The sequence below is a fragment of the Sceloporus occidentalis genome, unplaced genomic scaffold (assembly GCF_023333645.1).
Source record: "Sceloporus occidentalis isolate IW3139 unplaced genomic scaffold, rSceOcc1.0.p SCAF_24, whole genome shotgun sequence".
Taxonomy (NCBI): Eukaryota; Metazoa; Chordata; class Lepidosauria; order Squamata; family Phrynosomatidae; genus Sceloporus; species Sceloporus occidentalis.
The window spans coordinates 12,442,551-12,703,359 of record NW_028317004.1 but is presented as its reverse complement, the minus strand read 5'-3'; the positions used below and the strand labels follow the sequence as shown (position 1 = coordinate 12,703,359).

The 260,809-nt window shown below is 37.9% G+C and overlaps 1 protein-coding gene and 1 non-coding gene across 4 annotated transcripts; both read left to right on the top strand.

Annotated features, from left to right (window-relative positions):
* Positions 1 to 49,491: 49,491 nt before the first annotated feature.
* Positions 49,492 to 178,077, top strand: LOC149300638 (zinc finger protein GLIS3-like). Of its 3 annotated transcripts, XM_089485144.1 has the most exons (11): positions 49,492 to 49,861; positions 81,842 to 82,043; positions 87,177 to 88,293; positions 132,631 to 132,792; positions 134,071 to 134,181; positions 146,414 to 146,555; positions 159,480 to 159,650; positions 160,386 to 160,401; positions 165,080 to 165,246; positions 177,172 to 177,354; positions 177,941 to 178,077. In XM_089485144.1, the coding sequence occupies exons 1-11, from the start codon at positions 49,492 to 49,494 to the stop codon at positions 178,075 to 178,077; spliced, it is 2,778 nt and encodes a 925-aa protein (XP_089341270.1). The 3 variants fall into 3 exon arrangements, with proteins under 3 accessions (XP_089341270.1, XP_089341272.1, XP_089341271.1); XM_089485146.1 differs by lacking the exon at positions 160,386 to 160,401 and having other exon boundaries at positions 159,480 to 159,648; positions 165,101 to 165,246; XM_089485145.1 differs by lacking the exon at positions 160,386 to 160,401 and having other exon boundaries at positions 159,480 to 159,648.
* Positions 108,196 to 108,325, top strand: LOC149300639 (small nucleolar RNA SNORA35). Its single transcript, XR_016272308.1, has one exon. It is a non-coding gene; the product is annotated as a small nucleolar RNA SNORA35 (small nucleolar RNA).
* Positions 178,078 to 260,809: the final 82,732 nt, after the last annotated feature.

Sequence of the window (260,809 nt, the reverse complement as noted above, 5' to 3'; positions counted from 1 at the left end):
TGGCCAAAAGATCAAGTTGGTTTTATGAAGCCTGTTTTGGTACCCTTAGTGACCTGCTTTTGCCAGGTACAACTATCACCCTAAACATTATACTAGCTGAGTGATAGGAGTTATAGTACACAAGACATCATTCATGTGTGTATTCAGACTTTTGGCTTTCATTTGCTTTACGTCTATTTTTAAAACCTTTTAATTAAGGGACGGGTTTAGAGTGAGGGAGCTGTCATTTCACAATCACTGATACCTGCATTGTAGTAGGGATCAGGATTTTTTTTTTATCAGCATGCTAGGGGATCGCAGGGAGGAGAGTAAGAAACCATGTTTCTCACTGTTCTCACAAGCATAAAAAAAATCACTAAAATAATACAATAAAAAAAACAATAAATTTAGCTAAATTATGTCATTGTGACATCACTGGCAACGTGAGTCTTGATACTTGATAAAGACCTCATCGTGAGGTCGAAACGTTGTTGTCTTTCTCCTTCAATAAATCTGCCTGATGGAACCCTTGAGTGCCTGGAGCCTTTTTCTATTTTGATTTACTAGGGAGCTGGCCCTTCCTGGCACAGCTAAGCACCTGAGTTCCTGTGGGCAGTGTGTGCAGATTCCTGATTTTGGTGAATCACTGGCATTAATAACATGTTTAAGAGGTCCATAAGAGAACCTCTAATCATACTGCACTGATGCACAGTGCATTTTCTGTTGTGGAAAAATCAACGTGAAACAGTTGGTCCAAATAAAGAGAGAATTATTTTATTTAAAACAGCTTACAACGGAGTGATGTATGATGTGCATACACTTAGTGTAACCTGGGCACGCGCACTCATCAAGATAAACAGGGACTTCTTATAGTCTCAATCATGTCAACAGCCATCACACACAGTAAGCACAAATTTGAATATTGTGAAGCAAGTCTTCTTATCACATGGACCAGTTGGTTGGGTGTAGTTCTCTCTGCATGCACAAAGAACATTTATCTTGTGTTCAGCAAAAACAAAAAGTTTTATAGTATGCAGGCGAAATGCTGGAATTTCTTTAGATACAAAAAATTCAATAAATTACAAAGAAGATAATAATAATAAAAAAGAAAAAGCCATTACATCCCATTGACCTATCTAAAAGGTATAACCCCCTGCCCCCTTTCACAACCCACAAAACCCGTTAAGCCATAAGTATGAAAAACACTGCCCTATAGGGTACTATATGTAAGTGATGGATTTGGCCCTCTAGAAAGAAAAAAACGAAGGATGTGGGGTAATTCTGCAATCAGGAGATGCAGTTCAACAATTTTGGCTAGGTTTCTCTGCCGTAACACATACCCTGTGCAAAAAAATCTAAGCTACACAGAAGTGTTGGCGAAAAAAGCGCAGGAAATAATTTCTGAGGCCACCTTTGACAGTGATTGGTGGCCAAATAGCTGCATGAAGCATGCACAAATACCCCTGATAGGATAGCTTGGATTGTCTGCTTTACAGAAATATATACTTTTGTTGATAGTTTTGGTTTATTTGTTTAAAATTAGAGTTGCAATTCCATCATAACTATGGTCTCAAAAGAAAGCCCTCTCTCTCTTTGAAAAAACAATATATAGTTGTCATGGGTAAACTATTCGCAGGAAAAGAGAATAATCGCTGAAGTGTCATACAGCAAAAATGGCAAAATTACTCCGGGACTTGAGGTACCAAAAACCCCTGGGTTAAGTGATACAGCACACTTAATATTGGAGTTCCCTTTATTAAAAGATCTGTCCCTTTTTTAATAAGTAAAGGTATGTACAGCACATATTTTGGGAGTTTGCTTATCTGTCATCGTGTATCTGATTTCATTATTTGCAAAATGCCTAGCTTTACAGCGTGGTCATTACTATTTCTGTTTTAGCCCTTTATAAAGGGCATAAAGTGATTCTTTATAATTAACACATGGTTAATTATTCCTTTTTTTTTAACCAAAGGAAATGATCCAGTTGGTTTTGAAAATGTCCGCTGTGAAACATGCCTGTCCGTGGTTAGGGGAGATTAATAGTATGTCCCCAATTAGTCCATGATCCTCACATTTTAATAATAAAAAAAAATAACATAATGATAATATAGATTCATGTGAGTTTTAAAGAGATGCTGCAGAATAAATATATGGATCAGAATCTGTATAAGTCATCAATCGGTAATATACCAATATCAAAGCTAAATCACTATCAATAGAAGACATTTTCTAGAAAAGTAACAATTGACTTTCGGTGTCAGCACTGCAAAGAAATTATAGCATCTTATTTCAAAGGTACGAGTAACATTAGCCATTACTTACACTATACAAGACAGTAGTTAAATTGACCTACAGTCTTCTGTTCACAGCTATATATGGATTTGAAATTCTGGGACCTTAAGCAAGCTAAAACTTAATTGTCCTTCAGAAATAGCAGATAAGTCACCAGTAAAGAATTGCTACGCATTGCAGGTTTGCAACAGCTTGCAAGATTTTGATATATATTTTGCAGGCCCTAGGTAACATTTTGTATAATTAGGTTCACTAAGGCATTAGTTATAGAAACAACATCACTGCTGAAGCATACAAATGTAATATTTCCTAAATAGGTGTATAACACACAATCAGCACCGCCATCAAGAATATTTGGGCCCAGTGTGGATGTCACGGACCGGGTGAGAAGGTCTAATAGGAGCCCAGGTGCAGGGGATACGAGGGGCTCTGTCTGTACCCCGCGATGCATGATGGCTGGGGGTTGTTACAGACAGGCGCAGGAAATAAACCACAGACAGAAGATGCTAAGAGTTGTATTGCAAATGATGGTACAACAACATAAAATGATAGAAAATCTCTTGGCAGGAAGCCCTCTGGATGGGGCACACACGGCAGGAAGCTCTCTGGATGGGGCACACACGGCAGGAAGCGCTCTGGATGGGGCACACACGGCAGGAAGCGCTCTGGATGGGGCACACACGGCAGGAAGCCTTCTGGATGGGGCACACACGGCAGGAAGCCCTCTGGATGGGGCACACACGGCAGATATCCCACTTGCAGGGCACTCAGCTTTGGAGTCCACTTGTGGGGCACTGGCCGTAACTCAGGAACCAAAGCAGGCAGTCCTATAACGTCAATGTCAAGGCCCAGACTGAAAGGCTGGGCCGGTTTATATAGGCTGTGATAACCAGGAAACAAGGTGCACCTGGACATGGCAATCAGGCCTGGGTGCAGCTGGACATGATTTGCACTCAGATTGGTACAGAGTGACAAGGGTGCACTCATATTGGTACAGAGTGACAAAGGGTGGCCACTAGTGGTCGGTAATGAAAATGAGCAGCACAAAGTTTGAACAAGTGAAGAGTGAAACGTTACAGTGGATGTATGTGCCTGAACCCCCATCAATGGTGCAACCACTCCCCATGTTCTCTGAAACTTCCTCTCTTTACAAGTTCCCTATTTAAATTTTTCCTGTTCTCCCAGTCTCTGCTTCTCCTCTCCAGTGTTCATACTGACCTGCCACCCATGTATCCATAGGTAAAATGGCTGGGGTGCACTTGAACAATCAAGGGGCATCCAACATGCGGCCCGCGGGCCGGAACCTCGAGGTGCGGCCTGCGTGAGATCGGCAGCCAGGATCATAAGAGCCCTGCTGCTTACTTGTGGGAGGGGCTATTCTCTGCTCCAGTCCTGCCTCCTCTGTGGGGAGAACGAGGGAGGCTGTGCCCCCTGCTGAAGTCTGTGAGCGGCATCGAGAGCTGTAGAGCAGGTAAGGGGGTGGGGAAGGTTGTGTGAATGAGTATGTCTGATTGAGGGAATGAATTAATTTGTGTGTGTGTGATAGCATGGATGTGTAAGTGCTGGAACCTAGGCATGATGGGACTGTGATTGCTGATAGCAATCACACTCCTATCATGCCAAGTCAGCCAGTACATGCTGAAACCTGGCTAGCTGCCCCCCTTGTGTATTGATGCTGCCAGCAGTATGGGGTCTGCACTTACAGCCACCCTGTACCAGCATGTATTGGCTGACTTGGGATGACAGGAGTGTGATTGCTAACAGCTAACAGCAATCACAGTCCCATCATGCCTAGGTTCCAGCATTCACTGGTTGCCTGGGTATAAAAAGAGTGTGTTTGCTGTTAGCAATCACACTCCTATGATGCCAAGTCAGCCAGTACATGCTAAAACCTGGCTAGTTGGCCCCCTTGTGTACTGATGCTGCCAGCAGTAAGGGGTCTGCACTTACAGCCACCCTATACCAGCATATACTGGCTGATTTGGGATGATAGGAGTGTGATTGCTAACAGCAATCTGCTAACAGCAATCACACTCCTATCATGCCAAGTCATATTGTTGATCCAATTGTGGTGTGTTACTTTTAATAAAAGTGTGGTTACACACTAAAATTGGACAAAAAATACAATGCCCAGCCAACCAGTACATGCTGGAATCTGGGTATACCTGAGATTGCTGTTAACAATCATAATATATAATTTTTTTGTACAATTTTGGTGTGTAACTTACTTTTATTAAAAGTGTGTGTGTGGGGGGTCACTTTCAGTTTTGGCTAAGTGAACCCTGAATTTTCGGTTTTGGTCCAGAATTTTATTTTATTTTTACTTATCCAGAATCCTGAATTTGTAGGCCCAGAAATCAGTGAGAGGAAAAGTAAAGGTTTTGTGTCATTTACTTTATTTTAATCTGCATATTTTATTAAAGGCCATATTTTCTCTCAGTGAAAAATGAGTGCGGCCCGCGCACGTATACAATTCTGATGAAGTGGCCCACTGCAGAAAAAACTTGGACACCCCTGTTATAGAATGATGATAGTCTACTAGCCCTCTGTCCCCCCAATGCTCATACCCGTCTGCCTTCCTTTATCCCTGTGCCAGACACAGCTGAACATCTTTCCACATATGCTACTTTAGTATGGGCTCTGTTTGGGCTCCGTTGATGTACTTCTGCAAAATTACTAGACATGTGCGAGATTGGGGAATCAATTGAGACCTGAAAATGCTTTTACATGTTTTAGGCTAGGTTTCCACTTGGGTTTTTGTCCTGCGTTTTTTTTCTTGATGAAAAACGCCAAGAAAACTGCCACTGCATTTTTCTGCGTTTTGGCGTTTTTTTCTGGAGTTTTTTCTGGCGTTCTGTGGAAATTGCTTTTTTTGACCTTAGGCAGTTTTTCCAGCCTTTACAAGTTAGCAGTTTCACCCAGCTAAAAGGGATTAGGATAAATGGCAAGTATCTGCCCCCGATGTCATTTACTTGGTAGACCCCTTTGTCTCTTTTCTGTGGTTTGTAAGGCATGCTTTATTCCGAATGTCTGCTCCTCTAGGAAGATTGGCCCCAAATGATGGTGCAAATTGTTTGCTGTTGCTTTTGGCACGCAGGATCCAGTTGATGCGTCGGGTATGTTTGTTTGTAATGGCATGTTTGTTCCAAATGGTGTAAAATTCAATATGAACCAGTCCAGGACTTTGTTTTGTGTGAAACTGTTTGTTTTCAGCCTATTTCTCGTAGGACACACAGATACTGGGTCCATCCTCTGCATTGTAACTGTGGAAAAAACGCCATAAAAAACGCCAAGGCAATAAACCCACATGGCTTTTTCATGGCGTTTTTTCTCTCCCATAGACGTCTATTGGAGAAAAACGCCAAGATTTCCTTGAAAAAACGCCAGAGTGTGAACATGCTGCGATTTTGAAAAACTGCCACAGAGCCCAAAAAAGCAGAAAAACGCCAAAGAGGACTGAAAAAACGCCAGACAGAAAAACGCCAAGTGGAAATGGCATTTTGCGATTTCCTATTGAAAAACAGCTAACATCTGGCTGCTGCGTTTTTCCACTAAAAAAACGCCAGGTGGCGCTATTGGCGTTTTTATGGGCGTTTTTAGCATAAAAAAACCAAGTGGAAACCTAGCCTTATAGTGTTAGATCACACCTACTTCTGTAGGTGGCTCTATAAACCTTGGTGGAAACAACTTTTTGTGATTACTAGCATACATGAACTTGTATTAACTGGTCATTGATTACTTTATATTTATACAAAATATATTTACAAGAATTAGAAATGATATAGAATGACTTGAGAATTGTGATTAAATACTTTTTATTAGGAAATCCTTGTATTCTGGATTAACACATTTTGTGTAAAACAACAACCTCACACATTTTGGCCCAAACATTTCATCAATGGAGTCTGGTTGATATTCTTCTAGGCACAGTAGAGCAAGGAGGTCCATGTCAGGACTTATTTTTTTTTCTTGGGGTGGGCCCCAAGAAATCTATGAAGAGTGAAATACCATACAAAATAAATTTGAGATGCTCACCTAATATTATAGGGTTTTGTATAGTTTGATGCTTTTTTGGCAAATGCAGACACTTGGGGTTATAAAAGATCAGGTTTTCTCCTGGAACAACAGATATGGAATTGTTGAAGGGTAAACTTTGGGATTTTTCAGCCGGAATAACTAACTATATAACAAATTAAGTAACTTTTATCCTTTATTGTATTTTTATGGATTTGTGCATTCTTAAATAGAGGTTGTTTGTGCATACTTTTTTCAGTAATATTTCTTTTTTGTTTCCCTAGCTCATTTAAGTATATATCACATATATAAGAATATCTTATTTGTATGTATAATTAGGAATTAAAGTGATTTATTACTAATAAAACTAGAAAAAAATGCAATACAGAAGAAAGTGACTTCTTTACTGTAATTTTAATACGATGGTGCAGTGCCTCATACACTTTATGACCAAAAGTATTTGGACACCCCTCCTAATTATTGAGTTTAGCTGTTTGAACCACACCCATTGCTAATAGGTGAATAGGTCGCCCTGAAGAGATCAGTGACTTTAAATGTGGCACTTTCATAAGATACCAACTTTGCTAGAAGTCAATTCTTAAATGTTCTGCCCTGCTAGATCTGCCATGGTCCACTATAGGCTCTTTTATTGTGAAGTGGAAGCATCTAGAAGTAACAACAGCTCAGCCATGAACCAGTAGAATATGCACACTTACAGAGCAGGGTTGCTGAGTACTAAAGCATCACTCCAAGGTACTTCTAGAAGCAACATCAGCACAAGAACTGTGCATCGAGAACTACATGAAATTGATTCCCATGGCAGTTGCACACAAGCTGAAGATCGCTATGCACAATGCCAAGCGTTGGCTGAAGTGGTGTAAAGCACATTGCCATTGGACTCTGGAGCAGTGGAAATGTCTTCTCTACAGTGATGAATCACGCTTCACTATGGACAGGCCCCTTGATACATGTGAGCAAAAGAGTGGAGCCACAGTGATAGCTTCCCCCCCATTTCACCAATCAGTGGAGAGGGTGTGTTATGTACAATACTTACCTGTGCAGCGGGTAGCCTTTCCCCCCACTGCTCGACGCATCCTCCAGCCACAAGGTCTGCATCAGTCCCGACGAGTGCTTTGTGCATGCACGAAAAGCAACACTCTTGAATGGACCGGATCCTGGAAATTAGGCAAGTAACCGGGGAGCTTCCTGAGACTACTTAAACGACTGACACTTTTTTCAAGGTGCTCAGTTGTTGTTTGGAGTCTCTAAAGAGCAGTTTGTTTCCCTGCTTCCCTTGTAATTTACTTATTGGCCCTTTCCTGTCTGTTCCTGGCCCTTGCTGACCCTGGACCCTTTGCTGCCCATCCTTGTACCCTGCGGATTGCCTCTACGATTTCTGACTTGGATTCGGATCTCGAGTTCGTTTTGCCGCTTAACCCTTGGTCTGCTGCTCAGGTGTACCCATGATCTACTCAATACCCGTCTAACCCTTGGTCCTCTGCTATGGTGTTTTTGATGTCTGACATCCTGGTAGGGGGCCTCCGTTTAACCCTTGGTCTGCCTCTTGTCTGACATCCTGCTCGGTACCTCTGTTTAACCCTTGGTCTGCTGCTACGCTGTGCCTGTTGTCTGACATCCTGCTCGGTGCCTACTGCTCACGTCTCTGGAATCGGTACCCTGCAAGTCTGCTTCTGGCACCCGTGTCCTCTGCCAGGATCATCGTATCATCTGTACCAGAATTCCAGTTTTCTGCTTGTCACCTGCTACATTCTCCATCACCCACTCCCTGCTCAGCTCACTACTAGCGGTCTGACATCCTATCTCCTAGTTAGTGGGTAGTGCAAGGTTGGCTGTCCTGCATAAGATTCCTTCTGTCCTGAACCAGGTAGGCCTAACAGGGTGTGCCTAGAGGCTCCATCCTTTTGTGGATGTTCACCAAGAGCTCATGTCAATGGAGAAGTGGACAAAGAAGGAAGAAGACAGAGACAAGGGCGTAGAAGCCTTCTCCCACCAAACCTGGAATTCTATAATTACCGTATTTGCTCGATTATAAGACGAGGTTTTTTTCAGAGCAAATGCTCTGAAAACTACCCCTCGTCTTATAATCAGGGTCGTCTTATAATCAGACCTCAAATAGGTCTGACTATGAGACGACTAAGATCCAGATCCCCCGCACCGCTGCAGGGGACCTGGATCCTCCTGTCGTCGCCCCCCCGCCCACAAAAGCCATATCATGGGGCACAGTGGCATATAGGGTTAAAAGGTATATCATGGGGCACAGTGGCATATAGGGGGTATAAGGCATTTCTGGGGCAGATGTGCATAACTGGGGGGGGGGGCAGGTTGGAAAATAGAAGGAAATAAAACCAAAATATTTTTTTCAATCATTTTAATTTTATTTAAAAAATAGTTTACATGAATTAACATTTACTGGTAAAACTTTTTTTCTTATATTCAGGCTTTTTCTTTTTTTCCTAAATTAATTTGGGGGGTCGTTTTATAATCAGGGTCGTCTTATAATCGAGCAAATACGGTAATTAAAATGGTATGGGTGCTTCTTTAATTTACAAAACAGGTTTGTGAAGCATGGACAAAACATGACCACCAACATGTGCTGTTTCTTACAGGAAGCCTGTCCCTCTCTGTGCTCGAGATAAATTCTTGTGAGTTACACCCAGCCAACTGAAATGTCTTAGCAAGGTCGGCTCTTTGTTTTTAGGGGTCTATGCTAATTTTTTTAAGGAGACCCTGAGGAATAGTTATACATACACTAAGAAACAAAGTGATGTCACATTATAATGATGGACTCTCACCTCTCCCATATCCTCAGAGGTAGGCCTTACACTATTGGAAGCCAGGTTTGTCTGTTTAATCTGCTTCAGGGTGTGAAGCAGAGTCTTTGGATGAAGTACTGCTTCCCCGGGTCTCTGGTTCACTTCCCTCTTTCACCGATTCCCTACTCAATTTCTACCCTACTCATTACTGTCGGGGGCTAGCACCATCCCAACTAGATGCTAGCCCTGCCCCTTTATGAAGCCACCTTCCCAGAAAAGGGGAGAGATCCAGGTTGCCTTCTGTTTGAATAACTTTATACACTAATTGAGGTGTTTTATATGCATCTCTTCGATCCAAAACAAATGTTTGTATATCATGGCAAAAGGGTTTTATTTCCTGCTTTGCAGTAAAAAGCTTTTTTATTTTAAGAATATCTTTTTTTTTTTAAATTCTGCTTAATTATAGTTTATTAACCCTTTAGGGTATTGTTCAAGTAATATGATATGAGTACACATACAATTTTTCGTCAGGATTTGAAGGATATTATTTTAATATTTATGTTACTTTAGTGCTTAACTTAATCTTAAGTATTTTTTGGCATTAAATAGGACAATTAAAGGCTAATTCTTAGCATCAATAATGTAACATGGTAAAGACATGCTTTAAGTGTATTGCTTTATGTAATATCACATATGTACTTTTAAATGAAACTAAATAAAACGAAATATTTCATATATTTAAAAATATTTATGGTTTGTATGGAATAGGGATAATTTACTAGAAAAGCAATCAGTTTATGGTATTCCTGCAATATGAGAAAGCAAAGTGAATTACTGTATTTTGTTTTAAATTGTGTACGAAATTTAAATCTGTGGCAACATAGCGCCACCTCGTGGTTAACAGAACCTGCTGCAGTTTGTGGTTTTAAACACAGTTATTGGATCTGTGATAATGTACATTACATCTACAAAAATATAATACCGTATATTGTTATTGTCGCTTTAAATCTGACATGCAATATTGTAACATCACAGTAGAAGCATGACAGTAAATCACATCAGAAGAGCAGAGTTCTCTTCCAGGACAGGCAGCACAAACTACACAGTGCATTCCTGCTTTAAATACAGAGCATGCTGCTTACAGACATTTGACTTGTGGTTGAGGCTATGGTTATATGTTGTTGTTGAGTTTTGGACTACATTGTGGTTTTGGTTATATTTCTTTCAGTGTTAAGGTTGTAGTCATTATAAGGTTATGTATGTAGTTGGTATAGAAATAAGGATTTGAGTTTACATATGGAATTTATAATGAAACAAACTGACTGCTTGGTGTAACTGAGCAGAGCTGACAGATGGTTGAATGTGGTGATGTTTTTGGAAAGAATGAAGCCAGATGTTTTGGACCATACCTCTTAAATTTGAATTGTTAGTTGCAAATACTGAAAGGAAAGGCATTTCTGTGGGCTGGACACTTTGTTGTACTGCATCTTTCATGTTAGCGTGTAATCTCAACAGAGCAACTGTAAATTATATGGGTAGAATTTTATCTCTCTGCGATTTATCTGTATATACCATCCATTATATAATGTATGCTTGGCAGAGGTTAATAGAGCAGGCATCTATAAGCTCTGTGGGCAGGGGCACCAATTCATCTATTCATCCATCGTAGAATGTAAGCTTGGCATGGATTAATAGGGCACTTTTAGGGTACCTTTAAGCTCTGCGGAGAGGGACCTATATCCATGTTCAGCAATATGCGGGTAAACTCATCAGGAGACTGATCCAGGGAGAAAACCGATCGCCATATTTGGGGTCAGGAAGGAAATTTTTCACCCCAATGAAACATGATTGTCTGGCGTTTCACTGGGGTTTTCTTTGCCTTCCTCTGGATCAGTGCATTATTAAATATAACATAAGAACATAATAAGAACATATTGTTTATATTGCAGTTCTGCTTATTGCTGCTGAAAAATGAACTAACAAAACTGGGGAAGAGGGAAGCGTGGTTATAATATCAACAAGTGGGAAGGAAAACTCTAGCAAGGCTGGATATATCACTACAACATTTCAACTGTTTTCACAGTCTAGTAACTTGTAGCTGACTTAATCTGGTGTACTAATGTCACAGAGACAACACAGGAAAAGCCCTGGGCAGAGGCTAAAAAGACACTTGGGCCTTCCCACACGACAGAGTTCCAGTGGCCGAGGATGACTTGGATTGTCTGTCATAATCCAGTATTGGAGCTTGAACCAGATTCCATTGTATTGGATTTTCTGGATAGCAGACCTGTCATAGAGAAATTGATTACATTCATTTTTTGGGAAATTTAAGGAGCCTTTTGATCTTCAGCGGTGGAACCTTGGCCTTCTTGTTTTGTGTTTGTACTATGTAAGATATATGTTTGGGCATATACTGTAAATAGTGTTTATACATATGAACTATAAATATATTGTTTTATATATATAATATATATGTATGTATAAGCCTTGTCCATATTGTCAGTAACACAGGACAGGGCTTAAATAAAGGACCAATCAGACTGTACATGCTGCACTCTGATCGGTCCATGTCCCCCCAGAGTGTTTCAATAACCACGAGGATAAGTGTTTTCATTTGCCACACTCCCTGCAGCCTCTCATTTGCCCATTCAGCTCCCCTTTTATCCTCCCAGCACCTTCTCGCCCCTTTGCTTTTACCTAATTCCTTCAGTATCACTTGTCTCTTCTGTTCTTGCCTTGAAGGGCCTGACAGCAGGGCCGGCTATGTCTACTAGGATTTCCTAGTGAGTCACCTATTCCAGAGGGCAAAAGAGCAGCACTTGGGGTGTGCCGCAGCCGCCTAACGTGGGCCCACAGCTTACTTCTGTGGAGCTTGCACATTGTCTTTTTCTGCCAAAGGTAACCAGGAACCGCATTAGGTGACCAAAAGGGCTCATGGACATCAGCGTGGCCCCAGTGCTGCTCAGCCAGCCTGTTTAAGTGGTCAGAGGTGACACAGAGAGGCTGTTTAGGGGCAAAGGAGGCATAGACAGGCTGTTTAGGGGTTGCACAGACAGGTTGTTAAAGGAGCACAGGAGGCCCAGTCAGGCTGTTTAGGGGACAAAGGAAGGACAGACAAGCTGTTTAGAGGCAGAGATGGCTCAGATAAGCTGTTATAGGGGTCAGGAGAGGCACAGGCAGGCTTTTAAGAGCAAAGGTGGCACAGGAAGGCTGTGTCAGGACCCGGGCCATCAGGTCAGGTACGAGCCCAGTTGCAGGGGATGCTAGGGGCTCTGTCTGTACCCCTTGATGCATCATGATGGGTAGGTAGGTACAGACAGGCACACAACAGACAGAAAAAGCAGGACTGGAATAAAAGAATAAAGGGGAACTGTAGCAAGGACAGGGGAACTGTAGCGAGGACAGGGTAAACCAGAGTGGCAGGGCACATGGCTAGGAAGCCCTCAGGCAAGGCACACGGCTTGGAAGCCCTCAGGCAGGGCACGCAGCTAGGAAGCACACGGCTAGGAAACCTTCAGGCAGGGCACACGGCTTGGAAGCCTTCAGGCAGGGCACACGGATGGAAGCCCTCAAGCAGGGCACACGGCTTGGTAGCCCTCAGGCAGGGCACATGGCTTGGTAGCCCTTGGTAGGGGCAGAGGTGGCACAGGCAGGCTGCTTAGGGGCGGAGGTGGCACAGTCAGGCTGTTTAGGGGCGGAGGTGACACAGACAGGCTGTTTAAGGGGTCGGAGGAGGCACAGGCAGGCTTTTTAGGGGCATAAGTGGCACAGGCAGGCTATTTAGGTCAGAGTTAGCACAGGCAGGCTGTTTAGGAGCAGAGGTGGCACAGACATGCTGTTTAGGGACAGATGTGGCATAGGCAGACTGTTTAGGGGCAGAGGTGGCACATGTAGGCTGATTAGGGGATCAAATAATGCATGGGCAGACTGTTTAGGGGCAGAGGTTGCACATGGAGGCTGTTTAGGGGCAGAGGTGACACGGGCTGGCTGTGTAAGGGGCCGGAGGAGGCACAGGCAGGCTGTTTAGGGGCAGGAGTGGCAGTGGCAGACGTGTTTAATGGGCAGACGTGACACAAACCGGTTGTTTAAGGGCAGATGTGGCACAAACAGGTTGTTTAAGGGGTCAAATTAGGCACAAGCAGACTATTTAGGGGCAGGCTGTTTAGGGGCAATCTGGAAACACTACATTAAACACTATATAAAACTCAGGAAAATGAAAGAAGAGTTCCATCTTTTAATACCTCCTTCCTGTACAAGAAGATATGACAGCCTTGGCTTCTCAGAGGTTTCAATGTAAAACCCATTGGTTTGAATTGAAATGGGATTTTTTGATAAATTATAAAAAGTAAAGTAAAATAAAATAAGATAAAAAAATATTCATGTGTTATGGTTTTTTTTTACTACACAGAACATACATTTATATATCACATGATAATTTAGGAGGTTCAAATGGTCCATTGTTTACACATCCAGGTGCTTTTTGAAGAATCACTCTATGCTGTGTAGGCTTATGTTTGACTCCTACTCACTGAAGTGCCATGCACACAAAGCTCAGATGCATGCTGGAGTGGAGAGCACATGTAAAGCTCAAGGTGGTAATTTTTTGCCAGAATGACCTTGCTAAAAAACAATATTACTTAACATCTGCTAAAGCACTAAATGCTGTATTTTGACATCAGAGGAAAAGGTAAAAAAGGAGAATTTAACCTCCTTTAATGTATCTGACTACAAACATTATGAACACACAACATTGTACAGGGGCATTGTGCATGTTGGATACTCTGCTTTGCTGCATTCATTTCATCTGTCACCCTTTGGTGGCACTCTGTTCCATGAAATAGCCAGAACATATGACTAACATAGTGATTGCGTATATCTAGCTGCATTTAGCCAATTAGCTGCCTTTCGCCAACTCATTTGATTTACTTGGCATCTAATGATGCACAATTTGACAGGAAATAACAAAATATATATATATATATATTTTTTTTTTAATAATTTTTAAAAGGTAAAAATGAGCCTGGTCTATTCAGCCCGTTTGTGAGTTGATAAGCTACCATATCTATACACCACTTGTGTGTACATATTACACTATTGTTGTTTATTTTCTTTTTCCCATATGTTTATGCGTGCCATGATCTATATAGCACTCACCAGACAATTTTAAAAGAAAGGTATAACTCTGCATTTGCATAATTATTGAAGTCCCTACACACTTTTTGTTGGAAACTCTTAGCAAGAAACCATAGGACTGCCTCCTTCACCTTAATAGCTAGATGGCATGCCATTGGCACGGGCAGGTCATGGCGTGGATCAGTCCTGAAACCCACAAATGCACAATGCAGAGAAAGATCTGAAAAACACATGGGTAACGGCTGTCCATTTAAACTGTTTACAGATATATGAACCAAACCTCTAAAGTAGAGTGCATTGGGAGAACTGTGTACCCTCGCACACACAAGTCAGGAAATAAATGAGTGGTCTTCTAAATGAAACATTGCTGATTTAATGGATAAACATGGATTTGATTAACATTGTGGGTATGTCTCCAACATTTCTTTCCTGGATCCCGGGACAAAGGGGGCAGGGCCTAAATGGGACAGGGCCACACACTCTGCATGACCCTGTAGCATTGACCTCTAGGCTACCCAGTACAGATACTGGGTAGTTTGGAGCTCATTTACTAGTGTTTAGGCTTCATGTGTCTTAGACATACACTGTTAAAAGGCAGTGTTGCCTGTGCAGAGGCAGTATTTTTATGCCAGGACAGACACACATTTGATGGGAAAGAACCCAAAAATAAAGAAATGTCCCAGGACATTCAGGACTGTTGGCAGGTATAATTCACACTGCTCTTTTCCGTGCATCAAAATCTCAGTTAACATGAATATTAACAGGATTTGTTTCTTTTCACCCAGTCCATCTTGTAATGCAAATGATAACATCACAGGGTGCACCATCTGGCCGAACGTTGCATGTTTATACCTGGGTACTCCAGGTTTAAACCAGAGTCTCTGGATGATGTAATGCTTTCCAGGGTTTCCAGGTCACTTTTCTCTTTCTCTGAGCAGGGAAGCGGTGCTTTGTCACGTCCTCTCTTTCCTACTTAAGTCTGTCTACCCTGACCCATGCATGACTACCACCAGCTAGCCTCACCTATTATACAGCCTCTTCGTAAAAAAGAGGGAGTCCTCCAGGTAGCCTACCAAAGGGTGTTCATAAGCATGCAAACTTTCCACTGTAAAACTCAAAAGATTGCAAATGAGCAAATACCTCAGTCTTATCATGCACTGCATGTGTTAGTATTGTCTTGTTTGGTCACACATGACCTACAGCCACATAAACAGTAAAAGTAAATGAAATATGCGTTTATATATTGGCTAGAGTAGAGCTCTTCAAAACTGTGGATTATAAAAACACAAAAATAAACATACAGCTGGCCAAAGCCTGAAAACCCAAACCAACTAATAGATAATAACAAAGCATTTCTAAAGTCTATTAACTCTTTAACAGTCTCACAAAACATCTCAATACTGTACATTCAGAACAAACATGCTTAATTTTGTTTTTAGAACAAATGCATTTTGTATATTAGCAAAGTGTGACTGCAAATTTTTAATTGTCTACATCAAACTAAGTTGAAACTACTACAAAAAATCTAAGCAACTCTTGCAAGCTTTCCAAATATATCTAATACCTTGAAAAGCGTGAAGCATGTTGCTTTAAGCTTTTTGAAGCTAGTGTAAGTTACTGAAACGTGGACATTTGGACATGCATGATATGTTCTTCCTCACTGTACATACTCAACTATCACAAGAAAGGTGGGGGATTCAAATATGACAAGAAAGGTACTTCAAAAATCTTTCTGCATGACTACTCATCTTTTCTCTAGGCATCCTTGGGACATAGCATAGTAACGTTCTCTTACTCCACTAACAGGCCCTCACTAATAAAATGGAAGTGTAGAAAGCATATGTCCTTTTAGGAGACAGAGCCGCAGATCAAGTAATAATTACTGTGAAAGAAACACAAAAAATATCCAAATATTTATTTTATCTCATAAATGCATGCACATGATGTGTATTGAAACCAATTTTATTTTAATACACGTTACAACCATAACTAATAAAAAACAGATTTGTACTGAAGTTCTTTCAAGTTAATTAAGAGATGGCCTTTACATTATTTCCTTTTAAATAAAAAAAATAAATAAATAGAAAAATAAATTTTTTACACTGCTTCCTCTTATGATCTTAGTGTGCTAAAAACTATGATACACTAATAACTAGCAAGCATTCTGAATGCATTGGGTAATCCATGCAGTCCCAATTTTAATAACGGTCATTGAATGGAAAAGACACTGATGAAAACACAGACTAACCCATAGTGCAGACTAACCCTAATACAAAATATTATCTTGTAATGACTGCACACCTACATAGTCAGTACCCTGGTAAAGGTGCTAAGAACTACAAGTTTACATTTTTGATGGAACTGGATGAGGCAATCCGATCTCTTGTTCTTCCCTCTCAAACCAAAGACACCAATTATTTCATTAGGTACTCCTTGGTCTATCTTTACCTTGAAATCTCCCACTATAAGGGTGACATCCTCATTCCTTGATAGTAGTATTACCTTGACTCGATTAAGGAGCTTCTCAGATGTGCTCCCTATCAGTTTCAGCATTTTCCTTCTCAGCACTAGGTACATAGAACCTAATAATATTGAAGTTGGGAGGGTTAGCTTGTAGCTGCAGCATACACCAGCACTGTCCAACTAGGGCTGGTAATTTACAGGTGCTAGGAACTCTTATGTGATGGTGTGATGGGAATATTATATATATATATATATATATATATATATATATATACATATACACGGTATATATCTTCTCTCCTGGGAAGGCTTTCCACAAGAAGTTTCTCTGTAGGAAGTTTGCCCATTAATCTGGTAGATCATTTGTGAGGTCGCAGGCACTGATGCTTGAAGAGAAGGCCTGGCTCTCAATCTCCGTTTCAGTTCTTCCCAAAGGTGTTCGATGGGATTGAGGTCATTGCTCTGCTCAAGTTCTTCCACGCCAAACTCATCCAAAATCATGCAACGATGTCTTTATGGACCTTGTTTTGTGTACTTAGGCACAGCCATTCTGGAATAAAAAAAGGGCCTTTCCCAAACTGTTCCCACAAAGTTGGAAGCATAGTATGTCCTCTTCAGCATCCCAAGACATTTAGGACAACGCAATGCTTCCAACTTTGTGGGAAAGTCCCTGCTGGTTTAATGGTCAGTTGTCCCAATACTTTTGTCCATTCAGTGTTCGCAGACAGTAAATCTTTGGGCGTTCCTGGATTTACTCAGTATGAACAAGAGAAAATAGAGCCCAAACTCAATATTGTCAACATTTTCTTCTAGTGTGCTCTGGTTCTAATCAGATCTGGTTCATGGTTGAAAAGTGATATGATACTTGGCTACTAGTTGAGGTTCTCTTACCAGTGAGTGACAAACAGAACAATGGTGATCTGACAGCGTGCTTATAAAAAGGGCTCAGTCTATTCTCCTTCACTCAGTAAAGACAGCTTCATGTTAATTGTCATACTAGAATTTGTCCACCGTAACCCTCTCTAAACCTTTTACATCTGACATGTGGCACACATTATAAGATAAAGTACTATATTTTCTCAATACTGTACTGCTTTAGTAATTACATATTTTAAGTTATCTGGCCTTTGTTTATAAGTATTTACTATCTACCAGCACTCAATAACACATATTATTACTGGATTAACATTTTGGGGCAGCTGTATCTAATATTGCAGATGTTCAATCATTGCATACAGTCATTGTCCACACGTTGTATATCTGAGCCCAAGCCAAGCATTTAAATTGAATTACCTTAATTTCAAATAGATTTGTTAGAGCTTGTAACAACGCAAAACTATTTTAAATCTAACTTGCTAATCTATCATATGTTAAAGTCCCATGTTTTTTATAACGTTGTTATAATAATTTCTGGATGTGATCTACTGATGATAATGACAGATGGGTTGCATTTAAGCAACATGGATAAAATATGTATGGAAGATTACATGTATGGAACAATATTGACTTTTTCTATAATATGGTGTTTCTCTATCCAACGTTTGTCACTATCCTTGATCTTGAAAAATAGAATCAGACTATAAACATGTATAAATACACATGGGGAGGTCTTTTCACGAATTCGCTATTGGTAACTTGTATTTGACTTGCATACATGCAACAAAAGCAAGCAACTTGCAGATTCATAAGGAACTTTGTTGCTTGCAAATTGAAATCCTCAGAGGTGTAAAAGTTGAAATATAAGCTACCTACCAAGATTAAAAAAAAATTAAAAATGAAATTAACACTTACCTGATAGAGAAGTTATAGCCATGCTGCAAAATCTTTTTTCTTCCTTTATGCTCTGAAATTTCCTGCCACCGATTGGCTGCTTAAGGAGCCAATCAGTGGCGAGAAGGTGCCATTGAAATCAATTGGGAAGATTTTACACCTGCTCACTAGGGTCTAAAGAGACTTCTGCATGCACAAAAAAACATTTAGCAAATGATGAGACGCGATGAGTGAGGTCCTTAAAACATTTATGGTCTATTGAAGTAGTCTATCCTGTTACTGTGAAAACTAAGAATGCAATAATAAAAAAGTGATAAAAGAAGTGAGAAACAATTTGGATTCGGCATATGCTGATATAGCCACACACATGCTCATGCATATTTACTGAGGGTAATGGCTGGCTATAACCCATACTTGTCATTTTGGCTAAGTATGCTGACAACTTATCCTGGCCCCAATGTGATCCGGTACATGTGTGTATTGGTTTGTTTTAAAGTGTTTCAATACGAATGTCTAGTTTGTATGACCGTGGATGTTCATGTATTTTATGTTTCTCAATTAAAGAGTTTTTTTGAATTAGTTGATTTTGATAGAAGGCATTGATACACAGCTGTAGAATGTAGATCATTGAGGTAGAACAAGAGAATAACAAGAGTTACGTTTCGATGATACTTCTTTAGAAGATGTGAGGTAATACAAAAAGTGGATACAAGATATGTTCCTAAATTAAGACAATAATGAAAAAAATAGGTAATAAATTATTACAATTATTTGGTGACCCACAACCAAGAAACATTGAGAAGCATTGATAAAAACACTAGTTAGAATACATATAAATTCTGTGCCTTTCAGACAGTATTCTGCAATTTGGTCCAATAACCGAAAGTTAGAAAGAAGTAAAAACCCACACATGATAAATTGCTTAGAAACACTTCCACATTTACTAATAACTCAATTAAATGGAATGTTCCCATAGTATGAACACTGCACACTCACTGTACCATCCTGTGTGTAGGAGAGAATTCAACAATAGATGGAGGGCTGGTGAAAAATATGATAAACTTCTAATAAATGTGTTTTGTTTTCCATTGAAAAAAAAAAATATATCTCATTGAGTATAAAATACAGTGTTGTATACAGTAATTCACAGAAATGGTTTTATTGCTTCCTTTATCCTGGGGGCTGCCATTATAATTTGGATGACTTTCCCTGCTCAAACACCATAACAGGCTGATTCTTTATGGCAAAAGTCTGTTGTTCATAAACTTTCATTAGTCTGGCTGGTAGATTAAGACTGAGCCATTTTGTTTACCATATACAGCATGATAAGTATTCATGGTTTGTCTAGTAGATTAGGCTAAGATCACAGAGCTAGAACACATATACATGGCTAATATGTTGTTGCATGAAATCATTATATTATGCAATAACCAAAACAGTTATAAAAAAGAAAACAGCACAATATGAATATGTCCACGATATGAAGTATGCCCAACATAGGAATCTGACATTAGTAATAAAAATGATCATCTTTAAGCTTGGTCATTTGAAATGTTGACAGGTATGAAGAGTCCATCTGTAGCTACCAACTCTCATTTAAATACAATACTAAATCAAGATAATGCCTATCCAGACGCTGGTAAAAGATAATGAAAATGCCTGGGCTCTTTGCCCTTTTAGTTTTGTTATGGCAGCTCATAGCTGGACCCCTAAGGTACTTTTGATGTCTGAATAGGGATATTCCATGACCAACTCCACCCACCCTCAGTCTCAGCCCCACTTAGGATCCAGTTTAATCACAACTGGAGAGCCACCAGGTGTCTGCCTCTGTCAGCACCTCAAGAAACGGCTCTGAACATCCTAACATTTCCTTACTAACAAAATAACACATTTACTGTAAAGAAAGACAGCAAGTATGAAGTGCAGCCTTTACAGCCAGTACTTTAGAAAACACAACTGTTCTGAGATTCTAAACAACTCAAGTTTAGGAACAGGACTACTCAAGAGGGAAATCTGGTTATCATTACTGTAGTCAGGGAAGATTCCTTTCCCTTGTGAATTAACAGTCAAATATTTTAATGTGTTCTTGCACTCTGGATCTGAACAAAACAAATATAGAATGAGCATCTCATTCAATTAGCTTTTAACATGAAATTAACATAATGAAAATGTGGTCTTTTATTCCAGTATTCTTTGTTATTTAGCCATAGTGTGACAGATAATATCTACGAAAGGGGTGCATCATCTAAAAATGTTTTTCTTCAAAACACATAAGACAAGCTGTGTAAATAAACAAATAAAGAGCTTTTTTTGCATGTTATCTTCTAAAAAAAAAAATATATATTTTGGAGGATATGATGCCTGTTTTTTTTTTTTCTCCTCAATTCTAAGCATTGCAAACAGATGTTTGGGGAATGTTACATCATAAAACAGAAAAGTTAGTTTACTGTACAGAGAACAAAAGGTTTATTAGAAGGTGAATATTTAACAGCATGTTAACAGCAAATTCAAATGCCATGTATTCTGTTGTAAGACTGTATTACCTTTAGTTATGTGTTTGCTTTAACCCCTTGCTCACCAGGTGTTTGGTAAACGCATTGGTGTTTTATCGTTGTATAAAGGATTTATTCCTTAAAAGGAAATTATGTTTAAAAGCACACAAAAAAACACATTGCTTATATTTGTTTAACCCCTTCAAGCCCGGGACGTAGCTGGTACTTCCTGGTCATATGTCACTGCCAGACCGGGAAGTACCAGGTACGTCATCGATGATGCACGATCTAGCATCGCTATGAGCGCTGGGATCGCGAGACGGCTGCAACTGTCCACTGTCCGCAAAACAAGCATACTGTTTGTGTGAAGAATGGTTAATAGGACTTAGTATTAGTATTAGGTGCCAAGTCCTTTTTAATATATAAAGAATATGTTGGTCTACTGTCTCAAAAGAATTGCATTGAGATGAGACAGTAGACCAACATAGTGAATGTTGATTCTTGATTCTTAACCAATACATAAGCAGTGGTCTGAGAATAATAAACACATACAGATTAAGGCATACTAAGGGTATTCTGATTGCTTCAAAATATTTTAAAGTATGCCTTTTTTGTCTTTGACCCTCAGGCAGCCTTTTTGTTAATGTATGCTGTAGTATGTCATCTTTCCATGAAAAGGAAGCAGTTGTCATCAGGGATGGATTAAAAGCGGACCAAAAGGGGCATTAGCTGTAGGTAGCAAGGGCCCTAACTTGCTGCTTACCGGCCACTTCATCATTTATATATTTGCCTGTCCTGAACCTCCTGAACAGCAGGAACACAGCGTTTGTAAGATGTATGGGGGTCCCTCTCCTGCAGCAACAATATTTGCAGAGAAGCAAACATTTGATGAAAAAGTGAAATGGTTCTGTTGTGGTCACATGTGAGAGTAAGAGTTGACGGTCTTCCCTTTTTTTTTCTTTAAAGGCTCAGAGTCATAGGATCACCTAGCCAGCAGTCTGCAGCAACCAAAAAAGACATACTTTGTGCACGTGGGAGCTTGGATTCATGTGCATCCAAACCACTGTGTATGCATGTGTGGATGTATATTTCTGGAGACGTCTCTGTATGAAAGCATATGCTTGTCTCTTAAGTAACTACATGTCCGCGTGAGTGCATTCATGTATAGCCATGAACATTTCGACTTTCACAATGCATTATCAAGGACAATCCCCAGTGGATCCAGGGTTTTGGGGACCCCTGTTTCTTTATTAAATTTAATTATTGTTATTATTAATTATTGTTGGGCAGTAATGTTTGAACTAAATCATGTGAGCTTCAGGTAAAGACATACACATTTTCATTCAGCCTGCAATCCCTCACCTGAAACCTGAAATGCAAAATTTAAAGTAACAGAAACATGGTACTGAATACGTGAACTGTTGTGTTATCATGTAAACTCAGTTGTGTTAACGCTTAACTTGACTGACCACTCATATGTGAACTCTAAACACAGAATGGTAGACCTAGCCTGTAGGACATATAGAATCATGTAGCATATATAGAATCCAAAGGCTACACTTTAAGAAGCGGGTCTAGAAACCCTTATTCCATTTATTTTTTTTAATCTTGGCAGTGTCATGCTAAGGACCAATGTATATCACAGTGACTATTTTATATACTTCACTAGTAATACTAGTGGACAGCTCTGCACACTTTATGTTACATGAAATTTATGGTCAAAGACAGAAGCTTTCTTGGACACATTCCTATGAAGACACATTACAACTGTTAAGTGAACAGACAAGAAATTCTGGATTAAAGGCACGTTGCTCCCAAAAGGCTTTAAAATAAAAAAGCAGACAAGCTACACTTGAAAATAGTCTGTGATTTTAGTTCGTTGCTATTTATTGTATTTGTGGAATCTCATATAAAAGGATTTTTCCTCAAAAGGAATAACTATTAATTGAGAAGACATGCAGGCAGAAAAAAGTTTTAAAACTTGCTTATAGAGGAATCCATGTATTTAACTACATTAAATCCTAATACATTAAATATGTATATATTCTCTTGTCTACACTGTCCTCCTCATAGCAACTCCACTAATACCAATTGCCCATCACACCACTCTCCCCATAGCACCTCTATTTTGCAACCTCTCTGCTCAATATGGCTAAAGGTGCCCCCTAATTAAGCTGATAGCCCCCCTGCATATTGTATCACAGACGCTGCCTTGTCTACCCAGTATGGCAACACTAGTTCTCGTAATCTCAAGTGGTTGGACACCATGACACGCTGTCCCGAGATTAAACACGTTAAACAAGAGAAAGCATGCTCACAAACATATACAATTTTGCAAATATATTAAAAAAATGTTATGATAACACAGATAATACATATCATCGTATACTGTAAAAGGCAGTGCAGCAATCAAAAAGCACCCCTTTCTCCAGACATCAATGGTTAAAGACTGTCATGCTAAGTTAAACAGAAATGTCACAGACATTTCCCAGGAAATATGGCTGGGAGAGTCTATGATATAGCTGTCTTTGTTTCTGGTATTATATATTCGCCATATAGTGGTTCAGATGCCTTCTTAACGAACAGCAATTCCTTTTCACTGTCGCTTGACATGCAATTAATAAATATTCTCTTTACTAAACATGGTTCTTTATGCACATCTTCAATGCAAAAGAAGCAATTTATCATCAACAACACAAGGAAAGTGCTTATCCTGCATGCTTCTTGTTCTTATTTATTGCAAGCAGTCTCTGTAAGCACTGCTGCTACTCACGTCCTCCTTTGTTCATGTCAGACAGACGTTGGCACAAGAGCCTTGCCTGAAAGCAGATTGGGGCAAAGTGTCTGAAAGCCCTTTAGTGAACGGGCTGTGGTATCCACAGGCCTTTATTCTCTATTATTTCTACAGCTTCTGATTTAATCTTGTCATCTGATACCAAAAGAATCTTTACTTGAGTTTAGCGTGTAAAGTGGCATAACAAGAATGCGTTTTGAGAAACAAGAATGAGGAATGCCTTTTTGAGAATTTCATTGCTGGCAAATGAGGCTTAAAATTACATTGGGATTTGTTTCCCAGCCCTACGGTAGTAGAAGGGTTAAAAGCCAAGGTTAGGTCTGAATATGAAAGCTTGAGCTCATGGAGTAATCTAAAATTTCCTACGTAGCCACCTACTAGGACATTAGAGCCAACTAACTATGGAACAAAGATGATTAATATAACAGTTTCTGCAGCACTAACAATTTACACGGCGATTGAAACTGCTCATTAGAACTTGACAAACACCAGCCAATGATAAAGTCAAAGCGCCCTACTCACAAGATTTTAAAATTTTGATTATGGTTTCCAAAAGAAACATTAACAATTACAAATTTAAGAAACTGGTTGACTTTATCTTCTTGCCCTGGAGTCCATCAGATGTGTGTAATTGCTGCATGCTTTCTGACGCTCAAAGGCTAATAAACAAGATGCATCATATATATTTTTATGTGCAACAATGTCCGAAATGAAAAATTATTTATGTTATCTGTTAAACCAATAAATATGTAATTTTATTGGTCCATATTTGTGTATTTTTAGAAAGTAGATTTTAAAAAGCTGTTAAGAAAGTTAAGATCAATGTGGATTTTTATTTAGTTTATTTTTATTTTCTTTAGGCTCCACCTTTTCCTTGTCAAGTTCCACTTCATCTCCTCTGTATATTAACCATGGATACTGGGTACTGAGTCTGACTTTTATATTTTGTGGTTTTGTGCAGCATTTCAAATCTTTTATCTATTATTTGAAGAGATGATAATCTTTAATTAAAATAAGAAAGAGTATAAATTCAACCAAGATCAGTCATCCATGTTAACTATACGAGAAAGATCACAGGTGCTCAAATGGTTGAATAAGCACGTGGTGATGTAAGCATGATGTGTGTAACAGCAACTGCTGTTAATGTACATTCACACATAATTTGCGCCATACATATAGTGCATTCTTTGTGCCCAAAAACCATAGCAGTGGCATCTTTGTGTCCAAACAGCTTAACAGTGTCATCTTTATGTCGAAACACTTTGTCTCTGATATATTTGTCCCAAACAGCTTAACGGTGCCATCTTCGTTTCCAAAGAGCTGTGCATAAACAAATGCCCGCAAACCTCAATCAACCGAAGGAACATTGTAAAGAAGAGTGCGAGAAAATTGCTCCACAACAATATGAGGGACTGATAAAGTCATACAGAAAACGATTACTTCAAGTTAAAGCCTCCTGTGTAAAGTCAGATATACAGGCTGGTGCACTAGAGTAGGTTTGGCTACAGTTCACTAAGAATGCAGTCCATGTTTAGCTCATTATCATTTTTTAGCATCGAATACAGCAAGATACAGCACATGATCAAATACCCACTGCTTGGTTGCTTTCACTAAATAGCATTTTGGGAGCGCACAAGCAGAACATTTCTAGTACTTATGACAGCTGAATGGTTAATAATATGAATATCTAGAGATAAGGTCACTATATGTTCAAAATGATAATATAAAAACAGCTGTGCATAATAGAAATAAGTACAATGTAACCAAAAGGCTCCTATTAATTAAAGCAAATGGTACAGGAAATGCAGTTTCCTTATTGTTTGTTCTGCTTACATAAAAATGAGCTTAGCTGATTGGTTCCACAACATCGCTGTTTTCAGTGATCATCGGTAATTAGAGTGATGTAACTAAAAGCAGTGATCTTCGGTAATTCACATAATGTAATTGAATAATGTTATAATCTATAGCAGGAACAGACATTTACATTTAGTTAAAGTCCAAACGTCTTTGGCAAGACAAATATGTTTGTTTATATACAACAGAAACAAGATAAAACAAATTATAATAAAAGTGGCAGATATAGCTTGACATATACAGTTTGGAAAATTGTTCGAAATCATGCTGAGGTTAGCAAGGTTCGATCTGTATTGACTTCAACATGAATTTAACTCTTCAGATAAACCTGGATGACAGAAGTAAATGGTAAATTCTTTAAGAAAGGAGTCTTTAAGTTAAAAGTCTTTAAGAACGCATATGGAGCGAAATGCGTCAGATCAAATGGAATTGAATTGAAGATAGCAATTTATATCAATTAGAAGGCATGATGTATTTTTATTAGTGATATGAGGCATTGATATTGTTATTAGTGATATTGCAGAAGGTCTTGATGGTACGGTACGTCTTTTTGCTGATGACACAAAGGTTTGAAACAGGGTTAATGTTTCTGGAGAGATAAGTTAAAGGGCAAATGATTTAGGTACATTGGAAAAATGGTCAGTGATACTGTCCTAACCTCAACGTGTGAGGAAAGGGATTTAGGGGTAATTATTTCTGAGGATTTAAAGGTAGGCAGACAATGCAGTAGAGCAGCAGGTAATGCTAGCAGAATGCTTGGTTGTATAGCGAGAGATATTAGCAGTAGAAAGATGGAAGAGCTCATGCCGTTGTACAGATCACTGGTGAGACCTCACTTGGAGTATTGTGTACAGTACTGGAGACCGTATCTCCAGAAGGATATAGAAATGTTGGAGAAAGTTCAGAGAAGGGCTACTAAGCTGTTGTATTGCAGGATAAAACTTACAAGGAAAGGTTAAAATAGCTTGGAAGAAAGATGTGAAAGGGGGATATGCTAAAACATTTAAATACGTAAAGCGAATCAACATGATAAAGGAAGAGAGTTTATGTAAAGGAAGAAAAACTACTAAAACAAGAGGACATAGTCTTAAATTACAGGCTCAAAGGTTTAAAAGTAATATCAGGAAATATGACATTACTGAGAGGGTAGTGAATCCATGGAATAGCCTTCCAGCAGAAGTGGTAGCAGTTATTATTACGGTGAGGGAGTTTAAGCATGCTTTGGATAGGCATAAGGCTATACTAGATATAAGGAACGTACTTTTTGTATACCAAGAAAGAAGAAACTCCATCCTTGCCTTATGGTGGTGTGTCGGCAGTATTGATGAGAAGTTACTGGTAATTGGGACAGAGACATTGGGACCAATGAAAGGAAGATAAGCATGTTTTGTTTTCTTTTTCCATAATTTAGTGTTATTATCATTTTTGATGTTGTGTGTTAATATTCTGGGAATTAAATCTCACATATTTCTGCCACCAACACACAATCCCACCAACAAATGGACTGCTCACCCATATTACACTGCAATACAATAATAGAATATTATTTACAATAATACTCACAGTGCATTATTTCAAGGTGAAAACCAACATTTTGGGTAGTGACAGGTCCTCTAGCCATGGAAATATGAGATATTCTCATATATATTTTTATGTTCTTTCACCTCTCGTCATACCTTGCAGTACATTCGTGAATATCTCCCAATATAGCAGCCCTTAAGATTTTTTAATTCTTATTTACCCTGTACCTTTAGTGATAGTATTTATGAAAATATGCATTTGTTAATTTGTTTCTTATGTCATGATGTCAGAAAGACAGAGAACCACATAGCTCTTGCAATATGTGTATTTCACATACAATTGATGGTTAAACAATGTCAAATGTAAATAATGTAAATAAATTTATTGTTATACATGAACACTGGACTTTAATTAAAATGCAATAAAATTAGGTATTACAGCAATAACAAGAGAATCTTGTTTTCCCCCATATCAACATAGCTGTATGTAGGGGTGCAACTAACGATTATTTTCAGAATCGATTAGTTGGCCGATTAATTTTTCATCTATTTAAAATAATTTATTGAACAAATTGGGTGTTAAAAAAAAAACAACAGAATAAAAAACTTTGATTGAGAAAAATGCATTTCTTCTTTTTATTTCCCAACCTGCCCCCCAGTTATGCCTTATACCCCCTGCTATGTCACTGTGCTCCCTGTATGCCTTATACCCCCTGATATGCCACTGTGCCCCCAGATATGCCTTATAGCCACTGTGCCCTCTGATATTCCTTATACCCCTCTGATATGCCACTCTGCCCCCAGATATGCCTTATACCCCGTGATATGCCTTATACCCCAGATATGCCACATGCCCCTCTGATATGCCTTATATCCCCCTGATATGCCACTCTGCTCCCCCACAGACATGCCCCCCCCCCCGTGCTCCAGACTCCCTGGTGTCTAGTGGGTGCAGCCTGTGAACGTAGACAAACCTCTGCTGCTGGCCAGCACTTTCGCTGGAGCTTGTATGACCGGAAGGTCATGTGACGCCGGTGCTCCATCATAGAAGCCCCAGCGGAAGTGGAGGGCAGTAGGGGAGGATGTCTGTGTGTATCGCACAGATGTCCACCAGCTGCCAGAGAGAAGGATCCAGGTCTCCTGCAGCGCTGCAGGGCATCCTCCTCTCTGGCAGCCGGTGAACCTTGCGCGATGCGCGCAGACAACCTCCACTGCTGCTGGCCGGTACTTCCGCCGGGGCTTCTATGGTGGAGCACCGTAAGGTCATGTTACGCCAGTGCTCCATCATAGAAGCCCCGGCGGAAGTGGAGGGCAGTAGTGGAGGATGTCAAATTAGTTGACAAATTAGTTGATTTACAGCCCTAGCTGTATTGAAATATATTATCGATTGGTATTGGAACAGGTGGCAAGTAGAATTCTATATGGTCTGTTTATAATTTTATTCACCTTTGTATAATTTGTTTACATGATTTTGAAGGATGATTGTGCTGACATGGTGAAACTATGATTGTTAAGATGTTTTTATCTTGGCATGGACTGCATAATTTATGACGCTGTAAACTATTGCTTGGACCAATACTTATGTTAAAATATTAAAAGTATATTTAGGATTTTGCTTTGTACTGAAGTCTTAGTTACAGTACATTGTAAAGAATCTCCCATTTCGGAATGAGTTGTTATTACTTTTTGTCTTTGACTGATCTGTGTAAGGTAATCTTATAGTTAATCTTTAACATGGTGATAGGAAGCTTTCATCCAAGTGTTTTATACTTACGGGAACAAGAGCAGGAGAGTGCAACCAAGTGGAAATGTTATGTTCCCACAGCAACGGAATTCTCCAAGACACAAGTAGGCTCTAAACCATCTATAAGATAACAATAATGATACTCTATATATATTTGTATAGAAAAATAACAAAAGCTAAATAAAGCATTAATTCAACCTTTTTGACACAGGTGGCTCTAGAACAAGGCAAAGGATTCTACACTTTAATTTTAAGTAAGGTGTTCTGAACAGTTTCCTTAAAATTCAACTACAAAAGTGTGCCACTTTTGGGGTTTGCACATTATATTATATTAGAGTGATGTTGAGCCCATTCTTGCTGGTAAATTGGCTTAAGGCTTAAGGCTTGTTGGACATTGCGAGAGTGAATGAGAAAGTAAGAGAGTGTGAGAGCGTATGAAAGAGTATAAGAGAGTGAATGAGGATGAGTAACGATGAATTTCTGTTTGCGAATAAAAAATCTTCAAATTTCATCTGAACCCAATAGGGCAGAAAACAAAATTCTTTGTCTGAAAACCAATGGATCAAAACAAAGCAATAAATTTGTCCGAATCCTTTTTGGTCCTTTTGCATAAGTCCATTAACTCTCCTCACCTCCGCCATTCAGAACACTGAACATCCAGGGTAATCTCTTGGTCCACAAATCATTGGTCTTGAAATAGTCTGCTGGTACCTTACCTTGCACTGGTGATTACCATTGTCTACAATAATCGAATTCTAAGCACAAAATATACCATACTTTGTTTTCTACATGCAAGTGGATTTGCATTATAAAGGGTTATAGCATGCCTCCCAACTATTCCGACTGGAACAGTTCCAATTTTGTCAATCTATCCCACTGTCCCACCGAGCTCTACCTTCTGTCCCACTTTTAGGGACACCGGAGAATGCATACTGCACATGCACAGAATTGTGCGCATTCCCAGTAGCGCCACACGTTTCTTTGACACTCTACTTCCCGAGCTCCACCCCTCTTGGGCAAAAGGACTATGCAGATAAATGGTGTTCTTTGACACTGACCTCATATATGTTCTACATCTAATTCGTGCATTATGACAGTTTAAGCTTCCCCTTAATTGCACAAAAAAGTCTACAAGTGCAAGAAAACATGAAGTCTACACTGCAAGAATTCCAGAATTTCCTTTCCTTTTTTTCATTTTCAGAATATTGTTAGTAACTCCCCAAATTCACATCCACAAATTAGGATTAACTTTGTTATATTTACAAGAGCAAACACATAATTCTAAATATTTAATGTTTTATGTATTTCAGTTACCTGGAAACACTAACCAGCTTTATTGTATTTCCACTAAGATGTCAAGCAGTGAAAATAAAATCAGTGACATTAGATGGCTTAGAGTCAAACATATGTCATATAAAATAAAAATTGTGGTTTTCATCATTGGATTCGTAAGTATGAAAAAACAGATGAAATAGATCATTGGAGGAAAACATTTGACAGTTGACATCTGTATTTCTTATGAATGGTGTGATAATTTCCTGAAATTACTGCTACATATCATAAATAATAACTGATAAAATTCACATGATACTGCACTAAATGAAGCTTTGAACTATTGAACCAATGGTAATACGTAAAAGCCTTACAGATGGTTTAAACATGACATAATAATAATAATAATAATAATAAGGTACAAATATTATAATATAAAGCTTATTCATTGTAAAGTGATACATGGAGAGGAAACTAAACATAAAACCAAAGTGTATTCTGAATATCTGAACATGCAAAGAAAAGGTGTCAATGGAATCTGCTTATTCTATTTCCATACTATTTTCACTTTTTTAAATGTATTTTTATTTTATATTAATAATATGAAGAGCCACTCACACACAGGGCAGATAACAATAAGTGAATAGAGGTGCATCAGTATATTAATTACGACTCAATGTGTCATGCATAATAATTAATACCATACTCTGTGGACAAGCCTTCCCCATAAATGCAATGTAAGTACATTTCCAGGTGGGTAGGAAGACTCAAAGCTTACTATATAGGTTATCGTTTTAAAACAGTATTGTCACGTTGGTGGCACTTCTATTATTTTATTTTCCAACCAGTTAATGCATAATACCATACTGGGTGTACTGTACACTTGTACATGTGCTTCTGTACACGTTCTCCAAAGTGTGGGTAAAGTGTCAGAAACAGTATGTGACACTTCCTCCATGATATAGATCTTGTCACTTGAACACTGCTTCAGCTAGGTTTGGGAGTGAGCTGCTCTCCAGTGGTTAGCTACTACCTGCTTTGCTGCCAAAAATATATAGCTTGGCATTTTAATTACCTAGAGTTTGCTTTGTCTAGAAAAATATGGAGCAGAGCCAAATTAGTCCTTACTTTTTAGCAACTACTAGGACAAAAGCAGTTCTATAGCTTGTTTGATGGATACCTTCAGTGCTATATAACTTTTGACTTGTTTGTTGTGCAGCTCTATAGCGCTTCCTAGTCACAGGTGTGATACTGGAGTACCTATAAGCATGATTGGAGGGGTATTGTCAAAGATATGATACGCCAATTCCATTATAGCTTTCTTACCATTTTAAACCAAACTTTTGGACTGTGTGAAAACACCGTATACATGCACTCCACCTGCAGTCTGAGACGAGAATAGCAGCTACCTTCATATACCATCTCATCCGGAGTCCAAAAGTGTCAAACAATGTCTAATACGTAGATCACATCAATGGGGTGGGGAAAGTAATTTGGTACCTTCAGTAGAGCCCACCGGTAAATTCATTCTCCTCTCTATCGTTTTTTTGTACATGATACAGGGAACAACATAATTTTAGGGCACCAAGGTGATATGTAACATTTTTGCATTTATTACGGATACAACTATAATATCCTCTATGGTTGTATTTAAAAAGCAGCATAATTGTAAATGTCATTTTTATTGTGCCATGGACTTTTGCGTACAGCACTAGCAAGATAGTCTTAAACGCTGCAAATTTAAGAAGAAATATTTGAGTAGAGTATCTTCTAAAAAGATTTTTTTTTTCTCCGTGAAATTTATAGTGATACACCAGCAGCCCAGAAAAATATCAATAAATCTCTTTGCTAGGCGTGTTATTTGTCTTTAAATTTAAAAAAAAACCCACAAGATTTGTTGGCTTATAACCTCACCAGGAAACACTTTGGGTACAGCTTGCAGCCAATCATACGTACAGGTATGTTAGTGGAGTTTATTGATTTCAATAGGAACCCTACAGTGCATCTGCAGGAAGTGTACTTAAGTGTGCTTCCTGCTTTCAAATGAGGCAGTCAGGGATGGATAAATATGAGACAGAATGAGTCATTTTCTGGCTAATAAAGAATCCCTGTACTTGTTTGTATATCCATTCAATTGTTATTATTCCTAGTAAGAATTGAACCTCAGAGCCTCTGGTTGTAATGCCAGAACACCGCTGTCTCACCACGAGAGACTTGTGTATAGTTGTCAGATCGATAGGCTTCCTGCTGTACAATAGCGAGAGACCTCATACCTGTGGTAGCAGCTCCAGCTGCTCCTTCTTTTAGGCCTTTAAATAACAGCACACACCGTCACCCTTTGCCCTTGCATGGGCCTGTCAGTGCATTGTTGTTGAGTTATTGCCTGTTGTGACCTTGCTTGTTTTCTGCAGCTACTGATTTCTGGCTTCCTGACCCTGGCATTTGATTATCTGATTCCTGGCATGCTGACCTTGGCTTTGGCATTTGATTGTCTGATTTCTGGCATGCTGACCTTGGCTTTGGCATTTGATTGTCTGATTTCTGGCATGCTGACCTTGGCTTTGGCATTTGATTGTCTGATTTCTGGCATGCTGACCTTGGCTTTGGCATTTGATTGTCTGATTTCTGGCATGCTGACCTTGGCTTTGGCATTTGATTGTCTGATTTCTGGCATGGTGACCTTGGCTTTGGCATTCGATAACTCGATTTCTCATACCCTGACTTTTTGGATTCTTCGAAAATCCTACCATTATCCAACTTTCGTTTTTCGGTGGATCATCAGTAAATTCCATGGCTGTCAAACCCAAGTGCTTAACCAAGTGCGTGTACTGGTTGGAGGGTGGTTTTAAGAGTGTCTCTATGTTTTGTTATATCTTTATATTGATCTCTGCTCAAGGGTTCCGCCAAGGGTAACACCAATATGCATTTTACATGAGTTTTCTAGAGTTGGAATGTTCCTTTAGCTTCCCCAGTGCTAGACGATACCACATTACTCATTATGCTCTGAAATCCCTCATTCTGGCCAAGATATGCATCTTCAAATTAACACTTTTCACTTTCTTGTAAATGCATAGATGGCATTGCCCACTTTGTGTGAACTTCCCCCACAGCTGCTTGATACTGTGCATGCACACCATACTCGGTCTCAGTCAGTATATATATATATATATATTAGAGTAGAGGTTTTAGGCGTATTAGTCCAGTGGTGTCAATATCAAATAACAGATGGAATAAGTATCTTCTGATAATACCTTTTTTATTGGACTAACAGAATTTTGGAATGACAAGCTTTCGGGAGCTCTTCTCCCTTTCTACTTATTCCGTCTGTTATATATATATATATATATATATATATATATATATATATAAAACAAGATCCCTAAGACGCCTTGGGCAAGGTTACACCAGATTGACAACTGTTTTCTTTGACAGACAAGTTGGCAAGTTTAAATCTACCAGTGTCCTTCCCTGCATCCCAGGTAAACGGTACACCAGACTCCGCAGCATGCATCAGACCTTCGAGCAGAGGGCATCATCAGTGAATAACGTGGAGATCCTTGTGTGCACATAACTATAGGTGTATTCACTAACCCGGGAGTTTGCATAACATTTCCTTTTAACTCCTTGACATAACTATGCATAATGCAGTGACAAATCACTGTGCCTGGTCCTTATAAGACGAAGAAGAAGTAATAGTATATAATAGAAATGCTCAAATCTGGAAACAGCCTTAAACTTCCAAGCTGAATACACACTAAACAACAGATCACAAATGGATGCCTTTTGTTTGCAAATGTATCCACAGAGGGGGCTCCTGGGGGCCCTTCTGCTTTTCCTTCTATGTAACTAATTTAAAATGAGCTTATAATGATAAACAAGGTAAAATCAAGTTTTGTGATATTGTTCTCATTTTACATTGAGTAAGATTAGCTACGTGTTTTAGTTTATTTTTTTTCTTTAAATTCATGTTTTTTCCCCTTAGTTTCTAAAGGTTTTGATGGTTTTTAATTACTTAAAGGGGCGGTTGACAAGTAGTTTTAGTCTCAGAAACTAAGCTGGCTCACTGTACATTCCCGAGCAGGTATATCACCTGTGCACAAATATTTAATTTATTTCAAAAAAAAAAAGATATGACTGTTCCACTATAGTTCAGTTCAAATGAAATATACAGTACATTAGCAAATGAATTCATAATTTCACACTGACATTTTAATATATATATATATATATATATATATATATATATATATATTGTAAGTTTGCAAGCTTGACCATTTTTACCTAATGTATTGGTTCTTCTTAGCCAGTCAAGTCTAGTTGTCATTCCCTTTGAATATATGTATTGTAAGAAGCGTTGTGTAAATGAATTTAAATTAATGATAATAATAATATACAATAAATAAAATATAATAAATATCCCACCACTTACATAAATACTATAATTTATCCTAAAAACCCGAAGTATTTTGGAACAACTGTCACAACTTCCCATTTAAAAACATGCAAAAGGTGCCGAATTTCCAGCCAGTTCCTTTTTTCGCCTCTCTGTTCCAGTAATGTGCCCTCCAATTTGCCCGAAACTCAAACTTATTATCTATAAAGAGTTAATATTTCTTGTGTCTAACAAAAGAAGACCATGTTTTTTTTTGTTAGGTCAGCCAGGTGGTGTTATCTGCCATCTTCATATTACAAGGTACCAACAGTGGGCACCAAGTGGCATACTGAGATGTGCCTGCCCAGGGGCAAGGTGTCCCTGGATTATTATTATTTTATCTAAAAAGGTCAACTCCAGCACACAGGGAGTTAACACACATTAGTCTTATTTTGTGATTTGATCAACAATCTGAATCTACAGAGTCTATCACTGAATCACCGAACACTATGGATCGATAAGTGCAGTGGGCAGGTCTTGGTAATGAAATGATCAGGCAGTGTCCCTGTCACCGAGTGTGTGACCTGTGCTGCTGAGTAGTTTCGCTGCCCTCCCCCCCCCCCTTCCCCCTGATAGGGGTAGGCTGCCCTGCATAGAGGACCTGAAGCTCACCTCCCTCCGCCCCTCTGCTCTGCGCTGCACAGCCAGGGAGCTGTGCTGTTCTGTCCCTAATCGCATAGCGTTCACTGCACCGGGCACAGCGCAGAGCTCAGAGCAGGCTGTGTAGGAGGCTGTGCGGCTCATGTCCTTAGCCTGGCCAGCTGAGCCCCCCCTTAGTGTGACCATGCTGCATGCAGCTCAGATCCCCCCAGCAAGTCAATGGACAGGCTAAGAAGGGCACCGGGGGGCTTCCTGGGGCTCCTGATGAACTGGCACATATCGGCTGCCACCGATCTTCTACCTTGTCTGGGGACCGGAGGGGAGTGACACGTGCGGGCACAGGGGCACACAAGGGCTCTTTATTCACTTTCTGTGCTGTTACTTCTTGGGGAGGGCTGGGGAGAATTTTGGAAGTGGGCAAAAGAAAGGCAGAGCCAACAGGCGAGTACCATATCTGTGGATTGGAAGATGCACTTTGGAATATAGGATACAAATCGTTACCTGGTAAGTGCTTCTATGACATCAATATATAACCATATATACATATAACTATATAACTATATATATATATATATATATATATATATATATATAAATTAGCTACATTCCTATACTGTTAATTAATTACCTAATATTTACCAACTCAGTGCCAGAACTGCAGTCCCAGAATCATGTCAGGGTCCCTTAAAGTCACCGTATTTTGATTGAGAGATTTAGACTCTCATCTACATCGTGACTTTCCTCTAAGGCTCCTTACGAATTAAAAACATTCTTGTCTTTAAACACCTTAAACCCGGGATATGCATCTGCTGCCACTCCAGCAAGTCTTGTCATACTCATAAATACAATTGGCCTGATCTTGTGGGACTTTACATGGGTTTGAGATACTGAGATTATCTTTGCAATGTGTCATTTAATTGCACATGTCCCTTTATTGTACATCAAAGAAATATGACATCATATTGTGATGAAGGCAAGGTCTGGATTTCAACTGAAATGCTATTTTCTTTTTTGATTCTTTTCATGTCCTATGATACAAAAGACCACTTTTCCAATTAGTATGTAAGAGAATAATCTTATCTGGTAGTCTTGATAACTATATTTATATATATCGCCATAAATACTCAAAGTATTGGTTTGTCTTAGTAGGTCAATTCAGTTCTACAATGTGATAGTGGTGGAACTATATAAAACATTAACTAATAATACAAAAATAATTATAATAGTGTTAGAACTGGTGGCACTTTATAAAACAATAAATAATAATAATAATAAAAATAACTATAATATTGTAAGAAGTGCTGGGTAAATTGTTGGCACTATATAAATAAAATACATTATTTATCTATTAATCTCTCTATCTGTCTATCTATACAATATGCAAATGCTGTATCAAACACTGACAAGATATGATCTGCCAGGCTAATCTTGAGTAGAGTTTATTTGTATACCATGGCATAATTACTTTAGAAAACAGAATTGAGAAATGTATTTTTGTCATCAAGCCATGAAAACTTTACCAAGTTGTTATTGGTGCCAGATGGCTAGATTTAGGAGACTTTGTGCTGTACTTGTTCAGCAGTCCCAGAAATTACATGGACTTTTTGAACCGATTCCAGCGTGGTTTGGAAAGCATGAATCCGCACTCTCAGAGGGATCGCAGGCAAAAGTAATTGTGGTCAGTTTATGTCTCAGTTACTCACTTAACTGACAGTCTCCGATGAGTTGGAGAAATAACTATATTACTGTGTGGACACTTAGTACTTGTGCTTCACTTTATTATTTATTTTGTGCGATTTGTCATGTCGGTGATGGAACTGATATTGTAAAATGATGTTGAAGGTTTCTCAGATCTTTTCTTTTTTCTTTTACATATTTAGGCAAGCAAGATAAGACTTTTCCCTAAATAAGCATTTCTTAGTTATTTGCTGCCACGTGGAGTGGGTTGGGTGAAAAAGTTTCTCTAAGGGTATAAGAGCAAAGGGGGCATTTTCTACCTGATGCCGCAGTTTATATTAAATTGGAATGTACTATTTCAGGGGTTCCACAACAATTTTTTTCACAAGTAAGGTAGGTATGTTTCAATCCCGAGAGATACTAATGGGTCAATCCCGAGAGATACTAATGGGTCAATCCCGAGAGATACCAATGGGTCAATCCCGAGAGATACTAATGGGTCAATCCCGAGAGATACTAATGGGTCAATCCCGAGAGATACCAATGGGTCAATCCCGAGAGATACTAATGGGTCTATCCCTTGACTTTATTCCGTTAAAAGCAGTGTCATACAGAGATAATTGATCCATACATCTAGCTTCAGCCAATCTAGGTCTGTTGTTAGTTACAGTGTCACTGTTTCAGATTGGGGTTCTATTGCAGGTCATATTTTTAATTGTCTAAAATATATCTGACAATTCAAATGATTTCTGGCTGGTATAGAAACAGAATTTAATGACATATAAGAACCATTCAGCGTGTCTAGTCTGCTAGTGTTTCCTGATGTAAGGACTTAAACATTAATCAGTCCTTGCTCTTGTCTCAGATTCAGAATAGCCATATGCCTATCCATGTTTAAATTCCCTGTGTTAGCCTCTACTGCTTCTGCTGGGAGACAGTTCCACTTATCTACCACCCTCACAGTAGAATAACTCTTTCTTGCATTACATTTAAACCTCTGACCCTCTGGTTTTAGACTAGCATTGTCTCCTAATCTTCCCTCTTGCTAGTTTACAGTAAGTGAATGTGTTTGCTAAGGAGACTTCAACTTACACTTTTCATTTACTGTAATAATTACTTTAGACATATAGAAACATTGTATATTTCTAGAGGAAAACAAAAGCGGTGAGAATGTTTACAATAAGTCAAAGGAATCTCAGAATCATACTTTATAATTAAAGTTTTTCGAAACCTTGTACAAATGGACTGTTTGTTAGAAGACAGAACATGCATTTTTTTACAGTCGCGCTAAAGCAAGCCTCCATTTAAATGATTTTATTATTTTTAAACAATACATGAATTTTTTTGGGGAAAAATGGTAAATCTATCTTCCACAGAGAAGTCAGTTATGTTAAAAATATATATATTTTCTTTCTTTTCTAAATCTGATTAGATTTAGCCGGAATATTTTCTTTAATTAATAATAGAGAAGATTAACGTGGAGGGAAGAAGTGCTAATTAAGACTTTTGTGCTCGAAACACGACACTCTACGTTAGGGGAGACATTACGCGTATGGCTTTGGCCGTTAATAGGCAGAAGTTTTGTATTTGTGCTTTTAAGACAGTCGTAGTTAATAATAATGCCAAAAATCGTTGACAACAGTCATTAGGCAACATGGCCTGAATGTAAGCCATAAGTCAAGTTTAGAATAGCAATTGTAAGGTGACCTGACCTCCTCTTTAATCCTTTAAGAGTTGGTGTGCTGCACGCTGCTTTAGACACATGAAAGGGCACAGGCAAGACCTTTACTGCTTTAAAGTATAGACTGGTCACCTTTCTAAACGCTAAGCAATAATTTACCAATTCTGCATACCATTCAGCCGAAGTCACCCTTAGGTGAAGAAATGTTTTTAGAAGACTGTGTGAAATTTCAAACCATTTACCTACGGCAGGACAAAATAATCACTGGGTACCAGGTGTTTAAATGCTAGCTGTATAAGTTTGTAGCACCAAAAAAAGGGGCAAATTCAAGTAATAACAAATAGTGTCAACAGAAGCATATAAAGTATCTGAAAAGAAATATTTTGCAAAGGTTGCCCTTTGGCTTTCTGATCTGGGTGGTCATAGGGTAATATTTGTGTATGTTAAGTGATTTGTGGGAGGAAAAGTAAATCAAATCACTTGGATTCTGTGGAATCCCTTGACAAACAAAGCTGTCACTCAACGATTTGGATCATGAAACCATTGCCTATAATATGGCTTGACAAGAAGAAATGGTGACTGACAGAGCGGCAGGAATAGTTCAGTAGTAGTGGAGGTCTGTCCGGTTCATAAAGAATGCCTGTTAGCGGGACTAAAGTGTCTCATCCATCTGGCACATGGAGTAAAATGTTGCCTTACCTTTCCAAAAGAACGCCGTTGATTTGGTGGACAGCCAATCATTTTAGAGATAAGCGCACTAGTCCTATTATTTGCATAAGGGGATGTATTTTTGTCGATTACCCTAAACTTCACCCTAGACCCACATATTGTAGTATGTAATGCGAAGTGATTGAAAACCTGACACTGGAGAAGACCAGTGTTGCTTGGCTAACATTATTACAAACCCACAATCCTACATAGAAATGCATATTTATGTGTAATAGAGAACGTAAGAGAGAAATACGCATTTTTTGCTCCATCGTTATATTTTATTACATTATACATTATTGGTGCTGGGGGGCATTCAGTGAAAGTTATAATAATTAAAAATTGGGAGAAATACTCATATTTATGTTGACATTGCTCACCCTTCCAGCCCTGGAACAGTTAATGCTTACTGGTGCAAATTACGTGTTCTTTAGCCTAAAGCACGTTGGGTTCAGCACAAGCGAGCAACCGAAGTAATGTTTGCATGGTGTACAATAGCTTTTTAAACCTCAGTGAATCCAAAAAATGGCACTTTGTGAACACTAACCACTAATCTTTTGCTTTTGTCTCATACTGACATGTAAATGGGTAAACTAAACACTGATCAGTGCTGAAGTCATCCATAGGTTATTATTTTTAATGCCATATCATCAGAATTAAAAAAAAAAAAAAAAAGGTAATGAATATGGTAGAGAATGCCAATCATTGGCACCATTGTACATAATCATATTAAACAAATATTTCCTAATGCGTTCTGGCTTTTGTATTGACACTTGGCAGTCATGTTTCCATTTGTTTGATAAGCCCAGTGATAAATTAACATCAAACACTGTTAAACTGTCCCTTCACACAATTGCACAAATCTCTGATAGCTTTTTGTGTATATAACATTTGTATGACCTGGCTCTTTTTTTTTTTAGGATTATCTATAATATTACTTAAATAGTCAAGACATTATTGGTTCTGAGGCAGTACCCTTGTCATGGTTTTAAGTTATCATGTCTTGACAATTTCCTAATCACATTAGGTGTGCCAAAAACATACCTAACTTTTAGCTTAATTCCCACTGGGCAGCTCGGTCCCGGCATGCATCTTGTAAAAGCTATCAAACCAAAGGTGTCATTTATCGCACGAATGAAGGCGTAATGCTTACCTAATTTCGTCAAATAATATTATGAAAAATAATCCCTTCTAGATTGTAAACTCCTTTGAGCAGGGCCCTCATCACCTGTTGTTTCTGTAAATCATATTGTTATGCTACATAATACATGTATATATGTAGAATATCAGAATCCACAGAAATTAAAGGTTTTATTTGTGGTGGACCTATAAAAACAAAATATCGTGGGTTACTTAATCAGTTAGAATTAGGAGATGCAGATTCTAGCAGTTGCCTGTCAAGATGGACAAATAAGTTTAGCAGAATTTGGCGGTCGGTCATCAAGTTCACTGACAGCTTTGGTGCTGAACTGAGTAAAATTCCACAGACGAATTAGTTCCTTGATTAGATAAGTTCCTTGTGGCATCAATGGCTTATTTCTAAACATATTTCGCTGATGAATATAACGTAGCACTTTGATATGTTTTTTACATTGTACTTTTTTCTATCTATCTTTCTAGCTAGTTTCTATGTAGCTCATTTCAAGATAGTTAATTAATCTGTAATATTCCTCCCTATCTGTAAAGTGATGCACAAGGTATATAAAAGTAATTATATCCCAAATGGCAGCCCCTTTTTGTTTTGTGAATATTATTTTTTAATATTCTAGGTTAAACTATATTTATGAGAAATAAAATACAAGATGGCATCCTTTATCACTAGTTTCTCTCAATTATCATCCTTATGTGCTTTCCCTGAAAATATAATTCATTAATTGTTTTGTCCTGGGGACAAGGTTTTGATATTAGACAGTACCCTTATATGTTTGGGATGTAGAGGAGAGCCTAGAAAACTAATAATGTATGTGCTCATCACTCTTATGACTTCTAAGGCTGCTGGATCATTTAGCAGTGGATTTCCCTAACATCCACATATCAATGATTTTAATCTAATGCATGATTTCTTAGGTTTCTTAAGTAAATTGAGCTATATTTGAAAATGTAAATATACGATTTTTTATTATTATTATTATTATTATTATTATTATGTTTTGTTCGTATAGGTCCAAAATAAATGTGCCCTGTCTTGTACATATGAACAGATTTATGTTTTTCCTTTCATGTGCAGTGTTACAATTAGTACGATATAATGTATGTTGAATGGAGTATAGAGCTTCCATAAAAAGAAAAGATACCACAAATAGCCTGTTACATTTGTATAATTATATAGCAATAATTGGAAAGTAATAGCCTTATAAATGTTCTGTCTGAAGTTGACTTTTTGACTGTAGAGTTGAAATTACAGAGATAGACAATGATGAGTGACGTCTTGGCTACAGCTCCTTTATGAGCAAAAAATATCATCAGCATCCAACATGCTTTACCTTCTAGCTCTGATTGCCTATTACTTGTCTTTTCTTTCTCTTTTCTTTCTCTTCATAGTTTGTGTATCGAGGGATAGACACAAGTTAGAAAATCATTAAATTCAAAGACAAAATCGAACATTCATCTGTTAAGGCACTCTTCCCCAGTGGTACATATAGTGTTGATTATTTGAAGTTCCATAGATTGAGCAATAACCATAAAATCATATACAGACAGACACACTTAATTTTACTCATGTGAAAGTGACAGCATATGTAAGCACTGGATATATATATGTGTTGCTTGTATAGTGCGTTTCCAGTGTGTAAAATGGCAATCATGTGGAAAGCAGCCTCGGGGCACGTGCAGAGCTGACGTTTGGATGATATTCTATTACATGTCAAAACCTTTATCACTCATTTTAGTTACCAAATCTCGTATTAAATTGTATGGGGGGAGTATAAGGATAACATCAGTGATATATATCTCACAACTAATGTAACACAGTCTTTAGATCTACACTGGTGATTATAAAATGAAATAAGCATCATACGTATTATGATGTGTTGTGGTTTTTTCCAATTTCTTATCTAATGTTTGGCCATTTAAAAATGTAATATCCCCTATGTTTGTGTGCAACATTAAAAATAGCCTCTAATTAATTATTACTACAATGGATGCAAAGTATTACATTTTTACCTGCAAAACTAAATACACGTATATTTTAATGGTAAGAAGAAACAACACACAGACACAACATATGTCATTTTTGATCCTTTACCCATAAACGCACTTGCCTATGAAAAAGATCAAAACTGAGACCAAAAAGCGGAACCCTTTGCTCATGCACTTCCAGCCTATGTTGTTGGCATTTTGGTCGGTGGGCATAATTGTTTAGGTTTTTACATGTGGATCGAAATTTAAGAGATAAACATGTAGTAATTGAAGGATGCTACACCATAACACATGAGACTTCCATCATGTTCCTTTGATTGATGATTCAATCAAGCGGAAGTTGTCTACGCAAATCGTGTAGAGCTCTACACGCTGCCCGGACTAAGCACCGGGGACTCAGAAGCACCGGTAAGGTTGGAGGAGGGAGGGGGAAGGAGTGTTAAATGGGGGGGCACAAGGCATTTCTGGAGACAGAGTGCTCTGTGAAATGCCTTTTAACTCCCTTAATGCCACTCTGCCTCCAGAAATGCCTTTTAACCCTCTATACGCCACTCTGCCTCCTGAAATGCCTTATACCTCCCTATATGCCACTCTGCCCCATAATATGCCTTTTAACCCCTAAATGCCAGAGTGGCAAATAGGGGTATTAGGCATTTCTGGGGCAGAGTGGCAAGCCTGGGGGCAGATGTGCATAACAAAATTTTTTTCTCAATCATAGCTTTTATTAACAAACAAATGTTCACATAGTTTACATGAATTAACATTTACTGGTAAAACTTTTTTCCTATAGTGTCGTCTTATATTCAGGCTTTTTCTTTTTTTCATAAATTAATATTCAGATTTTGGGGGGTCGTCTTATAATCGAGCAAATACGGTACTTTATGTGTAGACTATGGGAGAAAGGTATCTCACCCAATCATCTTCAGGGTCTGAATGATTCTTCCTCCCGATCATATTGTCTCTGAGCTGTTATTTAGTTGCTGATTGTCTCAGGAAAACTTTGCAAGAATGGGAGCAAGGAGAAGGGAGTAAACTTCAAGACAGGAAATTCATTAGAAACAGGTTTCAGAACCCATAATAGATGCAGTGTTTGAAAAAAAAAGAAGCACAAGCTATCGGTAGTTTCACGTTTGCTGAAAGATGTGATGCCAACGTCTCCATAGTTAAAGCGATGCCTGTTCCCCCCCCTCCCAGACTAAGTACATCCTGATCACTGAGCTTCGAGTAAGCCGTTTCATCAGTAATCTGATTTGTATAGGTTTATTGCTGAAACCCAAAGAAATAAGAAAGTAGACTGTTTTCCTAAACATGCAGCATACCACAAATACCAGCTGCCTTTATTTTTAATGGGCATCTTTAACTGTTTATTTTTCCTTGTGTAGTTCTGTAATTTCTGTAAACAGATTCTGCTCATGTCAAAACACTCAAAACATAAACACTTTTTTCTACAAATACTTAGCCTGTTATTTTTTTTTATATAAAGATAAACAAAAACAAAACATGACTTTGCCAGACAAAAATACGATTATATTGTTTCCGTTTGCAAGCGTTTGATTAATCATTGTAACTCCTCTTGGTTCTGCAATGCTAATTAATGCATACGTACAGACTAGGCGTAGGGTGGCAGGTCCAGGGGACCCAAAGCTAAGCTGATGCATAAAAGGTAGCCAGTTACCCTAATGGGCTATCTGACTTTACTGTAGCACCCTTGCTCAATGGGCTGGTTAAAAAGGAGATTATCAAGATAAATACGCCACTGCATATGCATGCTGCAAACAACTACTTGGCAGTATAATGCCTATAACATTTTGCTTTACACAAGCCAGTGATGATGAACGTTTTTGACTCTAGTGCAAAGTGACATGCTCAGTTGGACCATTCTATTGGTTGCTATGGTGATAAATTCATGTTAGAAATTTTGTAAATAGTCCAAATGTTTCCGAGTCAAATAAAATGAGTGAAATCAATTGGGGCAATCAGAAATGTAGTTAAAAGAATCTGGGGCAACATGGACTAAGTTGGGATATTTATTTACTGTTTCCTCAACTTTAGTCTATGTGTAATTTCTTGTGGGTAATTTTGCTTAATATTATTACATGGCTTCTATTTTTTAGCCACAGTACCACTGCTGTGACATTTTTCATAATCAATACTAAAATCGTCAATTGGTTTTCTTCAGATATAGTCTGAAGAACACAATGTGGATATTGTGCAACATACATCGCCTACATTCCTACATTAATGACACCCAACACTGGAAAAAGATTTAAAAATCACTTCTTAGACATGTCCAGAATGAATACTTTCTTATTTGTTTTCCCGTCAGATATTAGTATTGCATTACGTTAAATAATCACTTCTTAAAATCACCACTGTGGCGTTTACTTTCCTAGAGACAAAGGCTACATCACACGATAAGCTTTTTTTCCAGAGAAGGGATAATGTAGCCTGACATTGTTTTGTATTGGGAAGAGTCAAGAAGTCAAATGCTGTACTGATGTTTTGTTTTTTTTTAATAACGTTTAATGGTTGTTTTGGCCAAAACTGTCTATACGTGTAAATAGTAAAAAAAAATGTTATGACATTTTGGGGATATATATAAACCTACTGCAAAAACAAAAGTCCATCATGAGGAGCCAAAAGGGCAGATTGAGAGGCTCGCTGCTAAATATGTTCTAAACACTAGAGAATTTCCTGGAAATGTGGCAATGTCTTTCACAGCGTAACATCTTTACGAGACAAGTCTACTTTGGTTTGACTTTATAGTAATAATGGAAACCCTAATGCTGGATTGAACACTGGAAGAAATAAAGGGGCACCCCAGTGACACAGACCATATTCTGAACAAACAATGTATATTAAAGCACTTTGTAAGCACGGTGCATTAATATGCTTTTATTAAACCTGCAAAAAATAAAATAAAGCACTTACCTTTAGGAGAAACTGCAGCTCCAGAGCTGGGTGTCTGTTTGAGTAACTGTCATCAGAAGTGGTGCTATTTGTTTTGACAAGCATTAGGTATTCAATGCACAATAACATGTCCACAAAAATCTACCAAGTCCTCCTCGGAAAATGTTGCGTACATCGCATTTGATGAATATAAACAAAACTGCTTAGTTTGTACAAATTACACCATTACATACAGAATGGTTTGTAAACGGTTTGAACAGGATTGCAGGACATTGATTTAAGTCGTCTGATTAATGCGATCCATATAAAAGGCTGATATTGGGCAGTTCTCTATTGTTATTAAGATGTTTGTGGGTGTCTGTGTTGGCTGAATCTCGTACCAGCACATAAACACTGCTATGAGGTGACTTTATCCATGGCACAGCTGCCAAGTTGAATGTTTTATTACATGTGCTAGAGGTCCAGCTATATCCAGTGTAACAGTCATGCACAATCATTTCCTTCTGGCGGTCAGATATATGAGTTGTGTGTAAATAAGTTAACCCTGCAGGAGTCTTCTTTGGAACTGGATTTTACCTACTTACCTGCAATTTACCTACAACTCATCATATACTGAATAAATCTCAGGAAGGTTGTTATAAGGAAATCAAAAGATCACAGCAAGTCGGTTAAATCGGAACTTCCATGTCAATTGAATTGTTTACGTCGAACACACTGTGTTACTTTTCATTTCAAAATCAATGCAGTTATTTAACTGGAGGTAGTTTTATTGATTTGGTGCACACTTTAAAATGGTGGTACTAGTGTTCCTGATTAGGAGGGACAATACCTCTTTGGGATCAAACATCTCTGTCCCCCTTTTCCTCCCCTTGAAGTCACTCTTTTGCAGGCCTTAAGTATGTTTAATAACACGTTGTACGGCCATAAAAGTTCCAGTAATGTGTATAGAAACAGCAAACATATATTTATAAATGAAATAGCACAAATACAATTAAATTATTTGTCTTAATACCTTTAATAGGCCGCAAAATCACAAATTGCCATGATAAAACATCACTCAATCTAATCATACTACCTAAAAGAAAATTGTGCCCACTTTGGCCCCTTGAAAATGTTCAATTTTTTTTCCAGTGTACTTGGTATTCATAGTATTGCAATGTACATTACTTGCTAGGCATAGATGCTACGAATCATGAATGGTAGATGTAGTGCGCTATTGTATCATGTGTATAAATATTCTGTGGGGTATATACAGGTATTTATCAAAAACATATTTTAGCATCCACTGTTATTCATTCATAAGTTCATCTGTTCTGGCGTACAGAATATTTAAAGTATAGTAGTCATAAAACAGAATATATAAATATAGAATGCCTGGGTTTGCAACTTGTCGCTGGATTTGAAGCAAGTACAAAAAAAATGCATGGAAGCCTTTTCCAGTTTTCTTAGGTTCTATTTACAACTAAGCAGTGCGCCTTCTCTGGTTCAAATGAAAGGTTTGAAACGTAGAGGCAATGACGGATCCAGTCCAATAGCTGGCCTTATATCCTTTTAATGCATTTCGGATGCCAACTGCGGAGAGGTCAGAACCTTAATCACAATAAAATCACATTTAAAAAAAACCAAAAACAATTAAAGGCATAAGAAAAAGCTTTGGCATCAGTGCCTGCCTTTGTGTCACATGACAATTATAGGGGGAAAATACTGAAATTATTTTTTGAAAACTTTAGGCATTCAACAATACTAGGGATGATGTTTCTAATACTGCATTTAGTTACATTCAGCAGCTCACGTTTAAAAGTCTTAACAGTCAGCAAACGGTGATGGTATATTTAAAAAATATATTTTACCTTCCACTGACATGTTGTAGTCCCCTTTTTATAGGAAAAAGAACAAAAATGTTTGGTTGATAAAACGTTAGTTCCCCTTTAATTCCAAAAGTGCTAATAAAGAAAGCTGACACTACAGGCAGGTTACGCTTACATTGCTTAAATCCATATGTTGCCTGAAGGCCTTTGGCTATAAGGAAATGTTTTGATTATATCTAAAATACACCATATCAAAATGTAATATTTTACGCAAACAACCGCTTTGGATATGCCCTGTGGCTGAGCAGAAATGGAAAGTTCTCGCTAAGACAGTGCAAGGTGGTATTGTGTTTCCGCATTGCTGCCTTATACTGTACTGTTACTGATCCAAATGAAGTATAACACTTAACCATACTCCACCTCTTAGATGTCTTAATGTGTTAAGCGCTTTGTAGGTTTCTTTTAAAGTACGGTAAATTGTTCTGCTCTGGAAAAACTTTTGTTGTAAGGAAAATATTGAATAACGGTGACACTACCAATCATCTTCAACGTGGTATAAACCAGATAATGGAAGCACAGCGTTGGTGACTAATATTGCACGGGGGAGATTAAGGAATTTAAGAGTGCTAACCTCCCAAAATAAAAAAAACTTCTTATGAAGACATTTCATTTTGGCCCAAAAGCTTCGGCTTTTTTTTATTGTGAAAGAAATTCTATAACTTTACCAAAATAATGATTTCCTGACTCAGAAGAAAGCATAACAGTAAGATCATTTTTTTGTCCTACTATGATTTGCCATAAACAATGGCAACAAAGTGCCGTTGTGCACTTTTTGTTCTTCTTGGGATCAGTGTAGATTTTCTTTTCAGCTATTACATTATAGGTTTCCTTTCTTGGCAGAGTTGTTGGGTCTTTTTCCTGGTGTCCAAAGATGTAAAGGACTCGAAATGCTCTTCGTGTATTCTCTCCTAGTGGCAAGGTTCAGCATTAACAGGCTAAGGCTCTATCATCCGTAAATATACACTAGGTTTGGGAAAATTGTAAAAAGGAACAGACTGATTCTCTAAAAATAATTATATGCTATTTAGTATTGTAGAAGAATTGAGATGTATTTGACTGAATGAAGAAATAAGCACTTTAAGACATGGGTAGGGAAAGATTAGTTGTTTGCTCTTCAGTCTGCAGGGGACTCTTGAAAAAGTGTTAAGACACCTGAAAATGTTTGCTGACAAATAGCAAAACCTCTTGAATGTAACAAGTGTAGAATGATGTAAAAGTGAACACAACATAGTGTCTAGAATGAAGTTTTTGAGAATATTGCTCAAATCCCATTCCTTGAAAAGGTTTGAACAGATTGAATTTGAATCAAGCTACACATTATAAGCAGTTGAAATCCATGTACTTAGGTATTGATTAACCAACCGTCTGGCAAAAGATAACAAATGGTAATTAGTGTAAAAACGCTAAAAGGGGAAGTGATTTTTGGTATTATATACCCTTTTTTTGAGATGTGAAGAATGTCAGGTGGATCTTATGAGTGCAGTTTTGGTCTGTGTTTCTGTCTTTTGTTACCCTTTTCCACTTGTTATGTTCTCTGGGTGTTAGGATAGTTATCTAAGCTTTCTTTACCCAAGATCTGCATAATTATTATTTACAGTTAACAAATATCTGCCCTGTTGTTAAGTTGCTAATTGTTGTTGATCGACTCATGCAGGCTTGTATAGGTTGAGAGTCAGGAGAAGAGAGAGAGAGAACCTCAGATCAGGAAACTAATGAGATATCGCTGGCCCTCTCACTGGCCCTGGATGAGGTTGGTTATGTTTTGGAGAACAAACAGAGGACACAGGACAAGAGAAGTTCAAGGCCTCGTTGCTATGCACATGTAAAACATGTAGCACAGGTTCAAGAATTTTATAATTCCTTTTCTTAATAAAAGCTCTTATGTATATATTCCTCCACCTCTGGCAATCTTCTATATGAGTGTAACTGTGACTTGGGCCATAGGTGCACAATATTTGTGCAAGAACCAAAAACATCTTTCAAGATGATACATAATAACTGACTTGTTGTTTAGAGAAGTTATTTCATTCTGGCAGACTGGAAGCTGACAAAGACAAACTCTTTTAGGCACTGTCAACTAACATAGATAAAACTACTTTTTTGTAGGCTCCTGTGCATCTCCCAGAATGCACTAAGCACACATATGGTTTATTAGTCTATACATTGGCTAGCAATGAGCTCCCACATAACGTTTTTAAACAAAATGTGTTAATCATTTGGAGGGGGCAATATTTTGTGATATAATGATCATCTTTTTTTTACATTTCTACTTTTGTCTAGAATTTGATATGGACAACCCAGTGACATCAGCAGACTGATTTGGAAATTGTGAGCTTGCTGATCAGATCTCAATAGTGAATCATTACTTCTAGAACAATGAATGGAAGAACTTGCAACATGAACCACAGGGCAGCTGGCACTCCGCAAGGACCTGGAATGATAAGTGGCCAACAGATTCCTCCTATTAGAGTACATGCAGGAACTCCATGTCCATCATCTAATAGCGCCACCCCAAGTCCAGCTAATGGAAACTTTTTCCTTAAGATGTCCATCGCAGGTGGTGTAGCTCCTCAGAGCAATGAGAACACCATTCACTTACCAGCGTTAAGCCCCAGAAGGCAAGTCATTACAAATGGGAAACCTTTATTTCAAGTTCCACAGCCCCCAACTCAGCAACCATCATCATCATTGTGTAAACCAAAGCAGCATGAATTTGGACCTTCTTTTCCTGCAAGCTGTTTGAAAGGTTAGTGCTTGAAAGAGGTGGTAACTTAATGTTATCTGCTCATCAGACAAGAAATGTCTATTCTTTAATGTCCAACTAATTTCAAATTCTACTATGCCATGAGTAATCCAACTTGCTGATATGGGGGTTATCTTTTTATTACCACATTTTCTAGCAATTTGGAAATAAAATTTGTAGACATAACTCATTTGAACCTAATCTAACAGTCATTAAGGTAACACTTGTATCTGATGTATTTGAAACCCTTATTTGATAGCGTGAGGATGTTATCATGAAATGTACGGCCACTGGCCGGTTGCACATTACATTAAAAGGGTATTCTTCTCTTACTCTTCCCAGAAGATCAGTGAAATAGCATTTATTTATTATCATTTATGTACTATCTACTGACTTAAGTAAAAACATATTTTATTTATGAAATATCTAGTTTTTGGACTGGCTGATTCAGTTCTGGATTACCTAAAAAAAGAGACTTCAAAATATACATTAGTTTCTTCAGTAGAGATTTTTGAGATCTCTGCAAAACAGAGATTTGTTTAGTTATTTACAGTTAAAACGGGGTCCCCAAAGCACTTTTTCTGTAATGACTTACGATACTTTCCACTTTAGATTATCGTTACATAATAGACTCTTAATTAAGCAGAAGTATTTCCAGGAGATGAAACATTGATAATTCTACTAAAGAAAACCCTAAATTATATGTATGTGACACAAATGTAATTAGGAGTATTCCGAATGTATTACGCTTCTCTAATTACCTCCAGGTGTTTGCCATTATCTTACTTCAAGGTCATGGTAAGCGAAAGCACATTTGACAGAAATGGAAAAATACAGTACATGTTATGTTATTCCGACTGTCTCATTGAGAATAGCTTTACTTCTTTTAGGGGTAAAGCTGGTAAAGTTGAGACCTGGCACTTTACAGAACATTTAACCCAATAAATTGCTGTTTCGATGCTTTGATAAGGCCAGATGTTTCAATGGCAAATGGAACTAATTCACGTGTTATGATAGAAGGAACACATAGGTTCTTTTTCTTTGTCATACTTACATATGGAAGGTTAAAAGGTACATTTATTAAGAGGTTAGTAGAGAAAACAAGATAACTGGATGCCTTTATATGCATTAGCTCAGATTTTTGCAATATTTGCGTTAAAAGCTAATGTTGAGGGGCAAATGTTTAAGGAGAAAATGTTGTTCAGTGCTTTTGGAATAAAATAAACTACCTACTCTCCCTTTTTTTGGTACCCATATTCTTTATTCACTTGATATCCCTCTTTTCTCGGTACTCAGAATCTCAAGGTATGAGTGTATAACAAAAACAATGTTCTACGGTTATAAAAGTCACAATAAAGTGTACAGAAGTAACAGAAAACGTGTTTATAAATGTTGTTGTGTAAAAGAAATCCGCTAAATGCCATACTATGTTACTTACATAGTTATCAATAATTCATACACTTTGTCTTTGTAAAGTGTCCCGATTTATCCAGTTGCAATAGTGCGTAAGGTAATGATGAGTGGAAAAATGACCTACTCACTGAATTATTTACCAGATTACTATTCTTGAGCTAAGTGTAAGTATTTGACATTCTATGATGGTACACATGAGTATAGAGTATCCTGGGAGGCACGTTGTCCAAATGGAATTCTAACTAAGGAGATGTCACTGTGACACATGTGTACAATGAGCTGCCATGGGGAATTCCAGCCGTCCCAAAACTGAACACCAACAGTGTGTGTATTGCTTAAACAGTCATCAAAGTGAACCGGACCCTCCTGATTTTGGGAAATAAACCTAGTAGAATGGTATTATTGTAGCAGCTTGGACATCAGAATGTTCATTGTGAAGTCTGAGGCTGCTACAATCGGTAGGAATTTGCTGTACCAATCACCATAATGTTCAGTAGGGGATTTTGCACGACTTTCGAAAGTCTCTCTACCAAATTCTACCCATGCTTTGTTTTACTGAGACTTTTGGCTATGAAATGTCATTATATTCAATTTTAAGTGTTTTGTGGCAGCATTGTATCGTACAATATATGAGAACATTTCCACACCTTGACAGAATTTGTAATATTCAGATGATATATTTGGGCACTTCAAGTTCTTTGCACTTCTTTTGTTAGAACAGGTACAGTTTCTAGGTGACTTGTTTTGGAATAGAATGTATTTTTATTTTACACTAACATTATTGCTGTACTGTAATTTTTTTTTTTGTAGAACTGATGGTCTACAAAGAAGGATTTAAGGCGTGGAAAAGAAAATATTGCTTTAATATTATACCGCTCCAGAAAGCCCTAAAGGAACATTAAATGGATTAGTAATAATTTTTATGTTATGAACAGGAACATGTTTAAAGATACAAAGAACACTTTTACATTCTGGTCAAAGTGATTGGTTTTTTTTTTTTATATGATTTTTCTGTCATCATATTGGTAGAAAAATACAAACGAATATATTGCTACCAAATACCGGCCTATTGAAAAATTACTACTTGAATGACATCACCTTAAATGCTAGGTTTTCCTAATTCCACCTAGTCTTGATTAATTTAAATGCGCTGCAAGAAGTATAAATATTTTCAGAGGGACTGGAGTAATTAACATTTTATTATATTTTTGAAACAAAGTAAATACATTCCTACAAATGTGGTATATTCCAGTATTTATAGTTTTCTACTTTTATGGAATTGTGTTTCTTTTCATATTGTAGCATTTGGTGACAGGCATCGTAAGGTATAATTTGACACCTGACATCATTGATCTGTTATGCGGGGGGACAAAGGCCCTTAGTTGTCAACAAAGCCTGGTTTCCATAGTGATCCAGATACCTCATTTGCTGAAGCATGAGGAAACTCTGCTTCTATGACCACAAGGCATTTGTACCAATTATTAACTGGCTAGTAAAGGTTTGTTCTACTTGTTAAATAAATGAAGATTCTTCAGTAACTTTTAAAGGGCAATACTAACTTAGACCTATCTGAAGACTTTGACATTATTTTATATAAATTGGACTGTACTTATCGAGTTACATAATTCCATTGGTCTGGATAGCTGAACAGCACAGAGATGTCAGTTTAATGGGGGTACTCAGCTGGCTGGATTATCCATTTAAATGTATTATGTGTATGTACTCTACCGTTCAAAAGTTTGGGCGCACTTAGCTTTTTTTATGGAAAACAAGGACATTTCTAGCAGTGCTAACATAATTGCAAAATGGTTTTCTAATGATCAATTATCCTATTAAACTTAAACTTGGATTAGTAACACAATGTGTCATTGGAACACGGGAGTGAGGGTTCCTGATAAAGGACCTTTGTACATCTATAGAGATATTTAATTAAAAGTCAGCTGTTTCCAGCTTCAATAGTCATTTAGAACATCAATAATGCCTATACTGTATTTCTGATTAATTTCATTTCACTTAAATGGTCAAAATTTGCTTTTCTTGGAAAAACAAGGACATTTCTAAGTGACCCCAAACTTTTAAATGTTAGTGTTTACACATAAACATTGTAAACAAAATTGCAAGAACTGCATTAGTTAAATAATAAAATCACTGATGCATACCTAGAAATCTATCCCTGCTAAGAGGGGGATTTCATGAAAATTGACAGATTGATATCCCATTTCGTGCAAGATATATTTTTGGGCACTATCTTCAAAGGATTTTGCACAATAACAATCCACAATCTACTGAAGTGGAGCGCTGGATATGACGTCATATACAAGCATTCAGCTTCAACAGATTGCATGGTGCAGGAAAGTTTTATATTATTTAAAGACCTGACACTGGCTATTCCCTTGTCCTTCCTCTAACCGCACCCCAACAAACATGTCTCGTTTTTGGGTACTATGAAACATGTATATGTTTACAAATATATTACAAATATTTCCCAAGCAGTGGACAGGATCGTGCATCAATATAATGAAAACTAGATTATAATAAAAAAAAAAAGCTATCTAATATGTGCTCAACGGCTAGCGATTAGCTGTAAAAGAGTAGCCTGACAAAGTTATATGTGATACATGTACTGTTTTCTTGGTTTCTTGATTCCTCGATTTGACGTCTTGGTAGATGATTTATCACTATTGATTCATGTCACAAGCAACAAGTGAATAGAGGCCTAGTGACAGCGTAACAAAATCACGCATATTTTCACGCTCTGACCGAGATTTTCAAATCAAATGTTTTCTAAATAAAAATTTTAATCAAAACCCTTGGCCCCTCCAGAACAGTGGAATGTGTGGGCCACTAGTGAGCATGTTTTGTGTACTGCGTCTATTGCTAGCAGATAGATGTTTTCAGTTGTAAGCCATTTGACCTTATAAATGTGTTATAATAGCGTAATACTTTTGCAAGGCTGTGTTCTGTGTAATCACCTAGCCCTTCGGCCAGGACACTTTTCCAGGACAGGGAGGCAGAGATCATTTTTCTAGTTTTGCTATAGTTACATTTAGGGGAAAATCGTTTAAACAGCTTACACTTTACCTAGAGAGAACTTTAACCTTTTCAGGAGAAGTAAATCTATTAATAGATACCTAGTTTAAGGTAAAAATACAACTCTCCCAAAAAACATATTTATACTCCATTATTTCCCTATAAGTTCTAAATTAAAGTACGGTAGTATGTAGTAGTACATTAGAAAATGTGTCCAATATATGTGGTTGTGAATAGATGTTTATGGCAGAAGAGAGTGGTGGTACTTGTGACATCAGACTCACTGATCCTTGCAAATCATGATTTTCAGCATGTTAAAGATCATCTGACTGCATTCTGCATTTTTTTTTACTTTTGTTCCTGCTTATGTCGCCATGGCATCAAGTAGCTGTAAAAGACTACCTGTTCCATGGATTCCACTTTCACTTTTTCTTAGTTGGAGAAGCTGACTGATTAGCAGCATTCTTTAGACTGTTATTTGCCATCTCGTCTAACTTTTAACCTGTTACGTTCCTCTCTAACAGAAGTCTTCCGTGTACAGTTAAACACACAAAGAGAGTGGTGGCAGCCTCCACAAATGCAGCCGTTTTTAGATCATGAAGAGGAGACTTTTAAGTGGCACCATGTACGACTTATGTGGTTGTTAGTGAAAAGGGTTAAATATCTCTATCAGCCCTCTATTATCTTTATTCAGCAAAAGACAGGTGGCCGCAAAGTGACAAATTTATTATAAGGACTGATAATCTCTTTGTTTTATAAATATCTGATAATAAGGATTGCTTGATGTCTTTTTATTGAATTTATTTATTACCAAATGATGATTATTAATTTGATTTTGATGGATGTAGATCACATCGATGATTACTAAGCCTATTGGAAAAGTCTGGGAAAAAAAGGAGATATGTTAAGCCTCAATATTTGGTCACCAGACCACATTAAAACCACTTAATGGGGGTATTCATGATGCTTTCAAAGAGTAGCATGTACTGGAACTTAGGAAGCCCTGATTGAGAATATAAATTGTAGCGTCCTTTGCTCCGATCCATACAAATTTATGTGGTGTAATTAATAGCATTTTCCACAATAATGGTATGACACACAGCGCAGAGGTATGATGTCATATCTGGGCCCTCCATATCTTAGTTACAGGGCACCTTTAAAGGCAGTACAGACTCCGATGAGGCGAGGGTGGCTGGGGGCACTACTTAGGTCGGGGGTAGGAAAGCACATAAGGTAAATGCATCATTGAGTATGATCCTCACACTTCAAACGAGAATTAGATGTGAATGGGTTCATTCTACTTCTTTAATTTCAGAGAACAAATAAAGTCAACTGTAATGCTGGCCGCGGTGCGTTCCTCCGGTCCTGAAAGGATTAATATTACACATATGGCTCTGGTAAAGAAAGAACAAATTAATTTGTTAAGCATTCCTGGCTGTGCTCCAGCTAGTGCAGCAACACTTTTTCATTCACAGCAGCCAAAAAGGTGGAAAACAATGTTTACATTAGGTTAAGGTCTTGGCTGTGTAAAGTGTACATTAGGTACATTAATTAGCACTGGTGTTGATCAAATTAATGCATTGTACTTTTACCAGCATTGGTAAATAATGTTTGTTCAAAAATGTGTTCCAAGCAGCATAAACAATGTGCATTTGTCAGAAGTGATTATCTGCTTAACCCATTCGATGCTCAGTGATGTTCTAAAAATATAAGCTCATAGCTACGCAGTTTTTCATTTATCGTTAACCAATTTCAATGATATTTCACAGATAAATTCACTGGTAGATAGATACATAGATGTAGGATATACTGTACTGTAGGACTAATAAAAATAAGTGAATAGCAACCCCAGAATACGAAGTTCAATCAATGAGTTGACTTTTGGGAAATCTCGCTGATAATAATATGCTTTATATAGGACCGGCCAAGCTATTTGTGCAGCAGAAGCTCACTTGGACTTTGGCTCATTTAATATAAAGTCACAGACAGTTTTACCTGGGGCATCTGAATCATGGAGTCACCAGGCAGTGGAAGCTCATAGGCTGCTTTACTAGAGGCAAAGTAAATCCCTTTGTGTCTCCCCCAATTTCCTTCTTTAAAGGATGCCTGCTGGCTATGGGTGTATTGCATACATAAAGCTAATCTAAAAAATCGGGGGGGGGGGGCAGGGGGCAGAACATATTATTGTCTTGGGTGCTATTGGGTTTAGAACCAACCTTGTTTAACCCCTTCGTGACAAAGGCTGATTTTACTTTTTGTACCCTTCGTGACAATGACCGTTTTAACATTTCTGCACTGCTCGTTTTTAGCTGTAATTTTCTTTTTTCCCGTTTACTGAACCCACACACATTAGATATTGTTTTTTTTCAGGACAAGAAGGGCTTTCTTTAGATGACATTGTCTTGATTGTATCATATTATTTACTATTAAAAAAAGTATAAAATATGGTGAAAAATTTAGAAAAAAATGACTGTTTCTAACTTTTAGTTGAAAAATCTTTTACTCATCTATAAAAGGTAATGAAAAAACCTGCTAAATAGATTCTACTATTTGTCCTGAGTTTAGAAATACCCAGTGTTTTTATGTTTTTTTGCTTTTTTCTACACATTTTGGGGCAATAAGTACAGGTAGCGTTTTGCTATTTCAAAGCCATTTTTTCCAAATCTGGTAATTCTTCCCCCCTATGTGCCATTTCGGGTATCTTTGAAGCCGGCCAATGCAATTTATCCCATCAAGTCATATATTTTTGAAAACTAGACAGCCCAGGGTATTCCAAATGCTAGTATTTTAACCCTTTCCAAGCACTAATTCTACCATCAGCCTTTGTCAAACTTTATGGTAGTAATTTTTTTTGCATTTGTTTTTTCACACACATTTTACTTCAGGTATGAATAAACAGGTTCTGGTATATGTCATTATCACAAAACACCCCAATATGTGTTCAGCAACATCTCCTGAGTACAGCGATACCTCACATGAATGATTTTGCCTGGCTGTTTGGGGGCAAAAGGGCCACATTTGGGGCATGCGCATTTTCAATGTTGAACTTTGGCGTTTGGCGATCAACTGCCCATGCCGTATTTGGTACATCTTTGAGCCGGGCCATTTCAGTGTGCCCAACAAAACCATATATTTTTGAAAACTAGACACCCCAGGGTATTTTAAATGCTGGTATTTTAACTCTTTGCATGCACACATTTTACTACCAGAATTTTTTCAAAGTTTGCAGTACTATTCTTTTGTGTGTATTTTTCCCCCACACACCTATGTTATGTATGAATTTACAGCTCCTGGTATATGCCGCTGTCACACGACACCCCAATATGTGTTTAGCAACATCTCCTGAGTACAGTGATATCCCACATGCATGGGTTTGTCATTTTTTGGGGGAACTAAAAGGCCACATTTGGTACGTGTGCATTTTTCTAATTGGAAATTAGATGTGTGGCCATCCTTCCCCCCGTGTTAATTGGGACATTGTTGAACCCGGTCAATTCAATTTACCCCATCAAATCATAAATTTTTTAAAAGTAGACACCCCATGGGCATTTAATATGCCAGTATTTTAATTCTTTCCATGTGAGAATTGTTTTAAGCTAATGTGCTAATTTTAGGACTTGCTCACAAAAATATGTTTTTTATATATATATTTTAATTTTTTTGCCTTTTTTTTAAAAAAAATTCAACTTGAAGGTTCCCCTGATAGTGACATTAGTGGGAAATAATTTTTACATTTTACTGTTTTTTTTTTACAATTTTTTCTAATTATTATTAATTTTATTTTTTTATTTATTTTTACTAATCACACTGTGATTAGAAAGTTGGGCTCCATTGACTTGCATGGTTGAATGCAGTACCTGTATTTAACCTGCAAGTGGAGCCAGAGTTCTCTAGAGGGTCTGGAGACCATCTAGCCAACTTTTTCGTCTTTATTGTTTTTTTTCCCGGGCCGCCGCCATCTTGCTGAGCGGTCACAGTCCATCCAGAGGTAAGTGTTTAGTGTCGCTGGATGCCTCCTGATTGAGGCATTCCAGCGACACCATTTAAGGTTAGGAGGTGATCGTTGATCGCCTCCTAAACACTTTCAAAACGGGCGTCCGCCGCCATACAATGTATGGCGGACGTTGACGCCCCGGGGAGGGGCCAGACATGGCCCCTGGTGCCGATCGTGGTGTTGCTGAATGCCTCGAGGTTGAGGCATTACAGCAACGCAGTTTGGGTGAAAAAATCGATCACGGATTGTTTTAACAAATGACGGTCCTGGCACGTCATTTGTCGTAAACGACTTGTTGACGTGCCCGGACCTGCAATTGTCATCAAGGGGTTAAAAAAAAGTTGGTGAGCTAAAACCACAAATAAATAGACATACAGTACATGTGACTTTGCAGAAGATGTCCCATCAACCATTACACACCATCACCAACGATCGAAAAATAATAACGTATTTTTAGTTAAAAATGATCCCATAGTTTGAAATCCCTCAAAAATTTTTAAATACATGCAAGCTTGTAGCAAAGATTCCCAATGCAAACGATTAACATCAGTGGGAGACATCCTTATTTTATGTAACCTGCTGTGGATTCTTTCTTTTGTGATAACACCATTTAATTAGGGATCCTGAACATCTCCCCTTAACACTTTGCAACAGACTGTAAGGATTTAACCATTGCAATAGTGTTTGATAATTTACGCTATTTGGTTATTTAACATGTTATGGTCCTTCATGTTGAAAGGTTTTTTTTTATGATGTGGCCTGTGCAATATGTATTTACGGCTTGAACAGTGTACCTCGTATGAAGTTGTATGTTACCCGGCTTTCGCTGTTGCTGTCTAAACTAACTGATTATTTTTGGGGATATCTAGTGTTTTTTTGGTGACCAGATGGGGATGCTCACTGGTTTTCTAGTGGGGTACTGGTTTGTAAGAAAAACATGTAAAAGTAATACTTCCATTAGTTATTTTTAATTTTCCACATCCTTTCAGAGAGATCTTGAAAAACTACACCAGGGGCTCAATTTAATGACGCTTCTAAACCTTAATTGGTGTTAACGGTGGTTGAAAATGCACAGTTGCCATTGTATCTAAACATTAAATAACAGCTGTGCATTGTAGACCGCAACCAGTAAAACAAAAAAGGAAACAACTTCTACTTTTAAGAGATTCAGTGGGGTGAGCAGAGTATTACATGCAGTGTTGCATAGACTTATTTGTGACCACATCATCTTCACAGTAACTTTCATAGTCATGGCTTCTGATTTATTCACATATTTTAATCCCATATGTCACACAAAAACTTTAGAACCAAAAGCCTGGACAAATACTGGCTGTAACCAGCTTCTGTTGTGGCAGTGAGCTATGCTAACATCAAGAGGACATTTTCTTTTAGGACGTAATTGAACAGAAAGTGCTTTAGACATGGGATCAGCTGACAATACTCTTGCTAAATGTGCATGTGGATTTGAGAAATTATTAAATACATTTATTTGTACCCTGGTAGTTCAATTGCTTACGTATGGGTATAATTTTAACTTCATTTTGTCTTCATTTACAGCAAGGATCTTGATTTTATAGAGATTATTGAAAAGAGCCCTTAATGTGTTAATGACTAGGCAATACATGCATTACTCTTATCTCGACAGTATTGGATTAAGGCTTGCATTTGGGTTAGATGAACAAATGGGCATGGCGGTTGCAATACACGCAGATACACATAGATTCTGACTAGATCATATGACTAGTAAGTTATTTTTTTTGTGGGTACTCATACAGGGCCACCATCAGGGTACATTGCTCATTGGTCCTTGTGCCTGGAAGTAGGCCCCCATGGCCTGCTACCTGTGTCTGCCCATGTGTGGCTTTAGAGCAGATGTGGCAGGTTGAGGCTGGGTTGCCCCTTTCCAGGGATCAGGGGTCTGGGGGATGTTTTCTGGGTATTGGGGCCTGGTGAGCCCATTGTGAGCTTGGAGTGGGGCAGTAAAAGAAGCATGGGGGAAACACAGCAGGAGGTGCATTGGTGTAGCAGTGGGTGGAAAGGGGCTTTTCTTGAGGTTAGTCCTCGGCCCCAAGATTTCTGATAGCGGCCCTTCACAGAGATATATTTGCGTGATGTAAAAAATCCTTGGAGTTGGGGGAGGCTGCTGGTTTGCTTGGTATTTTACACCCGATTACTAAGAGTTTTTTATTTATTTTATTACACTTTTGATTAAAAATGCAAACTTATGACCTTGTGGTATTGCAGGTAATAATATCCTATTCAGCCAGTTGACTTTGAAATCAAAATACTGTACAGGGAAGCAGTGATATTAAAGTTGCAAGTGCTTGCATGCTGGCTTTGCATTCATAAACTGTAGAAAGGCCACAAATAATTGGCTTGTGTCCGGTGTCATGTCAATGTGAGGATAAAATGATACAATTAAATGTATCAACAGCTATTATAGATGATCCAAATCCCTAATTGTGTATATTACAAAGGAACCGTAATCTTTTCTATGATGGTGTACAAACCCGGTATAATGAAATTCAGGTGTCTGGAGATTGTAAAGACAGATTAGTACACACAACTTTGTGTCAGTCAATTGTCTCGTTCATTATCAGACTGATGAAATTTATTGTTGTAGAGTCCTGAGGAAAATAGGAGCGGCTACCTTAGTGGTTAAGCTGTGTGTGAGAAATATGAACTTGGGCAGCCAGGCCCATTTGTCTCTTGTCAACAAAAGCTTGCTTTACTATGTATAATACACGTGCAGGTTTGACTGAAATGTGTTGTTGCAAATGTGTCAATGAGTAAACACCCAGTATCTGTTCCCAACACTCATTTCTCAGTCCAATTGTTCTACATGCCGCTTTACTTAAGGAGGAGGGAGAACCCGGGGATACTTTGCATGCAAGGACCATCTCACACATAGAGCTTGAGTCAACCTTATTTTCCAGTTGTCACCTTATATTAGTATTCACCAGCTGGCGACCCACTTACCGACTGAAGTCTAGCACAGCAAAATGTTCACAAGCAAGTTACCTTTTTGTTATTTTGTTAATGTGTTTTTTCGTTTTTCATTTAGTAGAATAACAGATAACCCCTAGCCATAAATGTTACAGGATAACTCCTTCTACAATGCCAAAAGAATTATAACTTATTAGGGAAAATGCGTCATGTCACTGGAGGCTATCAATAGTCTTGAGGCTTAGCAAGCAGAAGCATAGGAATAAGGGTCCTGGGATTTTTTTTACACAGAAACATGGGAAGGCCGGGAGGACTGCTTCAGCACACTGTTGTCCCGATTGTGTAATGCATATTCGAGTCCATTTCACAGTAACAGGCATTCTGTTCTAGTTGTGCTAAGAACAGGATGTCTCATATGTCCACTTATATTTGCCATTAATCAGGGAGGATAAAGTGGAGATATATTACAGATTCTCTTTGCTTATTCTTCTAAATGAACCAATACGTTCTCTTGACCATATTCACTTAAGTAGTGAACCAGCATAAGCTGTGATTTCAGTTATTTGCTTTTATTGCACACAATTGTTTTGAAAGCACCATCTGATGATACGTGTTGAATTTAAGATAAAGTACAGGGAAAGCCTATGTAATGATCCATGTTCACTAGGACTAAGCATCTTCAGTAAGATTTTGGCTTGAGACTCAAAGTACACATGACGAATGGAAAATGTTATATCAGCCATCAAAGCATATCCATGTGTGTTTGTTGATTTTTCTGCATAAGCCACTATAATTTTCAACAGGAATATTTTAGAATGTTTTATTGTCTCAGGGTAAGAATATTTGAAATTGGTGGTGTTTTGTTTTTTTTTTTTTTTCAGCAATGTTGTGTAACCATTCTGAAATGAGAGAAAATAGACTCACTGTGTCTCTGCATAGCCTTGTCACAGTGGGAATTGTCATTCTGTGAATTCACAGCATGTGTATTCTCATGAGGAGAAGTGTTTTGACACGCTCCTCCCATGCCATGTGCTCTGCCCTCCCCCCGCAGCTCTCCTCTGCTATCACATGCCCCCTCTGTTCCTATATGCCCTCTCCCATTCCCTCTGCTCTGACCCACCCCTTTTCACTTCCTCTGCTGCCCTGAGATGAAATGAGGGATAAAGAGTAGAGAGGAAAAAAAGAGAAAGAAATGGAGGAAAGAAAGACAGAAGAAAGAAGAAAGGGGAAGGGAAATAAATGAAAGAGGGAATGAAAGAAGAAAGAGGGAGATGGAAAATAAAAAAACGTAAGATAGAAGACACTGATAGGAAAAGAAAGAAGAAGGAAAAAAGAAATAATTGTCATTTTGTTAAAGAGTCAAAACCCTATTTCATTCTCATAATAGAATGAAGTGTTACTGTATGTGCCGCTAACCTCTTATTTGCCATAATCGTGTGTAATAATGCAGAAAGGCAATAATAGCATTTTTTAACCAGCATACTTTTTTCCTCTTGAAGGCAATTTTACATTCCGCAGTCCTAATGACCAGAGACATGATCAGAGAGAAACATTTACATCCCGAGTAATTATCCTATTCTATAGCGGAACAGGCCTATTTACTGTAATTTTTCATTCTGGAGTTTGCTGAACTTGATTTAAGAAATTGTATTTAAGTTAAAATATCCAAATCAGGCATTGAAAAACTCTGGATGACACCAAGAAAGGGTGGAGACAGGCAGAAGTGGAGTTCTGGAAGTAAAGTACTTTGGTCCCAGCATGGTTTTGGGGGCTGTACCCAATAGCCTCACCTGCAGCAACTAATTAAGGACTGAAGCCTTATTATGGAGGTTGTAAACAGCAGAGCTCAGAAGTTACCTGGGCTGTGAACATTGGATAAAGGGGTTCTGTGAGCTAAAAGAAACAATATTTTTGGTTTTGTGTATCTGTTGTTTTGTGGTTTGGAACTAGCTGTCTTACCTGCGCTAGAATTTTGTTTAGGTTTATTTATGTGAAAAAGCATACTAACTTTATCTATGGTTTCCTGCCTTTCCTTGGCAGAAAAGATCCTGCAAAGAGGTGAAGTTATCACAATATATATATATATAATATATATATATATATATTATTATTATTAATAATATAGATATTTTTAAATAATATTTTTTTTCTTGCAGCATGAAGTATATGGAGTTGAAGAATGAAAAAGACACCCCCATTGCATTTTCCTCTGTTTCCTCCAATACTGACACATGAAATAGAGAAGTGTCTTAGTCCAGAGCATTTTACTTATACAAACATTATGCTTTCAAGTATGGAATTGTATGGAGGCATCAGGATTGTGTTAAAAAATCATATCGAGTGAGAAAATAACATTTCTTTTAAAACACTGCATTCGTAAACGGTTATAAATGTTTCATTTGTATTATGAACATTTGTTTTTGGATACTGACTTCACACACACCTTGATGTCTGCAAGCATCTCTAGAATCATTTGAAGACTCTTGAGAGATTTTTTTCACCTGTCAAAACAGAGTTAATTTTAGGTGTCCTCGCCTACTGTTTAGTTTGGCATTTCAGTCATTTTGGAATGTGTTTTTTTTTTAATCCAAATTACGATGCTAATCATGTTGTCCTTAAATTGATGTGACTCAGTTTCCACAATGAAGTGCAAGACACATTACCACAGTTAAAGTGAACCAACCCTGTCATTGCCAGAGGGTTGAGCTTAGTACTGCCGAGCAGTGACACTCAAATGGGTAAAAATATGCCCAGCAAAGGCTGGCACTCAAAGCGTTAAAGCTACATAAAGCAAAACCTTTTAAAAAATACTTTTCAGAAAGATCCATTCTCCTCAGCTGGGATTGACATCTTAAATTTGTTTCTCTTTGAGTTCTTGATCCAAAAGAGTAAGGAGGTTTCTTACCCCTCATAACAGAGAATGAAGCCCCATTTTATGAGTAACTCTTGACATGACTACTTGTTGAAATAACATGACATCATATTGAGTATTAGCCATAACGAACGGACCTTCAGTACAAAATGTACTATGATTCAGGCGCACTGAAGAACTGAAGACTTTGATTTTTACGTATAAAATATGTAGTTATATGAGACATTAGGACAGGGAGAGTGTGGTATTGCTGCTCAAGTTACACTGAAAAAAAAATGATCATTTCTCAAATTACTCCAGCCTTATCATTATATTACACTGTATTTTTCCGTGGAAGTAATTCTCATGTTTACTGAAAAATATGTTCATGTGGAGTAAATGATCCCATTCATTATTTCAAGTCAGCACTGGCTAATAATAGCTGATGAAGCATTCATTATGAATTAAAAAGATGAGAAGAAAAAACAATCTCATTATACCAACTAATAGAATGTTCATGGTAATAAAACCCCTTTTCAAACTTAGAGCAAGAATTATGTTTTTTTATGCATAACTTGCAATAAATGGGTTTATATTGTTTTCTTTAACTTTGCTTCACTATATACAAGATAAGAAATAGTGTATCTCTGCATTGATGACATCAGTACTGGTGTTAATAGGTGCAGAATTTTTGCACTTTGGATCTGAAAATGGCCTGTTGGGGTCTTGAAAATGTATATGTGTCTAGAAATATTTGAGCGTTGGCCAAATAAAAAGTATCAATCTTGACTAAAGATGTTATTTTTTCTTGGACCATCTATATCCATCTATTATGCTGATTAACACAAAAAGCCAAACAACAAACCATGTCACTGCAGCTCATTATATATAAACCAAGCTGATATAGCAACCTTACCATTAAGACCTGATTATGGCTAATCAAAATATTAAAATAAGTATAGGTCCCAATACTGATCGCTGAGGTCCCCACAAAACCTCTGAATTTACACATGGTCAACTCTGTGATAAGTTTAGAAGAAGAAAATAATTTGTGCACACGATGTAATATATATATATATATATATATATATATATATATATATATACATGTTTTGCTGTTCATATACACATACTTGTGAGTTCTATTCTAGAGCTGTAGTGTGTTGTGAGGACAAACAGTGAGTGGGCAGAGTGTCCATTCTGCATTGACTGATTGTGTCAGCACTTGTTATAATTATTATTATTATTATTATGTGACCTGTCATGATGTAACTATCCACCAAACGTTTCAGGAAGTGTTGCAAGGGATGTGACAGCAGTTTCTGACAAAATATGTGATTTTCAGTATTTCTAGCTGAACTTCGTTCACTAAATTGGATATGTTCTGCAACTTTGTCTAATATTTTGAATGCCTACCTGTCGCCAATGTCAATCTGTGAACTTCATGAATCGGACATCTAGATATCTAGAGTATATTTTGGGGAATAATAGTCTCTCCTCCTGTATTTAAATTAGGATTTTGTAACTTCATTGAGATTAAGTATTGGCGATAGTTCCATCCCTAAAGACAAAGAATGAATGATTCATAGGTGGGCAAGAAAATGACATTTGTTATCTTGAGTAAAATTCAGAATCTTTATTAGGCCATTCAGAGACTTTTTGTGCAAGTTATAGGAAATACACTGCTAGTATTAAATGCTTGTGTTATAGGGTTTTTTTTTGACTAACCTGTTTTTCTGAAGACTGGATGTTTGCCAATCAGATGTTTATGCCTGATTAATTTTTATTGTTCATAAACAGAAAATACATAGAAATTGAAAAGTTGCCTTAGCAGCCAACCGTTTGAGGAACAGTACAAGGAATTCAAGCCTTCCTTAGTAATTGTTACTCATCTCAGGTTATCTTACACCTATTCTTCTCCAAATGTCCCTAAAATGTTCCATGTGGGTAGGTCGTATTGGCTAAGTTAAGTATGAAAGACAAATTAACTATTGTTTACCCTTAAAATTGTGTTATGCATATGTGTGTATTTCTGCGTGACCTTAACCCTACCTGAAGGTATAGGTTTTGCCACTATTTGAAAATGCAAATATCAGCAAGGTAAATCCATTTGTGGATTCAGTTGATATATCTGTAAGCAGAAAATGCTTGAGCACAGGTCTCTCAATTAACAATTCATTTAGAAAACCACAAAGGTACACAGAATTTCTGGCCTGCAGTCCTTGAGGGCTGTAGTTGTTCTCTGACATATAGTTTGGATTTGGCTGAGATTGGGACTATGGTCAGCAGCTAAAACTGGAAATAAATCCCTTTAAAGAGCCTAGTTCATATGTAGTACTCTTAATCCCATCGCTTATTCTCCATGGCTTTGCATTACTTTCTGGAAGATACATGCAGGCTCTTTTTTTATTCCTGGAAACTAAAAAGGCACTAGAAAATTCCAATTAATTAGCATGCCTTGAACTAATGAAAAGAGAAAACTCAAAGGAGAAATGCCTTACTCTTTGTGATAAGTGTAAAACTTCATGAACAATGCAGTTTTCAAATATTTGGGGCTATTCGTATGGTTTTCCCATGACTAGTTTCCCCGTGACTCTGCAAAATAAGCGAGAAACGACAAGTACATGTCATTATTGGATTGTAATTGTAACTAGGGTTCAGTGCTTTTGCAGACAGAATAAGATGAAATTTGAAGAATCCTCAAGAAAATGACATCAGTGTGTTACAGCTGTGTTTTGGTTGTGGTTTAGGGAAGATGGGATTTTTTTTAATTTCTAGATAAATATTACTGTTGTTTATACAAGGCAAGGAGGTTGTTCGTAATTTACATTTTTGGAGGGTGCCATGAGAGGCAAGAGTCTATGGTCAAACATTAACCTTGCCTCTTATCTACTTGACTCATTTTAAAAGGTGACATTAAACCTGCGTGTGATGCAAATAGATACTTACTATAGGTAAGGAGGAATTGTACACCTTCCTTTGGGTACACTTGGACCAACATTGATCATCTCTGCTATAAGACAATATTACCTTGTGAAGCACTGCTTTGCCAGGGCTCTGAGTCAATCTCCAGGCAAGGGAACATGGTTTGGTCGCATCCACTACCTACCCAGGTTCCATCTTAGTTACACTGCCTCCCTAGCAGTCTATACGGGGCCAGTACCATCCCATGCACAGCTAGCCAACCCATCATGTGGTTAGCCCCATCCTTGTTACACCACACAGAGACAGGGAGCTCTGGCTGGCCAAACTTGAGAACTTCCCAGGTACGACCTGACCTTCATATGCATGTGAAACCACATAATGAGCTGAGACCCTAAGTCAGTGCTGCAGTGAGTGTTGTAAAATGTGAGTATTAACTTTTTGCTTTAGAATATCTCCCCAGAATATATATATATACATGAAATGTGTCCAGGTAATAAGGAGCCTTAAGCCTTGAGTGTTTTTATTTCCCCCTTTTAGAACAGCGTGTTAGGGATGGCACAGTTCTCCATAATGTAATAATCCTAACCCTAATATAAAACACAGAACATAGAAGGTATGCTGTCTACAAACCGGTGTTGAGCTGACATAGCACAGTGTCTTTGTTTATGTGATACTTTCTTTATATCAGTGATTAATTCAGGAATCAAAGCCCTTGCTGCAGTATTATAGTCATGAGTGGGTTGGCTCTTAAGTGGTACACATTCTCTTAGTGTTCAGGAAGATGTTTTGAAATTAAAAGAAAAAAATTAAATCCAGTATCTGTGAGCAGCATCTTCTGTATAGAGTGCAGTTTGTGCTGGCTTCTCTAGGAGAGAATTCTGCTCTTGTACTATCATCTACTATCATGTTTCTATTGTGTTATCTGCAAACCTGGGAACTTTCTGGCTCCCGCTATTCAGGATGTGTGCAGAAAGTTGCTGTTTAAATGGGAAATGGGCAAGGCGTGGGGCAGGTTAGATTGCTGCTCCAGTGACCTGGAGTTTAATCGGTGACAACACGGAGACCCGAGGAAGCAAAGCTTCTCCCAGGTTCTCCCGGCGAAACGTTCCAAGGTAGAAGAGTTCCAAGGTATGATTACTGGTGTACAGTTAAAGAACCTATAGAAGTAAATATCAAAGTTAAAGAAATACATGAATTATGACCAAAAGGAGACCAATAACTCAATAACATGCATTCAGCTGCTTATGTACACGTGACAGTATGCCAAAAACCTGAACCCCCACAATTAAAGTGTCCAAACTGGGAAAACTTAGTTGAGGGTGTGGGTATAAGCAAACGTCATATTCTGGTGGTCTCACTACATTACTAGGAGGCTACGTGACAGCCCAGACCTCATTCAATTTCACAGGTCAGCGGGCTGGTCAGGGGACTATTAGTATGCTCCGTTTGATAATTGACCACTTAAAAACATAATTGCGTAAGAAAACATACCAAGATGTTAAAATCATATTGACCAATTTTGACCAAAACACACTTACTCTCAACAATGAGTTCTACATATAAAGAATATGGAGTTAGGAAGCACAGATTAAAAACCAGGATGCAAATCATGTTTTTAATATGTAGATTTTTATACTATTTCCTGGTGCCATTTCTGACTTAGGGTCAGTTATTATAATAATACTTTTTGCAAAGCAAAGATGTATTCACAAAACCGTGCAATAGAATCCAGGGCAAATAAGTTAGAAAAGTTTTAAACTGTGGAACAGTACCTGTATGTGGATATGATTTGCAATACAGCATGCATGCTATAAATGTTTATTGCCATTCTGCATGAAGCCTTTTTATGTGTCCCCAGGGCATCTCCTCACCCTAGTTTGCAAGAGATGGACAGGGTAGCACTTACTGCTCCAGTTAACCAGATTAATATCTAAAGAGACAAATGTTGTCTCAGAACATATAATAATAATAATAATAATTATTATTATTATTTAACAAATTATAAACCTTTCAAATGAAATCCACAGCCAGTCTAATTAACTGTGCACATTTATATGGAGAAGACATACCAAAACATTTTTCCATATACTGGTCCTAAGGTTCCATGTAGGATCCTACATATTGCATTTCCTTTTTATATAGGCTGATTTCATGCATACATGTAGCCCATAGAGGTTTGTTCATTATACATTGCATTTTATGTTCCAGGGTGTATTAATGTTCTGTATTACTATTGCAATGATTCACAGCAGTTCTACGTATTTTTTTTTTAAAATTATAATGAAACTACTTTATTTGTGAGCCACTAATAAGCACAAACACTTGAAAAAGACCAAATTACATACAAACATTCAAAACAGTTTTAAATTGATGTTAGTCCTATTAAATTTGTACAGAGTAATTACCTAGAAGCACCGTTTAAATATAATGGAAGGTAGTAAATATATGCTTTGGTATAGGATGAACATTTTTACCTTTAGATGTTTCTGAGTTAATGACTCTAATACATTTACTAATACATTCTTTATACAGACTATAGTAGCTATAGGTTTTCCTTACCCACTCGAACAATAGAAACCTAGCTACAAGGAATACCTTGCTATACGATTAACTGGCAGACTTGTATAAGTCTTGAACTTGATAGGAATGAAAGTCTTTTATGTGCAGACATTCCACTTCAATAAGCTTTTCGGAGAAGTATAGGTTTCCACGTCTGTTTTACAAAGTCACATTAATTAATGCCTGCATTGTTTACAACAGAAAGCATGCGAACATGATTACTTAATAACAAGGAAAAAAACTGTTCTGAGATTATTTGAATTGTGCGTGGTCTAAGGTGAAAAGAATAGCAATAGCTTGATTGTTAAAATTTAGGGACTATTATTTATTGGCTTTGTGCTTTTGTGCCTAATCCTCATTGCCTCCGTATCATCATGCACGCAAGCAAAGAAAAAAATTATTAGAGTCACGGCAGTCAATGATCTCGAGATATCCTTCAATATACATTGCCTATTACTCTATCTCCCACCTATTTTTCTTTCAGTTTGACCACAAATACATTGAAATATAATGTAAAACTGTAATTAGCAATTACATAAAATTAACAAAAGGTAGTTTTTTGATGTTTCTAATATCAATAATTCCTTCAGGTTTAGTTCTATGTCAAGTTGTAGTCAGTGGCATATTTATCTTCAGTGCTGCCCTAGGCCTAACCCAGGGCAGTGCCACCAAACATTCCCTCTGCACCACCATCCTTACTGCTGGGCGCCAGGATTTGACATCATACTCTGGTACCCCTGCCTTTTAGAAACGTTGGGGAAGAGAGGAAGAAATCTATGAAGGACTATACCATCTGAACACAACCCACCATAGTGCTTATGGGGCGGTTGGGGAGATCCCTTTTAACCAGGCCCTTTCGGCAGTGATGCTACAGAGAGACTGATAACCCACTACACCCTGTTATGTGGCCTAGTTCACCTGGGACAGAATACACCACTGGTTGTAGACCTGCTTAGAGTTGGCCAAGGTGGCCTTTGGTGCTGGATCAGTCAAGTCCAACTGCAGGCTTGGATCATCCAGCAGGATTCACTTGCAACATAAGGAAAGGACCAAAACGCTAAAGAAGAACGGGAATTTGAACCTCTAGGCAAAACACTATTTGGCACTGTATTTGAAAAACACGTCATTAAGGAGGTATATAAGATTCATAGTTCTAAAAAAGTGTGTGGGATTTAGTCACCATGCCTAGCTTAAGGTGGTACACCATGTCTCCATATCTATACACCCCCCACATTTAACCACACACCCTGATTTGAACACCTGGAATGTTGGAGAGGTATGGTACACCAAACCCATACTTAGTGTGGGCAACCGGCCCTGAGCTATTTAATATTAAAAATTATATTTTCTTCCAGGCGACATAGAGAGTTCTCTGAAGCTGTGAAGATTCAACTAAATCTATCTGGTGTGTGCTATTTGCTTACCTACAAAACTAGGTCATGCACATAATTTATGAAGTTAAGCATAGATTGTCATATAGGTGCACTGCATGTGCAATTTTACAGTGTGCTGTCTCAGATGATCATTACTTGTCGTATTTTTAAAAGCTGTTAGAGCCTGTCAATGCACCACCCTTTGGCACTGTCCACTTAACACAGGAGTTCCATGGATAAAATAGAACAGCCAAGACACCTCTCGAGAACTTTTCACAGGATTCGACTACCTATTCAGCTATTAATATCATGTAAAAATACTGCAAATGGTATACAGTAAATGTGTTTTATGTACTATTGTTTCTGGATTTGCACAATTTGTATGACATTCCTGTGGAAGACTGTAGCTGTGTATTGTTGCATGTTGAAAATGATGGCTGTTTAGCTATTAACCAAAAATGTGGGGCTGAGCATAGAAACAGAAGATACCATGGAATGAGGAAATGAATAACATGAAACATTTCCATGATGTATTTTTTCAGTTTAAAACTGTTAATTATTAAGTCTAATGGTCAGTGACATTTTTAAGCAATGTCCTGGGAAAAGATTATTTATTAAAAATAATTTATTACCTGATAGGGACCATTATATTACACTTTTTCTTTCTACTGATCTTGGTTGTCTTCATTTGTGAAAGTCATTCTAATGTGCTGTGAAGGAAAGAGAAGTAAGATACAAACAATTCTGAGCAAAAAAAGAGGATGATTAAGAATGCAGATTACATGAAATGGAAATTCTGATGGAATATAACAGGGGATTACAGATTTGATTTGGATCAAGGAGCCAGCCCCCAAAAATTAGAACAGTTCCACTTAGGGGCGCTTATGTAAGATAAAAAGGAAAAAAACAAAAACAATAATAGTGTAGATCTTCACAACCAATAAGTAATTGTATGGTGTTTGTTGCACTCACAATAGTGCTGAAGTGTTCGGGCGTTTCTTAGTTTCTTTTTGTGTCTGGATGGAAAAACAAATAGAGTCAGAGACCAATGGTGTAGTACTTCCTTCCCAATATGTATAAAACAAAACTGGTTGCCCTCGCCAGGATAGTATAGGGTGGCGGATTGATGGCAGCCCTGCAAAACCATGGGTGTCAGGAAATGGTTTCTAGACGCCATGGCGACCTGCTGCCCAGGGTTTGTCGAGCCCTGGAATATAATAATATTTTTCATTGAGCATAAAATACAGTGCTGTATTTAGTATTGTAAATTAGCAGACCAGTTGGCTACTATTATTGTCAGTCATATCAGTGATATTTTTAATTACCAAAACACCACACTGAGCTGACTGTTCATGGCAGGTCCTACTTGTGCAATAAAATACTTTTCTCCATTCTTGTGTTAAGAGTGTCTGTATGAGTGATTAAGACTAAGCCATTCTATTGTTTACCTCATTGAGTTCCCAGGTATAATAATGGCAACATAAATAGTGTCATACAATGAGCTTGCATTAACCCTGTACAATAGCAGCCTGTCAACTATTTTCTTAGGTGGAAGAGGCACCAAAGTAGTTATTGATCACATCATTAGTTAACCTAGACTTGGTCCTGTTTAAAAGATGGGCTAGAATGTTTTATGACTATTTCAGCCTTAGGAGTTTAAACATTAGTACTTAATGTATTAAATCTTATACTACGAATACATAGCTATTTATTATTATTGCTATAGAGAACTATCATCTATTAACCCCTTCAGTACCGGGACGTACCTGGTACTTCCTGGTTAACAGTCACCGGTAGACCGGGACGTACCAGGTACGTCTCCTCCAAAAAACGCCCCCACATCACCACAATCGCGGTGATCGTGGGGGCGCTGCTGCTGCTGTCTGCCCAGGACTCCTGGGCAGACAGCACAGCCTGTCTAAGCCCGCCCCCAAGCCCACGATCACTCCCACGGAGTGATTTTGTAGGCAGAAACAGCGATTGCAGAAAAATCTGCAATCGCTGTTTCAGCTGCCACAGGCAGCTTCAGGGAAGGGGGGGGTATTGAATGGGTCCCCACACAAGTGTGGGGACCTGATCCAACACCCCCCTGCTGCCTGATCGCTCCATGAGAGCGTCAGTGCAGCGTTAACCCCTTCAATGCCGCGATCGCGGCATTGAAGGGGTTAATTCCCGTTTTTTAGGGGGTTCTGCTGCTGGTGGTCTGCCTGGAAGCCCAGGCAGACCAGCAACAGCAAAAACGAGCCCCCAGAAGTCCTCTGATCAGTCCTGTAGGACTGATTAGAGAGACTCCTCCCCTACAATCTCCAGTCTATTGGAGATTGTGTCCCAGCTAGTGATGGGAAGTTCGGATCATTAAAGTGAATCGGATCATTTCGATTCGTTCACTGAAATGATCCGATTCATGATCCGGATCTTCGGATCACTCAGTGTGTCTGCACGGAGTTACTGTTTTCCAGTAACTCCGTGCAGGCACACTAACGATTGGCCCCGCCCCTTTCATTATGAATCCTCCCCCCTGCCTCCAGTGATGTCAATGAAGGCAGAGAGTCGTTCAAAGATTCGGATCTTACAGGGATCCGAATCTTACAGTGATCCGGATCACTGTAAGATTCGGATCCCTGTAAGATCCGGATCATTGTAAGATCCGGATCATTGTAAGATCCGGATCTTTGAACGACTCTCTGCCTTCATTGGCATTCTAATCATTCAGAGAATGTCACCATACTGTTATAAATAATACATTAATAATCACTGCCCCCAGGATTTACATTCCCCTTTACCTGCAACTGCACCTTAAGTTAACTTTATTAAATTAATTAAATTAACCCTCACCATTAAATTAACCCTAAACACCCCATCAACCATGTCTGCCCCTAAAATTAACCCTTAACACCCCATCAACCATGACTGCCCCTAAAATTAACCCTAAACACCCCATTAACCATAACTGCCCCCAAATTAACCCTAAACACCTCATTAAGCATAAATGCCCCTAAATTAACACTAAAGACCCCATTAAGCATAACTGCCCCCAAATTAACCCTAAACACCTCATTAAGCATAACTGCCCCTAAATTAACACTAAAGACCCCATTAAGCATAACTACCCCCAAATTAACCCTAAACACCTCATTAAGCATAACTGCCCCTAAATTAACACTAAAGACCCATTAAGCATAACTGCCCCCAAATTAACCCTAAACACCTCATTAAGCATAACTGCCCCTAAATTAACACTAAAGACCCCATTAAGCATAACTGCCCCTAAATTATCCCTAAACACCCCATTAAGCATAACTGCCCCCAAATTAACACTAAAGACCCCATCAACCATACCAATTTATTAGGTAATTTATCTGGAGTACATGCAATTAATTTAGGGGCAGTTATGGTTAATGGAGTATTTAGGGTTAATTTCTGGGGCCGTTATGGTTAATGGGGTCTTTAGGGTTAATTTCAGGGGCCGTTATGGTTAATGGGATCTTTACGGTTAATTTCAGGGGCAGTTATGGTTGATGGGGTATAAGGGTTAATTTTATGCTGATGACTGAGGGTTAATTTAATTAATTTAATAAAGTTAACTGTAGGTGCAGTTATAGGTAAAGGGGGGGCAAACTCAGGGGAATCTAAATCCTGGGGGCAGTGTGAACATTATTAATGTATTTATTTATAAAAGTATGGTATCAGTGATATTCTCTGAATGATTCGAATCTCTGTAAGATTCGGATCCTTGTAAGATCCGGATCCCTGTAAGATTCGAATCATTCGACTCTTCGGATCATTCGACTCTTCGGATAATTCGACTCTTCGGATCATTCGACTCTTCAGATCATTCGACTCTTTGAACGACTCTCTGACTCTAAGAGTCATCGTTCCTGTGTGAATTAATGAGCTGTAACCTGACCCCAGAGTCTGTGTCTGAGTGCTCTGCAGATGACTCACAGCTCTAGGATCAGGTTACAGCTGCATGATTCACAGACTGAACCGTTACAAACGAATCGTTCAGTCTAGTGAACCGACTCATCCGGATCACTAAAAAGAACCGGATCAAATGAACGATTCGTTCATGATCCGGACATCACTAGTCCCAGCTGCCAGAGGCAGCTTCAGGGACAGGGAGACAGGGTTCTTTGGTCTCCACATGAGTGTGGAGACCAGACCCCCCCACCCCCACCCTTCCTCAGTTAACCCCTACCCCCCTCTTCCTCAATTAACCTCTTCAATGCTGCGATTGTGTATGACCCCCATCGCAGCATTGCAGGGGTTAATATTAGTCCCCACAAGCTTGTGGGGACTAAATATCAATCAATGCTGTGCTTCAATGGAGCATCAGCATTGAAAGAGTAAAAAAAAAATAATGTAAAAAATAATAATAATAAAAAAAAAAAATAATAATAAAAAAAATAAATTAAAAAAAATTAATAAAATAATAATAATAATAAAAAAAAAAATAACAGCACTGACCTGAAAGTCCAGGGTGCTTCCAGGTCAAATGCTGGGCTGATCAGATCGCCCCTGGCCAATAGGAGTGATCGGATCATTATGGCAGCCCACGGATGACCCTGCTCTACAAAGAGAGAGGGGTCATCTAAGGTAATTATGAAAAAACACAAATTATTAATAAAATGAAAAAATCATAATTATTACCTGATCACTTGTCGGTGACATTTTAAGTCGCTGATTATTGATCGGTCTCCCTGATTGATGTCAGCGGCCTAAACCTGTCACTTACAAGTAATCTGATGAAAAAAAATATTTAAAAAAATGTAAATGCACATGTTCCAGTTTTGCCCTCATAGCTTCCTCAAAAAATACATGAACCATGCATGTGAGGCCTTGTTGGAACCGGGGGGTGTTGGTGAACAAAATGTGGTGCTTTCTTCCACTGTTGCACATATGCTGTGCAAGAAATACATTTTAACATTGAAATGTATTTGTTAAAAACGCAATAAAATAAATTTTCCGTGAACTTTGGCAGACATCAGTGAAGAAAAGGCTAGCTGAAAACTGTCAAAACTACCCTAGTTGAACACCTTGACTTGTCTACTGTTCATAAATATATACTTTTATGGGGTAATTTACAGCAGGGGGCTTCCAAAATGTCCCAAATGGGATATGGGCCCAGGAAACCAATTTCTGAAAATTCCAAATGTGAAAACGAAAATGCGCATGTTCCAGTTTTGCCCTCATAGCTTCCTCAAAAAATGCATGAACCATGCATGTGAATCCTTGTTGGAACCGGGGGATGTTGGTGAACACAATTTGGTGTTTTGTTCTGCAGTTGCACATATTCTATACAAAATATAATATAAAATCTAAAGCAACATTGCAACATATGCAAAAAAACCCAAAAAAATATAAAAATACCTCAAAATTTGGCAGCAATTGGCGATAAAATCCCTGTTTGAAAAGTGTCAAAATGACCCTAGTTGTACACCTTGACTTATCTACTGTTCATAAACATATAATTTTGGGGGGGTAATCAGTATCTGTGACAACTATTGCAGTTATTAGACTGCCATGCCAAATTTGAAAAAAATTACATTTCAAAAACGTGATGCATGCCTTGCAATATTTGCCCTATACTGGTCAAAATAGATAAAAATCCTGGCCATGTTGGGTGGTTTCCAAATCAGGACAAGTTAATGAATATATTTGGGATAATTTTTTCCCATTGGTTTAATGTGTGTACAATTTGTATGTATACAAAACTGTAAAAAAAATGCGTTTTTTCATTTTTTCCCCACTTTTTCCAGTTTTTTTCAAACAAAACAATGTACTACCCAGCTTACTATGGTTTCAAATGAAAGCCCTACTTGTGCTGAAAAAAACAATATATGATTTGTGTGGGTGCACCAATTCATAAGAGAGAAATTACAGTTGAAGAAAGACATGGCAAAAACACAAAAACGGCTCCGGTCCTTTAGCGACACCTTAGTATCAAAATCCCGGTCCTGAAGGGGTTAAACAAACCACCTGGTTAACAGTTGTAACAACTTTATTGACATAAACCAATCCAATGCCAAGGGGATCTATTTAAACATTAGTCTTTGTGCTATGCCTTACAAACTCCAGTGGTGCTCAAATCCCAACTCATATTCTCATATCCGAGTAGAATATAATATATATATATATATATATATATATATATATATATAATTATATTCAATATACCGTATTTGCTCGATTATAAGACAAGGTTTTTTTCAGAGCAAATGCTCTGAAAAATACCCCTCGTCTTATAATTGAGGTCGTCTTCTAATCAGACCTCAAAATGTCCGCTGGGGCCATGCTGCTTACCGGGCTTTGGTCGCGAGCAGCAGGAGAACAGGAAGCTAGTAGAGTGTCACATAACTCTGCCTCCCCCCTCCTTCCTCTGGGGGCGGGGCCAGAGAAGTTGCTCGCACAGCTGGGCCCCTGCAGAAGTCTGCGAGTGAGATCTGCAGTTCAGGTAAGGGGGTGGGGGAGGGTTTTTGAGCAAGTATGTGTGATTAATGGAATGAATGAGTATTTAAATGTTTGTGAATGAGTGTGTGTTAGTATGGATGTGTAAGGGGGGTGGTGGTGGTAGCATGGCATAGGGAGGCTGTACTCAGACTCCTATCATCCCCAGGTTCCAGCATGTACTGGCTGCCTTGGCTTGATAGGAGTGTGATTGCTGTTAGCAGTTATATATATATATATATATATACCTCCAGAAATGCCTTTTAACCCCCTATATGCCACTCTGCCCCATGATATGCCTTTTAACCCCCTATCTGCCACTCTGGGATTAAAAGGCATATCATGGGGCAGAGTGGCATATAGGAGGGTATAAGACATTTCTGGAGGCAGAGTGGCATATAGAGGGTTAAAAGGCACATCATGGGGCAGAGTGGCAAATAGGGGGTATAAGGCATTTCTGGGGGCAGAGTGGCAACCCTGGGGGCAGATGTGCATAACTGGGGGGGGCAGGTTGGCAAATAAAAGGAAATAAAAAAATATATATTTTTCTCAATCATAGCTTTTATTAAATATGAAAATATTGTTTACATGAATTAATATTTACTAGTAAAACTTTTTTTCCTATAGGGTAGTCTTATATTCAGGCTTTTTGTTTTTTCCCTAAATTAATATTTAGATTTTGGGGGGTCGTCTTATAATCAGGGTCGTCTTATAATCGAGCAAATACGGTAATTGAATCCAGATTTAGGGACTTATCCAAAATGCATTCATTTTGTATGTGGAACGTAGCAGAACAGTTCACCGTTCGTTTGCATTATGCTAGCAAACCAGGTTCTTCTGTTTTTTTTCTTGCTAGTCTTTACTAGTCTTAACTAGTGCTACCAAAATTACATAGATTGACTGATACAAGAGGAAATATGACAACTAGGTCAGTGCACAAAGCATCAGTTGACAGTGAATCTTTTCACGCCAACACAATTGCATTGGCTGAAATTGAGCGATTTGTCTTTTCATTGAAGGGGACTTGACTGTCAACTTGACCACAGTTAGGTCAACTCACCTGCCAGTTTGCAGTAAGTTGCTATGAAACACATAAAAACTTGCCTATACACTGAAAACCAACTTGAGTCAAGTTGGCAGTAGACTACAGTAAAAAGGGCTTCAGCTTGACAAAGTCTACTTGACTCATCTGGAGACGTGTTGACCCAGAACTACATCAAACTCAGTAGGACTGGCATACTCACATGACAGGCTTTAAATACTTGATGGCTCGACAGGAGGCTTGCAATGTCCAAAAATATATTTGTTTTCGTAAAAATAAATATTTTTTGGGAACTATCCATGTAGAAATAAAGTAAGGCTGTGCAAAAAATGTAAGTGCATGCAAATTGGCAAAAATTGCATATGTGCAACCGCAAACTAGCGTAAGTTCAACTCGCATACTCACTATAAACTTGCAGATTGTTTAACCTATGGGTTGCTTGTGGAAGTTGGAATTTAGTTACAGCCTTAATTAATATAAAAAGAAACCTTTGTTGAGGGATGAAGCCTACCTTTACCCACCTGCACCACCTATATCTCTCCCTCTCTGTCCATCTCCAGTCTTGTGGGATAGAGGGTTTTAAATTCTGATATATACAGTATAAACACAGTTAACATGTGTAATATTCAATTTGCATTAAATATTTTTAATGACTTAAGCCCGTCATCTCACTGGAGGAGAGTGTTTGGTTAAACTTAATCTCTCATCCAACTGGTAATGGCATAGGGGTGAGGGAAAGTATACGTGGGCTGTATAACCTAAGGGTATTAATAACCCTGTATAACACATGCGGTGAAGGGAGAAGGGGCACTCAAAGCTCATCCAGGGGGGGCCCAGTTTATTTAGTTACTTCATTTCTTCTAAATTTTGAGTAATGCAGGTCAAGACAGGCAAAATTTCATTTAGCATCCATGCCCTCACCCGCATAAGGTTGCATGCGCTTGCAGCCACTCACAAGCAACTTGTACGTTAGTGAATACACAGGTTGAGCATGCAAGGGCATGCTGTTAAGTCTTGTTAGTCAAGTTAACCCTTAACGCAATTGACTGCTTGACCTTTTAGACCAAGAAACGTATTATGTTAAGAATGATTTGCAGGAGCTTTACAGCTCTGAGCCGAGAATTTGTGGTGAATCTGTCCTAATGGACTGTTTGTTATTGTGATAGGGTGAGGCAGCTGGTGGAAGTCATCTGTACTTATAGTAAAAGAAATACTTCACATCTACTTGTTGGGGGCCTATTGAACATTACATGCGTGTCTTCCACAAGAAAAGTTGTGATTGGCGTGTAAAATATTAACTTAAGTGTAATGACCCTTGTATGTTAAGTATCCCTTACAAAGCTTGTGTTTTGGAGAAAGCTCTTTGTTGTTACCTGCACGGTTGCCATAGAAGAATAAAGTGTCATCTTAGAGAGGGGGAGTAATTTGTAGTGTGCATTTCTTCCTGCGTTATTTTAGTAGTAATCAATATGTCCCATTTTTCTGTTAACCAACTTAATAGCTGACCGGAGAGTTTTTTCTTTTAGTTTTAACATTGAGAAGTTCTTAGTAAAACAACCTCTACTTAGGAAAAGTTAAGTACACTTTCATGTTATATATGAAAAAGTTATAGAAAGGTATGGTAGAAAGAACTATATATATTCATTTAATAAAGGTATTGTAGGGAAGATTGTAGCTCAGATGATATTACAAGTAAAATGTAAATACATTTTTCTGGTAAAAAAATACATTACCCCACAAAATAAGAAAAATATTATATAAGTAATGTAAATTTCCCCCCAGCTTTAATAATGCAATAATTTAGCTCTTTAATACAGCATAATACAAAACATTGTGGATATAATAAACATGGGTGATTTTTTCATCCCATAAATGGCAACTTCCTGTCTTCCTGTATCTATCAAGGTGACTCACAGATTATCAAATTCACGTGTGAATATGAGATTCATACAAGACTGATGACTTACAATGGTTAATGGAACATAGTGTCAGTGACTGAATATTACTTATAGCTGAGGGAACCATTTATGAATTAGAAGTTCCAGTTAGTCATTTGCTACTGATCATCGCTTCAAAAAAGACCAGAATAACTTAATTTAGCCATCATGGATCTAGAATATTCTGTGGGATTTCCTGTGTGCAACACTTACAAAATATTTTTTCAAAATTTCAATTTTGGTGACCACTAGTTTACATTTTACAGGGAAACTTGTTCCTTGCGTTTTTCAATCAGTGTAACCATTTTGGAATTTAATTTAGAAGTCATTTCACCTGAGTGAAGCTTGGTAAAACGATCTTTCCCTTCTACTCCCTCCAATTATTAGAGGCAGCCATATTCAATCAGATTTCTCCAATCTAGGGAAATAGTCATAAGGCATAGTCATGCAAATACTGAGAATATGAAGTTCTGTTAAATATAGGAAACTACTTTTATAAATTTGTGTTTTTGGGCTTGATGTTTTCCATTTGAGCCAATTCTTTATTTTCCCTTGTGTCATATAATAATTTGAAATCAAAACTAAATCTATCTATCTATATACCTACCTACCGATCTATTTATTAGTTTTATATATATATATACACTATATGGACAAAAGTATTGGCTCCAAACTGTTCCCACAAAGTTGGAAGCATAGCATTGTCCAAAATGTCTTGGTGTGCTGAAGCATTCACTGCTTTTCCTTCCTTGGTCCACTTTTCATACTGACCACTACAGAACAGGAACACCCCACAAGAGCTGCAGTTTTGGATATGCTCTGACCCAGTCGTCTAGCCATCACAATTTGGCCCATTTTTCCTGCTTCTAACACATCAACATGGAGGATGAAAGGTTCACTAGCTGCTTAATATATCCCACGGACAAACAGGTGCCATGATAAAAAGATTATCAGTGTTATCCACTTCACATTTTACATTTTAGTGGTCATAATGTTATGGCTGATCTGTGTGTATATATATATATATATATATATATATATATATATATATATATATAGATATAGTATTTAAATGGTGCAAAACAGGAGTGCTTACATCACCTGACAAATTTGTTGACAAATCAACACAAAAACCCTACCTGTAAATGAATTTTTGCCTCTGACATCTTTCTCCTCTGTAAAGTATTCCCATTTTGGTATGATCCATTGTGTATGGTCTGGCAGATACACTCCAATTTCGTTGTGACTGTTCAACCATGGCTTGGCAGTGTTTACCACCAAGAATGGATTATAGGAATAGGACTCCAGCATTCCACAATAACTGTCTATTTAATAACGTACTGTATTTAATTAGACTGAATATAGTCATTTTGTCAGATTTCGAGGCATTAAAACTTAATTCAATGTATACGTCTCAAAGGCTATTTTTCTCTGGGTAATGTGGTTACTTCTCTGTATATTTTCAGGGAGCCTTGGTTTTGGGCCACAATCCAAGACTGCAGGGAAAAGCAGTTGCAACAATCTTATGGTGACCAGCAGCCCCATGATGGTACAGCGACTGGGACCTATCTCACCTCCAGCGAACCAGGCTGCGACAGCGTGCAACCAGATCAGCCCTAGTATACAGCGGAATCTGCATCACTTAGCTATACCTCCATCTGATTCCAGGTCTATATCATTTTATATTTCAAGAGTCTGATTTAACTATTTGATGGATCTGCAATCCACAATGTGTGCAAGTTTTAATATTTACAAAATTACAAGGATATATTTGCCTTTAAATTTACATGTGGGAGGTGGAAATGATTTACAAGACCCATATTCAAACCAGATTTACATTTACATTTTCCCATATACCTTATAATTAGATCATTATTGATTTTTTTCTTTTGCATAGAGTTGCTTTCTAGTGCAATATATATATATATATGAGTATATATTTTTTTGTTTTTGCATGTTGCCATATTAAAAGTGAACAACTGATGAGTGTTGTTCGCTTCATTTATTTAAACTTAACTGCATGCATACACCATTCTTACTTGTGCTTTCCTATTTAAGCTAAACGTAAAATAAAATTCAACCAATTGCTACATAAAGCTTACCCCAGGCCTTATACTAAATTACAAGAGAACTGCACACTAGAGGATGGGATACCTACAGCCCTGTTTTTCATCTCAAATGTTTTATATGTATTAATGGTATTTGTATACAAAATGCACTGTTATGTTTATTACAGTTAAAATAATTCAGCCACATGTATTTAAGCCTATGAAAGGTGTACCCCTTGTTTTTCAAACAAGCAACTAAATATTGAGAATGAGCTTTAATTAACGTGCTTTAACAATCAGGTTGGATAAAAATATTCTACCAGAATTGCAGACACAACTTCTTAAACAACTGTCAATTCTTAAGAATGGACACCTGTAGAATCATATAAAGGGGTATGTAAACACTCATAGGAGACAATTTTATTAAAGAGCATATTTTCGTTTTTATGCAGACTGGAGTTGTTTTTGCCTTGGTGATCAATGCATTGGTCAGATGTATGGGGGAGCATCAGTGAATATAATTGAATTTGTTCCAGAAAATACTAAGGGACTTTATATACTAGCGGGTACTGGGAGCCAAACTGCCCAATATGGTGATCTGATCAAAGATGTGCAGCATAGTCAAACCAGTATATACCAGTGCCCTATATGCCTAATCATGGCCACTCCTTCCACTAGCCTTATAGTCTCTTACTTTGCAAAATTGGCTCCGTAGAAACATAGAATTTAATAGCAGAATAGAGTCATTTGGCACATCTAGTCTGCCTATTTTCCTGATGTAATACTCAGATCTTAGTAATTTCTTCATTGTGTTCTATATTCAGGATAGTTTTATGCCTATACCAAGCATGTTTAAGTTATCTTACTTTATTAGAGTCTACCATTTCTGTTTCATTTATCTACCACCCTCTCAGTAAAGTAAAATGTCCTAACATTACATCTAAACCTCGGACCATCTAGTTCTAGCAGTTGGCCACGTGTTCTAGCATTTCTCCTGCTTTGAAATAAACTTCAGTCCTGTACTACCCTTCAGTCCCGTTCCTACCCTGTTGTAGATCCTTGTATTATCTGCAAAAAGACATACATTACAATTAAGATCTTTAATAATATTAGTAATAAAAATCTTCAAAAGCATTGGTCCCACTACAGATCCTTGAGGTACCCCACAAGTGGCAAGACCTTCCTCTGAATTTACACCAATTAATACAGAATAACCTTCTGCCCCTTGTCACTCAACCATTGAGCAACACGTTGAACAGTACTAGGAATTTTGTTTCTAATGACGAAAAGTTCAGCACCTTTAACTGAGTGTCTCCTTGAACTGAATATTTTTCTGTGCTCCTTCTTTGGGATACATTAGTTTCCACTGAACACGTCACATTATTTCGGGTTTGACTGTGTATGCCAAGTGCATACAATTTTTTGGGTCGCTGTGTATGTCTACTCATTGTGATGCCAGGCTGTCTCCGTGATACAAATCACAGGCACTTTCTCATGGTATTCTAACATTGTATACCGAGAGCATAAATCTGTCAGCTTTGACAAATGTTCTCAGTTTACATTTCTGCATATAAAACGAGAAAATAGAGTTCTCTCCGCATTAAACCAAGATTATTCTTTTGATGTCAATGAAGGAGGTTAAAATAAAAACCTTATAACAGTGTCACTATAGAACAGCAAATTACTGCTTAATAATCTCTCTGCACGGTTACACAGGGATCATCGGGGATTATTTTTTTCTCGCCTCACTGGCAACCATGGTATTTGACAAGGTAAAAACGTATTTTAATGATGATACATTACAATAACATCTGTCATGTTGGTCAGTGGGGTATTCTTTAAAGTCCAGCCTGAAATAAAAGGTATATGCAACTGGAAGCAATCCCATTCTACCATCCTCTCCTTTTATAGCTAATTAGAGCCAGTTAATCAGTGTAATTATGCACTCTTTGAAATGCTAGAAGTGTATATTATGCTGATGATATTTGCCCTTTTAATTGTTTCAGTAGCTGATTATTTAGGATCGTGTTTATCATTGTTGAAAATACGGAGTATGGCCAAAGTATAACACCCAGCAGGTGTGGGGATTATTGGAATGTGTAGCATGTTGGCATGGTCTGTGTTTGTCTTACACTAAGCATAATGCTATGGGGATCTTGTGCTCAGCAGCTAGAAACTTTATTTTTTTAAAAACAGAGTACTTAGCACTCATGATCCGTAGTTCAACAAGAGATGAAGTGCTCCATCTTGACCAACCCTGGCCAGTTTGAAAGTGCTGGTGGCCCTGGCCATGATTTATTTTATTATTCAGTTTGATGTGACATGAAGCTGTGAGCTAAGTGACCTAACACTTTAATAAAAGCCTGTGTAGGTTTTGGCTAGCACAACATGAAAATATTTCCATATTATTATATATTATTATATAATATCTCTGGAATTTTTAAGAAATATTGAAGTCCAGATAGGCTATTGCTTTTGCTTTGCTGTGTCAATAACTGTGTTCTATCCATAGAACAGTCAGTTTTCCAAGATTCTATAGGTTACTGACTATCACATGTAAAGTACAGCATGTGGGATGTATAAACCTACAGGCAAGTTAGTTATACTTTCTACACAATGTAGGGTTGCACTTCACATATGCTGGTCAGGGACATGTGAAATGTATATGTGTCTGGAACAAATGGCTAAACCTAGGAACATACCATGGCTGGTTACCACCCAGCCAAGCCTAGGCCCAGGGCAGCACCCAGCCAAGATACACCTGTGTACAGAAGAGGTGCCACTCTCCTGTATGGAGATTACTGACCTAGAAAGTTCCAAGAAATGATGGACAATCTAGTCATCCACCATGATGTAAAACAGTTATAGCTAGATTAGAGAGTCACATTCCATGTACGAAAGACTGAAAACTGTGGTATAAAAACATTAGTGCATTGAAACGTACCGTAGCCCATAAGTAAAACCGCTAGCTAAAGATAAAAAACAATGTTGTAGAAAAATAAATTACTTAAGAATGTTGTGCATACCCACCAACATATGCTTTATATCAGATTATTTTTTTTACCATTGAACGGAACATATACATTCTATATTCGAGCGGGAGACAGCAAGAAAGATACACACACATATACTCACAGTTTATGTTACTATCCATTAATTTGCAGAAAGTAACAATTTCTACACATGCACACCCATGTTGAGATCATTTCAGTAATTTTAGAACAGAAATTACCACATTTTTCCTCCAAAACATTTCTCTGTCCACCCATTAAATGAATTCCGTTTGTATCTATTTTAACCTATTCTAAATAGTTTTTACTTTTGCAAGTCGAAAATTGCCAATTTGCGCCCACATAATTGTGTTGTTTCAGTTGTCAGCTAAATTTGTCTTGGATCCAACACGTATTCTATATTTGTTTGCAAAATAAAGGATTGGTGTAGTTGCTGTCTGTTGGGTTATTCCTCTGTGAAACATTGGAAAAATACACGAAATGTAGGTCAGTTGTTCATATCAGTTGATATCTAGTAGTTGTTACTTGGTTTGATGTTAATGAGCAGAGACATGTACAGACACAATGGCAGTTATGTGTAAACGTTGATTGTGGGGCAAAGTTTGAAAAGTGGTCTTATCACAATAGCATCCATTTGAAGGATTCCACCAGCAGTAATGTTTAATTGGCTAATAAGACCCCTATTTAAACTATGCACCAGATTTTACCCCGGTTCTCCCGGACTGCCCCAGCCCTTCTCACAGACACAAGATAGTGATTTGTTTAGTGATGAACTGCATACCTTTCATCTAACTGTGAACTTCCTCAGCTTGGGCTAGCCCGACCAAATGCCTATGCTATGAAGGTCAGGGGACATGTACCATCATTTTAATGATAAAAGTCATTTAATTAGCTAGTATCATTATAAAAACTTTCAATAACCAATGGCTGTATTTATTGCAACTGTTCTCGTTTCATGTACAAATTTACAGTTTTTGAATTATACTAGCAAGGATACCTGTATAGCTATTGACAGGAGATATCTTATTACTTATTTTCAAGACACCAAACCATTTTCATGAACTGTTTTGCTAATAAAATTGAGTAAAAAGGTTCTGCCAGATTTCAGTGAACTCACAGTTCACAATTATTCCATAAAACCTAACAAATATCTCAATTTCAGTTTTGAAAATAATATCCAATGTACCTCAACTTTAGCAAGACAGGCTTAATGCAAAATAACTTTAGGCATAATTAATATTCAAATCAAAACGTATCCCATGCTTTGTCTGCTCTGTCCTTAGAGTGCTAATAGTGGTTTAGGGTCCATCACTTTTACTTTCATATATTTTAAGAGATGAAACACTGGTGAGCTAGGAGTTTTAAACCTAATTTTTGTGTTACCCAGCTGTCATATTCACATCTGAAAAAGAATGCTAGTATAAGAATGTTTTATTAATATGGAAGAGTTGAATCAATGCTTTCTAAGCCGTTTATACAGCCTGGAGATTTGTACCACAAGATTTATTGATATAATTTAGTTCCAAAAGCACACATTGTCTAGAAATGTTCTTCCTGCCATTTGTTCTAATTTAATGGGTATTGTAACTCATGAGAAACTCACACTTGGCCATTTAAAGAGAACTCAAACAATATACAATTTGGCAAACAAACTTTTGTTGAACTAACTTTAGTAAATTTATTGTGGCTAACAAATTAACCTCTTGAATACATAACCAATTTCTTCTGTACATTCCTTCTAGGTCCCTTATGTCAAGGGAGTCTCTTGCCTCTACCACTTTGAGCTTGACGGAGAGCCACTCAACAATGAGTGTTAAGCAAGAATGGTCTCATGGTTACCGTATAGTTCCATCTAATCATGGCTCACAGAACAGTAGTGAGCCAGGAGATGTCCTTAGCATTCCACCAGGAACTTCCATGTCCAATAATAGTGTTACAAATTCATTGCCCTCATACCTATTTGGTATGGAGAACAACTCTTCACCATATCCTAGTCCCCGACACTCTTCCACAAGATCGCATTCTGCACGGTCCAAGAAAAGAGCTCTATCCTTGTCTCCATTATCTGATGGTATTGGAATAGACTTTAACACAATGATTCGTACCTCACCAACCTCATTAGTGGCCTACATCAATGGATCAAGAGCCTCCCCGTGCAACATGTCCCCTCAGCCTGAAGTGTATGGGCACTTTCTTGGTGTTAGGGGAAGCTGTATTCCTCCATCTTATGCTGGTTCCAACTCACAGAGAAGCCTCCTTGCAATTAATGATAGCATTTCGATTCCTGAGAGCATGACTGCAGAATACCAGCGCATGCAGCAGCTAGAGCAAAACAACCTCCAGTCAGATGGCATGAACAACATGGTGGTTCGACAAGGTGTTGGTCTAACTGATGGCCAGACAATGGGTGTCCTAAAAAGTGAAAGGGTGGATGACTTTACAGATGGCTCAATTGGGATTGGTTCTCAGCCTCCTCTTCCTCTACCAGCACCTCCTCCTCATCAAGGACCTCCACCACCTTACCATGCTCATCAGCACATTCACCAACATGACATGTTAAGCCAGTCTCATCGACTTTCTCTCCCACCTTCTGGCCAGGTGCCTTTGCTTGAAGAGGAGGGGGAGATTGATGATTTCAATGGAAAACATTGTTGCCGTTGGATTGACTGCAGTGCTCTGTACGACCAGCAAGAGGAACTTGTACGGCATATAGAGAAGGTTCACATAGATCAGAGGAAAGGAGAGGACTTTGCTTGTTTTTGGGCTGGTTGCCCCCGAAGATATAAGCCTTTTAATGCACGTTATAAACTGCTCATTCATATGAGGGTACACTCAGGGGAGAAGCCAAACAAGTGTACGGTAAGTTGCTCTAATTTTGCGCATCTGTTGTTTTTAACCAGTCTTTTAGAATTTAGCTATGTTTTTATAATAACATAAATGTTTTCAAAGACCGACAGTATAACATAAAATAACTTGTTTCAGGATAACAAAATGTTTCAAAGTGGCCCACTTTTTAAGTATAACAGCTTTAGTAAATTTGTTAAAACTGACTTTATACTTTATGTATGTCAAAGCTGGGTGACATACAGTATTGCAAAAATAAGTTGCCTATTATGGAATCAGCATAATGAGTAACAAGGATGGCTGGAAACTTTCCAGGATAGACTACCTGGAGTTCTTCTTCTGTGTAAGTGGCTTTATGAAGGTGTGTGGCTAGCCATACATGTAGGGATGAGGCTAGTCCCAGATGGCCTTTACTTGGTGGAGGGAAATGGGTGGGAGTGGGCATGCTTAAATGGGCACTTCTTTGACCCGGGGAAGATGGGGCCTACCAGGGGATCTTGGGTCAAACCTGGAGAGTTCCCAGGTATGGTAACACGCCTTCATGTAAATTTCAGTGGTGATATTGAAATTGTAACACACATTAGCATTGCTATGACTATATGCCATCTTTCATTAGGCAGTCCTAAGTGGTTTTTTTCAGTTTTCCTTTGTTTTTCCAGTACTAAAGCTGTTCTGCTGACTAAATATCTAAATATTCCTTACATAATGTTTTTGTATGTGCCTATGTATAAAACCATAACCATTTGGAAAAAAAAAACAGCTTTGTGTCTGTTCAGCCACAATTGAAAAGTGATATAATTTTGATCTAATGTTTGAAAATGTTGCTCATACCATTACATAGAGAAAGTAGCAGTTTCATGATTTTGTCTCAGACCTTCAAGAACTTGATTCGAACAGTTTTACATTAGTGCACCATAAAGGTTAGGTTCTTTTTAAAGTGCCCAGTGCATTTTTCAGTGATTAACAATGGAAATACCTCTCTGGTTTCAATAATACCTGCCCTTTCTGCAGATATTTTCTAGTTACTGGTGGTGTTGTTTCTCTTTCAAAATATAGGTAAATCAAAAACTATTGCTTTCTTTCATCTGATGTGCTCTTGTATGATTAAATAACTACAGTCCCACATAATATCATCCCTGTCTGTTGGGAGTCCAAATTATACTGCTTAAACATCTGTTAGACATCAAATACATCTCAACTCATAAGACAAGAGGGTCCATCAAATTCAGAACACACATGACAAAAACAGAGAGAGGATGAAACACAAAGACATGGGTATGATTGACAGGCACCCAAGAATCAAGAAGACAGGCTTATGAAAAGCTCAGAAATCCTCTCCAGATGTGACTGCACTGGCCTTGGAGAACGATACCTGCCAAAATTTGGATGTGGACCTCAAAATCAATTTTAGCAATCTTCTCCACGGTAGTGTTTTTACTTTCAATGTCCAGGAGAACATATCGACCTATGTGTGTGTGTGAAGGAGCTTGCTGTGCTAGCAGCGTGAACAGTTTAAATTAGTAGCAGATTGTTGTGCAATTTCTGTCTTTTTTATGAGGTATTGGGGTCTAGGGTAAACAAAGCTAAGGTACTATAGGTCTAATTTTCAAGTTTCCAAGAATAGTTTAGATATTTCAAGATAAAATGCATAGTTGGAACTATGTCACAGTTTAAGTATTCTGCTATGAAGAAGCAGTCACGGTGATAAAAAAAAGAAAAACTCAAAACCCTGCTTTCTAGTTTTCAGGGGCAGGTTAGAAGAGTTGAGTCAGGTGCTGCTAGTGTTAACTAACTAAATAATGAAAACAAACTTTATAAACAAAATTATTGCTCTACAGTGCAACCCAATTTTCCCTTACATTGTTACCATCTGAACATGATAATGCTGTTTGATAGATTCTACAAAATAACATTTAGTGATTAAAAGATAGGATAGGACATTATTTGAGCTTATTCACCAAACCTCCATCCATCTTCACCAGTGACAAGTAGACTATGTTTCCAGATTTGCTAGTACATAGAACTGCCACAACCACTTTTGCAGAAACATTGTTAAAATCAAGTTACATATCTCCAGCTCATCATAAATTAATGTTAATAGTGAGTTGTTTTTTTTTTATTTAACACTTAGTGAAATTTGTGACCTACCTTTGCTTCATATAAACAGATTATTTTATTGTTAGCCATGGTGTGGCTAGTGACTTAGAATGATCCCTAGCACTGATCATAGTTTCCGATGGTATTAGAACATTAAAAGCTGGAGTTAAAAATGGGAAAATTAAGAACCTTTATTGAATTACTTGATTGGCTGTTTGATAATGTAGTACAACTGTACTACTATACATGCTTGGTAAACATATAATAAAGTATCCAATGCTACAAAATGGAGGGCTGCCGTATCTCTGAAATTCACGCTATCTTTCAACATTCTAAACAGTTAAGACAGACTAAGGCTTTTGAGTTTAGTTTTCTACTTAATTCGTTTTCACATGAACCCTGCAGACCAATAACTTAGTCACTTCCAAAAGAGAGATTTGATACTTTAGCCATATAGGCATTTGCCATGAAGCCTTATGGTTATAGGCAAGAAAGTTGAATGTTATAAAAGGGAGAAACAAAAAACAGAGAGACAAAAAAGAGGCAGAAAAGATCATAAATTTTAACACAAATTTTTAAATTACCTGTTTTATTCAGCTTCTCAAAGAAATGAAAAGAGACTATCGAGAGCGAGAAAGAGAGAGAGAGAGAGAGAGATTTTTTAGACCACAAAGACTCAATGTCTTCTAATTCAGAGAAGAGTTAATAGACTTCTTAAAAAAGAAGAATTTCCTTTTATAGGACTGTTTTGCAGCCCGTAATACCTTAATATTCCCCATCTGTTCGTAAATAAGTAAACTCAATTCAAACAATTGTTTTAACAGCTCCCTTTTCATTGGATGCGGTTCTCTGGCCATGTACTGGCAAGAACATGAGGAAAAAATGACAGTTTGGGCACTTTGAGTACATTTCCATAAATGTATTCAAACATAATGAAATAGTTTGGCTCTGTTTGTAATATATTATTTAGTGTTCTAAACTTTCAACATTACCCCCAAGGATGATAAAGAATAAATATGGTGCAACAGCACAAACTTAGTTCAAGGCCTAAGAGGCTACATGATGGGTTTGTGTTCCTGGTAACGTCTAACCGTTTTTACTGAGAGCGCAGCTATGCAAACAAGCTTATCAGAACCACAATAAAAAATAATTGATTTTAATTACGAATCGTCACCTTCTTACAAGACAAGGCTTCTATTGTTCAGTGTAAAAGCCTGCTTGGCCCAACCACTAACATGTAAGGATTTTCTTTACCGTGGCTTTAGGTAATCAGTGTGACAAAATTTCAGTCCTGTGACCTGATAGCTGTTTTCAAGTGACTCAGCCGCACTTGTTGGAACTTGTTTGACGTATTTGTTCGATGGCAATTAAGAACAAAAGTGGTTACATGGTGTAACAATGAGTTTTTCACCGTCTATTTACAGAAGACTTAGGAATGAACCGAGCTATTCAATGTCTCCGTGTTTTGTACACTAAGGTGTTTATCAACTTTACCTATGGTGACTCTCTCGCATGTCCTTATCACACACATTGAACTTGAGTTGGCAAGAACTATTGGTACTTTTATTGTCTAGGCCACTATGATCTGCTTACAGCATGTGAGCTGGAAAAATAAAGTGCTAATTATGTGGCTGGTTTTATGGAGCGTCAACAAGATATGCCTATATAATATTCCCTGTCATCATTGCTTATGCCAATGGAAAAATATTGCATCAGTAATGAAGAATTGTAAGGTTGTACCCGTTTACAGTTCAAGTGCTTCTCTTGGATCACCAAACAGTACCGCAACGCCCTAGCACTATGTGATAAGTGAGCGTCAGTTCCATTTGACACTGACTGTCAATGTTGTTGCACAGTGCAACCCAATATAACCCTCAGCTGCCATATCCATCCATATGGTTAGACAAATGTATTTAAAGCATAGAGCTTACAACATATTCAACGAGTCATTCAAATAGAGATCAATATATTATTACAGAAACGGTAGATGCCGTCTGTAAAATTTGGGGAGTCATGGCTTTTGTGATGCTTACTGGGTAGAGGTGTTCTACAGCTAATAATTTCTATAAAACAGCAGCAAATGTGTTTATAAATGGAATTGAGGTTTTTTTCTGTAGTTAAAACCTTTTTCTATTACATAAATGGCTATTAATGGGCCAAAACATTACGCAAGATGTCTTGATAAAGCCCTATTCTGTGTGTAATTTTATATACATTTTTCAAAAAACATCATGCGCACAAGGATCTGATCGGCCTGCAATGTTTGCCACGACAGCAGTGGAGCTGACTGGCCATAAGTATATCATGTGCGATGAGATGTGTTCCACCAAACATCTCCTGCGATCAAAGTAGCTGGGGTGAGGAATTGCATGTGAGGAGATGCTGCAGAATCCCACCATCCATTTCCAAAAGGAACACCATAAAAATTTAAAGGGACCAAAAAAAATCGTAAGTGCATATTATGGCTGGAGTGTTCCTCTAAAACAGAGCGTTGGGTGGTATGAGGAAGCTACTTGACTTCAATTTGGTACTCACGGTGGACTCTGGCGAGGGTAATTATCTAACACAGAATTACTTTGATGCATTATCAAATACATTAGTCAAGGCAACATGAGGTGACTCGAGCAGTTCAATTAAATAGGAATTATGAATGCAGACAATACTTCATGCCAGCATGTGTAATAACAAACTGATTATGATACGACTGCCTCAAATGCATCAGTCATGACTTAGATTTGTAATAAGTGACCTATTAAGATACTGTGAGTCTTCGAATAAGACATTTGGAGCACAAAGGCAAATGTTTTATCATCAACATATCATTCTGTGTCAAAAAAATCAAGAAATGTGTCCTTCCGAAAAGCTCTCACTTATGATAACCAATAGTGAATACAAAACATGCTATGTTGTCTAATTACTAAGCAGTGAATTGATATGAAACATTTAATCTTGATAATATGCAGGGTTATTTTAATTTAGTTACTTGTTAGGCTGCAGAGAAATCTGTTAGAACATTCATATTTTTGTTTATTTCCTTGGTCAGAGCCAAATATAAACCAAAATGTTATTTATTTCTTCTGAAATAACTTAAATCTGTGGAGCATGAAAAGCTTTCATTTATGATAACATTTTCTAAAGCGCTCAGTCGTTTCATATATTTGCAATATATATTGGGAGTTATGCATTAAAAGTGATTCTTGTTCAAAGATTGAAAAGTAGTTCTGTCGCCATAGCTAGAAATAGAACATTTCTTTGTTAGCCATAGTGATAAAACCAAATTTGCACTAGAACCAATTTTTACACTTAATCCAACTTAATCTGCATTGTTCTCTATCATCCTTTTTTTTATAGCTCAACAATTTCCCGATCTCTTATCTGTTCCATGTTTGGTAAATTGTCTCTCTTTTCTTTTTTTTTTTTTTTTATTGAGCTTACATTTTCCAGATCGACAGAAGTAATTGTGGTTTTTTTTGTGTCTGCACCATGTGTTTTTCTGGATTTTTGTAAAAAAATAATGACCATAAACAGAAATATGTGTGCGAGTGTGTGCATATTTATCATTGGCCCTGCTAAATAGGAATTTATAGATTAGCAATATAGTTTATGAAATTATAACTTTTTGGAGGCTGTTATTTCTCCTTTGATCCTCATAGTATTATTTTCCCTTCTCAAAATAAAGATCAGGTTTCATTTGATTTTTGCAAATAATAGAAAAGGTAGAGGAATATCCCTATTGCGGTAAAAGTGAAGCAATCACCAAAGCAACCAATCAAATAACATTGCAGATTCTTCCACTGCTATTAGATGTTCTGTGTAGAACAGGCCCCTGAGGGGTCTCGGCAATAATTCATCTTTATTATAAATGCTCTCCAAAGACTTTGGCTCCCTGCCGTCTATCATTCAGCTAACACATAATGCACGCAATTGCTTTTGAGTCCAGTCCCAAACACAGTTTATGTGTGAGCTTATTGACTGGAACCATGAATAATATATTTCTAAAATGTATGTAAAACGCATCTACAGAGCTGAAGAATATAATGTCACTATATAGATCAATAATGCTGGGGAACCTGCAGCTATTATTGTAGTATAGGCTGACTATTATATGAGATTGCAGATTAACCATGATTTGACTTTAATTATTATTAATTGTTGTTTTATATTAAATAGCGCCATCATATTCCATAGCACAGTACAATGGGTAGACAGGACATAACAAGTAATATATAACTTAACAATTTGACTTACAGAAACAACAGGTGAGGAGGACCCTGCTCAAACGAGCTTAATATATTATATATATATATATATATATATATATATATATATATATATAATATATTATATAAACAAGCTTAATATATCTAATATATTTGAACCACTTTCCCTACTGCTTGTATTAGACAATTCCGGTCTTCTAATAATTTGCTAAAGTACAGTGATGGTGATGCTATGAAGCCAATTCCATGAGCATCTGAATTCACTCCCAACATAAACTAATTACAAATTTCAGGTAATGGCCATGCAATGACATAGTGCCAATTACCATTGAATGAATGCCGTCCTGTACCCTCTTGCATTATTTCTTTTAGTTTTAAATGATACACTCTACTCATGGATGCGCCTACTGGTATATGCTTATATTTAATTATGATTAAATATTCTTTATAGAAAATAGGGCTTAGAGGAAAGAACCTATATGTTCTGACTTGTGCAGGTGAAAGCATTACAAGATCTTCAGATATTAATAATCATGTCATTATAAGCTCCTGCATTTGAAATCTTTTGTTCACTGTTATTGTTAAAATCCAAAACTGTCTACATTTGTCTATATGTGGTCTGAATGGACAGGATTGTCTTATTATTTTTTGATATACTGTATACAACGGCATCATATACTGCAACGCTGTACAGCCAGTTCCCTATGATAACGCTGTCCACAGCTTCATTCAGATTCAAAAGAACTGTTCAACTTATTTGTGGATTGGTGTTTAAGACTGAAACTTTAAACCCATGGTTTAGTAATATAACATTTTAAAGTTGTTTAAGGATGATTTAGAGTGTAATACTCTAGTTTATTAGATTATGAGCATGAATTAATGATTCAACATAGCCTTTGAATGTACCGTATTGGCTCGGATATAGGCTGCACCCGAATATAGGCCGCACCCTAAAAGTTAGTGCTTTTTTAAAGAAAAAAGTTTCTGCCCCCCCCGAGATATGCTGCCACTCTGTCCCGAAGATGTACCCCCCGAGATATGCTGCCACTCAACCCCCCCGAGATATGCTGCCTGCCACTCTACCCCCCCCCGAGATATGCTGCCTGCCACTCTACCCTCCCCCGAGATAGGCTGCCTGCCACTCTCCCCCCCCCGAGATATGCTGCCTGCCACTCTACCCCCCCCGAGATATGCTGCCACTCTATCCCCAAGATGTCCCCCCCCACCAGACTTACCAGTGCAGACTCCACGGGGTCTTGCGGGGCCGGCAGGGGACATCTACGCATAACGTGTATTCAACTTCCAGTGCCGGCACTTCCGCCGTGGGAAGTACCGGCAAGGAAGATTGTTCGCGCAGACGTTCACCAGCAGCGGCGATGCGAGCAGAAACAACCTCTGCTGCCGGGAAGTCTGCAAGATGTGCTTTAAAAATCTCCCTTGCCGGGACTCCCCCCGTGGGAATTCCCGGCAAGGGAGATTGTTAAAGCACATCGTGCAGACGTGCCGGCAGCGGAGGCTCTTTACGCTCGCATCACCGCTGCCGGTGAACGTCTGCACAATGCGCTTAGACAATCTCACGTGCCAGCACCCCCCCCGTGGGAAGTGCTGGCAGGGGAGGCTGTCTGAGTGTATCAGAGAGTAGGATACGGGTCCCCTGCACCGCTGCGGGGGATCTGTATCCCAACCCTGCTGCCTGCCCGGCACCCGGAACTTCATGTCCCGGGCGTCGGGCGCTAGACCCCGAATATAGGCCGCACCCCCACTTTAAAGACTTAAAGTGGGGGAAAAAAGTGCGGCCTATATTCGGGCCAATACGGTATATACTGTAAGAAGCGCTGCATAAATTGTAGGTACCTTACAAATAAAAGTTAATAATAATATAAAAATTGGAAGACTTGCGTCGGAAATTCAATGACACATATCCATGATATTTTTATAAGCATTATATTTATTCTAAGGTCGGTCCAAAGAGGTGTCAGAATCCCACACATCCCCTCGGGATGCTGAGGGCAGAGCTTGGAGGAAGAGTGTCACTCAAACTGGTAGCGCTGATGTGCATGTGCATAATCCTGCACTTACGCAGTATGCAAGAATGAAATTGGGACCATTAGAAGCGTAATAGATGTTTCAGATTCAGGGGCAGAGAGCACAGATTCATAGTTGGGTAAACAGGCAATAAATCAGATACAAAACAGTATCACTGAGCAAGGAACACAGGATAAAGGCAGGCTTCAACAGGTAATGGGTGCAGGTAATCAGTATTCATTGACTACAGGTGGAAATACTCTGTCATCAATACTGGAGAGAAGGTAGGTAACTGTAGTAAGTAAATCAGTAGGACTGAAAAATCTACTTGTGAACTTGTGAAGTCCCTAGTTTAAGTCCTATACCAGGAATGACCCCAACAAGCCATCTACAGGCCTGGGATGACGGCTGGGACATTACCATGACAGCAGGTTTTCAAAAGATACAGATTAGCAATTCTGGGAATAAAATCAATGAAAACATTTCTAAAAAAAACCAAAACATGTAAATGAAACATCTCCATTTTTTTATATATATAATATATAAAATATGTATATTGGATGACTAGTTTCATATGAATATTTTAGAATTTTGTTAAGCATTAAATATCAGCGTGACTTAAGTGTTGACACTCAAATATTCATGTGTAATGAACGGGTTAATGAGCATCAATGAATTATGGAGGAATTGTTTGGTTACATTAAAAGCACAGCCACACGCTGTGAAATTCCTCTTCTGTGTCATGCATACTTTAACTTGGGTAATGCCGAGAATGTATCCATTTTAAACCGTTGCATAATTACAAGCTCTATTGCTATGTATGTTTGACCAATGTCTAAAAAATATTACTGTATGAAGAAATATTTTAATAAAGGGCCTCTGCTATTTAAAATGACTTTTTCCTACATGGGTTAGTTGTTTACAGTCATATTGGCTGGATATGCTAAGAAATCCAATGCCTAACATTTATAAATGAGCTTTCCATCTTTTGGGGGCTCTTACATAGTGGGTGCATATTATAGGTATAAAATAACTTGTGCAGAAAATCTTCTCGCCAACTTTAATTCTAAACTTAACATGTATGTTATACATAAATGGGCATAAAACCTGAGAGTTTTCAGTATTTTAAAAGCAACAGATCAGAATTTTCTCCTTGCTTACCTATGGGTTGTAAAAGGTATTTTAGTTATGATGCATACCACCTGTACCTATGACATCATATGTATAATAAATACAAATAAAGCAGTTGAACTATTGTTCAGTTTCACACAGTAGGTTTGGTTTCTCTCTATTATTGATCTGTGGATTGCCCTGATTTGAATAATTAAGAAGTATGTCCATATAGTATATATAGTATATATAATATATATATATATATATATATATATATATATATGTAATTTTGCCTCTTGTATAAAGCCTGTCCTTACTTGTTGGCTTACATGTAAGACTTTACGCTAAACAACAGTATCCATGTACCGAGACTAATTGAGGTCCTTACATATGCAATGGTGGCTGGGACTGGCACATTGCTGTGGCACTTTACTATTGTCCTACCTCATCTTTGGCCCAGAAAAGCCTCCCGTCGACAGTTGGCATGAGTTTGATGGAACATTAGAATTAATGCAGGTCACAGGCTCTACTTTGCTTTCTCTGTTTCAGAGTTTGGCAATAAGAAGAGATATGTTAAGCCAAGGCACTGCTCTTGTGTTAAAAAAAAAAAGTTATTTTCATACACGAGAGACCAACAAGAACAGACGAGAATTGTTATAGAAGTTTCCCTGCGCTTACGGATTATTTTCAGTAAAAGAGGGAAGAAAAATCAGATTATATAAAATGAGCAATAATTGCAAACATTTCCAATAGCTTCACTACGAAGGATGTGAATGGAATAATTACAGATACTTTACAGAATAACGATTTATTAACAGGGGTGATATTTAAAACATTGTTCAATGTGACAAAATATCATTTTGATTGAATGCTTCTTAGAGACATTCTCTAATTTATTATACATTGAAATCTCCTATTTTAAGAATAATCTACTGGCATGCTTCTGTTTATAATCTGAATTTAACCAGATCTGCTGTTAGTTCCTGTGGTAAATGTAATTGTGATTCTTTTGGTATCAACTTACCAAAACTAAGTATAAAATACAGTCAGTAGGGCCATATAAATAATAATGTTATTTTAATAATGTTTTAGTGTCAAAATATAATTTATACATACTTAAGAAACATGAATGTGGCAATCGTGCCAGGTGAATATTTGAAAAATTGTGCCTTTGCCCTACAGGGGCACAAGTATCCAACAGATCAGAATTTCCTCCTTTCTTACCTATGGGTTGTAAAAAGTATTTTAGTTATGATGCATAACACCTGCACCTACGACATCATCTGTACAATAAATACAAATAAAGCAGTTGAAATATTGTACTGTAAAGTAAAACGTCCTTCAATTGAATCTAAACTTCTTATTGTTGTGAAATCAGATGAGGCCTGTATGTTTGCCAGGCAGACCTCAATCACAGCTCCCACATGGTCACACTGTGATGTATCGAACAAGATCTCCATGATATGATATGATGTCATATTGTTCTGATTTAGTACATCACAAGGTGGCCAGCCACTTAGGTAGGTAGAGGGTCTTGCCTTTTGAACCCCACTACGCATGTCCTATTTGTTACTTTACGAGTGTTGGTGAGGGCATGTAACTTTAGTTGAAGTTGCTCAGTGGACTTAACCCTTAACACAGCTGACCATTTGGCTTTTTAGTGTTTAGACTCCTGGGAGAATAAAAAGCCATAGCTGAGCATCATTATGTTCTCATGCAAAAAACACAATAAAGCAGCTTTATAAACCACTATATATCGACCTAGGCATGAGTGATTATTTATACGGTTCCCTAATAATTATCATGATAGTGCACTCTTCGCTTAGCAGAGCTTCTGTTAATCTTCTGTCTGTCTTTCTGGAAATCATTTGTGTCGAAACTGAACGTGCTCTTTTGTAGTACACCCTGCCAAAAACACATTGCTTTTGTCAACACACTATTCAAGTGAAATATCCCTCTTCTGTTAACAATTTTGTTTTATGATGTTGTGGTATTTGGATAAAATAAATACATGCCGTGTGTTTATCTCAGTTCACGTGTTAGTCACAGGGATGCATCCTTTGAAAACTGATCAATGAATGCATGTGCTTTTTCAGCTGGTTTAATATGTTAGTCAACGTCTGGATTAGTCAGTGTCTCTGAGAAATGGCTTTTATGCTAATCTGGCGCATGAGTAATCTAAAATAAATACCGGCACTTTATAGAGGGAATGTTAGAGTAGGCCATTGATTAACAGCCTGCACACAGCACTGTCTGTAATATAATGGCTTTTACAGATTCTTATATCATATATTCACATTTTATTATCATTGTGGTCTTGTGTGTATGTATAAGCATCTCTACAGAAAGTACTATTTTTAGGTAAACCAAGTTCTTGTTGACATTTATGGCATTACTTCTGAAATCTGAGTTGACCAATAAAAGCTTGATTTTTTTGTGTGGTCTAAATTTTATATCAAGTAAGACAGACTTTTTAAACAGCCCAGAGTTGGGCTATCCTTTTATTTATATCAATTGGGTTTATTCACAAAAGGGATAGCTGGCAGGAGAGTTATGGTTTCTACTCCTTGACTCCACTATACATTATGAACGGCCATCCCTAATGAGCTTCTGCTGCAGGAAGAGCTTGGCTGGTCCTATATAATGTATAGTTAAATCAGTGAGATTTCTTAAAAGTCTCGTTATCCATTGAATTATCCATTATATTGGGCCAACTCAGCCCTTGCTGCTGGAAAAACATACTACTGTTTGGCCGTCATAATGAATAGTGAAGCGAGGGAGTTGAAACAAAAACCCTTGTGACAACTCTCCCTCGTGACAACTCCCTGTGAGGTAGATTACCCTGTTTCATGCTAACAACCTGAATCCTCATAAAGGGACAATACAATTGATCTGTAATTTTAGAACAAACATGTATGATATGATAAAAATTCAGTGAGCTCAAGCTCACAAATTGATGGCCGACATTCTCCTTCAGGATTTTCTGATAGACAGCAGAATTCATGCCTCAGTTAAGGCAAGTCGCCGAGGTCCTGAGGCAGCAAAGCAGCCCTATTACCGAGACATCCTTCAGGGTGTACATGGAAACAACAACCAGCATCCACCTCCCTGCCATCTAACGCTGCTGTCCCCCCCCCACCCCCCGGCCACATGCTCACTTCCGACAGCTAGTCCCTTGCCATACTGAAAAGCTATACTTCCAGGTTCGGTAAAAGTCCCTTATAAAGGGATACATATAATATTTGCCCTCCAAGCATTGTCTCCACTCCAGAGGCAGGGGCTGGAATTGGAGGGCAAATCAAACCCCCAGTATACCTTGTGCCTTTGCCTGTGATAATGCCTTGGGACTGTTGGCTTATTTCTATTCTGTATCCTGGTTCTGACTCAGGGAAAGGAGCATTTGCTTTTTCACAGCAATGTATAGTCGCCAATTTATAGATGTGTTGTTAGATTTTAAATATCATCTGCATTCAGATTATTCCTTTTATGTTGAAGTGTTTTTGTTAATATAAAAACACATTTGAGAAGTGTGATCTCACGGAAAGTGATCTGATACAATACTTGGATCTAGTCTGTTACCTGTGAAAAACCTTACCTGTTTAACGTTTATATTTGTTCTACTTTACCATTAATGGCAGAATTTAGAGAATTCAAACAGTAATATAATGTAGAATTCATTCTGCAGTCTTTTAAACTTTATTTATTCCCGTGTTAACATTTGTACTGCGTCAACGATAGTATAAAACAATATGGGAATTATATATATATATATATATATATATATATATATATATATATATATATACACATTAGTATTACTTGGAGAGAAAAAATACTTACCATGCTAAAAAAAAACACACCCTCCCTTTTTTCACAGTTCCAGAAAGTTTTGGCTGCCTGAAGCAGCTCATCTTTAGTAGGAAAACAATCCCTCTGAAATTAAAGAGAGCAACAAATGCGCATGCACATGGGGTCTCATTAGACCCCTCCTGGAAATGTTGTGCGTACCAGGTGGAGTTCGGGCGGAGGTGAGTACTCGCGTATTCACATTGGTGAGCATGAGATGCATTCCGCCAACTGCAAAAATAGATGAAACACATTTATTGTTATTATTATCTTTTTATTTTTATAGCGCCAACAATTTACCCAGCGCTTATATACATTCAAAGGATATGACAAAACTGCGATTGACAATCTCAGACGAACTGATACAATAGGAAAAAGGGCCCTGCTCACAAGCTTACAAAAGTTTGGTTACCCCCCCCAAAAAACATGTTATGCATAAAGTACCAGCCATCATATGCAATAATGTGCATTTGAAGGCTGAAGTGTACCTTTAATAGTGTATTTTAGAAGATTTAGGGAATATTTGGTAGACATACGTCAGCCCATAATTAGGGGATATATATATTTACATACAAACATTAATGTATTCATGATTCTGAGTGTAGAAGAAACCTTTGGTCCTTTCAAGCTCCCTTGATCTTGACCTTTTTTAAACATAACATATTTTATATAACGGTTACATTAAGTTAATACAGTATTAGACTTTAAAGATCTATTACCATTTTTTCTTCAAAATGTATGTGATAATATTGTGATTGGAAGTGGACATTGAGCCTAAATAATTGGTAGCATCCCTATACAATAATACATATTTCCTGCTCCAATCTACATTAAAAAAAGAGCAGACGCTTCCATACCTAATGATTTCTATAATTCACAATATCTTTGGGACAATGTTAGGACCTTAGTTATGCCTGGTCAGTACCTGGAAATTTGGTGGTATACAGGGTATGGTTATCACAGTGAATCCCTTTTTACTTTTATAGAATTATAAATTCTCATAATTCTCATAATTATCTACTAGATCAGAAAATGACTTTCCTTGCCCTCCAATCTAAGATTACTTTATTTTGGAAAACAATTTGCATGTTATATCTAGAATTATTAACGTCATCAGAAAATGCACTTGTCTCTGTTTGCATGGCTTCTATGGTATAAAATCTGTGAAAGAAAGCAGCTATTGAAAAAAACATAATGTCATATTTACTCGCAAAGATCTCAGATTTTCGCCTGCTTTTCCAAGTTACCTGACCGTGACTCTGCAAGAATGACATTAGTAAGAAGTCCGTCAAGCCTGCTGACACTTTTTGTGCTATTTATTTGTCAGTTAGTGTATATCCCTTGCAACAAGTCAATAGCATAATAGAGGTGGGAAAACTTCAAAAGCTGTTTTCCCACAGTGGAAACTGAAAGTAGAAAGTCCCTTTATTCCATAATATTGAAGGCAATTTGCTTACCAAATTGGTTTCATAAGTTTATTAAAGGGACACTCCAACCATACCCTTTAATGCACACTTTATGGTCCTCTTTACATTTTCATCCCCTTGGAAATGCATATATTCTGCAGAACCCCCTTTCCATGCACTTGCCCTTTTCTACCCCCTCCCGAAGCTCCTAAGCTTGCAGACATCATTTGCTTGCCAGAGCGCATGCATGCTACACTCACTGCTAGCCAGCTCAAGTGATGGTTTGTGCAAGCGTTCAAGAGTGGCTAATGATACCTGCTCGCTTGCACAAAAAATGGTTCATTGGGAGTACTTTCAAGATTATCTCCAATCTTAACTTTTACACCTATGTACAACATAAATGTCATGGTTGTTTTTCTGTTCGAGTAATACACCTTATTTTTCTGTTGAGCTGTACTTGTACACAGCCCTCTTGGTTCCACATGATATGTTCCAAATCATTGCTTTTCCATAAGGTAATTATATATATTGTGCTAAAATCATCTTCTTGTGATTGATAAATCCACATGTTTTATAATGTAAAAAAGACAAAAGTAAATGAAACAAATGTTATTGATCTTTTTTACCTATAAAGCAATATTTCGGCCACTGATTTGGTAATATGTCTTCTTCAGCTATATATATATATGTATATATATTTACTTGACTCCCAGAAATTAATAGAATAAGGTATCGTAACGCTATTTTATAATCAGAGTCAGTCTGAACCTTAAAGCAAACCCTTAGAATGACATGTTAAAAGGAGATTTCCAATTCATGTCAAAGGAAAATGCTATTCCTAGAATAAAAAAATACAAAATGAGGACCATTATCCCAATTGATACCAATTTGAAACATATGATTACACAAGCTTATATAAGGCTGTGTTTAAAGGTAACAAAACATATTACATTTTGATGATATATTGTTTGTGCAGAACCCAGAGCAGATGAACCACTGTCACGAAAGCCCCATAACTGATATACATTGTTGTATAATATTCAAATACCAAAAAGAGTTATATGATTCAAACGGGGTAAATAAAATATAACCCTTATGTCACTGTTGGTCTGGATAAAGAAATAAAACATCTTCAATCTTCAATTAAACATCTGATTCTGTTTAGTTAGCTTTTAGGGCATTCTTTAGCTATGCATTGGATGGCGCGGTTGACCCATTCTTAAGGAGAAACTCAATAGACATGGCCCGTCTTTCTTTCCCTTCTATTGCTGTCATTGGCTGTTATGGATATTCTCAAAATTAGTAAAGTTGAATTAACAAAAAAATGAATTAAATCATTTTAAGATACCCAGAATCAACACGACCAATAAAATGTCAAAACCGTAAACATATTTTTACATCAGAAGAAAGATAGATAGATAGATAGATAGATAACAGTCTATTAGAAACACTTGCAGCTTACGGGGTGGAGTCTTTATCGCTACGCGGCTGGGATCTTACGGGTTTGTTAGGAAACTGGCTTTCACCCTATATAGGTTTAATAACATTATCTAGCACCTTGTCAAATGTATGATCACGAGTGCACTTTAAATGGAAAGAAATATGCTTGAGGTGTAGTGAAACATTGTCAAAATACTTGACAAATTAAACTGTAATAATAGATTTACTGGAATATCAAAACCTCTTTTCATTTACCAATGTATACACAGAAAATAAAAATAACACTTTCATTTGGTTCATCACATTCCTGTTTATGAATTCAGAAATTTGTGATTCACCTTTTTATAAGCTTGCCTTTCTGAAGTGGTTACATTTTTTACTACCTATGAACGTCCGCTGAAGGAAGTATTCAGAAATGTTAAAACAACATCCTGACCATTTGTTTGATCTGAACTGTGTCCTTTGTAACTTATCCACTTTGGCTTTGGTTGTTGGTTGTTAACTCAGCTTTTGGAAGTTCGCAATCTTCCCTCGTGATTGGCAAAGCCTATCTTCTGTATAGTAGGGTAACAGTTCCCTAGCAAAAATACCCATCATTTTGGAATATATCTATATATAGCTGGATTTATGATGCCTATTGGGTTGCAAATGGGATCACCCAGTATTATAATTATTATCCTTAAATTATATATATAGACAATATACATGTCATATTAATGTCCAGATATCCCAATTTTAAATTGAGATTGTTTCTAAATTGGTCCCATCCCCCTAAAAACCCCCAAAATAACACACATACTGAGATCCTTACAAAATGTGTTCACTTCTTTTAAATGGTTATAATTAGTTTCTTTTAAGCAGGGATATTTATGGGATATTCTGAATATATTAGCCTACTATTTTGACTCATTTTAACTCATTTTTCATCTCTATGTCAACAAGTTCTATGGATATTAAAATACTGATTAGGCAATCGTGGTGAAAGTTCTGTTTAATGTGTAAGAAAGCAAAGAAAGTCAAAGTGAAAATGCATTATTAATGTATTTTAACCCCTTCGTGACAATTGCCGGTCCGGGCACGTCACTGAAAATCGTGACGATTATGACAATTGACGTGCCAGGACCGGCACGTCTTTAAACGGGTGAAAAAATCGATCCGTGATCGATTTTTTCACTCAAACGGTGTTGCTCTAATGCCTCGACATCGAGGCATTGAGCAACACCAAAAAAAACATTCCCGCCCGCCCCCCCCCGATCGCTCCTAGGAGCAAAAAAAAAAACATGTTTGAAAGACTGCACGTCTTTCAAACATGGCGGCGCCCGCCGCCGAAAAACGGGTTTAGGAAGCGATCGCGAGTCGCTTCCTTTGCTTAGCTGGTGTTGCTAAGATGCCTCAGTATCGAGGCATCTTTGCAACACCTGTTTAGCAAAGGAAGCGACTCGCGATCGCTTCCTAAATGCTCAACTTACCTTCCCGGTGCCGGTGTCTTCGAAACACACGCGGTGTTTCAAGATGGCGGCGCCCATCAAGCCGGGGGGCGGAGCCTGCTGACATCATCGGGGGGGTGTTGCTGGATGTCATGGACATCCAGTGAATAACACCCCTAGTGGTCAGATCACTCATAAGAGTGATCATGATTTGATAAATCAAAGGCAATGTTTTCTAAACATTGCCTTTGATCAGTATTGGATCTGCCCCCCTCCTTCACTTGCTTCTAGTGAGGGAGAGAGACAGATCGGTGTGTTCCCTAATAAAAATATATATATATTGATCCAAAGGCTCTTATAAGAGCCACCCATATAATATTAACCCCTTCATTGCTATTGATCACTGCATAAACAGTGATCTTGCATAGTGGCAATTGTTTTTGGGTTTTTTGTTTTTTTTACATGTTTTTTTACTTTTTTTAGTTTTTTTTACTTTTTTTTAGGTTTATTTTTTTTTTTTATTATAGCCATTAACCCTTTCCTTCCCCACTATTTTTGCTGCAATTCTTACCATGCAGCGGTATACGGCTGAGGAGGCGTATGCCTTTTTGGCCACAGATTCTGAGGCCACTGATACAGCATCAGATTTTGACGTTGGTCAGTTCACAGATACATCTAGTGATGTATCTGTGGCTGTTAGGACGCCTACCACACGTAGTCGTGGCAGTGCACCAGAGGCATGGGTAGCGCCTAATAGGTACAAGCCAGCTATCCCTCCTTTTTCTGGAATTCCTGGCATCAATATTGATGTTACAGGATTCACTCCACTGCAATTTGTGCAGGTTTTTTTGGGAGACGATGTCTTGGGAGACATTGTCACACAAACAAACATTTATGCCCAGCAGCACCGTGCTGCTAGCCCTAATTCTTTTTGGGCAAAACAGCCATGGACTCCCATTGACGTGCCAGAATTTCTTCAATTCTGGGCACTCACAATGTTAATGGGCATTATAAAAAAGCCCTCCATCCGCTCCTACTGGAGCACCAGCCCCATCTTTAGTACCCCCATTTTTGCCCAAACTATAACTAGGCAAAGGTATGAAATGATTCTTCGTTTCATGCATTTTAGCGACAACAGCCTGTGCCCCCCTAAGGAGGACCCCCAGTTTGATAGGCTGTACAAAATCCGCCCCCTGATTACCCATCTCGCTGCCAGGTTTCCAGAGGTTTATACACCTGGAAAGAATATCTGCGTGGATGAATCCCTAATGAAATATAAAGGAAGGTTGGGATTCAAGCAGTATATTCCTTCCAAGCGCTCCAGGTATGGAGTGAAGGTGTATAAGCTCTGCGAGAGCGAGACAGGATATACTCATGCCTTCCGGGTATACGAGGGTAAGGATAGCTACCTTGACCCTCCAGGTTGCCCAGATCATCTGGGCACCAGTGCCAAGATTGTTTGGGACCTAATATTCCCCCTTATGAACAAAGGCTACCACTTGTATGTAGATAACTTCTATACAAGCGTCCCTTTGTTCAAGCTGCTGTATTGTTTCGATACGGTAGCTTGCGGTTCTATAAAAAAGAACCGCTTGGGTTTCCCACAACGCCTGGTACGAACCCGGCTAGGAAAGGGGGAGACCTCAGCTCTACGCCAAGAGGAGCTTTTGGCATTGAAGTTCAAGGACAGAAAAGAGGTGTGCATGCTGAGCACCATCCACGATGAGAGAACCGTGGAGGTTTCTGTCCGTGGCAGAGCTGGGGTCACTACAAAGCCAGTGTGCATCAGGGCCTATAACAAGCACATGGGTGGAGTTGATCTGTCAGATCAACTCCTACAGCCCTACCTCATTATGAGGAAGACAAAGGCCTGGTACAAGAAGGTTGCAATTTATCTAATGCAAATTGCAACCTATAACGCTTTTTTGCTGCACAAAAAAGCAGACACTGGGCTGAAGCTGTCTTTTTTGCAGTTTCAGCTCGAAGTAATTTCAGGTATCTTGTACCGTGATGCACCTGGTCCCCAAGTAGTGATGGGAACCAACAGAATTGGGGCTACCCATTTTATTTTTAAAATCCCCCCTACAGCAAAGAAGCAGAATCCCCAAAAGAGATGCAGGGTATGCTACAGCAGGGGGCAAAGAAAGGACACCACATTTTACTGTCCAGATTGCCCTGGAAAACCTGCACTCTGTGTCGGTGACTGCTTCAAGCTGTATCACACAGTTTCCCATTTTTAATTTTTTTTTTGTTCCTGCTCCATTTTTGTATTTTTTTTTTATTTTTTGTTACATTTACTGTTTTTTAGCTTTTATTTGCTCCACCATTTTTAAGCGTTTTTATTTGCACTGTCAAGTGACCCCTGTGTCCATTCCGTGGCATGAGGGACCACTTAAGGTGCTAGATCAAATCCCTTCTTGGAGATAGGCCAGGCTTTCTTGTAACCTGTCCCTACTGATAGTTGGGTACAAGCATTTTTCTTTACCCAGATGTAAAATTCCTACTGAATTTGAATTGCTCATGTTCCAAATGTGGCCCTTTTGCCCCCAAACAATCTGACAAACCCATGCATGTGGGGTATCAATGTACTCAGGAGATGTTGCTGAACACATATCGGGGTGTTGTGGGACAGTGACATATACCAGGAGCTGTAATTTCACACCTGAAGTACAAAGTATGTGAAAAAAACACCAAAAACAATTACTATCCCAAACTTTGACAAGGGTTGGTGGTAGGATTAGTGCATGGAAAGGGTTAAACTATCAGCATCTAAAATACCCTGGGGTGTCTAGTTTTCAAAAATATATGGTTTGGTGGGGTAAATTTAATTTGCTGGCTTCAAAGATGCCCCAAATACCACATAGAGACAGAATTACCAGATTCAGAGAAAAATGGTTTTGAATTAGCAAAACGCTACTTGTACTTATTGCCCCATAACGTGTAGAAGAAAGCAAAAAAACATAAAAACATTGGGTATTTCTAAACTCGGGACAAATAGTAGAATCTATTTAGCAGGTTTTTTCAGTAGTTTTTTATGATGAATAAAAGATTTTTCAAATAAAAGTGAGAAAATGTGTTTTTTTTTCAATTTTTCGTCATATTTTATTATTTTTATTATAGGAAATTACATCATATGAAAAAAATTGGTGTCTGAAGAAAGCCCTTCTTGTCCTGAAAAAAACAATATATAACTTGTGTGGGTTTAGTAAATGGGTTAAGCGAAAATTACAGCTAAACACAAACACCGCAGAAACGATAAAACAGCCATTGTCACGAAGGGTACAAAAAGTAAAATCAGCCTTTGTCACGAAGGGGTTAAACACCACAACATGCATGATTTTACGTCTCGAACAATGTAAGGCCAATCTCCTCCTTAGTACAATAATGATCTAATATTTGTTTGCATCAGCAAAAAATGTCCTTCACTGCTATTCAAATGTATTGATGCGTGCATTTTTTAAAGGAGAGATCTGCTTTTAAAATACACTTTTAAGTCAGAATAGTGATTGACTTTTAATTTGCAAACAAATATATTGTCATAATGAATACTGAAATCCTACATAAGAGTATATGTAGGCATCTCAACAGATTCTTTGTACTTTGGTCATATGAGAAAGTTATATTTAAGGAAGTTATACAGTGCAATGTAATAGTTGGAAGTACTTATTGCACATCTTTTTGACACTTGATGTTTATGGGATCATTTTGTGAATAATAATAATACATTAGATTATTTCCATTTAAAATCTTTTTTTCTTTTTAAATTGATTTCATATTGATACTATTATAACTGTTTTCAAATGGGGATTTTCATTGAAAGTAAGGCATCAAAAATTAAAGGAACAATGTTGGGACCAAAAGCTTATTTAAAAAAAAAATATATATATATACCGATATATATATATATATATATATATATATATTGTTTTATATATATATATATATATATATATATTAAACAATATGATAGAATTATTTGAAATGTCATCAAATGTATTACTTTTGATAGTAATGAGTTTAAGAAACATGTGTTCTTACTTATCCAATCAGTGATATAACACATTCCTCATAGCTGTTATAAAAATAAATTATCGGATGAGAAAGAGTTCAAGAAATGCAAAATTACTGTAAGAGCACAAAATGATGTTTAAAAAATGATTTTTATTTTCCATTCACATTGAGTGTAGAATATTTAGAATCAAAAAATGTGTAAAAAGTACTACTTCGTAGTTTGGATAAAGTTGTATAATAATAATAATACTGCCCAAGCTGTGATGCTATTTAGGGGTCATTTCAGATTGATGACCTGGTTCCTCTCAGGCACAGGTTGCTTAGAGTAACAGGCTAATAAAAATTACTATTATTTTAAGAATGTCAAATATGTACACAGCCAGTTTGAACATTTCTTTATCCCTACGCAGTGGCTATGTACTTGGTGCCTATACATTGGTTCCAGAGGAATTCGACAATAAAAAGTATTCTTACTGAGTGTGATTTACAATATGAATAATGTGTTGCCATGTAGTGTGGACTTTTTAGTGGGTGACAGATTGTGTGCCAGATTCGTGGTGGCATAGCTGAATTATGCAAATGTATATTAACATAATAAGAACAGCACACAGTCTGGGGAATTCTAGTTAAGGGCTAGATCTGCTGACCCAGAGGTCCCCCCTTCCTTCTCCGTATAGGAGAGGAGTAGGCTGGAGCCTGGTGGGGAGGTAGGGTTAGTCAGATAAATGGGTTGAGACAGACCTAGCTAGACAAGGAGGGTAAGAAGCTGGCAGAGTGAGGTAGGGTAGTGGGCAAAGAAGAACACCACTCCATCTCGGTAGAACAAGTGCCCCAGAGAACCAGTAATCACCTATGAGAGAGAGGGGGGGGCGAGAGAGTTTGTATAAGGAGGGAGAGTGTTTGGTACCAATTACTGCATTACCCTCTGTCAGTGGTACTGACTTACATAGAGATTACTGACTTTGGGCAATCAAAAGCTTTGTACAAAATGCTATGGAATGTGTGCTCATGCCATCTCGCAAAACTACGTTCACAAAAGCAACATATTGACCTCTCTGAGCATGACACATTTGGAGAACATCTTAGAGTGATTAAGGTGCTTCAGAATGACCTCGGACATAATATAAAAGAAAAGGGGCTAGAACAAAAACGTTGAAATGAATATGTGATGTGCATTTCAAAAGAAATTATATAGAAGAAAAAGAAAAGGTTATGTGATAGAGTTAGGTTGGGAAAAGGCACTTCTGAGAAATATTTGTGTATTCTACATTATTTTTGTTATTATTATCTTTAATTTATATAGCGCCAACAATTTACGCAGCGCTTAATACAATACATATATTCAAGGGGTATGACAAGACGAGGATAGACAGACTAAGACAAACCGATACATTAGGCGGTATTGATGTATTTGGCTGGCATTACTGAAAGGCAGAAGTCCTATGGTTCCGAATGGGCAGGATCTGCAGACAGTAAAGTTAATTATTCTGCTTGCAAGTCATTAATTCTACATTTTCCCTTATTTGCTTTTTTTAACACTTTTCTTTTGCTGTATGTTGCTTGCTTAGCCTTTCTGCTTTTTACTAGCTGTTAGTAGAAACCGGGCAAAGCCATCAATCTGTAATAGTTGGCTGAACATGGTGCTTTAGGGCTTTCACTTCATCTTGTTTAATTGCACAAAAAGATCTATGTCATTTTGAAGGGACAAGATCAAGTCATTACTTTTCATCTACGCTTGTCAGCCTGTTTAAAACGCAATATCGTATTACACCATTTATCCTTCAAACGTTCACATTTTCTTCACAGGACCCGTCCAGTTTGAGGCACAAACTAGTCACGCGGCCTCTTTTCAACGACAATTTTTCTACTTTAGTGAATGGTTTAGTCAATTGTAAAACTCTCAGGAGTCACATAATTAACATTTCTGTGTGTCGAGGAGTGGGATTTCTAAGCCCTGGTAACAGGTTATGCATCCTCTAGTTACATTGAACCCCATTTTGAAGACAAAGGGATGAACATAGTAACAAGTCACCATAGTGCTAAAAAAAGGTACAGAAATCTGAGGGAGACTGATATTCAGCATCACTTTGCCATACTAGAAAAGGGCTGAATAAACCACTTCAAAGTATTAAACCTTAAAAAAACTGTCCCGTAGATCCCATGCATTGATTCCTTACTTGGCTGGCTTGCCTTAGAGCAATCATTCCGACATCTCAATACTATACAGGAGGTTTAAGTGTCAATAAATCAGCGAATAACAAATAAATGTTTACCGATGATCAGGATTCATACGTTTACCGAGACTCATGTAGTATTTTTAACTGGCAAGTGAAAGGTTTACGTTGTGCCAGGAATCAATGTATATTGAATAAACATTAATCAAGCACTCGAGCATTTTTTGGGGGCTGATTTCACAGGGACAGTGATTTCCAGTTTGTCATAAAACACCCTAGGGTCACGCTACATTTATGTGCACTGTGTGTGACGTGAGTGTGTGTTGTTCAGTGACAACGCCACTACCGCCTGTAGCTTCCAAACAAGCAGAGAAGGCGGTCTGGTGAGCCCTGGCGATTGCACCCACTGTCTACCCATCTTTATCTCTTGCAAGCAGGTTTCTTTTCACATTTCATGTAGAGGGACTGTTACTGAATGAAAGAAATAGATTATTTATTATCCTTTATTATCTTTTATTTATAAAGCGCCAACAATATATGCAGCGCTTAATACAATACATATATTCAAGGCGTCTGACAAGATGACAGACTAAGACAAACCGATACATTAGGTGGAGAGCCCTGCTCGCAAGCTTACAATCTTGATGTCATAAGCTAATTCATAAAGTTTTAGTAAACGTGTGTTTCACACAGCCAACAACATATGATTTAATAACTGATAAGGCCAGTTTGTTGAAACACATGAAGTTGATGTGCTTGTTTTTCTGGATTTGGTAACTGTCTGCAGATCAATTAACAACAAAGCATTCAGTTTACTGGCACACACTGGGCCATTAGCCATTGTTTTCAATGTGTAATTGTTGTTACACAGTGTGGTTGTTATCTGATCCTCCCAATCATAAGGGAGCTGTTACAGCTTAACATGATGGCGGCAGAACCATCAGGTTCATTTGCCCATTCACCGCTGGCAAAAACAGCTTCCCCAATCTTATCATTTTCAATTTATGTTTATACAAAAAATACATATATATGGTTTATTGCCATATAGATCATTAACAGAGTTTTTAAGTACAAAGGTAAAGCATTGAGAACTTAGCATTGCCAATACAATTCTGACTATGACAGTAAGTTTTAAAAAGTGTGACAAAATGCATATTCAGTCTATGATTGCGCTACATTATTCAATAAATTATCAGAATATTAATAATAATGTATGAACAAATATATACAATACATTCTGTCAATGCCTTGTACATTCTTATCGGTAGAGAACATACTAGGCGTGAAAACCTTGCTTTTTTTTTATGGTCATGTTGGGAAAACCATTGATAATATTGTATAAAGATCACCACTTAATTGCTAAGGAAATTCAAAGGCAAAAAGGGATCTCTGTGGATTCTGCTGCTCTGAGATATTAACGTTCCCTGCATTCTTTCTACCGCTGAGGTCAAGCCATTTAGCTCAAAGAATACTTTAATTTAATGCGTTCCCTGAAACAAAACTCTGAAAATCCATGTTCATGCTTACTTTTAATAACCACAAACTAAGCGTTTTAACTTTTTGCCAAGGTGGGCTTTAACACTGTGAATCTACCGTCTCTTTTTGCATTAAACTGATGTGATTTATTTCTTATGTTTTAGCTTCCATCAATATAAATGTTTCTATGTATATCAAGAACAAATAAAATACAATATTAAAGGGAAATGCTTACCATTGCAGTGTTAAGATTGGGTGATCCAGAATAAAAAATGCAAAATAAGATTATCATACTTCATTGCTTTAAATATCACGGACACTGGGCTTTCAGAATATGCACATACTGGCTACAGTCAAAATTATTTGTTATTTTTTTTTTTAAAAAGTGGCATTTGTACCATTGCACATAAATATACAAAGAGAAGATTTACTAAGACATTAAAAAATATATTTTTATCTTAAAATATATGCAGCATCTGCTTAGTTTTAAAAGCCTCTATTAAAGACCAAGTGATTTGCAATGTAGCTTGTATTGCTAAGACAATTTATGGATAGTCTTTCATTTTAAAACAAAAAAGTGTTGGGGTTTGGCAAAAACAAAGGAAATTTTTTTTTTAAATGCCATTAATATGAAGAAATGTAAGTTGGCATTTTTAAAATCTACTGCCAAAATTTTTTTCTTAGACACAAACATTGGCAAACGAATGATTTTCACATACATTAGATGACCACATCTCTCCCAGTTGACCAAATGAAAGCTTATGCTTTACCAGTGAATTCCAAGCAACTGAAGTCATTGGGAAGTGAAGCACTCACTCTGTGTTGGTGACCTTTTGGGAAAATCATTGGTCATGAGATGATGGTGGAACTTATTCCAACACTTTGAAGGACTGACACCAGCGCAAGGAGCCCACAAAAATAATATGTGCTTTTGTTAAGTAAAGGGGGACTTAATGATGATCTGTGATGGAATAGAAATGGAACTAATGATTCATCAACTAATTAAATATGACCGCATGGCAGAGCCTTGAGGTGAGCCACTTAAGTTGCTTGAAAATTCTGTAGCTATAAAGAAACAATGTCATTGGTTTCAGCGGAATTGTAATTATTCAGATGTATTTCTTGTAAATGAAATCTCTCTTGCCATGTCTGTAAAAAAGTCTTTCACTAAAATGTAAGTAGTAGGTAGCATTTACTTGTAAAGTGTAAATGGTTAAGCTGGGCTTTATGTTATAGTAGTGTCTGCAGATCATGGATTTGGTGGCATTGGTGGCAACTTGCTAACAACACTGCTTGTTGAAGGAATGAAAGTGGATTCTTTTAAGGGACTACACGCCATCATATGCACTTTAATTAGTATGATACTTAGTGTCACACTTTTGTTTAAATGTACACGGTATCCCTTTTGTGAATACAAGAATACCCTTTTGCTCCCTTCCCCCACCCCCCCAGCTATTTCCGTGAATTGAACTAATCTCCCTACATGTGATAAACTTACTTACAGTCAACTCCAGTGCTGGCTTGGCGAACGCTGCAGGCGTATTCGGACTCCAGAGAGCATGCACAGAAAGTGCTTCCATTGACTTTTCTGGCCACTGATTGGCTGCTTCGCTTTTGAACAATACATATTAAAGTACTCAGAGTATTTTAATATGCATTATAATATAGTGGGGCCGTCAGGGACAATATTCTGTCCTTAATTACTTGCAAGAATATTACACAGTTTATTTTCTATTACATTTAGGTAAAGTTAGGGAAATTGGCTTCGGTGGAATTTGATTATGTCATACTACAACACACACAGATGAGATTGTTATTTTGTTATCCCCAACATGTAGCCTTTTGGCATGAAAACAATGTACCTAATGATTCTGCTATCTAAAAAATGATTTATGTGTTTGAAATCATCGTCCTTTGATTAATAAAGTCAAGGCATTTCACTACAATCCGAAGCTCAAATGTTTCCGCTTATCTTATTGGAGACATAATAGTGCTCCTAGCACATTTGCTTTGCAGTTGTAGAATACAATAAAGCACCAGCGACTGGCTTAGCTACCAACTGTGCCTGTGGAGAATGCCAAGTTTATTTCTCTGGTAGTGTTTTATTCCACACCATTGTATTCGCCGACTAATGCAAAGAATGTAGGGAACATTACATTCCAAAATGTCTACTTTCCCATGATTGGTTCCCATGATTTGTTTAATGATGTCTGGTTATTTAACAAATGCAGAAAAATGACAATAATATATTTCTGATTTTTTTTTTTAATATTCCTAGACCAAACAAGGGAGAACAAAAATTAAAATGGACCTTAGCAGAAAGGTCATAAACACTTCATAATAAGAAAAATAAAGTAAAAGAAAAATAAGTCATATACAGAATACTGACAAGAGTATAGAACTTTTTTTGTAAACTTTTTGTAGCTACTGAAGGATTTGTTTCTTTTCCAAACCGCTTACATTTTCTAGATTTATACAAACAATATTATTTAATATGCCTGGTGCTAAAACCAAATGGCTCAGAAATATGAACAACAACACTTGGGCGGCAATTTGGGCAACACGATGCCGAAGTACATTGTTCAAAGCAAGAAAATAATCCAGTGGTGGTGTAAATGCTGTATAAAGCCCTTGGTGCCCGAATCACTTTATGTATTGCAGGTGAACGTACACACAAAAGAAAAAAAAAGCTTCTTGTAGGGGTCAGAAACATGATCAGTTGACTGGTTTATACAGTAATTGGGATGTAAACCTGATACAATTACTACGTTTATTTAGATAGCACTAACAATTTGTTAGGCAAAGAGGGTCACAAGCTTACAATCTATATGAATGTTCATTTTACTAGTTATTTTAATTAACTAGTCACTTTATCTAATGATCATTTATCCTAAGAGGTCAAGGTGCAAAGAATAAAAGGTCCTTTGTTTTCAGAAAAAGTAGAGGAAAAGGGACATTTGGAATTCTCCTAAGAACTTACTTATCCTACTTCTAAATGTGACATAATCTACTATTTGTAAGCTTTTTAACACATTAGTGAAAATAAGATCACTTACATCAGTAGTAATTAGTTTCCAGAGACAGTTAACTATTCACTTGTCACGATTCCTAAAACTTTCCTACCTGTCCTTTCTGACCAATACTTTTGTACTGGTTTTTTTTTTTTTTTTTTTAGAAGTTTTTACAGAAACTCGTCTTCTTACAAAAAAAAAATAGCTGGCTGACGAATTCTATATAGCTTTATCCAGAGCTGAAATAATAATCAGGGATCAGTCCAAATGAAGCATGAAATGCAGCCAGATAACCCTGGAGTTTAATTCACAGTTCTATTATGTTGTTGTGGAATCAAAAGTTTTTTCATTCTCGTTGCTCTTGGTTTTAAAAACATGATAGGTCATGTGTTAACAGGTGTTAATTATAAGCAGTCCGTTTAGTCCCAAGGTATTTACTAAAATAAGGACCGTATTACAGGAGGGAAGTTTACTTCAAAGGAAGAAAAGTGTTAGAACACAATATCATGATCTAAGACTAGAGGTTCAGAGGTTTAGATGTAATGTACAGGCGTTTTACTTTAGCAACAGGGTGGTAGATAAATGGAGCAGCCTCCTATCAGAAGTGGTAGAGGCTAATATGAGCGAATTTAAGCAAACGTGGGATATACATAAAGCTATGCTGAATCTAAGACAGGACCAGGGCTTCTTTACAATGGGAACAATAGGCTGAATGGTTATCTGCCATCAAATTCTATGTTTCTTTATTGGCCCAATCACTTTGGTCACTTGTTGCGGCAGGTTCTGTAGAGTCAGTTTCCGTACCGTAAACTGACTATGACTGGAGTTGTGTTTTCCCTCAAAATTGTAGCCCTGTAAAATGTTAGGGTTTATAAATAAACATCTTAGAATTTGCTTTTATAAGGTTGGGCAGAGTGTGTTCATATATAAGCCATGGCTTCTAATCCTAAGGGTTTAATGATAGGAGTGTGTTACAAAAACACGGCTCCATTTTTTGTTTGGATATAAAATATAGAAATAAATAAGATAAACAGCGTATTATCCCTTTATTTGTGGTTCGGCTCCAATAACCGCATGCTGCTAACCAGTGCCGGACGGTCAGTTATGAGATGGCCCTGGCACTTTTCTCAACCGGTTGGCTAATCTCACCCTACAGAATGATGTAAGATTTTTTGTAACCGTAAGTGAGGTTAAGCGCCTCCTATGCTGTACATTTCATTTAATAAATAACTAAAAAAAAAAACAACTTTATTTGGGATTGTGAAAATCTAAAACTGTTTAAAATGCCAAGTATTGTTAAAAAAATATTACTACTGACCTATAACACAGAGAAGACTGTTAATCCTATATGAAAAGCTGTTCTAAAACAGTATCAGAGATTGCTTTGTAAGGTTTTGTAGTCCCCTCTGGGCTAAACAGGTTGTATTGATAACATCCATAGTTTGAATAAAATGTCTTTGAACGTTCGCTTTTCTCTCTCTCTCAGGAGACATATAAATGATAACTAGTGATTGATATCCCGCTTTTCACGTTTAGAGTCGTAAGCCCATTCATCTTTCTTTTCTTTTTTTCTTTTTTTCTTTCTATTCTTTAAATGCCTTTGATTTGTGAGCTACGTTAAAAAGGCCCCTAAATGCTGTGCATGAAACCAGGTAAACGGAGAAGAAAATATGAAGCAGATGTGTCTTAAAAATCCCAGGCTTACAACAGTGGCAAAGTGTTTATCAGAGCCGATATTTCTCTATTTCCCCTAAAAAAAAAAAAAAAGGTTTCCTTATGTCTCCAAGTTCAGGAAAGCCTATTTGAAGCTATTAACCTTTTTTTAAGACTTGACACTTCCCAATGACATTTTGTGGTCTTCCTAAACTTTGTAACCAAGCATAAGACAGACAGTAATGGATTCCAATGAGGACGTTTTATCGATTTGAAGTTTTTGTTTCATGAGATACTGAATTATGCATTGCACCATATGTTTAACATTATTTATACTGCTTTGTAGACAGAATAAAAGGGGAAAGGGTCTTTTTTATGTGCTGCTAACATAAGGCTGTGCTTATAAAGAATTCAGTGGGGTGCAGTATTGGTATGCATTTTATTACAAGCTATGTAGGGTTGTTTGTCGAGTCCATTTTTAACCTTGGTGATTGTACCGATGACAGAATTTTGGGTTATACTCTCCTTTAAGACATCCGCGGGCACGATTTATCTGATATTCACAGCTGCAGTGATAAAACATAATCTGTAATGGTTGTGACCTGCTTGCTGCATGGAATTTATTATATACTATGTTGTATTATTATAAGAGCCGTAAGGAATTAGCATCAACATTTTTTTCCCCATGTATGTCTAAATTACAACATTAATGAGGCAAAATGTTTAAAGGAAAAACTGGAAAGCGTTGTGAATTATGGAGATTTGTGTTTTTGGAAGTCAAATGTGTATTTTGGGCTATGCGTACCAATGCTGGCTTTATGAATTGCATTAGTATTAATTTGGGGCAAAAGAAATGAAATATATTTTGATGCCAATTGTGAGTGGTATAGAGGGACATCTAATTAATTACATGCAGCTACAAGATCAGATATCATTAAAATACCTGTAACCTAATTTTCCAGTTATTCTAAAAAAAAAATTGCAGAATCTAAAATTGTAACATAAAAATAAAAACACTTAAAAAAAAAAAGGTTCATTCAATGTGAAGTGTTATGGAATACCCTCTGATCAGTTCATTCAATTCACTGAAATGAGAATCCATTATAATGTGTAATAGCTGACTATTACTGGGAGCAAGCGTTTATGGGCGCTCCGGACTTGTAGTTTAATGCATTCCCTTTAAAGATCCAATTTCTTGCAACTAGACACAGTGATGGTGTGGTGTAGAAACATTTTTTGGATCAGCCCGCTCGGAGGCAGGAGGGTGCACAGTGGGGTCCCTAACTTGGTGTTACGGGACCCTGTGGTAATATTGCATTGCTCACAAGGAAAGGGACACCAGTGTTCTCCCCTTTTTAACCAGCCCATTGAGCAGTGGCTCAACAGGGAGTTCCATGTTATATGGCATTTCTGGAACTGTCACCCTAGGCCTAGTCTTAGACACCCAAGGCCAGAATATGACACTGAGTGTGAATCTTTAAAACCAGTACATCAGTAACCAAGTTGGTAGACATATTGGGTAACACTATCAAGAATAATGGTGTTTAACTCAACTCAAGTTGAATTTCTGTGAATAAGTGAATTGCTCTTTATAGTGGTTTACTGCTAATTCAGTCAATGTAAGTTGACTTTGAAGGTAATTTTGGTGGTAGCTGAGTTTAGTTTAGTAAAGGGACTACTGGCTTGTTCCCAGCCAATTCAGGTGGGCCTGGATTACTTCATGCAGCTTGAAGTCAGACCCTTGCAAGTACACGACCTTGTGTCACAAATTATGCTGCAAGGGACTAGATAGGAGGCAGATTCCCTCAGTTTAGTTTGCGAGGTATTTTATCTGAAACGTCAAAAAAATGTGTGATTTCAGCATATTGAGTTTCAAGCCACCTAAAACAGGCTGCCAATCATTTTGTATTATAAAAATTAAACCAGTTCAGTGAGCTAAATCTAAAGGTAGTGAACACATCATCTCATGGAAGTAAAGCATAAGATTAGGCAGGCAATATATTTATTATGGAAAGTATTTTGATAGACACAGGCCCATTAGAAAACCTCCATGGTATTTATGCTTCACAACCTATTGGTGTAAGCTCGTTTGAGCGCCTTCTCACCTGTTGTTTCTATAAGTCAAATTGTTATGTTATATACTACTTGTTACGTCCTCTTTCTCACACACCATCAAGGCTGCTTAATAATATAGTGAGTATATATATATATATATATATATAAATATATATAAAGGCAGCTGATGTGAAAGTATACCCTGCCACTGCTTGTGTCTAGCTGTAGTCTGTGTGCCGGTGGCCTTAAATTACCATGGCCCATTTTAAATCCAGTCCTGAGTCCGGGAAAACAGAATTTATGAAGGACCCGATATTTTTAAAGATATGCCCATGATCACCTCCTAAGAACTTAAAGTGCTACGGAGTGCTGAATGTCCGAACAGCGTACAGTAAAAATTAACATTGTACACAATACTATTTAACTAAGTTTTATGGTGAAGGTCAAACAGTGTTATGGTTTTTTTTTTATAATACTGTAACAATCTCAGAAATCTACAACATAATGGGTTCATGTACTGAAGCAGAATAATCTAGGGGACACATGAGACAAACCCTTTGAAAGCACTTCTGTTACAAGCCTAAATGTAAATAGTCCAAATAAAGTGCACAAGCAGTGCCAATCAGATAAGCGCATGCCTATCATGCTACTGTGTGTACGGCAGATTACTGCTGTTCATATGTAGGCTTTGGCTTACTTTCCTGGCATAGTTTATTTTAATTGCGGCTGTTTCTGCCTTTCCACCAAGCAAATCATTTATCAACAGAACAAGTTATTTTAACCTAGGATCTCAGTCATACGTCTATAAATACCTACCAAATAAGAGATCATATCTAGGGAGGTCACATAGAAAAAGGTTAGCAGGGAAGCCTATACTTATCCCTAAACAAAAAAAGGTGGAACGATCATTTCTGTTCTATACCTTATGACTTATGATCCAATTGTAGATCTATTTTTTGAAGACCATTCTATGTTCATGGCGTATACCCTCTTAACTCATATTTTTACTGTTATGACCTACAAGCGGGACAAAGGGTTTCTCTTTACTAACTAGAAATGCTTTGTGTATGTGTAAAATTAAATGTAACCACTACCTATACCTTGGTTTTTTTCTTATTTATGTATCAGTTTTCCCAACTATGGTAAGTGGTTACCAGATCCTTAGGGAAATTCCTTTGATCTACTGATGACATGTGTAAATAAGATTTAAAATTACCACCAAATCATCTTTATAGTAATCATTGACCACTTATTCTTGTTCTTCAAGCGGCGTTGAAAGCTATGCCCTAACTGCATAAGTCTCCTAGTACCTGCGATTGTAGGAAGTTGCACTTGGTTTATTAAACTATAGGGGATATATTTTCTGTTTTTGACTGTCAAATTTCCCCATCTGTTTTGCCAGTTTATGGAAAGTGTAACATCTCTTCTTATGCCGTTCCCCTACGTCTTATCGTAGACTTTAAGAACTATGCTGCAGCACATAAATGTCATTGGATATCTCAGGTAATCAGGCAATGAATTCCTCATACCAACCAGCTGGATGCTCCACTTTAATGGAAAAGTGTGCAGTATTATATTTCTAAAAACCTGAAGGTTGTTATTGGATTTCCAAAGAATGTTATCTCCTTGATCCCATCCTACAATAGATAATATAATGCAGCTTTCTGTATTAACTGTTCAGGACATCAATAGCTGAGAGTCCAGTTCTATGTACCGTGCTCTACTGAGAACTCTAATGGGTACGGAATCTGCTCTGTGGAATGAACATAAATCTCCATGGTGCATTGCATCAATAATAACCCAATACGCACGTTTTACTTCACTAAGAGGCTGGTAGATAAGTGAAATAGCCTCCCAGCAGATGTGGTAGAGGCTAATACAGTGAAGGAATTTAAACATGCATGGGATATTCATATAAGTATCCTTATTCTAAAACAAGGTCAAGGACCGATTAAGGTCTGAGTAAACGCAGCAGAAATAACGGACACATTAAATGGGCCAAATGGTTCTTATCTGCTGTCAAATTCTGTGTTTCTATGTAATGTGTCAAATGGAGTCAGCTGCAAATGTGGCAACTGGAAACAATCTTCTTGTCTCCCTTTCTTTTATAAAACTGACAAGCGGGCCAGTAACACGTTTTTTAAAAGCTATACCGTGTATGCAGCCGTAGAGGCCAAAGTATTTGTCGGCATGAAGCAAGACTTTTGCATTGTACTCTATGGGAGAATGCCTGCGTACATCAATGTATTTGTCTTCTGGGTTGCCCTAGGCCTGATCTACGGCAGCAACCCAACAGCCCCCTCCGCAGTCTGTGTCTTCACTTCATTAAAAAAACGTGCCATGTCTTAACGGTACACAGTGCCTTCTATTGCTGTCTATGGAGGCTGTGCTGAGGCAAATTTCAGCCCATTGATCATCTCCCCATTGGGCAGCCACCCCCTAGACCTGCAGCCCTAACCCTAGTTGGCATATGCCAGGATACGTCATTGCCTACATGCTACCCTACATTTTATCATCATCATCACAAACCTCTGTCCCAAAGAAGTGAAGCTAAATTTATGGTATATATATTTATGTACATATGATATATATAGAAGTGACCTGTTCATTTTGAAAGAATATGAGAATATTTTCCGGATGATTTTGATATCCTGTAATATATCATCTCAAACAGTGACATTTAACTTGCAAGGACCCTGCAATTATTATGTTATCTGCTCACAACACCTTCAATTTTTTTTTTTATTCCCAGAACCTACAAAGTTGCTAAGCCTAAACCATGTTTTGGATATTAAGTCTACTTTGTGTGTCTTTTCCTTCGTATATGAGTCTTAATTTTTTGTAACAAGAAATCCACGCCTTCCATACAACCAGGGAGCTCAGTGTTTTTCTTATGTTTTGGGTAAAAGGTACATGATCCACGTTGAAGCATAAAACTAGAGAACTGTGTTTAGTCTAAAAAGTAGAGGACTTTAAATCCAGGATGTTTTCAAAAAAACAAGAACAAAATGTGTAGCCTGTTGTTTTTTGTGTTTTGATACTTAAAAAAAATGAAGCTTGGTTTTACATGGGTCACATATTTGCATAGGTTTAGCGAAAGTAACTTGAAATTCACATCCACGCTGTTACTTCACAAGATGAAATTGGGAGGCATCCAGATTTCTGTGGCCATTTGTGCAGAAGGAGAAAGAATGCATATAAGGGAACTAAAAGTACTTTAGGTCTCACTGTTAGCCTTTTGATTTCTCTTGTTGTGTTCTTTTCCAGTGACCTACGTACGTGACTAGCCCACAGTTTGGTTTTCTGAGACCTGATTTTACATTTGTTGCCAAATTTATTACTTAAGTTTAGTTTTCCCAAATCTCCTCCTCGTACTTTGTAGCAGCTCCACCACTGGCTCTATGAGCCATTGATTCGGTCCAGCGAACCTGAATAGGTGAAAACCCCCAAAAACATTGTTTTAACAAATCCTTTGCTCTCATCCTCACTAGGATAATATTAAATATTTTCATCCCTCTTAACATGGTATTGTTCAGGTCTCATGACATTTTTTTGTTAATAAGAAATTTATATTTTTTATATTTCAATAGCAATTTATATTTTTTAAAACTAAGTTCAGCCATAAACCTTAATTATTATGTCTCTCATTAGAAACCAACCTAGAAACCTACATCCCAACAGTCCTGGTTTTAATGGGACAGTCCAGGTTTTTGAGTACTGTGTCACGTAGCTGCCCCGTTGTCCGGCTTTTGCAGGCAGTGGGGATCAAGGGTAGGTTGGGGAGATCCTCTGATCTCCCCTGACCGACCCAAGGAGCTTTAAAATAAATGGAGCACAGACTCCATTGGAGTTCCCACATGGCCACCAACCAGGTGGCTCACCAGGTAAGGTGGGCAGGTGGTCATGAATATGGCCTGGCCTATGCATATGGCCTCACCTACTCTCACTTCTAGCCACAACTGAAGTAGTAGAGATTTTATTTTGAATGTTATAACAATGAGTTTAATAATGATGATGTCTTGCCATATCAGGTGTCCCAGAATTGTTGTGATTTAATGTTTTTGTTTTTTTTAACAGTCGGTCTCATCCTAGTAAGATCATTTTCTTTGTTCGGATGTTTGGCTTTCTTACAGGCTTTTGCGAATAACTGCCAAAAGAAAATGAATTATATTGCCAGAGTGTTACTGGCAATCCACAAGTGCCGAAGATAAAGATATTTTTTAATCAAAACATTTTTGTTGCCATTATTGTGTAAAAAATGTGCAAAGAATAACAAATGCGTGTTTATTTTTATTTCATAGCTATTATTTTATGAATGTGTAAAATGTTGAAAGTCTTCTTTTTAAGGTCATATTTTGAAATTGCAGAAACCAAATTCACATTTCACCATGTTAACCTCTTGAATACCTGTTTATAAGATGAGGTGGAGAGAAGTGGTTATAATCAGAAATTGGCAATGCATATGGTGTTAAAAGGTGTATAGTTTGGTGTGGTGTGTGATGAGAAAAGTAAAGTTGCAACAGTTTATTAGATTGTAATGAAATGATAGAGTTGCCTCACAATCAGCAACCCTGAAACATTTTATCACGGGAATACAAGTAATCAATGTAGAACTTAATAGGCACCAATATAACCGAGAATGTTTCTTTACTGTTCAGAAATCTTCATACATACAAACTTACAGAGTACTTTCATATGCATTGTTTTTTGGTGCAACGGTATAATATAAAAAAACTGAATGCTTTGTTTCAACCCCACACTGTATGGATGATAATGCACACTACAGAATATTAAAGAATTGTATGAATCCATTTCATTTTGCAGAGTGTTTTTAACACACTGTGGATGCTACAAAAGCAAACAGTTCAGGAGTCATTAGAAAACTGTTGTACTCTCATTCATTTCTGCCTTGAAAGGTACTTGCTTTTATCCTTGCAGAATTGACTCTAAATGCTATAACAAACAGTTGAATGCTACGGTATCTACTAGTTCACTGGTAAGTCAAAAGAGAAGGGAGAGTTTTAAGACATTAAATCAAAATCATTATGAGTTAGGTTACTGCAACCCAAACAGAAGGATCTTACTCACATAAATCGGGGTATACCAGTGACTTAAAGTAACTTTTCCAGCAAGACCATACAAGAAATTAATAAAAGTGGAAAATGGCTTCCTAATACCTGGCTCAAGAACATTTCCTAAACTCTGTTTACTTGTGCCCATCACTTGACTCTATGCATTAGTCACAGTCCTGTTAGAAAATCTTATCACCATACCTGGGAACTTCCAAGGGTAGGATACATAAAGCTCTCCCTTTTAGGCAGAATTGGCTTCTCGAGGGGGTCGAGTCATGCCATGCATGGAAGCAACACTAGTTGTACATAAAGACCTACCGGTGTGTGGGAAGGGTTAGCTGCCCCCGATATGGGAGGGGGGAATGGTCAGGGTCACACATTGCTTCTGTAACTGTAGAGAGAGAAGTGACCCGGAGACCCAGGGAAGAAGGTGATCACTCAGAGACTCCCAGTCAAAGCCCATATGCTTATAACAGAGCAATATAAACTGTATCCAACTAATGTAGCCACTAAAGGGTTTTGCAGGCACAGACACTGCTATAGTTACTATTTTTTTCCTTTTATCAGACCATGGTTTGCAGACCTTTACTGGGCCAAGTTGTTGGAGAAGTTCCCATCTCTGCTGGGGTCAAAGTATTTCTTCCAGCCATACGGTCGCAACACACAGAAGGCTGGGATCAGTCACTTGCTTTCTTGTAATACAGGGCCCCGTTTGGTGTGATCCTTGTGCTGCTGTCAGAAGCAATGAGGGTCAGTGCTTGTGGAGACAAATCTGTCTTGACAGGCTTAATGACCCCAAGGAGGGAAAAAGAAACGGTTGCAACTTTGATAACAACTACAGTATAATTGGTTTGCTCAGCCAAACAGGCAAAGTGTTAAACCCACCAGAACCTATCTAGCTGTCCAATTACCCCATTCAGAAAAGGGTGGAAGACTGCCATAGTTTTTTTAGTTTACAAAAGCGTCAGTGTCATGTATTTAAATAGACACATCTTTGGCGGGGCTATGAGACTTTGAAAGAAACAATAGAAACTTTGAGGAAAAAAATGCTAATAACCCAGGCTTGGCAGAGAAGTATTTTGCAACAATACTCCACTATAGGGATTGTTTTTGTGCTCCCTTATAGACCAGGAGATGTGCATGGAAAAATCATCTGGCGCTTTAAAGAACAATTTTTCTATTATTGTAGTTTGAGTTTCCCAGTGAAACTTGTTGATGTCCTGTTGATCTTATTAAGAAAAAACATTTTCTTAGAAAAAACAGTTCTGAGAGAGGCATTTAGTGAGTGACATATTTACGAAAACGGATTTTTTACAGAATTTGTGGATCTTGTGTTTCTGTTTCTCTTGCCTAATGATTCAAAAACTGCCCTGCCCAGTAACCACGACCTGTTGATGGTTGCTTTCCAGCTTCTCCCTCTGCTGCCCAGCTGTACCCTGTTTTTCTTAATGCTTTTGGAAGTCCAGGACAGCCCTTGGCAGATGCAAAGGGCTGCCCAGAGAAGCAACATTACAGCGAATCACACTGATACAAATTCACTTCAAACATCTCATTAAAGAGCTTCTAACCAGGCTTTATTCACTAAGGTTGGAATAAATTGTAAAAGTCCTACTCAAATTCACTAGACCCAACTTTTATTTGCCTTGGGAAAAGTCACTTCTTGCATATACTAGACTGTATGAGAGTTGAGTTGGTTGCAAGTTGTAAAAAGCAAGTGGCTTGCAGATTCAATATCCCATTAAAAAAAAAATACATTAACTGAATACATTATGAACACATAATAAGTCATATTAATCAATGTCACATCCTTTCAATATCCCATTATAAAACAAAATAAATTAACTGAATACATATATATAAGAAATATATATATAAGAAAAATACCGTGTAATTTGGTACAAAGTATTTTGCCTTTGCATGGATTGTATAAAATGAACTTTTTATATACAGTGTCTAGGGCTTGTGTGCATTCCTGTTCTTATCTACTTTTGCTGTCTGTTCATCTATTTTTATCTGATTTAAGAGGATCTCATAAAATAAAAAATTGTTCCAGAATGTGTTGGTTTCTTACATCTGGCTACAGATGATTCTTTCATGATTAAGAAACTATCTCAGATATCTCATATAGGGAATACTTGGTAGGGATTTGTGTGACACACTGACATATTGAATTAGCCCATAGATTTCGTATTGATGGATTTCATAATGTCTTTAGAGCATGGTGTATTTACCTGATGGTAGATTGAAAAGATTTGCATTTGAAAGATGGATTCTAGCTGATAATGACCGAACAAGAGAAGAGTTTAAGAAGATATTTGATATTAACTGGGGAGATTCATACGTCAGATTATCCTTTGTTTCACTGAACAACCACATTATGTTTTTGTAATAATCTGCATGCTGACTGTCAAAATCACTAATCTGTGTAATTATTAAGCAGAAACATAAAAAAAAATTGATTACATTCTTATGTTATGGGTTAGTCCATGGTGCACTTTGATGGCTGAATTTAGAGAAATGCAGTCTCTTATTTAGCAGACACTGATAATGTCTAACATGATCCAAGTCATATTAATCAATGTCACATCCTTCTTCATGGTCAGAAAGCCAAATTGAAAACTAGCCCAACAAAATATAAAAAGAGAATATCAGAGAAATGATTCCTGGTTCGTATCATTCAAACACCTGCACATCCAGAATTAGATCTGGACAGGGCTATTTAGAGATCTAGAAAGCTATATAGGGCGTCTAAGCCAGGAAAAATTGCTAATAAGAGATATTAACTAACAGAATGGAAAAGCAAGAACAAAAAAATACTTGCACCTATGGTGCCCATGTAAAATGAGCCCCTATATGCATTTAACATGGAAATATGGCAGGACTACTCCTTTAACTGGTTTAAAAAATGCACAATGTTCTATTTTTAATGTAGTTTTGTTTTGGAGCCAGCGATAAGTTTTATTAACTTATGTTGTATTCTATTTTAGTCATCACTTCACGTGACAATAACCAGATTTATGAACCACAAAAGGAATTCACATTGATTTCATTAGACTTCTTAACCCATGACACGATTTTTTTTAAAAACCTATGAGTTATAAAAGTTTGCAGTTCTTTGAATGGCATATATAATGCATTTTATCAAAACAATGCATTCTTAACAAGATACTTTGCCAAACACTGTTATAACACAAACAATGTATCCATAATGTGCAAGTTTTATGCTCCCACATGGATTTGATATCCAACTGAATGAAAGCTTAAGTGAAAGTGTATGTGTTCTAGTTTTTGATCAATTTATGAGAAAACAAGTTATGGCTGAATGACTACATTTAATATCTTTCATTTCAAGGTTTTTTTTTACCCCACCATTGCCGTGAAGGCGTCCAGCTTATTTTTTGGTTAGGGATTACTGCAAAATACTCGTTTGAAAGTCAACTTGCAAGGCCCTCCTTACCTTTTGTTTCTCTAAGCCCAATTTGTTATGTGATGCACAACTTCTCATGTCCTGTTTACCCATTGTTCACCACTATGGAGTATGATGGTGCTATAAAAATCAATACATTATAATAAAAACTCAGAAGAACAATGGGGATTTAATTATCTAATCTAATTTTCTAACATTAAAACTAAATAAAATATTAATTTAGTTTATCTTGCACAGGTTTTTTTTAGCTGGTGGTATAGTTGTTTAGTCAGTAGTGCACCTAATGTCAGACTGTAGATAATAAGGCAGCCCTGGCACTTTAAGGCCACTCGCAGCCTAATGACACAAGTGAGGCCAACGGTTGTATATGATAGCCTACAGTAGAGCCCTGCACGGGACTGTTTTCCTAATCCCACTCCCGCCCGCTTCTGCTGAATTTCTGACCATTACCGCCCACTCCTGCATTGTTTTCCACTCCCACTCCCGCAACATATGTGTTCAATCCCGCCCACTCCTGCAACATATGTGTCCAATCTCACCTGCTCCCACAAACATTATTCACAAACATTCATTCACTGAGTCATATATTCATTCATTCCCTCATTCACAGATACTCATTCATTCCCCCATTCACAGGTACTAATCATTCACAGATACTCATTCTCATATTGTTTAGGAGCACCGTATTGAAATACACTATGCATATGTAGTGCCCTGTTGTGTTTCCTCTGGGGCCGCAAAGTGAGAGTAATTCAGTTGCCATTAAAGGCTAGGATGGTAGCTTGTTATATGTTCCTCCTTCTGTGCAATATGTGGACTCAATGTTGCCCATTAAACTAAAACATTTTTCTTAATGGCCTTTAAAATTAAGTAACTGTAATCAGCAGTACATAATAAGTAATAGTAATTAATAACGTCACAGCTTTTTACATAATTTTTTTCTTATTTTTTTTATATTTTTCCCAAAAGTTCCAAAAAATCCTATTTAATCTAAAAACATTAACCTCATTAATGCAGAATATCTTCTGATGGCAGGAGAGACAATGTAATATCAGCATTCTTCTGTTTTACAAACCAGTGTTTTTATTCATGCCAATAATTCGGTGTTATATAAGGTAAACGTATATCTAAAATATTGTGCCTTCTGATAAAATTCCTGATTAATGGAATTTAGGTTGCATCTTAAAACAGTGTATTGAACAGCTAAAAACATTAATTGGTGATCAGCTAACAGTAAATATTATGTGGCTGAAAGTTTATTACTATAACTCTCATTTTAACCTGACCGTTTCAGCCATTTTTGTCTTTGGCAAAAAGGGCTCATCCTCTCTTGCTTTGGCATATGATGAATATGAAACTGTCAAATATTCTCAAGTGGCATTAATCTGTGATTTATGTCTAATTATATTTTTCATATATGCCCTAATAGATAAATGCAAGTATGCACATGTTGATGTTTTTAGTAAATTAAAATCCTTCACAAAAACAGCAGTTTTGTTGCCCTATAACTATATAATAAGTAGCAGGAATTTAAGCAAGCCAGGAAATCATATACATTACATTGTTTGAGTTAATAGGTTTAATTTGGATCAGCCAATAAATAAAAAAACACAATTTGTGAATTTATAGTGGTTCCGGAAAGCCTGTTTTTCTTGAACCATTAAATTTCAGTATTTCCCCTTAAGATGCATGCGTCAGAAATGTTGTTATTGTGTTTTCCATAGCAACATTGTCTTGTTAAATTTGTGCATTCCATTAACGTTACACATATGTGCCACAACTGATTTGGCAAATGTAGTTTGAAACAAAACCTATTGTCGCCATTTCATATACTTTCCATTGTCATATATTATCAATCGTGATGTTCATCAGTAGACTCAGTGATCTCTGTGTGGAATTCCCTAAAGTGACATTATAAGCATTTCATTATTTAACTAGTAAACATGCTTGTTGTCTGAACGGCCCTTTGACATAAAACCTGTCCATGTGTTTTATAGTTTAATCAAGAAAAGATATCTTAGAGAGAGAAAAAAATTCCAAGTAAAGGATTATACCTAGTAAGATTTTGTCTTAAAGTGGGGTTGGCAAGACTCCCTTATAGTATACAAAAATGTATTAAGATTAGTTCATTACAACCCTGTTAGACATTTACCGCTCACTGAACACACTTCCTCTGTGACATCATGTTATAGGCATGTTTTATTTCAAATAGTGAAAAAGCTATTAATCAATAAGTGAAAGCTATACAAGAAACGAATCGCTAGACTACACATGACACATTTATTATACATCTGTTTTCTTTGACTAGGTAACGACTAATATAAACGTTGCTGTTTAGTGTACAGTCATATAATGGAGCACTTGATAAAGTAACACAAGAAGTAATTGGTTACTCATTAACAACTACATTACAACAATAGAAAAGCCTATTTTGATGGAAATGTATAATAAAGTAATACCAGATCCCATTAAAATTTTAATTGAATGGAATTAATAGTTTCAATTGAAAACCATTATTTCCGTATGTACATAATACATGTTAAAGAATGTTAAGCCAAATCCTACATGGTTGTAGAGTAAATGTACAGACTTAGAACAATCTAAACATAGTAGTAATGGTTAAGGCTGGTCCTAGACCAGATGGAACCCCAGGTGAGTCTTCTCTACTTGTCAGATGCGCAAGTCTTCCTTGCATATGGTGGGGGTGGTGATAATAGTGATTATATCATGTGATATTACTGTATGCTACCCCCACTGAGCCCCTGTCTTAAGAAATAATGTGCATGTCTGGTACATAATAATAAAAAAACATTCTAGGGCTCTCCGTCGATGTCAATCCTTTGCCCACTGGTTGAGGTGACCCAGATAGTTGCTTAGGAAAGCTAGTACTAAGTTCAGCCCAGATACTTTTTTGATAAGACTTTGATTAATGGCGCCCAAATTCCTAGTTTACTTTTTCAGAGATGACTGAAAAAAATATATTTAACTGGGAAAGAGGAGTTAGTTCCTTTACATTCAATGGTGAATGAATGAGAATGCAGTTTGAATACATTTCTTAAACAGTTACATTCAAATAGTTTATGAATTGTCTTAAATCCAGTTGTTAGTTTAAGTACCTGTTAACATAACATGATTTATGCTTTCAAGATTGATTTCAGGTTTTTGTAGGGGAAGGTTCACCTTCAAAAGCTGTTGAAGCTGGTCATTGCAACTCCAACTTTCATAGAAGTAATTGTATGGATCTAGGTTAGGTAACCTTTAGGTTCTCTTCTACCTCATGGAGCACATGCTCCTCTTTGATTTCCTTGTGAACATTTCCATGAAAGCGATCACCACATTCTCTTAAACATTATCTAAGAGACACCTCCTGCTTTCACTTTTATTCTATCTCCTCTTCCGGTACACGCTTTACTTGAGATGATCGGTGGCAAATGACAGTTTAATGTTATATTTATATAAGACACCTAGTGTAGTAATTCTGTTTTGTTTAGAAACTTTACAGCATTTCTCATTTCCATGGAGACCAATGTGGAGGAGACATGATTTACAGTTATAACACAACAAACGTTCTTGTAATAGCATTTTTAGCTAAAGATATTGCAAAATCTTCCTTAGCGCGTTTCTCGAAAACCAGTACATTTTAAATCCCCCCCCCCTTCTTCGATGAAATCTGGCGAGGCAGGTTGTTAGTTTTGCCAAATTTCAGAAAGATTCCATACTTGTGTCTAAGGAAACAGGCAACTGGAAATGTGTTTTATACAGGTGACGAAGTCTTAACTACCAAACCTTAGCCTAATATTTCCAGTATCAGATGAACTGCGTTACAAGAAGAAGCTGATGTCTACAAAGAAAAAAAAAAAAGAAACCAACCCTGTAAAATCTTTTTTATTTCTTTATAGTTTGAAGGCTGCAAAAAGGCATTTTCAAGGTTGGAAAATTTAAAGATTCATTTACGGAGTCACACAGGAGAGAAGCCCTACCTGTGCCAACATCCTGGCTGTCAAAAAGCCTTCAGTAACTCAAGTGACCGTGCCAAGCATCAAAGGACACACCTGGATACTGTAAGGAAAGACGTGGAAAATAATAAAAGTTGCTCTGCTGCATGGCTGCCAGTTCTTAATTCACTGCACGTAGAATTCTGTTAACACCTCACCTGTATAATGATACATGTTGTTTACAACAGCCTTTCTCGATCTTTTTACAAGCCAGATCCCACCTGCGATAGATTTTGAAAGCAAGTACCCCATATATCAACTAACTGTTCAACAAATACCCCTAAAACCTTGTATTTCCAGCCCAGGAACCTTAGCTAGACAGAAGATTAAATGCACTCCCTGATAGGGTTAAGCGAATAACCTTCATCAGATCTGTCTTTGTATCATACTCTCTAAAGGTTTAATCATATAAAAACAACAAAAAAACCTGTCAACACTTGTTATTGTGTCACATGACAATTAAGTGATCCTGGCTGAAATTGTGATTAAGGAGTTGTTTTTTTATGAAGGACAGAACAGAACCTTTGAAAAAATAATTAGTCTAATAATTACTATAATTAACTAAAGATATTAATTTAGACTAGAACTGAAATAATTTTGAAAATATTACTATTTTTGGTTATTGATTGCACCATAATAGAAACGTGCCTATTCAAATATTCAAACACTTTAAAACGTGTGAGTTGCAGTTCATGCAAGATGAAGTAGAGTTACATTCGGGAATGCAACTCGCAAATTTCACCCCTAATATATTAAAAGAAAAAACTCTAAATAGACAAATAAGAAGAAGAATTAAACAAAGAAATCATGGTCCCTTGGACACCATATTAAGTACGGGGGGGATAAGTGCCCTGTCTTTCCCCACCCTGCCGGAATGGGGGAATAATAATTTGCCCAGTTAGGGGCATAGAGCCTCCCTATGATCTGATGCCATGCCTATTTGGGGGGGTTAGAATAAATGTTAACCTTAGAGTACAGATCCATCTGTAATAAGTTACATTTTAGAACTGAAACATATGTCTTAAAATGTTTTTTTTGTTCTTCTTTCCACTAATATTTTGATTACTTCCTTCAGTTCTTTATAGCGTAATCTTTTCTTCTGCTTTTTTTCTGTCTTTTGTAGCAGAATTCTTCTCTAACCCTAAGCAATGTTTTCTGGATAGTGAATACGGCTTGTTTAGAGCACACTAAATCTGCTGTATCTGATTTTGCTAATCCTTCCTTGAGCAAACGATTCCTATCCTTGTAAGTACTACTGGTAATGTTCATTGATAACAAATGTGAAAAAGAAGTTACGAGTCAAGTAATGTGATTATTTTCCCTTGGCTTTTTTTTCATGTCTAGAAACCTTATGCGTGTCAGATTCCAGGATGCAGTAAACGGTACACTGATCCGAGCTCGTTAAGAAAGCACGTAAAAGCCCATTCCTCTAAAGACCAACAGGCCAGGAAAAAGGTAATTTGGCTAAGAGGCTCATGTTTGTAAAAAATGAAAGATGTACCTTAAAAAGTGAATAGCATGCAAAAGCGTAACGTATATCAAACCTGGCAATTGTGCATTTTCCAGTGCAGAAACTATTTTTTTGCCTTTTTTATCTATTTACATCGCTATGAATCTCCTGCGATTTGTAGTTACATAGTACCAAACACATTCACTAAGTAAATACTAAAAGCCATATAAGATGCCATAAAGATCCCCTAACTGTACCTTACACACTTTTAACGCTTACCAAAAATTAAAGTTCTTGAATTAAGAATTAGCTGCGATCTCTGTACCTAACCCCTATAGGTTAGGTCTTGATACAGCCATAGTTAACTTAATGGAAAATATAATAAAGCAACGCTACTCTGTGGCTTCGAAGACAAATGAATTCACAAACAAAAAATAAAAAAATAAAAAAATAAGAAATTTTATTTTACTGTCGTCTCTAGAATGATCTTCTCAAAAACTGCATCTTACTGTTTATAATGTTTGGAATTTATTTATAATAGGCTAGGATTGTACAATATTCTGTAAAATATGAAAAGACCATTCTATTTTACCTAATCCGCAGCATTTCAGCAGAGAGATCAGATCTTTAAAATATAGCCTGCTGTCCAGAAACACACAATGTTGTTCCATATAATCTCATTTACTGGACTTATACCTGAATGTTAGTTAACATCAAGCTTTGGAATTTGAAATATTTCCGGCCAATAATAATAAAAACGTAAGAAACATTAAACCTTTTAGGACAGAATAAAGATTATTTATGACTTTAATTAAATTGAAAATTGGCATAAGGTCACAAGGGAGTTTTACCCAACAAAATGTGAATTCTTAAAAAAAAAAATAACCATAAAAATTCCAAGGTGATAAAGCCACATTGAAATAAATAGCTCCAGCCCTAGGGAACTGCTATGTTGAAAGGATTGAACCCTGTGGCTGTCACAGCCTGTTAGTCATGGATTCATTTAATATGTCCTACATATAATCCTTTGTAAAAGTTCCCAAAAAAGTGGATAAATGATATTTCTAGATTTTAAATCCATGTAAACTGCAGTAAATTGCGCTGCTGTATTTCAGTGGGTCCTGATGGGGGTGGCACGTATTAGAATACTCAGAAAATACATAGTGTGTGTTGTTGAATTGTAGAATATGGAATGATTTATGCTAAAGTAGGAAAAATCCAATCAACTTGTACAAATTTCTCTACAAAGACTCTCTAGCAATCATGTGTAGTATGCATATCATAATGCCCCCCTTGCATGCATGGAGGTTTGTGCAGAGTCCCTCTATATGTATTTGACCCTTTCCCAATCCCCGCTATTTTCCATGCAAAAACATGTGATAAACGTAGTGCCGGTCAGCTCTGGCACGGGCTTGGTCAATCTCACTGGGGTCTTACGTTCCAGTCAATCAGTGGCGAGAATCGTCAGCCTATTGGGGAAGAGGGTAGCTGGAGCTTTGTAGCTGCAGCTTCTCCTTAAAGTAAGTGCTTTCTCATTTTAAGAGAATGCATATTAAAGGTGAGGCTGACCGGGATGTTATACTGTCCGTTTTATAGATATATTTCCCAACACATTTATAACCATCCCTAGACCCTTTAAGTCAAAATGGCCTTTCTAGTATAAAGCTTTTGTACTATTAGGTGATATCTTTGTGGCAGGCAGTCCTCAAATCTATTAGCAGTAGGTGGTGTTTGGTAGATATCTAATCTGTGATTCAGTCCTGCTTTGAAGAGGAATCACTTCATATAGTGAGGTTTAGTTTTGACCCTTCACAACATTTTTGGGGGCAGCCTGTGGATTTTCCTTAACTTTTTGATTGTTTGCACAAATTTCCACATGATGAATAGATTTTCGTTGAGTATTTTTCGTACTTTTGCCAATGATGCAGCTTAGTACGTTACAACTGCACGTATAATAATAAATATCAGTAGCTTCTGGAAACCGGTACTTCCAAAAACAATATTTCCTAAATCTATCTTTTTAACATAAATATGCTGGCATTCAGTTTAGTTATTTAGACTCACTTTATCTGTATAGATAATAAAAATAATCCATGTGTGGGTAATAGAGGACTAAGATTCTGTAGTACCATTTAATGAGATTTTTTTGACCTCTTGAAGGCAGAGACGCAGGGTGTTATAAAAAGCTCTGAAAACAAAACTGACAGGCGCTTTAAATGCAAATGGCGACTTAGAGCATCCTGTTTTACTTGCCTTTGCTGTAGCTTCAAAAAGTTGCCAATAAAAGGAATATTTACTTACATACTGTATGTAAAACAGATGGCGTTGTAGCTTTATTATGAGTGAATCTGGTTCAGATATTAGAAATAAGAGTACATTAGAAGACTTTGGATCTCTAGCAGCTAGAAAAACGAAATGAAAGCACGCAGGAAGGTGTAAGTTTTTCTAAATCCAATCTTCAATCCCTTTATTTCCATTTCTCGAAATTAAATAAATCAGGCACCATGGCGTTCTGCAATTTTCTTCCCCTCCGGTTCAAAAGGACTCTGACAGTAGAAGATTAGTAATGGTTAGGAGTGTCTGAGGAATTTAATCATATAGTTCGCTATTTAACTTTCTAAGGATGAGGGCAACCAGTAGCCTAATAAAGAATAACAAATCTGGCACCCTCTGATCTTTTGTTAGAAGACTTGTTTTATATGACAGAATTACTCCGTAAATGTACTAAACACGTCGGGTTAACAAAAAAGCAGGGCTGTAAAGACGGTTTCTAAGACGGAGCTCTGCTTTGATCTAATAAGAATGCTGTAGTCCAAGCTCGGTTACATCAACCACAATATTATTTTTGCATGATGTATGCATTACAGGAATAGGCTTCATCTCAAGTGTTTAGTGGTTTGGTATGATCATTTACAAGAAAGCTACAGTTTGTTGCGTTCCTTAAAGACACTGGAAGCTTTTATATATATATATATATATACGTTACATCCTACTCTGCGGAGGAATTTATATGATGTGGTTAGCCACGTCTAAAAATGCAGCACTTGGACTTGTGCATTACTAAATACCAACTCACAATAATGATGTTATCACATAAGTATAGATGGAACATTTGTGGAAAAAGAAAATGGACATGTTCCATTACCGAACAAAGCCACTATTACAAAGAAATAAAGAATCTCACAGTAGATAAGGACTATTTGGTCCATCTTGTCTGCCTATTTTTGTGCTTTAAAAACCTCAAACCTTATATTTAGGATAGTCTTATGCCTAAATTCCCTTTCTCTGGCACATTACAGGGTACAACTTCTTATTTCAAGCCTCTGACTTTCTACTTTTATACCATCACCTTTTGTCCTCAAAAGTATTAATACATTGTGTTGGTGTTTGCTTATGAATCTCTTCTTTCCCAGGACCTAGCACTCACCACAAGCTAATAAGCACAGAAAGCACTTGTAAATTGTAATGCACATTTTGTAGTATTTACAAAATAGGAATCTTGCCTCTAAAAATGAGAAAAGCTTGGCAACTGTGAAGGGGAAACTGTTACAGAATATGGAGCCTGTCTGGGAAATAAGCATGAATGGGATAGGCACTTAGCTATCATGAAAATAAGACAAGGCCATGGACCAATTAAGGTTTGAGGTCTTATTGCGTTCATAAAAAAGAGGACTGACTTAATCGGCCACATGGCACTTATTTACTGTTGGGTTCTATGTTTCTTTGTGTCCAGGTGCATTGCGCTACCCACAGTAGATTTTATAGCAACGGAGTCGACTTTAGGAGTGGTGGCTGTCACACTGCACATATATATATATATATATATATATATATATATATATATATAGTTACACACACACAAATACAAACATTTAGAAATTAACAAACTTCTGATTTCTTTATTTCCAGCAATGAGTGATATGTATAAAAGATATGGCGCTCAGCATTCATTTGCGGGCTGGTTAGAGGGACATCTATGATCTCCTCATCTGGCCCATAGTCCCATTTTTGGCAAGGTCGTCACAAAACTGGAATATTGGGTTGTCTTTTAGTTATGTTTTATATTACCTGAATAGGAAGACAAGCAATCACATTTTTTAAATCTAAATGTGCTGTAATATGTGCCCTTTTTCCTTGCCACAAATCAAATACACCCTCCTTGCTCACATTTCATAAAATGTGCCAACTATCGCTTTATAATATTTGCTTTCAAATATTTGGAACAGACCTGGGGAAAGTAACTGTTCAAAAAAAAACATTTTTCATAAATAATATTGTTGTCCCTTTGAAGAAATAACAAACCCATTTATTGTAACTTATAACCACGATTAATTCATCTATATCGACACATGTGATTTACTGTGTAGTAAGAAGGCACTCAAAGATCATTGACCAACATGTTCTTTTTCTATAGATCTATTAATTTACGAAAAGGCCTTTCAGGTGTGTTTTCCACCTAAAATACAAGGTTTGGAGAGACCTGCAAATATGCATAGCAAAAATAATATATAGAGCACACCCTAAAAAGCATACAGATTCAGATTCCTGGGTTGCTGCTAAAATACTAATGACCAATAAGCCCAATGGAGATGAACTAATGCTCTAAAGCCAGGTGAGAACCAAACAAGAACATATCTTTTGCAGAATGATTAGATCTCTGAGTACTGAGCAGTTCAAGTTGTCTTTTGTCCATTTCAGAACTGGCTGTGCTCACCCTAAAAGCAACAATTCACAACTGTAATAGTAAAATAACTCATCAAACTCACAGCTGTGACAGATGGCGGGGTGCATGGATGTTCTAGCAGCTAATGACATTAACATGCTCTACTTTGATTTGCTAAGACATCATACAGTCATGCCCCTAAACTGATTCTAAGCATAAAACATCCAAAATCTTCCCCTGTTAACTTAAAATGACACTACTTAGGATAATTTTGTACTTAAGTACTAATTAACTATTTGCTCATGTAGGTCTTATGGTTTAATTGACAGGGTTTTTTTTTTGAGACTTCCCAAATAAATCATGGCCAACAAGCCTCAGGCGGCATCGCGGATCTGTGTAAAACCAAATTGCTCAATTTTGTGCTTAATTTTTGAAATGTGTTAAATATTACCGTATAGCTGGAGGGGTACTGAGAACATTGGTGCACCACTTATCATTTAAAATGACATGTAGTAAGTAAGCTCGTTAAACATACACATGATACATACTACTGTAGATGTTTAACGAAGCATTGTTAATTTTCTCCGTGTTATGTACAGAAGGGAGTACGTCACTTGGACAGGTAACTTTTCTTCGTTAGACGTAGTTAATGGTACATATTTAGGTATTTGATTGGTTAAACTGGTTGAATCATTCGAAGTTTTACCAAACTTTCCACCAGTTTTTCCACCTCTAATTAGACCCTGACACATAGGGATGCCCCGTATCATTGAAAGGATGTCTGGTCCCTGGGCAGCTATTGCTTTTGCCCTGTATTAAAGATGGTCCTGCAGCCACATACGGCATAGGCTTACATTAAGAACATGAAGGTCTAAAAAAGTAGGCAAGTTATCGGTAAAATATCTCTGTCTCAATTCCAAAGCATGCAGATGTCCCTGCAAAGGAACCAACTGTGATTTGCATTCAGGAAATATTAAACAACACTAATTAGAATATAAAATCACATAGAATAAGAAATAATTCTCTTTAGTCACATCATGCACTAGTTTTACAGAAACATAAGACGTGTGTAATGGAAGCAGTTAACTGTAAAAAGCATAGTAATAATGAGGTTTCAAGTAATGTGCATCATTATTCATCTGTAATTATGTAATTAATTGTGATATTTCAAGTTAAGGTCTATCCTTTGCCATTTCAGCTTTTACATCTCATTAGTATAATGATAAATTGACATGCTTGCAACTAGTGCTGTAGTCAGGGTCTCATGAAACATTAACTATTGAACAGAAAAAAGAGATCACGCAACTGTGCAGTATCTTCTGTCTATTACATACTATTTGCTGTTTGTAGATTGAAGTTCATAAAAAAAATAAAAAAATGTCAGTGCCTATGGCAACACCTATCAGAGCCTGCTCCTGTGTCACGTGGCATTTAAGTGTTCCCCGTACAATTGATATGCTGCCTTTTTATATTAATCACACTGTTACGATGCTATCTTTTGTTGGTACATATTATTGACAGTTTTAGTCTGCAATCTACTATTGTGCAGTTTAAAATTACACCGCAAGTGTGTACGTCTGGCCATGGGGGTAAGTGACACTTTTATGGAACTATTGTTCACATTTATAGGTTATGCTTTTTATAGCGTTGTCTCTCAACATTCATATATCATACTATTAATATACTCCCTTCTGTGGGAGAGATTAAATAGCACTTTGAAAGTTCTGCATTTAGCTCGAGATTATAAATTACACTGGTAATGGGCTGCTTTTTTGTGGAAATTATACATTACGTGTTTGATGTACTAAACTCTGTTTATGATTATAAATGATAAAACTTGACGTTAATATGCACCCTTCGTTGCAAGGTTATGTATTAACCTTCTAATGTAATATCAACATTAGAAATTACACTGTGCACATTTTTGTTTCTCTTCACTTTATTTTCTTCTTATTTTTCATATTGAAATATTTTTATTCACTTTATTCAAACGGAATGTGCAACAATTTGGGTTCCTAATCTTTTAAAGCTCGCAAATGCACATGGAAAACTAGTTTAACCGGAACCAGTCTTGTTTGGGTTATTTTCCTGTTAAGTCTTATTGTCATTTTATTATTGTACTTTAATTATTAGTGTTAGTTTTTAGGATATCTCCCAGGTGTCCCTGTTTCATTTTCTGGATATAAATGTATCTCGGTGCTGTACAACCCTAAAAATAACAATAATGTGTATGGAAACAGCATGAAATTGGCTTACAAATTGTGTTAACTGTATTAACTGTGTTAATAAAAAAAATATACTTTTTTTTAAATGCTTTTTCCGAGTTGTATTAATGGCTATGAATAAGTCACAAATGTGCATGAAAAGTCTCAGTGAAGGAGGCATGTTATTCTATATATTAAAGTGGAATGTTATTCTATTCCGCAGTATAGATTATTCCTAAAGGCTGAATTGACATCTGATTTCCTTCTTTAATGTACACCCGAGCAAGAGTTTACTGCTACTTTTACTCGGGTTCTCATCTGAAATGCAAATTGAAAACCAGTTAACTGATGTATTTATTTATTCCATAAGCTTATACCTGCCTGCACCGTTCACATCTATGGCAGAGAAATGCTAGCTGCTTTTCTGAATGCACAGCAATGACTACAAGCTAGTTTAAAGCTAAATTTGTTTGTGCAGCAATTTATTGGATTAAACTTTAAAAAAAAAAAAATAAAAAAAAAAATTAAAATAAATATATTGTGCTCTATTTTATTCTATCTTGTATACAGTCGAACCACTAAAAAAGCTTTCGAAACAAACCCAGATTTTTTTTGATTACTACTGACCCATGGCTAATGTGATCAGGGAAAATACGGCTAATCTCATGTTGCCTTGTATTGCAGTATTAGCCAATGAATGGGTTATTCTGCTATTAACGATTCAGTGGTCTGGGGATTTATGAAAGCCTTAGGATAATTCAAATGGGTTAAGCACGTCAATCATACATTTCATGCTTACCTGCAATAAAATGTCTCTTTTGGAAAAAAAAAAGCAAACTGGCTGTTACCAAACAACCAGAGACTATGAATATATTTAATTAACATAGGAATAATTGCCTCACACTTGGTTCCGTACCAGATCGCTTTAGCATTACTCATTCATTACCATATTCAGAGGCTATGCTAGAAAGATGAAAGAAGGCCTGCCACATAAGACATCTATTCAATAGCTAAGAGACGGAGCTTGAGGTTTTTTTTTTCTTTTTTTGAGCTAAGGCCTGTTTTCTTTTTTGTCTGGTTGCTGTAGGGAAAACACAAACATCCCGTGTAAGCTACTTACAAATTGGGAAACCGGTAAAGCAAATTAATTGCAAGGCAGCTGCCGTAGAGAGAGAGAAAAAAAAAATGAAATAAAAAAAAAAAAAAAGTTTACGTGTAAAGGAGTTTGCTGTGGAAAGTATGACCTGTTATGTTTTCCTTACTTGGAAAGTAAGCAGCATGAAAATAAAATCTTACAAGAATAAACAGAGCGAGATATTGGTCGTAAAAAACATGGCTGCAAGGTGATGCTTTTGTAGGTTATTTTACGTACTGGACATGGATCCCGCGGGCTGAGTGTAACTCGGGAAAGCTTGAAGCCAGTATTTGAAACAAAACGTAATTGTGTCAATCGTTCTTTTTAGTATTTCCATGGTATAATCCTCAATGTTGTGTTCTCTTCATATGTAGCCCTAACTATATATATATATATATATATATATATATATATATATATATATCAGTATTTCCAGAATTATAATTTCACAGCGTTGATGACTTTACATTTTTCAATTCATATCCAGTCATCTGGAAATGCAGTTATATCTTTAAGCACGTAGTATTCCTATATTGTTATAGATGATTAATCAAAAATAGAGAATACTTATAGCTTATTTATTAGGTTAATGTCTAGCTATATAATCGTATATTTGTTAGCTAGAATCTAAATGAATTAGCATTTACAAGAATTAACAGTTTTCAGCTTTTTGTTTTCTCTAAAATGGCTTATTTGTAAGTTTGGTTTAAGTATGTGAGGAGCTGGTCTGAAAAGGTTAAGATTCTTTACACATTGGATGGAAATCCATGGTCTGCATTATTGTAATATTATATAAATAGCAGAATTGAGCCAAGTAGATCGTGGATGGAAATACTGGCCAAAAAATAAGCTAAAACCGAAAATAACCAAATACTGAGCTTAAAACCTGGAGAACATTTCTTCATTATTCAAACTTCATTTATTTGAATCATTGGCTCAAAATGTTCAAGATTTTAAAGCTATTAACCATTTTAAAACAATGGTATAATGCAAAATACCATTACCTGATTTTACATGCTTTCTCCATGTATACACAGTACTGTAGTGAACAATATGTGGCTACAGTCCTCAGGATATTGGCAATTTAATGGCGTGGATGCTCCCAATTATCTCTTAAAAACATAAACTCAGTGATTTATGCAGCGTGCCAGGCAACAGATGTGCAACCTAATCCCCTTAGTGCCAGAGGGATCGGCAAATAAAGTACAAAAAAGTGAGGATTAACCCCTTTGATTATAAAGTCTTTGGGGAATAAAAACCATCCCCTCCTTACTGTTGTCAGTTAATTGTTAAACTGGTTTTAGCTAATAGGAATCCCAGGTCCCCACCCCAAAACATTATCATGCATTACTTGCCAATAACATTACATTACATATGGATGGAGTTTTTCCACATGAACCATGAAAAAAAAATGATATTCTTTGCAAACATGATATCTTCAGTGGGGTATCTTCAGTGGGAATTAGGACCTCTTTTGAATATACTGATGCCAGGAAGCATGCACAATGCTCCAACCAGTGTGGTTGTTAAGGAAGGTATAGAGCAAAATAGGAAACTGTAAAGAGCGAGAGAAAATATTGCATTATTAAACCGATAAAACATATATTTTATTTCATATCAAAGAATAGAATTTTTGTTTTTATAAAAAAAATAACATTTTTAATTGTAGGAGCAAAAGTACCAACTTGATATGTGAAATAATGTTTAATTTCATTATATTTTCTTAACTGCACTGAGAATACCTACTTCTATGTAGAGAAAGCTATTGAAAGTGCCCACTGCCAGCACCTCTTATGTGGTAAAGAATTGTATGCCAGTGTATGCAGATTTGCAGTTGATGGAACATCAGTTTACTAGAGTCTTGAAATCTTTCTTAGACCTCTTAAAGGTGCTGTCCCACTAACCCTTATTTGCACACTCTAGTAATAAGCAATTAAGTAAATAATCATTAGCAGGTATTCTCTAGAAGCTTTATCACATACAAATAAGCCTTATCAGTTTCTGTAGCAGCAACCTATTGGTGCCTGCTTTTGCATCACATGATAAGTTAAGTATTTCTAGACAAAACCTTAAATGAGGCAAAGTTCCACTTAATTAAGTTCTTTATGGTTTGGATAGTCAACAGTAGAATGAATGTTGTTCTTAGTCACAGTAGGGTTTATTCAAAAGAGTAGATGAAACAGCACCATTATTGCACTCCAGAACATGCGTATGTGTACCATATAATAATGACATCACAATAGTATATACCGATATATTGGAGTGTTATTTTGGTCGATATCTGTTTGTTCAACTATTCAAATGGGAACATTTGACCCTCAGTTGTTGTGTATTATAATTGGATATCCCTGAGCTATTCACATCCATAGTTGTTGATAGCTGGCCTTGGCACTTTCAACAACTCTACCTAAGAATACACTGTAATTAACTTCTACCAATATTTTTTTCTTCAACATTAAACAAGGATTTTCTCTTTAAAAATCAACTTTGTGAGTGATTGGCTTGTGAATTGCATGTTGGTCCTGAATTCCTCTCAATCACCCTATAACAGATTCCATTCCAATCGTGATGGTACTGGCTTCTTGTTTCTTGGTGAAGATTAACAGGCTGATCCTCATGATCACTTTTCAGTATGGATAATGGTTAACATTAATTTGTTTTGGTATCCTGGCCACTTGATAACATTGTCATGGTAGCAGATTGTGTTTTTGATGTGCACATTGAGGTATGCAATTTAAATTCTTCATATACAATCAGGTTCGTCAATCAAGTTTGTCAGTAGCCCTTGCTCTAATCAAATGATTGCAATAATGTTATGAATAAAATTTCATCTCTGAAAAATAGTCCCTTTTTACTTCCGACTTAACAAGTTTATTGGTTAATTAGGATAATACTCTTGCATAATAAATACACTTACATGTATCTTGAGCAGCAGTGTAAGCTGACAGAAAATACCTTACGCCAGGAAACTAGTTCAGATCCCAAAACAGAATAGAAATAGTTTATTGCATCAAAGATAACAAAAGAGCATATACTTAGCTTGGGGTTACTGGAGCAATGCAGGGGAAGCGTAAGTACACTACACAAGAGCTGCAGACAATGACTTAGTCCCATGTTCCAGCAGAACTTCTAACCAATAACTGCACAACAGAACTCTTATTACTCTCAGAACAGGTAAGTGACGGGATATCCTTATCTAAATGGACAGTGGTCTAAGCAAGTGCTGTACGGAGACAGTATGCAAGTACTTTGCCTGTCACGCTATGGCCATGTGCCAGGAAAGTAATGCAGCCAAAAAATTTGGAGCCCATGGCAATACTTAACAACATGGTACTGACGACAGTCATCATGTGTGCACAGGCAGAACCTTAATAAATAAAACCTTTTTTGGTTCTAGAATTTAATAAAAAGTCAATTGAACGTTAGCTTGTTAAACTACCGTTTAACTGGAATGGATGGAGCTAAGCAATATGGAGAGGTGGGGAAATTAAATGTATATTAAAGGCACAGTTATGATAAAAAAAAAAGGATTTTTCATTTTACGCCAGTCAACAACAACAGACTGCTGTTTATTAAAGGAATCTTAGAATTTATGCCCGAAACCAAGTTTAACTTTCTGAGATACAGCCCCTGGGTCTTCATTCAGGCTTGTCCCCTAAAACACTTGATGTTCAGGCTCCATTAGCCAGACCCTGTGACGCTCCTGGTAGGCAATATTTAAGTGTTCTGGTAAATGCAGTTTGCAGGCATTATCCCCTCTGAAAAGGTTTAACGTAGTTTTAACTTAGGCCTGTGACTGCATTTTAATTTGAAATCAAACATGAAGAGCCTGGTACTCCTCTAGCTACAGGGCCTACTTCATAAAAGTATGCAAATCTTTCACAACATGGAAGTACACATGCACTTAATTTCATGATGAATACCCATTACAGCTGATAGCAGTAAAACGTAAAGCCTAGCAGGTAATCGGAAGCAGACGTCTTTAGCTTCGCAAAGGGAAAACATGTGGACTTCATAGAACTACTTAGAAACATCTTTACCGTGGAAAATAAATTATCACTAATTACCAAAACTCATGCTAGCCCTTACTTATGCTCAGTTCTTTTCGCATTACAATCTCGATTTTTCTTTTTAAAGTATCTCTCGCAAGTGATTTCCAAATACATTTTACATGCAGATGATACAGAGCGATAACCATATTAACAGGTGCTTGTGTCACTTTTTCAATCTTCCAGTTACGATCACGGACAGAACTTGACCAAGAGATCCTCAGTGACTGCCTCACTATTCAGCCTCTACAACCAGCAACTTCACCGCAGGATCCTACAGAGAGTACCCTGGGGAGGTCTCCTGGCCCTGTGCATGATGTATATCAAGGTAAATTGTCAAACAGATAAGTATTGTTGACTAAGGGTGTCTGTAGATCATTTTTCTAGTGGGTTGGAGAAATGGGGAGGTAAAAATCCAAATCTAAATGGTAAATGTTTGCTTTCATCCTTTAATTCATCCTGCTCCCTTGTTCTGTATGTTCCTTGCATCCCTCCTACTTTTACTTCATCTCTTCTTGTTTCTTAAGGATCCATACCTCTCAGAATAGCCCTGCAAGAGATACAACTCACATTCCTGCTTTCAGACAATTATTTTGCTGGTCAGTACCAGATTTGTAAAGGGGACAAAATTCACCATTAAGCATTTAAAGAAATTACAGGATACCCAGGAGGGATGGCACCTTAAGTCCAGGGTGCAAGTCCAGCAAAGGGATCCAGTAATAAAGTGTCCCAAACATTCTAGTAGACAGTATATTAGCCCTGTGCAGAATACATTAACAGAAAGAGAACATATATAAAATCTATAAAAAGTGTAGAAAAAATCCAGTAATCACAGAAATGCAATCTTCCCTTCCTTTCTCTGCTCATTGAGGTATTCTTTTTTTTTTTACCTTTTCTCCTTCATTTCACATTGGTGAAGAGTTTGTTTTCTCAAGTGTATTACAGACTATTTACTATTTTTTTATTGGAGGAGAACAATGGCTTGCAACTGTAACCATACCTATAGTATACTATTTAACACATTTTGATACCAATGAAAATACATGGGAAGTTTTATATAATTTATCCTAGATTATCACTGTTTCAATTTGATTGCTTACTTTTTTCAATATAACCTTTCATTGGGGTGGCTGTCCCTTTAACATGTCTTCTTATGTGACTTCTTCCATCTATAAAGATTCAATCAGTTATTTTCCCTTATTTGTGTTAATATGGAACACAAGCTTCTAAATGTGATCAATACAAAATACATTAAAATATTATTAATACAATCTATTTATAATACAGAGTACAAAAATGAAAAAGGGAGTTAAAGCTGGTTTCCAATTGTATGTTGGGAAACTACATTTGACGGAGTTTGTTACGAAAAACAGGTTTTACCAATTGTAACCATGTGTGTAGTAATTGGAATCATGTATAGTGTGGTGGAAATGGATGAACGGTGAAGATGGGGCCCGTTTCTTGACTATATGCAATAGGGGGTTTTCTTCGCAGCTCCTGGGCAGTTGTTCAGTTATGTTATGTTATGCGGACGGCTTGCGTTCAGCAGGGGCCATGTGCTGCATATTTGTTTTGTAATCAGAGACACAAACCTGGACAAAGGTTTCATTTATTAAGAAATTCTGCCCTGCAGAAAAACTATAAATCACCCAGCAGAAGTAAATCTTTGCTCCAGAGTGATCTGGAATTCATACGTGCATTATAGCCATAAAAGGAGACTATGAAACAAGCAAAACTATGAACAAGTCAGCAATAACAATTTACGAGTGGCTGAAGCTTTTCATCAATTAGCCATCAAATGGGAGGGATATAGGTTTTTATGATTATTACAGCATAGCAACATGTATGCAACATTTTAGTAGGGGCTGTATAGCAAAGCAGTCACCATTTGGAATAAAACAAGTTTGTATTCTACAATAAAAATAAAATAAATTGCATACGGGTATAACAAGTTATGAATAGGTATATACTGTGAACCATACTTAATTTAAAGATTCGACTTATCACTCCATGTGACCTTCAGAATAGAAAATATAGCAGCCTCTGATGCTTTTTGTGTACCTGTTTAAAGTAAAAATCAGGCAAAGTACAAATCTGCCCTTGAGGTTTGGTTTGGCATGTCATACTGACAGCCTTCTAATTTGCGCTTTCAACCAATGCCTAATTTAAGAACCCTTAAGTACTAGCAGTACTATGGTGTTAATACTATAGATCAGTTTGCCATAGGCCTAACTGAATTTAACTGCTTCGGAAATAAGAAAAATGTGATTTAAAACAATGTCTGAAGAAACATATTTAGCGAAGAATATGTCACACAGTGTCACAATAGAGCAGATATCCTGTAGGAGTTGGAAGCCTCAAGGATAATAATACCCAGTGTCTAAGAATAAAATAATTGTCTCGATAAGTTTAAGAATTCACCTGAATAAATATTTTGAGCAGTAATAGATTTGAAACTGCTTGAGCTACTACTTTTTCACCAGAATGATCAAATCATCAGCCGTGCTAGCCTCTCCCAGAAGTATATCAGATAATCACTAGAGGGTATCCCCACTGAGTTACTTCTTTTAAAGTGAATTTGTAACTTTTCGAAAGTCTTACCTTTTACATTCTACTAGAACAGCTGAACTTTATTTGTGATTGATCATAGTCTCTTTAAATGGTGGAAGGTGTGTAATTGAATTGTTCACGTTATAGGTCACATTAAAGGTGGAAAAAGTTCTTCTTTAACATCACAAGAACCTGACATTTTAACAGGGGTGTGTAGACTTTTTATATCCACTGTATATGAATTTTGTGTGGACGATATTTCTGCACAAAAGAACATTGATAATTATTAGTGCTGAATATCTTGAAAAGGGTTAAATATGAATTTAAAAAAAATAATAATCTTATTCCATACAAAATGTATTTATATTAAGGTTAAATTAGACTTCAATAATCAGATATCTTAACATATGTAATAGATTATTCATATTAAATTAGAATTTAAAAGTCTTAACAAACTGAGCCTGCTGAAACACCCTGCAGTATTTAGATTCAATTACAATTCTGTACTTCAAGGGAAACCCTTATTATTTTAAGGAGAACCAGATTGATTATAAGGAAAAATAATGTCTGCTAAAACCTCTTTTACATTGGTTATCAGTGTCAAATTTGATGAATTGTAATTGGGTATCATTTTCCATAAAAAAAGATGGGGCTTTAACCCTTCTCAGCTGGAAACGCAATACTTATTAGTACCATAACACTGTTTCAAACATAAGTGTAATTTTAATGAAATACATTAACTGTGGCTGGCATTTGTAAAATGCATGGACATGAAAACACCAACATCATTTCTGATTTGGATAAGGACTATTTGATTTTAACAACCAACTTCTCCATCGGTGAGACAGAGGTGCCACTTTTCTTCCCCAATGTCCTTAATTTCTTGGTGCTAAGAATGTTTGCTGGATGTGAACATTCTGAAGCCCTAAAACTTACATGACTGATGTACCCTCGATGTCCAGGCCAGGCCCACCCAACCAATTTAACACGACACCAAGAAGTGGAGTTGAAAAGGCCACAGACGATTTATTTATTTCTTTAACCTAGCCATTGCCACGTAACCTAAAAAATAACAAAAAACAAGAATACCTCTACGCTTACCAGGCTATCCAGGTACCTCCAACACAGGGGAGGACATACCCGGATGCCCAACCCCAGACCCGAGGCTGTGAACACCACCAGCAAGGAACCTCCCACTGAAATGCCACCAAAATGCTCTCACTCCAGAGCATTCACCCCCTAGATGCCTGGTAAGCTTCCGCCCCCCACTGTGACAAAATTAACCGCCCAACCAACACCACAAACAAAGGGAGGGAGGTATGGCCCCTAGCCTAGTGACACCTGCCCTTAAATTACCTCCCAGTCATGGCCCACTCTGGTCCCCATAGGCATCAATCCTATGTATAGAACATTATTTTATATAAATGTAATTACAATATTGTTCTTCTGAAAGCCTTAGTCAGTTACAAATATTTGTGAAAAAAGTACACCCTCTTTGAATTCTATGGTTTTACATATCAGGACATAAAAACAATCGTCTGTTCCTTAGCAGGTCTAAAAAATAGGTAAGTACAACCTCAGATGAACAACACCGTGTCATGATGTACTCAACAAAAATAAAGCCAAAATGGAGAAGCCATGTGTGATAAAATAAGTACACCCTTACTGCCTCCATATGATGCTAAGTAGCAGACGGGTGCTACTAATCAAATGCCCATGATTAATTGATCACCTTTATAAAAGCCAAACTTTTAGCAGCTTGGAGCATTCAGGTGTATGTTAACACAATGCCAAGGAGGAAACACATCAGCAATGATCTTAGAGAAGCAATTGTTGCTGTCCATCAATCTGGGAAGGATTATAAGGCAATTTCCAAACAATTTAAAAAACATTCAAGATGCCAATCTTCCCAGGAGTGAACGTCCCAGCAAATTCACCCCAAGTTCAGACCGTGCAATGCTCAGACAAATTGGAAAAAAAACAAGAGTTACATTTCGGAGTCTACAGGCCTCAGTTAGCATGCTAAATATTAAAGTTCATGACAGAAAAAGACTGAACATGAAAGTATGTTTTGTTTGGAATGGTTGCCAGGAGAAAGCCTATTCTCTCTAAAAAGAACATGGCAGCATGACTTAGGTTTGCAAAGTCTAAACCAACCAGAAGACTTCTGGAACATTGTCCTTTGAAGACATGAGACCAAAGTGGAGATGTTTGACCACAAACACCATCATACCAACTGTTAAGCACGATGGTGGTAATGATGTGGGCTTGTTTTGCAGCCTGGGAACCTTGCAGTCATTGAGTCGACCATGAAATCCTCTTTATATCAAAATATTCTAGATTCAAATGTGAGGCCATCTGTCCGGCAGCTAAAGGTTGGCCTAAGTTGGGTCGTGCAGTAGGACAATGATTCCAAGCACACCAGCAAATCTACAACAGAATGGCTGAAAATGAAAAGAATCAAGATGATGCAATAGCCCAGAACTCAACCCGATTGAAATGCTTTGGTGGGACCCTAAGAGAGCTGTGCATAAACAAGTGCCCGCAAACCTCAATGAACTGAAGCAACTTAGTGAAGAAGAGTGCACAAAATTTCCTCCACAAGGACGTGAGAGACTGATAAAGTCATAAAGAAAATGATGATGTCAAGTTATTGCTGCTAAAGGTGGTTCTACAAGCAATTAAATCATAAGGTGTACTTAGTTTTTTTACACATGGCTTCTCCATTTTGGCTTTTATTTTGTTTTATTTTATTTTGACATTGTGTATTATGTCATGTGTTGTTGCTCATCTAGCATTGTTTAGGCCTGTTATGAAACAGATGTTTGTTATTATGCCCTGAAATGTAAAAACATAAAATTCAAAGAGGATATACTTTCTTTTTCACACAACTGTAGGTATCAGAAGGACACAAATTCCAAGAAAGTCTCAGTAGAGCCCTGCCCCTAGCTACAACCCTAACCACACCCTGCTTTAGACATTTCAAATCTTGGGAGGGATATTACAAGGTTATTATTCTATCTTTTCACATAACTAATTATTACAGCGAACAACAATCATTTCATTTCATTTTAAACCATGTACTTATCACTACCTAGATGTGTGTATGCAACATTGCATGGAAAATATTTCAATTTTAGTCACAAGCAGTCAAATGATCTAAAAAGTGTTTATAAAATTACTGATTGATTCATGTAAGGTAACTGATGAAGTTAAACATTTAGTATACATGAGTAAATTAAAAAAAAATACATTAGGGACCAAACTTCTCAATTTTCATTGGACAGTTCCCAGAATGAAATATGCCCTGGAAGTGTTCCTTCTTAAATAGAAATATAAACGTAACTTTAATTATCTTGATATAATTTAACCGAGCAACAAATTTCCTGTGCATCCCACATACTGCAGGACAACACATGTGCTGGTCAGCAACATGGAAAATGTATGCAAGTCCCTAGAAACATTGCAGCAGACAAACAGTTGCCTCTATGGGTAGGCTAAAGGTTTAAGTCTGCTTTGGAGAGCCTTGTGGCTCGGTGGTCAGGAATAAGAGGGATATATTATGTTGAAAAATCTTATGGTGCTCCATTATACTGTATGTAGGGATGGCGTATGTGTAAGGCTATTTCACATATCTATATTTCTGTAAAGTAGCATTTTTGCATGCTTCCATTCATTCCTCTACCCTAAAACTCGCTGTTACAGAACTACACTTGTGTAACTCTAGCTTAGTAGATGTTCATTAAAATATTTTATAAGCTTTTTCAGAACTTATTTGTGTCCAAGGAAAAGAAGTATGATGTAATGCTTTGACCTTGTTTGTTTTTTTTTAATTAAGATCACAATCTCAACTGAGATTTCTGAAACCTCTCAAACTGAAAAGTAATAAGAGTTTCCGATGTGTTGATCTGCCATGTCTAATCAATCGCCTCAGCTGCCTTTCAACCTAAGCATCCTAACTAAAAGACACCTTTGAGCCGTACATAAACAGCTGTGACCCCGTAATAACACAGAGATGTCCAGACAATGAACTTCCATTCCTCAGTCCCAGTGGCATGTTCTCTATTAGATCACAGCAGGTGGGCCATCACAGCATTGTCCACTTGCAGACAGTAACTATTCCATTTTGCTGCTCACATACCTTCTGTTAGTGGGTTCCTAGCAAAGTGCATTAGGGTTAGAAACTGTTCTACTATGTTTTCAGATGTGCTTTTGATGGAAAGAAATCAATTTAAATAAACAAAGTAAATCAGCTGAAGTTTTATTACGGGACGGTTAACAAACTGTATCAGGTATCCCCAGGGTATAAAGATTTGTTATGGCTAGGTTTTTTATAATCTTTTAGAAGGCTTTAAAAAGTCTGACAAGATAAAGATGTATAAATTATTATCATTATTAATAATAATAATAATAATATTATTAATTGACTTATAAAGTGCCATCATATTCCTCATTTGATATCATATACCCCTCTAGATTGTAAGCTTGTTTGGGCAGGGCCCTCCTCACCTATTGTCTCTGTAAATTACCGTATTTGCTCGATTATAAGACGACCCTGATTATAAGACGACCCCCCAAAATCAAAATATTAATTTAGGAAAAAAACAAAAAGCCTGAATATAAGACTACCCTATAGGAAAAAAGTTTTACTAGTAAATATTAATTAATGTAAACTATTTTTTCATATTTAATAAAAGCTATGATTGAGAAAAATATATATTTTTTATTTCCTTTTATTTGCCAACCTGCCCACCCCAGTTATGCACATCTGCCCCCAGGCTTGCCACTCTGCCCCCAGAAATGCCTTATACCCCCCTATTTGCCACTCTGCCCCTTGATGTGCCTTTTAACCCTCTATATGCCACTCTGCCTCCAGAAATGTCTTCTACCCTCCTATATGCCACTGTGCCCCATGATATGCCTTTTAACCCCCTATATGCCCCTCTGCCCCATGATATGCCTTATACCCCTATATGCCACTCTGGCATATAGGGGGTTAAAAGGCATATCATGGGTCTGAGTGGCATATAGGGGGTTAAAATGCATTTCTGGAGGTATATATATATATAACTGCTAACAGCAATCACACTCCTATCAAGCCAAGGCAGCCAGTACATGCTGGAACCTAGGGATGATAGTAGTGTGATTACAGCCACCCTATGCCATGCTACCCCCACCACCCCCCTTACACACCCATGCTATCACACACACACTCATTCACAAACATTTAAATACTCATTCATTCCACAATCACACATACTTCATACATTAATCACAAAAACCCTCCCCCACCCCCTGAACTGCAGATCTCTCACTCGAAGACTTCTGCAGGGGCCCGGCTGAGCGAACAACTTCTCTGGCCCCGCCCCCAGAGGAAGGAGGGGGGAGGTAGAGTTATGTGAGGACTGTGCTAGCTTCCTGTTCTCCTGCAGCTAGTAGGAGCGACGCTGCTCGCGACCAAAGCCCGGTAAGCAGCCTGGCCCCAGCAGAATGAGGTCTGATTAGAAGACGACCTCGATTATAAGACGAGGGGTATTTTTCAGAGCATTTGAGCATATAATCGAGCAAATACGGTAAATTGTTATGTTATGTACTACTTGTTATGTCCTGTCTACACATTGTACATCGCTACAGAATAAGATGGTCCTATATAAAACAACAAATAAATAATAATATTCTGCAGAGTCGTGCAATGGGTAAATAGGACATATTAAGTAGCGCATAACTAAATTTAAGGTTCCTAACAAAAGTAATCAATACAGATTTAGCATAAATTCCGTAAATTAATTTACTGCAACTGACTATAGAACCTTTACCCATAGTATACATATATGTGACTGGCTATAATAGGTATATATTTAATATTTTCATTTATATACACCATAACATACAACTACTTAGTTTAAAGAACTGTAACATATAGGATTTGGAAAACCAAACTTCAATTTTTATTTCAATCGAAGGCATTAGTCAATCAAAATCTGCTTTAATGTAATTAGAGTTAAGTTTAGAACATAAATAGCCACCAAGTTATACATAAAAAAAAATACACATCAAAAACACACTTGCTATATATATATAGAGTAAGTTGGGTAATTAGGTAAAAAAAAAAAGATATCTTTTATCTCAGTTAATGTATCCTCTCGTTGTCCCTGTAAGTAAATAAATCATTATTTAATTGAGCTGAATTAACCAATGCACCAGAATTTTTGATTCAATAGGATTTATCAGGTAGTAAATACATGTATGTAAAAGCACAGTTTATTAAATAGTGCTTGACCTGATAGCACCATACTGTATAAGCGCAGTCTTACTGTCACGTACCGGGCAGGGAGATCCTCCGGTTCTCCTGGCCGGCAACCGCAGCCGCCGCGAGGTAGGGGGAGACCCCCGCTTCGACCCGGCAGCCGCAGCTGCCGCGAAGAAGAGGGAGACCCCCCGCTTCGGATCAGCAGCAGCAGCCGCCGCGAAGAAGGGGGAGACCCCCCGCCTCAGCACGGCAGCCACAGCCGCTACTGGGGAGAGGACTCCCTGCCTCCACACAGCAGCCGCAACCGCTGCGAAGAAGGGGGAGACCTCCCGCCTCTGCACAACAGCCGCCGCGAAGAAGGGGGAGACCCCCCGCCTCTGCACAGCAGACGTAGCTGCCGCGAAGAAGGGGGAGACCCCCCGCCTCAGCACGGCAGCCACAGCCGCTACTGGGGAGAGGACTCCCTGCCTCCACACAGCAGCCGCAACCGCTGCGAAGAAGGGGGAGTCCTCCCGCCTCTGCACAACAGCCGCCGCGAAGAAGGGGGAGACCCCCCGCCTCTACACAGCAGACATAGCCGCCGCGAAGAAGGGGGAGACCCCCCGCCTCTGCACAGCAGACGCAGCCGCTGCGAAGAAGAGGGAGACCCCCCTCCTTCACGCTGCGTTCCCAGCAGCTTCAGGACAGGTCCTGTTCTGGTGTCCATACACGTTCTTCTTCACGCCACCTAGTGGCCCCTGCAGATACTACATCGACCTATATGGGGAGATTACGAAATCGCCAAACACAAGATGGCCGCGCAGGAAGTGACGTAACGGCACTTTGAGTATTTGGCGGGAAATCTCCAATTAGTGCCTAAACTCCTGTGCCTATTTAAGAGACATTGCCTTCTGATGGTCGTGCCTATCTCTGTAGTGCCTATCTCAGTACGCGTTCCTGTTGTTTACCTGTTATTTGACCTCAGCTTATTCCACGACTATACCTGCTCTCCGGTATCCTGACCTTGGCTATTTCCACGACGTTCCTACTCTCCGGTATCCTGAACGCTGCTCTCTGGACCATCCTTTGCCAGTCCTACCTGACTTTGGTGTCTCCTTGTACGCTGTGACGTGACACTTACATACAAATTATGTGATTACCAATCAACATACCCCTCAGCATTTTATATAGTGTCATGCACATGGGAATCATATAACATACAAGGTCAATTATTTCTGTATGATACATTTACAAACTATAATCAACGCAAAGCATGACCGTTTTAATACTGGACAAAACTAGATTTAAAACGAACACCAACCTTTGTTTCATTCTTGTTTTATACCTGATCAGAGTAAGAGACATTTTGATGAGTGGATATCCTGTATGTCTATGAGAACTGAAACAATCAGCATTTTCTGTTTTTTTTTATGAAGTTACACCGCTTCTTCTTGTTTCCATTAACAATCTATCTTTGTGTACGTGAAAATGTGACCTGATTGTTTTCTAAAGAATAAAAATTTTATGGAACCCATCGTTAAAATGTTTGAGTTTTGAGCTCCTTATTCGTTTGCCACGAGTCATTCTGTTCTAAGATTTGGTTTGATGTAGTGTATGAATCAGGTTCTTCATGTGACTGAATTTTGCAATTCTTCCAAGAATTCCTAAGGACATCTCTATTGTAAATGAAATTATTCTGCTGGTAAACAAAATGCCTTGAAGTTAACTCTCTTAAGCTGCTAATATTGAAAATGGGTTAAACCTTATATGTGTAGCCCATACTCCTATTTTCTTCATGGATATCTAGTTGTGGTCCTGGATCAGCACCGGGGCAAGTAAATCTTTTATATATTTATATATATATATATATATATATATATATATATATATATACACACACACATATATATATATATATACATATATATATATATATATATATATATATATATATATACATACACAGTAAGCTACCATACATACAGTAAGCTACCATACATACAGTACATGTGAGTCTGAAAGAACTTTAGGTCAAACATTCTTTTTATCATTATACTTTGATACGCTAAAGATATAGTTAAAGCTTATTGCTCAGCTTGGAAGGAAAAATAGGCTTAGGTAAAGATTTTGTACATTAATCATCTTATGGTTTAGTCAGAAACGTTTTTCATTACTCTCACTACATGTTCACAAACGAATGCTAGATTTCATAAAAAAGGAAGATGAGACGATCCTAGTCACCCCCTGTTACTCAGTTCAAGAGGCGGCTGCAAGAGGCTACTGATCAGTGCATACTCATTTCAGTTTTCACTCTGCTTTCTATTATAATTGAGGGGTTTTCAATGTGTTAGCAGTTAAAGTGGGAATTGTAAAAATGTTTGATCTGTAGAGAAATGCTTCACTTTTGTATCAGCAAGATTTTTCTTAAATTGGAAACATCTGCTTGAAGTAATTTGTAACATTCTCAATTTAAAAGTAGAAGACAATGAAGAAGCAATTAGAGAGGTAATTTAACCTGTGGTAGGGGAGCTTAACTGGGTCTAAGGGCAAGTCAAATAATCGTATAGAATGCTTAACCCTACTGATGAATAAGGTGGCTTCGTAACATGGCTATGCAATCCTTTTTAATGAAAGCTCGAAAATAGGAGGGGTGGGCTAACCTGTGGGGTTTGGTTGTGCTAGTTGTAATGGTTAGCATGGAAACAGAAGTTTCTGCTCTTTTTGCACTTTTGTGTCTTGGGGATCCACTATCCTAATGTTTGGTTGTAAAAGGAACAGTTGCATGTCCCTTACACCCCCTCTACAGAAGAATGCATATCACTCTGTCATATGCACTTTTCCAAAATGAAAAACAAGGAAAAGTTTGGCATGAAAGTGACCCATTTGAAATCAATGGGAACGCTTACTCCACATTAGACTTGTGCATTTGGATTTGCCAATTTTTGTAATTCGTAGTAATGAAAATGAAGAGGACACTTTACTGTGTTCCCAATATAATTTCCGTAGGTACTGACGTAGTTCATATGTCTGTAGAAGGTCTCCAGTCTTCAGTGCCAGGAAGTTGGGATGAGGCATTTTCATCAAGATGAGTAATTTATTAAGCCAGATGTGGAAGTCTATTATTCCCACATGAAGAACGATATAAACCAGGAATCAATAGCTGTTAACATTTAATTTTCCAAGAGCAGAGATACTAATTTCATTATATTTGATGCCCAATACATCAAATTCTCCTTCCTTCTTCCTGACATACATCTTCTGAGATTTTCATGTCCACGTCACAGATTGCTTTAGCAATATAAAATACATTATAGCTCTGACTATATTTTGTTTCCAGAATTATGCTTTTTTTACTTCAAACATAATTTTACTTCCCTATCCATACTTGGACGTTAATGCTGGATGTATATTTCTTATGACACAAAGGAAGTAGCGTGAAACACAGAAGTGTGGTTTGTGTTGCTCCAAAATGAAGTATACTCAAGACAAGAGCATTCAAACCAGCCATGGATAACAAAATACCTACCATGGAGTTTTGGTGACTTATCCAACTTATTAATGCAGGGCTGCATGATATTTGGAAGCTTAGGCTGAGGTGAGAGTGTCACCCCTAAGTACATTTTCTATGGGGTGTTTTCAGCCTGGATGTGCTGTTAATTTGATAAATTATCTCATTGATATATATATATAAATATATAAAACAGCATTGGAGCTTAGACAAAACTTTAACTGTACTCTCTAGTATGTCAAGCAACCAGTGTACAGCAGATCTGTCATTTTGTTCTTTCATATGAAGGTTCAATCCCATAAAAGCAACACAGAAACCTTTTCAATGTACTTTTTCTTTTTTCCCGCTAAAAATCTGTGCCCATTGGCAAAGGGTAACACATTCAGAAGTATTAAAGTATGAAAGTGTTAAATTCAGTAGGTGGAACAGCACCCTAAAAATAAGGTTTTGGGGGAGCAACTACACAGGTGAACCTGTGACTATAAACAGACACTCCTTATAGTGAATCTGTGCTACATAGATTATCTCCCTTGATTTTTGGACTTCTAGTAGTGACCAACAATGGCCTAATCTAGCACTAATGTAGAGTATGCAAGATTTATTTCCAATTATATATTGAAGGAAAGTTGACTTGTTGATTTATTCTTTCTCGCTACATTTAGAAAAAAAAGCAAGTAAATATGCTTTTTTTATTATACAAGAAGAATATCACATTCCTTGGGTGTTATATTAATTATTTAATTACTTAATTATTTTGTGCCATTGACAAACAGTAATTACCAAAATGTGCTTGCATTGCTTTTGTTATTCTCATTTTAATTCTACAGTATACAATATGTTCTTCATAAGCAGTTTAACTGTTTTTATGCTGCCCATAATAAAGAAATAAATAGATTTAAAAATTCAACGTAATATTTTTAGCTTCAATGATTTATAACAATATTTCCTTTACCTCTGTATTTCAGGAAACATGTTCTCCAGTTCCCACTCAAGCAGAAGTGGAACTGCTGGTGGAAATGTGCCGCAAGCTCTACCACCTAACCATCCATCCCCAGGGAGTAATATACAGAGTAGTCCACATAATCCACCATCCCAGCTACCTCTTATTACACCAATGGAACCAGGCTCAGAAAGGTAGGACCAATGACTGTATACTCAAAAAGCATTAAATAGATGCAGTACATATTGTTTCAATCAGAAGTCCCTCAATAGTGCGCATTTTGACTAAAGTACGCATATCCTAAGGGAGTGTAAATTGTGTAATCTGGTCTTTATATTAATTACAAGGACAGAATGTTATTTTTTTTGTTACATTCAGTTTTTGCTTGTTTTATTGAAGTGTAACAAGCCTTTCTTTGGAAGGCAAGATTCTGGTGCCAAGAACATATCACTGCCAGTAGTTTGATGGGGATTATGTTGTTAGGAGAATTGGTTTGGTAATAGGACATAGTAACAGAATTTTAAGTGTTTCTTTAATAAAAAAAATAAAAAAATAGTCCAAGCCTCAGTTTTTTGCACAGTGGAGCTGGATATTCATATGTACACTGTTTCAATTTCAATTGTATCTATGTGTGTGTGTATATATATATATATATATATATATATATATATATATATATATATATACATGCACACACATAGGTAGAGAGAGAGAGAGAGAGAGAAAGAGATAGATAGATAGATAGATAGATAGATAGATAGATAGATAGATAGATAGATAGAAAAGCCTGCAGGAGACAATGCAATGCCAGAATGTACTGGAAAGCATTAGGTTTGGAGCCATGAGTAGCTTTGGCTGTAAGGAGAATATAACTGTAATGCAAAATGTTTCCAGTGAATCACATACACATTTTCATGATGTTACAGTTTGGTTTCAACTAGCATTAGGTGTTGAAGTGCCAGATGGAGATGATTTATATTAAACTGTTCAGAACCGTTTATCTTTTGATGGGGCATAAACAGCTACCCCTCTTGTGAAGCTTAAGCATCTGAAGTCTCAGGAGGGCCAAACCAAGAGGATTTAATAACATCTGCGACATACTATTGACGTTGGCATGGTTCATGGCCAAATTCATTGTGTTTTTCAAAATAGCTTAGCCTCCTGGTAACATATAAAAAGAAATTACACAAAGACTGAAGCCCACGGGGGCCAGAATGGACTAGAGTGGGCCCTGACAGAGTGCTGAGCAGGGCTAGGCTAAGGCAGGAATTGTGGATTTTAGGGGAGGAGTTTTGGTAGGAGGATATTTAAGTTTGGTGATCACAGGGGTAAGGATCCATTTTGTTTAACCTTACCTGGTGGTGTTTGTCCCACCCTCCCTCCCATTATGTGGTTGAGTTTGTGGAGTAGTGTTGCTGCATTAGTCACAGTTGTGGGCGGTAGCTTGCCAGGTATCCATGGGGTTAATGTGGTGGTATGATCCTTGGTGGTCATAACTGGTGGGAGGTTCCTTGCAAGGAGTGGTGCTCGGAACCTCGGGTCCGGGTTGGGGCATCCTGGTATGTCCCTTCCCAAATTGGTGTATGGTATGGTGTTGCTGCATTAGTCACAGTCGTGGGCGGTAGCTTGCCAGGTATCCATGGGGTTAATGTGGTGGTATGATCCTTGGTGGTCATAACCGGTGGGAGGTTCCTTGCAAGGAATGGTGCTTGGAACCTCGGGTCCGGGTTGGGGCATCCTGGTATGTCCCCTCCCAAATTGGTGTGTGGTATGGTGTTGCTGCATTAGTCACAGTCGTGGGCGGTAGCTTGCCAGGTATCCAAGGGGTTAATGTGGTGGTATGATCATTGGTGGTCATAACCGGTGGGAGGTTCCTTGCAAGGAGTGGTGCTCGGAACCTCAGGTCCGGGTTGGGGCATCCTGGTATGTCCCCTCCCAAAATTGGTGTGTGGTATGGTACCTGGATAACTTGGCAAGCTAGGTTGGTTTTGGTTACGTCATTGTCTCTGTTAACGCATCTATGTTTATTATTTCAGGTTTTACAGGACAATGACTGTTAAATAAAACGGCTGTGGCCTTTTCAAACCCATCTTGTGTGTTGGTGTTTTATTTAATTGAGCAAATGAGCCAAGCCTGGCCCGTGAGTCGAAGCTACATCTGTCATAATGTTAATATGATTAACCATGTAGAAAACAGTTCTGTGGTGTATTTGGTAAGCCAGGAACTTTTTTGTTTGAGACATTTAATTTTAAGAAGAAAGCCCTGCTCTTGCAAGTTTAGAGTCTATTAAAAAGTTACCCCAAATTATCAGAACTCTGTATACTTTGTGTTCATTAGGTAAAATGGCTTTAAGTTGTGTGTATATATATATATATATATATAAAGTGAATGCCTAAAATATTGATAGGGGGCTGGTGAAAGGCCTGGGCTCATACCAGATGCTGGGTTTATACAGAGTTGCTGTGAAAGCATCAAACAGAGATAAGAGAACAGGAGGCTTCCATTACCTCTTAACACATTATGAATCAGCATGTGATAATAGTCAGCATGGCAAAAATACGATTCAATGCATGTGTAATTCCTAAAACATGTTGCATACTGTATTCTTGTGGCTGTTGAACAGTAATCCACAGATATATTAAATTAGATCAAATCATCTGTATTTTTCTTTTTTACTTCGGTTTTTTATGTACAATGTCAAAATTGTGTTTGATATGGCTTGCTACCAAGATTCCAGACACCAGGAATGAAGGGAAGAACACATTTTACCTGTATACAATTCTCCAATTCTTTGACTTGTAGATTCAAAACATCTTTTGCATTCTGCCATATCGAAGTAGAGGACAATCCAATATGTGAACCTGGGGCCCTTAAAGCCAAGGGAGAGCCCTGGTCACACCTGGGCTACCTTAGTTTTCAAGAGCCCTGATTCAGATATTTATTTGTAAACCGCTACTGTTTGATCTAAATGTACTAGTTTTCAGCAAAGTACATTTATGTAATGATCTGTGAAATCAAATAGTAGGGTTTTTTTTTTCACAGGCACAGAAGAAAATAAATATTCAGTGTTCTCAGAAAACACATGCTGATTCATTCAGAGACAAATCTGGATTGAGACATATCCAGGTTCGCTTTTCTGAGGCCTTAGAGTACTATAGTCACATATGTGAGTAAGCTTGGAATTCAAAAACATGATTCACTAATCATGATAAAGTCTACAAATGTCTGTTCACAGAGGTTTGTCTGGCAAAGAGCTGTTTTTATCATTGCATGTGATTTTAAACTTACTCATACGTGTGCTGAGGGAGAGGAATATTAAATAGAAAAAAATTTGAAATGTAGGCTCGTGCTATGAAATGGAATTGGAATGTATGAGATCCATCCAAAATATTCAATTAGTAGCTAAGTGAGACATGGAAACATAATCAAGACAAAAAAATAGCTGTTGTTTGTATCATGAAAATATATCACGTTACTCATATGAAAAGGTGGCCTACAATGTAAAGGAAAGAACCTTAAGTATTTAACTTTTTTCCTTTTCTTTCATTGATGATTTTTGGTGTGGAGGAGTATGCTTCTCCCTCTCCCTATATATATATATATACCCTATATATATATATATATATATATATATATATATATATATATATATATATATATATACATTGCACATCATCTGTGTGGCTGGATTGCATCTATTCCATGATTCATAATCATTTATGTATTTGGGCTTGAAAAACACTTAAGAAGTGGCCAGAAGCAGTGTGTTGAGTTTACTTATATTAAGTGTTCCACTTGGCCTGTGTTCTGCTTTAGAACTGGGCCTGCCAGCTGCCTGCTGCTTTTGTTTAATTTATTGAGCTGTTAAAAAAACCAGGAACGGCAGACTAAAAAAAAAACCTGAAAATCACAAATAACTGAAGTATACAATTTAATCAGAGATAAGAACTCCTTGGCCCATTTAATATGCCCATTTTTTTCGGTCTGCTTCAAGACATCAACTCTTACATGAATTTTGAAGAGGCTTTCTATGGCTTATTCTAATCTTGCATATCACTAAATACAGGAATGTAGTCCTAATGCATAGTTTATGTCATGCAATATCAACATTTTCTTACACAAATCATTTGTAAATTAAAAAAAAAAGTTAAATGAAACTTTTTTAGTGAAGCAGTAAATTATGTGTCTTGCATTCTTTTACGTGTGCATGGCTTACCATAAAGAGGAACCCCTACCAAATAATGTTTTTGCATTTTAGCATTACATTGGAGTCCAGGTCAGTCTCCTCTTCCCGGAGTCTCATACTTCTCTGGACAGGAGTGGGCTGTTTAGCTGAGTTCTCCCCACTCGCAGAGGATGTAGAGCTCCAGATAGCGGTATTTTAGCCATGCTTATGTGCTCTAGCTCTGTCGCCTTAGCCCAATCTAGTAAACACCCTGACACCTTATCGTCCTGCCTCGTGGTAAACAACAGAAGGGTTGAATCATAATCATCCAGACACTGACACTATAACAAATGAAAGTGTGTGGGAAAAGGGTCTAATTTGACAGACAGGGTTTCTTTAGTTTTGCAAAAAAAAAAGTCAGATCAGTGTGGTGTTTGAGCAGAGAAAGTCACCCAAGATATCACATGACTGACTACACTGCCTCCAGGTTTGCAAATAAAATATTTTTGGAAGAAAATACATTTTTCTTAAATGCCCAACTATATTACAGTATACAGCACTAACTAATGTAGTCCTTATGTAGATTCCTTTCTACCTCTAATGCTAAAAGGCTGCCCCACTTATCCGCAACCTGCTCATTGAAAGAAATACCTTGTAACATTATACCTTGGCATCTGAACCTCCATGATATCCCGTCCTAGCATTTTCTACAATATTATCCAAAATGTTGCCTCTTTCTTTGTATTTACCAGTGTCGGGGCTAAGGGATGTGAGGGTTCTTTTCTGGAGCATTTCAAGCATCCCCACCACAAACTCTTGTGTAGCCCCCTCCTCCTGTTTCTATATGAACTGACTCTGAGACTCTTTAAATATTAACGCGTTAATGGCCCATCATGCAGATTCTACATAGTGATGCATCAAGTGTGTTACCTTAATGACTCTAATACCTGTTCTCATGTAAACCTTGGCGTGTCATTGCTTAAAGATACACTTAATTGAGTAACATGCATTCAAACAGTGATATCATCCATACTCCTAGTAAAAGCCCTATTTAGGCATTTAGATATCATCAGGTCACTCTAGAGTATGAATGCATCATCTTCAGACTAAGTGACCTTGACATTTTGCCCCTTCACCATGAGACCCTGACATTGGGCTAATAACCCTGAGAGTTATGACAGACTACATAGCCTGTTCGTTTTACTTAAGACATTCTTGATGAACTTTTCATATTTGTAATGCTCAATTTTTAAACCTTCCTGTACCTTGTTCTTCAGAGCTACCTATTTTATATTTATTAAAAATAAGGCCTGTTGTGCGTCTTTCATAGAATTACAACCCTGCCTTAAGGGCTTGGCGAAGATATTGTAGGCTTAGGATTTGTAGCACTTACACTCACATAATAATTTATGATTTAATTTTAAGATATCTTATTTAATTTAGTTGCCGATGCATTTCAGGTTTTCTCCTCATCACTTGAGTCCAAGGAGAATTACCGCTCCACCGGGTATGATGCAGAGACGCACTCCACAGCCTCCAACGGTACAGCCAGGTGGAGGGAACTATATGAAGATATACCCTTCAATTGCAAACTCCTCAGTTCAACCAAACAGCCTTCATGTTCAAGGTAAGGTAATGTCTGAGGTTAAACTCAGGGTATTTATTTCCTAGCCATCAGTAAAATTAATAATCAGTGTTTTAATTGTGATGCTGTATATACCCTATTTTTGGCCAGGTAAGTCATAGTTTGACCTATTTTCTGTTTCCAACTGCCTTAGTATGCCTTGGTTTACTAAGAACTTATAAACATGTCGCTCTTGACCTTATGTATAATTTTGCTTCAGGTTTGTGATAACACTATACTACTACTACTACTACCTTACTATATCAAACACTGCATTATTTTGATGACAATGTAGTTATAATTATTTATAAATAATAATTCTAGATTCTGTCTATGTCATTGATTATTTCTCAAATCTGGTGGATTACAGTAATTCCTTGCCTTATACCCTCAACATCGTAACTCAAACAGGCAAATCAGTCAGAGCTAACCATTTCTGAATGGGCTACTCTCCTTCAAAATGTATGTGCGTTGGAGTTATCAATATACAATAAATGATAAATATAGCATGACCTGTGCATCATTAGAAAGTATTAGCCTGTGTACTTTAGGTCGCCAGTCTAAGATTTCAGAAAGGTCTATTTAGAAATATGGAGCATTCATAAAAGTGGCATACTCCGCACTGTCCAGTCTCAGTCCCAGATACAAATAGTTAAGTTGAAACAAAAGTGGGTTTACCTGTTTTTCCAAATTCCTGTGTCGGCTTACCTCCTTTTACTTACATGACTTCACTTTGTAACATTTGCTGTGTTTTCCCCTGTGATGTAACAGTAACCTATGTTCATGTTTGTATAAGGCTTCCCCATAGAGCAGTAGTACTGCTGTCCTGACAACTTTGAGAGAAAGTCATAGCCCCACTTAGGATGATTTGTGGGACCTGCAGTGGAGTGAAAACACTCACCCCTTTATAGTATACTTCATCCTTTACCCTTACCTTTACCAGTGTAATTTTCATAATAGCTTTTGGGCTTTTAATAGGGCTTTTGGCATGGAAACAGTTGAAAACTCTTAATTTCCATTACAAGTAGCCCAGTCCATAAGGATATACCATTTTTTCCTAAAGACATATGTGATTTAAAATAATCCTTCATATTTATTAATACGTTTTTGCGGCCTACTGCAGTACACCCACCACGATAAATACATCCACCCTCAAGAATGTGTTAACTTTTCTATACCTTTGTGTGGTATTCCTGCGAGAGTGTGACACAATTAGGGCCAGGTCCATTAAATGATTGATGTTTACAATTTGCTAAAGCCTCACACCATTTGTCTCCACTTAATTCATGTCCCTTGGAATATAAATTTCATGGAAGCAAGTTGCAGACTTGTCATAATGGATCATATAATTAATAAATAACTGAATATCTGGATTCAAGCACCATCGCTAGCCATTTCCTAGTAATTAACATATTAATAACAAAGTGAGATGTTTTGGCTGCCCTGTGTATACAAACCAAGTCCTAGTTCCTCCACATCTTTGGGCATTGCTACATGTGAGCTGAGTTTGAAAATCATCCCTATTGGAATTGCTATTATTATTTTTATTATTATTACTATTATTATTAATGCAGTAAGGACATTTAAACATGCATGGCATAGGCATAAAGCTATTCTGGATCTAAGACGGGACTAGGGACTGATTAAGGTTGGACTCTTTACAGTAGGGCAAATGGGCAGACTAGACGGCCCGAGGGGTTCTTGCTGCTGCCAAATTCTATGTTTCTATTATAATCATCCTCATTTATTTGTATCATATGAACAATTCATGTAATACTCAACAAATGGACAAGCAAACTTGAAACCTCAGAGTAAGGGCCCTGTTTACAAGAGTGAAATCTACACTATACTCTATCTTTAAAAAATTACCAGTTTCATACGTGTGCAAAGTGTGCTTTTGTAAAATAACGAAATACATTGTAATTCACCTGATAAGGATATATTTATAAATAAAATATTGTAATGAAAATTCAGCCAATGAATGAATGCAGTGAGTTGGCTGTGCTATCCCGAGCCGCGTGTTATGAATGGGATGTTCCTAAATACTTGCTCTGTCCTCAACCCTTTTGCATTCCCCTCCGTTTGCTGATCTCTGTGTTCATGTCAGCTTTCATTACTAGCAGATGTGAATCACCATGTGCCATGCAGGCCACATTATATATTTCAAAAGTGTTGATATTTCTTGAGAGCTAGATAAATATCCCTCACTTTGGAGTTGTGTATGGGAAATCTCCGATTTATTAAGGAAAAAAATCCCTTTGAAAGGTATATTTTCATACCAACAGTGAATCAATGTTTCATCACAACAAAAGAGCATCAGATTTATTACAGCGACCAAATCCCTTTCCCGTGTATTGGAGTTACTGGGAAATCTGTTGATGCTTATACCAAAGTTCCCCTCAATTTGACCCATAATAATATGGCCTCCTAATGTATTTTCAAAAACACTGGTTTGTTACCCTGTATTTCTGCATTAGACAATGTTCATTAAAAAACATATTACGGCAGCGGGAAACACCTCCATTTTAAGGAAAAATTGGCAGGGAGCGTGTCAAGACCCCACTCCTGCGACCCGGAGGATTTGGGTCTTGACCCGGAGAACCGGAGAGTTCACAGGTATGCACATAAATGATCCCTAAGGTTTTTAGTTGTAGAGTGTAGTGAACCTTTAAATACTTAAAACAGACCTATCGTTTTCTGCAAAAAATCTTGTGTATATCATGGGGAAAGGTATCTGAAATAATTTTTCCTTTCATCATGTCTGCCATATTGTTAAGCTGCCGATTGTATTTCAGGTAGCATTAGTCAGGGTGGGCAAGAAAAAACTTTGGGGCAGGGAAGTGATTAGATAATGCTGGCTCTGTCACTGATACAATGATCTCAGCCTTCATGAAGCTAACTTTTCAACTCTTTTAACTTTTGGAACTTTCGACCTTCAAAACAGTAATGCTGATGAATAAATAAAGACTACAAGCTATAGAAAGTTTTAATACCATTTGCTAGTGTATATAGAAACGGACGCACTTGGGAGGAAATAGAAGAAAGGAGCATGACTTCTAGTTTATGTTCCTTTATTGAAGTAAGATGGGCTATCTGCCTCCTAAAACTAAGCAACACAGAAAGACCAGGTCTGTTCTCATATGGAAGGCAAATATATCAGGATTAAGATATATATAATTATAAATCAGCTTGTGATTCTTTACAAGTTCCATTTTCACTTGGTGTTCTTATCTTTTTAATTAAGGTGATAAAATGATTTAAGCTTGTGATACAACCAAAGTATGAGATAATGGATGCCAGTAGTAAAAAAAAAAAAGCAGAATGTCTTTTTTTGCAGTGTAATTGCCAACATATTTCTCCCTGTAATAATCAGGAGTGAGTCCTGTTCTGGAGGGTTCACTTCACCTATCTCTTTGAATTCCGTCATATGTGTGCCCCAAAAGGTTTCAACTCCCAACTCCCAAATTCTGCTCCAGGCAACAACATGATGTAGACAGAGTATCCAAAATACACTAATTTACCGACCTGATTCCTTAACAATACAGTATCTCGGCTTAACAAAGCATGAATCACATTTACTTCATGGTATGTTTGTCCCATGCTTTTTCTTTATTGCCACTTATATTTTTTATATTGTTGACATCAACTGATTAGTAGGTAGTATATAAAATGGGTGTATAAAATGTAGCTCAGATTTACTAAATGACATGATAAAAGTCTGCCTTACGACACAGCATGAAACTGTAAGTCAAATAAAAATAAAACACACCAAGTTTTCCCCTGCGCTGGCTCTGTTCGGTGTTCTTCAGGTAGTTATTTGGGAGTTAGACAACAACAATGCCACAACACGACGCACTGCTGTTTTGTGTTCTACACACTTATCTTAAACATTGTAAGTTCACCACCTATTATAAGCTAAAGAAAAAATTGCATTTAACTGCGGTGCGTTACATGACTTTGGTCTAAGAACTACTATCCTTAAGCCCACTGTCTGTGTTGGCTCTTTGTATGAAAATTCTGAGTGTATTGGGTATTAAAGTACTACCAACTTGGTCCTGGTCCCAGCAAGTGGGGTATCATTTACTTTGGGCTGTAAATTATTGTGATCCTTCTAAATACCTAAATCATTATTTTAAGCAAAACTGTTACTCAGAAGTGTTAAGTTTAGGGGCTCAATGACTTAGGTCTCTATGTCTATCGACTAATGAAGCCCATTAATCTAGTAGATTGGGCTAAAACAACACAGCTAGAACTCAAACACGTGGCAAACATATACTGTAGTGGTCTAATCATTGTAATATGTGAAAACTAAAATTGTTTGGGGAAAATATTGTGATATTAGAAAAAAAAAACCCTTTCACCGGGGAATCTAACATTTTTTGCGACTAAACACAGAGACATGATTTCTAGTACTGTCAAATGCCCAAAACCTTCCAGGAAATGAATTTTTTAATGATTCGTTCGTTACGAACGTTCTAACACAATACTTTGAATAATAAAACGTTTTACGCCTGTGTATCCAGAGCAGGCGGCTGGTTTACTACTGCCTTTATTAATAGTGATAGCAAATGCATGTACATTATGAACAGACATTATTTTACAAAATTACTTATTTAATTACTATAATGGCACAGTTTATTAAAAAAAAAAACACTACTGCTGTGTAAATATTTCCCTATCCAGACATAAAGCAATTTGTGACTATTTTGTATGCTTTACCAGTGATAAGGCAGTCTATACTAACATTTCAAGTCATCAACCATGAACACACTGTCGTAAAAAAGTCTGCAGAAATTTTATAATTCACTTTTATTGTCTAGAGGCTCTAGAAAAATACAGAAAAATATACAGAAAGTGAAAACAATTATATCTTAAGCTCTTTAAATAGTGCTGCAATAATTTTTTTGTTTTAATAAAGTCTCATTCTTTATTGCATCATAAAACTTGAAAAGCAAGTTGCATCAATGATGTTAAAGTAAATGTAACTATCTAGTGTATATTAACATTCTTTAAAAATAGTACTAATACGAATTAAATAATAAGCGTGACATTGTTTTCAATTGCAATTTAAGTACCAGTGTTCTCAGTGTAGCGTGAATTTTGCAATCATCATTATTTATGCAAGCTATTTCATCATGTTCTGCGTTCACAGAATTGTAAAAACTGTTGAACTTGGCAATGTCATCCTTGCCAAAATATGAATTGCATTTTAAATGTCATGATTTGACAGCACGTATGGCAGAAAATAATTAAAGGTTATTTTTTGGTTTTAAGTCTTGCGAAGTTTAAACAGTTACTGTAATTGAAAACGGAGGTTGACGGGAACTCTGAGACTTGGAAATAATTCAAACACTATTTAGGATTTTTTAAGTGTTTATGTAAGGAAATATTCATGTAAGGATACATGTAAAGAAATCATCTAGTTTCTTTATATAAATGTATTTATATATATATATAGATATATGTGGAGAGGGGGATGGAGAGATAGAATAAAATCTGTATACAGACAATAATAGTAGTTACATATATAAAAACATAACCATGACAACCAATGATATGTAAGTTCCGATTGGACAATTCCATTGGTTTTTACAAGAAGATAATGCCTATATACAATAACTGCTGAACATGTCTTTACATTTTTTTTTTTACATAAGTCACCTTTTAGGTTATAACACAAGGAACGGATTTGAAAACACTATAATATTAATATGTTAATATTTGGTTTTTCCTTATACAGACATTTCATTCGCTTGTTCTGCAGTTCCCTATAATTCAATCAAACTTTATTATGTAAGACTTTAATTTTTTTAAATTTAATGGCTATTTTCCTTTTTATTTGTCTGCAGGCTTCCAAATAAATAAGATTGAGCAAGTTTAGCCCATTCCAATTTTATGAGCTCATTCTGCTGCAGCCATCACAGTGACTAATCATAATAAGTAAGCTGTGTCTCTTAACCTCATAAAGCACCGCCTTTCGGTCAGGGCTTCTACTCACATTTTTAGGATGTAGAAAGCTGGCTGGGATTTCTGTAGCTAACTTATTTTTACATGATTTCAGTTAGTTTTCTTCTGTAGTCATCTGTTAAATAAAGGAACAATTGCCGAAACAAACCAAACGCTCCCATCCCTTACTATTTAAAGGCTCTGTTCCACCTGAGTTTAGCGTTTATATGACTACATATATCATTAGAAACACCAGTGTTAGTACTGTTAAAATGAAACAAGGGTTTAATAATATAGAAGGTTGTCCTACTCATAAATGTTTTGTGTTGTGATTAACCCTTCAGAGGAAAAATATAATGGCAGATCTAATAAGATTTATCAATTTGCCATTCTAGAGTGTGCAGTGTATTATCTATGTAGAACATCACTTTTAAATGTTTTTAAATAATAGCTATAATAGCTAGTTGCCTACAGTCTTCCATAACATTGTCCATTGATGGCTTTGTTGACAAGAAAAACATATTAAGCACAATAAATCTTCGTAAATGCACAAAATAATATTGCCCTTAAAAAACATACACGTATGTTACAAAATGTATGTCCACATAATGGTATGGCATTTCACAGAAGTAGCCTTGTTGCCCAGTTGTAAATCTATATCCCTCAAGATGATTATTCCATAGCCTGGATCAACTTAAATTAAGATGTATGATACAATTGGAGACAGTAAATGGTTTACAAAAACAATAGTTAGACTACTTAGATTATGGTTTTTACTCATGGTGTTCCTCTAATGCCCAGCTGGTATTATAGTGACCTAAATGACAGATATATGCACTGGGAAAATTAAAGTTAAGGTAGTAAGCAGAAAAGTCACTACGAATGTGTTGTGGGTTATTACGCTGTACATTATGTTGTGCTGGCCAAGAGACTTAATCAATAATATTCTCATGTATGTGTTGGTGGCATGTCCTTGGAGAATTCTAGACTAATGTGAGCAATATTGCAATTTAATTTTCGTGTAAATTGAAGTGTTGAAATTGTTATTGGGAAAGAAGTAATTTTAGAATAATTAAAAAAATAAATAATAATAATGATTGTTCAAGATAATGTACAAATTCCTACTTTTTCTTCTGCTAAAAACAAAACATAGCTTCAAGGTGAGATACGCTACTAAAGAAGTGATACATTGTGCAACTAATAAATCAATAAAAGAAAACAAATTGAGGGAGGATTAAACCAAGCAGCACTTGTATGTTACTCAATTATACCTTGTATGGACACCATAACAATGTTTTTCATAGAAAAAGCAGTTGAACCAACATATTCTTAAAAACTGAAAAGGAACATCAATTGAACTATTCTAATAAAGTTAAGTAAAGAGCAAAGAAACAACTTTGTTATGACATGGTGAGGATTTTATTATTATTATTATTGTTTGTTGATTTATAAACCACCATCATATTACGCAATGCTGTACAATGGTTAAAGTTCATTCAAGAAAGTAAATGGTGAACAAGATAGGAGTAAAGAGGTCAAAAAACTGATTGAAGGTGTTCACATCTTGAGATGCATAGCAGACTTTGGTGTCAAGTCAGAAGTGCTCTCATTTGTCATACAATGAATGTCTTGTGGAGCAAGTGCCCGGGATGGGCCTGGATGTGCCCGGGGTATTTTCCTTCCTTAGCTATGACTTTGTAAATCCAGTAGATGTAATTGGACACCACAGTATAGACTCCTGGCTTCTTAGGCTTTTCACAACCTTTGCCCCAGCTAATGATACAAACCTGGTACCAGGTCTTGTCAGTGGAACTCTGGCAGACGAGAGGTCCTCCACTGTCACCCTGACATGCACCGTGGCCTCCCCTCTCAATACCAGCACCACAGCATATTATCTGATATGGGTAGCATCCAGGCCAAACATTGCTCAAAGCTGAACAGAAGCAATTTATCCTTCTTCAGGACCAGAGGGTTACAAACAATGCCCGGAGATGTGGTTCCCTATCCAGTGACATAGCAGGTATCCCAGATCATGGGGTTGTATTAGGTGGCAAGTGGCAGACAGATGAGGACTTTCAACTTATTGAGAAGGAGTGGGCAGGACAGAAGAAAAAGGGTGATGTCATTATCCATTTTGGATTTGGTGTACTGAGAATGAGTAATGATCTTATTCACTTGCTTAATTTTATTCAACATGCTTAATGGACAACATAGAGTTGTAAGTGCATCTTCAAAGGCTGAAGGTCTTACTATCTAATAGGAATCCACAAGTGGTAATACTTAAAAGACAACTATCAAATAACTCTAGAACTACTTGTATTGTGCAGCTGCATGCTTCTATTGTGAAAAAATCTGATAAAGGAGGCTGTGATCTGCTCATAGTATGATATTTCACAAAGAAGCCAAAACTACAGCAAATAATACTCACATGTTATGGCCTTAAACATTATGCATTATGCTTATGGGGATTTATTCTCCACCACTAAAAATGTATTGCACTAAAATAATTAACTAACCTGTTAAATAATGTAGCACCCAGAATTAATGAGAATGACTTATGAATTATTGTGTGTAATAAATGTAAATCCCAAATCCAATGCTTAAAATGTTAGCGAGTGACCTACAGATTTAACATATTAAAATAATGATCCTAATGTGATACTATTGTGATCCCAAAAACAGAAGGAAGATATTTGAATTTCATGGTATATGAGATCCTGATTACAGAAAAAACTAATTTGAATACAATATTGATAATTAACTAGCAAATCCTGACTCAAACACGATTAAGAGAAAGTTTATTGAAAGCAAAACGATAAGGTCTTTTAAAATAAAGCAGGATATATGTATATGACTATTTACATCTGAATAAAACATACCATATCCATCCTTTTTATTTATGTATGTGTTCCCTGTAACATTCGTTTTGACATAATTTTTATTTTATCAGATGCTTTGCTCTTTTAAAAAATGTCATTATGAAAAAGGACACTACTTACAGGGAATGGAATCTTTATAGCATGAATACTATGAACATTTTCCTTTTTTTCTGAAAAGGTCATCTGTGCAAATTTCATGGCGGACTCCCTTTGGTATAACTAAATGTGCTATTAAAGTACCACCAAAATTTAGAATTAACAAAGTAGACAAATTTCATGTTCGATAAAAAAAACATATCATAGCTTCAACTTTAGAAATTACTATGCTGGATCAGGTCTTCATAAGATATCATTTTTACCATGATTTTAAATATATCCCTTCCACTCATTTGTAGCCAAAAACGTTTCTCTCTTTTTTAATTGAAGTAGGAGCCAAAATTAAAGAATCCATGTTATTTTGAACGTTTAATTTGCTCCTTAAAGGAAAGTTAGTGAGTCCGCATAGAAAATGTGTTAGGGGTGGTTTGAAACAGAATATGAATTTGAATATCTTTAGTAAGAATACAGTGATTGGGTATATTGTTGTAGATCGCAATGCACACATTTAAATAATGAATAGCAATTGAATTTCTTCAAAAATTAGGAAGGACATCTTCACAATAGGTTAATATATGTGGTAAGACGTTTACTGAACTGTTTCGTTTCTAAGAAACCTGTCTGTGTTAATGTACAAGTCAAAAGGTTAAAGAGTTCATATATAAACAAATCCTAAACCCCTCATTTATTCATTTTGTCTCTAAGTTGATAATTGTAACCTGAAGATGCAGATATAGATATATTTATTGTTCTTTTCCCACTTCCTTAGTCTTCATCATTAACCCACATTAACATTACTGTATACTCCTCACCAGCTATTTCTTTATTACCCCCACTGCACAGGAGGTGGATGAAGAGGGGGCAGTTGGTGGCTCCTCTTTAGTTAGCAGTTTCTTCCATTCATTCATATGCTCACTAAATTGCATGGTTTTGAAGCATTAACAATCTTTTTTGTATTCTATGAAATGCCATTGTAAAGGCAACATACTGTAATAACCCAAAATGCCGAATATACATACTCATCATACTCATTTCCAATTCATGCTCATGTCTACATGTCTACTTTAGTCAACCTGTTCTGTATAAATTTGTAAGCATTTAATGCATGTCAGACTCTTGTTGAATCAAAATCACATATCAAGTTTAAAGTTGAGTTTGGAGAAACTGAGAATGTGATAAAATATTTTTTGGAAACCACGATAAACATATTGGCACAGAGATTTAAGGAATTCATGTGCAAAATCATGAACACTCACATCCGGCAGCTCTCGCTGAAACGCTGACTTAGTCCAATACAGATGTTTTGTGAAACATACAGTGCCTTATTTTTTCTGATTTCACCCTTTGAGTGTCAGGATGCTTCTAGAATGCAATACTAAACTTATATATGTTAGGAATGCTCTCAAGGACGCAAACTAAAAGTTATAGCAATGTAATCAATGTACAGTATGTCAGCATATTATTTAAACCAACTATTTAATCACGTATCTGCACAGTATGGGGTACGGCCAAAGAGTTTTAAGAGAGTGTTGTTATTTCATATATGCTTTGATTTCTTTCTGTGCAATAATAGCAGAATTTTGCAAAATACTTATAATAAAGGGCTACCAGAGGAGTTTTCCATACATTTTCCTTATGTGAGCTAATAGATATTCCGATGACACAAAAAACATAAGGAAATAAACATGTAGTTCGACATTAGATAAGGGTCATTTAGCCCATCTAGTCTGTCCATTGCTTTAATGCTGAAAATGCAGGATATATATATATATATATATATATATATATATATCCCATGCATTTATAAACCCTTCAGTACCAACCATGTGTGTTAAAGAGGAAAGCCTCATGTTTACAATTAAGTGATCAGGTGTTACAGTGAAGAGAATCAAGTTAAGAGAATTAGCCGCAGACTGTTCATCAGCTCCTCCAACTATAAGAAAGTAAAAATAAAATCTGATCAGCTAATTTACTGTGAGATATGCAGCCAAGCATGCTGATCCATGCTAACATTCAGGGATCAGTGATTAGGATAGGCGCATCCTCCACCCAGGTTCATCCTCCATCCAGACGACAAAGGAAGGGATTCTTTACAGTGAGGACAAGAAAGGTATGGAATTCACTTCCAAGGGAGGTGGTGTTATCAAATACACTAGATGCCTTCAAAAGGGGTCTGGATATATTTTTTAGAAAGGCATGACATACAAGGATATAAAAAGAATAACATTAATATTTTAGAGCTTCTTGATCCAAGGAGAAATCCGATTGCCTCTTGGGAGTCGAAGGAATTTTTTCCCCTGATGGCAGAATTCGAAGTAGCTTAATTAGGGTTTTATTTGCCTTCTTTTGGATCAAGAATGGGGAGGTTAGGTAGAAGGGTTGAATAACCAATATAAAAACACAAAAAGGCATAAAAAGCACCCTAAAAAGCTTGACATCCTTGCAAACGTGCATGCTATTCTACCTGGAGTTTGTGTCTTTGGCACAATTACAGAACTGAACCCCTTCTTGTATGTGCTTACCCTCATATATTCCAAAAAATTGAATGGGGGAATAAAGCGGGAGTTTCAAAACAGAATAATATAATACTATATCATTATATTAAAAACATGATCATATACTTCTTTTACTGATAACTGACTTACAGGGTATTCCTTTAATGTTGATCACCATTGCAAAAAATGTGCAATATTACAATTTTCTTTGTATTAGCCTCTTGCATTAAAACAACAAGTGAAGTATGATAATTACTTGTATATCATATCTTATTATGAAAAGTAATTATTCTACAAACGTTGCAGTTTAATGTTAACCCTCTGAATACCATTGTTTTGAATAATCTATACGCTTCTTCTATCCAAAAGCTTAAAGGTTGGAGAAAATTATAGTGATGATTTACATTGTAAAGAAATATATATTTGGAATGGGGATTGCATTGCACGCCATGCTCGTGCATGTGAGTATGTTTTATTATTCCCCTAGTAATAACTGTCTATATCTTATGCAGGGTTTTATGGACAGCTGCAGACCTTTTGCCCCCCACATTACAACGATCCTCAGAGAAACATGCATCACAGCAGTGCCTGCAATATGGTGCCTCCATTTGAAGACTGTTTGGTTCAGGCTTGCGGGAATAAAACAGACTTTGATGCGTTCCACAGAGCTTTCAACTCTCACTCTGGCATTACGGGTAATCACCATTTTATTTCACCGTGGCATACAAAATGTTACTCCTAATTCATGCTCTCTCTCTCTCTCAAGTCTCTCTCTGTCTCACTTTGATCTTTATCCATAGTGGTGTTACCTTTCTCCTATCACTGCCATCCACCTAGGCAAATTAAATTAAGCTGGGATGGGGAGTCATCCCTAGTAAGTAGACCAGGAATACAGTTGTCCAAAACACTTAATATGCTACCAATGTTACTGGATATAAAGGTCTAATGCAAAAATAGTACAAGCTAAAGTACCTTTACAAACATGCATAGACCTAGGAGAGAAATAGCTATTATAATTTGTTATAAAGCACCATCATATTCCACAGCGATGTACAATGGGCAAACGAGACATAACATGTAGAATTTGGATTTGCAGAAACAAATATTTAGGCTCCTAAAAACATTGGCAGCATCTGGTACACTGTAGCTCACGGGGGAACAGCCTCCCTTTGCAGATATGAATATTATGTGCATATGTTTTGTATACTTCTGGATTGCTACTGGGGGAACTGCTGCTCATCAGTCTGACTTATATAATAAATCATCTGGTTTGTCTTTCAGTTTACGATTTCCCAGGTGGAACCAATGGCCTGTTTGGGGATTCACAGAGGAATTGCTCTGAAGATACAAGTTTTCTTCAAATCAATGCAGTGGACCGATGCCCTAGTCAACTTTCTTCAGTTTACACCGAAGGATGAGGACAGATAAAAATCTTGTCTTTTAGAGCCAATCCAGCTTGGGCATTATTTGCCACTTTCACAGTGCAAGACATATGTCAGGTTCCCAAGTGAAATAAAAGAAACTACACAATACTGAAAAAGACAAGTTTATTTAATTTTTATGCCTACTGGATTCCAAGTTGTATTCTATGTAAAGGGAATGAATAAAAGAAACTGGAAGTTCTAGTGCTTACACGAACATAGTTTTCAAATATTTAAAGTCACTGAATCTTGTCTAAAAACATACGTGAAGCTATAGGAAACGTGGCAATAATGTACAACTATGTCACCTCAAATCCAATGGCTTAATATTTTGTTATGCGTCTTAATGCCGTGGTGTGGATATGAGAAGATGGCATCCAGGAAAGAATCATGCTCACGCTATGAGTATGTGAAATGCACACATGGATTCAAGCCGGAGAACAACTGGACTTCAGTAAGAAAGAATGAGCGGAATTTAATGTACTCTACTGTGAATGGTTCCCTCGTTTTATCTACGAACATACTGTATGATTTATTGTGAACACGCATCATTCCTTGGAAGTATGAATCTAATAGACTAAACAAACGTAGTCTATGGCAGTTGGTAACACAACACTACAACTATTTCACATGCAGTAATGTAGCATGGTAAACTGCATTCAGGTTCTTATTCACTTTTGTTTATTGCTGTGGGGGAGGGGCATGCATCTCCAAACTGGCATGTGTTTCCGATAGGGTAGAAGACCTTTTCCTTTGTGGTAATAACTGTGAGGATTCTCTTGTCCTCCATCCACATGGTGTAATTATGAGACTATGATCCAGGGTCTGCCTCTTCAGTGAGCCAGGTCGAGGTCTGTGTCTGCCTCGGCTCAGCTTCGACCCTGTAACAAACAGCTTGCCCAGCTCTGTCATAGTCATGTTTTGCATGTGTTATATTTGTGCAGTTTTCCACATCACTTCTTAGCCCGCATGATGATATTGTGTGGATACAATGATTGCCCCATTAAAAAGTATCTTTAAGAGAAAGAGGGTTGCTTTATGTTATATTTTGAAGGGACAGTTGAGAGCTGTACCACATCCTCCATGCTTGTGAAATAACTCTGTTTCTATATAAGAAAATTGCAGGGCGTCTGAGAACTCCTTGAAAGGCACGATGTTGAGGCCAGCACTGCTAATACAATGATAATGATTGAGAAGATAAGCTGGAGTGATAGCATTGTAGGTTAATAAAGGTTGTGGATATTTAGCATAACCTGAGAGAGAGGTCACTGGTGGGTAGTAGGTAGTGCAGACACCAAAATCGTTGTTCATCTATGGCTTCCCAAAACCCTGGGTTTTTGAAAATGTACTTTAAATTATAAAAAAATCTTTGAGATTATTTTATATATTATGTTATATATATGTTCCATAACCTTCGGTCATTTTGTTTTAAAGAATGACACTAAAACTGCCCAACTGATGAAGCTAAAGTAATTTAGAACTGTAATTTTAGCAGACAATACAAAACATGTCATAAGCCTGAAACATGACCTTTATTAACAATGTGATTTTGGCTATGGGGAGCTACAAAGCACCTATTTAAAAGCCTCAGTCCCTCTTTATATATTTGCAAAGTAAATCATTTAGACCTAAAATACAAAATATATGTTTTATAGCATAGACACACAACAAATTGTAAGAATCCCACAGTGAAAAAAATGATTATTTTTGATCTCTAGTTTGTAAGCCCGCTGTGCACGTGAAGGATTTCCTTCTGTCGGACACATGGTCAGAGAGAAATTGCCTGGTGCTACCCTATGTTAACACAGACTGATGTGTCTAATTAGTAAATTAGAAACTCTTCACAAATGCGTGTTGTCGACAATTGAAGTAAATCTAATATAGTAATTTCCTTGCTCTTTAGGCCTACAGTAATAATAATAATAATAATACAGTGTAATGCAGAAGTGTCAGTATTATATTCTGGAAACCTGTTATATAACCCTGCCATGAATGGCTAGAGAACATTGCAAAATTTTGTTTTGTTGTACAAAGATGGAAATAAATACCTTTTTCACATTTCAGAGTAAATACATTGCTCATTGTTGTTCATGATATGACTTGATGATCAAAAGTGATCCTAGTGCAAAATTGTACAAAATGGTCTTATCTCAGTGGAAACTGATAGAAGGTTGCTCTGATTCCACCAGTGATAAGACCACATAAAAAAATTGGACCAACATGTCTTTTTTTATATATAATATCAGGGTAACACTTATAATTTCATTATTTGGCCAACAGTTATTTTCAACGTGATTTATTCAATGTATTCCGAAGTTGAATGAGTTCTCCTACTTGTTCAAATCATAAAAACTTTTTTTTCGGTTATTCCAAATTCACTACCCGCTTTTTATTATGCTGCACTCAGTATTTCAATGGTATATTTAGATAAGATAGAAGACGGAAATTAAAAATGAATCAATTATGTCAAAAGGAGCCAGAGAGAACCACCTTGTACTTTAGAGTTGTAGATGCTTTAGGGGTTAGACAGCATAAGAGAGTAAAATATAAAGTCCATTTATGTAAAGCGTTCATAAAATTCAGGTCTGTCGACATGCCCTAGAAACTATGACACAACCTGCTTTGATTCCTTGTTTCTAGTGCAGCTTATGTCTTTTGCCTATTACTATTTATTTATGTCATCTGTATTTTCCGTGAAAAGGTAATACAGAGAATTGTATTGAAACAAGTAGTACGATTTTACTGTATGAAGCTATGTGTTTCCAAAAAGAAATGATATGAACACTCCAGCCATGTTTAGATTTAAAATACATATTGGCATCCATACTGCATGGACTTCAATGCATTTTAACTCATGCAAATTGATGTGGGAAGCTTATATGGGAACTTATGTAAGCATTTAGCCAGCACGCATGTGAGTTGAATTCGTTTCAAGGGTGGCTCAGCTCTCATTGATTTCAGGAGCCAATCCCGGCCCTCGAGTTATTCCCTCACAGCGTCTCTTCTCTTGCTCCGCCCAGGAACAAGGCGGAGTCACAGGAAGTTATGTCACATCACGTGACTCCGCCTTGTTCCTGGGCGGAGCAAGATAGGAGACACTGTAATTGAGCAGCGAGAAGGCAGCATTGCGGGACTGCGCGGGATCACCGGGACCCGTAGGTACAGTGCCTGACTGCCCGCTCCCGCCCGCAACCCCAGCAAGACTGCCCGCGCCCGCAGGCCATAATTAAGTACCTTTCCTGCTTTGTTAGAAACAAGCAAGAAGAGGGACTATGTAACTATGTTAGCACTATGTAATATGAAGGAGCATAAATAACAATGAAATATGCGTGCACTACAAGTCAAAATGTACCCCAATATGGGATAGGCTGTACCTTTGGTCAGGCTTAATGTAACACTATTTTAATGACCTATAGACTAGGAGAAATAATTAATTTATCCCACCAGACCCAACTAAATTTTATCTTTCCATCTGCTTACGTAAAAATAGTTTTGCGGTTATTCGTGAAACATATGTTACCCTAATCGGAGATGGTTTAATCTTACATGACAGTGTTATTGTCCTTTCCAGGCTAAGGATTGTAGAAGTGCTTCAAAGGTGCATTGTAAAAAATACCTTTTAATAAAAGGTAAAAGGATTCTAATTTGGACTCTATAATAACCTTTTATTTCATTCACTGTAATATGTCCTGCAAATAGTACTCACAGATTAGTTAAAATAATCACTAGCGCTTTCTTTTAACATTTAAGCAGTTTTGAGATAAATACATATGGGCATGCATCTGACCTCCCCTTCCTGATTGGCTTCTATTTCTTTTTAAGATCTGTATAACATGTTTATAGTCGATGCGAAAAAACATGAAAGGGAAGTTAGGTGGGAACCCAAGATAACTGTAGCATAAATGGGTCCCACGACACATACAAACCCATTATTACGACTACTTTAAAAACTACGCAAATTTCACTTTATTCAATTTCACCTTATAAAAGGCAGTTGTTATCCTGTACGGATTAATTAAACATTTTCAGATGGGAGGTAAACTTTAAATTGCATCATCTTCATTGGTGGCTGTCAGGTTCAATGGGTAACATTAGGTGATTTTTATATATATATATATATATATATACCCAACAATCCCAGGGCTGGATACACATTCTCAGTTACATCAACCAAGTATCACATAGTATCTTAGAAGGAAGAATCCAAGAGTATTTATTATTGAGACCGACAAAAATAAATGGGCATTTGCTAATATAATAACATAGATAATTCTGAGTGCCCCACTGTTTTGTAATTATGACAGGATAGTGTCTATAGCTTTCTATTAGATATGACCTCTAAGACACTTCCATCACTTTATGCTGGCAGCAACACCTCTATGACCATAAGACATTTCATGAACACAAAAGATTAACCAGCTAAACTATTTTGCATTTTTTACCTTTATGCCTGTAACAAGGGATATCATGCATGCTGAGTAGTTTTTTGTTGTTTTGTAGTAGCAGTTTAAGCTAAATGATATACATCTGTATACTTTTGCTATCAACACAGACCATCTGTTTCCAATTTTGATAAGCTAAGAAAAACACTGTGTAGCATCCTTATTTTATTTTTTATTCAATATAGATTGTGGTCCAGACCATTTCTGCAATTGTGTGATTGGTGGGTTGTGTGTGTCAGTTCGAATGCTGTTTACCTAAAAGTTAATATACCCTACGTGAAGGCAGATGGTAATAATGCCCATTCAGAAATGTCAGTACTATTTGCATCAAACCTTCCAAACTATCACATTCATGCCATCTATAGAGGTTGTATTTACGTAATTAAGAGTGCTGCTACAAAGGCATGTGTACTGTTCATAAGATAAGAATACAATGTTTTAACTTACAAATACAGTACAATGATGTCAGGTGTGTCAGTAGGAGTCATCACGAGATGAAAATGCAATAAAAATGTTTTCTATGTAATTAGCTGATGGCTCTGTAACCTAACATCTAGAACATAGTATTGCAGATGCATTTGTGCCTCATTTATGCCTGATGGTAGCTACAGTGGGTGGCATTAATAAGTAACCTTGTTGAGTTTTACCATGTCTACTATTCACCCATGTTCTGCCCACTTCCCACATATTTACCACCCACTACCACCTATTTCCCATCGGCCAAAGTCTAACTTCTGCTAGCCCTACCCCTATATCAAGCTAGCACCATCCGTCAATGAAGCTACACCCCCAAAGAGGTATGATGGTAATTCCATATAACCCTATGAGTTGCTCTTCACAAGTCATCATTTGCGTTAGTTTACAGTTGTTGACCTCATCTGACAAAGTTCCATGGCAAGGGAAGAATAAGTTTTGGTTATTATTCTGCTAAACACATTTTTTATGGAGAATGTGTGTTATTGTTTCCTTTTTAACTTATCAATCAATAAACAAAATCAGGTTTAATCCGTCAACGTGAGCACCTAGTCTGTGTGGTATAACTACTACTGGAGACATTTCTCTCACTGAAGTGAAATTTATACAGTTTAGCACACCATAACGCATTGGCCTAAGACGTTTACCTGTAAGGAGCTAACAACTAAACATTATATTGTACATCCATTTGCACGTTTTGTGTGATGCTGTTTAAACATCAGTTGACTGTAATCAATATGTATGTGTATATAATTTTATCTTGTTTGTTGCCTTAATAGCATTTTTTACTGAGCACTTTTTGTATCTTAATGGATATTAATAAAATAAACATTATATTAAAATAATTAAGCCATTTGGAACCAGGGTGAAATGCAATTGTGCAGCAGACACCTGGAGGAAAATGGGTTATATGTGTGTGTATAAATGAAAATGTCAAATAACTTAAAAAAAAATAAAAAATATGTTGTACTGTACATACACCAGAATATCTTGTGTAATGTAGTTTTTAAAAAGCACTTTTGGACAGGAAAATGTGGAAAAGTCTTCCATTATATCATAAATATTTTTTGTAAATAGTTATATGTAATCACATACAAATTTAAACAGCGTATATCATACTGTATATCTGGATGATTTTTTATTATTATTATTATTGTTATACACTTCTTGTTTATTTCAAGTCATCCAATGTTTTAACATATTCTATTAATATGTATAATTTTATGATTTGTCCCACGTATGTTTTGCATAATCGTAAGTTATTTTGTCTTGTTCTTCGAAGCTCTTTATATTGCAAATTTTTTTTTAAATGAAGGTTTTGCGCACATGCTACATAATAAAACTGGAAACATTTCATATCATTGTGACTCAAAAGTTTAATTTCACACTTTGAGGATTCTTTAATATTAAGTTTTGTGCTAAAAAACAAAACACTATCAAGGTTAATATCAATACTATTTGCAAGAGTGATTACAATGAACAACTATATAAACAAAATGCTGGAGTGCAATGCTCAAACAATGTCTTCCAATCACTACAGCCCCAAGTCCCTGAATATTCGCAAATATTTTAAGTACAATAAAAATGTATTAAAAAAGTGCATTTGGTTGAGATCCCTCAATGTTTCAGTAGCACCTTACTACCTTTCTCAAGGGATGGGTCAATTTAGTGCTCTACAATGATATAAATTTGTATTTCACTTAAAATCTTTGCGAATCTTTGACTGTATTTGATGGTGTGCAGCCCTGTGTTATTTTATATATGGTTTATAGGGAATGAGCCTATATTAAGAGGTGCCTAGGAAGTCATTACGTCTCCTCTAACAATGTGCCATACTGAAATTCGCAAGTGTTAGCATGTGAGGGTAGGCAATCTCGGTCAAGTCTGGTCAGTCTGGTTAACTTGACTGACCGCTTGACTTCTTAGTGAATAAACCCCATTGATGTACCTAAGAATTTTACAGATCTGCACTAAAGATCCCATTTTCAGCTTCCACAAAGAGGGTGTTGCAGGCCAGATATTGAGCGATCCAACTAAATGAGGTGCTGTGTGCTAGATCTCTGAATACCAACATTTTGATATTACTTTTACTATTATCATTTTAATTACTAATACAGAAAGGAAGGTTTTTCTTTGGACAGGTTTTTAGTATAGTCAAACATACTAGGCATTTCAGTATATCTGAAGCTCAATGCGTTTTAAAATCTTTATCCTATTAATTTCAAAAGTATTAATTTGTGCTGGAGATTTAGCCAGAGTGCACTAAAAAGCTGTACTTCCATTAAGGTGTGACAGAATCTGCCTGCACACAGGTTTTACAGATTAGTATTTCATGCACATTTGAATATTTAGTGAATAGAGCTACATGAAAATGAAATACATTTTTACATAACAACCCTTGAAATATGAAGCTGTGTTTTCCATTTCTGCATTTCATTTTTTGAAATAAATCTTTTTTACATGGCAGATTCTCTTTTCATCTGGCTCGTGAGGCTAGGCATGTGCTTTCCATTTTTTTTTAATTAAAATACCAATTTTCCAATGTGTTTTTGGAATATTCCTGCTGAGTATTTGTTGTAAAATCAGTATTGGATGTTAGAGACGTTCAGTTGAGCAATTTATGTCCACCTAGGGCCTAACCGCTTGAATTAAACTTACTTAAGCAGCAAGGCCCTTTTTATTGCCCTTCCATGTTTTCTTTGTCAGTGCATATTTAACTATTTATTTTTGTATATTATCTCAGATATTTAGCATACCTTTCTTTCCATTTCACATTAATTGAATAATGAGTTAAAAGCACATGGAGTAAAGAGGAGATAGAGAACACCAGACTTAAATAGGGCGAGAAAAACAGAGCTACAAAGAATGAAAAACAATAAACGATATAGGAGGACTGGGATAAAGGGAAATGATCAGGTCAAATGTGATGATTGGAAGAGGATTGGAAGAAAAACAATAAAGACAGACAGGGGAAAAAAAAGGAACATATGCAGAATGAATACAGGACGACAGTATATTTTAAAGAAGAAAAACTACCACAAGAGGACATAGTCTTAATTTAGAGGGGAAAGCTTTAAAAGTAACATTAATATTTTAATGATATGGTAGTAGATGCACGGGATAGCCTTCAAGCAGGAATGGTAGAGGTTAATGCAGCGAAGGAGTTTATGTATGCATGGGATAGACGTAAAGGCTATCCTAGATATAAGATAAGGCCAGGGACTAATGAAAGTATTCAGAAATTGGGCAGACTAGATGATCCAAATGGTTCTTATCTGCTGACACATTCTATGTTTCTATGTTACAATGAATGGCAGGAGGAAAGTTAAGAAAGGAAAAAATAAATGAGGAGATGGAAGCTGAACTAAAAAAATAACCACAACTGAAGATTGCAAGCACGGCCAGGCTACCTTATGTATCGGTTTGTCTTAGTCTGCCAATTCTAGAGCTTCTAACAAAATGGAGAAGTTATATAATAAGTTAACTATAAGTGACAGAAAAAAATAAAAAGTAATGTACAAAAAAATAATCTGGGATCCTTTTATGATTACATTGCAGTGGGTTCTGAAAAGAAAATGGAAAAAATAAAGAAAAGAAAAGTCACCAACACACAAAGCTTTTTTTTCTTTCATTACGTGGCTAACAGGGCAAAAGTTAACCAGTTCTGATTTTATCAATATGTCTGATACTTCTTACAGTGTTTTCCTAGTTAGATATGAAAATCATTGTACCACAACTTTCCCATGCCATTTATAGATTTGCGGGCTGAGTAAATTTACCTGCCAGTGTATGCCATTAATGATTTAACACAAGAGATGGCAAGGTTACTGAACTCTGACAAAGAATGCAAGTTTGTGTTCTTTTAGAACAGTCTGGCATACCTCTCATGCAACTGACCAATACCGAGCTCTTGTGTGACTGCGACTGCCTGCATAGCTGAGGAGCCATGACCTCATATGGTGACAAAGTAAATTCTTCTATTTCTCATGGCTTAATAATTAAACTACTAATTTAACACAGACTCTCCTAATGATGTAAGGTATATTTCCATGGACTTTCCTTTACATCAATTACCATAGAGCTAACATGTTTTCTTCATAATTTCTGCATCCCCCTTGTTAACTCTTCATTAGGTCACCAACCTAGCATTTGACTCTCTAGGGGTCATAATTAATACCCTAATATTACTGAGCACCACATATCAATGTCCCATAATCCTTTTCACTAGTTTCCTGTAAATTCGCCATGCAGGAAAATGGAAACTGTATATGTAGTTGTGAGGTAATATAACACATTCCCACGGGGCAAATCTCCTCATTCCAAATGGAATTTTTATGTAGTATGTGTGACTCATTGAATAGATTTGTGGATTCCTTGGTCTACCACATAATTCATGAAATGGAAATCTATTTAGAGGGTTAAAGGTCTAAAACTGATGAGCAGCACCAGGCCAAGCAGTTATGGGTTTCTGCATGCTTCATAGGATGCGCAAGCAAGTTAGCCAAGGACAGGACAATTTGTTGCCTTGGCGCTTGTAATTTTATATGCCTAAAATTGGTAATTTGGTAAATCCTCACGTGGTTTACTATAATATAAATTGGTGTTTTTTGTTTTAAAAGGAAAGCCAATAACTTTATACTGTTTTCAGTTTTGAGCATAATCTCCACAGTCCAATGAGCCAGTTCATTTTAGAGACATTCTGGCAGAGGTAACAGTGGAAGTACATTAATGTTTGGAATTGGTGTGTCAGTGGTTAGTAACTCAACTGCGATAGCATGCCTTTCCATGCTAACATTATCAAAGCAACTCGTCTATTCACTAATGTGCAAATTGCCTACAGGTAGACTCGAGATTTGTCTTTTGAAAAACATTCAAATAAATAATTTTGAACACAGGGGTCTCACATGTGCATTAGAAGGTGATTCAATAAACCCTCGGGAGATGCACCTCCCTATTCACCCCCTTTCTGTGTCTAGTGTGATGGGGCATTACGAAAAAGAATAAAAATAACCTATGGGAGACACAGAACCTGTGCCCTTTGGCCCAACATACATTCGCTATGTGGAAACAATTTAAGGATTAATAATTCCTGAATTGCTGTTATATTTCAACTTGCATCATTTCAAGTCTGCTGTAATCAAGCAGATGTGAGATGTGAATCTTATTTAATGTTTCCAGTAGTAAACATGCTAGTTGGGTTTTAGTCCAACTGCGGCAAACCTGCTGCTGCAAACTCCCATACACTGCCGTCTCAGTTTTTTGGGAATAGACAAAAGATAGCAGACACTACATAATATACAGTATGTTTGAATTTAAAAAGAATAAAGTGCATTTTTTGGTTTTAAGATTGAAGATACCACATGTCATGTTTACTTTGTTGATAATGGCATTAGCCAGGAGACGTGTCTGAAAGGGTTAAACTCATTTTCTTTTTGTAGCTAGATTATTCTGCCTCCAAGATTTTAATCCAGAAACAACCTCTTATTTTAGCTCAACCACGGAAGCTATAATCAAGATAAATTAAGAGCCATATTAGCTTCATTTCAAATGCCATATTGGATAGAATCATGTTATAAAAATTGTTTAAATTAAATTCCTATAGCAAGTTACAAATCATTTTGTTGGTGCTGGCAGTTCAAAGCCAGTTTATTGTCATGTCAACAGTTAAAGAATAGTTATGGAAACTCAAAACATACCGTAAATTACTCTCCGACCCTTTGTTGTATCATTAAAGGAAAGACACAGAGAATGGCTACTTAATCAATTAGCTTCAATTCTCCGATGCACTTATAGTACATATCTGTCTTCCATATGACACAGATAGCAAGCTCTTTCTTTGCTACATAGGAAAACATGTTTCAAACAGAGCTTTGGGAGAACTCCAGCCAAATACAGTTTACAACTGTAAGTGATTACTATGAAGTGGAAACGCCTGATTAATAATGTAGTTAACATTTCTATGTTCCATAGCCCAGGCTGGTTTCTAATAGATAGCAAGGAGGAAAAGCTTACAAGCATATGGTCTTTTGAAGTGTTGTCTTTGGTGTCCAAGCGATACTGAAAGGAAGCTACGGTATTCTTTTATATTTTAACAATGGATTCTGCATTAAAGGTAATTTCTGCCCTTTTCAACTGCCATGCGACAGCCTCTAGCTATCCTTTAGACTCCAACATGATTGTGTGATGTTCCCGAACATGGCCAAAATCTCTGATGGCAATAATAGCACCGACAGACTGAATTTTTGTGTTCATAAGGTCCAGGGAGACATTCCTTTTGTAAACACAATGAGCAACAATACTTTAGAAGAAGCTAATGAAGGCCATAGGCATTTTTATTTTTAATGGGACATTAAGAAATGAGACATCACGGCTTAATCAGCCCAAGAACCTTTCCCATCCTTTCATCTAAGACACATTCTGATTTGAAGCGATGTAATGTCAAGGATTAGAATTAGACCCATGTGAAAGGACAAGGACTAATTTAAAGGTAAATGACAGGTCTTTGTATTGTCCATAAATTTGCTTCTGTATGGTTATCATATACCCACATAGGTGTCTTTTCTCTAAACTAGATGACATTTTCCATTGATTTAGTTAGTCTTGTTGCATGTCGCTGAACCCTTTTCAGTTCCATGATTTCTTTTTTTTTGTAAACTGACAGCCAAAAATGCACTGTGTATTCAAGGTATGGTCTTATCAACAGAGGCGTATCTAGGGTATGGCACCTATGGCTCGTGCCATAGGCGTCATTTGAAGGGGGTGCCAGTGAGCGGCTTTCAAACGCCGTTTTTTGTTTTTTTTTTGATGCGGAGGAGAGGGGAACCACAAGACCTCTAGCTCCGTCCCGGTGCCGGCATTTCATTCTGAGCGCCGTAATATGACGTCATATTTCGGCGCTCAGCAGTTAAGCAGCGGGCACCAGCGAGCGGCTTCTAAACGCTGTCTTTTTTTTTTGATGCGGAGGAGAGCGCCCCCCGTTCTCCCCCACATCAAAAAAAAGACAGTGTTTAAAAGCCGCACGCTGGTGCCCGCTGCTTCACTGCTGAGCGCCGAAATATGATGTCATATTACGGTGCTCAGCAGTGAAGCAGCGGGCACCGCAGCAGTGCAGGAAGACAGAAGCCTCGTGTTCCCGTCGCTGGACCTCAAGGTGAGAGAACTACAAAGGGGGAGAGGGGTTAGATAAGGGAGGGAGAGGGGTTAGAAAGTGAGAGGGGGTACATATAAGTAAAGAGTGGGAATTAATGCAATATGGTGTTGCATAGTACAAAACCTGCTGTCAAGAATTATTTGTCAACTGTTACATCAGAAATGGGTAGTAACCTTAAATGTCTTTTAGCAAATGCGAGAAGCTTGGCAAACAAAATGGGTGAGCTGGAAATATTGGTAAGTAATGAACAATATGACTTGATCGGTATCACGGAAACGTGGTGGGATGATACATATGACTCGTCAGTAAACTTACAAGGATATTCACTTTTTAGAAGGGACAGAGTAAATAGAAAAGGGGGAGGGATTTGTTTATATGCAAACCCTAAACTTAAGCCCAGTATTACGGAAGATGTGCGTGATGACAGTAGTAATGTGGAGACGCTGTGGGTAGAGATTAACCTAGATAGTAAGAAGAGTCACACACTACTTGTGGGTGTATTCTACAAGCCACCCAACATTAGCAATGAGGGGGAAGATCAGCTGCTATTTCAAATTTAAAAGGCTGCATATAGAAATGAAGTTTTGATCATGGGAGATTTTAATTACCCAGATATAGATTGGAATAGTGGAACTTGTTCCACTAAGGGCAGCAAGTTTCTGAACCTGCTTAATGACCAATTTATGTCACAATTAGTAGAGACCCCAACCAGAATGGATGCCTGTCTAGATCTGGTAATAACTAACAATGAGGAACTTATCTCAAACATTAAAGTAAGAGAACACTTGGGAAATAGTGACCATAACATGGTTTCATTTGAGATGAATTCCAAAAAGCAAATGGGTAACTGCTCTACCAAAACTCTTAATTTCAGAAGGGCAAACTTTGACAGGCTAAGGTCCACCATGGAATGTATAGACTGGGATGGATTGTTCTCTGGGTTAAACACAGAGGACAAATGGAATACCTTTAAGCACATATTGCAAAGTTACACATCCCAATATATACCTATGGGAAACAAATACAAAAGAAACAAATCAAAACCCATGTGGCTTACCTGGAAAGTAAAATGGGAAATAAGGAATAAACAATTGGCATTTAAGCATTATAAAAGCGAGGGGTCGGTAGTATCATTTATGGCATACAAAGATGCCAACAAAGCCTGCAAAAAGGAGATTAAAATGGCTAAACTAGAAAATGAGAAACTTATTGCCAAGGAAAGTAACACCAATCCCAATAAATTTTTCAAGTATGTGAATGGAAAAAAGTTAAAGGTAGAGAATGTTGGTACATTATCTGAAACTGGAAATTTGGTTAGTGAGGACAGAGAGAAAGCCGACATCTTAAATTACTAAAGAAGTTAGTAAAAATATAGACCTGGGGTTGGCTGTAGACGTGATTTATCTGGACTTTGCCAAGGCGTTTGATACGGTTCCGCATAAAAGGCTACTCTATAAATTAACAGAAATAGGTTTAGGGGCAAATGTCTGTATGTGGATTAGAAATTGGCTAAAAGATAGAATGCAGAGGGTTGTTGTGAATGGATGTTTCTCAGCCTGTACGCAGGTATTAAGTGGAGTGCCTCAGGGGTCTGTCCTCGGTCCTCTTCTTTTTAATTTATTTATAAATGATCTCCCAAGCTGCATTAAGAGCCATGTCACAGTTGTTGCTGATGACACAAAATTAGGCCGGGTAATTCAGACTAATCTTGATGTTTCTTCATTGCAGGAAGATCTAGACAGAGTTGGGGACTGGGCGTGCAAGTGGCAGATGAGGTTCAATATAGAGAAATGCAAAGTTATGCATTATGGTAAAAATAATAAAAATGCAACCTATTCTTTAAATGGAATATCCTTGGGGGAAACTACCAATGAGAAGGATTTAGGAATAACGGTTGACAACAGACTTGACAACAGTGCGCAATGCCAGCAAGCAGCTGCGAGGGCCAATAAGGTTTTGGCATGCATAAAAAGAGGTATTGATTCAAGGGAGGAGGATATCATCTTGCCTCTGTACAGGTCGTTGGTAAGACCTCACCTTGAATATGCGGTACAATTCTGGGCACCCGTTCTTAAAAAGGACATTATGGAATTAGAAAAAGTGCAAAGGAGGGCTACGAAATTAATAAGGGGATTGGGAGATACTAGTTATGAAGAGAGACTAAAAAAGTTAAAATTATATACACTGGAAAAATGGTGTCTCAGAGGGGATATGATAACATTATATAAATATATGCAGGGCCAATATAAAGAGCTCTTCAGTGACCTGTTCATTAACAGAAATATACAAAGAACAAGAGGTCACCCTCTGAGACTGGAAGAGCGCAGGTTTCATAGACGACAAAGGAAGGGATTCTTCACAGTGAGGACAATTAAGGTATGGAATTCACTTCCAAGGGAGGTAGTGTTATCCAATACATTAGATACCTTCAAAAGGGGCCTTGATATTTTCTTAGAAAGGCACGATATACAGGGATATAAATAGAATAATATTAATATTTTAGAGCTTCTTGATCCAAGGAGAAATCCGATTGCCTCTTGGAGTCAAGAAGGAATTTTTTCCCCTGATGGCAGAATTCGAAGTAGCTTAATTAGGGTTTTTTTGCCTTCTTTTGGATCAAGAATAGAAAGGTTAGGTAGAAGGGTTGAACTTGATGGACTTAGGTCTTTTTTCAACCTTATGAACTATGTAACTATGTAATGTGTGGATGCATTGAGTGAATGAGGGAGAGCATGAGTTAATATGTGAATGTATTGTCTGAATGAGGGAGAGCATGAGTTAATATGTGGATGAGTTGTCTGAATGAGGGAGAGCATGAGTTAATATGTGGATGAATTGTCTGAATGAGGGAGAGCATGAGTTAATGTGTGGATGAATTGTCTGAATGAGGGAGAGCATGAGTTAATGTGTGGATGAATTGTCTGAATGAGGGAGAGCATGAGTTAAAGTGTGGATGAATTGTCTGAATGAGAGAGAGCATGAGTTAATGTGTGGATGAATTGTCTGAATTAAAGTGTGAATTAGTGAGTGACTGTAAAAGTGTTTGTGTGTATCATAGATGTATAATTGTGGAAGGGCAAAGATGGCACAAGCAGGAGGTTTGAGCCTTGGGGACCAAGATGGCACAGGCAGGGTGTATATGGGACAAAGATGGCATAGGCCGGACTGTTTGGGGACAAAGTTGACTTCCCTTACAAAAAATTACTGCAGTTTTTCTGAAGTAATACTGCAGTTTTTTGGACATGAAAAAACTGCAATACTGCACTTTTACTGCAGTATTACTGCACATTTACTGCAGTTTTACTGCATCTGTACTTCACTGTACTGCAGTATTACTGCACATTTATTGCACTTTTTTTTTTATACTGCAAACCTACAGTTGTACTTCAATGTACTGCAGCTTTATTGCAGTTGTACTTCCGTACAAAAATAACTGCAGTAAAACTGCAGTACAGTGAAGTACAAATGTAGTAATACTGCAGTAAATGTGCAGTAATACTGCAGTAAAAGTGCAGTATTGCAGTTTTTTCATGTCCAAAAAACTGCAGTATTACTTCAGAAAAACTGCAGTAATTTTTTCGTAAGGGTTGTGCTGGGCTATTTGGGGACAAAGATGGCAAATCTTATGTGTGTTATCTGGGTGTTGGTCAGGTTCTATGTGGGCAGTGAGGACTCCAGGGCTGACTTTGGGGTGTGCAACCTGTGATCTATGCCTGTAATTTAGGGGGTTTTAAATATACCTTTAATGCCGTGTTTTTATGTGAATTCCAATTGATCTATACCTGCAAAGCTGGGTTTTTGTGTTATTCTGTAGATTCATATCTGCTATGCTATGTTTCCATACATTATTTATGTGTACCTGCAAATACATGGTTAATATGTCTTATTCAGTTGATTAATACCTGCAATGCTGTTTCCATGTATTTTTTTGATCTATACCTGCGATGCTACGTTTCATATATTATTGTATACCTGCAAATACAGGATTTGTATGTCTGATTCTGTTTATTTGATATATACCTTCAGTGCTGAGATCACAAGTGAATTTCAATTGATCTGGGTTTGTGTGTTGATCTATACCTGCTATCGGCAGCAGGGACTAATATTTATATATATATGGGCAGCAGGGGCTAGTAAATGGGTTTTAGATATTTGGACAGTGGCGCAATTTCAGTGCTTGCCATAGGTGCTATTTTCAGTAGATACACCTCTGATTATCAATTATATATAAAAGGAAAATATTACATTCATATAATACCAGATAAGAACCTGCTTGCTTGTGCAATAATTGTCTGAGATTGTAAAGTGCTGTAAAGTGTATAAAGTGCTTCCCTAGATCACATGGCAGCATGTGAAGTATATATATTGGAGGAACGGAGGAGAGCGGAATTTCAGTGAAAAGCCAAAATAGTGCAGATAGATACATGGAGAAAGAGAAATGTGGAAATGCTTCTCTTTCCCCACAAAGCTATCCTGAAAGAACATGTCTGTCAAACTGCCACCTAGGTCCCATGGAGCCACGTAAGTGCTGGTTCTGGTGGACACCCTGTTGCTGGTGAGCCCTGGGCATGTGCCCACTTTCCCCACTTATTAATGTGGCCCAGCCTCTGGCACACATACACATTCACACATACCATGCACTCTCACCTCACATTTACTGTGGCGTCGCATAACATCAAGTTACTGCATTTCTGCCTCCTCAAGTGGTCCAGTCCAAGTTGAACGTATGACGTATGAGTGCTGCCAGCATTGCTGCAGAGGTTTAAGGGGTGGGGGATAAGCCTGTCAGTGCTCAGACCATACGTCGCACACTGCATCAAATTGGTCTGCATGGCTGTCGTCCCAGAATGAAGCCTTTTCTAAAGATGATGCACAAGAAAGCCCACAAACAGTTTGCTGAAGACAATCAGACTAAGGGCATGGATTATTGGAACAATGTCCTGTGGTCCGATGAGACCAAGATAAACTTATTTGGTTCAGATGGTGTCAAGCGTGTGTGGTGGCAACCAGGTGAGGAGTACAAAGACAAGTGTATCTTGCCTACAGTCAAGCATGGTGATGGGAATGTCATGGTCTGGACCTATATAAGTGTTGCTGGCACTGGGGAGCTACAGTTCATTGAGGGAACCATGAATGCCAACATGTACCGTGACATACTGAAGCAGAGCATAATCCCCTCCCTTCGGAGACTGGGCGGCAGGGCAGTATTCCAAAAGGATAATGACCATAAACACACCTCCAAGACGACCACTGCCTTGCTAAAGAAGCTGAAGGTAAAGGTGATGGACTGGCCAAGCATGTCTCCAGATTTACACCCTATTCAACATCTGTGGGGCATCCTCAAAAGGAAGGTGGGGGAGCACAAAGTTTCTTACATCCACCAGCTCTGTGATGTCGTCAAGGAAGAGGACTCCAGTGGCAACCTGTGAAGCTCTGGTGAACTCCATGCCCAAGAGAGTTAAGGCAGTACTGGAAAATAATGGTGGCCCCACAAATCGTTGACACTTTGGGCCCAATTTGGACATTTCCACTTAGGGTGTACTCACTTTTGTTGCCAAGGTTTAGACATTAATGACTGTGTGTTGAGTTATTGTGAGGGGACAGCAAATTTACACTGTTATACAGCCTGTACACCCACTACTTTACATTGTAGCAGAGTGTCATTTATGTTGTCACATGAAAAGATATAACAAAAAATTTACAAATATGTGAGGGGTGTACTCACTTTTGTGAGATACTGTATGGGCATAACCCTCTGAATAATAGTCTGATCAAACTGCTTGATGAGGTGGCTATGATGTCAATTCTAACACACCTCACCAGTGAAGAAAATCTTCACAGTGCCTGCATCGCTATAATTACTACATGATCATGCTCATTTGCACTTTCCAAAAACATTCACCATATTTAATGCTAACACATTCATAACAAAAGCAAAAATGGTCCTTGTAACTATCTCACATTTCATCAGCAGATTTTGTAGACCTGGCTTCTCATATACCAGGGGCGTCCAACATGCGGCCAGCGGGCCAAATGCGGCCCGCGAGACCTCGAGGTGCGGCCCGCGTAAGATCGGCAGCCAGGGCAACCGATCTTACACGAGCCGCACCTCAAGCCCTGCTACTTACTTGTGGGAGGGTCTTCTGGACAGCACAGAGGAAGCGGAGTTCACGTGACATCCTACTTCCTCTGTGCTTTAGCAGAGAAGGCAGAGGGAGGCCACGCCCCCTGCTGAAGTCTGTGAGCGGCATCGAGGGAGCTGCAGTGCAGGTAAGGGGGTGGGGAGGGTGTTTGAATGAGTGTGTGTGATTGAGGGAATGAATCTGTGAATTAATGATTATATGAATAAATGAGTGTGTGTGTGTGTGTGTGTGATAGCATGGATGTGTAAGTGCTGGAACCTAGGCATGATGGGACTGTGATTGCTGTTAGCAATCACACTCCTATCATGCCAAGTCAGCCAGTACATGCTGAAACCTGGCCAGCTGCCCCCCTTGTGTAGTGATGCTGCCAGCAGTATGGGGTCTGCACTTCCAGCCACCCTGTACCAGCATGTACTGGCTGACTTGGCATGATAGGAGTGTGATTGCTAACAGCAATCACAGTCCCATAATGCCTAGGTTCCAGCATTTACTGGATGGATGTGTAAGTGCTGGAACCTAGGCATGATGGGACTGTGATTGCTGTTAGCAATCACACTCCTATCATGCAAGTCAGCCAGTACATGCTGAAACCTGGCTAGCTGCCCCCCTTGTGTATTGATGCTGCCAGCAGTATGGGGTCTGCACATCACTTACAGCAATCACACTCCTATCATGCCAAGTCATATTGCTAATTTTGTCCAATTGTGTGTTACCTACTTTTATTAAACATGTGAGTTTTTATTATTATTTTTAAAGGTGGGGGTCATTTTCGGTTTTGGCTAAGTGAACCCTGAATGTTTTGGTCCAGAATTTTCATTTTAGTTCATCCCTAGAATAAATCTAGGGAATCCTGAATTTGTAGTCGCAAAACTTTCAAGGCCCAGAAATCAGTGAGAGGAAGAGTAAAGGTTTTGTGTCATTTTACTTTATTTTAATCTGCATATTTTATTAAAGGCCATATTTTTTGTCACAGTGAAAAATGAGTGCGGCCCGCGCACGTATACAATTCTGATGAAGTGGCCCACTGCAGAAAAAACTTGGACACCCCTGTCATATACTAAACTACTGTGAAGCTAATTTTAACAATATTTTAAAACCCACCAGCTGTAGTTGTTATGCATACTACTATCGGCTATTTTTGGTAATGTTCTGTTACATCTTATATCTGGCTGGATAAAAGTCCTGGGTAAGGACCGAAACACCAATGTTTCTGTTTAACTTCCTGTGATCTCATGACCAGGACCGGTGTAAGGATTTTTGTCATGTTAGACACCTCATTGTGCTGCCCCTTGTATACTACCTTTCGAGGTGGAGTCACATAAGTGCATCATGCACATGACCTGCCCCCCTCCCCATTTTAACAAGGCCTACATTGCAGGCATAGATCACAGGTCACACACACCAAAGGCCAGCCCTGGCACCCATATTGCACATATTGGACTTGCCCAGCACCAAGATTGGTCAAATAGGACTTTCCCAGCACCCATATCGTAAACATAGGTCTGGCCCGAGAACCCAGATCGCACACATAGGACCTGCACGGCACCCAGGTTGTATCAAAAGGAGTTTCCCAGCACCCAGGTTGTATCCACAGGACTTGCCCCGGCACCTTAATTACACAAAGACACAGGACTTACCCAGCACCCAGATTGCACCCTAGTGGCCTCCTATCATAGTCTTGGGTTCCTCTCAGTCAGGGCTCCTCTCAGTCTGCCTGAGGTGCAAGCTTTATTCATTGTATATCCTTTAGGCCAGGGGTGTCCAAGTTTTTTCTGCAGTGGGCCACTTCATCAGAATTGTATACGTGCGAGGGCCGCACTCATTTTTCACTGAGAGAAAATATGGCCTTTAATAAGATATGCAGATTAAAATAAAGTAAATGACACAAAACTTTTACTTTTCCTCTCACTGATTTCTGGGATGTCTGGGCCTACAAATTCAGGATTCTGGATAAGTTAAAAAAAAAAAATAGTTCTATTTATTTTAGGGATGCACTAAAATAAAATTCTGGACCAAAACCAAAAATTCAGGGTTCTTTTAGCAGAAACTGAAAGTGACCCCCCCACACACACTTTTAATAAAAGTAAGTTACACACCAAAATTGTACAAAAAAATTATATATTATGATTGTTAACAGCAATCTCAGGCATACCCAGATTCCAGCATGTACTGGTTGGCTGGGCATTGTATTTTTTGTCCAATTTTAGTGTGTAACCACACTTTTATTAAAAGTAACACACCACAACTGGACAAAAAAAAATCAACAATATGACTTGGCATGATAGGAGTGTGATTGTTAACAGCAAACACACTCTTTTTATACCCAGGCAACCAGTGAATGCTGGAACCTAGGCATGATGGGACTGTGATTGCTGTTAGCAGATTGCTATTAGCAATACCACTCCTATCATCCCAAGTCAGCCAATTCATGCTGGTACAGGGTGGCTGTAAGTGCAGACCCTATACTGCTGGCAGCATCAATATACAAGGGGGGCAGCTAGCCAGGTTTCAGCAGGTACTGGCTGACTTGGCATGATAGGAGTGTGATTGCTAACAGCAATCACAGTCCCATCATGCCTAGGTTCCAGCACTTACACATCCATGCTATCACACACACACAAATTCATTCATTCACAGATTCATTCCCTCAATCAGGCATACTCATTCACACAACCTACCCCACCCCCTTACCTGCTCTACAGCTCTCGATGCCGCTCGCAGACTTCAGCAGGGGGCGCGGCCTCCCTCCCTCTCCCCACAGAGGAAGCAGGACTGGAGCAGAGAATAGACCCTCCCACAAGTAAGCAGCAGGGCTCTTGTGATCCTGGCTGCCGAACTCACGCGGACCGCACCTCGAGGTTCCCTCGGGCCGCATGTTGGACGCCCCTGCTTTAGGCCCAAAACAGTAACACTAATGGATACACACACTCTACCCTTACAAATGCCTGCCCCCCAAAAAACACATGCCTGCCCATACATACATACATACACACTCACATTCATATTAGCCATTAAACTTGTTTGACCTTAGACATACTTGCCCTAACATACAATTTAAAAACAAAACCCCCTTTTCTGTTTATCTATCCTCTTATTTTTATTCATCTCTCTGCCCTTTTATTTCTGTATTTCATCCTTTTCTCTGTCTTTCCTCTTTCTCTTTAACTCTTCCTCTTCTCTTTGATCTACCTTCTCATGATAGTAACATAGTAACATAGTTCATAAGGTTGAAAAAAGACCAAAGTCCATCAAGTTCAACCTATATACATATTGTGTCCCTACTGTGTTGATCCAGAGGAAGGCAAAAAACCCTTATGAAGCAGATGCCAATTGCCCCATACCAGGGGGAAAATTCCTTCCCGACTCCAAATATGGCAATCAGAATAAATCCCTGGATCAACGATCTGTCCCTATTAATCTAATATCCATAACTTGTAATATTATTGCTTTCAAGAAACACGTCCAGGCTCCTTTTGAACTCTTTTATTGAGTTTACCATCACCACTTCCTCTGGCAGAGAGTTCCATAATCTCACCGCTCTTACTGTAAAGAACCCCCGTCTGTGCTGGTGTAGAAACCTTCTTTCCTCCAGCCGTAGAGGATGTCCCCTTGTTATAGATACAGTCCTGGGTATAAATAGGTCCTGGGAGTGATCTCTGTACTGTCCCCTTATATATTTATACATAGTTATTAAGTCCCCCCTAAGCCGTCTTTTTTCCAAACTAAATAACCCCAATTCTGATAATCTTTCTGGGTACTGTAGTCCTCCCATTCCCCTTATTACTCTGGTTGCCCGTCTTTGAACCCTCTCCAGCTCCACTATATCTTTCTTGTACACTGGTGCCCAGTACTGTACACAGTATTCCATGTGTGGTCTGACTAGTGACTTGTACAGGGGTAGAATTATTTCCTTGTCGTGGGCATCTATGCCCCTTTTGATGCACCCCATGATTTTATTTGCCTTAGCAGCAGCTGCCTGACACTGGTCGCTACAGGTAAATTTACTGTTAACTAAAACTCCTAAGTCCTTTTCCATGTCAGTCGTCCCCAGTGATCTTTCCTATCTCTCCCTATTTCTTCTTTCTATCCTCTTTCTCGGTATTCTTCCTCATCTTTCTCTCTATCTTACCCTTTTTTCCCCTATCTTTCCTCTTTCGGTTTATCTCTCATCCTCTTTCTAATTATATCTCCGGTTTGTTCTCTTTATCTCTCCTCCTCTTTGTCAGGAACCACGTTTTCACTGCCGGTGTCTTCCTTGCCTATAGGTATCAGCGGCCCTGGTTGTGACATAATATAATTTTAGTTCTCCTTTCCTTTTTGCTAGCATGTTTATATGGCTGAGGTTTGCACCTATTTATATTATTGATTTTGGTACATTGACTGCAGGTTTAATTTATTTCTATGACAGAGATAGATAAATCTGTTTTTTGTGGTTCTGTTATATCTGATAAAATAAACATAAGTAACACAAAATGCATGCAACCTTAACTAATTACAGTGGAAAATATGTATTAAGCCTTTCTCTGTGTTAAGACCTTTAGCTAAGCCTTTGTTGGGCATCCATTGCACTTTTGTTTATTTTAAGAGTGCAATAAAACTTCAAAGGTTAAAGGGCTGCCTGCTTGGCTGTGGTGTGTGAGGTTGCAAAGAAAGAAAAATGTTGGCCTCTGTCCTACAAACTTACCTCATTCTTAAAGCATCTAAGAAAAGTGGCATTATCCGGTAACAGCCAATTCTAGTTTCTGTTGAAAAAAACAGAAAACAAAAGAGCAGAGGACGCAGGACAAAACAAATGGTTAATTATTGACCCAGCTACTTTTGATAAGTATATGTACACGCGTAGTTTATGCAAGATTTGAATAAACAATTTCTGTCTGCTTACAAAAATATCTTTAATATGTCTTACTCACAAAATATAGTTTAAGTACAATATTTCTCAACATATTTATTACTGATTCTACTTTTATAGTTCTATACATTTACAAAAAAAAAAGTAATGGTTTGTATGTATACAAGCCACTATATATGTAATAGAACCACGACTTATATGTACTGTATACTAGTAGGAGCAGTGAATTTCACTTCCATTTAACCAGCTACCAGTAAGTTATTCCACCCCTTTTACTGAATGTGGTGAATAGAACATACAGAATGACGTATATGTTGTGTGCTAGCAGAATTGGTAATGAAGAAAACACTAGCTCAAACTACCATTTGATTTGCATACCAGTCCCAGAAGTGACATCACCCAAATGCCCAGTCTTGCAATTTTGCTTCAGATTCAGCTTGTTTGTATGCAGATTGTTATACAATGCACAACGTGTTATGTCTTGTTTAGACGTTGTACAGTGCTGCAGAATATGATGAGGCTAGATAAATCAATGAATAATAATAATAAAATAATAATGAGTAGTAACTAATATACATCTATGAATATAAATAATTAAATTACAATTTAAAAAAAAGAGTACACTGTTGGACACTGGAGTAGCTGAACATGGAATGCAATGAAATCAACCTTGATACCCTAACACACAAACTCACAATAACAACATATCATAAGCTGACACCCACACACACATGCTAACACCAAATATTAACACACATACAATCACAAACACCATATACTTACACACCCTATAACACCATACCGTAAGAGACACACCCATGCTAACATCATATGTTCACAAACATTAACAACTTAGGGTAACACACACAGACATGGTAAAAACATACATTCCGATAACCCCGTAAACCAACACACACACACTCTAAGATTACATGCGGATGTACACACCCATGCTAATGCCATACAGTAACACCCACAACACCATATGCATACACACGCTAACACCACTATCTTTTATACATATACACACTATCCAACAACATACACTAACACACACCCATTGACTCTAACACTAATATATATATATATATATATATATACACACACTCGTTGGCCACTTTATTAGGTACACCTTGCTAGTACTGGGTTGGACCCCCTTTTGCCTTCAGAACTGCCTTCATTCTTTGTGGCATACTGTGGTGCAGGGGAGGGCTGGCAGCCTAAGGCCTGGGGGGCAAGTCTAGTCAACTGGCCCGTTGCACCATCAAAGCGGCTGCGAGCGACATTGAAAGCGGCCGTCGTGCGGCAGTCACTCCACCAGCGCCTAATGAAATTAAAGTGGCCGGCGTGCACGCACCGCATGCCTCAGCTCTTCATCCCACCACTTTTAAGACGTGGGAAGAGGAGCTGAGGCATGGCCATTGGGTCTGACAGCCGCATGATGCAGGGGGGTACCTAGAGTATTTGGCACCTGTGGCAGACCCTGTATGTGGCACCCCCCCCACACACACTTTAAAACTGCATAGTTTCTATGGTTAGGCAAACATTGACAGGGGTACAGCATATTTGTTATCATTATATGCTTAGGGATTATGCGGTACCACCGTCAATGTGTGCCTATACATTGAGCCAGACACTGACAACCCCTATCACTATATACTAAGCCAAACATTGATGTGGTGTAGGCTTACCACTTTAGTGACTGGCATAGTATATAGTAGGGATGCAACGAAATGAAAATTCTGGACTGAAACTAAAAATTCAGCATTCACTTGGCCAAAACTGAAAAAAACCACAAAAAAAACCTTTAAAATACTTTATTAAAAGTAACACCAAAATTAGACAAAAAAATCAACAACAATATTAACATATATATACACACAAACACACATATATATAACAACAATCACAATCCTATCATGCCCAGGTTCTAGCATGTGCTGGCTGACTTAGCATGATAGGAGTGTGATTGCTGTTTGCAATTATATATATATATATATTAATACTGTCATTGAATTATTCTGTCCAATAAAAGTGTTAACACACCGAAGTTGGACCAAAAAATAATTTATAACAGCAATCACACTCCTATCATGCCTAGGCAGCCACTACATGCTGGAATCTGGGCATGAAAGGAATGTGATTACGGACTCCCTATGCCAAGCTATCCCCCAACACTTACACATCCATGCTCTCTGAAACCCTCATTCACAAACATTCAGCATAACACCCATCACTCTCACACACTTACATTCAGCATAACACCCATCACTCTCACACACTTACATTCAGCATAACACCCATCACTCTCACACACTTACATTCAGCATAACACCCATAACTCTCACACACTTACATTCAGCATAACACCCATCACTCTCACACACTTACATTCAGCATAACACCCATCACTCTCACACACTTACATTCAGCATAACACCCATCACTCTCACACACTTACTAATCCACTCTTTCCTACCTTTTCTTCTTTCACTCTCACTTTTCCTCCTCCTCCTCTTCTTCTTCTTCTTCCTGTCCTTCCGGTGCACTGAGCGCGGAAGACGGTGGGCGTGGCTTCAATGTTGTGCCGCGCGCATCGTTTCTGAAGGCGTGCCGGCATGGTGGCACCCCTCAGATGAGCGGCAGCCGGGGCGGACCGCCCCCCTCCCCCCCACGCCAGGTACGCATGACGGCCGCATTCAATCCTGCTCGCGGCCGCTTAGTTTTTAACTTTGCGGCCGCAGCCGCATTGAATGCTCGTCAGTCCGGCCCACCGGCCCGGATTTAGGGCGGCCTGGGGGGCAATTGCCCCCCTGCCCCCCGGCCCAGTCCGCCCCAGCTGTGGTGAATCTTCCGGTCAGCAACAATACTCAGGTAGGCTGTTGCGTTTAAACAATGCTCAGTTGGTACTTAGGGGCCCAAAGTGTCCCTTACACCATTACACCACCACTACCAGTCTGAACCGTTGATACAAGGCAGGATGGATCTGTGTTTTCATGCTGTTTCCACCAAAGTCTGACCCCGCCATCTGAATGTCCCAGCTGGGATCGAGACTCATCAGACCAGGCAACGCTTGCCTAGTCTTCCATTGTCCAATTTTGGTGAGCCTGTGCGAATTGTATTTTTAAATGGTATATAAATGTAATTTATAGTATGGAGACATACTGTAGTCTACAGTTAAATGACAAGTGAAACATTTCTGTTCAGTGCAACAAGGTGGCATATATCTATAAAGAAACAGGCAATTCACAAGCCATTTATGTTTAGTAAGCTCACCTTGACATGCTACAATTAATCAGTACAATTTCTCTCAAGAATCCCAAGAATGAAACTTAGATTGTGACATTTATTTATCTTCAAGGCCAGTGAAATCAAATGGACACAGGCACACAACATTACTTTACATCGATTTGATCAGCGTCATAAACATCTATCTATCTATCTATCTATCTATCATAATTGTGCAACTCAGAATACCCAATCCAAATCAGAATACCCAATGTCCAAAATACGTTTCTATTTAGTACCGTTAATATATGTATATGTGTATATATATATATATATATATATATATATATATATATATATATATATATATATATAGCATTACTGCTATTTGGCGAAAATATTTAAAACCACAGATAAGTATTAAAATGTCACCCCTTCTTTTCTGATGACACCGTTACTTCCAATGTCTCACTAGAAGGGTGTGTAATGTATACTCTAAACAAATAGATACAAAATATGACAATAATATCTTAGATTAGCCACAGAAATACAATTTATGGCCAGTGTGCAGTTGAGTCCAACCAGGCTCACAGTCTGAACCCAGTCCCTTTGAGGAACAGCCTGAAAAGGTCTGCAGTTAAAAGCTTGTTGGTGTCTCCTCTTTTTACAAGATCAGCCCTATATGGATATTAAATAAAGATCTGTTGTGATCAAAGTGGAAAACTACAGTGTTAACTTATAATTTGCTGGGACCTTGTAGCTTCAGTTTCATTTGAATATAAGTAGTGATTTAAGTACAGTTTTTACAATATTTCACTACATTAATGGTGCTGTTCCACTTAGATAATACATTAATTTCACTCTTTCGTATGTTAACTACTAAATAACTTTTGGACATAATACATATCCTAATGAATTTGTCCAAAAACAACCTCAGGATGTGATAGTACACACTAAGGCTTTTGCACCAGTGGCAACGTTTCCCGACTGGCACACAGGAGACTAAGCTGCCAGATGAGCTGGTATCCTGCCCACTATAATAATAAAAAAAAGGGAAAATAATATACTTGCGTATTCGTCAGGCGAACATGAAAACGAGCACGAAGAGGCCGTTTTTTTGTTCGTTCCGAAGGAACGTAGAACAGAATACAGTGCCGGCAAAACGTAGGGGAAGACGAAGATTCTTCGTGATCATCTTCGTTTTCGCTGCGCAGCCGCCAAAATTTCAAACAGGAGTGAGCTGATCCTCGTCTGTCCAATCAGCTCACTCTTATGACGTCACGCTAAGGGTCTCGTCCAATGCCTGTGCTGCTGTTTTTTGAATTCTGAAGGCGCCTTTATAACACCAGAGCTTGCCTGAGAAATCCATTCATTTTTCGCTGTGACTGCTTTGGCAACACTGCTGTGCTGCATCCGAGCGTTACAGAGAGAGATTGTTCTGTTCTGTGTGAGACTGGTAAGCCTCAGCCTGCCATTTCTCACCGTCTACTGAATTAATAATTTTATTAATTTAGTCATTTTTTTATTTAATTTTTTTCCAGTGCTTCTGTCATCAACTGTGTAGTGCTGTTGAGTTGACAGTGCACCCAGTGGGGTGCCCTTGCCCTGGGCTGGCACTAGTGCCTACTGCCTGTCCTGTCTTCAGTTACATAAATTAAATAATAGAATTTATAAATAATAATTTAATAGAATATATAATAATTTAATAGTACATTAATTTATAATATTATATATATTTGTCAGTCATATATATTATATACTATAGTATACTAGTGTAGAGTGTACTGTAGACATTCAAGACATCTACTGGTGTCTAATCTAAAATCATTATATTAGTAATATTATATAATTCATTTTAGCTAGCTTAATAGTTAATTAGCTATAAATAAAATTAATAATTAATTACTACTAGCTTATAGTTCAGCTAATCTTATTACTACTGGTGATGCAGCTCTTTAGTTTGTGCTTTGTTTTAGCAACAGCAAGAGACCAAGTCAATTTTTCTTAATTAATAATATTTAATTTTTTCACAATTTTCCCCTGAGCCTCCACCTTCTCCGCTGCGATCATCACCACCACCAGCAGCAGCAAAACCTACCAAATCTGCTAGACTTAAAGCAATTAGCAGTCCCACTATGGCCAGTACTGGTAGTACCACCAGTGCCACCACCACTAGTTCTGCTGCTGTTCATCCACCCCGAGCAGTGGAAGCACTTTGAAAATGTTGAAGACGGGCGCTATGGAAAGTGCAAACATTGTGGGAAGCTAATAAGCAGAGGGAAAGTGTCTGGCCATTTTACCAGTGCTAGCATGAAGCATCACCTCAGCACTCAACACAACGCTGTGCTATTGGGGAAAGATGCAGAAGTAAAACGTAGTGCAGGCAGCATAGCTGGTGGCCGTGGTACTACAACAACAACTAGTACCATCTCCAGAGACAGTGGTAAAACCCCAACAGCTGCTTCTGAGCCAATAGCAGCAGCTAGTGCTGGCAGCCAGAGACCAAGGCAGGTTGGAGCACTGCATGCCCAGCCCACCCTGGAAGAATTTGGGGCATTCCACTCCAAGACAACAATGCCCAAACAGCAGGCCAATAAAGTAACGCGACTTATTAGTCAGTTCATTGCTGTTGGAGGGGCATCCTTCTCCATGATTGAAGGGGAGCCTTTCAAACAATTGATGGCGGCTGTGGCTCCACAATACACAGTTCCGTCACGTTCCACTTTCAGTAGGAACATTGTCCCCTCATTGTATCGGTCCTGTGTTTCAGCAGTGAAAGCGGAGCTTTCCAAGGCTGCTGGTCAGTGTGTTCATTTCACAACAGATTTGTGGAGTGCACCTAGCGGCCAGCATGCATTTCTTTCTTTGACAGCACACTGGTGGCAGCCCGGTGTGCCCAAGGAAGCTGCTGCAGCAGGCTACCGATCATTCCTTCTCCATGCAGAAGTGATGGATGAAAAGCACACTTCCCAAAATATTCTGCATGCGATGAGGAAAATGTTTAGCCTTTGGGTGGGAGCAGAGGCAGGCACCAATGTTGAAGTTGGTTTTGTGGTAACTGACGGAGGTGCCAATATGGTGAAAGCGCTGCGAGATGGTCATATTGTTGGTGTGCGCTGTGCAGCCCACATCATCCATCTTGTAGTGAAGGCAGCAATGTCAGAAGGAACTAATGTGGCAGCAGTAGTTCTGTCCCGCTGCAGAAAGATCGCTGGGCACTTTCACCATAGTGTTAAGGCTAGCCAACTTTTGAGGGAAGAGCAAGAGAGGTCAGGTCTTCCCGTACACTGCCTACGTCAGGATGTCAGTACACGGTGGAACTCCACGTTAGACATGCTGGAGAGGATTTTGGAGCAGCAGAGGGCAATCCATAATCTTGCCTCAGAGCATAATATTGGGATTACATCTCCATTGAATAGGGAGGATTGGACAGTGATCGCCCAGCTAGTGGCAGTCCTTAAACCATTCAGGGATGCCACAGAAAATTTAAGCTCAAGCACTGCCAGTCTGGCCCAGGTAATCCCAGTGTTCTCCCATCTAGGCAGCAAGATGGATGTGTTCCTTGAAAACCGTGAGGCTGTTCAAGGTGGCTGTCACGAACCGTGGGAGCAGGTCTGATAGGAGCCCAGGTGCAGGGGATACGAGGGGCTCTGTCTGTACCCCACGATGCATGATGGCTTGGGGTAGGTACAGGGTAGGCGCAGGAAATAACTTAAAGACAGAAGATGCGGATTAAGAGTTGGGGCACGCGCGGCAGGAAGCCCTCTCGTTGGGGCACGCGCGGCAGGAAGCCCTCTCGTTGGGGCACGCGCGGCAGGAAGCCCTCTCGTTGGGGCACGCGCGGCAGGAAGCCCTCTCGTTGGGGCACGCGCGGCAGGAAGCCCTCTCGTTGGGGCACGCGCGGCAGGAAGCCCTCTCGTTGGGGCACGCGCGGCAGGAAGCCCTCTCGTTGGGGCGCTGGCCGCAACTCAGGAACACAGCAGGTTGCCCACTTGCAGGGCACTCGACTTGGGAGTCCACTTAGTGGGGCGCTGGCCGCAACTCAGGAACACGGCAGGTTGCCCACTTGCAGGGCACACGGCAGGTTGCCCACTTGCAGGGCACACGGCAGGTTGCCCACTTGCAGGGCACACGGCAGGTTGCCCACTTGCAGGGCACTCGACTTGGGAGTCCACTTAGTGGGGCGCTGGCCGCAACTCAGGAACACGGCAGGTTGCCCACTTGCAGGGCACACGGCAGGTTGCCCACTTGCAGGGCACACGGCAGGTTGCCCACTTGCAGGGCACACGGCAGGTTGCCCACTTGCAGGGCACTCGACTTGGGAGTCCACTTAGTGGGGCGCTGGCCGCAACTCAGGAACACGGCAGGTTGCCCACTTGCAGGGCACACGGCAGGTTGCCCACTTTCAGGGTACTCGGCTTGGGAGTCCACTTAGTGGGGCGCTGGCCGCAACTCAGGAACACGGCAGGAGACAATGCAGGAGCAGATCAGGAACCAAAACAGGAACAAATCAGGAACCAAATCAGGAACTAAATCAGGAACCAAAGCAGGAACCAAACAGGAACCAAAGCAGGAACCAAAGCAGGAACCAAACAGGTAGTCCTCAAACATCAATGACAAGGCCCAGACTGAAGGGCTGGGCATATTTATAAAGCCTTGCTTGATCAGGTGATACACTGCAGCTGGACATGATAATCACTCTGAGTGATTCAGAGTGACAAGAGCGGCCACTAGTGGTTGAAAACGGACATGACCGCGAAATGATTATGCATGGTCCAGACTAGCAGGGTGGAATCATGACAGTGGCACTCTACATCCTGACGTAGCAGCCATAGTCAGGAAGCTGAAGGATCTGCTAAAAGTACACCTTCGCAAACGCATGGAAGAGAGTCCCGAAATGATGCTAGCGTGCCTTTGCGATCCAAGAATTAAGGGAAAGCTAGCTTTGAAATTCAATGTTCTCAGTAGCTACCAGGAGCAATTGGTCAACAAGGTGTGTGACTGGCAGCGTAAAATGGGAATGCTGTCCGAGGAGGAAGAGGTGCAGGAGGAGGAAGAGATTATGTGGTCTGCTACTCCACAAGCATCACAACAACACAGCTGAGTGGAGCAGCTGCATTTTGGGAAGAGGTACTTGGGAGTATAGTTGGACCATCTGACAGAGCTAGCAGCAGAAAGGAGAGTAGTGCTGCTGAAATGGTCAAACTTTACCTCTGTGAAGTTCCTTCTGCACCTAATGTTGATCCTCTTAGCTACTGGGATGAAAAGAAGAGTGTGTGGCCTGCACTCTCATGGGTTGCGCAGCAGCTTCTATCATGTCCGCCAACCACTGTTCAAAGTGAGCGCGTGTTTTCTATGACTGGAAACATACTGAGTCCACAGCGCTCACGCATGGCACCGATGGAGCAGATTGCCTTTCTTAAATTCAAAAAAAAAATTGTGCTACCGGTGTAGCCAATTTACGTTAGGGCCTAGTGTCTGAGTTCTGGAAGTCCGCTCCCAATCGCCATGGACTGACAGACTTTGATGCTTTGCCCTGGGGTGAAACAGGTGAGCGGGTTGTCAATTGCCCACTCATTCGCCTTTCCCAATGCTGCTGCTGCTGCTGGTTGTGGTGCCAGCGTCTCTTCTCTGCCAGTTCGCTTCCTGGCTAGTGTCATGCCTCAAATGTCCAAAATGTTTAAGGTAGTTTCTCCCCCTGGCTGCGTCTGTTTGCGGTGTGGCAATGTCTGCTACCTCCGCCGGTGTAGCCAATTTATGCTAGGGCCTAGTGTCTGAGTTCTGGAAGTCCGCTCCCAAACGCCATGGACTGACAGACTTTGATGCTTTGCCCTGTGGTGAAACAGGTGAGCGGGTCGTCAATTGCCCACTCATTCAACTTTCCCAATGCTGCTGCTGCTGGTGGTGGTGGTGCCAGCATCTCTTCTCTGCCAGTTCGCTTCCTGGCTAGTGTCATGCCTCAAATGTCCAAAATGTTCAAGGTAGCTTCTCCCCCTGGCTGCGTCTGTTTGCGGTGTGGCAACGCCTGTTACCTCCGCCGGTGTAGCCAATTTACGCTAGGGCCTAGTTTCTGAGCTCTGGAAGTCCGCTCCCAAACGCCTAGGACTGACAGTCTTTGGATGCTTTACTCTGGGGTGGAACAGGTGAGCGGGTCGTCAATTGCCCACTCATTCAACTTTCCCAATGCTGCTGCTGTTGGTGGTGGTGCCAGCGTCTCTTCTCTGCCAGTTCGCTTCCTGGCTAGTGTCATGCCTCAAATGTCCAAAATGTTCAAGGTAGTTTCTCCCCCTGGCTGCGTCTGTTTGCGGTGTGGCAACGCCTGCTACCTCCGCCGGGGTAGCCAACTTACGCTAGGGCCTAGTGTCTGAGCTCTGGAAGTCCGCTGCCAAACGTCTAAGACTGACAGTGCTTTGCTCTGGGGAGAAACAGGTGAGCGGGTCGCCAATTGCCCACTCATTCGCCTTTTCCATTTCCTTTTCCATTTCCATTTCATTTTTTTCCGTCTGATACACAACCAACCAAACATAACACACACAAAAACACAAATAACACAGTGACATAACACATAACACACACAACACACACACAACACATAACACAATAACACAGTGACATAACACACATAACACACACGTAAAATGCACAAATCACAAGGACCTTTCCTCCTGTTATTTGCCCTGGCCTTCACTTCTACACTCACTAATAGCATTACATTAACGCTATAACTGACACTTCACCCTATAACATTTTTCCATCCACATACTTGCCAACAGACCCAACTTTTTCAGGGACAGTCCTGCTTTTTTCCTGTCCCATCAAATTTAGCTAAACTAGGTATGCTAGTGCACATAGGTATAGCTGGGTAAGGTAGCACTACAACATTAAATAAATATAATAAAGTAAATAATAAATATAACTTTAAAATAAAATTAAATAAACCCATTAAAATTAAATTATTATTTAGACATAATACATCTTTAACCAAAACAGTGCACTGCTAATAATCTTAAACATAACTGTACATTAACCCTAAGCTATTTTTTAGTTCTTGTCCAACATTTTTCCATTCGTATACCTCCCAACACACCCAACATTTTCGTGGACAGTCCTGCTTTTTTCCAGTCCTGTCCAGTAAAAGTTGGGTTGTTGCAAAGTATAATATATGCCATTATAAATAGGTAGCAAATGTTAGGCATGTATTAAAAGTGGTCCAAAATCGATTTAAAAATGTAAAATAATCCCTATTCTTTTATTAAACATCTATGGATGTGTGACTGTGTATGATAAAAAGGAGGCCAAGTTCCTTGGAGCATTTGTCTAGGTCTCAGACAAGACAACTGCTCGGAGGAACGTGGCCCTCAGTTTCGGGCAATGTGTATTGTGGACAGTACATCTCGGTACGTGTGTGCAACTCTATTGGTCGTTTAGGCAGGGGGCTAGCCTGCCATCAACAAATGAAGTGCATTCTGCAGTTCTGCAATTCATTCGTTGATGCCAGACCAGCCCCCTGCCTAAACGACCAATAGAGTTTCACACACGTACCTTCACGGCAGCTGCTGCTGCTCCGATGTGTTCTTAACCCCGTATTAACCCCTGCTAGGCAACCGGGAGGAAAACGAAGATGAAACGAGCACGAAGAATGTCCACGAATATTCGCCCGAAGAGAAGACAGGAACGGGCGAATATTCGCGGAATGCGAAGATTTTTTTTCCCCGAAGACGAGCACGAAGACGAACACGAAGAGCCCCCTGGTGCCCAAGTCTAGAAAATAAGCGTTTGTGGTCTATAACTCACATGAATCTCAACAAGAATAATGAAGCGGGTTATGAAAATTGTAGTAAAAAAGTAAATACACCAAAGGGGAAAAGGTATTATCCTGAAACTCTGAAACACCCTTTGAAGGTTGAATTTGTTACCCTTGCTGTTTGTTTTCTCCTTCCTTCCAAGTTGTTGTCACTCTTATTCCCTCGGTCTCTTTTTACCTTTCTGTTTCCTCAAGCATATATTTCTGGAATACCTACAATGGTGAAGTCTGTTAAATTTATGTCAACTAAATATCAAAGCTGTAATTAAAAACATAAAAAGTAAAAATAAAATACCTGTATCTCTTTGTGAAACTACCCAATCATTTTTTAAAATGTGAGCCCCATGGTTGCAGAACCCCCTACTTAATACCAAAAGTGTTGCATGGCTCCTTAAAACCACTTATGTCCCAGGTAACTCATATCAACATGAAATGATGTCATTTAAATGTCAACATAGTGATTATTTGGATTGGGATTCCGGTCTGCTGTTTCATTAATATTAATTTTGTCTGAGGGTTATTAATATTTAAACTAACTGAAATACCCATTCAATGGCATATCTTTATAGTTTTTAAGGAAAATTTAAATGAAAAGTATACAAAGAAGTACATGAAAAAGTAAGAACATTTACTTTACCAATGGGGTATAAAAATCACTATAGCAAAAATAGGGTTTTAAAATGAAAGTTACCACAAGGATTCGTGGGCAGACAGAAACAAAATCAGGGAATTTAAGTTAAAAAAAAATCAACATTAATGAACTACTAAATTATAGTTTTCTTTAATTACTCATTTTTATATTTGTCTTTTTTATGAAAAACATGTCAGAGAATATAATGGTAGATGGATTAAGCAAACAGTCAGCCAAAACCGCCAGGGTAACATGAGAATTTGTTCTCTGTCATTGTCACATTTGTAGAGCTGTAATGCTTTTTGGATTGCATGTTCCATTAAATCTCACCTATTTGCTGTTCTGTCACTCTTTCAATTGAGTGCCATTCTCATTACACTTCAGTCCTGAAAACATGACTCATAAAATGGCAGAAAATATTTAAATTCTCTAGAAGCCCATGAGTTCAGGGTCACTGTAAGCTAACTGGCGCCTCTGCACAAAATAAAACTGGTCTTCTCACTGGTACTATGAGTGCTGCTATTGTATGGGATAATTTATTAATTGTTGGCATACACAGAGAGTGAGAACTCTCTCTATCAGGCATTTGGCAGTCAACAGGCACACGTACTTAAGACTGCAGGCCAAAGGTAGCATACTACTAGATCTGTCCTCAAAGATTACAACATAATTATCACAGAGAATGGAAGGTGTCCTGACTTCTGATGTCAGCACACATGTCACCATTCTGGCATATAGTGAATATATATTAAAAGTCTTAGTTATTCTCTGTGCTCAATCCAATTGCCTAGAGTGCTATTAGGAAAGATATAATGGAATAAGCAGAGGAATCATTTGAGTTGTTGGGGGGGTAGTCTAAAGGGTCTAGTTGGTCTGTGCAGGACCAAGGAGATCAGAATACTGATACCAGAGCCGCCCGCTAGCGTGAGTTTAGAAGCTGGTTGTCATGCTCAGCGTATAATACAGGAACTCAGAAGCGGAGATTGGAAAGCCGTGACCACCAAGCAAGCATAAGAGCAGGAACAAAGCCAAAGCAGGAACAGTGGAGATCTATTGGAAATAGCTAAATCAAGATCGAAACTCAAGGTCAATATGGAAAGCCTGGTAAGCATGAATACCAACCTGGTCAGGAAAAGTGAAATTAGCAGGAAAATCTGTGGTCAAGAACAAGCTAAATCAGGAACTGTAACAACTGAAGAAACTTTTTTAAATTAGTCATGCAACTACCAGGAATCTCATATGAAACGATGAAAAAGCTACAGCTGTTGAATACTTATTTGGGTATTAATAAGACTTTATAATTAACTTTATCCAGGAGACTTTGTACCGGATGCATTGTCAAGCATTAAACACAACAAGATATGACACAATATATAATTTTGACTTTCAAGGCTTAGGTTAATCAACTGTTCCTCGATTTCACTTGAAGCGATTTCAGCAGAAACGTCCCAAAGGCACTGTTTTAAATTTGGCCCTCCACCTCATCTATTACACTGAGGCCAGCAATTTTTTTTATATAAAACAAGGAAAAGCTTTCTTCTGCCTTAAGCAATTTGTTAAGCAGTACAACATATTACCTGCAACATACACTATGCTATCATGCTTTCAAACAGGAATAAACCTCCTAGTATCTGTTATTTCTCCAACTAACATAATCTTTCTACATCCTTGAATTGTTGTGTTACAAATGCCTTATGTCTTCTTGGTCAAAAATGGCTTTCTTAATAGCTTTCAGATGTCAGCATATATTAGGTTTTCAGGACAACAATCCACCATTTCTATTAGATTAAATAATGTTTTTAGAAAAGTGATATTTCATATTACATTTCATTTAGGATCTTAAGTGTTGACTTTTCGACTTGTCAACTAAAACTGCTGCGGAACATGACTATTTTCTGCCATGAATACGTTTTGATAACAAAAACTGATCTGAAAGACAAAAGTCTGTTTCTAGGAAAAATAAATATTCTTCATGCATGCCAAAATACCGTTTTGTGTCAAGGAGGAGTTTGACAGTAATGTATACTGAGTTCGCAAACTTTTACAGTTCTGATGTGATGACTTTCAGATATTGTATTCCACAAAATTGAGGCAATGATTTGGCTTTCAGATGTTAAAGGAACACTATATAATTTTCCCCATAAACTGCAAGAAAAAAAATGATTAGTTGCAAATTTTAATTAATGGTCTTATTTTTATACATAGCATACTAATTGGTCAAATAACAATTTGTATGTACAGTATTTCCACATTCAAATATAGGTACACTGTAGTCCCCTACTTAACAATTTCAGTACTTGAAGCATAGAAACATGGAATTTGACAGCATATAAAAACCTTCTAACTCACCTAATCTGCCAATGTTTCTGCTGTAAAAATCTCAAAACTTTCTTCCTTTTTGTTCTTGCCTTACAGTCGTGTGAAAAAGAAAGAACTCCCTCTTTGAATTCTATGGTTTCATGCTATATTTTATGTATCAGGACATAATAACAATCATCTGTTCCTAAGCAGGTCTAAACATTAGGTAAATACAACCTCAGATGAACAACAACACAAATGCCTTTATTTATTCAATAAAAATAAAGCCAAAATGGAGAAGCCATGTGTGAAAAACAAAGTACACCTTATGATTCAATAGCTTGTAGAACCATCTTTAGCAGAAATAACTTAAAATAATAATTTTCTATTTGACTTTATTAGTCTTTCACATCCTTGTGGAGGAATTTTGGTCCACTCTTCTTTACAGCTCTGCTTCAGGTTGAGGTCTAATTTTTCAGCCATTCTGTGGTAGATTTGCTGGTGCCCTTGGGAAAATTGTCCTGTTGCATGACCCAGTTTCGAGCAAGCTTTAGCTGTCGGATAGTTGGCCTCACATTTGGCTCTAAAATACTTTGGTATACAGAGGAATTCATAGTCGGCTCAATGACCTCAAGGTTCCCTGGTCCTGTGGCTGCAACATAAGCCCAAATCATCACCTATTGGTTCAGCCTCAGTGACCATTAGTGGTAACTCCCCTATGATATGGAATTTAGGGTGATGGTCTTCTATGCTATGTTTGGGGCATCTTGAAGACACAAGGGGATCTGACAATCTTAACAAATGTATGGTAAGATGTAGTTTGATATGTGTGTGATACTAAGGGCTAGGCCTTTACTTGAAAATCAGAGGACCTCTCCTGGAACTTTCTATGCATTTTGAACATCACCAAAAGGACAGTGAGGTTCCCGCTGATAACCTATAAGGGTTTTTCTGTGTTTCTCCTTGTTTTTTTTACAAACTGTATCGTATACTCTTTGTCAAAATTTTTATAACCTTTGTTCATATAATTTTGTACATAAACACTATGACATTTGTCAGATTAAACTACATATTAATCCAGTTTCTGTCTCTGTGCTGTAACCGAACTCTACCTTCCGAGTAAACTGGAATAATTTTTACTTAAATTGGGATTTATGCATTTTTGATTCTTTCAGTGTGGTACTGGGTATTACTGAAGCGTCCACAGGCTGTAGTCAGCTTAAAACATAACTTGGTGGTGCCAGCGTATTACCACTCTGTTGTGGTATTTGTGGTGTGTTTAAGGGTTAAGTGAGGGACCAAAGGGCTGGTGTCGTTAACCCTTGCACACCCACACCTTATTTGTCCGGTTATACAATAGCTAACCATGACAGTGTCACTGTGCATTATGGGCAAACACTTCTTGTCTGGTCTTGTCTGTCCAAAGCACATTGTTCCATGAGTCTTGTGGTTTGTTTAAATGCAACTTTAAAAACCTAAGACGTGCTGCCATGTTTTTTTTTAGAGAGAAGAGGCTCCTGGCAAACCTTCCAAACAAACCATACTGGTTCAGTCTTTTTCTAATTGTACTGTCATGAACTTGAGTGGAGGCCTTTAGAGTTTTTGCAATTTCTCTGAGCATTGGAGGGTCCGACCTTGAGGTGAATTTGCTGAGAGGTTGACTCCTGGGAAGATTGGCACCGGTCTTGAATGTTTTCCACTTTTGAATAATCTTTCTCACTGTAGAATGTTTTTAAATTGTTCGGAAATGGCATTATAACCCTTCCCAGATTGATGGGCAGCAACAATTGCTTCTGTAAGATCATTGCTGATGTCTTTCCTCCTTGGTATTGTGTTAACACACCTGAATGTTCCAGACCAGCAAACTGCTAAAACTTTGGCTTTTATAGAGGTGGTCACACTTGCTCATGATCAAGGGCCTTAGATTAGCATCACCTGTCTGCTACTTAACATCCTGATTTTTATGGAAGCAGTGAGTGTGCACTTAGTTTTTCACACATGGTGTCTCCATTTTGGCTTTATTTTTGTTGAATAAATCCTGACACTGTGTAGTATGTCATGTGTTGTTGTTCATCTGATGTTGTTTTTGCCTAATTTTTATACCTGCTAACGAACAGATCATTGTTATTTTGTCCTGGATAGTCTTACTCCCAGGGGCGTACCTAGAGTATTTGGCACCCGGGGCGGATCCTGTATGTGCCCCCCCCCAAACACTTTAAAACTGCATAGCTTCTATCGTTATATACTGGCGTAGACATTGAAGGTGGTACAGCATTACTGTTATCATTATATATTGAGGCAGACATTGACGGTGGTGCAGCATAACTCCTACCACTATTTACTGAGGCAGACATTGACGGTGGTACAGCATTACACCTATCACTATATACTGAGGCAGACATTGATGGTGGTACTGCGTAATCCCTATCACTATACATTGAGCCAGACATTGATAATAGTGCAGCATAACTCCTATCACTATATAGTAAGCCAAACATTGATGTGGTGTAGGCCTACCACTTCATTGTCTGGCTTAGGGATGCACCGAAACTTCTGGACTGAAACCGAAAATGCAGCATTTACCTGTCCGAAACCGAATATGACCCCCACCATAAAAAAAAATCTCACACTTTTATTTAAAGTAAGTAACACAGCAAAATAGGACAAAAAAATTCATTAACAATATTAATATATGTATGATTGTTAACAGCAATCACACTCCTATCATGCCCAGGCATAACCAGATTCCAGCATGTACTAGCTGACTTGGCATGATAGGAGTATGATTGCTGTTAGCATCTATATACATCTATCATATACACAAAAACTTTAACAGTCACTCACTAATTCACACTTTCATTCACATAATTAATTCACACAATCATTTATTCTCTCACCCATTCACACTAATTTACACATTCATTAATGCATTCTCACAAACTCATTAATTATCTCCCTCATTCAATTAATCCACACATTCACTCATTCTCACTATCTACCTTTCCCCCTTTTCTACCCCCTTCTCACTATCTACCCCCCCCTCCCTCCCCACTATCTACCCCCTCCCTCCCCACTATCTACCCCCTCCCTCCCTCCCCACTATCTACCCTCTCCCCCTTTGTAGTTAAAGGTTTTGGACTTACCATTCAGAAGTCCTGCGGTGGTAGCACGACGCCTCAGTCTTCCTGCTCTGCCGCTGCTTCCTGCTCTGCCGCTGCGCTGCTTCACTGCTGAGCGCCGAAATATGACGTCATATTTCGGCGCTCAGCATGAGATGCCGGCACCGTGACGGAGTTAGAAGCCTCGCAAAGGAGACTGAGGGGCGCCGAGCGGTTGCTAGGCACCCCTCTGTCTCCTCCGCATAAAAAAATAAATAAAAAAATGACGACGCTGCCGGGGATCCGGGCAATCAGGGACATGTGGTCACCCTAGCCCGTGGCACCCCCCTGATGAGCGACACCCGGGGCGGACCGCCCCCCCCACCCCACGCTAGGTACGCTACTGCTTACTCCCATAGATGTTTACATTTCCTGACAATAAAACATATGTCACTGCTGCTGGAAGGCATCCTCTCAAACATTCAAACTTCTATACACTACCTTTCAAGAAGAGGGTGGGGTTCTTTCACCCCTTTGGGCATTAAACATTTCATAATGAAGACCATGTATTTATATGGCTGAGATACATGTTTAATATGTTTTAACTATTATATGGTTTTTCACAGCTCATGAATAGTTTTCATCCATCAGTATACAATAAAAAACAGTACTCACTGACACACTTTTAGGACACTAGGGGTCTGTGCATGTCATACATGCTTAAAACATTACATGCACTACATTTCTGTCCTACATCCACAGTCTATCTACATAAGACAGATGGGTGTGTCAGGGTCATTGCTTAGTCTCCTGGGCTAGAACCCATAGCACACCACTGGTGCTGGCTAATACCTGGCTAATAGCCCTGAATGGAGACTCTGCGACTAAAGTACTAAAGCTGCAGAGTCTCCATTCAGTGCTATTAAGTTGACATTTGGGGCACCAGCCCCAGTAGCCCTCTAATGATGCCCCTGTGGGTGCTTTGACTATCCCTTAGGTCCAAGTCTGGACTTGTGGCAGAAAATATTCAAAGATGGTGCATTTATTTTATGAACATGTCTGACATTTAATGTAAACTATCATAAAAGTGTTATCTTATCTGGCTATTCTTGTGCTAAGCCCTTTCTGAATAGACTTCATTGTCAAAACACACATTGAGCTGCTGCCAGTCAGCTAAGAGTTCAGTATCTTATCTTACCTTCCAAAAAAAAAACTGGCAGATCTCTATTGGGTCTCTATGAAAGGAATATGGATATTCATGAATGCTGCTCAGGAAATAAACCCACCCTACTTGGCATGAGATCCTGTGTACATTTCCATAATTTGAATGTCTTTTGGTTGTCAAGACAGGATGTGTTATTATGTAATTTAAGTCCATAAACATTGATAGAAAAAAACTAAGAACAGAATAAACTGACTTGGAAATCAAATGTAGTTCCATGTCTGTGTCACTGCAAGCCTGACTTTTCTGCGTCCTATTTTAATGACTTAGAGCCCACCCTACCTGCCAGTAACTTTGTATAAATTACCATAAGGCTAGATGGTAAGCTAATGACTGATTGATCACTATGTCTAAGTGTATCTTTGTTTTGCATATATTAACCAGCCCATATTGAATTTACCATTTAATAAATAAAAAAGAACTTTAATAACAGTAGTAGAGGAAACTTTTCATAATGGGATGTTCGCTAATAGATTTAATGGGTGACTCAAGGGCCACTTTACGAGCCTCTCACTACCTCAGACCCCAGAGACTTTCATAGAAAATAATTAAACGTTATCCTGAGTTGAAAGATTCAATTGAATCTTACTGCATCTCAAATACTGCAATTAACAAGTTCCCTTAAATTGACAGGGACTAAACTTACAGTTATTTGCATACAGTCATGTACTATAATTTAAACAATAAAATTATTCGTGGGATGAACTAAACGGCTAGGTAATTATTTTTGTTTGACACCATCATAACACAAAAGTTAAAACATAAAATGTGTCCTCTTATACGCTTGTAATACGGTCATCAAAATGTAACCGTTTTCTATGACTGCTAAAAAAAAAACAAGCTAGGTGAGAGGACTGAATTCCCATCATGTATAGTGAAATCCTGATTTCTTCTGCACTGATTATCACAGCAGATGTTTAGGTGGATCCTTAAATTTGTGTCTTTACAATTTCTGTTCTTCATTCATCTTTCTTAACTCATCATCCTCATTTTTAACTCTCTGTTGTAAAATGTTTAGTGGACTCTGAAGGTATGAACAACCGGATTTTTAAACCTCTTGCAGGTCTGGGAAAGCCTTCTAGCGATGGAAATCTCTAAGCCAGCGATGTCCAAGTTTTTTCTGCAGTGGGCCACTTCATCAGAATTGTATACGTGCGAGGGCCGCACTCATTTTTCACTGAGAGAAAATATGGCCTTTAGTAAGATATGCAGATTAAAATAAAGTAAATAACACAAAACCTTTACTTTTCCTCTCACTGATTTCTGGGCCTACAAAATTCAGGATTCTGGATAAGTAAAAAAAAAAATAGTTCTATTTATTTTAGGGATGCACTAAAACGAAAATTCAGGGTTTTTTTAGCCGAAACTGAAAGTGACCCCCCCCACACACTTAAAAGTAAGTTACACACCAAAATTGTAAAAAAAAAAAATTATATATAATGATTGTTAACAGCAATCTCAGGCATACCCAGATTCCAGCATGTACTGGTTGGCTGGGCATTGTATTTTTTGTCCAATTTTAGTGTGTAACCACACTTTTATTAAAAGTAACACACCACAATTGGACAAAACAAATCAACAATATCACTTGGCATGATAGGAGTGTGATTGCTAACAACAAACACACTCTTTTTATACCCAGGCAACCAGTGAATGCTGGAACCCAGGCATGATGGGACTGTGATTGCTGTTAGCAGATTGCTGTTAGCAATCACACTCCTATCATCCCAAGTCAGCCAATACATGCTGGTACAGGGTGGCTGTAAGTGCAGACCCCATACTGCTGGCAGCATCAATACACAAGGGGGCAGCTAGCCAGGTTTCAGCATGTACTGGCTGACTTGGCATGATAGGAGTGTGATTGCTAACAGCAAACACACTCTTTTTATACCCAGGAAACCAGTAAATGCTGGAACCTGGGCATGATGGGACTGTGATTGCTGTTAGCAAGCACACTCCTATCATCCCAAGTCAGCCAATACGTGCTGGTACAGGGTGGCTGTAAGTGCAGACCCTATACTGCTGGCAGCAATCACAGTCCCATCATGCCTAGGTTCCAGCACTTACACATCCATGCTATCACACACACACACACAAATTCATTAATTTACAGAGTCATTCCCTCAATCAGACTGTCAGGACTTGGGTGATCAGGTCGGGTAGGAGCCCATGCGCAGGGGATACTTGGGGTTCAGTATGTAACCCACGGTGCATGATTATGCAAACAAAGACACCACAAACAGAAATCCAGGTAATGCAGTGTATTTCATGTATATAACAGGACCAGCAAATAAGGGTAATATAGTCTAAGCAAGTAACTGGACGTATGGCAAAATAAAATACAGGTAATAAGTCTTTTGGCAGGGAGCCTGCTTGGAAGGGCGCGACAGACAGAGAGCCCGCTTGGAAGGGCACGACAGATAGAGAGCCCGCTTGGAAGGGCGCGACAGACAGAGAGCCCGCTTGGAAGGGCGCGACAGACAGAGAGCCCACTTGGAAGGGCACGACAGACAGAGAGAGAGCCCGCTTGGAAGGGCACGACAGACAGACAGACAGACAGAGAGCCCGCTTGGAAGGGCACGACAGACAGAGAGCCCGCTTGGAAGGGCACGAAAGGCACACAGCCCGCTTGGAAGGGTACGAAAGGCACACAGCCCGCTTGGAAGGGTACGAAAGGCACACAGCCCGCTTGGAAGGGTACGAAAGGCACACAGCCCGCTTGGAAGGGTGCGAAAGGCACACAGCCCGCTTGGAAGGGTGCGAAAGGCACACAGCCCGCTTGGAAGGGTGCGAAAGGCACACAGCCCGCTTGGAAGGGTGCGAAAGGCACACAGCCCGCTTGGAAGGGTGCGAAAGGCACACAGCCCGCTTGGAAGGGTGCGAAAGGCACACAGCCCGCTTGGAAGGGTGCGAAAGGCACACAGCCCGCTTGGAAGGGTGCGAAAGGCACACAGCCTGCTTGGAAGGGTGCGAAAGGCACACAGCCCGCTTGGAAGGGTGCGAAAGGCACACAGCCCGCTTGGAAGGGTGCGAAAGGCACACAGCCCGCTTGGAAGGGTACGAAAGGCACACAGCCCGCTTGGAAGGGTACGAAAGGCACACAGCCCGCTTGGAAGGGTACGAAAGGCACACAGCCCACTTGGAAGGACACAAAGCAGGGAGTCCACTTGGAAGGACACAAAGCAGGGAGTCCACTTGGAAGGACACAAAGCAGGGAGTCCACTTGGAAGGACACAAAGCAGGGAGTCCACTTGGAAGGACACAAAGGCAGGGAGTCCACTTGGAAGGACACAAAGCAGGGAACCAGGAACAGTACAGGTGCAGAGCCACAGCAGAAAGGTCCATAGACTTCAATACAAAGGCCCTGACTGAAGGGCAGGGCAGGTTCATAAAGGCAGGGTAATCCAGATAACAAGGCCCAGCTGGATGTATGGACTAGGGCTCAACCCAGGTAACAAGGCACACCTGAGTTCTGAGTGCTCCAGAGGGCGGAGGGTGGCCACTAGTGGTCGCAGATGTAAACGCCACAGGTATAAAAAAGCCATGGTTCAGGCAGTGAAAAATTGGGTCCTGACACAGACATACTCATTCACACAACCTACCCCACCCCCTTACCTGCTCTACAGCTCTCGATGCCGCTCACAGACTTCAGCAGAGGGCGCGGCCTCCCTCGTTCTCCCCACAGAGGAGGCAGGACTGAAGCAGAGAATAGACCCTCCCACAAGTAAGCAGCAGGGCTCTTGTGATCCTGGCTGCCGATCTCACGCGGGCCGCACCTCGAGGTTGGACGCCCCTGCTCTAAGCTATGTTGCTTACATTTTGTAAAATGTGTCAAACCAATATTATCTGACATTATTATCTTAAAGAAGAAATTATCAAGGTATGGGTGTTTATTTACAATATATCTAATACTCAAATATCTCAATGTAGATTGTAAGCTCGTTTGAGCAGGGCCCTCCTCACCTGTTGTCTCTGTAAGTCAAATTGTTATGTTACATACTACTTGTTATGTCCTGTCCACCCATTGTACAGTGCTACAGAATTTGATGGCGCTATATAAAACAATAAATAATAATAATAATGACAAATAATGATCACTGAGCGGTTTTGTCTTTAGCAGAGGAAACTTGACTGAAGGGACTGATCACACGTTCATCATATATTGCATAGCTATGGCTTGGACCTTCTGCAATGAACCCAAAGGCAAAGTTAGCATAGTTTAAATATTAAAGACACTCAACACTACAAACCAATGCCAAGAAATTTAAATTCTAAAGGGGGACTTGATGTTTAACCTGAAGGGCAATATGTTATTAAGATCGCATAAAACTGTAGCTCTATTAATTTACTAATGCAGATAATTACATAGAACAAAAGATGTAAAAATACACTTTCAACTTTTTCAAAAACACTTTTGTCTCAGGACTCAGAGAGGAAGAAGCAATCAAACAGAGGTTACAAAGGCCTTTGAAAAACAGATTACATTTAAAATATTATTATTTTCTATGAGGCTCTTGAGCAAGTTAAACATCTTCAACTTGATCTATTGATTTTTGGACAAACATTTTGATCAGCTTAGACTAAGTGGATCATTTAATGTGAGGTAACGGAAATATCAGCTTGGAAGAAGAACAAGTCACAGACATGTCTTTATCTGGTCTGTCTTACCTATAGTAGTATGGCTTAAGGAAGACAGTATACAGCCTCACATTCTATTCAGTGTTCCACCAATTTCTAATCTATATTAACTCAAATATTAACTATTTCAGGTTTTTTTTGAAGGGTGATAAAAAAATGAGGTGACAAATGGCTCTAAATAATTATAACTAAACCACTTCTTTTGATTTTCCAATTAATTCCATTAATTTAGGAGGGGGTGATAGGTTAAATGTCCAATGGCATTTTCTAACCATAAGTCATAAAGAAATACTAAACTCTACGGGTGACTGATTTTTGTGACAGGTTTTAAAGTGTTTTTAGGAATGTGTATCCTACATATATCTTTATTAGTACAGCAATAAGGTGAATAATGTGTCTTTAAAAAGATGGATGAGAAATCAATCATCAGGGACACTTTAATGCATATGACAGCTGATTTTTTTTGTGGTGCCCCTTTTGCAAATGCAGAATCTCTCCATATGATATCATTTGGAATGCCCCCCGACATCATCAGGAACGCCCCCCCCCGATGTCACGTGAACTCCCACTGACATCAGCGGGACCTCCCATTGATGTCAGTGGGAACTCCTACCAATGTCACGGGACCGCCCACTGACGTCAGTGCACAGTCCTGGCCGCGTCCCGCAAGGGAAGTCGTAGCCGGAGCCCAGAAGCTCCCAGGTATGCTGATCTGCTATGATGGTAAGTGGTAAATGACCAGCTCCATCTAGCAAGCCCACAAGGTATTAGCCCGGGTTGCCAGATGACCTGCCCTCACACATTTTATTCTGAGCATGTTATTAAAAAAGGTGGACAACACTAAGGTCACACTTATCGTCATAAATATAAATACCCTAACCAAAGCTACAAATACCAAATAAAAGATGTTTAAATAGCATGGGGTGGATTTAGCTAAACAAGAAAAATCTATTTCAATTATGTGATTGCAAACATGTGCAAGATCAAAAGAAGGGACAGTAACTTGTTTGCATTTATCTAAAGTCATTAGAAAAGGAAATGCGAGTCAAAATGTCTCACCATGATCATCAATCTAAATAATATCCAGATATCCTAATGCCATATTATAGTAACAATTATGTTGTAAATAAATCAGGGGAAACAGGTTTGATTTGTGTGAATTCATAATCCTAAAAATAGCTACAGTAAGATAAGAACAATGAAAAAATAAAAAGAATGACCAAATTGTGATTAACCAAAGAGATTAAAGAGGTACCTCCTATTGATAGGGCGCCTTTGAAAAAAAAAATCACATTCTAATGCCCTAGTGTCAGTGCAACATATACCAAGCAATCAGCCACAACAAGATACTTTGAAAAGCACGCTCATATAACTATGATGTAATTACATGGCCATCATTGTAAATTTTTTTTTAATGTTGTATTCTCCTTTAAGCCACAAGGGATGCTACAGCTTAAAACATTTAAACATTTAGTGGATCCGTTCTGTGCTCCTTTAATGAACTATGTACCAATACATAATACCTTCTAGGACATTCTTGAGAACCTACAACATTGCCAAGTGTGTCACAAAACTTCTATTGAACATTTTGTGTAAATATGCTGTGTTTTCATGCCACAGCTTGTAACTCACTAGGTTAAAAGTTATGAATTTTCTTCTATGACCCAAGCTGCAGTCTTTTGCATACCAGAGTGGCTAGTAACATATGAAGATACAGTCGGGTTATTAGGTCTCATGAGAGCATAACTATTTTGGCTCGCCTAACATTAAACCGTGCCCTGCTGTCTTTCCTAAACGCTATTAAAAATCACATCTTTAGACCAAAGCCTGGTTTGCATTATGGTTTTATGTACAAAGTGGTTATACTAGTTAATACAGAACGGCAGTAAACAATTCACAATATATCTTGCAGTTCTTAGAACCCTATCTGGCAATCCTTAGAGCTGATTCTATGTAGTGGAGTACAATTTGCATTATCCTTGGACTCAATTATTGGAGTTGTCCATCCAGACCTGTAACACAGAATGTTTGCGGGCCTCTTGCAAGTTGTGTTGAGGGTCTACCTCTCCGTGTATCTATTGTGGATCTGAATGTTTGTGTCTCTGAGTATGTCATTCCACATGTCAGAACTGAAATTACATTCAGTTTATTGTATATCTGATAATCCCCTAGATTTTGCGCATAAATACACCAGTGATAAGATCTCTGTACACGGCTGGTGGTAAATAATTACATAATTAATTAGCAGCAACATCAAATGATCCTAGGATCCGTACAACAAGGGCAAGGTTTCATGTTACACCCCTAAATTCATTAGGTGCGAGAGGATATTTGTTTTCCATAAGCGCATTCCAAGTCCATCATAAATCCTGGAAGCCAGGTTGATGAATCACAATGTCTAATCCAACAGTGCTTTGGGTAACTGGAGTACCCCCTGTGGAATGTGGGTAAGAGGTCCCACTGACATCAGTTGTCGATCCCCCTGATGTCAGTGGGCAGCCCCGAAATGTCAGCTGGACAGCCCACCAACGCTATTTTGAAATTGGGAAGTGGGCAGGGACTAGGGCCTGCTGCAATACCTCTCCCGTGACACCGATTTTCACCATTAGTGACATATTTTGGCACCGACACTTTTCAGTTTTGCTTCAGGTTTCTGAAGTGAGTTAAGCACCATTGGGTCGCCTGAAGCTACAGTGAAGTTGAGCCCCCGAAGACTCAGTCTAGTATTTGTGAGGGGAGTGGTGTGTGCCTTCTGATCCCCACTCCCCCTAAGAAAGTTTTCTCGTACGTGAGGACTTCAGTGGATCTCCTCTCGGGGAGATCCTATAAGATCCGGACCACCCAAGACTTCTGCCTGGGTGGGAAGGAAGGAGGATGCATATCCTTTCGGGGAGTGTATGCCCCAGAAGACGAAGATTGGGGACTCGGCTCTAGGGTTTTTAACACGCTATGACGAAGGTGTCCCATACCAATGAGCTCCTGACGCAGCTTCCTTATGAGTACAGCAATACCCTTTTTAAATCCCTTAATGACTACCTTAAGGTTGTTGCAGGTCTTGTAAAAAATATATCCCAAGGGAAAAGGAGCAATTGTCTTAAAGTACTGTAGCTCAGTGCTATTCATTTAGTGTTTGTAAAACAGAGCTAACTTAATTTTTGTTATCAGTAATAAGAATCAACCAACTGGGAACCCAAAGAATCTATTGGAATTTTTAAGGTTAGTTTACCATGCCTGATAGCCTCAGTAAAGAATAATGCATGTTGAAGTACTTTCTGGGTACTTTAATATGCATTCTTTAAAAAAAGAAAATGTGCTTATTTAAGTTAAAAGCTACAATTCTGGAGCTGTAGCTATTGCCTCGTCCATGGTCCAACAATAATTGGCACTGCATGCATGCAGCCAATCGGTGTCAGAAAAGTGTTCCCACTGGCATCATTGGGTTTAGTTTTTACATATGGTAACGGAGGAGAGTAACTGGGAAGGGACAGACAAAAAGGGCAAATGCATTCTGCAGAATCTCTCTCATGTATTTGTAAGCATAAATTACAGAAATGTAAATAGATTTCTCAGCTCTGATATGCATATAATTCCTGCAGTAAGTGTAACTACATGAATATCAAACACCATCAATTAAACATATTTGAACCTTATCTCATTTTAGACAGGGGTTACAAAAACAGCCTATCTGGAGAGGGAATTGTGTTGGTGCAGCAGGGATTTTTCAACATCATGAATAAGGAAAAGGGAGGATTGGATGCCCATTGGTTAATGTTTTCAGTTTTCACTCTTTGTTTAGCATTAGTAAAAAAAAATTCTTCTTTTTTAAGGATGTGAAATACCATTTGGAAGCACTTATAGGTTGCTATATTTTGTTAAATAACAAATTATGCACAGAACAAGAAAATATGTTGTCTAAGTCAGCATCATCAATGATGGCATGGACTTAATGTAAATATGGGTTAAAACATTTCAATAGAAAGATAATGTTTTTCACAGTAGCAGCAAAAATAAGGAAGAACCAATTTAACAAGGGAAACTGGTATGTAGCTAAAGTGGAAATAAAACTCTCATGATGCTCAGTCAATTACAGACTAGTAAACATCATGGGGTTTTACTTGCTGAGCAACTGTTGTGCTCCCTACCTTAAAATTATATCAATGCATGTCTGAAAACTCTGACCACCTGTGGGATTGGTTCCAAAGATAGCATGGGAGCCAGGGCCGGCCCAAGACATAATGCCGCCTGGGGCAAAGTTTGAAATGCCGCCCGCCCCGCTCATTATCTACCCTTCCTCTCCCTACCTTCTCTACCCCCCTACACTTACCTTTCAGCAGTCTCCCTACTCTGTCGCAGTGCGCACTACTTAACCGCTGAGCGCCGGAAATGACGTCATATTCCGGCGCTCAGCATTACAAGCCGGCACCAAGACCGAGCTGGAGGGCTCGCAGAGGAGAGAGAGGGGCGCTGAGCGGTTACTGACAACTTGATAAGCGAAAACCACTCGGCGCCCCTCTCTCTCCTCCGCTTAAAAAAACAAAACAAACAAAAAAAACAGCGCTTGGGGTGGCAAAGTGCTGCCTCTTCAAAAGTGCCGCCTGGGGCAATTACCCCACTCTGCTCCATGGTAGGGCCGGCCCTGATGGGAGCAAATAAAGCTCATTTGTACCATGCAATTTTTTTAAGGGTAGCCTCGCACACTCCCAGGCCTATAGTTTGGTGCTTTTACTGAATATTGTCTCACTCAAGAGCTTGAATGTTACCAAAACATTCATACTGCTCAATGAATAACAAATGTTAAAACTTAACCCCTGGCCTCATGTTCCTTTCTTCGTTGCTTTATATTCAGTGCCCTCAAGCAAATATTTTACAGTGAAAATGGTTGGATCACCCATAACAATGTCAGGGTATTTTCAGGAAATACTACAGCCGTGAAAGTAGAACAATACACATTGAAAAAGTAAACATTAAGCAAAAAAAAACTGTAAAAACTATTATCTAAGACTACATTTGGATACCTGGGAACTGTCTAGGTTTTTTGCCTTAAGGAGACTCGGGGACAAGCATCCCTTTTTCCGGGTCGCCACAGGAAAACTCTAGGTTGCGAGAGTGGCGTTTTAACACCCCCCACCTGCATGAACAGTGGTGTCCCCTGTTATGTCAACAAAACCACCCACACACATCCTTGGGAATGCCTGTTGTCATGTGCGCACCCTACTCTTGGTTCTGGTGGTAAAAGGGTTAAAATTCACAATCTGTCTGCCCTAGACCGGAAATAGTGATAAAAAATCCACCCTTACTACCACCCACACTTAATTTTAACATTATTATAACACTGCCACCACAATTTAGAAATGGAGTGCCTTGGGTCCCCAGTCAAATTAGACTAAAAAGCCAACAAAATATGCTTTAACACAATATCTATGTGATTTCAAATTACCAATAAATCAATCTAATCAGGTAATGTGAGTCTTTACCAGACAAAGCCAGAACTTAATAAAGGAATATTTATTATGAACAAACAATAGTCATAGTGCGTAGAAAAGAAAACAGATTTACACCAAACAGATAAAAATAAAAAGGAGAAATTAACAGAAAACTCAACTCACTTGGAGGATACAGTAACCATAACAACCTCGGGCTCTCTGACAACTTCCAGCCTTAAGGCCACAGGACCAAGTTTTTCCCTCTCACAGGTACTCAGCTGATCTTAGCCAAAATGCAGAGTAGCGTGTGTATGTTGTTTGGATTCTGGTTAATACACAGGTAACAGACTTAACAGTCTCTTTCTTTTATCCATGTAAATACATTTCTGCTCTACTGACAGCCTTGGGGAACCAACATAATGACCCACATATCTCTTGCTGAAGTCTTTCTTAGAATCTTTTCAAAAAATCTGTTACCTACCTCCTGAGGCTGATTTTAGCTATGATGGTTTAGGAAAGGACATACATAATAATACTACAATGCAATGTAATCAGCATATTGTGTCTAGAACAGCCCCATTTACTGTGTCTAGCTTTGTAGCTTAAATTAATATAAACACAAACATACTGTATTATTTATATTAAATTGGGCAAGCATACATACAAAATCATAGTGGACAAATTCCCAGGCCTAGATCAAACCCAATCTTCTATGTCAGGATATCTTGATCTACATTTAAAAATAAAATTAACTGACTCCTCTGTAAAAGTCAGCCAGAAAATCAATTGCTTGGAGTCTATTCATGAAAAACATTGTTTACAGCGGTAGCAAATATTATTATTATTATTTTATATAGCGGCATCAGATTCCACAGTGCTGTACAAAGGGTAGAAAGGACATAACAATTAGTATATAACATAACAAGATGACATACAGAAGCAACAGTTGAGGAGGGCCCTGGTCAAATGAGCTTACAATCTAGAGGATATTAGGGTGTGTTATACAAGACGTAAAAGTGCTGTTGTTAGGGAAGCGACTAGGAAAGGTGAGCTAAAGGAATATGGGAGGAAAGGTTTTGTAGGCATCCTTAAAAAAGTGTGTCATAAGGAATTTTTTGAAGGAGAGAGCAGTAAATAAGAAATAAGTAGGGGAACCGCTGTGAAGAGCTTTGAAAGTAAGAGTCAAATATTTCAGTTTTCTATGCATTATCAACAAATACAGAAAAGCACACCCTAAAATGCATAGAAATTCAGATTCCGGGGTCCTGCTGAAATAAACAGCATATACACACAACAATGAGGGAAATCAGCGCACACTCCGCGAATACCATTTAAAAGCATCTATCTGAGGCATCAATACTGGGGATTCCGCCACACTATATGGCCATACATATCTTAGCCCGCCACCAAGTGCCCCAATTTTTGTCTAACTGTACATGGCTATATTGCTTACAAAGGTTGAATAAGTGGACTGCACTGCCTTTTAATCCACTGAGACTCTCATGCATTTTAAAGTTCTCTCAGTATTAGTTCTTAAAACTATGGTCAATAATTTAGTTATGCATACAGACCCAGGCCAGTGTATTTTTTAGGAAAAGCTCACTGGGTTATCAGGGCGTTCAAGTGTTCAACGTGCCTGCAAACTAACTTTATTACAAATTTGGTAATAAATCAGAAAACCCTTAATAACACAAAAATAATGAAATTAAGATATTTCATTATTTATTACAACTGTAACTTACTTTTTGGTGCATTTCTCTATACCTGAGCATTTTTTTTTAATTTATTTTATATTTCCATGGTTACTGTTTTTACTTGATAAATTTGACAGAGTTTTTTAATGTCTCCTAATTTATTTCTATTCACTCTTGAGGCTTGATGCATCATGCTTATGGTTCACATTTTAACCCTCCGGGTGACAGAGAGGGCTGTGTAATGTGTTGCTACACTTCTGGTACTCATTGTGTTAATCCCTTCCACCAGCTATAGTTCTCTCGATATATGAATGCAGGAACAGGGGAAAGTGACTCCATGCTATACCCAGTGCCAGCATATATATGGCAGTGCCTGCTAGCCTCGTCTCTGTATAAAAGCTGCCAACACACATCCTGTGTGAGTTTTACGAGAAACAGCAGACTAATACGCGGAGCAGTCAGTCTTAGTCTTAGGTATAAAAATGTTTACTAGAGTTACTTTAAAACCATGTCCTGAACAAGTTCTGTATAAAGATCATTGGCTGTTAGATTTTCTAAATATAATTTGTGTTTGCTGCATTTCTTTGGAGATATTTTTTTTTAAAAAATCGATTACATTTTTCAAAAACACCAATACAGCAAAAAATTAAATGGATGATACTTTTTGCACGCATCAGTTTAAAAAAAATGATTTTCTTCATTTCACCTCACCAATTTGGACTATTTTGTGTATGTAAATTACATGAAATCCCCAAAAATCCATTTTACTTCCAGGTTGTAATGCAGCAAAATAGGAAAAATGATTTTTTTTTTATTTATCTATGCTGGTTGTTGAAACAAACAAAGATTTAAAGGAATGATGTCCGCTTGAGATATCCTGGTGGGAAAGGGTTAATGTTCTAAAATCTTACATCCTCCCCAAGTGGACCTATATGTTGTGTATGTTTCCCTTGTCAGTCCTGGGGCCTTGTTGGACAGACCTCCTTCAAAAACTTTGTTTGGAAAGGCAAAAAGCCAAGAATCAAAATGAGATTCAATATAGATAAGTGTAAGGTAATGCACTTTGGTACCAGAAATAAGCATGCAACTTACACTCTTAAGGGCATTGCATTGGGAAAAGCAGAAAATAAGAAGGACTTAGATATAATTGTAGACACAGTGCAGTGTCAGTTAGTGTTTGCAAAAGCCAGTAAGGTATTGGCATGCATAAAGAGGAGTATTAAATCATTAGATGAAAATATCATTTTACCTCTTTCTAAAGCAATGGTGAGGCCTCATCTTGAATATGCAGTGCAATTTTGGGCACCAGTTTTACAGAGGATGCTATAGAGCTGGAGAACTGCTAAAAGGACAGTCGTATTAGAAAGTTGATACAGGGAGTAATCGGATTGCCTCTGGAATCAAGAAGGATTTTTTTTTTCCTGTTGTGGCATAATTGGTAATTGCCCCAAGTAGGGGTTTTTTGCCTTCTTTTTGATCAACTTTAGAACTAGGTATGTGTGAAAGGTAGAACTTGATGGACTGAAGTCTTTTTTTCAACCTACTTTTCTATACTATACTACAATACTATACAACAATGTCAAATAGGCTGGATAGAGGTGGACTAGGACTACCGAACATTAAGTACCAGTATGAGGCAGGAGTAATATTCAATATCTCAGTGATACAGTTGGAGGAGTCTCAAAGGGAGGGTTGGTACAGACTAAAGCAAAGCAAGTTTAACATTATGAACTTTTTGAAGTTTGGAATAATATAAAATGATATAGAAAATCTGTCCCTGAGTAAGTGGAGATCCAATGGTATTATGACTATTGGAGATTTGTTGGAGCATAACAAGATAAAACCCTTTGAGTCATTGGTAACCTCTTACGATCTGCCCTCTTGAGAGATCTTTAACTATTTAAGAGTAAAGAATTATCTGATGAAGAGAGGATTTCTCAAGAGATGAGTTACCTATGAGTTACCTATGACCTGCTAGAGTCTATCTTTCAGCCTATAAGAACAAAAAACTTTGGGCAAGATGTTTAAGATTAATAGAGAGTGTTCCGCCTAGGGTGATATCGACGGCTATTAAAGCATGGAAGGAATTGCTTCCAATAAAAGAAGCCGCTTGGCTCAATTCCTTTGGTAAAATCAATAAAGATCTTTCTCTGATTGAAACTGTATACATTAATAAATAAGTGGTATATGATTCCGTAAAGGATGACCAAGATATACCAACAGACTGACGACAGGTGTTGGAGATGCAGCACAGAGAAGGGCAGCTACACACATATTTGGTGGCAGTGTAAAAAAACTAAACCCTTACGGGATATGAGCCTTAAAAAAATAGAAAATATTAAATTACCCACAAGACCTGAAGTAGTATTATTACATCCCAATTGGCCAGTCTTAAGTAAAAAAACAATACACTTTGGCCACCCATTGCTTGTTGGCTGCTAAGATTATTATGACAAGAAATTGGAAGAGTAATCTAGATTTTTCTGGGCTGCATCTCAGACATCATCTGATAGGCCAGCTCCAGATGGAGAACGGGACTATATGTTTATAATTCAACAATGGGGAATACCCAGATGTGGGATGATTGGATAATAACACTCAAAGAAACAACATGGCAATGAGCCATTAAGCCTCTTTCTTCTCCTGGAACCTGAAGGGCCTTGAGTAAGAAGCAAGGTAGATAGCCAAAGCTAGAAAGCAGAAGTGAATGAGCGTCCCCTGTGATATTAATGTATGTGTGGAAAGTTCCTGTAATATGTTCGTCCTATGTGCCAACACTCCTCTCCTTCTTATTTTCACTTTTATATGAAGTATAAACTTAGAGAGTATAGCGGTCCTCAAGGAGCACGCGGATTGTTATCGTGGGAAAATGCACATATATATATTTCTGTGAATAATATATTCAATCAATGAGAGAAGGGGAGAGGGAAGAACGAGAAAAAAAATGCTGGTTAAGGCTTTCCATAATCTGTTAGCAACACAAGTCACCATACTGAGTAAAGCTCCACTGACTCCATATCACCCTTCAATATATTTCTCACATGTGTTGAAATCCTTTTACAAAAACTCAGAAAAGGTAAATACACCCTTAAACACATACACACACTCTAACACCATATTGTGACACACACTTGTGTTAACACCATACATTAACACACACAACTGCTAACAGCATACACTAACACATGCTTACACAATATGCTCACACACATGCTAACACCATATACAAAACACATGCACATTCTACCTCCATAAAGTTATACACGCCCATGCTAACACAATACATTCACACTCGCTCTACCACCATACACACACTCTAACGCCACACACTGCACACACTTGATTTCTCCCATCACCAGTGCAGTTGACAAAGCTCTTCTTCCTCTTTGCTCTTACTGTCCCCTCTTAGTGTCCCTCACAGCCTCACTATAGAAGAATGCATATTAAAATACTGTAAGTACTGTAAGTACTTTAATTTGCATTCTTCCAAAACAAAAAATAATAAAAATAAAGCTACCTGACACAACTAAAGCTGTGTTGCTGAAGCAGCTTCCTTCCTCCTTCATGACCGAATTTTTTTGCAAGTGGTTGGCTGCTTGAAGAAGCTAATAAGCGACAGGAAAATCAATGGGAGTACAGTGTTCCCTGAGCCAACAGTGGAGCTGACTTGAGGTGACAATTTTACATGTAGAGAGATGCTTTTACCCAAAAAATATCCTGCATGGCATTTAGCTTAGGGGCAGGGAAAGCAGCCTACATGTGAAACATATGTTGAGGTGTGAAACACTGGAGAGCTTTTCTCTAGTAAGTGATATCACCCCAAGGCTGGCCAGCTACCTGTTTTAACACAAGCTATGTATTAAAATGCGTAAATTATCGCATAAGCAGCAAAGAAAGGCTCAGTAATATAACATTGGAGCACAAGAACTGTATTAATGTAACTGCACTCTAAATGTATATCTTATAACTGATATATTAGCTCATAGTTACATCAGATTCTTCTGACATCATGTCCTTTATAATGTATGGACCACCAATTATATACAAAAGGACTGTTTATAAAAAAAATAAACAAACTAAAAAACAAATACTAGGAGCAGCCTGTTAGCATCTAGAATCTGAACTGGGAATAATACCTCTCCCTGAAGACATGAACCAATAACCATGGTGGTGGAAAAGTGGTTTTCAATATTTGCAGACACTAAATAATGTTTTCCTTGTCCCCACTGCTATATGTGTGCAAACAGAAAACCAGGGGCATATTCATGTATGTGTATAGATACATTTATGTACATTTAGATATTAGCATTGTATAATATTTCAGTTGATATTTCTCCCACTTATACCTGTTCGACAGATTCTCAGTTTTATATTACAAAAGTGGCTTTTAAACAGACAAGCAAACATAAGGAATATACAATATATGATAATATGTAAAAAAAAATGACAAGCCTGCAAATATTGGCTTAAAACATTTGTTATATAATGAGAGAAATGTAAAAATGTTTGCCAACACATCATTTATACATGAATATGAAGTACTGAGAGAAGATCTAGTTTGCGGGGAAATGTTACATTTAAAATTCATTTAGTGAAAATCAGACCTTTGATGACCCCTTGTGAATAAAGTGGGCATTGCACATTAGTTGAACACAGTAGAACAATTTGTTCATAATGCTTTGTATTTTTACAGAAGTAGAGTTACCAGCTGATCATTGTACAAAAAATATTTAATTATCATAAAAATATATCTTCTAAAACAGCTACATTTTTTGATATCTATTATTTAATACTTCATATTTTACAGCATTTTCTCAGCCATTATAGGAAAATATGCAATCACATAAACATTTGAACATCTGTGAGGTCTCTTCTTCGTAATATATATATATATATATATATATATATATAGTATATATTACAATTAAGTATTTTTGCCGGGAGATTTGTTCAGTGGAGAGGAAGATGCTGAAAGGTGAGGGGCGCACTTGAGCTGCCTGGTGGCAATGACTCTACACCCCTTGCAACTTCCAAAAGTGGAAGTCACATCACAATGGGACCGGATCTCCAGCCATTTCCCACCCACCAGCAGGTTGGATTGCCACCATCTACACAATAAGAGAATATAAAAGTGACAATTGAACTGGGCCTAATGATTCTAATGGATGTTTCTCTACTCTGTATGCACATTATGATATAACACCAATAACTTTATGTTCTTTTTATCTTGCTCCTTGTGTTTTAATATTAATTGTATCTATGAAAAAAGAAAAGTCTCAAACTTGAGAGCAGAAAAAAAAAACCCACGTGTAAATTTCTGTTTTTTGTTAAACCTTAAAATTTAAAGCATTTTTTTAAATTCAGGGTTTTGGAAAGGATATGAGTTTTCCCAATTCATGTAAAGCCAAACTATACTGATTTTAGATTTCTACTAATTTATATTTCATTGGCCTATACTACTGCGTAAAGACAGAAGGACTGATAATTAAATATAAATATGCTGAAAAGATCAAACTCCAGTGTGCTTCATATTTCTATAACAATTAAAGCGACTGCTTTTAAAATGCGCCACTGTTTTATGTATGTTATTGATGCAGATAATTGCAGATTAATGCCGATTATTTAACAATATGTATGGTCTTTAAATGATGAATTGCATGTTGTGTAACAAAGTGTTTATTCAAAAATATACTTTGTACGTAAATACACAATTTGGATTTCTATATCAAGTTATGTAACATATATTTACATTGCACTATACATGCATGCACAACATTGAAATGCTTCTCAGTGATTTAGATGTTAGACGATATACCATTTATTCTTCTACCTATTAGCCCTAAGCAGTACAGCTTTTTCAATATGTAAGAAGGACTATTTTTTTAAAATAAAAAAAACACTTTCAATACACGGTCATCCTATTTAATCATAGCACATGGAATAAATGATAATAGGTCATATCAAAAGGGGTGTCCACAGAATCAAAATATATGTCTTAATTGGCACAGTGGAATTGTTATCACCATAAGTCTTAGAGGATCATCTAAATGTTGAGGGAGAATGCTGGGCATGATTTGGAATCTATAGAAATTTAGCTATATAAAAAAAATTAATGAAGTCTGCCTTCGTGGGTTGCTTCCCAGGATTCATCTGGATTCATTGATGTTGGATAATTATGAACAAGAGAAAACCACATACCTAGATATAGTTACTAGCTGAAGAACGGAATATGCGGAGATAAAATGGAGTCTGATATATAAAGCATTGCTTTGACAATTCAAGTCACTTGCTTGGATCACTGAAATTAAAATCAGGCACCAAAATAGAGTGAACCTCTTTTGTCTCTCCTTTGACCCCCCACCAAAGCCATTCTGCTTTGTAGATGTCCATCTTGTTTGGTACGACCGAGGACCAGAAATATCCCCTCCACTAAAGCCATACTGCTTTAGACATGTGTACCTTGTTTGGTCCAAGAGAGGACCATCGAGAAGAAGTCAAATGCTACTACCATGATGGAATACAAGAATTGTTTTTAGGCAGTGGCATACCAGTACACATATTAGTAATATACATTATGGTCTTCACAATGTTCACAATGGCAGCACTTAAGTACTGTTCTAATGGTTTTCCTTTAACCTACACATTTCTTTATAGCTCATGCTAGTGGGTAACAAGGGTTTATATATAAAGAACATTTCAGATACAAAGTTGTAAAAATGATGCGATCAGCGGTAATATTCCATTTACACCAAAACTGCTCTTTGTCCATAATTAGAAATGTTCTCTGCTTACTTCAAAACTAATTGATGTTTTTGCCTTAACTAAACAGAAATTGAAAAACATTTTTGCCTGCCTTGCCTAATGTAAAAATGTATTTATTGTGGTACGGTGACTTTCATTTAGCTTTGTTCTAATAACGTGTCCTTCATGATGGCTAAGCATGCCTCCTAACATATTATGGAATCCTGATTTAAAAAAACTTTATTTAACATGGATGATGTTAAATAAAGTAAAAAAACCACAGATGTTTTAATTTAAGTCCTGGGCAGGCGCCCCTGTTGCCATGGCGCCCTGTGTGGCCGCACACCCCTAAGGCCGGCCCTGCCATTGAGGAATTCACTCATGTTAATTGTTTTTAGATATGACCAAACCTAAGTGCGGTTTATTTACCTTGCTCTACAATGAAAGGTCTTTGACACTTTTTTTTTCTCTCTCGGCATAATTATAGTGGATTTGCAGAGTTTTCAATAAATATGGCAGTGTTGTAAAGTAAAGGAATGTAGATGGCTTTACACTATTTGGCCTATCAGATCTAATGAGGGGTATCTAATGAGTTATCTCTAGATGATGTTACACATAGTGTAACATCATGAGCAAATTACACCTTGGTTACTAGGTAACCAAACTAGGTAAATAGTATCATTAGTATTAGTCGCATTGGGACATGTGATAAAATGTTGGCTAAAAATGGATCTATGCGTTCACTTGTTACCTATATTTACCTACACACCCTTCCTTGTTTCCCATTAAACAGGGACAAACGCCAAAAGTGTGCCCTAGTTTATGGTCATTGGTTATTCAGAGCTCCTGAAAAATGGCCAGGTATTACTGGAACTTGCCCGCTGACCATTGTGATACAGAAAACTTCCGTTGGCATAATAGTTTTGCATTTTTTTTTGGCCAAGGGCCTTTAAATCTTATTGTACCACAGAATAAGCGTTATGATATCAGCACCATGTTTGTAGCTTGTACATAAAGATATTGTATTGCTTAAGGTAGAAGTTCCTTGTTCTGAATAATGTACTGAGCTATTAAAACACTCACCAAGGATCTTTATCACGGTATGCGAGTTGTGCGTGCTCTTTGGCATACACAGTTGATATCATTACAGAGAAATGTGTTTGACTCTTCATAGTCATATACCCAAAGATATAGCAAGACAATTTAATGAGCAAGAATCCTAACCAAACAAAATTATACAATTACCTCGGAAGGTCCCTTGGAAACTCAGGTATTATGACCCCAAACTCATCATGCTTGCAATTCTATCTATCTGTATTTGCAGAACACTGACATTAAGTGAATACTTAATAGGGTTGTTTAGTCCTTAAATTAGTATCTAAATAAAAAATAAGAATTATTTGTGAATGCTTATATTACATGTATCTATATGCTCCAGCACATTTTGTAGTGTAATAAAGCTGAGCTAAAATTACCAAAAACATTAAAATTGACTGTATACAAAAGTTGCCCCGGACAATGATCTACGAGCAGACATTCAACGTGTCCAAGGATCCAGAATCTGCTGTTAATGTTAATAACTTAACCTCAGGAAATCTATGAATCTTATAATGTATCAGAAAATACTACAAGATCCTTTTCCTGTATATTCTCAAAATCCCATATTTTGATGATAACATATGGGGATGTAACCCTACCCCATTGAAATTGTTGGATTGTTGGATGGTTTCACTGTGTATAGGCAACAACGGCATGGACACAACCTTTTATTGTAGTATTCATTCCAAAGAGTGCGTTTGTGCTTTCCGACAATTGTAAAAATCTTGAAATAAACAGATATTAAACAAAGAAAAGAAAATACTACAAGACTGACATGGAATAATGTACTTTGAAGTTATATAAACACCCATTAAAAAATTTAAAGAAAGTACATGCCCCCCATTTTCTAAAATAGCTCACTATATTTATGGGTTTGCGAATTGTTACATTTTTTTATAACATAACATGTTACTACTGTTCATGCAAAAGAAAGTCTAGTTGGTAAAATGTTTTGGGTAGAGTACTGATTCATCTGATCTTAGTCCTTTTGAATTTATTTGTTCTTCAATTAGAACAGAAATCAATACCTTGATATAAGCAGATGACACAAAAATGATGTAAGATAATTAAATCAGAAATGGATGTCATAACCCCGCAAGCTTCATGGATCTCATTGAAGGCATTAACATATCCAGTTATATAGTAATTGTTAAAATGTTATATTGATTTCTATCCATCTAAATTATTATATTTGTGTATTGTTTATTTGTTATTAATACAAATACATTTATTTTCTTAAAACATCTGGTTGTGGAGAAGTAGTTGTCATTACAAATATAAATTATTTTGTGGGTAAAAGTGTGTTTATGGTTTATATAATATCAATAATTTCAATCCCCTGTTGTATTACACTCCAATATAAATTATATCGCATTTTCCCATCACCTGTCGGTACAAATCAGTGCACAGTAATTCTGTGAAACACCTTATGTTTGAGTTCAGACCACTTTTTGCAATCATGATGAGTTTTCCCATTTACCACCAGAAGTAATAAGGAATAGTTAGCCATGGGCAATACGTGGATGAGGCATTCATATAGCTAAAAACGGTGAGTGTAGAACTAGGTCGGGCTCGTATTTAGCTATGCCCATTTCTACTGCACAGCAATTTCTTGAATCACATTTTTTTGTTTCCTGTTTGACGCATAAAAGTCTCGAGCCCTAATTTTTGCAAGGAAATATATTTTTGACACATAATCGTACATTATTTAAGGATCATAATCATGACCCCTTTAAATCTAAAAATGCTCCCTTGCCTCGGGTGGTAAATGCTAACCTCCCAATTTAGAAAAAGAGTTGCTCTCTGGAAACTGACAGTCCAAGAGAAATTATCTTGTGTGACCGTGATTTGCTTCAGGATATGATGCCAACTTAAATGCTCTTTATCCTTCAGATAAACGAACAGAGAAAATAAAGATGGTCTAATTATAGCATCTTCATATCACAGACATTTGTATTTTTTAAACACTGCAGTTCTAGTTTATGTAGAAGAAAAATGACTATGCTGTCTAGCTTAGGGAAAAATAGCTTCTAACGCCAAAGAAATAAAATGCAATGTGGGAGAAAGATACCATTTAAAGACAGGAACTATGGATAATTTCCCTTCCATCCACAGACCTCAATTTTTTAATAGGCTCTCATGTCTTACTGCCAGGAGTAGTAATATTACATAATTGTAAGACGTCGGATTACATGTAAATGAACAGAACAATGGTTACCATTGTTTCTTTGGAAATGATGTCAGAAAATGTATTGAAATTATTATTACTGGAAATAAGGAGTAAGTAGTTACGTAGAGAGGTGCCATATTGACAATGATGTAACAAATCAGATATCCTCTCTCAATCATGTTTCAACTGTTTTATATGCTGTACTATATGTTAAGTGCAAAAATTTTAATTTGCTTTTACAGTAGCAGAAGATCTACTACTCCTCCCTCAAGATTAAAGGGGACACACTACCAACCTGCCCATTCTTTAAAAAATAAAGTGTTAGATATGTACAGTAAGTAATACATACTTAATGCTTTACCTTAAATACATTTAAATCATTCATTTGACTTACCTTTCTCTTTAACATGCATATTCACCTATCTATGATCATCTTATCTGTACTGGTGCTTGGGCACGGTGCCAATGGCATCAAATGCCCCTTACACAAAGACGTGTAATGCCTTGTTTTCTGCAATACGTGTCTTCCTACAAGGGGCATCAGATGTCGAAAGAGGATATCACCTCCTTGTTTTGTTAAAAGTATGGCTGGGAGAGGACACTGGAGAACCTTGAAGAAATAAGACACAATAGCTTCTGAATCAGGAAAAAAAGACACCCATGAAAAACTTTAGGTAAGTTATCAACACACTGCATGACCTAACACCTACAAACTAAGCACACAAAACATCTGATACCCTAGTGACCACATATCTACACAACCAACATACTGTGGTGTTTCCCTTTAATGTATTTATTATCCATATTTTGTACTGGTCTCTGAAATGAGGATATTTATGCAATCTTCCTATAAGTGGAAACTGCGCTATTAAATGTCAGAGGGACCATTTTTATTTCTGAGAGATGCTGTTCCAGCCATGTGAAACATTAATCGTACTGTCTAGTATGCTAACCTAAGAAACCCATTGCCGTGTTTTCTCTGAAGATTTAATCACATAAAAATAACACAGAAATTTGTAAGAAGCTTTTCAAGTTTCTATGGTAACTGCCTAGCAGTGCTTATGTTTTGTGTCATATGGCAAGTATTTTTAGCAAAAAATATGAATGAGGTAACATTTTTTATTATTAAGAGTTATCTCCAATATGGGTTTGGCATTCAACAGTAATAAGAACTATGTTTATAATGTTGCAATACTGAACCTAAGACCAGACGAAGGACTGATTAATAATTGAGTACAGGTACTGCATTCAACCATGCAAGTCAATGGAGCCCAGCTTTCTAATCACAATGTGATTAGTAAAATATTAAGAGAATAATGAAAAAAAATGAAACAAATAAAAATAGCTAAAAAAATGGTAATATTTAAAAATAATTATGCAGTGATGTCCCCATCAGGAGAACCATCCAGTTCCAGAAAAATGTAAAAAAAGGGGGGCTCTGTATGTTCCCCTTGATGCATCATGATGGGTAGGTAGGTACAGACAGGCACACAACAGACAGAAAAGCAGGACTGGAATCAAAGAATAAAGGGGAACTGTAGCAAGGACAGAGGAACTGTAGCAAGGACAGGGGAACTGTAGCGAAAACAGGGGAACTGTAGCAAGGACAAGGAAACTGTAGCGAGGACAGAGGAAACCAAAGTGGCAGGGCACACGGTAGGAAGTGCACACAGCTTGGAAACCGCTGGACAGGTAGGTAAGTCTCAGACACGCCGTGGTCTGGTACACAAATCTGGATCTTAAACGTAGCCAAGGACATACACGGGAGATCAGAAGAAAGTACACAGAGATTTAGCTGCAAGTAGACAGGAACAGGAACCCAAGCCAAACAATGCAAAGGCCCAGACTGAAAGGCAGAGCAGGTATAAAAGGGCAGGGCTAAACTCAGGTAACATGGCTCAGCTGTCCCAAGTAATTAGAAAGGGGTGCTCCAGAGAGGGAAGGGTGGATGCTAGTGGCTGCAGGTAAACATGACAAAGTTATGATTATCACATAGTTCAGGCTGGTAGGGTGGAACCCTGACATGGAGTGGCCGGGTTCAAAGATAGGGCATAGGCACAGACTGACCAAAATGGGAAAAAGCGCACTTCCCAAATGTGGCCTTTTAGTCCCTAAACAACAAGACAAACCCATGCATGAGTGGTGTTACTGCACTCAAGAGATGTTGCTGAACACATATTGGGGTGTTGTTTGACAGTTCCTGGAAATAGCACAGGAATGACCAGATTTGGAAAAAAATGGTATTGAAACAGCAAAACGCTACTGGTACTTATTGCCCAATAACTTGCAGAAAAAAAGCAAAAAACCATAAAAACATTGGGTATTATTAAACACAGGACAAATAGTAGAATCTATTTAGCAGGTTATTTTTATTAGCTTATGTAGATGACTAAAGTATTCTTTAAATAAAAGGGAGAAAAGGTGTATTTTTTTAATTTTTCATCATATTTTTTTAATAGAAAATTAGATATGATTAAAAAAAGCCCTTCTTGTCCGGAAAAAACCCCCAATATAGAACTTGTGTGGGTACACTAAATTGGAGAGGAGAAAATTACAGCTTAACATGAGCACAGCAAAAGTGTTAAAACAGCCTTGATCACAAAGGGTACAAAAAATGAAAAATAGCCTGGTCCTTAAGGATGTACTGGTATGCTCTAAGGGGTGCAAATGGGTTAAGCATGATGTACAAACATCTCTAACAGTCAATTTGTGGGTGAGTATGTGGTACTAATTCACATACCTGGGAACTTCTCGGCTCCGGCTACCCGGAGCCTTCCCTTGGGGGACGCAGCAAGGACTGCACACTGATGTTGGTGGGCAGTCCTGCTGACATTGGTGGGCGTTCCCGCTGACGTCGGGGGCGTTTCCACTGACGGCAGCGGGAAACACCCCCATTTCAATGAAAAAATGGGCTGGGAGCGGGGTGTGTCCCGCGACCCGGAGGATTCGGGTCTTGACCCGGAGAACCGGAGGAGCAGCGCTCACCCGGCAATATTCGGGTCAAACCGGAGAGTTCCCAGGTATGCTAATTCACTACCCACAGACGTTGTGCTATCAAATTTGATTCGTTTTAATATGGGATTGGCCACTTTTTAGCAAAGAAGAGACTACAGGAATATAATTGATTATGAGGACAGGATTACTTATAACTTGTTGATCCAGTGAGAAATTCTGAAGTCAAGAAGGGACTTTTCCCCTTTTTGTGGCACAATTGAAAATCATTTCGTCTTTTTTTTTTTTGAATCAACAGCAAGGCTCAGGTTGATGGATCATGTAACGGAAATATGTGAGGTGGCACTAATCTATATGTAAATGATGCTGGTGATGAGATGAATAAGAATAAAGACTAGACCTTATCAAATAAAATGATAAGGTTATAATCAACAAAGTTCTTTTTAAGAGTTATGACACAACTATTAGCATTGGTAATTATGATAGCAAGGGGACATTGGGACCCTAATCACCATGGCCTTTAAACTAGTGGTTAAAGTTTATGTAATGATAAGAGTCTACTGGAGAGGTTTCATACAAAACACTTATTTTGTTCAAGATATACAGCAACAGCACTGCAGTACAAATGAATTAAAAAATATTGAAATAAACAGAATAACAAAAATATACACCAAAGGAGAACATCGCCCAGGTAGTGACCCTGTTGCAAACTTTACCAGCAGAAAGCTTCTTGACAGCTGTTGTGTTCACAAGTCGATTTTGTAGTTTTAATTAAGAGAGGGAGTTACAATAAGATTTATCAGACCATGTTTTCCTCTGCACTTTAACATTTCATCTTCTTAAAGTGCCCACTCAACAGAGAATATACTGCAGCTAATTGCTGCAGCTCCACATACTATTTGCAGGCAGTATGATAACTGATATATGTGATAATAGGGGTTTGTGTGTGCTTTAGGTGGTCTGGTGTCCAGACTGCCATTCACTTATAATTTGGGAAGTTTTTTTTTCTTACAGGCATATTCAAAATGATAAAACCAGACCAATTAGATAAAAATAATATTGGAGCCACCCTACCACTGGCCATCCTGAAACCGACCAGCCATGTGCTAAATGTCTATAGGAGTAAGGATTGCACAATTCTTGTGGTCAAACTTTCTAGTGGGTACGAAGCACGTGCCCCCCGTCTCGCCCAACCGAATGGATTGGAATCTAATTGCCTTAAACCAATGTCTTGGATTCTTCTTCTTGATACTTCTCTAGCCTGGTCTCCCTCAACCTTCATATTACATTTACACATACCTGGTTTGTAATTGTATATAAACTGTAGGAAGCAAAGAGCAAAATAGGACTTCTCTTGAATTATGAGCATTATGCAAATTGCACATGAAACAGTATGCCAGGTCCCATACACAAAAAGATAGAGAAACTATAGAGGCAATAATGGCACATCACGGATATTTTAACATCTATTTTTATGCACTTCAAGAAAGCATCAAAGATGAGCAAGCCTAATTACTAATGTGGGAAAGCGGTCCAAAGAGACAGAATATGACTATATTTAAATGTCAGATGTGCTGATTATGGTGTATTCTCTCAAAACAATTTTTGGCATGATGTCAGGGCCTCATGTTGTCCAAAGAAAGAGGGACAAAAGGTTGCTCTTTACAAAAGCGCCCCCAACTGACGCACACACAGGTGGTGAGACACTAAGTTAATAAGGGCCACTTCATGAAACATAATTAAAAAGAACTGAAAAATATTTAAACAAATAAAAAAGCTAAAATATGATTAGTTTCTATGTCAAATGCATTTTCTCAAGAGATCATCATCTAAAACAAGACTGTAAGAGGCTTAGATGTAATAATAGAAAGGGGGTGTTAGATAAGTGGAACAACTTTCCAGCAGAAGTGGTAGAGGCTAATACAGTGAAGAGATTTAAACAACATGCATACAAGAGACATTAAACTATCCTGAAGCAAAAAAGGTTGATTATGGTCTGAGTCTTTATATCAGGAAAAACAGGCAGACTAGAGCAGATGAGACGGATGGTGCTTTTCTGCAGTCATATTCTATGTTTATATGTGTTGTTTTTTTTTAAACAGCCAAAAATGTATTGTATATTAAAGAATAAGAAGTTCACACATCTTGTGTTTTTATTGTGACATACACTCCCTATTATTATCATTTTATTATAAAGCGCCATCATATTCTGTAGAGTTGTACATTAAACAATTTTATTGTATTTTATTTTTCTTACTATAACCCGAAAGATCCTCAGTAGTTGTATGTGAAAACTCAAATAAGACCAAACAAAGAATGTGTTTATTATATTAAATGCATTTGTGATGGAGGAATAATCAGCCTGATTTAGCCTATATCACATCTTGCAATATTAATGACTCGCAAACATTAACTATTTTTTTTCTCTAGGTTTCAATAGGTGGCAGATTCTAAGGGAAAAAAGATTTGTTTCTATAAAAAAATCCATGTATCATTGTGAATATTTTCCTTAGATTTGTGTTAGTCCCTAATTAGAAAAATGTATTTATGTGCAGAAATACATTTAAAATATAATCGGGAACAAAGTAACCAAAACAAGCGCACTTAATAAGCATCACATACAAAAAAACATACTCTTAAGCTATAGTTCCTTTTAGATCAGAAATATACCTAATATGAACTCATGACTGATTTAGCAAACATTGGTTTGTCTTGGTGATGTAAAAACTTTCATTCAAGAAATAAGCATTACAGTCTGTCATCTTGCTGGAGGAACTCACTGATTTGGGGGGTTTATAATGTATTTTTAAATCTAAAGGATTAAACATTTGAGCTTAACTCACCAGCTAGTCCTGATCTTCGGCAAAAAATACATGTGGAAGGTTCAAGGAGTGGACACTTGACCTCATTGCAATTATATCTACCTGGTGAACTAAAGTGGAAAAGAGCATGGTTCAAAATGAAGAAAGCTTAAGTAAAACGAGAAGTGGATTAGGGAGAATTAAATAAGGGAGGGGATGAGGTGAAATTAATTATAAAGATAATTTTGGGTCAATAAGAGGGTAACGATGACGTCCAGAAATGTTTGAGGTTTTCAGCAGGAGGTCTAAATATTACTGCTGGGGTTAAAGGAAATTACATGTACTCATGCATTGTGTAACATCTGGTCCCATAGGTGACCTTCATACTGTTATAACATTTTATTTAGAACCAAACTAGCGATATCACAATAATGATTATTATTATTAATGAAAAGCCTCTGAGAATTTATCCCACCTCACTGTTTCATACATTAAGCTACTTATTTTATAAATTAACAATAAGGATGAAAAAGTAATTAAGTAGCAATGATCACTAATCACTGAACTGAATCAACAGTATATTGAATATTTAATAATATTTTAAACTGTGACCAGTGTCTGAATTTAAAAGAGTGAACAGATGGTGTGTGATATTATCAGTGTGACTTGAGTTTATGTGGGAAAGGTGAAAATAGAATATCAATGCAAAGCTAAAATAAAGAATATCCATTAAATGTGTTTACATCTTAACTCTGCATTACCAGCTGTTTCGTGTTAGACAGAAAAAACAAAAAAAGTATAACTGATATTAAAATCATAACTAATATTTAACGTTTGTGGACATGCTGCTTTGGAAAATGTATAAGTAATGAGTATGCCCTCCTGTGACATCATATTCCATCCAGAGGTAGAAATGCAAATGGTGTAACACATGCAGTGCTCCACTATAGCAGCATTAAAGCATACCTGTCACCAAAACCAAACCTGCCGTTAATTGAAACAGAATATAACAAACTGATGGTAAGGAGGGGCAAGGAAGGTGCAAAGGAATGGTACTGGCTGAAATTGGTGCCATCTGGGCAGATTTTGTGGACTCAAGGTGGTTCTCAGTTACAATATGGCAGGTTCTAAGAATCTTGTAATGTAAGATTTCAACCTTCCCGTGGTGAACCTCAAGTTTCCTTTGCAGGTATAGGCAACATCTCTGTACCAAGATGTGTGGAAAGCACTAGCACCTATGGGCATATTTGGGAACAGCCAGAGGGTAATCAGAGGTAATTACTAGACTTGGGTGCCGGCCAACTTTTTGTGTTTGTCTTTGTTGGGGAAAAAATCTTCGTATTCCACGAATATTCGCCAGTTCCTGTGTTCGGTTTGGGCGAATATTCGTGTTCGGTTTTTTTGCTGTTTTTTTGGTGAAGGGTTTTTTTTGTAATTCGGGGTTAACGTGGTACGTACTACGCAGCAGCTTTGGCGCCATGATTTTAAATGTCCGTACGAGCAAATTATTGGTCGCCGGCAGGGGCTTCCTCTGCCATCAACCAATGAAGTGCACTTGTGCATTCTATCATATGCTTGCCCTTTTTCTTGCCTATTGGAAGCCTCCTCTAGGCACTTATAAATAACAGAAACGGGGTTCCTTATACCAGCTAGATGAGGTTCCCAGGTATCCCAATTGAGCATTTAGTGTGATATCCTCAACAAAGCCTGTTATGTCTACCACTGTGCCTTTGGTAATATGGATGTTATATGTACTCTTTACTGATTTTTAAGTTTGTTTGTTTCACAGCTTTAAAAAATACTGCTTAATGAACAGTCTTGTAGTAAGTAAAGCGTTCATTATATGTTAAGATACACCATTTTCATCACACATGCAGTTTCTTGCTCTGTTGACTAATGCTATGTTTTACTTCGGTGGCAGGTTCCTGATATGGATGACAGAGTTACTATTTAAGTGTTACTACATAAAGTAAGGGACCCAACATGTTTACACATGGTACACACAAGCGTACCATACATCAATACATTCACAGACAGTTATAGCTCTCAAAGCTGAGATGGCTTTAAATAGACATGTATTTACTTACTAATACTACTATATTAGCATACTTGGAAATATTGTGGCATTTTTAGGGTCTCGAGCCTCCCTAACCTGTATCATTACTCTATGGCTAATGTCAGATTTATAAAAACCTATCCCACCACAGAAAGGCTCCTTCCTGTTTGAAATGCAATGCTAAAAGTATCCATTTATATATATAAAAATAACAAATAATGGTGGGATTACAAAAAAATGCGCAGTTGCTAAAATAAGAACCTTCAATATGTATAAAAAACATCATAGAGGTGTCAGACGTTAATTTTTGTGCAAAATTTTAACTTAAAAACATTCACACATATTTAATGAAATGTTACAGTCAGTGCCTGGAAAATATCTTAATTTCATTTGGAACTTGCTTCTTTGTTAAACCCCGAAGAGCATATCTCCATCAATTCAGTGTGTGGCATTTGAAAGACCTTAACGATGTACTTCTTAGCCAATGCTATACATCTACACAGAATGATCTAAAAATGTTCTTTTTCACTTATCTCCAAATCTATAGCTTCACATTTTATTTTATACAGTAACTACAGCATATGTCAAGGTGATCATTGCAGATATTTAGCAATTTAGTGCATACCCAGCAAATAACATTCAAAAAAGCATCTATCTAAGGCATAATAAGTATTGGAGATTCTGTCACACTATATGGCCATATATAACACTACATCATTATGATTCTAGCAGCAACACAAGAATCTGAATGTGTATGCCTTTTATGCTTTTTAGGTTGTGTGCTCCCCTTTCTGTATATTTTATGCTTTGCATATTTGGACGTTCTGACCAAACCTTGGGATTGAGCAGCCCCACCTGCCACACATGTCCCTCACTAATGGTGTCCACAGAAGGTTTGCACAAAATGCAATGCAGTCCCACTGATTCAGTTCCTTGGTAAGCAATATAGCCATGGAAAATTACTGGACTAGCCAAACCTGGGGTACCTTGAAGTAGTGGCGGGCTAAGCAATATATGGCCCTATAGAGTGACAGAATGCCCAACAATTTTTCCTTGCTTTGTTTTGTGTACTTATTGGTCATTATTATTATTATTGTGGCAGCAACCAGGGAATTAGAATTTTATGTCTTTTATGCTTTTTAAGTTGTGCGGTCTCTATATATACTGTATATGTGTGTGTGTGTGTGTATATATATATATATATATATATATATATATATATGTATTATATATACTCATCAATATTTTATATAGAGTACATCGCAAATAATTAAACAATTAGCTTTACAGCTCCAAAGAAGGCATTATTTTGGATGATTTACTGCATAATTAGCAAACAAATTACAACAATGCACATAATAAAAAACAAGTTACACTACTGCCTAGACAATATTTAATGTCAATTAAACATATTTTTTAGCACAATTTCAATGTAATATCCAGCGTTTTCAAACTCATTTTTTTATTACATGCGGTAAACCATACATGGTGAAACGATTACGCAGTGTACAATAAGTCATTAAGATATGCTAACTTTTGGCTTATACAATTTTTTTTTAAGTGGCACATAATTTAAAAATTTTATTTTTATAAAAAGAAATTAAAAATCAACTCAATTGATTTTCTTTCTCATTACATTTAAGAATCTCTACAGAAATATTTTATACAATTGACTTAATAAAATGTAATACGACTTTGACCTAAGGTATTAACCCCTTAAGGACCGGGCTCATTTTTTCTTTTTGTACCCTGTGGGACCAAGGCTGTTTTAACACTTTTGTGGTGCTTGTGTTCAGCTGTAATTTTCTCCTCACCCATTTAGTGTACCCACACAAGTTATATTTTTTTTTTTCAGGACAAGATGGACTTTCTTCAGATACCATTATTTTGATCATATCATCTTATTTACTATAAAAAAAAAAAAAAAACATGGTGAAAATTTGAAAAAAACTACGTTATGACTTTTATTTGAAAAATCTTTTACTCACCTAAAAAGCAAGTAAAAAAACTAGGTAAATAGATTCTACTACTTGTCCTGAGTTTAGAAATACCCAATGTTTTTATGTTTTTTTGCTGTTTTTTGTAAGTTATAGGGCAATAAGTACAAGCAGCGTTTTAAGATTTCCAAACCTTTTTTAACAAATCTGGTCAGTCTGCCTCCATCTCCTCTTTGGAACATCTTTGAAGCCGGTGAACTCAAATTAACCCCATCAAACCATATATTTTTGAAAACTAGACACCCCAGGGTATTTCAAGTGCTGTTATTTTAACCCTTTCCATGCACCAGTTATACAACCACACTTTGTCAAACTTTGTAATAGTAATTTTTTTCACACAAATTGTACTTTAGTTATAGATATACAGGTTCTGGTATATGTCACTGTCAAACAACCCCCCAATGTGTGTTCAGGAACATCTCCTGAGTGCAGTGATACCCCACATGCATGGGTTTGTCGTGTTGTTTGAGATTTAAAATGCCACATTTGGGAAGTGCGCTTTTTTTTCTCCATTTTGGTCAGTCTGTACCTATGCCCTATCTTTGAGCTCGGCCACTCCAATTTACCCCATCAAGCCATTTTTTTTATATTAGACACCCCTTGGGTATTTGAAGTGCTTTTATTTTAACTCTTTCTATGTTGATATTTTTGAGAAATTTTAGCACTTGCTCAAAATAATAAACTAAAAATTTTATTTTTTTTAATATATTTTTTTTACACATTTTGCTGGTACTGGATGGTTCCTCTGGTGACATCACTGCATAATAATTTTTAAATGTTAGCACATTTTTTTTTAAATTTTTTACGAATCACATTGTGATTAGAAAGCTCCATGGGCTCCATTGACTTTCATGGTTGAATGCGGTACCTGTATTCAACCTGCAAGTGGAGCCAGAGTTCTCTAGAGGGTCTGGAGACCGTCTAGCGAACTTTTTCAACTTGACTGTTTTTTTTTACAGGGCGGCCGCCATCTTGCTGATGGTGAAGATCACCGGCAGTGGTGGCTGTGACCGCTCTCCGGAGCAGTTACAGCGCGTCTTGAGGTAAGTGTTTGGTGACCCTGAATGCCTCCTGATCGAGGCATTCCAGCAACACCATTTAAGTTTAGGAGGTGATCGTTGATCGCCTCCTAAACACTTTTAAAACGGGCGTCCGCCGCCATACAATGTATGGCGGATGTTGACGCCCCGGGGAGGGGCCAGACATGGCCCCTGATGCCGATCTCAGTGTTACTGAATGCCTCGACATGGAGGCATTACAGCAACGCCGTTTAAGCGAAGAAAGTGATCGTTGATCACTTTCTAAGCTTATTTAATTTAGTGATGGTTCAGGACCGTCAAAGGTCGTTAAGTGACCGTTTCTGCGTGACGGTCCTGAACCGGCAAAGGTCGCGAAGGGGTTAAAGACAATATTGATTAAGGTGCTTTTAGTAACTAAGAATAATTTCTTCTTTAATCCTTGTAAAACCCAGAATTTCAGTGTAAAATTTAAATGTAAAACATTTATAAATGTCAGTGTTAACAAAATGCAATACAAACATGAAGAACAAGAACATAGAAACATAATATTCCATGGGCTGATAAAGCCAAACTTGAGATGTCCTGTGGACTGATGAATATTTAAACTCTTTAATATCACTTTGTAACACTTTATAGCTTTATGCAAATTAACAATTCTTGATTGTAGATCTTCTGAGATTTCTTTTTGTGAGGCATGTTCCACATCAGCAAATGCTTCTTGAGAATAGCAAACTCAAAATGTATAAGAAAACAGCAAAGTCGGGTGATACAAGCACCAACATAAACAAATGAAATACTCCACCAAAATGCAACAAATACAAATTGATCAATGTGTTAATAGTGCAGCAGGTACACCTCAGATACATCTCCACAATTATTTTGGCCAGTGAATCCAAGAATAGTGACCGCGCACCTTAGAGGCACATAGACCAAATAATGATATAGAAATGCAAAAAAAAAAATTCTTCTTGCATATGTCTTCTTTGAAGACAAAACTATATAAACAGCAATCATTAAATGAATTCAATGTGCTTCCACTCTTTGTCAGCGTCCAGTTCTAGAGAGTGGCAAGTAGTGGAAGGTAAAGTCAGGAGGTTAAAATAATAGTAGCTTTTAATAAATACAAAAAATAGTAACCTTACATTAAAACCTAGGGGAAAGAGTCATCCAAAGTCCAATAAATAATAGCCTGGGTCGCCAGAGCTTTGCTGCTGTGTATGCAATTCCCACACTGTGTTCTCATATGTGGCTCCACCTGCTGGTGGGAATGCACGTTTTGCCAATTGGCTTCCTCAGATGCGTAATGCCGTCCTTCATCCTTCCTCTTTTTGATATCCCATATTTATTTGCATGTTGTTTCAAATCTGAAAATAATGTCATATGGTCCTAGTTATTATGTTCACTTTTCAAGATCCCTTTATGTACATGCAACTACCTATTTTATATTAAGTTATGTCTACATATACACTACCGTTTAAAAATTTGCAGTCACTTCGAAATGTCCTTGTTTTTGAAATAAAAACAAATTTTGACCATTGAAATGAGATGAAATTGATCAGAAATACAATGTAGACGTTGTTAATGTTGTAAATGACTATTGTAGCTGGAAATGGCTGACTTTTAATGGAACATCCGAGTTTAAATTTAAAAGGCTAATTGATCATTAGACAACTCTTTTGCAATTATGTTAGCACTGCTAGAAATGTCCCTGTTTTCCATAAAAACTGCTAAGTGACCCCAAATTTTTGTGTATGTATGTATAAATATAATGCCACGTGTAAGGGAGTCAGTTGCAATCGGCAAGTTTAATTATTACCCACTATTTGATCAAGGATGATACCAAACACATGCGGTAGTGTAGTGCTTGTGTTGCCATGGCGATATAGCTGCTATAAATATTAGTGTCCATGATCCCAGCACATGGCAAATCACCAAGAAAGACTAGAAAATGCTGGGTAGCAATATGCTATGTGTCCACTCGCAATATGGGATCCTTTGACTTGTATATATGAGCCAAATGTGACAACACAGTGGGGGGTCATTATCAGAGAGCATGAAAATAAAACTTTTGTAGTTTACTTACAAAAACAATTTTTTAAAGCAAACTTTGAGCAATTCTGGTTCAAATTTCTTAATCCTGGAGCAATCAACAGAAATGATCCCATTACAAAAACATGGCTTCCTCTCAGGTAGTACTGCCGTATTTGTTGGAGGCCTCACTGAGAATTGCGGGGGGTTGGAGGCCTCACTGAGAAATATCCTGTTGAGCATCTTGAGGGCTGCAGTACATGTTAGATGCCTCCTTGAGAATTGGTTAAATGTAAACATTAAAAAAAAATCTGTACATCTTTCAAAGGAGGCAGACAAAAACGTCTCATAGAAAGTCTTGGGACACACATTTTCGGTTGATAAAACATTAGAGACTTTGACCAATTAAGAAGCAAGAATGATGAGTTGCATTACAAATGTATATCATTTAAAAAATGTTATGTTTTGGGAGATTTTGATTGAATCAATTAATCAAATGGTATCAATACCCAACTAAGCTAATGATGACAAACAAATGGTTGTAATAATGGTCTTCACAGCAGGGTTTCCACCAGGTACCGCGGCCCTCAGTAAAACATGGTTCTACCATATATGATCATGAATGCCATCCATCCCTTGGACAAAGCTTTGAGTGCATTTTTAAGGTCTTGTTTTTGTTTTTTCCCCCAATTAAAAGTGTTTATCACTTTTGCAAATAATAATAATAATAATATAAAAAAAATAAAGATTAGCTGTGTGAGGTTGAATTTTTATGAAAGAAAAGCTGCAACAGCAGGAAAAACTACTTTGATTTGTACACAGAAACCATGAAATATGTATTTTTGTCACCTAAAAATACGTTTTGCATGGTATACGTAGCAAGTAAATTATCACCAAGTGATAGCATTGTATGCTATTATAACTGAGCATTTCTGTCATCCATTAACAATACCAATTATAGAATACTTTGAATAGCTTTCTTTCTATAAAGAAGAAAGCAAAATCCACGTCTTTGGAGAGTATGTCATTAATAATTCTTAAGACCAATTCACTCTAATAAGACATAATTATTATACCAAACTATATCAAGGTCATATCCTCACTGCTATTGTATTGTACAGTGCAATTCCAGAACACAGTATGGATACTATCATGGTGGCAGATCCTGAGACTTTCCTAAACTTTTAATAGTCTATCAAAATGGTGAATCGCCAATGATTGCAAACAAATGCTTCTGATAATGGTCTTTATAAAAACCATGACTTGTAAGGAGGTAATATTGTAAATTAAATCAACTGTTTTCAAGCAGGGATTTCATCTGTGATAAACCAGTAAGAAAAGAATCAGTTTGGAAACTTTGATATCATTAAATCAGAGTATAATACAAAGTAGTCAACTCATACACCACACTGTTGGTGCAAACACCCTGTGATTCAGGGTGATTTCAGGGTGACGTCAGCAGTGACACAACCCAGAAGGGAATGCCCGATCGCGCGATCAGGCATTTAAAAATATTTAACAGTTCGTGCCGGAAGCTGTTACATGAGATCAGAAAGCCAGAGATGCGATCTCCCGTGTAGTGGCAGGGATGTGTCCCTGTCGCTGCAAGAAAGGCAGGACGTACCGGTACGTCAATAGGGGACTGAAGGGGTTAAAGGGAAAATGGTCAGGAAGTAGGGCATGTCAAGACAATGCTTCCGCGACCCAGAGGATTCGGATATTGACCGGGAGAACTGGAGAGTTCCCAGGTATGCTTATAAGGCATGTGATAAAACAAATAAAACTGTGCATTTTTGCATACTCTTAGCATACTCTTTTTAGATCTATCTTGTAACTAGAGGGTAACTCTGATGGGATGATGATGTCACTGGGGTTTAGTTAAATGTTTACTGGTTTGTTTTTCTTTAAAATCTTTAAGCTATTTTTATTGTATTTTATTTTTTCACTATTTTATTCTTAGAAACTCTGTTTCTCCTTCTTCTCACTGGGATCTCACTGTGTACTAATCACATAGTCATCGGGAAGAAGGGCTCTGCAGCCCTTCATTCCTGGTCTCACTGTAATGAGACACTCCCCAGCCAGCATGAAGCACAGACCTGTTAAGATAATTATGATCATCATTCATTCTTAATAGGTTAACAAAAAATGTATTTGTTTCGTTTTAAAAGGAAATTTGGAGCGATGCAGGACATCACTGCCACCTTCAACACTCACCTTTCACTTACAGCAGCAGATCCATACTAGATTTTGCATTGCAGGGCCATCAGCAACAGCAGCACTACACCAATGGATAGACATGTTCAGCAGCATCCTATAGGGCTGAATTTCCCTCACCAAATTGGAATAAGGAAAATGATGAAAGGATTTTTTCAGAGGACCATTGTCCATGGGTAAAAGCAGGCTCGAGTCTGGTTGATTAGCTAACACGGAGAGCAGCCTTTTTAAAGTAGAAACAGAGCACCATTTGATATGAGTGGGATAAAAATGAACCTGTGCACCAGAGTCTGATCTGTCTTGGCGTGTTTTTCAAAGGGGCTATTATGTAAGAGGTCAGATAGTTGGAGGAAAATACGACCATCTATGGGGAGATGTGTGAAGAGGGGTATGAGGCATTTTGGTACAGTTTAATAGTAAAAAGGGATAATTTCGGTGCAGTAGGACAGTATGAGGCAAAGGCTGGGATTACTGTAATGTTGTAGAAAGGGGCAAGGTTAAGAAAGCTAACTGGTTGCGTGAAGAACTACAAAGAAAGCGAAAGAAATGGAGCCAGATAATAATGAAAGATTTATTAGTAAAGGGTGAAGGAAAGGGAGACAGTGGAGCTTGACAGCAGTGACTTATGTTACCCAATACCATTATTGTCTGTGAGAATTGGCTACAGAGGATTGATGGCTTCCTCTGTAAAAGTGAGATCAGCGTGGTTACATTTAACCTGCCCGCGATTTCTTTCAGGATGAGGTAGTGTTTAGGAGGGGCTGGATTAGAGGAGTTTAAATAGAAATCCAGCCCATCCCACACATTTAGGCAGTGCCTTTAATGTATAATTCCAAATATGGCCACAGGGGGCATTGGAAAAGAAGGTAAACATTAGACTTGTGCAAATGCGTTTTTGTGCTGACATTTCGTTACCGTTTCGCCCATTCATCTGAATGACGAACGGACAAATGCAACATTGGACAAAAGAAACGAAAAAGGAATGTGTGCAATACGAAAACCTTACACTATAGTACGAGTTGGAGAATCTCGCCATTTTGCCTGCACTAAGAGGAAGGACATTGAGTGAGCTAATCTTCGTTTGTACAATCAGCTCACTACTGTCACATAATACTGAGGGCTTGTTCAATGGCTGTGCTGCATCTTTCAAAGCAAAAAAAGCAGACTAGTAATGCAGAGCCTATGTAAGAGCAGAGCAGGCAGGGGATCCGTTCATTTCACTTTGATTGCTTTATGTGACACTCCTGTGCTGCCTCTGAGCATTTTACAGAGTGAGATTCTTCAGTGTGACACTTGGTGAGCCTCTACCTGTCATTTCTCGCAGTGTCTAAGACTTTCTATAGTTTTCATTTAATTAAGATCATTAATTAATTGAATTAATCAATTTAAGATAATTTAACCAGTCCACTATTATCCTTAACCTTAACCCTCTTCCCTATTCAACTTCTTCTACGTGTTGATTTCTTGTTTCCATGGAAACCGGACGAACAAATGGGCTTTCCGAAAATGAAAATGTCATCCGAATTTTGTTGAACATGAAGACGGAGATAGACGAATTTCTTCGAATAGGAAGAATATTTTTCCCATGAAAACTCTCGCCGGCACCCAAGTCTAGTTCACATCTCTATAGACAGCATCCCTTCTAATAGTTCTTAAGTATTTCCATTAATGCAGTCCTTTAGTTCATGCATGTAGTTAATGCACTTGTGAATTGAGCTTGTTTGGAAGCATGTAACCAAATATGGTTTTGGAGCACTAGTATACATTTCAGCTGGGATCAGCCCATTATTTCTTAAAACAAGCACAATTTCACCCACATAGAACATTAGAATCTGTTTGTTGTAGTAGCTCCAAATGAGGCGTTATACGTATATCCATACCAGCCAGATTAGGTGATACATAAAGCACCTGGATTGGACATTGTTTGGGTATCAAGCTATTAGTGTAACTCACCAGTGTTTTGGATGATGAATTCTTTGCTATGTGTAGAAACGGGTGGGTGTGATATGTAGTATACATAACAAAAGTACCACCAGTATTTTAATTAAGCTCTTGTACATTAATGTTCTATTTGGATTTTCTAAATTGATCAATGTGTGGTTATATTTTTATGATTCTGATAGCATTGTTGCTGAAATTTCCAGGTATATGCACCGTGTAGGCCCTTAGCCTATTGGCCCACACCAGGATTTGGTCTTTCATAACCAGTTGTTCTAATACCTGGAATATCCAACGTAACATAATCAGGATTTCATACTGTGCTAGATGATCCATACAGTACTGCATATTTTATGTGACTGATCTTGGCGTGTGACTCAAGAACCAGTTGAGCTCCAGCTGCCTTGACTCTGGCCTGCAGTTCTTATTGACCGTGTTTTCAGTGACTCCTTAATTTTACATACCCCTACTTTTCTTAGAATGCTGATTAGGAATCTATGGTCTTGGTCCTGATACCCGCCTGTGACCCAAATTCTATCTATAAGCTATCTGCCAAAATACATAATGGTTTATTGAATCATTTGTTAAAGTCTCCAAGAACAACAGCCTGTATTTATAAAAAGTTATCTCTAGGGCCCTTACAACTTAGTTTTCTATTGCCTTGTATGACACTTACTCTGTAGCTCTGCTGACGTATGTTTTTGTATGTTGACTATTATGTGGTTGTTTGTGGGCTTTCCACCTCAATCATTGACTTGTGTTTGAATCACTGCTATCCTCCCCACCTCTTACTTCACCTGTTTTGATTGATTAGTGAAAGCAGACAGGGGTGAGCATATCTCCACAATCTGCCTAGTTGATTGTGATGATTACTGAAATACTTAGCCCACACTGTATTTCTTTTTTTCTGGTTTTATCATTAGTACCAATATGTTTCAAGACAGATTCCTTATTTCCAGTCTTTTCTGATAATCTATAAACTAGATGCATAACTAGTCTGACGTGAGCATCTGCAAGACCATAGTTATTATCTCATCTGACCTCCTAATTATAGAATTCACTAGCACCATGCATTCTGGTGCCTCTGTATGCTGTACTTTATCTCTGCTTGAGGGGATTTTCACTATGTGTTTAAGAGAACATACCTTTCCAGCATTTCCATTCCTTCATTGACAGCTTCAATATTTTTGCTCAGTCTGACACATCTGCTAGGATGTTGCAACTAAAGTCTTGTATGCTGCTGCATCTAACTGCTAAACTGTGTACCCTCTGAAACTGCATCCTACAGTCATGTTTTTTCATGGAATAGTGGATCAAACAGTGTTTGCTTCACTTAAATATGCTACTTAGTTCCTAATCTGGATAGCAGGGTATTCTGGCCTAAACCAACAGTGCCTAGGCTTGCAAGTCTGGTGGAAGGTAGCCCTTGCCTCCTTCACAAATTGCTAAATGGGCTATTTGGGGACACTGGACATATCCATGTAATCAGCCTATTTACACTACAGAGGTCTATGCCAATAACAGCCTTGGGAGTATCTCTTACCCTACATGTCCCTCTGAAGTGCAGCACTCAGATTTGATGTCATGGTGCAACAGTAGCCCAAGAAAGACACTATCTTCCACACAAATCCTGAGGCTCTGCCCTGTGACAAGCCTAGGGCAGCAATCTAAAACATCGCTTTTCCTAACTGATGTGTTAAAATGCCACATGAGCCATTGCATAGCAGTTTCCCAAAACTGTTTATGTGCCCCTGGCAGGAATGGATTTGAGATTAAAATTGGTCCTGCCACTTTAAGACCGTGGCCTATAAATCATGTGCATGGGGCCATTTGTTGGATATACAGTCACCTGTACGCTTGCAGGCACATCAATCAAGCAGGTGGCTGCACACTAAACCACCTGATGGCTGCAGTTAATGTGAAAAAGCTAACTGGAATGAACAACGGGCTAAAGAGGCTACCATGCCAGATGGCAGTTGAGGGACTAAGTACTCACTATAAAGGACACTAGGAGACCTTGGGACATGATAAAAATGACATGACTGCACCTTTAAATACTGTTCAGTTCCTAGCATACCTGTAAAAAGATTTCTCTAAGACAATCAAAGTATCTATTAAAAAAGCCTCCAACAACAACAGAGTTTTGGTACATATAATCAAACTAAAGCTAACTGAATTTTTCAATTTTCAATTATACTGTGCGAGTACGAAACTATTAAATATTACCGTTCAGCTCTGCTAGATGAATTCTTTGTCACGTGCTAATATAGACGGCCGTGACATGTACTGTGTAACACAAAAGCTTTGCAGGAAAACCTGTTCTATCCTAGTTTTAATTAATGTTCTGTTTGTATTTTTCACATAGATCACATTTTTTGTTTTTTTGGTCCTGACATCAACATCATATTCTGTCTATAAACTAACTGACAAAATACATGCTTAATTTATTTAACCATTGGTCAAACCACAAGGCTGTTGAAGCAAGAATTATAATAATCTGATCCACTTCTTCTCCCAGGAACGCAACATGTTGTATAGTTATAAAATTTTATACCCAAAATAAAGAACAAGGAACCAAAACTAGGAAAAAGTCAAGTGACCCCCACCCCCAATCACAAAAG

What these genes read in the sequence shown, in the direction of transcription:
- LOC149300638 (XM_089485144.1), top strand. Translation starts at nt 49,492, where the DNA reads ATGAATGGAAGAACTTGCAACATGAACCACAGGGCAGCTGGCACTCCG. An exon ending in ATACCTCCATCTGATTCCAG is followed by an intron (nt 82,044 to 87,176) that starts GTCTATATCATT and finishes CATTCCTTCTAG; the next exon opens with GTCCCTTATGTCAAGGGAGT. An exon ending in CTCTCACTCTGGCATTACGG is followed by an intron (nt 177,355 to 177,940) that starts GTAATCACCATT and finishes TTTGTCTTTCAG; the next exon opens with TTTACGATTTCCCAGGTGGA.